The sequence below is a fragment of the Rhinolophus sinicus genome, linkage group LG06, assembly GCF_036562045.2.
Source record: "Rhinolophus sinicus isolate RSC01 linkage group LG06, ASM3656204v1, whole genome shotgun sequence".
NCBI lineage: Eukaryota > Metazoa > Chordata > Mammalia > Chiroptera > Rhinolophidae > Rhinolophus > Rhinolophus sinicus.
The window spans coordinates 135,795,288-136,083,645 of record NC_133756.1 but is presented as its reverse complement, the minus strand read 5'-3'; the positions used below and the strand labels follow the sequence as shown (position 1 = coordinate 136,083,645).

Below are 288,358 nucleotides of genomic sequence, written 5' to 3'. Positions count from 1 at the left end.
TTGCCTGTTCCAAGTCAGATGGAGTAAACACACCCCACCCTACCTCTCATACTGATTGCAACCATAAAATATGCACAGAATGCATGGAGCAGCTACTTTATTTGAGGATTCTGAAAATGAACAGTAGTAGGCACACTGAGGAATACAATCAGTATTTGAAGTACCACTGAACCATGTGTGAGTGCGTGAATTTAATTATTCTTCTTCTTTTATTTTTTCCTTTGGTTTAACCCCAACCGGGACTCAACATAACTTGTAAACATGTAAGTGGGCAATGATGTGGATAGTGAGAACTCCGCAAGAAACCCTCTGATTCTGACTCTAAGAGTGGGCGTCTTAATGCTCAGGAGTAGAGGTGAGAATCCCTTGTTTGTTTTCTTTTCTCATTCTCTAGTGTCCCAAGCCTCAGACAATCCTACAGCAACAATGGTGACAATGCGGCTCACAGGACTAAATCTCTGAGGAAATGGAACCTTCCTCTTCTGATTAGAGAACCCAAAAAGGTAGAACAAAGCCTCCATGCCTTCCTTCTCTTTCTCTGTTTTCCTGTTTGGCCCTGAATGAGGTTATAGTCATAGGAAGTATGCAGCTTGAGTAAGGTAAATGAAACCCAGATTTTCGGCCAGAAAACAAAAAAAGAAAACTGAAAAACCAGAAAAGACTGGAGAGGGAAGAGCTCAGGAAAGCAACCTCATAAAGTTGTGAGGTGTGCATGTATGGATCTGACACTAAACAGCATAGCAAAAATGTTAAGAATTGAATTTAAGAACAGATCACTGCCAAGGTCCAAATAGCTAATGGGTAGTGCATACATGGGACAGATCAGAATAGTACTACAAAAGCTCTGAAAATATAACTGGCATTGACACCAAATATAACTGACATTGACTCACAGAAAGCTGGTTAGAGCTTGCAGCCTGAACTCAAATTGGTCAATTATCCACTAAAACAAAAATATCCACATTTTAATGGGATATAACCCAAAACTTAAATGAGATGTCATATTTAAAATGTCCAAGATACAACTCAAAATCATTTGGCATACCAAGAGACAGGAAAATTACATCTCACATGAAAAAGACAATTAATAGATACCAATGTCTAGATGACATCAATAATGAAATTATCAGAAAAAGAATTTAAAGTAGATTTTATAAAAATACTCTAAGAATTAAAGGTAAAAACCTTTTAATTAAATGGAAAAAGAGACAATTTTAACAATAAATTTATGATATAAAAAGCAAGTGAAAATTTTAGAATAGTAAATACAATAACTGAAATTAAAAACTCAAAAACTCACTTGAGAGTCTCCATAGCAGAATGGAGATTATAGAGGAAAGAGTTGGTGAGCTTGAAGACAGACAAATAGAAGTTATCTTATCTGAAAAATAGAAAGGAAAAAGTGTGAAAAAATAAATAAAAGACACTCAGCGACCTGTGAGAAAAATAACAAAAAGTTTAACATCTATGTTACTAAGTCCCAGAAGAAGAGAAGAGAGTTTATAGTGCAGAAAAATACATTTTAAGAAATAATTTGTGAAAACATCGCAAATTTGGTCATACACAAGAAAACAAAAACTAAGCTCAGCAATTCCAGACAGGAGAATCAAAAGAGTCCTTATCCAGACCCATCACAATCCAACTGCTGAAAACTAAAGGCAAAGAAAAGATGTTTTAAAGTTTCCAGAGATGAATGACACATTAGAGAGCAGTGGTTCTCAGCAGGGATGATTTTGCCCTCACACCCAACCAGGGGACATTTGGCAAAGTCAAGAGTCAACTTTGATACTCACTACAGAAGAGCTGCTACCGATATCTAGTGGTTGGAAGTAAGGGATGCTGCCAATAATCTTCTTTCAACGCACAGGAAAGTCTCCCACAACAAAGAATTTTTCTGCCCCAAACATCAATATTGCTAAGGCTGAGAAACTACTTATAGGAAAACAAGTATTAAAATAACAGAATTTCTCATTAGAAACCATGGAGGTCAGAAGGCAGTAGAATAACATTTTTTTAAGCACTAAAAGCAAAGAACTGTCAATCTAGAATTCTATATCCAGCGAAAATAGCCACCATCAATGACAATGAAATAAAGTTATTTTCTGTTAAATCACTCTGAAGAGACAAAAGCTTATGGAGATAATAGAAGCATAAAAAAAAGTACTAATATTTCATTTACCAATTATAAAAGTATAAACTGTAAAAACTAAGAAGGAAGGTAGAAAGAGATGGAGGGAGGAAAGAAGGGAGGGAAATAGAAAGCCAATTAGATGTCCAATAGAAAGAAAGGTTGATATGTTAAATCAACAGAGTGTAACATAATAATCATTCATAATTACGAAGTCTCTCAAGACACAGAATAAAGTATTATATAATTTCAAAATCACAAATCCTGTGGACGTAATTACTATAACTAATTAAAATGCATATGCATATGGATTGGAAACCAACTCTCATCTGTGGAAGTGATAATGTCATTATGAGAGCAAAATTAAAGAAGTCTCATTTCTTCTTTTTAAAAATGTTCTTTAATTTGCTATATTTCTAGCCTCGATGATAAAATAAAATGCTTCAATTTAAAGTATCCATGATTGGCTAACTTATAAACTTACACAATAAAGTTATTCTGTACCATGAAAATCATGATTATGATAGTTTACTTTTAAATAAATCTTTTTTAAAAAAAGTGTTTCAATAGGATATCAAAAGGCAAAACAGAGTCGTTTTTAGTAAAAAGAAGATAAATTTAAATAATGCAATTTATGTAAAATGGACTTAGTTTAAAGAAACATTTGCCCATGCTGGTATACAGTCAATTGCATGTCTGATATCAAAAAAAGTAGGCAACAAAATGCTAACTAGTCTGAATGAATGAATGAATGAATGAAATTTAATTTTAGTTACTTTTATCCAAGCTCTAGCCCAACATACTATAAACAGAGAGAAAGATTAAATACTCACTGCCAGGTATTTGTGAAATAACTCATACATGTGGAAGAGGAAAATGATATACAAAGATAAGCCAAGCTTTGTGAAATAAGAAGATTAAAAAACAGAGCCGATACGACTGAAATTAAATATAGTATATTTATGAAGAAAGAACAAGAAAACTCAAAAACTTGGAATCCTCTTGAAACATCCAGTTATACTCAAGTCCTCTCTCCCCCCGTCTCCCCCCCTTCTCTCTCTCTCTGTACCTGATGAAATAGTTTATCACCACAACTCTGGTTATTATGCTTTAATCATGTGTATTCCCAGAGGTTGTTATTAGTCATGAAAACCAAAAATGGTAAAACTTCAATAGAAATTTTAGGCTTAAAATAGAAGCAGCCCCACAGTCTTGGGCATGATTACACACAGCCTGGTGAGACCTCTGAGCACTGGGTCACTTTAAGTCACCTACAATACCTGCTCTGTAGTTGAGGAAGCTGAAATCAAAGGACGTTAAGTATTGCCCTCTAGTGTTAGTTTTGGCCCCCTCAGAAAAGAGAAAAGGAAGTGAATAATTACTGAGCACTCGTGAGTTTTCTATTTTGCATTTATAATATCAATTTTTCTAAATAACCACTCTCTCAGGAAGGTATTCTGCATTTCTCAGGTGATAATATTGAGGCTAAATTTCTTACGATTCCCGTTTCCCAAGTTTACTTACTCATGAAATAAAACCAGCTCACTCCCCCCTGTTTATTTCATGTTTCTCTTCCTCCTTTTCAATTTTTTTTTTTTTTTTTTTGTGGTGGTTGTTCTGCTTTACATTAAAACACTGAAGACATGAACAACTAAAACCATTGAAAAAAACAGAATAATACTGTCATTCAAACATTCAACTTCCATTAGGCTTTTGATACCTGATTACCAATAAATACCAGAATGCTGTACTTTCTACAGAGCAAAACTGAAAAGGCAGCTATACATTACAGTTTTGGTAGGCTATGGTGGAATAAAGCTGGCATAAACCGTGGGATGTAGGTTGCAACATGTTCATTCTGGAGAAGAAGTGTATCCTACTGTGGAACATACTCATGTTTGGAGATAGAAAGCAAAATGAAAGGTATAAACTATACTTAAAGTCAAGAGAATCATTTCTCTCCCCATATCCCCTGCTACTCTTGGCAGCCTCTTGGAGCAGCTGCGTGAATGACATATCCTGGCTGCACACAACTGAGACATCCTTGGCAGGTCCAGCACAGGTGTGCTATTCCTTATTTATCATTAAATAAAAATGTAAGCAAAGCCTGGAGAAATAACATGAAATACACTAATGATCAAAATATTCTAATCACTTATTTTATTCCTATTGTTTGGAAAATGGTGCTTTTGTTATTGGCACAGGTCAATGAAATGGCATAATTAAATTATGCCTTTTTAAATCTGAGTAATTAAAATCATAGACCTCTATCTACATAGTGACTCTACAGCCTAAACAGTTTAAGTCCCTCACTTTATTATGTGATACATGGGTACCCAAAAGAGCAACCCCCAAATCCATGACTAATATTTGATGTGTTTTTGTGTTTTTTTGTTTTTTTTTCAGGTATTGTCTCTCAATCCCCATAAGCCTAGGGATGTTTTGTACTCACTTCCTCATCAAGGATCCAACTGTTTTCTGGGTATTTCTAACTGTATTTTGATAAATTCTATAGTAATAAATATATTATTACCATCTTAATTCATAAAAGGGTACATATCAATGAATTCCCAAAATATGTTTGTGAAAAGACTTCACACACACACACAGACACGTCTTTAATAGAAATTTTCACTTACATTGATATTTATCAATGAAATAATTCTTACAGTTAATAGAACATGACCATTTTGGGTGCACTGTCATCCTTATGTGATTTTTCTAAATCACGTACTCACTTGCAGGATGATCTTATTCTCTTAAGAGACAGATGCAAATTTCAGTTTATTTAGCTATAAACAACTGAAACCCCAGCAAATAATGACTTAACATGACAGGTGTTTGATCTCGGACTTCCAGCCTCCAGAACTGGGAGAAATAAATGTCTGTTGTTTCTAAGCTACCCAGACTGTGGTATGTTGTTATAGCGGCCCGAATGGACTAGAAAATTGGAACTGAGAAGCGGGGATGCTATTGGAACACCTGCTTCCTCCTGTTTGAACTTCTCCGACAGATCAGGTCCTCCGAGGTCAAACAGTTCCTTTTGTCTCTTTGCCCAGGTATTGTGCTGTTGGTTTTAATAAGCACGGTTACATCCTTCAGGGACCCGCATCAGGAGAGGTGTTCGCATTAGCTGGCCTCGCGGAGGCAGCCGGAAAGTCCGTCTTATCTCTGGTGCAGACTTCCTCGAAGAGCTGCCCTGGGCATGGTTTCAGGGAAGCCAGTAACCAGTTACAATCACCTCAAGAAAAGAAGCAGGCAAGTTGACCCTGACACCCTTTAACACAGGGGAATGTCAGCTATTTTGCTTCTCTCGGAATCCACTGAACAAGTTACTTACACATCTGTTACTGACCATTTTCAGAACTTGAAAATGTTAAAAGCTTCAGGGACAATGAAGTCCAATTCACTGTAATTATATAACTTCTAAAACTCAGGCCCCTTTAGTAAAAACCTTGAAAATCTACTGCAGTGTAAACCTGCAGCTATATATATATATACATGATCCAGAAAGGAGCATATTTATCCTAGCCTTAGGGATTATGTGCTTGAATTCCCTTGCATTGCATTTAAATTAGCTGGACTACTCCTCATGATAAGAATTCAGTGGCTCATTGTACAGCTAGAACCACTGTAGACTACTAAAGTTAATGTGTGGAATAGAAATGTAGCCAGCAAAAGTCTGCTCTGAGAAGCATCTATGCTGAAAAACAAGAGGAATATTATATTTCTCATCATTTGCTCCAGTACCTCAGCCCCTGTGACTGCCTGTTCTAATTATGTCATTACAAAAATTGTCTCCTGGGAGACCACTGGGATTTTTGTTCTGCAATCTCATCTGATGCAATTATTTGCAAAACTCTAAAAGTAAATTAGGTTACTTTTCAATTTTTCTACCTGGTTGATTTAGGGCTGTAACTGATGGTGATGAGTCTAAAATTTTAATAAAAGAAACTTTTCACCCAGGCCAGCTCCACTGATAATAAAGAATTCCTCTACTGCAGCCAAGGAGTGAATTTTGCACTAATAAATGGCATAGAGTGGATTTTCAGTGTGTGCGTGTGTGTGTGTGTGTGTGTGTGTGTGTGTGTGTGTGTGTGCGCCTACTGACATCCACACTAAACACCCTCCATTTCTTCACCCAGTTAACTCTCCACCCGTCTCCTTCTTGATCTCTGCTTCGGAGGCTGACTTGTATGGGCGTCACCAACAGCTTTAATACCCTCTGGCTTCCACTTGGATTTGCCCAATGAGTAGCCCCAGCAGTTGTTCAAAAGGAGCAGGCGAGTAAAATAACTCAGATTAAAGCTGTCTCCTTTCAAGTAATCTACTTCTTGATCAAAGATCTTTGCTCCTGTCAAGATGAGTATCTTATATGATCCTGTCCATGGTCTGTAACAATTTCTTCCCATTATCCTTTTAGGCCTGGGTCAAGGAGATGGGAGATGGTCATGGAGTTTGTGATCTTTAAGATGTACCAAGTCCAGAAGTTTCTTTCTTACCACCTAAGTAGCAGTGGGAAGGAGACACAAAGGAAAAACAAAAAACAAAAAACAGTGCCTTCACTCTAACGAGTTTCCAGATGTCAGTGGGAAAGAGAACACAAGATGCAGTGTCTGGGAATAAGGGAGTTCCTTCTGCTGAAGGATTCATTACAGAGAGGAGACAAATGATGATCAAGATGATGACCATGAAAATATCTATTCTGAGCAGGGGGTTGCCCAGAACCAATTATTATAGAGGTTCTGACTTTCAGGGAAATAGAACTTTCCTCACGTAAGAATGTCCAGTTGTTTCCTGTGATTTTTATGATGATGAACACCGACCCAAATAAAATAGGCATTCAATAAAATTTTACTAATCTGAACATTTTATGGCTTCTTTGTTAATTAAATCTCTTTTATTATCATGCATTTTGTTTGCTTGGCTTCAATGGCTCAATATTTACACTCATGCCAAGGGATCCTCGTCTGTGTTCACAGCTTACATACTGCAGAGATTCCCAAACTCACATAAAAAATAAGTGCCCTCCAAATTGATTTCTGGGCAAAATCCAGGAGTACAAACAATTCTTCATCATTTCAAGATGCAAGAATGACCCAATTTATCCAAAATAGTGGTTTTAAAACCAGGCACCTGAGCCCTGAGGCATTGTAATGGGATGGTTAAGAACATTTGGGTCAGGGCCATCAGGCAGACCTGGCTCCAGTCTTGACTTTGACAGTTACTGGCTGCGTGATACTTGGCAAGTTACTGACCCTCAAAAAGCCTCAGTTCCATCACCTGTAAATAAGTAAATCTGTATATAAAGACAAAAATACCTACCCTACAGTGTCATTGTATTGATTACATGAAAAAATGCAGGCAAACTAAGCACAAAATCTGGTATAGAGTAAAAGTTCAACAAATTCTAACTATTATTATCTGCTGGAGATGCCTTAAAAGCAGAGCTGAGACTAATTGAAATCCAGGTCCCCACCCTACCTCCCAAAGCTACTCTGCTGTTATCCAATTTCCATTTTAAACTTTCAGGTAAGATTCTATTTGAAGAGAGGTTTTCACTGTGTAGAAGAAAAGAAAAAAAAAGGATGAACATCAATACTTCAAGAAAATAATAATCAACATTCTTTGAGCATTTTTCATATGCTAGGCACAATTCTGAGTGCTTTCTGTGCATTCATTAATTTAATTATTACAGCAAACTCTGTGTTTGGTACATTTATCTACACTTTGCAGAAAAGCAAAACGATGCATAGAGAATCTAAGTAATTTGATCAAGTCTCCCAGGTAATAACCTGGATCTGAACCAGGATCTGAAGAGCCAGGATCTGAACCCAGGGATACCAACAGCAGAGCCCACACACTTAGCCTCTACTCCCCCTGCCTCTCTGAGTAATAGAAGCCATTCTCTACAGACCCAAATGCCCCTTTCTCCCCAGTGTTTGGAAGGGAACAGTTATATCAGTCACCTCATTGTCTAAAACAGAATATGGACTGACAGTAAAAGACTTGAAAAGACAGCAATCCAGGAACAAATCATGCGGACCCAAAAATATGTCCAGCAGCCTGAATACATGTAAAATACTATGAACTATTATATTTCAGTGCAAAGTCACAAACGTTAAATGTAGGCAGACATAGTTCAAATCCCAGGTGTGGCCATAGTAGATGCATATTCTCTATTAAGACTCTCAAAGCGGCAATTGACAAAAACTTGACTCTTTACCACCACGAGGATTTAGGGACTGATTGGAAAGATACTACATGCCTCACAAAATCCAGAACAAGGCCAGCCAAAGGACCTCAAGGATTAGATCAGAGGACTCAGTACCAACACAACTTTCTTCTCTCTCCTCCTTACATTCTTTCCCTGCATTCCCCCAGAACTGTCCTCAGCTCTGGAACTACATCCATAGCACTCATGGTCAAAGATAAAGGAGTTTTCCCTGCCAACTCCAGCACAAAACTCAGGGAGGGAGTCCAATTGCACAAAGATGGACCACTTCCCTTCCCTTATTCAATCACCCGATTTCTGTGACCAAGGAAGGGCACTCATGTTTCCAGACAGAGGCGGCCTGTCACCAGAAGAATGGAATAATGAGAATTTACCAAGTAGATAAAAACCACAGTGACCACAAGGAATCAGGTTTTTATCTGAAAAGTCAGGCAATTCTATTCACCCCACTAGCTTAAAATAATGATAAGGTGAGTAATGTTCTGTAAAGCAACTAGCACACTGTAGATGCTGAATAAATATTAGGTTCCTCAAGTTACATAGCCCTTCCTCTAACTAAGTCCTAGAAAGCTGCCGACAGGACCAGAAGAACAAGCTAGGAAGGAGTGTGTGTGTGTGTGTGTGTGTGTGTGTGCGCGCGCTCTTTAGTTTCCCCAACCACTGTACCTTTGTATTGGATTCTGAGGCCAAGTTTCTTCTCTGCACTCTACTTTTCTAAGATGACCACTCCCCTTCCATCCATCCCGTCCTCCTCAGCTCAGGTAATGTCATGGTGATTTGTGCTGTTCTAGAGGGTCTCACAGTAGCTTACAAGCCATCCAGTGGCTCTTTGGCCATGGAGTCCACAGTAAGAAATAAATTTTATATTTACACTCACTATCATTACATATCACTAAAATGGAATAAATTTTCACATAACATTGCCCTTACCAGATGTGATGTGCTCACTATCTTGTGTTAACCGATTCCTCTCTTTTAAAGGGTCGGTTATGGATTACTAAACTGACTTTAAGATCCTTTAAAAGGTTATGATGCTCAGTTTAAAAAAAACATGAGCTCTGGTGGGAGTAAGAGGCTGGGGGCTAGAGAAGCTGGACTGTCTCCTTCTGTATAAATTTTATTATGTCCACGCTCAGAGTTTTAAGGGTGCCCTCTTGTGGGTGTCCAATGGAGAAGCAGTGAGGCCCACGCTATTAATCATTTCCTAAATACATAGTTGGAATGACAAAAGGGTGGAAAGGCAGCAAAAAACTTGGTGATACTCTCACCCATAAGAAGTAAAACAAAGGCTGATTGGCAGCATAAATGTATTTAAAAGTCCGGGACTTGAAAACATATGAATCTGAGTACAAATCTATTTACTATGTAATAATGCCACATTACTTAACGTCTCCACTCCTCAGCTGCCCTGTCTTTTGTAAACTAGAGATTAGAATAGCACAGTACATTTTTCATAAAATTTTGATAATTAAGTACATACATTAATATATAAGAAAAACGGAAAAATGAAATAATCTCCTGTATTATTTAGGATGTATTAGGTTGGTGCAAAAGTAATTGTGGTTTAAAAGGTTAAAAATAATTGCAAAAACCACACTTACTTTTGCACCAACCTAATAATTAACAGTCCTCTGTTAATAAATTTCCTAAAACACAATATTTGCATTCACACGTTTTCAACTTATCAAAGAATCCTGTGTCTTTAACCCCCTGAAGCCTTCCCTGGATATGACCAGAAACCCAAGTGCTTACTCTTGTCTACAGCATGTTCTCTAGAGCATGGAGTCAGAGCTCAGATATGTCCCTGGAGGCTGGAGGATCCTAAAACTGTTTGTGCCACCTGAAGTTGGTTTCTCCAGTACAATACGCTGTGCTAAGTGAAAATCACAGCTAGTGCCAAAGCCAAAGGCTGATTGACACAGATGGCACTGAGATATTCCAAAGGGATTCTCTGCTTGCTGCTGCAGGGACGTCTGAAGTGTGTGGCTAGATATGAATCCCCTGCTCTGTACTTTGCAACGGTGACTGATACAAGTGCTTGCTCCAGGCTGCAATGGATTTCTCAGGAGTGAGGGAGAGCATTCCCTCCCCTCAGTGCTGTGCTTGCAGAAAACAGTGCTGTTTTGGAGCCCACTCCACGGTGGACGCAGCACAATAGTGGGTAGAATGGAAGGAGAGGGAATAATGTTCCTACACCCCCAGTTAGGAATGCCACTGCTGCTGTAGCAGCCTTTCCTTTCTGATCCTGGCCTAAAGAGACAGCTGGAAACTATTCATTTAATTCACCATATATCACTGTCAGTTCCAAATAGCTTGAGTTATTCTGGAAATGGCTGAATGATCCTTGAGTGATCTAGGGGAGTGGGATTCACGTTGAGTATGCTATCAACTGAGCTAGTTACAGAATGATGTCAATGAAATTAGGATCATGGACTCATCCCTGATTTTTTGTGTGCTATAAGTAGACTTTCTACAAAATCGTAACAATAATGGTGTCTGTGGCCTCAGATGACTACAGAAGAAACACATAGCAGAGTGGAAAGAACATGAGCTTTGAAATCTTTTGTGTGTTTTGGTCATGTTTCTGTCACTTATTACCTTTGTTATCTTGGGCAAATTATTATCTGCACTGAACATTCTTCCCTGTTGTAGTGAATCCATTATGTCTTCATATATGTCTTTTCTCACAAAAGAAAGAACAATATAATTGAAGCAAAGGATAAAAACTTTAAAAATAAACCAAATAAAGAATTAAATAATATCACTGGCCATTACATGAATATATATCATCCATTGGGACACAAGTATCTAAAGCGCTTTTCCATTCAGAACAGTTTCTCAACAACGATACTACTGATATTTCAGACCACATAATTCTGTTAGTGTGAGCTGCCCCGTGCCTTGTAGGATGTTTAGCAGCATCCCTAGCCTCTACTCCATAGATGTCAGTACCAAATCACACCGTCCAACCCCGACAGCCAGGTATAACAATAAAAAATATCTACAGACGTGACTAAATGCTTCCCTAAACTACTGCTTTAGGAAATCTCTACCTAATGAGATACAACACATTTTCTGCTGTAGAAATAAGAACTTTCAAATTCTCATTTTCCGGTCTCTCTTGCGATGAGGCTCAGGGATCCCAGTCTTCTCTAATCGCATGTACCCATTCTGGATTTTGAATCATACATTAGTAATGCAAAACCCTGTAACTGCATAGAGTCTACTATGCACAGGTGGCATCAGGAGCAAGGCTGTATCTGTGGTTAGTTGCATCATGTATCTGAAGATGGTGCATGCATCAGTGTTGATGGTGTCTGCAGAGGATACTGTGGTGTCTATGTCAGGGGAGCGCTGTGGTGTCTGGACCAGGCCACTTCTTCAATGTCATTTAGGCTACTGTCCTTGGCTACATAGTTTCTAACCTTGGTTTTGTACCCTTTTCAGAGATGCTGAGAGCTGCTCTATAACCTTCCAATAAATTTTCTGATCAAATTTGTTAGTTATTCCTGTTGTACTTAATATTAATAATTCTGACTGATACATTAATGCATAAATTCAGTTGTTTCCAGAAGCTTTGACAAATGATTACGAATATAAAATTTGCTTCCAAGTGAATGTTTTTGTTTTCTCATTTAGAGAGGTTGGCCAGCCCTTTATCGATGTCTACATGTTGGAAAAGAAGCATCATAGATAGGCATTTCATGATGTATTACACAAACACATTCTACTGATTTTGATAGAGCAAGTTTGCTTTTAAAGAGAAAAGCTAGATTGACAAAAAAAGAAAGTGTGCCACTTGCTACATTTTTGTGTGGATTCTCTAAGTTTCCTGTACAATATGGCACCGTTATTCCTGAAAGATGGTAACTGGCCCAGTGCCAAGCTCATAAAAGGCTCTCAGGAAAGGTTTCTTCACTTGACGATATGAAACACAATATATGAAAATTCCCTAATCATATTTTTACCACTTCCTGAACAGAATGTTGCTTTGGCTGGTGATTTTAGAATAGAAACTATTTTGCAGGAAATCACATAGCAGAACTTTTCATTCAGATACCTACAAATCCTCTTCTTAACATAAGATGCCCTCTGTGGTTCAGAGCTTAGGGAAAGGGAATTGAAAAGATGCTGGGATGTTAGAAAAAGGGCTCATTTATCTCTCTCAAGTTGTGCTTTTATGCCAGGATCACACACTCCTTAGGGGTCTGGAAGGCATCCAGTAACTACCAACCTTAGGCACCCTAACCTTATCATGAAAAATATACTTAATTCTCTCACTTGACCCACACTCTTGCTTCTGCTCTCCCATCCAGGGACTTCTGATCTTTTGTGTTTTAGCATTCATTCTCAGCCTCAGGTGTACCTGGATGTTATAGGTTTCTTTTGTGTTTGTTTTTTTGTTTAGTTTTGTTTTGTTTGGCTTTTAAACTCTAAGCTTTCTGGAAATTATTTGTACTCATGCAGAGACTTTTTCCTCATCTGGAAGCTTCAGATGCCCATCCCTCCTGACCCAGTTCTAGCCCACTACATCCTGGAACAAACCCGCTTCAAAAAAATAAAAGTATCAAAATATCATGTTTATCAGTGAGAAGGTTTGCTTCTCAAAGAATAAAATCTCCGATTAAAACCAGTTTTAACAACAGGCACTTGCCATCTCACCAAATCAGAAGCCTACAGGTAGGAGACGCTAGCAGTCGAGCAGCAACTCAGCCTTGTTATCAAAGATTCAGATTCCTTCTAGCTCTTCTCGCTCCTATCTCTGTCTTGGTAATGAACCCCAACATGGCTGTGAGGCTGCTGCCACAGCTGGAGGCACAACAGCATTTGAAGCAGGAAATGGGGGCATGGGTAGAGGGGGTTTCTGCATACATGACTCTTTTACCTGGATGGGAAATTATTCCCAGGATATTCTCCTCAGACTAGCCTTATATTTCATTGCCCTCTAGCTCCCAGAAGAGTAAGTATCATGGAGCTGGAACCCTATTATGACCCAAACCTACTGGTAATCCTGTTAGCAAGAAGGGAGAGGTGCATTTGGATGTGCACCAGAAATGCCTGCCGCTCTAGCACTGAGCAGGAGTAGAGAAAGGCATGGCACTGGGTGTGCCCTCCTTGTTCTTTCCACCTTTGTCTCAAAACATAACCAGAGAAAAGCCAGGTGTTTGGACACAGAATTGGAGTTTTCGTCAAAAGGGGATATTCAATATTACTACCTGAGTAAAACCGGAGTATGCAGTCTAAAATGGGAGTCTCCTTCTTGTAGGAGGCCCCGTTTGGTTACTGCCCCGTGAGGAAGCCTCTTTAGCTACTATGACCAATGCCTCTGCTCTTGTTTCTTTTTATCGCATGTGTGCTGCAGTTTGAGGCAAGAGTGACCGCAGAAGCAGCAGCAGCAGCGAGCTGAGACATGCACGTGGAACATGCATCAGGCCAGTGTTCTTTCCTGTGGGATCCAGAAGCGCAGCACAGCATGCCGCGTGGCGAAGGCTGCATTTGGAGAGAAATGAGCCGAAAGCAGATGTAGACCTTGTTCATACAGGCCGTGCAACCCTGAGGAGCCCACGGTGGTCACGCTACAGAAGAAAGAGGGATTCAGATGAACGTTCGGGCTGCATCACAGACAAAGCTGCTGACTTGCTCGGCTATCTGCTCAAAATGAAGACACCAAAAACGGAATGAATCACAGTGCAGAAAGTCCTCAGTCAACATCCATACTCCCATAACATACTTTGCAACTGCCTGTGTGAATGCAGTAGGTGGGGCTGACATCATCCCCACACAACAGGAACTTCTTTGTGACTTTTAACTTTTCTTGGTATTGTCTGCTCCGGAAAACAATCTGGAACTGGAGTCACCAGCATTATTCCATCTCAAATAAGTACATTTTATAAATCTTTATGTAAAAAAAGAGCACAGTGCTGTTGTTAGTAGCAACTGTGTTTTTGTGTTTTGTTTTTTTTTAAGACAGACACCAATGGCGGTAGTAATAATGTAATGCAATAATGTACAGGAAAAAATTTCATTAGTGTTTTATTGATCAGACAGAATAAAATGGATAATAACAACGCTGTTAACCTCGTGTATGCTCAACTTTTATGCACTACCTCCAATGGTTATAAAAATCCTAACTTGCAAATAACTAAACTGAGACTTGAAGTGATTTTCCGATAACTGATAAGAGACGAAGTTGGTCTTCAAACCCGTCTGATTCTAAAGCCCTTATATTTGTTATCTGCTAATACACTCTTTCATACGTACTAGTGTTTCCCATAAAACCAGTTATCTGTCAAGCCATCTAAAAAGACCAAACATGAGGAAGAATGAAAGAGGGAAGTATCATAAAGATGAGTTGAATCTTGTCCTGTGAAAGGGATGGGGCAAAGGCTGACAAACAGTCATCCCCATAACTTGAGGACTAACCATTGAGAAATACTGCTCTAAATAGTGGGAGAAAGTAAATCAAGGCAATTAAAACAGCACCTAATATTTTTGCTGCTGACTCTTAACATTGGCAATATTTATAAAGCCATTCATACCATGAAATTTCTAAATTTTCCTCTGTCCAACTAACTAGAAATATCTCAAATATATTTCTGAATATGCCTGTGAGGGTATTTTCAGATGAGATTAGTATTTGAATTGGTGAACTCAGTAAAATAGATTGGTCTCCCCTGTGAAGACGGACATCATCCAATCTGTTGAGAACCTGAATAGCACAAAACTTGGAGGAAGTTGGAATTCATGTCTTATTGCTTCCTGCCCCCCTGCTTCAGGTGGGACATTTCATCTCATCTCATCTCATCTTGCCCTCAGACTGGTTTTAAACCATCAATCTCCTAGTTCTTAGGCTTTCCGATTTAGACTGAATTAAATTGCTGGCTTTCCTGGGTCTAGAGCTTGTAGACCACAGTTCATAGAACTTCTCAGTTTCCATAATCATGTGAGCCAATTCCCCAATCTCTCCCTCTGATTCTCTCTCGCTGTCTCCTTCTCCCTCCCCCTCTCCCTTTCCCTCTCCCTCTCTCCATACTGTTCCATGAAAATCACAGGTCATAAAGTATTTCCTAGTCTATGATCCATATACTATACATATATACACATATATGTGTGTGTATACATATATGACAAAACCCGAAGTCAATAATGATTAGGGAGAAAAAGGAACTTTTTGGTTTATGTAACCTATATATAGAACTTTGGGATGCTGAAGTTGGAGAGGATAAGATTTGTTAGCCAGGAAAACATGGATATGGATTGAGGTCGACTTTCCTAAAAGAAAAAGAGATACTGTTTTTACCTGAAGAAAAGTAGGAAGGTCTGCTGAACAAGGCAGAAAAATAATAACTACTTCCAATTGACTAGATGAGAGAGAGATGGATGGATGGATGGATGGATGGATGGATGGATGGATGGATGGATATAGATAGACTGACTCACACACATGGAAAAAATTAGCAAATACGGTACAGAACGTTAATAGCTATTTTTACCTGGATGATCATACTATTAGTGATTTTGTTTTCTATGTGGAGCCCCCCTGTATGTGTGAATTCTCAGCCTCCAGTCCACTCTTCTTGTGAAGAGCTATACTCTAAATCCCTCCCATACTCTTGCAGCTAGCATCTTGGTACAAATTGTGTCCTGCCAGTACTTGAGAGAAATGTGGACGGCAGAATGAAGAAAGGACCATTTCCCTACCACTCTTGTCCCTTCTTGCTGGCCATTTAGAAATGTGAGACTTTCCTGTTAGCTGCACTTCACTGTCCGTGCTCCAGTTCTGTGGTTACGAAAACACAGTGACTTCTTAGTCTAAATTCCCAATACCTGGATCACAGTATCCACTGCTCTTCAGTGTGAGAGGCAATTGTCACAGTGAGTAGGAGTAGCTGCCTCCAAAACAGTAGCTCCACTGTGGGTCAGCACTGTGTCATTCTGGGAACCAGTCCAGCACGTCTAGCCCAGAACCTGTTCTTTCAGCTTTTCCAACAATTATGGAAGTACGTAATATCCTTTATTACATTTCTTTCTGCTTAAAATATGTAAATTTATGTTTTCTGCATTCAACCCTACTGATTCACCTATATTTCATTACATTTTGACTGTAAGTATATATATATATATATATGTGTATATATATATATATATATAATTATATATATATATATATGTATATATGTTGTATAACAAAAATAGTTCTTTAAAATCGCACACCATTCCTCTCCTACACAAACTCCTTGTTTAAAGCTGGTCCCCTTGCTATCCTTAGAAATACCCTTTGTTCATTCTTACAAGAATGCATTTGAATGGTCTATGTCTCTCTTCCGTCTACCCAAGCCTGACTGAGACAAACCATGGCACACAGTCAACAGCAGAGTCCTAACATTGCTGCCATATCCAGTGTCCCCAGGAAGGTAACAGCACTCCTTGTAGGGAAACTGTGGTGTCCAACATGGCAGGATAAAAATATAGTGAGATGGAGCTGGGAGAAATCCCCTGGACCCAAAGAAAATTTTAGGTGGAAAGAAACTTTACGGAAGTCTAGAATTTCTCTTTGAACTGGTAAGAACAAGGGCAAGGTTGTTTGGAAGTGTATGTTTATATATTCTGATCTCTATGCATGATTTCATTATTCTTCTTCTCCCAACAGAACTCTGAATTTTGGCAGTGCACACTGGAAATGAAAATGATCTAAGTCTCTGTTAGGCTATAATTCATTTCTTCTTCTTTATAGAAAAAAGTTAACATTAGATTGTATTATTCTGTGTCTCTTTTAGATTTACTTTTCAAGGAAAAATGTGACCCACAATAAAGGGTTTCAAATGTGGAAAAAGGAAGTTTCCAGTCTTCATCCTTGCAGCCAGCCCTGAATGCAATCCCACTATCCAAAGATAACCACTGCTACCAGTTTGGAGAAAGTCTTTCTGACACTTTTTGATGCATTTACATATATTACTTTCTTTTTTATTTTTTTTTAATGGTAAAACACTGTATGTAGTTTTAGCTACTCGTTATTTCTCTTAACATTGTATCATGGACATATTTCCAGGTTAGTACACATTAGATTCCCTCATTCTTCAGACCACCTTAAAAGGCTTCATATTGGCCCACATCAATTTTGAGATTGTTTCTTCACTTCAGTTCATGAAAACAATCATATCTTAGTATACTTGGAGTTAACTTGATTTGAAAGAAACTCTTCAAATGAAGGTTTCATTTGCCATCTACCAAAAAATGTTAAGAACCACTTAATTTATATATTATAAGGCCTGAGGATAATTGACATTTTTGGTTATAGTTTGATATAAAATCTGGGTTGAGGCGTCAAAGTTAGGAGCTAGCATATTAAATGTAAAGAACTTGACTCTTTTTCCTGCAGCAAACTGAAAATAAGTTTATGGAACAAAGAGCTCATTAACCACTTACGTCTATCGAGGAAATTGAATATTACTAGATTTGAAAAATAGAATTTAGTCCACCCCTCAAAAGCAAATTAAACAAGTTTTATTCATTCAAAATCTAAACACATTCTCAAAAATTTATCAGTAAATGTTACCAGTGATTCAGGAAAAGTTAGATTAAAATGTAATTGGAAATACACATTTTCAGTTATCAGACAAAATAATACCTGTGAAACAAGTACTAGTTATATTTTGTTTCAAGTATACCCTAAGGAGAGGTTGACAATATGAATTTAAGCTGAAATTAGTGGTACAGATCACCTGAGGAAATTACACATTCTTTAAAGTCCTCAACACAATGAAACTTAATCCCAAAAACTTTCTGAGGAGCCCTCAACCCATGAAGCACTGGCCTCAGAATGCAATCAACAAGGCAAAGACAGAGATATCAGACCTCCACAGAACCTCAAAGCTCAAAGGGACTTCAAAGGCTACCTAAGTGCCCTGAGAGTCCTTGAAATCCCTTTTCTACTTCTCTCCAATTGATTACTAGCTCATCCTTGAATATTCCTAGTGACAGCCAGTTCTTCACCAATTTCAGAAATTTGTTCTCTATATTCTTTTTCTGTCTGATCTTATTTATTTGTTAGAAAATTTCATTTGATTGGACTCACACTTAGAGGTAGAAGCTCTCAGTAAAGAGCCTATGTCTCTTGGCAATCTGTTCCTGGTGTTTTTCTTTGGCCTCCTTCATTCTTTTGGACTAAAATTTCGCATATCCTGGGACCTATTCCTTATTAATCTTAGCACACTGTTTCTTCAGAGTAAGACACCAACATTTGTGTTGCAGGACTCAGAGTAACAAGCCACTGAATCTTGGGTGCTGTGGTCCTAGGCTTCTTACCTGCTTTGTTTCGGGGCTTTCTCTCAATATATTGGCGGATGTCATCTTCTGTAGAGAGACTGAAAAGTTGCAGATTCTGCTAGCTTTTTTGGACCCCTGGCTATAAGGGTAAACATGTTGCCAATGGAAAATATTATGAACCCATCAAATCAACTACACTTTCCAGAGGCCTCTGATTTTTTTTCTTTGACCATTCATTCCGTCAGTCCATTAATATTTAGAGAGCTTGCACATGTCAAGTATGGCAGTCTCACCAGCTGGGAATACAAGTTAGAAAAGTGAACACACCTCTGTCCTCATGAAGCTTATGTTAGAGCTATAGCAAAAAGGACATTGATCAATATAGTCCCGTAAGCCATGTTCAATTACAGAGGGAGGGTGCCATAAAGGAGAGTGACCCAGTGCTGTGGGAGCACAGAATAGAGAGCTCTGACCTAGACCTCAGTGACAGGTAGACTTTCCCGAGAAGGTGATGTTTGAGTTCTGACCCAAAGAATGTGCATGAGACATCTAGGTGGAGATGTGGAGAGAAGTGCTTTGCTAACTAAAAGAAGACGTGTACAAAATCTGTAGGAGGAGGAAGCAGTCTGAGAAAGGTCGTACAGCAAAAAAATTGGGAAGAATGGTATGAGACAGACTTGGAGAAGTACCTTTTTGGTCACGTTTGAGGTTTAGACGTTTACAAGAAATGTAAAGTTATTGAAGGGTTTTAAGAACAGGAGTGAAATGATCAAATTTACGTTTATAACATATCGTTTGGATCTCATGAGAGAAAACAGATTGGAAGGGACCAGAGGGAATGTAGGTCATCTAACAGGAAGCTATTGGCATGGTCCAGTAGATGAGGATGGGCTCATGAGATATGGATGCATTTGAGATATTTAATAGTAAAACGTTTAGCATTCCAAAGGAACCAGCACCAATTTTTAGATATGGTTATTATTTATATAAAAGTTTAAAACAAAGTTATAAAGCAGTTTAATTTTTGTTTCCTATTATTTTAAAGTGATTAAAGACTTGAACATTGACAAAAGAATACACAAAGAAATTAAAATTAAATTGTCCACTTTTAAGTTATTTTAAGTATTTTGGAAAAGTACTCAAAGTACACGAAAAGAAATGTTTCAACTCATTTTTTTGTTTGTTTTGTTTTCTAATTTGGACATATCAGAAAGTTCTGCAGATTTCTAGATCTTCTAATTCAGTGTTTCATCTTCCCAAGAGAATCTTGGTGGAAGAACAGAAGGAAAAGAGCAAGGAATTTAGAGATGGATGATGCGTTTATCTTTTTTAAAAAGTATCTTGAAAATGAAGATAAACAATAAAGTAAATCTTAAAAATATTTTTCTTTGCCAACACTGTGATAAAAAGTAGAGTAGGAAAGTATTTCTTCCTTTCATGAACTATTCAGAGGCCTTGTATTGCAAAAATGTTAATAAATTTGAAGCTACTGAAGATACTGAAGAATTTCAAAAGTGATGTCAACAATACTTTGATTATAAATCCTGGAATTCAGTAAAATTGAAGTTGCCTATTTCAAAGGCAGAGGTTTTTAAAGACTGGTCATCTAGCACCATCTTCTGGCTATACAATAATTTCTGCTTTCTCCCTCAGTACAAATTTTTACTGTGTAAATATTATGACTGTGGCGCCACCTGTTGGATTTCTTCTAAAAAAGAACAGGTATCCTAAAGAATTATTGCTGGGAAATTAGATAATTACACTTGCAGAAACATAACTTCTAATCACTCTAGAAAAAAACAGACAGAAAAAAAAGATAATATTTGCTAAGTAGCTAAACTTCCTGATTCTAAGATTTATTCCAAATTATTCATACATAATATGCTAATATTCTAAAAAATTATGTGTTCTATTTATTCTTATGTAGAATATATATATTAACCACATGAGAAATTACCTCCAAAAGTTTTAAGAGTAAAATAAAATAATATTGAGCACATTTGACTACATTATTCCTTCAATCTGACAACTCCATGAAATAGACAGGATTAGTTCCATTTTACTGACTAGAAAACAGAGATGTGGTTTAGCTGCATCTAAAGCATCTTGTGCCAAAATAGAACATAGAAAATTTAGAACCAAGGTATTTTTTACACTGAAGTCCCTGCTTTTTCTTTTACCCTACTTGTTTTCCTTGTTACTTGATGGGGTTTGGGTAAATGTGGATTGCATATAAATATGATTTTAAAGCGTATTAAAAGATTTTCTAATCTCTATTAATACGTTTCCTTATCAGAACTTTACAGCTCTAAGTCAAGATGACTTTATTTTCTCTATTAATTTTTCCACAGACTGAATGCCACACTATTTGTCACCCTGGATTTCATTCTGTGTGGATATATCTAAAATCAACCATGACATTTAAAACTCTCTTACTGATATTTTGACAGAAAAGTCCAAAGAAATGATCAATTCACTTTTTCTAAAATGTTGATTAGATATCAACCTAAAAATACGAATGCTAAAATGTCTGAGTTACAAAAAAAAAAAAAAGATGCTCCATTAATTTACTAATACTAATCATATTGAATGTGATTTAATTATGAGCTTTGAGTTTGAGCTTTCTAATTATGCAATTCAAATGTTCTCTTAACTGGTAATACATGCCAACCAGCATCCTCCCCAAAAGCTGGGAGTACGGACTCTCTCTTATATAGTGGGTCAAATTGTAAAGGATGGTCGCCTGGCAGGATGGAGGTGGGAACAAGAGGTCATCATTATCTGCAGAAAAACCTATCTGTAGCAGGACAAAGTAAGGCTAACCTACAGGGGGAAACAAGCTAATAGAGATAAATAATTACTATTTGACTAAGTCAAATTTCCTCTTGTATTTCCCAGTCATATAAACCAAAATAATAATCCCTTTTAGTTTGTTAGTTTCATGTGTTTTTGTTCTTGCAAATAAAGGAATACTAATTAATACAGTCTCCAAAACTCCATACTGACTTAATAAATGTTGAATGAAATAATCTTGGTTAGTTCTAAGTTTTCTGAGCTTCATTTTTTTATTTGATGACATAATAAAGGAACTCATATACTTTACGTTCCTCCCAAGGTTTATGGAGTTCAAATGAAATAAAAGATTTCTAAATGAAAGATTTAGAAACATTGCAAATGTGCTGTATAAATACCAAACTCATGGTATCCAATCCTGCCATATTGTTAAACAAATGTGCCTAGCATAGTGCTTCTTAAAAACAGCATATGTGCTGTAAAGTTTAATCTGTTTCAGTGTGTCAGTTCTAACATATAAAGATAGGAATGGGGAGCTTTACCAGGGTTTTATTATTTAGTCAGTACTGGAATTCAATGGTAGGAGAAAGTAAGTTGATTAAGTATCAGCATGATCACTGCCATCGATATCTGTCCTATAGTAGGTGGTTGAAAGACCAGGCTTTATAAGAAATAACATTGCGTTTACATCTTTTCTCTTATGTGAAAAAGTGAAATAGTTTTTATCTGTCAGTATAAAGTGAGATCATTTCCTCACACTGGTTTTCAGTTCCTGTTATTTGGAAAATGTCTTCTATGAAACAGTGATCCAATTTTTAATGTTCCTGCGATTGTGTAAAGGTCAAAGAACCACAAGAGCAATTCGTATTTATTTCTGTGATGGTAAACACCCAGTACAGTCCTGATAGACTAATTAAAGACAGATCTAAGGTAAGATGGAATCAGATGCCTTAAAAAAATTATATCTTCAGTAAAGATGAGCATATCTTAATAAGATCACATTTTTCTTGCTTAACAAATAAGTCCGTGTGCTATTTGGATAAATTTCCCATCTCCAATTCTATATTATGTATTTTCATTTGTGTTCTCAAAATAGCAACTTAGTGTAGAAAATTGTATGATACCCAACACTAGAAAATAAATGAAGGAAGAGATGTGTAATCCCTGTGAATTTGAATACACTTATGTGCCCTTACACAGAATGATGGTTTTAGCATACTCACCTTTCCCATCCCACTTTTCCCATGATTTGAGATTTTAAGACTTTGAAGTACTAAAGAGGAGCTCTCTCCGTCAGTAAAACTTAACTGCAAAATTAATTTTGTTCTAAAATTAAATTGAATTGGCTCTTTTCCAAAAAGTATAACCTAAATAAAACGGAAGACTGAAAAAAAAGAATTGAATAAAAAAAAATCTTCAAATGAGTCTCTTTGTCCCTACAAATCATACAAGACAGTATGAATACATAGGAAATCGGATAGTAACAGGGAGCTCTGACTCACTGTAAGAGACCATAAGTTTTCAACATTACTGACCTTAACACCAAGTTATATTTAATATACAATTCCTAGACACGCATGCTATCTAATACAAATGCACCCAGTATTAAACCATTTAACACATGCCCTACCAGGTTAAAAGTACTCAACAACTGTAAAGTGTGACTATAAATCGTTTATTTCGCCTTTGCTTTGTAAGTGCCTAAAAATTAATGTTAGATCCTGAAATTCAGGATTGTTTCTCCCAATGGGGAGTTAATTATCATCCCAGCTAAATAATCCATTGGTAGTTTATCTTTACATTCATATTATTTCCAAAAGAAAACATGAAAGTATCACCATTTTGGAAGGATTTCTCCGGATGAATATTAGGCAACAGGGACACCTGTTGGTCATCCCTGATGAGCAGCGGATCATCCACTTTTATTGTGAGAGCTAATCACCATGGCATGACAAGTCTTTTTTATGTTGTTATGCTCTATTTAGATGACTCTGAAGGGTTAGCCTACTCTTATGTGCAAAGATCTGCCTTTGGTGATGAAGCAAGAACCAAGGATCCTATAGCATAGACTTCCATAAATCAGAGCATAAATGAGAAATAAGAAGAGCAGGCTCCTACATGTTCCTCTAGGCTGACTGTGTGTAACAGAAGGCAGAGAGACGTAGGGGATGAGAAAATGTTTTGCATCATCAAATTAATAAAACAAGAAGGCCATTAGACAGTTGTGGCTCTAATGCCTTGGTGGTCTAGGTAAGCAACCCAAAATCTAAGCCTGTAAATGCCTCAAGGTTATGGAATCATGACACTAATGACAACCAATCACAAACAGCCAACTAGTCTTTAACCTATAGCCAATCAAATAATTTCCTTTCTTTGCTTCTGTATAACTCTTTACCCAGGCTTCCTGTCAGAAGGGGAAAGGCTCTCAACACTTCTGGTTTGGCACGGCCAAATTCCAATCGATTTTTGCTCAAAAAAACTTAAAAATTTTAATGTGTCTCAGTTTATCTCTGAACAGCACCATACTTTGGAGTGTGTGTGTGTGTGTGTGTGTGTGTGTGTGTGTGTGTGAGAGAGAGAGAGAGAGAGAGAGAGAGAGAGAGAGAGAGAGAGAAAGAGAGAAAGAGAGAGAGAGAAAGGAAGAGAGAGAAAGAGAGAAACTGATGATCTAATAGTAAGACTGGGTTCTCACTGGTAAGGTTATGTTTGTAGTCCTTTCAAACATTTTGAATTTTAATATAGGATTGATAAAAACTTAAAACATTCCAACTAAGAGAGAGAGGGCAAATATCCCCAAGGTTTGCTTTGTTTTGTTTTCGTCAGCTTGACTATTTAAACTTTTAGAGGTCTAGCTATAATAGCCAAATGTGTACTTATAATAGTTAATTAATTTTATTACACATCCATTTTTAAAACCACATTATATAAATAACATGTTAGTTTAAAAATATTGCTTATTTCCATACCCACTTGTTTATTTATTTATTTATTTGAAAACCTGTTGCATTCTTCTTTTTTTTTTAAAAAGAAACCTACTTAGATTGTTTTACAACTGAATTCCATCTAACTTTTTTTTAAATTAAATTTATTGGGGTGACAATGGTGAGTAAAATCACATAGGCTTCAAATGTACAATTCTATAACACATCATTCATATATAAGTTTGTGTGCTGACCACCCAAAGTCAGTTCTCCTTCCATCACCATGTATTTGACCCCCTTTACGCTCTTCTACCACCTCCTTACCTCCTTACCCTCTGGTAACCACTAAGCTGGACAGAACTGAAAACCTAGAAATAAACCCACATAAATACGGACAGATAATTTTTGACAAAGAAGCCAAAAACATACAATAAAGAAATAAAAGAAAATGATGCTGGGAAAGCCACCCGCAAAAGAATGCAACTAGACTGCTATCTGTCACCATTTACCAAAATTAACTGAAAATGGATCAAAGACCTAAACAGAAGACCTAAAACAATAAACTGCATAGAAGAAAACATAGGTACTAAACTTATGGACCTTGGGTTCAAAAAGGATTTTATGAATTTGACCTCAAAGGCAAGGGAAATAAAAGCTAAAATAAATGAATGGGACTATATCAAGCTAAAAAAGCTTCTGCACAGCAAAAGAAACTACCAACAAAACAAAGAGGCAACCAACCGAATGGGAGAAGATGTTTGCAAACAATACCTCCGATACAGGGCTAATATCCAAAATATGTAAGGAACTCATACAACTCAACAACAAAAAGACAATCCAATTAAAAATGGGTAAGAGGACATGAACAGACACTTCTCCCAAGAAGACATACAAACAGCCAACAGATACATGAAAAAATGCTAACTTCACTAGCTATTATGGAAATGCAAATCAAAACTACAGTGAGATATCATCGCTCACCTGTTCTAATAGCTATCATCAACAAGACAAATAATAATAACTGTTGGAGAGGCTGTGGAGAAAAAGGAACCCTCATACCCTGTTGGTGGGAATGTAAATTGGTTACAGCACAATGGAAAACAGTATGCAGGGGTGTCCAAACTTTTTTCAATGTTTTTTACCAAGGGCCATATGAGGTAAAATACACAAACAGCCAGGCCACTCACTCGAGGTGAAGTACGTATTGCCTCACCTGGTTTATTTAAGTAAACTAAATATATTTTTGGAATTTGCTGCAGACCAATTAACAATGGATTGCAGACTGCAGTTGGCCCGCAGGCCACAGTTTTGACACCCCTGCTATAGAAGTGCCTCAAAAAATTAAGAATAGAATTACCATATGACCCAGCAATCCCTCTCCTGGGTATCTACCCCCAAAATCTGAAAACATTTATCCGTAAAGGTGTATGTACTCCGATGTTCACTGCAACATTATTTATGGTGGCCAAGACATGCAAACAACCAAAGTGTCCTTCGATAGATGATTAGATAAAGATGTGGTATATATGCACAATGGGATATTACTCTGCCATTAGAAAAGATGAAATGCTGCCGTTTGCGACAACATGGATGGATCTTGAGATTATTATGCTAAGCAAAATAAGTCAGACAGAAAAAGTTGAGAACCTTCAATCATATGTAGGATATAAAACTGAAAGCAACAAAGGCACGAGACAGACAAATAATGAAACAAAACCTTGTAGACAATTTTCTTAAACAGTTTTATTCACCCTCTTCACATGCATTTTCAACATCACTGTCTCAATTGTCACCAGAGCCATTTTGTGAACAGTTTAGAAGACATTCATTTTCACTCTCATCTCAGTGCCTCAAAATACAGCACTTTTTAAATTCTAATTTGATGTTGTTACATGTTACTGGAAATTTATCCAAAACCCTAAATTCTCCTTATATAACATTAAAAAATTGTTTGTTCTTTTCATTTCTCCTTTAGGTGTGTACCAAGGATCAAAAATATAGCCATTTATTTGCTCTATTCGTTTTTAAAATGCTTTAAAAAGGCTGTTAACAAGATTTTCAGAACTTCCAAATATGAAGTTGTATCCCAAGAGATAATTCCTAAATTTCTTTACCTTGTGTTTTTACTGATTTGGCTAGGTGACCTCCGTAAGCATCCAAAGCTGGTATTCATTAAGGCCAATTTCTAACTAATGCATTTTCCTGAAAAACTTTTTTTTTCAAAACACAGTAATTGAGAAAGAACTCTGAAATCGACTTCATAAGGGTTCTGATATAAATTAAAGCAAATCCCTCTTTTCCAAGGAGTAATTTTGAAGAAAGACCTGACGTTATATTGGGGCAGGCATGAAAAGTGCAAGAGTAAGGAGGCTGAAATGCATTATCAAGTGCAAAACAACTTAGGAGAAAGTTTACCTGAGTGGAAGCAGGGTTCATGGTATATTTGCTCCCTATTGAGGTTGGAGGGTTGAGAAAAAAGAGGAGAGAAACGGAACAGCATAACAGCTATCATCACTGGTTTGTGGGTCTCCCAAGTTGATTTACTTCCCCCTTTTTAACCTCAACGCCCCAATCTCATTCCTCTCTAATTAACCTCACCTTTTTCAACTGCCAGAGTCCACCATAGCTTTCTCACCACCCCAGGCTAATGTAAAGGTGTCCCCTTAAATGGACCCTCCCTGCCTATTGAACCATGTCTTGTGGACTCTGATTTCCCGCTTACTTCCCCTCTGGGTCACTCATTATCTACACACTTTTATAAAGGTAATTTAGAAGAAGGTCCATGCCAGCCTCTGATGTCCTGTGCCTGGTGGAATTTCTCTAGTCTGGGCTCCTTATCGCCTCTCCTGTTTGTTCTGCCTGTCCTTTCTGTTATGAGTCTCTGCCTGGTCCAAGATTTATGCAGCACCATCAGCAGCTAACAGATCACCAGCTCTGTGGGCTCATTCCTGTATGCAGCCTCAGTCAGAGTCCTGACTTATCTGCTGGTCCAGAAGGAATTCAGAAACCAGAAACAGTGACATATAATTTATGTCAGAACAAGCAGGATATGTGATTAAAAGTTCTATAAAGATATTGTCAAAGGCACTTTCTCATAGTTAATAATTGCAAAAAATGTCACTTGTTACGTCCAGCATTCTAACTGCAGCAGCTGGTTAACTGTTTTCCTTTCAATGGCCCAATGACCTATAGACACATTAAGTGTGGCCCTAGCGAGCTCTGCACCACAGAGGTGAGGAGTTACAGCTCCAGGTAGTAGAAAGAACAAGCAGGTGCTTGTGGGGCAAAGGAGAAGCAGGTGAAATTAACCCCTATACAGTGCCAGGTTAAGATATATAGCAGCCTTAAGGATGAAAATGTATATTGCCCTACATGTAATACAAAATTAAATGGCAAAATTATCTGTGGTAGGTTAATAACTGTTCATATTCTATATTAATAGTTGGATCCTACTAATGTTGCATTATTTGGGAAAAGGGTATTTGCAGATATGATTAAGGGTTTTGAGATGAGATTATCCTGGATTATCTGGGTAGGCCCTAAATACCATCACAAGTATCTATATGAGAAAGAGGCAGAAAGAGAGATTAGACATACACAGAGCAGAAAGACAAGTGAAGATGGCGACAGAGATTGGAATAGTATGGCTTCAAGCCAATGAATGTTTGCAGCCACCAGAAGCTGGAAGAGTCAAGGAACTGGTTCTAACCTGAGCCACCAGGGAGAGTAAGGCCCTGCTGACACCTTGATAGCAGATTGCTGGCCTCCAGAACTGTGAAGCAATAAACTTCAGTTTTTCTAAACCACCAAGTACATGGTCATTTGTTATAGCAGCAATAGGAAACTAACACACTAACCCATGAAATAAATATAAAACGGTCCAACAAAAAAGGCTGGATATTTTTCCCTACATAGTTTAACTCCTTCATTGATTTCTTTGTGCAATATTAACTCTAGAATTTTATCTAAGTTAATTCTTAAGTTAGGGAGAAGTGTACTGAACAATTTTAAATATGGCCTAGTGTCTAAAGCATATCTAGGTTTCAGCAATATGTTTGAAAAAGCCATGATACTGTTGTGGATGAGCTAGATATAATCAGAACTAGTTGATATCAAATTTGAGTGAACTTGTAATGGAATAAACAATTCTACCAAAAGGTTCTGGTAAATAATTATTGATGAACCTGCAGTGCAGCCTTCTGTGCTTGACTGCAGAGCATTTTCAGCTCTATTCTGTGGAATGTTTTCTTCACAAATTACGATGATGACATATCACGCTGCTAGAGTCAGTAGATGACAGGGAGCTGCTGTGCTATAGAGAAGGAAAAAAAACAAAACCTCTTGACAGGATGAAATGATAAATTGAATCTAAAGAGATGTAACTTAATATAGACAAATTAAAAAGTTTATAACTTACTACACAGGTACAGAATAGGGAAAAACTGCTATAAACTGAGGACATGGCAATAATAATAAAAATGACATTAAATGCTATGTGTGCTAAGTGTTCCATAGATAGATTGATGAGGGGTAGATAGATAGATAGATAGATAGATAGATAGATAGATAGATAGATAGATAGATAAACTTGTCACAAATTTTGTAGGGTATGTTACGTTCAAGACCCGTTACACAATTTACAAGTCCTAGTGCCAAATGAAAATGCAAAGCCAGTGCTTAAAAACTAAGAATTTTAAAACAGCAAGAACAGAGCAACTACAGGATATAGATATACTAGTGCAATGCTGTTTTGACTGATTTCATCACTGTATATTTATCAAATACCCAGAGAAAGATAATAAAAACACCAGCTGAAGGTTGGAAACACCCTAGTAAGCTAATCTTACTTGCATTATGAAACAGCCACTTTAAGATACAAAACAAAATACCATCAAATTTTGCTTGTACAGGAAATGAGACAAATAACTGGACATGGGAATGGTCAATGGTTTTGAGCACTTCAGTGGACAAGAGTAATTTTTGTAAGCCTAACTCTTCTAAGAGATCTCTCTGCAGTTTCTAACACTATGCAAAAGTTACATGGTACAAAGCGCTCATTGAATTCAACTGTAAGGTCATTAGTGACCATTCTGAAACCAGTATCAACAGGGTATTAAGGGCTGAAGCAGGTTGCAGTAAGCCAAATGTGGCTGGATGTAAAAAAGAGATGGGAATTGCAGATAACCCATATGAATATTTACTGTAAATACAGGGGATGGGCAATAGTTATAATTAGTTGTTGTTCAAAGGGTTTTGGTTTATTAGTTTGAGGAGGGGAAGATTTGAACATATGGTATTTAAATGTTTAAAGGAAAGAGGCAATATAAAGAGGTTAACAAGGAGAGAGAACCATCTGTGAAGATCTCTGAAGAGGATTCCAGGAGGGAAATGGCCTGAGAACAGAAGTGGAGAGATTTATTTCAGACAAGAGGTGGGGCCACAACTTTTTCAGTTGCAAACAGGATGACAGGGAGAAGGATAATGTGGACAAACAAGGTGGTAGGCTCATAGGTGGCAAGGAATTGAGGTAGGTCCAGTCTGGACTTTTAAAAGCAACTGGTGGCACAGCACAGTGATTAAATGCACAGGCTCTGGACAGAGGCCACCTTTGTGGATTTAAATCCCAGCTCCCCCTCTAGTTGTATAACCTTGGACAAGTTATTTAATGTATCAGTGCCTTGTTTCCCAGATAATAATAATCACTCACTCACCCTCTTGAGTTGTTACAAGGAGTAGATGAGCTAATATACATTCATCAGTGGATGAGCTGCATACATTCATCTAACAATGTTGAGCATAAGCTCTGTATGTGTTAGCCATTAGCAATGTGCGGAGAAAGAGTTGTTCTACCTCTGCTGAAAGTGCCTGGGGGATGCTGGGCGCAGAGATTTTAATATCGGGAAGACAGTTTGAAGGGAATGCGGCAGGGTGCAAAGAAAAAGCTAGTGCAACAAAAAACAAGGGGTAAGTAAGCACTGGGGTGGACACAGTGTAAGGTGAAGATCATGACCATGTATTGCAACCATTTTCAAGTTTTTTCCTCCTTTAGCCCAGGGAGAAGGCCAATGGTTGGATGGATCCAACTGGAAGCTGTGATGGAAGAACAATGAGATGATGGAATTGAAAACCCTGACAAGAGACTGAAGTGAGGGGCCATGGAATGTAAGCTAGGTATGTTAATAAGTGAAGGGGGCTCTATGGACAGAGAGCAGAGAGATGAGGACTAGAAAAGATGGAAAAATTGATTCTCGTGTGGTTGTCTGAGCAAGAGAGCTGGACATGGACGGATAGGGAATTGTGGTAACCTGGCATCCCTAACTCCACAGATGCTCTCCAGACAGCTAGGGATTTCACCTCCCCTGCACTGGAGTTGCAAGACAGTTAATGGCTAGGGCGGGGCCCACAGCCAGGATAAAGAGAATTGTGATGTAACAGGGCAGGACTGCCAGGTGGGGTGAGTGGTCTGCTCCGCAACTACTTGGTGGGGACGAGGCAGTGAGCTCTGGGTGAGCTCTGAGGCTCTGAAGCATGTGCCTGCCCTGTACAGGGGATGAAACTACCCAAGTCAACCCCGTGAGTCCTTCGGCCGTAACCCTGCCTCGGCCACCCCTGCCCCCCGCCTTGAGCTTGGAGGCCACAGCAGGCGCTGGCGCTGCCGGCCATTGCACACGCAATTTGGTGCTAGGGATTGGGAAATCCTGGGTGAAGTCATCAGACTGGGCCAAACATATTCTATCATCTGTTGCCTGGCCTATTCAGCTGCCCTGGTGGTGGGGTGGGGCTTACAGAGGTGGGGGAAAGGATACACTTCTCAGTATTCGGATGGGGGGGGGGATTGATTTTGGGTGTTTGGGTTAAACAATTGGATCAAAATGATGGGAAGAGGAAGCATTTATGGCACAATTTAGAAGTTGGGGGAGGAGTGGGAACCCCATAAACTAACAGCCAATCTCCCTGTGCCTCAGGAAACCATATACCGCTTGGGGTTTCTCAATCACCTCAGCTTTCCCAGGCTTTAGAAGCCAAACTAAGACCAGTTCCTTAAGGAAAGCGCCGTACGACACCATGAAGTCATGTACTAACAGAAACATGACTCTTTGGATTTCTTGTACACCCTTTTCATCCAGAATAAATCTCTGTACTCTATGTATTCCCTGTGTTGTCCTAAAACATAAACCAGCCAATTATTTTACCAACAAAATGGGTTTACCTGGGAATAGCAGAGAATGGCAATTCTGGACCAGCCTGCTATAGCAAAAACTATAGGTAAATCTAACACGCAAAGGAGAGGAACTTCATAGAAAAAAAGGAAGAAATTGGGAGGGGTTATTTTGAAGGAAAATCCATCACAGCTAAGTGAGAGTTCAGGGTGGTGGTGGTTTCTCGTTGGCCCAGTTGCTGGACAAGAAAGGAAATCTTCCTTTCTTCTGCTGGAATTGTAAAGTAGTATCAACTTGAAAGGTAAGTCTCTTTGTGCTGAGGTCCGTAATTGACAGTTCTTCCTGAAAGGATCTGTAATTGATGTCAAGTGGTAGTGCAAGAGAGGGCACCCTCTTCTGGCCTCCCAAAGCCATTTTTAAATGAGGTTTCCCTTTATTAATTTTCACACCTATAATGCGGTATATAGCTGGTTTTTTCTTCTTATAATACTATCGCCAATCGCTACCCTGATTTTTACCCTGATAGTCTTCTGATCCTGCCTGTTGCAGTTGAGATAATATGTATGTTACATCAACAAAAAACAGTAGCATAGGCTTCCTGTTATACAAAGTAATCTGTTCACTCATGACTTTTGTGTGTTTTCTTTAACATTACGTATTTTGTAGGAAGGACCAAGATGGCCGCACCCTTCAGAAGTCAATGAAAGGCAGGTAATGTTTAAATAAGCAATTATGGGTATTTCAAAATTGTGACTTGATCATGTTCCTTTATGTGTAGCAGTCCCTAATACGATAAAACTTTTATTAGACACTTCTGCCTTATCTTTCTTGGAACTCAGGGATTTTGTGACAACTATTAGAGTGAGTCTTAAGTAGGATAATATAAATGGCTTATATTATCATTTTTAAAGTAACATTTGACATATACACAAGAAAATATGTAGAATAATAAAATATACCTCCAACTTAAAACGTTATAGGTATCCTTGCACTCATCTAGGGGCTGCATGTTTTTGAACTTTATAAGCATATTATCATACTAAATTCGGTGTCTATTCTTTCTTCTCAACAAATCCTAAGACTCATCCATATTGTTGTATATAATTATAGCTCCTTTATTTTCACTGCTGTTTAATATTTTCTTATGGAACATATCTCAGTTCATTAATCCTTTCTCCTCTTGATGGACAGTGGGTAGTTTACAATTTTTTCAGTAATGAACAGTGCTACTGTGAACATTCTAGTACTTGTCTTTTTTATCCATGAACAAGAGTTTCACTTGATTATTTAGGCAGGAGTAGAATGGCTGGATCATAGGGAAGGCAAAATTTTCAGTGTTATAAAATATACCATATTGTTTTAAAAAAAAATTGTACAAATTGCACTCCCATTGGTAGTGGATAAAAGTTGCTATTATTCCTATCCTCTTTACCCTTAATACTCTATGTCACTATCATCAAAGCATTCAATTCAATCCCCTACGTCTCTGCTACTTATAGATGCCATACAATGGGGACACTAAAAAAAGCTGTGTGTGATATGAAGCATTTAAGAGAACTAAAGAATGTACATGGATTTTGTTTTCTTAGTACCATAAAAAATTGTTTGGGGTTTTAATGAACATTACCTTTCAAGTAACAGTAAATACCTATATCCATGAACCTTGGACCTATCTAAAAGTACACTGTTGGTAAAATGGGAATCAAGAGTAAATAGCCTCATTTGAAAACTGTACTGATGGTCCAATGTGTTTTCTTCATCTATGAACCACATGTTTGAAAAGATTGTTTTCCTACTTCTATGTAGCTATGTAAACCATATGCACTGACAGTGTTTATCTTTTTATTGACATAAACCAAAAATATAATCAGCATGTTACCTTTTGTTATAAAAAGTATCATTTATTTTCTTTCCTTTTAATTGTCTAAAAGGCCATACATAAACGTGTTGAGCGTATGAAACACCTAAAGAAACAGAAGAGGAAATTTAGTAAACAGTTTGCAAGACCTGCTCCTACTCCAGAACCAGGACTCCTCGTAAGTAGAAAGACTTCACTGTAATGAACAGATCTTTAAATGCAACAGACATCCCCATTTTTAATTTATGTAATACTCTACATTTTGCTTCTCCCCTTTCCTTTGAGAAATGTGTAATCGCAGTCTGGGAAGGCACCTTAAAGCTCTTCTAATCAAATGATCATCTATTATTTAAATCTCCTTTGTAATCATCTCCTGGCGATGAGGTGGTTTAATGAAAAGAGTATGATCTTTGAAACCATGTTGTTCTGGATTCCAGTTTTTGCTGACAAAATTATTTGCCAAAATTATTCAATTAAATATTTCGCATTATATTATTTGGAAAATAAATTACAAAATCCTGCCAAATAGTTATTCAGCCTAAGCTTGTATACATCAGAAAGCTTTACACCAATCACACCTTATTCCATCTTTGCATATCTTTGATATGGACTTAAAAGTTCTTCCATATAACACATTATATTGTAGCCAGGAGCCCCTTCCACATGGTATTATATTTCTTGTGGCCAGAGATACATCGAATGGTCCTTCTGTTTGCAAGTTCTTTAGATAGTTGAGGACACCTGTTACCTTCCTTAACATTCCGGCTTTTCTTCAGGGAAAAAAAATCCCCATTTTCTTCATCTGTTCCTCTTTCAATTTCATAGTGATCCCTGTCCTTATCCAGGCAATCTTTAGGAATAGGATTATATTTCATTATGGAAATATTTGGGAAAAGTTGTATTTCCAATAATTAAGGTATTTTTCTGTTCATTTTCTTTTTGAAAGAAAATATTTTATAAACACAACTAATGAATAGCCATGTCAGTTAAGAATTGCCAATTTCAGTTCCTTATAAAAGAGAAACTCAACTGCAGTAGCTTAACCAAATAGGAGTATATTTTTTTCTCCAAACAAGAACTCCTGACCTAGGCAGTCTAGGGCTGATATGGTGGTTCCAAAATTCACCAAAAATGTCCTTCTATCTTTCTGATCCTTCAAACTTTTCTCATGACCTATATTCTCATGGTCTCAAAAAGCTTTCTACGTCAGTAAACACTGTGTCTACATTCCAAGAAAAAGATGTGGGACAAAGGGCAAAAAAAGCACATGCCAGCCTAGTCAGTTCCCCTTTCATCAGGAAAATAGCATCCAAATGAAAAGTGTGTGTGTGTGTGTGTGTGTGTGTGTGTATGTGTGTGTGTACATATATAGTTTGCTTTTTCTCAGCTTTATTGAAGTATAGTTGCACACAATAAACTGCACATAATTTAAAGTGTATCATTTTTAATGTTTTAACACATGTACAGCCATGAAACCATCACCACAACCAAGACAATCAACATATCCACATACAGATTTTTTTCTTGTGCCCCCTTTTTATCTAGATAGACTTTATTTTTTAGAGCAGTTTAGGTTTACAGAAAAATTGAACAGAAAGTACAGAGTTCCCACATACTCCCTCTCCTCCCCCCAACAGTTTCTCCTATTGCTGACATCTTGCATTGGAGTAATACATTTGTTACAATTGATGAACCAATATCAATATATTATTATTAACTAGATTCTATAGTTTACATTAGGGAATCCTAATGTAAACTCTTTGTATTGTACAATTCTGAGTATTACAGTATTATAAAAAATAGTGTCACTACCTAAAAATCCTCTGTGCTCCACCTATTCATTCCTCCCCTCCTCCCTCTCACCCTTGGTAATCACTGATCATTTTTACTGTCTCTATAGTTTTGCCTTTTCCAGAATGTCATATAGTTGGAACTACACAGTATGTAATCTTTCTTTTAGACTGGCTGCTTTCACTTAACAATATGCATTTAAGGTTCTTTTATGCCTTTTTATGACTTAATAACCCATTTCCTTTGTCTTTGAATACTATTCCATTGTATGGATATACCACAGTTTATTCATTCACTTATTAAAAGACATGGCTGCTTCCAATTTTGGGTAATCATGAATAAAGCTGCTATAAACATTGATGTTTAAGGATTTTAAGTCAACATAATTTTTCAACTCATTTGGATAAATTTCTAGGAATGCAATTGCTGGATCAGATGGTAAAATCATGTTTAGCTTTGTAAGAAACTGGCAAACTGTCTTCCAAAGTAGCTTTATCATTTTGCATTCCTGCCAGCAATGAATGAGAGTTCTCATTGCTCCACATTCTTGCCAATATTGGATGTTATCAGTGTTTTGGATTTTACCCATTCTGACAGGTGTGCAGTGGTATCTTGCTGTTCTAATTTGCAATTCCCTGGTAACATATAGTACTGACAATCTTTTCATGTTTATCTGCTACCTGTATAACTTCTTTGGGGAGTTGCTTAATTGTTTATTTTCTTACCATTGAGTTTAGGAGTCGTTTTTATATGTTAAATACCAGTTTTTTGTTTTTGTTTTTAAAAAGATGTGTGTTGCAAATATTTTCTCCCAGTCTGTGCCTTGTCCTTTCTTTCTTCTAATAGTGCCTTTCCCAGGAGTTTCTTTTTTTTTTTAATTTTAATGAAGTCCAACTTATCAATTATTTTTTTCATTGATCATGCTTTTGATGTTGTATCTAAAAACTCATTGCCAAATCCAAAACCACATAGATTTTCTCCTGTGTTATCATATAGAAATTTTACAGTTTTTCATTTTACTGTTAGGTCTATAATAAATTTTGACTTAATTTTAATGAAAGCTGTAAGATAAGCTCCTAGATTTTTTTTTTCTTTTTCAAGGTGGATGTTGTCCCAGCACCATTTATTGAAAGGACATTCCTTCTCTATTGTATGGGCTTTGCTCCTTTGTCAAAAGATCTGTTGACTATTTGTGTTTGTCTATTTCTGGTCTCTATTTTGTTCTATTGAATAAAATATGTATCTGTTCTTTTGCCAATACCACACTGTCTTGATTACTGTAGCTTTATACTGAGTCTTCAAAAGTTGGGTAGTGTCAGTTTTCTAACTTTGTTTTTCTCTTTCAATATTGTGTTGGAAATTCTGGATCTTTTGCTTTTCAATATAAAATTTAGAATCAGCTTATTTAAATCCACAAAGTAACTTGCTAGAATTTTTACTGGGATTGTGTTGAATCTGTAGGAAAAGAACTGACATCTTAACAATATTGAGTCTTCCTATTAATGAACACTGAGTTTTTCCCGTTTATTTAGACCATCTTTGATATTTTTTATCACAATTTTGTAGTTTTCCTCATTGAGATCCGGTAAATCTTTTGTTAGCTATATACCTAAGTATTTCTTTCTTTTTTTTTTTTGGTGTGCTGATGTAAACGGTGTTCTGTTTTTAATTTCAAATTCAAATTTTTCATTGCAAGTATATATGAAGTCAAGGGACTTTTCTATATTAACTTATATCCTGCAACTTTGCTTAATGATTTAATTGTAGGAATTTAGTTGTAGGAATTTTTGTGGTTTTGTTGTTTATTCATTGGGATTTTCAACATAGACAATCATGTCATCTGTGAATGACAGTTTTATTCCTTTCTTCCCAACCTTTTATTTCCTTTTCTTGTTTTATATTGCATTTGCTAGGACTTAAAGTATGACATTGAATTGAAGCGGTGAAAAGGGTCATACTTGCCTTGTTCCTGATCTTAACTGGAAAGAATCTAGTTACTCACCATTAAATACAATGTTAGCTGTAGGTGTTTTGTAGATGTTCTTTATCAAGTTGAGACAGTTCCCCTCTTAGTTTGCTGAGAGTTTTTATTATAAATGAGTGTTGGATTTTGTCAAATGCTTTTTCTGTATCTATTGATATGATTTTATGATTTATTTTCTTTAGTTTATTGATGTGAAGGATTACATTGATTTATTTTCAGATACTCAACTAGCCTTGCATACCTTGGAAAACCCTATTAGGCCATGGTGTATAATTCTTCATATATATTCTTGGATTCAATTTGCCACTATTTTGTTGAGTATCTTTGTTTCTATGCTCTGAGAGGTATTTGGCTGTCATTTCCTTTCTAGTACTGTTTTTGGTTTAAGTGATAGAGTCATACTGGCCTCATAGAATAAGTTGGGAAGTTTTCCCTTTGTTTCTATTTTCTGCAAGAGACTGCAAAGAATTTGTGTAATTTCCATTTTATATGTTAGGTAGAATTCACCAGTGAACAAACACATCTGGGCCTGGTGCTTTCTGTCTTGAACGGTTATTAATTATTGATAAAATTTCTTACACTTAAAAACTTTTTAATTGTCCCACAGTTCTTGGATATTCTGTTCCATTTTTTTCATCCTTTATTTTCTCTTTGCTTTTTAGTTTTCATAGTTTTTATTGACACATTGTCAAGCTTTCTGATTCTTTTTTCCACCATGTCCAGTCAACTGATGAGCCCATCAGTGACATTCTTAATTTATGCAACAGTGTTTGATTTCTAGCATTTATTTTTTATTATTTCTTAAGAGTTCCCATTTCCCTTTACGTTACCCATCTGTTCTTGCATCTTGTCCATTTTTTCCATTAGATCTCAGCATATTAATCATAATTATTTTAAATTCCCAGTCTGATTAGTCCAAAATCTCTGCCATATCTGAGTCTAGATCTGATACTTGCTTTGTCTCTTCAGATTAGTTTGTTTTGTTTTGTTTTTGCAGTTGTTTGTTTGTTTTGCTTTTTAGCATGTCTTGTGATTTTTTTGTTGAGAGATAGACATGATGTACTGAATAACAGAAACTGAGATAGATAAGCCTTTAGTGCAAGGTTCTATGTTTATCTGGCTAGTGTTTTTCTGTTTGCTGTAGCTATGGTGTCAGAGGTCAAAATTTACTCTGGTGTCCTTATTTTTGTCTCCCCACTTGTCTTTGGGTCCCCCTAGAAACTTATTAAATAGGGTCTGAGACTTGTAGTTCTTTAAGCTGGACTCCCCTGATATTATATAGGAGCCTTATTGATGTGGTGGTAAATTGTGTGGGGGGCGATAAGTGTAGTATAGTTCTATGATTAGTTCTCAGTCTTTTAGTGAATCCGTGTCCCTGGGATGTGACTTTCTCAACTACTACTTTGATGCCCCAAGTAAGACAGGAACGCTATAGGCAACTGAAGTTGGGTATTTCTCTTTCCCATATAGATGGGTCTGAATTGGGGTATTTTCCTTCCCCCAGGTCAGTTAAGGCTCGGTAAAACCCAAACTAGCTAGGTTCTGATAAAATAGTTTCCCTTGAGGGCAAGGCCTGTGAAGAACAGAAAGCTCTGGGGTGCTTCAAAATGGTTACTTCTTTTCCCTTCCCACTTCTAGAAGCAAAAGGAGATGTTTTTTTTTCTGATCTTCAACAGTAAGACCCATAGGGCTCTTGGAGGTAAAACTCAAGGAAATATTAGGGCCTCCATAAGACTTCCCTCCACTGCCCCCATCTGAGTTTTAATTTTCAAGCTAATCCATACTGAGCCTTCAGCAATTCATCCACTGAAGTTTAAGTGTTCCAAACAGTTTGGGCTTCAGCAGCGGAATCACCTGTTTATCTCCTCAGGTTTGAGTGCAGCAGTTTGGCCTGTGACCACAATTGTTTGATGGACCCAAAGAGTTGTTGGTGTTCAGTCTGTTCAGTTTTTTTTTTTAATTGAAATACAATTGACATATAACATTGTATTAGTTTCAGGTGTACAACATAATGATCCGGTATTTGTATATATTGTGAAGTCATCACTGCAATAAGTCTAGTTAACATTCATCACTATACATAATTACAAATTTTTCCCCCGTGGTAAGAACTCTTTTAAGATCTACTCTCTTAGCAACTTTCAAATATACAATACAGTATCATGAACTATAGTCTCAATGCTGCACATTACATCCCCAGGACTTATTTATTTTATAATGGGAAGTTTGTGCCTTTTGACCACCTTCACCCACTTCACCCACCCCCACACCCCCACCTCCAGCAATCACCAATCTGTTCTCTATTATCTATGAGCTCACTTTTGGTTGTTTTTTAGATTCCACATATAAGTGAGATCATATGATATTTGTCTTTCTAACTTATTTCACTTAGCATAACGTCCTCAAGGTCCATCCATTTGTTGTTGAAAATGGCAAGATTTCCTTCTTTTTTTAAGGTCTAATAATGTTTCATTGTATATCTATATACCACATGTTCTTTATCCATTCTCCCACTGATAGACAAGTTGCTTCCGTGTCTTGGCTACTGTAAATAATGCTGCAATGTGTGCAGTTTTTTTTCTTGTTGTGAGGATGAGAGTGATGATTTCCAAGCTCTTTACATGTCAGACTGGAAACTCCCACTTATATTTCTTCCATATATTGACCAAAATGTATAGTATCTCCCATTTAAGCTCAAGCTCTCAGTGCTTCTCAAGTATGGTCAAAGATCAATTATTTTGATTCATTTGGTTTAGTTTAATTTCTAAACCATTGTGGACTGACTGTTTTTTTAACACACAATCAAAATGTCATAGCAATATCAAGTTGTTATAAGTGAACATAAATGTTTAGTCTCAATTCTCTGCTAATCTTGTTGTAAAGTAGTAATAAATGTAAGACTAGCACCCAAACCAGACCACCAGAGTAACACTGCTTTAAACAGTGCTGATTCTTCTTTAACTTTCTTCTCTTGTATCTTTTGCAAATTGTTAGGTGGTAAGCAGCATCTCTATTAATACCCTCTTCTCTTTTTCCTTCCTGTTAAATTTATCTTTGGCTTCAGAAAAAAATTTAATAACAGTATTTGTACAACTGAAATGGTTTAGCATGAAAATGAAGACCTGATTACTACTTTATTGACATATGTGTTGTACCCACTAGAACAGAGGATGCATGAGGAGGTTAAAGCACACGATCATTAAAAGAAGTTTGAAAAAGTATTTTTGTTTTGATTTTTCTCTGTTTAAAATCTGTATAACAAAAGTTGCTACCTAATTATATCATTAATTTTATATACTCACAGATACTTCAGTTATCCTGAAATACTATTTTAAGACTAATTCCTATCAATAATGATACACATAATCTTTCCATTTTCACTTATTCGTCTGTCGCTCAATTCATTTTGAGTCATTTTAAGACTTAAAACACTCTCAACAGATATATACATGATTTTCTCAGTCAATTACAGATCATAAGACTTAGAGAAAAAAACAAACTGCCTATGTTTAACATTTCTGTGACATCCATTATGCTTAGGAATGACTTTGACCCTCTCTCCAAACTGTTATTTTCATCTTCTACAAATTCTCCCTGCTTGTAGTGTTTGCTACCTGACTCATAGAAAAATGTTTATATCAAATTTTCCCCAGATGATTAATTTTATATTAGTGATTTTCATATCTGTATGATATCTGAATGTGACCTTACTACAATCATTTTAGCATAAAAAGGCTTTTCCCTTTGATAATTTTTCAAGATAATGTATAGTTTGCGTAAACTTTTCCTTATATAAATTTTTTCCATTTTTATTAGTTTCAGGTGTATAAAACAATGTAATAGTTAGACATTTATCATTTATATCCCTCACACAGTGATAATCCCCCTCCCCCCATCAACTACCCCTCTGACATTGCACACAGCCATTACATTGCCACTGTGTCTATTCCTAATGCTGTACTCCGCTTTAGTAACTATATATATATATATACATATGTATATATATATGTATATATATATATACACATATATACAAATTTATATATATAACTATAATGATATATATATATATATTATATATATAAAATTATAGTTGACATTCATTATTGTTCAGCTTCAGCTTCAGGTGTACAGTGCAGTGATCAGGCATCTATATCATCCCTGAGGCGGTCTCCCTAATGAGACAAGTGTCCATCGGATACCCTACAAAATCTTTACATTATTGATTACATTCCCCAAATTAACTTTCGTATCCCCGTGGCAATCTTGTGGTTACCGACTGTGCTTTCTAATCCCCTCACCTTCCCCCTTATCCCCACCCCTACCTCATCTAGCAACCCTCAGTTTTTCCTCTATGTCTCTGAGACTGTTTCTGATTAGTTTGTTAATTTATTCTTTTCTTTAGATTCCACACATAAATGAGATCATATGGTATTTGTCTTTCTCTGTCTGACTTATTTCACTTAATATAATGTTCTCTAGGTCCATCCATATTGCTGCAAATGGTAAGATTTCATTCTTCTTTACGGCTGTGTAATACTCCATGTATAAATATACCACAGTTTCTTAATCCAGTCGTCTACTGATGGGCATTTTGGTTGTTTCCATGTCTTGACTATTGTGTATAGTGCTGCAATAAACATAGGGGTGCATAAATTTTTTCGAATTAGAGTTTTGGATTTCTCTGGATAGATACCTAGGAGTGGAATTGCTGGGTCATAAGGTAGTTCCATTCTCAGTTTTTTGAGATGCATCCATACTGTTTTCCATAGTGGCTGCACCAATCTGCAATCTCACCAACAGTGCACAGGGGTTCCCTTTTCTCCACATCCTCACCAGCACTTGTTTGTTGATTTATTGATGATAGCCATTTTGATTGGGGTGAGGTGTTATCTCATTGTGGTTTTTATTTGCATTTCTCTAATGATTAGTGAGGTTGAGCGTTTTTTCATATGTCTGTTTGCCATCTGTATGTCCTCTTTAGAAAAATGTCTCTTCAAGTCCTCTGGTCATTTTTAAATTGGGTTGTTTGTTTTTTTGGAGTTGAGTTTAGTGAGATTTTTATAAATTTTGGATATTAACCCCTTATCGGATATACATTGCTAAACATCTTCTCCCATTCAGTAGGATCCCTTTTTGTTTTATTGATGGTTTCCTTTGCTGTGAGAAAACTTTTTAGTTTGATGTAATCCCACATGTTCATTTTTTCTCTTACTTCCTTTGCCTGAGGGGATATATCAGTAAAAATCTTACTCCGGATAATGTCTGTAAACTGTCTTCCTATATTTTCTTCCAGGAGTTTTATAGTTTCAGATCTTACATTTAAGTCTTTAGTCCATTTTGAGTTTATTCTTGTATATGTTATAAGGAAGTGGTCCAGCTTCACTTTTTTGCGTGTGTCTGTCCAGGTTTCCCAGCACCATTTATTGAATAGACTGTCTCTATCCCACTGTAAATTCTTGTTCCCATTGTTGTAGATTAAATGACCATATAGGCATTGATTTATTTCTGGGCTCTCTGTTCTGTTCCATTGATCTATGTGTCTGTTTTTATGCCAGTACCATGCTGTTTTGATTACTGTAGCCTTGTAGTGTAATTTGATGTCAGGTATCATTATACCTCCCACTTTGTTCTTATTTCTCAAGATTGTCGAGGCTATCCAGGGTCTTTTATGGTTCCATATAAATTTTAGGATTATATGTTCCATTTCTGTGAAAAATGTCCTTGGCAGTTTGATAGGAATTGCATTGAATATGTACATTGCCTTAGGCATTATGGACATTTTAACGATATAAATTCTTCCTATCCATGAGCATGGTAAGTGTTTCCATCTATTTGTATCTTCTTTAATTTCTCTCTTCAGTGTCTTATAATTTTCTGAGTACAGATCTTTTACTTCTTTGGTTAAATTTATTCCTAGGTATTTGATAGTCTTTGAAGCAATTAGGATTGTTTTCTTAATTTCTCCTTCTGATATTTTATTATTGGTATACACAAATACAACTGATTTCTGAATATTAATTTTGTATCCTGCTACTTTACTAAATTCACTTATCAGTTCTAATAGTGTTTTGGTGGAGTCTTTAGGGTTCTCTATATATAGTATCATGTCATCTGTATATAATGACAAATTTCCTTATATAAATTTTAATTGAATTTATTTTTCTTTGTATATTTTAATCTCTTCTAGTGGACATAAAGCTGGAGTCTGTATGGAAGAAATCATGTGCCAGAATAAAATACGCAGATTTCTAACATCAAGTAGCATTTCCAGATTTGACTTCATTTGAAAAATAAAGGCAACAATCTGCTATTTCATCAAAATAAACGCAATGCAACCCTTTCACATCCAAATCACAGATTCAAGAATTTTATTAAACACTACATCTCACTATCACTTTCGTTGCAAATTTGAGAAATACTGCCTTTCAACAAATACAATTAATATGTATAGGCTTTTGAAAATAATATATTGATTTTTAAATTTTATGATTGGATTTATGACTTATGTAGAGATTTAGAATTATGTTTTAATAATAGGGGAGAACAGATTTTTCTCTGCTGTATATTTAAAATGACTGTGTTTAAACAAAATATTTAAAATCTTTAAATAATCCTAGGAGAGAGTGTTACTATAACTAAAACTAATGTGTTAATATTGCAAATAAGCTATAGTGTAATAAAAATTTTCATTTAAGGTAAAATTTGAATATTGAAATACAGTTTTTATGTATGATATCGATAATAATCATATGTCTCTGTAAAATGCTTGCTTAATTATATAAGTAATTCTTAACATGCAAAAGGAATTATCACAACTATATTCTAATTATAGAATTGCCAACTATCAGATTAACACAAACATACTTAGTGGTAGATTTGCAGCATCCAAAATACAATATGAAGTGCAAGGGATTATGCTTCTGGGCATGATAGAAGTACCAGAATTATTCTTCTTCAGTAAACAACTAGAAGACAGGACAAAATATTAAAAACAATGGTTTTCAGAAATTAGACAAAAGTCAAAAAGGGCTGTGATCTCTAAGAGAAGAGAAATAAATAGGTGAACCCTTTGACTACCCATTTTCTACCTGGAGGAACATTCCAAATCTTGATGCAGGGAAAAGGATAAAAAGTGGAACGCAGCACTTTTCTTGAGCTGAGGATGGAGCTGAGTAACAGAGCTAAGAATTCAGGAAGTCTGGGTTAGCTTAGCTGGAAGTCGGAGGGCAGAATTCCAGAGTAAGGAACTGCACACAGTAGTTTGTGATCTGCATATGGCTCTCACTGAGTGGTTAAGCTGAATGTTAAGCTACATGTGCACAGAGTAAACCTCAACAAGGTCAGATCTGTTTACTCTTTGTTTACTATCAATATCCAATGTCTAGTATCCAACCAAAATTACTAGGCATGTCAAGAAGCAGAAAAATGTAACATAATCAGGGAAATCAACGCAATAGAAAGAGACACAGATATGAAAAGAGATGATGTAATTAGAATTAATTTAAACATTATATATGTTAACTATGCTCACAGCAATTTAAAGAAAAAAAATGAACATACAAGGAGAGAAATAAAAGATATTAAAAAGAACTAAATAGAACTTTTAGAATTGAAAAATAACTAAAATTTTAAAATTCACTAAATGAGATTAAAAGTATATTAGATGTAAAAAAAAAAAAAAAGTCATGACATTGAACATACAGCAATAGAAATAATTCAAACTGAGGCAAAAAGAAAAAGACTGGAAGAAATTATTAATACCTCACTTATCTGTGTGACAACATCATATGATCTAACATAAGTAACTGGGAATGTCTGAATAGGGGAGGATGGGAGTGAAAAATAATTCCCAAAATGCTTCCAAATTTGATGAAAACTAATCCCATGAATCTAAAAAGCTTAATGAACACCAAGCACTATATGGATCAAAATTTATCAAATTACCTCATAATCAGATTGCTGAAAAATACTGAAAAGGGAAAAAAAAAAACAGTACATGGAAGGGGGGACATTAAATATGGAGAAAAAAGCATAAAAAAACCACAAACCTCATTAGAAATTATGTAAGTCCAAATGACATCTTTAAAGAACGGATTTTTAAAAATCTGTCAAAGTTTTATATGCAGCAAAAATGTTCTTCAAAACTGAAGGCAAAATGCAGATATTTTACAGAAGTGCCAAAAAATACTTACCAATATAACAGACTTGCAGGGACCCTAAAACTCCTTTAGGCAGGAGAAAAATTATGTCAGATTCTTAGATCTACACAAAACAATGAAAAGCTCTGGAAATGATATACATATAAATATAAAATTTTAATAAATATAAAATTTTATTCTAAATTTTTATTTCTTTAAAAATTAATTGATTGCTTTCAATAAAATTAATTATTGTGGTTTTAATAACATAGAGGGGTACATGAATGACAACAAAGGGTGGGAGAGGGTTAATGGAAAGTACAGTTGTCGAAAGTTTATTATATTTTACAGGAAGAGAGATTATTTGAAGGTAGACTTGGATATGTCAAAGACATATTATAAATACTAGAGAAAACACACCCAAACATAGATATAACTATTAGGGGAGATAAAATGGAATGTGGAAAATCCTTCAAAATGAAGATAGAAAAAGAAGAAAAGGGGAACAAAGAATGGATTTGAAAATAAAGAAAACAAATGGCAAGATGTAGATTTAATCCCAAATTAATCAATAGCTACATTAAATCTAAATGGTCTAAACACTCCAAATAAAAGGCAGCATCCAGAACCGGGAAGGATTGGCGATTTTATTCCACTTACAAGAAAACAAGTTAGATTGGTACAGTTCCACAGATGCTGGCAGAAGACAAGGCTACTGGGTAGAGACAAAGAACTCCATGACTTCCGGCACAGCAGGCAGTATCAAGTGCATGCTTGTATTCATTTACCTTGTCTCTCCAAGCCCCATGAGTGTGATGCAGAGGTGTGCCCAGGTGGCTACTGTGCACACTGTGGGTTTATGTTACAGCTAAGGAAGCCCCAGTCTTAAAGAAGGTGCTGCTAAGCAAACCTGCCCAACTTTTGCTCTGGAGGGAGGCATTATCTCCACTATACTGGACAGAAAACAAATCTGCGTTAGAGGAGAGACTGTATCTTCCAAGTTTGTGTACTATACAAACATCCTAGTCTAGAGCAAAAAATGTTAAAACCTTTGCTCAGAAAACATACAGAAACATGCAAGATCAATGGAGAATTTTCTTCCAACACGCAGAGATTGTCAAACTGGATTTTTTAAAAATTCAAAACCAACCACAAACTGCTAGAAACACACTTTGTACATAAACATTGATAAGTTTAAAAATAAAATGATGCAGCAATATGCACCATGAAAACACAAGTCTTAAAGCTAGAATGTCTATATTAATAACAAATTAGTCTTCAGAATAAACCATATTATTGGGTATATAGATGAATACAATGATAAGAGCTTCAATTAATCACAAAGACATAATCATAAATAAATGCACCCAACAACAAAATATCAAAAGATATTAAGCAAAACCTGGAAGAATTCAAAGAACAAACACACAAATCCACAATTATAACAAATATAAATGTTCCTCTCTTCAAAACTGATGCAACAAGCAGAAAATCAATAAAATTTAGGAGACAGTATTACCAGACAACAATTTTACTGATATTTATAAAGTACTCTCTCCAACATCAACATAACACATATTCTTTGAAGTGCACACCAGAACACGAAACAAACCATCTGCTGAGCCATGGGGAAAATCTCAGTTGAATTTCATAGGGTTGAAGTGATACAGAATACTATGTCTTTTGCCAGCAATATAACATATTCAAACAAAAACAATCTGATAAAATGGACAGAAGATTTGAACTGACATTTCTAAACAGATATACAAATAATCAGGTGGGAAAAGATGGGAAATGCAAATTAATACCACTAACACATTCATTTGAATTGGTAAAATTGAAAAGATTAATCATACCAACCGTTGGCTCGGATGAGAAATAACTGGTACTTTCTTACATCGCTGATATGAATGAAATGGCATAAGCACTTTACCTTAAAAACATTCTTAACAGTTTTCCATACATGTGAAATATGACCCAGTTATTCCACTCTTAGGTGCTCACTAAAGAGAAATAAACTGATTCACACAAAGACTTGTACCCACATATTTATTTAGAGCTTTGTTCATGATAGCCTCAAAACACAAACAGCCCTATGTCCATGGATAGGTAAATTCATTTTTAAAATGCAGTACACCTATAAAAATTGAATATTATTGAGAAAACATGCACACAACATTAATGAATTTTAAAACTTTATGTTGAAGGAAAAACAAACAAAAAACAAAAAAGTACAGATGACCCCATTTATGTGAAACGCTATAAAATATAGTCAATCTATAGGTACAAAACTCAAATCAGCGTTTTCTTTGGGCACAAATAAATGGAAAGATCACTCGTGTTGATGGTTCAAAAGAATTAACATTGTTAAAATGTTCTTACTATCCAAAGGAATCAACAGATTCAAAGCAATTCCTATCAAAATTCCAATGGCATTTTTCACAAAAATAGAACAATCCCAAATTCGTATGAAACCACAAAAGACCCCGAATAGCCAACACAATCTTGAGAAAAAAAGTACAAAGCTGGAGGCATCACACTTCCTGACTTCAAACTATATTACAAAGTTATAGTAATCAAAAGCATGGTTCTGGCATAAAAATAGACACAAAAACCAATTGAACAGAATCAAGAGCCCAAAAATAAACCCATGCATATATATATATATAGCCCACTACAATTTGACCAGGGAGCCAAGAACATCCAATGGAGAAAGGATAATTCTTCAATAAATTGTGCTGGGAAAACTGGATAGGAACATGCAGAAGAATGACATTGGACTCCAATCTTACAGTTCACAAAAATTAAATTAAAAGGGATTAAAGACTTAAACATAAGACCTGAAGCCATATAACAGTGATTTCTGAGGAATTCACTGTCATTTTACATCCTACCTTTTTGTAATGTTTGAAGATATTCCAACAAACAAAAAAACTAATATAAGAAAAAAAAACTTAAAAAGCAGTTGTGTTGAGATCAGCAATTTCAGCCTTACCCAGAATCTTACTAGAAATGAACCTCAGATTTCACCCTAAACTTATTAAATCATAAACTGCATTTTAACTAAATGCCCAGGTGATTTTTATGCCTATTAAAATTTGACAAGCATTCAATTAAAATATTTCTGAATAGATCAACCTATATTACTACCCACGTAGGGATATGTGAATCCAAAACACCAGAAACCAATGGGCATCTCAACTAATGCCACATTCAGGAGGCTGGCTTTTGAAAACAAAGCGAAGGATTTCACCTTCTGCTCTCAACTGCAATAATGCCCATAGTCACTTAGAAGGCATAAATGGTGCTTAAGTCAATTTGCAATTTCAGCAAGTTCAATTCAACTAAACTTGAATTTCTTGGCGGTCAGAGTCCCATCTCACAAGAAAAGTAACACTATCCAGAGCTGTGTAACTCATTTATAAATGGCCAGGCACGGGAAGCCACGAATCGAGTTCTTCCATCCTATTCCTGCCTGCTGCCCGCAGCGTGCCTCTACCGACACCTCCACCCAGTCCCAAGCTCTCTGGGCACTCGCGGGGCGGGGCCAATGGAGGGGGCGGGGCGTTGCCTCAAGGGGACGGAAGGGGCTACAGGGGTGGGGCGGAGACGCAAGAAGAGCGAGCGTTGCAGCCGTGGGCGGAGCCGAGCCGCTCGGTCAGGGTGGGAACCCGGCGAGCGCGGCCGCTCTGGGACGCGGGTGTGACCGCGCTGTTCGCACTTACCGGTCTGGGGCGGGAGGGACGCTCAGCGGCTCTCCCGATGGGGCTGTGTTTTCCCTGTCCCGGGGAGTCCACGCCTCCCTCGCCGGACCCGGTGAGTAAGGCCGCGTTCCCGCGTCTCCGCGTCCGCCGGCCCGCGCCGCACGCACCTGTTCCCGGGAGAGGCGCTCCGGGAGGCCCCGAGCCGCGGGCACCTGAGCGGGCGGTTGGAAGCGGTGGCGCGGGCCTGGGAGCCGGCCGCTGGGTCCCTGGTGGTTAAGACGTGTGGTCGCGCCCCGAAGGACGTCGGGACCCTGCTGGCGGGACCTGGGCCGCCGCCTCCCGGTCTCCCCACTTTGGTTGCCCAGACTTGTCCGAGGGCGGCCCCGGGGTCTTTCTCACTTGCATTGACTTGGGCAAAATTTAAAGTTCGTAGGACGCAGGCGTGCGCCGACGGTGCGGTGTAGGGGCCATTCTTGCCGATGCGGTCGATGGGAGTTAGGGTGCAAAAGAAATTCCTCTTTCTGCGTGAAATGAAGTGTTGAATGTTCTAAGAGATGTGCATTTTCCTGTGTCTGTACCAGGTGTTTAAAGAAGCTGTTCGATAAAGTCCCGGATACTCCTGAGTTTTATTGGCTATTGTATTAATGATTTCTCTTTAGTATTTTTCTTTTAAGTTCTTCCTTTTTTAAAAAATCAAAGGCCTATTTTATGTAGTACAGAGCATACAATTGGTAACGCTGCCATATTTAGCAAATACAAATACAGCACACCCCATTAAATTGGAATTTTCAGGTAAACAAGGAATACATTTTCAAAATAGATTTGATGTACTATTGGGACATACTTATTATACTAGAAATTATTCGGTGTTTGGCTGAAATTAAAATGTAGGTGGTTTGTGGTACATTTATACTTTGTAGTTTTCTGTTTTAAACAGTATCTTTACATTAGTAGTCCTTACAGGGACTTAATAGCAGAAAACCTAAATTCCTCTCTCCTCTCCTATCTAGCTAAAAATTCGTTGAAAGTAATTATTTAGGGAAGTACATTAACTCTTCAGCTATATGATTTTAGGTACCAAAAATGACCTGGAAGTTGGTACCAGAAAGCTCATCGTGTCTTTCTTGCTACCGTTGTTTTTAAATGTTAATTTTGTTTATCTGGCTGCTGATAAAATCCCCATCTGTCAGCATTTGTTAAGCCCTCCCCACACCCCCACAGATAACCACATGGCTCACTACTTGAATGTCACTTGGTCACTGAGGTTTTTCTTGACCACCCTAAATAAAATAGATCCCTTACTATACTACCCACCCACGCTTCCATTTCTTGTCTACCATATGCTTCTTTATATTTCCCCAAAGCACTTATTACTATCTGACAGACACATACATATTTACTTCATTATATTTGACTGGGTGCCCTTATTGGAATTTAAGTTTCATTTGGGTGGAACCATTTGTTTGTGTTTTTTCACTATTGTATCCTCAACACCCAGAAAGGTTTCTGAGGCGTGATATGTGTTTAGTAAATACTATATTTTTGCAATGAATGAATGAATGAGTATGTATTGTGATATGGAAAACAAGGGAATTAACAAAGCTCCCAAGAAAATGCTACTCACTGTCTTATATACTTAAAGATTTTTTAATTAATGCATGATATAGAAAAATAATATTCACTGTTCCCAACATGGAACAGTACCTCATAAATTTCCTACCATCCTTCCTATCCTCCACAATGAGATTCACCCACTTCATTTATGAACCTTTCCTGAAAACACCAACCTACTTCAAACTTCTTTATAACTGGCAGTACCAAACTATGTATTTCCCGCTTTGTATTAATAAATTAGATTTGTTTTATTATTGTCCTGACTTGTTTGTAATACCTTTTTTTTAAAAAAAAAGGAAACAGATTATTTATAGGTCAACCTGTGTATACATAATGCATATTATATATACATATATATGTCATATAATATATGACATACAACATCTATATTATGTCTTAGCATGTATTTATTTGAAGTTATATTGATTGATCGTGAGAATGAAATTCAGAAAGCTGATTCTTTCATAAATATTCTAAATACGGGTAATTTTAGTGAGACATTTTGTGTTAGTTACTAAACATTTTTGTAAACTGTTATATTACCTATAAGATATAGATGTGTCTTAATTATCCATGATAATATTTAGTTTTATTTTAAAACATATTTTTTACACATTTTCCTTAGGAAGAGAAAAGAGCAAAGCTTGCAGAGGCTGCAGAGAGAAGACAGAAGGAGGTGAGAGTAAATGTAAAATTCTGCCTACTTAGATAATTGACTTTGTATTTTATTCTTGAGAGCTGTCTATGAAGTATTCTCTAACTAAACGGTATCTGGTTATCCTATACATTTGTATTTCAAGGTAATCATTTTTCTCAAAATGATCTGTTTCTATAAATTACATTAATGCATTTATATCATTTAATTTATGAAAACGACTATACAGATATCTTCTGTAATGTGAGATGCCCTTTAATAACTTTCTTCCTTAGGATAAAATGACCATGCCTTATAAAACACTGAGAGGTATGAAGTAGGTTTCGAAGGAAAATTTTTATGGTTGCAAAATACCCAATGAAAAAACTGATAATAGGTTTTATGTAAAGCTGTTATAGAAGTAGTTTCTTTTTTACCAAAAATAGACCAACCCCCCACCTCCAAAGAAAATTCTAAAAAAAAACCTTTTAGATACTCATTTTTATTGTTTTGTACCCCTGATCATATCTCTTAAAGGCTGCATCTCGGGGCATTTTGGATGTTCAGTCTGTGGAAGGAAAGAGAAAGAAAAAGGAAAAAATAGAAAAACAAATTGCTACGTCTGGGCCCCCATCAGAAGGTGGACTTAGAGTAAGTATTAAAATGTATATAAGATTTAAGCTTACCTGGAATTTTTATTAGTTGGTGCAAAAGTAATTGTGGTTTAAAAGGTTAAAAATAATTGCAAAAACCACAATTACTTTTTCATCAACCTAGTAAAAACTTAACTAGCAATCCATTTAATAATTTCGTCTTGAAATGGATTATCAGAACAATTTTAATTAATTTAAAAGCATGAGTAATATAGATTGGAAGAAGTATCATTTTATTTGGACATTGTACATTGGAATATGTTTCCTTTCCCAAAATGAAAATAGATTTTCCTGATTATATTAAACGCTGTATCTTAATGCTTTATATAATTAATACTAATCTTAACTGTGTAGAAAACAAACAATCTGGAAGAGTATAAAGAAAGTGAAAATCACCCAAATTCAGCTTCATTTTGACAGGCATCATTTCTCATCTTCATTTATACATCAGTCTTATTAAATTGGATTACTCTATAAATTTGTCTTTATAGCCTACATTTTTTTTTTTTACTGCAAGTTTTGATATTTTTGAGCTTTCCATTGTCACTCATTATCATAGTTATGTAAATGTTAATTTGGGTATACAGGGGTGAGTGTGACACATGCACCTCCCAATGTAGCAATCGCAGCTCTTGACGCTGGAAATATAGTGGTGGACAAATTAAACAAGGTCCTTGAACTTGGGCATCTTGACAGTCTAACGGGACTATAAACGTTTTATTTTATGTGTTAAACTCAGGAAAATAATGGTTCAGATACTAAGGATTTATTCTTCGGTCCATTTTTAAAGGAAATGACATTTCTCAAGTAAGAATATTTGAATTTCAGTCAGTTATACTCAGCTTGTCAATGGTTTATGAACACTTGTTTAGCCGATTCACTATCTTCTCAGTTCAGTTTGATGTTTGCTCTCATAGCTGTACTATAAATACATATATGTATACATGTTCCTAATTTGTAGGGCAGGCAGTTTAGGAGCATCCTGAGCAGAGGTAATGTTCAGAAATATCACATAGAGATAAGATTTACCTGTGTGTATATTACTTCTGGTCCCCTCACAAGTACTCAAAATGAAAGACATCCCAAAGTTAAATTTATTACCTTTCTTTCTTTGTATACTATTCTTACAGGAAATCTTTCTGGCTCCCTTAATAAAAATAACCCTCAAGGCCATCAAGCTGGACAGTGTGGGAGGATGTTCCCAATAAGAGTGGCTCACTTTCATTAAACCACTGCTGTTACCACTGTGTCATTTTCCCTCGGAGTAGTCCCAATCACTTCTACCACACCAACACACTGGCTGTAAGGGACACGCTGCCTTCCCCTTGACCACCTGCATAGCTCATCAAGAGCATACAGTTAAGTTCAAAATAAAATGTTGGCATCTCAGGGAAAACAGAAGGGAAAATAAAAGGCAGAGGATAACTTTAATTCTCAACCCCCTGGCCTAGGATTCTTTAAGGGCTGCTGTCAGGCCTGTTCTACAGGCTGGCCGGGCATGTCTTATAGTGTAGCTAGGTTATTCCTGCTATAACCAGACTCCATAGTATGAGAAAATCATGTCCTTTCCCAGTCTTGGTGCCCTCTACATATTCCTCTCCTGACTACCTCTGCCTCTTCTCAGGATAATTAGCATTGGTATTACTGTCTTCTGAAAAGGCAGCTTTATCTTAAGAAGTCAAGGTGATGATGGCTTCAGGATGCAAACTAACATCAGTATAGGATAAACTGGTACAACGGAGTAACGGCAGACCTCTCTGGTGCACTGTCTGTCAGCCCTGGCTGCACATTAGAGTTTCAAGGAGCTTTCAGAGAAGGCTGAACCTTGGGCCCTAGCTCATACAGTTGGAATCTGAGAGTAGGACATAGCCAGTGGTACCTTTTACGCTCCCCAAGGTAATCTAATGTCAAACCAGATTGAGCATCACTGCTCTAGTGTTTTTAACACTGGTCATAAGAGATATATTGTGGAAAATAGAGTCCCATGGTAAAAAATAAAAATTAAATCCTGAATATTGTATACCATATCCCTTTCTGAGAGCTTAAAAAGGACACAATGTTGAAGTCTCTAAGAAGTCCTACAATAAAGAAAACAAGTTTACTTAGACTAAATCTTATTTTTTTAAATTTTATTTAAATACAGATATTTATATGTATGTGTATATATCATATGTGACATATCTATATTTAAATAAATATTTATAAATAAAGTGATATATTACTTTATAAATAAAATATTATTTGGGATATTCCTTGGATGTACTTGGAAAACACTACTCAATAGACTGAAAATATCTCTGTCCTATCCCAGTGGCTCTTCCAGAACTTACAGCAGATTTAATAGACCTGATTAAACAGAACAACAAATGGATCAGTTTCTCAACTCAAGCAAGGAAAAGACTGCCAAACCATTATTTAATAATTTCTGCTATTTCTTGACTCCCTGCCTCAAATAAGAATTCCTTGATTTTCACTTTGTAATTTTGTTTTTGTTTGGTGGTGGTTTGTTTTCCTATAGTGATTATTGAATATTTTGGATTCAGCTATCCATTAATCTGACCAGATATTTTGTTTCACTTCTTTGTATTTTTAAACCATCATATATCTTACTTCAAACTCTTAACTGTAATGTAAAATTTTACTAATCGCTGCTATTCACAAAAATCAGTTTTCTTTTGCATATCCCACATTTCTGTCTTTGCTTGTTTGTTCATTTGGAATATTGTTATGTAACTTTAAAGAACACTTACTTTTCTATGTATATTTTTATTTCCTAGTGGACAGTTTCATAAAAGGATCATTGAGTGAGAGTCTACTGCCAATAACTAATATCTGCAATCAAGTGGACGTGCTCGATTTTTCTTTTTCAATAAATGAAGATTCAGACTGTAATTTTAGTGTCCTTAAATGCAGTGCTTTCTCAGTATTGAAATATTGAAAATGCTTTTGATTTTCAGATTTTAAAAAAATGGTCAGAACTTTCATTAAATATTTATTTTCCTACATTTGCTTATCTGCAGGTAGTAGGTAATTTGCCACTTTGAGTAGTTAAAACACGCACCTAAATAGTGAATATACATACATCACATGTAAGGTTTCCGCATGCATCTCAAATATTGAAATTTGCAATATAATTTTCCCTCCTTTATAAAATGATCTAGCTATTTATAGTTGTGCTGCTTAGCCTTTTATCTCCTTTTATTTCGTTATGTATGAAGACCTTTGCTTAAACTTATGGACTTAGTGCCTTTAAACTGACCATCAGGGAAAATCTTGAAAAATCATTTGAAGGGCTTGTATGAATGATCACTGTACATTTTTGTAACGTACTAAGTAATGAGAATTTGTAGAAAATACTGAATTTCTCTTAATTTATTTTCTATTTATGTTGCTTATAAACTTAACATACTGCTTTACATTACAATAATTTATTTATTTATTTTTTTGCTTGTTTGCTGAATTTAAAATTATGTATTAGTGGTACCATCGGAGGGCAGTAATGTGCTGTTATACAATATCAGATTCAGCTCTGAAGATCTTTGTAGTAATTAAATGAGTTAAACTAAGAATCTGAATGGGTTATACTGAGTGGTAATATATTTATCCAAATTTCATGTTTATTCTTTTGTATTTGTTAAGAAATGGTCATAGGATTTATACAGATGTGAAATTGCCAAGGCAAGTATGAATGTATGAAAGAGAAACATGTAGGTACTGTATTTAGAAAGAACTACTTTAAACATAAAAATATTGCTTAGGTAATTCTGTATGTTGCATAGTCAGATTTTATAGATTTTTGTTTATTCCTAACATGAGTTTTATATAGCATTTTTGTTTTTTGAATTTTTCTTTTTAATATATAATAAGCTAAAATAGAAGAATTGCTATATTTTTTAGTTAGCTGGAATTGTTCCTAACTCTTTTGGATGGCAAGGCTATAATCTGAACCCTCAGTTAGAATTTGCAGATACTAAGTGCCAACAAGGACTAAATTAAATAGACCAGCTCAATGATGTACAGAAAGGAAACAGCCACTATCTCACTCATCCATCCCACAATACTTGTATTATATTGTAATATATCGTACATGTTAATTTTAAAGAGTTAGCATTATAATATAGGTCTTGACTTTTCATTGGTAAAATTACCTTTTCTATCATGGCATAAAATATTCTATGATATCCACACGAAACATACAGGTAGGCTCAATTTTCTTCATCCTTTAGAGGATTAGTGGTTCATAAGGAATAGTGAAATTACTGAGTTGCATTTAAGAAATGAAGTTTTGACTTTATGAACATGATTATTTTTTCCATGGCAGAAAGGAAAAAGAATCATTGACAGCTGAATGGATATGGAAGCAGAGTTTATCATCTTTGATTTGCACAAATCCTTCCTTCTGTTTTAATACAGAAAGAACAATTTTATCTGTACTACATCTTAAAGAATTACACTTGGGTTAGTGTAAACAAGAGGTTTCCATCTAGGGGATAATGCCCTATTTCTAATAGCAGTTTATATCCAAATACTGTGCTTATTTACTGTTGAACCATTGTTATGCTGGTATATTGCTTTCTGGGAACAGTACGACATGCTGTGCCAGCCAGCTGTGACCTACTTCCATGGGTGTGATCCGCTTTCCCCAAAGCCACATGGGTATGAATGGGCTTAGGGGTGATATTTAAATATTAGGAATAGTGTTAGAAGGGGGAAGAGTAAGGGGAGGCTAGATGCCTAATAGGAAACCAGTAAATGACTACTTAAAAAAAATAAATTCATACACACATGCAGATACATTCAGGTATCTCCTTCATACAGTTATGAACCAATTGCTGATGCAATCCTTAACTTGGAGTCAATTTACCATAATTCAACATTTTAAAAGGAAAACATAATGCTTATGTCAACCAAACCCCCCAACCAAATTACTAAAATACAGAGGAAATAGTAAAATGCATACACTACCATGTTAAGATGTAAAATGCTTAAATCACTTTTTTATTTCTAATCATCAAACTATATGGTAGGTGACAAAAAGATACATGATTACATAGCCTGTTTGTTAACATACTGCAATTTATATGTGATGCTGTCATTCCACTGTATTGTGTTTGGAATGTAATTAATAGTTTTCCCACACATGCTTTTGTTACATATTTTGTATTGCCTTACAGGGATATAAATGTACATTTTTCCTATATAAAAACTGACTTTGGATGTCTCTCTTTAACAAAATTTTAACTTCACTACATCTTAAATAATTAGAAGTTGCGTTGGTTAGGGAAACCTCAGCAACACTTTCAGTTCTTTGGGATTAATGAGATCAACAGCTAAAGGCGGTTTGGTGTGTTCATACAATCCCTGAATTTATGGGTTGGCATGTTTCTTTTCCAATACTGTAAAGGAGAAATGATATTATTAGTCTCCTGTCTTCTTACAGAAACAATACTGTCATAATGGTTATAGCTATCATCCTAGGTACCCCCGGAGAATTGACATAAACCTTGAATTTTCCTTTTTTCCTCCAACAGTTCAACTTGTTTATTTTCTGATGAGAATTATGCTATGCCCTTAGAAGAAAAAGTGACTCTTGTCAGTTTTAGATTTGAATAACAGCTTCTGCATAAATAGATGAGTGCGAGGTCAGTAGGCATGCATGGCTATCATGAGTTTCAAGGTGTATTCCTGTAACATCTCGCAGCAAGCATCTCAAATTCCCATGAATACTACATATGCTAGAAGTTGATTCAAATGTGGTACCATGGCTGTTTTGATTTTCTCAAAAGCCACTGATACAAGGTATTCGTGTACAAAGCAGACTTTTAAAAAATTCTAATTTGACACAGAGGAGTTTGTGTCCAAAGATCTCAAACACTTAAAATTTCTCACATGACATCGCGTTTTATCATATGACATTGCTGTTCTCTATTTTCTAGGTATGCTTCATCTTGCAAATATTATCTAAATATTATCATTGTGGTCTAAGAACTGTATATGCATAAATTACTTGACCTGGATATACTTTTATTATACCCAGAACCACATTGTCTACTTTTTATAGCACCATACTTGACTTACATGGATTTTCGAGTTAGTCATCCAGTCATAAAAACAGGCTTCAGCCATCTTTTGCAAGTACTTCAAACTTATCTCACATGCAACTATTAGTTTTGCTCAGAAACCAGCTCACTCTAGGCTATTTCTTTGAAATCTATTTCATCACATAAGTCACAACTCCAGGAGTTACCAGAAACTCGTCATTCTACCTAACGCCTAAGTTGCCCTTTTTTTCATTCATTCTTTCATTCAGAGGTTTTTAAAAAAGTACCAAGTGTCTCATGTAGAAAATTCTTAAGTAGCTATACAAAAACTTGTAGAACTAATAAATGAGTTTAGCAAGTTTGCAGAATGCCAAATCAATGAGTCAATTCTGTTTCTAAGTGAAAGCAATAAACAATCAGAAAATTAAGACGATTCCAATGATAGTAGCATCAAATAGAATACAATACTTAGAAAAAAGCAAAATAAGTAAAAAATCTGAACTAAAAACTATAAAACATTGCTAAAATTAGGAAAAAAAAAAAATGGTGAGCCATTGCATGTTCATGAATTGGGAGACTCAATAGTCTCGACATGGCAGTCTCAACTGATCCATAAATTTAATGCAAAATCCCAGCAAGCTTTTTCAGAGAAATTAATAAGATGATCCTAAAATTTATATGGAACTGCAAGATTTAAAATAGCCAAAACAATTTTGTAAACAGAACATAGTAATTTTCACTAAAGAGTCAATGAGAAGAACCACCTATAGTTGGTCTATTATTCCATATCCCTAGTTCATTGCCATTGGGCTACCAGCTAGATGCCAATGTATATTTTCATCATGTTCTTACATTTAAATAACCATCATAGATGTGGTATAGGCAGAAATAATGACACTCTCCCTAAAAGATGTTCACATCCCTGGAACGTGGTAATAGGTTACATTACATAGCAAAAGGTACTTTGCAGATATGATTCAGTTAATGATCTTAAAATAGGGAGATTATACTGGATTATCTAGGTGGACCCAATCTAATCATATGGATCCTTAAAAGGAGAGAACTTTTTGAACCTGTGGTCAAAGAAATATAAAGAAATGAGATACTCTATAGCTGGCTTTGAAGAGAGAAGGAGGATGTGAGCCAAGGAAATCAGGCAGCCTCTAGAAGGTGAAAAAGGCAAAGAAACAGATTCTCGCCTAGATTCCTCAGAAAGGGACACAGTCTTGCTGACATCTTGCTGTTAGCCCAGTGAGACCATCTCAAACTTATGTCCTACAGCACTATAAAATAATAAATTTGTGTTGTTTAAGCCACTGACTTGCTGGTAATTTGTTACATCAGAATAGAAAACTAATAAAATAGGTGAAATGATTAGTATTATTTTTGTTAACCTAGACATTTAAAAAACTAAATTAAAGAATAATTTTAATTACTAAAATCAGGTGATAAGATATAGAGAACCCTAAAGAGTGCCCCAAAACTATTAGAATTGACACATGAATTCAGTGAAGTATCAGGATACAATATTAATAGTCAGAAGTTAGTTGCATTTTTATACACTAAGAACGAACTATCAGAAAGAGAAATTAAGAAAACAATCCCATTTGTGATTGCATCAAAAAATACCTAGGAATAAATTTAACCAAGGAGGTAAAAAACACCTGTACTTGGAAAATTATAAGATGTTGAAGAAAGAAATTTAAGAAGACAAAAATAAATGGAAGCATATACTATGCTCATGGATAGGAAGAATTAACATTGTTAAAATGCCCATACTACTCAATGCAATCTATAGATTTAATGCAATCCCAATCAAAATACCAACAGCATTTTTCACAGAACTAAAACAATCCTAAAATTTATATGGAACCAGTTACAAAAGACCTCGAATACCCACAGCAATCTTGAGAAAGAAGAACAAAGTTGGAAGTATCACATTGATATCAAACTATACAATATAAAAGGCTATAGTAATCAAAGCAGCATGGTACTGATATAGAAACAAACACTTAGATCAATGGAACAGAATAGAGAACCCAGAAATAAACCCATGCCTATATAGTCATTTAATAAAGGAGGCAAGAATATATAATGGAAATAAAGACAGTCTATTCAATAAATGGTGTTGGGAAAACTACAGATACATGCCAAAAGAAATAAACTAAACCACTTTGTAACACTGTATACAAGAATAAACTCAAAATGGATTTAAAGATTTAAATGCAAGACTCAAAACCATAAAACTAGAAGAAAACAGGCAGTAAACACTCTCAGTAATATTTTTTTGGATATGACTCTTCAGGCAAGGGAAACAAACAAAACAAATGGGACTACATCAAACTAAAAAGATTTTACACAGCAAAGGAAACCAACAAAATGAAAAGACAACATACTGAATGGGAGAAGATATTTGCCAGTGACATATCAGATAAAGGGTTAATACCCAAAGTGTATAAGGAACTCATACAACTTAACACCAAAAAGACAAAAAATCCGATTAAAAAATGGGCAGAGGAATCGAATAGACATTTCTCTGAAGAGGGGATACATGGCCAACAGACACGTGAAAAGATACTCAGTGTCACTAATCATCAGAGAAATGCAAATTAAAATCATAGTGAGATATCACGTCATACCTGTTAGAATGGCTATTATCAATTAATCAACAATAAATGTTGGTGAGGATGTGGAGAAAAAGTTCCCTTTTCTCCCACTGTTGGTGGGACTACAGATTGGTGCAGCCACCTTGGAAAGCAGTATGGAGGCTCCTCAAAAACTTAAAAACAGAACTACCATATGACCCATCAATCCCACTTCTGGGTATTTATCTGAAGAATTCTGAAACACTAATTCTAAAAGATATATGCATCCCTATGTTTATCACAGCCTATTTACAATAGCCAAGCTATGGAAGCAACCTAAGTATCCATCGATAGACGATTGAATAAAGAAGTGGTACATATATACAATGGGATATTACTTGGCCATAAAAAAGAATGAAATCTTACCATTTGCAACAGCATGAATGGACCTAGCAGGTATTATGCTAAGTGAAATAAGTCAGAGAAAGACAAATACCATATGATATCACTTATATGTGAAATCTAAGAAACAAAAATGATCAAACAAAGCAGAAACAAACTCATAGATACAGAGAACAAACTGATGCTTGCGAGATGGGAGGAAGCTTGGGGGGCTGGATGAAAAAGGTGAAAGGAATAAGAAGGACAAATTGACAGTTACAAAATAGTCACAGGGATATAAAATACAGCATAGGGAATATAGTCAATAATATTGTAATAACTATGGTGTCAAGTGATTGCTAATCAGGGTATCACTGTGTAAGTTATATGCATGTTTAAACACAGCTGGACACCTGAATCTAATATAATACTGAATGTCAACAGTAATTGGAAAAAAAGTAAAGATATAAATGTTTCCAGAGAAAATTTAATAAGCACAGGAGAAAGTTTTAAGGAAATACTGCTGATCATATACAGAGAAATAGTGTTAATATTGGTAACATGAAAATCAAATCGCTCAATATCTATATTTTAGGATATTACAATTATTCACTGTTCCAAGGTGATTTTATTTCCTGCAAAACTTTTTTCCCCCCAGAATGACTATCACCACTTCGAGCACCACCAAATCACACTATACCTGTTGTTTAAACACTTCCCAAGTAACAGATTGCGTATGCTTTGACTAAATTAGTCATGTGACAAATTGAGCTACTTACTCCCTGATATTTTGGAGCAAGAAAGGTGAATGTCGTTGTTGTTGAAGAATGAGGAACTGACAAATTAATTCTGCCTATACTTTTTAAACTCAAGGTAGCACTTAAGGGACTACCTATGATAAAATCTACACTCTCTACTGAGAACACACACTGCCACCACACAGCTGCCCAAAGTGAAGAAGTACGAGGTAACCATAATTTGACTCTTATAATTCTCAGGGAAAGATGCCATTTGAAGATTATCTGTATTTCAGAATGAAGCATTGATACAGAGACAGGTAAAAATTGTTTTAATTTGTCTTTTTAATTCTTGAATCAGTGAGGACAATATTTTGCTGTTTATTGGTACAAAACAGCTTTGTCCTAGGTATACAAGGGTATACATAAGTCTGTAACATTATTAGCTACAGTGAATTTACTTTACTAGACAGCATAGCAAAGTAGGATTAACTAAAGGTATATTTTAAGAAGAAAATGCTTTAAAATAACATGAAGTCAATGAACATTTGACTGTACAATTTACTCTGTCAAAATACTGGGGGTGCCAAAAAATGTACACAGTTAAGAGATGTTATCTATGTATTACTTTTCAAGGTTGAATTGAATTACGGTAGCAATGTGTAGTATGAGGTTCGCTCAAGAGATGGTGTTAATCAAATGAATGCTAGCGCCATTCATTGTATTACAAATTTAATATAGTTTTTTATTCCTTTCTTAAAATGTGTATACATTTTTTTTGGCGCCCTCTGTATATATGTAAGTCAGCTTATGTGTGTGAATTACACTAGATCATTCTCAACACAGCCATGTTTATAGGAAGGTGTAGAACAATTCATTAGCGATTCCTTAAGGGGTGTGCTGAAAACTTCCAAAAGTACCCCAGATATTTGGTCATAGATAAGGGATAACTTTAAGGCATCGTGCAAGTGAATGTAAACTTTTCTGAAGTGGCCTTTCCAGGAAAGTATTACTGTTGTGAATTCTCTGTACTTATTCATAGTGCTGTTGGATATTTTTAGTAGCACATTGTTACACTAATTGTCATGTTTTTAAAAATTAGCTTAAAAATCCTGCCGTTATAAAATGTCTGGGGTGCTTTCACTCTGTAGACATAAAGCAGGCACTTTCTGTTTTCTTATCTGTAAATGCTAAATATTTTCTTCTAATAACAGTTTTTATCTCTAGCTAGAATTGTATTTCTAACATACTAATTGTGTTCTAAATCCTATGTTCACATATTGAGAAGTAATAATTGGCCTATTTGTCTAATTGAAATCTGAGTTTAAAATTTCTTATCATTGGTCATTTTCTACAGAAGCATTACAATAAATAGTGCTACTCTTTGCACATTTTTCAATATGATGACATTTTTCTGTCACACCTTTTTCCAAATTTTCAAAGCATGTGAACTAAACTGACTACACTGGAGAGGTGGATACAGGCCATTATGAGAGTCCCCTTGCAGTAACCAACTAGTTTCATTTAATCTCCTTCTTAGCCTTGTAATTGGCAGAGACCACCAGGTAATTATCCGGATTCATGTCCTTAAGGGTTGGAGATTTGCTCTGGATGGGGGACGTTTTGCCATCCACACGGGAAATCTGCAGCATCCGGCAGGGGTCATGTTTCAACAAATACCCTGCGAAAGTTTCCCATCCTCCTCCCACACGGACCATGACATGTTTGTTGTGCAGCATCTGAAATGAGAGGAGAGCAAAAGTGTTCAATTATGAAAATTCTTTCAGTAGCTCAAAGTGACTTGCAGTTCTAGTTTTGTTACCCATTTTGTGTCTTGTTTTTCACGCCCTGTTGTTTTTTTACTTGGTGCACAGTGTCTGAGTTAGCATACATTTTATGAAAGAAGCTTTGTTTTTTTTCCATGCCAGTGGATCACAGGTACACATCCCAGAATCTACCTTTGCCCTGCTAGGTGAATCAGAGTCTATGTCCAATCCCTGTCTTGGTTCGATGTGTCAGGAGACTTCTCTCTGACGCCTGGTAGTCCATGACAGACTCACCTCTGCCCTCATTTTCTGCTTACTGTCTTGTGTCAGTGCTTTGTTCTCCCCACCAGGTTATTCAGCTCTGAACCAGGACTTAAGCGACCATGGAAATGCTTGCTCTTGTATATAATGCTAATAATCACACAAATCCTTGATACAAAATAGAATTGAAAATGCACTCAGAAAACATGAAGTCTTCCAAAGCAAGGTGTTATTAAATGGCCATTTTTTGTTTTCCTTTACTCCTATTCTTCCTAATTACTTTTGAATACACCTTTTTAAGAAAACTTACCTTTAGGCCGATGAGTCATTTTAGAGCTCCAGGTTAACAAAGGCTACAGACTGAAAAAACGAAGACTATATGGTTCTTCCTATCTAGTAAAAACCAGTCAGAGTTGTGGAGGTTTGGCATGGAGAGCCCCAGAATGTGATGTTGGCTTCTTTCAAATATCAGAAAATGCAAGATTAAGGCGGAATGTTGCCCCATCACCGAAGACCCCACTGACATTCTCACCTGCCCACAACATTATGAAGACATACTGGCAATGGAATCTTCGGAAGGGGATTTCGGAAGTTGTTTTCATTGCAGAGTCTATAAAATATATTTTAATTCTTCTCACTCTGTGTCAGCTTGAGATCTGGATATTTTTGACTCTCATCGAGTAGAGGATGACTTGTGCTGTAACTGCCTTCCTTTACTTGTTGAGAATCTGATGAAACTTTTAGAATCTCTGTATGCCTGTATCCACAACATCTTGTAGGTGCGTTTAGGGGTTTCACAGACTCCCAGAAATCCATCCATGCACTCAACACTAAGCGATCCCAAATCACATAGTTGACACAAAACAGTTTTCAAAATCAAATATTGTGCAAAGTAATACAAATGTGCCAAATACCAATAATTAAAACTATTAGATTCATGAGAACTTAATGTAACTACTGGTTATTCTCATTTAAAGTACTAGAATTTTAAAACAGAAAAATCCTTAGGAAACACCTTCTAGCTAGAAGACTTTAACCTTATTTTAGCATCAGAATCTACCCATTAAGCAAAATCTCAATGGGAACCCATAAATAAAAGCAGTCAGGATTTAGCTTGCCTCCCCCCAGTCCTGTCAGTGGCACCATGTTTTTGTTTTTTTTTATATGAAGAGTGGAGGCCCAGGTCTTTCATGTGATTTGCCACAAATAGGACCCAGATTTTCTGACTCCCAGACTAGTGCTTTTCCCAAAGCAGTGCAGTTCCTCCTTATAAAATCCATCAGGGCTTTTATAATTTCACTGGCTGATTCCCACAAGCTCCTGTGTGTGCATCTACTTCCTGCTTCTAAAACTTGGAGTTACTGACCAAAGGCCAGTGTCAAATATTACTTTGACCCTTCCTCCCACTGTTCTAGGGAGTGCTTTTGTCTGTTGTTGAAGTTCTGGCACCTCTTAGCCCTGCAAGTTACATTTTAAGAATTGCTTCCAAACATCATCGGTATGAATGCCTCTGGCAGAATGACGAAGTTCACTTGACTGTGAGGCTATCTCAACCAGAAAAAAAACACCAGTCAGAAAAGTTTTTAAACAATTAGTTATCCCTGGAAAATAGTAAAATAAATGTTTTTCCACCTGGAGTATACAATCATGTAAGTATAAACTCTGCTTGCAGATTCTTGAATGAATCCATAGCACCATGAGTCCAACATGAAACAGAGTCATATTGAATATGCGTAACACAGGAATTAAATTTCTGCCCACCTCCTCTTATATAACCTTCCTATAGCTAAACAGCAGCCTGTTTGCTAAGAAAGCCAGCAGACAAACTGAGCCAACAGCTTCAAGCATGAGATTAAGGTATCAGGACCATTGGAATTTACAGCTCTGACTAGAGAGACATAAATTCCATGCCTTTCCTTGGTAGGTGCTCAGTCTCAAGAAAAAAAATTAACACCTACCTTCATTTCCATAAACCAAACCCCTACTGTTTAACTTAAAAGCAAATCAACCTGCTATAAAGTTACTCTCAACTCTTCCCTCTCTCCCCTCCCCAAGTGTTTGCCCTACAAAAACCCAATCTTGAATCAACTATATAATCTTCCTTCTAAACAAGGGCAGACCTGCTCTGCTCTGCTGGAAGAACTCTTCCCAGGATTAGTGACATTAGGCCAACTGCAGTTACTGGATCCATTTTGTTTAATCAGCTCCATTTCCTATTCCTCTATTATTCTCAAACACACTACCCATCTCCAACCTCCTCAGTCTACAGACTTCACCTTTCTCAGGCCCGGCTTCCTGTCTTGGCACCTCCACTGTCTATTTTAATTCATTCTACATTTATCCTTTTCCCCACATTTCTCATCACAAAAAGAAGTCTTTCTGTCTAAGATCGGTTCCCCCATTCCTTAATTCCCATTATCACTCCTGCAAAACCTTGCTGCACCAAACATCCCATCTCTCTTCTCTCTCTCCAATTTATTGTACAGTGGTCTGTCACCTTCAGGAAATAAGCAATGCCCAAGCCTCTCCCACTCTTGTGCAAAGCAAAACTCTTTTCCTTCCATCCCAGTCTACTCTGTTCTCATACCTTGCCCTTCCATCTGCGATTCCAGATAGTGAAGTTTGCATTCAGTGTCTTCACTTCTAACTTCCTATTCACTGTCGGACCCGCAGTAGGCTTTGCTTCTTCCCTCATCTCTTAACTGACTGCATGGAGAAAGAGAACCAGATGGCTTCTAGAATTATCAACCCAATGGATGGTCTTTAGTCCTCAACATTTTTGATCACTCAGGTAAGCTATGTGATAGTATTGACCATTTCTTCCTTGGAACTCCCCACTCCGTATTCTCTTGAGACATGACTCTGTTCTAGATCTCCTGCTACCTGTCTGACTGTTCTTCCTCTGACTCCTTCAGAGGTTCTGTTTCTTCTACCTATTTTTAAGTTCTGCTGCTCTAAAGGATTCTGAAGGACTCTCTCCTTTCTCTTACTGGTTTTTCCATTCTAACCACTTTCTATGCAGAACCTCATGGTTTTCACTACTATCTACTTTTGTTTCCCAAATTGTAACTCGAGCCCTTGCCTATTCCTCAAGCTTCCAAATGGAAAGGCGTCCCAGTCTATTACTTTCCACTGGAAAGCCCCACGAGCCTTTCCTAATAAGGTCAATGGGATGGACATCGTCTGTAACCAGAAATATTCATTTCCCCTAAATGCTTCTCAGGGTCTTTGTTACCATTTCTGCTATTTCATTCAGTGCTCCATCTTTTCTCTGGGCTACTGTAAAGGTCCCATTGCCTCTAGCCTTGCCTTCTCTGATCCATTTAGGAAACAACTATCAAAAGGAATTCTTAAAATGTAAGTTTGTCTCCTGACTAAATACCTTCACTAGCTCCCTCCCTCCTGTATTCTGAGATTCAGTTCCCTTTATGTACGTATATCATTCTCCAAGACCCGCCCTGCAGGCCTCAACTGCCCTTTTCTGAGCTCTGGAACCTACGAATCCTTTTAATTCTATATTCTTGGAAAACATACTCTTTTTTTTTTTTTTTTTTTTTGGCACATTTTTCACATTTGCCCCTAATTGTGGAATGCCCTTTCTGCTTTGCCCGCTCTACTTACCGGGTCCGCAAACCTTCCCCCATTTCAAACATCACCTCCACCTAAAAAATCTTCCACGATCATACTCGTCATCACGCAAGTGAATGCTTCCTTGCTGTCTGCTGTGCAGTACACACATGATTTTATTGTTATACTCCTTCTGTATTGTAATTGCTAATTCACCTGTATGACCCTTTTAATATAAATGTGTGAGCTTTCTGAAGAGAGTGATGATACATTTCTCATTTTTGGAATCTCACGTATGGGATCGCAGAACAATGTCCGTTCTACAATCATGTTACTCCTTTTTGTGTATACTTCCACAGGCTCTACTTACTTTGCCTAACGTATATAATTAACAGTATTATATATAGAAAAACATGCTCTTAGAGCATTATAGATAGAAAAACATGCTCTTAGAGAGTAACTGATGCTCTTAAACAACTTGTACAAGATCACACAAAAAAATCAGTGACAGAGCTGGAACAAGAATTCTTTTTTTCCATTATACCACACCCATTTATTTTGTAAAGCTCCTAGATTTGGATTTTAATATCTGCTTAATTACTAATGATAATTTAGCACAGACAGGGGGTCATCAATGTCAGAAAAAGTGTTAGGTTGGTGCAAAAGTAATTGCGGTTTAAAAGGTTAAAAATTGCAAAAACCGCAATTACTTTTGCACCAACCTAATAAGTAACTTAAGCAGATTAAATGCTCATGTAAAATGATGTATAGTGTCATGTTCTAATAATCCCTAACTAAACACTGAATTTAATTTCATTAGATTCTCCTCTAGTGGTCGTAATTATTTCCGAAATAAACATGTGTCAAGTGCAGGTAACAGGATAGAATATATATTTTGCTAGGTATCTGATGGCATAAAAAAGGATGGGGCTTTGATTCTCTGTTCAGTGTACATCTTATAGCTCCTTTATTTTTGATGCTTTACAATGTTGAACAATTTTGTGTTCTCTATTCCAAAAGATAATTCCTCTTGACTGGTAGCATCATCGCACGTGTCAATAGAGTATTTAATACTGATTTTCTATGCTATTTTAGTTGTATTTCTTTTCTAGTAATGGAAACTAAGAGTTGCTACAAATCTTCCCCACCGTTTCTTGCAAAGCAGTCGTTTTTGCACGCTACGTAGGCCTATTTTGGGTATTACTGCTTTTCACAATCAGCCTCATTCCTCTCTCTGCCCCTCTGATCCTAACAAAAGGACTCCTTACAGATAGCAACGTCTCTCAATGAAGAAGGGGAATTAAAACAATAACAAAAATATCATCTCAATGTTTCTCCCAATGGCTCTACTGAAGTTTATAAGAAGATCTGGACTGTGATAAACATTGCAAACATTTTCTGTTTTGACGTCTACAGGTGACATACATTCCTTGCCCAAAGTAAAAAATCAGTACTCTCCAAAGTTATGTTTCTGTTTTTCAGTAATTTATTTCAGTGACGGGAAGAAACATTGCCATTTTTATCAAAGACACTTTGTTTTATGACTTTTTTCCTATAATAATCATTATATTTTGTTTTTATAGGAGGCCTCTTCCTATGTGCCAGCAAAACGGAACCTTTCTTCCTTAGATGACACACAGTCATACTATTAGAGTACGTGCTAGGTAATCTACGAATATGCCTTGTTGAAACAAAGAGGATTAAAAAAAAACCTTGGCAGTCACTGGCAATACTCTCATTTCACAAATGTGCAAACAGGCAGGAAGAGGGACTTCCCCAGAACCAGGTTAGAAATCACATCTCCTTTATTCCTGGTCTAGTACACGGACTTACTATTGAACTGCACTATTCCAAAAATTATTATTCTAAAATGAATCCAATATTTAAAGGTAGTGGGTGACTCACTTAATATATTGGCCCAGCAATGGTTTAAAACACGGCAGATAAATCCTAACTGTATTTTACTGGATTCAGTGTGTATTTTGTTTGGTTAGAACGTGTTTACCTAAAGACTGCTTTCTAGTACCACCTTTCAATCTTATTTTCCTAACATTTAATGAAAAAATTCAAGAAGTTCTGTAGCTCATCCAGATACTTAGTTCTAAGGAAAAGAAAAATGGGTTGAAAGGAAATAAGTTAATTCTCCCATATCAACTTAGAACACAATGGACATTTTTAAAAAATTAGAAATGGTTAATCAGTAGTTCCCGATAACTCTTGAGGTCACTGAGGCATTAGGGGATCCAGTACTCTGGCTCTTATGATACTCTGTTTCCCCAGAAATACCAGACAATCAGTTCTAATGAGTCTTTTGGAGCAAAAATTAATATAAGACCCGGTATTATAGTAAAATAAGACCGGGTCTTATATTAATTTTTGCTCCAAAAGACACATTAGAGCTGATTGTTTGGCTAAGTATTATTTTCAGGGAAACACGGTAGGTGATAACAAGATTTCAGAAAGGAGATTTTTTTTCTTTTCCCTCTCTAATTATGTAGCTTCGAGAGACAGACTGGAATCACATTATTTATAGGTATTAAAAGCTTAAAGCAAGAAAAAGTATGTCTTTTTCTTCTTCTTGGGAACATTTAGTCTTTAGAAACAGAAATATATCAATTCACTTTTTGTTGACAAGGCACAACCATTATTTATGTAGATCACAGAAAAGCATAGGTTTTACTAAACAGGAAAAAATGGTCACGTAGGAGAGCTGAAAATTTTAATGGATTTATTGGTAATGTATTTTTACAAGTTGTATATAGTATAGTATACAAGCAACAAAATAAAATCATCACCAACAAAAATAAACAATGACTAACAGGAAATGTCTTTTAGATGAGCAGAATTTAAAGTTAAATGCTTCATGTTCATGTGTGATAGCTTTATTCTATTAACTCCCCAGCATAGATCTGCTTGAATGTTTACATCTGTCCTAAATCATAATTCCTATGAAATGCTTCAGGTGTCACCACCTTCTCAGAACACTGACAAATGTGTGTCATTCTGATTCAAATCTTGTGTTGGTGACCTTGAAAACAGAGGGAAGCAGAAGCCTCTGTCATGTGCTGTGAATACCCGTGTCACCAGACCCTGAGGATGTGGAAGCTTCCCGGCAGGATGCCCTCATCATCTCTTACATTTGATTAGTCCATCCTCTACTCCAGTACCAGAGTGATCTTTCTAAAAGGAAAATCTGATCATGCCACTGCCTTGCTCGAAAACCTGCCAGTGATTCTCTGAAGTGTTTCTCAGCCATTTTTAGCTCGAGCCCACCTGAAAAATATGACTCATTCTCAACACAAGTCTGGCAAAGACTCTGGGAGAGCAGTAGTGTGTGTGTGTGTGTGTGTGTGTGTGTGTGTGTGTGTGTGTGTGTGTGTGTGTGTGTGTGTGTGTAGGGACTGGGTAAATCTGCATCTCTAAGGTGGGCAAAAGCATACATAATTTGCAGAAACAATTCACCGGCAATTCTGATATCCCCTCTTCTACCTCTGCGCCCCTATCCACACCCCACCCTGCCCTGAGAACAACAAGCCTGATACACAGAGCACTTGATGGCCCAGCTAGGACTCCTTTCCCACTTTCTTCCTCTCTATGCCAGAATGACCACATACTGTTGTGCAGACTGTGCACTGCACAACTGTGCACGAATGCCAAAGCCTTTGTCTGTGCCCATGCAAACCTTCAAACTACTAACCCCACAAATACTCTGAACTCCTTAGAAGCCTCTGACAGTGTAATGCTTGTCTATATGCAGAGAATTGCTCCACATTTACCAGATGAATTAAAATGAAGTCCTTTCCTTTGGCCATTCAAGAAGCACCTGTTGAGTGCCAGACACGTTTATTCCTTGCTAAATCTCATACCCAGAAGGCCCAGCACAGTGCCAAGTATACAGTGGACACTCAATAAATACTTGTTATATGAATGAACGAACAAAGTTAATACCTACACATGCCCCACCCAGCATCACTGCCTTTACGGAATATTTTTGTCCTCTCTCACCTTTAGATGACCTTCTTTGGACCTCAGGATTTTACTGCAAAGGACCTTTAATACTTTCTTAGCCTTATTTTCTTGTCCATCTTTCTCTAACTCCCTGTGACCTCCCTGAAGGGTCGCATCCTTCGTATACCTGGCAACAATTACAATATGTGACACATAGAATATATTACTTATTTTTGGAAAGGAAAAGGAAATGATGAAATGATTCGTCTTTAGAAGAGAAAGCCTGAAGAAGAAGAAAAAAACAGAATGAGAAAGATAATCCATATCAAACATTGCACAGAAAATTCCTTTGAGAGAAAGATAGATTTTGGGTCCAAGAAGGAAGCTATAACAGGAATCATATTTAAAAAGAGGGATATTCTACTGAGAATCAATTGAGCAATGGATAGGAAAGAGAGAAAGGAGGAGAAGGAAGGGAGGAGAGAAGAAAATATCCTGAATGAACCAGAATTAATTAATTATATTATTCTCTTCATGATCTTCTTCACAGATCCTCGTTATAACTGAAATGCATGTCTTAAAAAATGTTGTTCACTGTAGTAACAAATACTTAATAAAATTCCCCCTTTTAATCTTTTAATGTTTCTAAGTGTTTTGGGCCACTCAGCACAACTTCAGCTCTCATTAAGCCCTTCCCCACTTAACCAACCACAAGAGCTCGTATTTCTGCACAATCTGTTAACTGCTCTCCACCCGAACCATCCTTTCTTTAAAAAGACAATTACTTCTGAGACTGACTGCCTAGAGAAGGCAACCCACCTAAATTAAGATTAGTTTAGCCTCCTGGGATATCATATGCTTCCTACTATTTCCGTGTCAACCCCGTTCACTGTGTTTTCACAAGCCATCATAACTTGAGTGAAAATATTGTTTTTAGAATGCAGGCATCTGCTCTCCAGAGAAAGAGTGTTAAATTAATTTATAGGACAACAGACTCTGTCACCATCTAATATTATATCGAAATGGCATATGCTCAAAATTGGGCGGCTGGGAATTCAGCTATCTACCTAAAGTACCCTGACACATGGAGGAGTAAGATCGCAGGTGTTCAATTGCTAGTTTACCATGTTGAAAGCCTGATACCTGCATTTCTCAGGTAAGCAATAAGGTTACCTGTTAACAGGGCAACCTGAGGCTCCGTTAACCACAGCTGTCATGTGAATACTTGTTTATCAAAGGTTGGGGATTCATCTCAACCTCTCCAGCTATGTGAAATTATAAATGGTTAAATACTACCCAAATAAACAAGCTTTTGGAATTATCATGTTGTTTACAAAGCATTTTTCATATTTATTGTCTCATTTTTATTTTCCTAACAGTCCTTTATTTGTTATGCCCGTTTTCTTAGCTATAGCTTCAAGAGATGAACAATGGTAACCAGAGCAGAAGCTACTATTTGTTTCATCTTTACCACGCTGCCTATATATGGTTACCACTAACTCGCTGTATAACGCGAAGCCATTAATTTGTGTTTCAGTTTCTCATCTGTAAAATGACTATTATAATTCCTTCTTCATAGAGTTGTTTGGACAAAGCTATTAATATGTGGAAGTGTGTAGCAACAGTGCCTGGCATGTGATACTCAATAATAGCCTGCCATTGTTGTTATTATTATTAAAACAATAATGTTGTTGCTGTGATGACAATGATAAGCTTCTTGCAGCTTTTACTTCATTTAATTCGTGGAGCAACTTTACGTTGTTTGCATTATCATCTACATTTACAGATGAGAAAAAACGGTAGCTCAGAAAGATTATATAAATTTCCCAAGGTCAACTAGCTAGGAAGTGACAGAGTTTTGATTTGAACCTGAGTCTCTCTCACTTCAAAGACAATGGTCATTACCAGTTAACCCTAAAAGGGCTTTGCCAGGGGTCACGGTTGTCTGAATTCTTTTCTAGATTCTTCCTATGGACAACACCTCTTTTCTCTGGGAATATATATTGGCATTTTATGATGTCTCTGTAGCCAGAGCTACATTATATAGCAAAAGCAATTGCATAGTAACAGGATTCTCAGGCCTAACTTACTTGTTTTCTCTTTTACCCAAAGACTCTTGCTTAAAGGATAATTAACCATGCTCATTAGAACTTTGTTGAGACTTTTCAGAAACCAGGCCCCAGGAGACAGGGGAACCAGATGTGTCCTGGGAGATAAGGTCTGGCCTGACCACAGCAGAGAATAACCCTGATGCCAGCATGTCTCCCTGGAATTCATAAAATGATGAACTGCATACTGGCTGCGTGCTGGCCAGCAGGTAGCTCCTGCTATTTTCCCCTTCCTCTCCCTTAAAACTCTTCTGCTTAGTCTGGAACTTCGGAGATGGTCTTTGGATGTTAGTTCACCACCTTCCCAGGTTGCTGGCTTCCTGAATAAAGCAACTTTTCCTTTCCACCCATCACTTGTCTCTCAAGTATTGGCTTTCAAGCATTGTGTAGCCGAACTTGGGTTTTTTTGTAACATCTCCATTGATGACCATATGCGTATTGCCCAGTTCCTAGCATACCCCAGACCCAGATCAGAGAAGGTGTTTCATACATGCTTGGAAGAATTTATTTGAATTTGAACCTGACTGTTTCACTCATACAAAAATGTTGAAAATTAGGCTCACTTAGAGTGCTTTGCCCTGGGCCTAATTCACTCCAAAAGGAAACCATATAGGAGAGAGATCCTTGGCAGTGTGCAAAGTAATTCCTCTTGTATCATTTCATTGTGTTATCATACCTGCCCAGTGCTGGGGCAGGCCAGGTTTACTGTTCCCTTTTGCACAAATGGAGAAATAGAGGTTTAAAGAGTTTAAGTATGGCTCGTGAACAAACAGCAAGAACACAGATTTAATCTTCTGATTCCCAGTTTTGTCATTTCTTGTCTTTAGTAACAAATCACACATTAGGGAGAATGTAATCCTCAAATTTTCATTGAAAGACTGAACTATGGCAGTGCCCTAAATGGTAACAGCCAATCCTCCAAGAGGAACTGGGCCTTTCGTCAAAAATCTCCTGGCTCACAGAAACACATTTCCGGCCTGCTTTTGTTGTTTCCCTCTGCGGGGAGCCAGGGGGGTGGGAAGTTCACTTCCCAGGCTCATTGCAGACAGATGACTCTTTAGGTTCTTTCTGGAAGCAAACATGAGAAGAGTAGCTAGCAGATAAATGTAATGACTGACTGTCAAAAAGTTCCATTTGCATCTTCTTGGAAATATGCGTCGGAGCACTTAATGCCAACTGCCTGTCAGTTCTCATCTACTTGTTATGTAAGGTCTCCATTTTCCTAGCTCTGCACCAAATGAAATTAAGAAGCCTTCCCCGCAATCTCATTACCAGTCTGTGGCACTATTTCTGAGAGGAAAGGCAGAGTTGTGATAAATATGTTATAGAACATTCAGCAGAGTGAAAGCAACCAGGTGGAAAATGCTGGTGCTGAACAGAGAAGAAAGCCAGAGGAAGGCTTGTAGCTGGTACATACATAACTGATTGAAACTAGAATTAATCCACCCTAATGATGTGACTATTTAAAAAGGAAATGGGCTCTGAGGGGCAATGAAAACCCACTCCTTCCACTAAGCAAACGTTTGTCTGACTCAATCTGAACTCCCATTCTCTCTTCTAAACACTGATACAGAAACTCATCGAATCAATACTGGGAGAATCAAAAGTGTAACTTGTGAGAATGATACACACCAATGATTTCCAACCTGGTGTCCTCCTGCGTCCTGGAAAGTAACAACAGTGCCTATAATCCAGACACTGGAAAAACTATTATCTTGACACTGTTTTTAATGTATCCTTAGTATACTGGTAGATCCATTAAAATGGAAAATGAAATATTACAAAATACATTCAGAACTGTTATATTGACAAAATATTTGAAAACATAAATCTCCTTCCTCTCAAAGTCCCATTCGAGTGAAAGACAAGGAATAAAATCATTATAAAGCCACAGGACGAAGGGAAATTGAGAGGATATAACATTAGACAAAAAAGGGCAACACATTTTTAGAATATGCAAAACAGACGAATGAGTTGTCACTGGCTGAGGGTGAAGAGGCTGAAACTAAAAGCCTGAAATGACAGCTGCCAAAAAGAAGCAAGTCAAATCATGCCTTGAAATTAAACAAAATCTAGGCTTTAGAATCAACAAGTACTTCTGTCAGGTGAGGAGAGGAGAGGAGAGAAGTGAAGCTGAAACAAAGGAGATTTGGTTGAAAGGTATAAGGCTCAGTTAGCACCCAACTTAGTGCGCCCCACGCAAGGTTTGCTATGCCTGTGACTATCCCATAGAGCAAATGACCACATTATCACAGAAGGAGACTGAAGGACTGTTTTTGCAGAAGTTGAATCAGGGATGCTCCAGACTAGGCGATGGCACAGGCACAGGGTGGGGAAATGGATAGATATATAATAAGGTAAATATAGCCAAGTGTCTATTAGAACCCAGATGGTAATTCTGTGGGTACTGACCTCTGTGTATACTTGAATATTTTCACAATAAAATGGTGGAGGAAGAATTCACCCCGAATCCCATCTGTTCTCACCATCGCCTCTGCTATCTCCCAAGTCCACACTTAGTTTGCCTCACCTGGATGACCCCAATGACCTTCCAACTACCCGTCCTGCTTCTGCCTTTGCCCCTCGATATATTCTCAACAGAGAAACTAGAGGGATCTTGTTAACGCATAAGTTACCTCATGCCACAACTCCCCGCAACACCCTGCCTGCCTCCCCATTTCACTGGGAGTAAACTACAGTCTTCACAACGGCCTCTGAGTTACTGTGTCTAGACTCCTGTTTCCATTCTGACTCCATGTCTTCCCATTGGGCCCTTCATATGCTCTGTCACAGCTGCATTGGTCTCCTTGCTGTTAATATTTCTCAAACACCCCAGGGCCACTCGACAGGCATGCTCCTGACTTCATGTCCCTTCCATCTAAAAGACATTTCTTCCAGATAACTGCAGAGCTAATTGCTCGCCCCCTTAATGCCCTTGCTCATGCACCTTCTCAATGCAGCTTATGCCAACCACTGGACTACAACTACAGTCTCTGCTCCTGGCACCTCCTCATTGATTTTCCCTGCCCTACTCGTCCTTCTTCTCCACCTAGCATGGCCTTTATCACTTTTGAGTAAGCTCTATAATTTATATATTATATTTATTGTTTAGACAGCATAATCCCTCCCTGATATATACCTCTCTATATATCTATATCTATATATCTATATATCTATATCTATATCATCTATATCTATATCTATATATATGCCAGATTTATCATATATATAAAATACAGGACACCCAGTTAAATTTGAATTTCAGATAATCAATGAAGAACTCTTTTAGAATAAGTATGTCTCCTGCAATATTTGTAACATATACATACTAAAAAGCATTTGTTGTTTATCTGAAATTCATATGCAACTGAGCACCCTGTATTTTATTTTGTCTGACAACCCTACACACACACACACACACACACACACACACACACACACACACACGTGCACGCACACATGAATATAAGGTTCTCAAGGGAGTCAGGGATCTGCCGTTCTGTTCTCTGATATATCCTTAGCTCCTAGAACACTGCTTTTTCATAATATATGTTCACTAAATATATGTTGGATGAATGAATGATTACGTATTTTCTCAGGATGAACTCTACGAAAACAGTGGAGTAATCTGCAGAAGACACGTGACCCAGGAAACAGGGGATCCAATATAAGAGCAAGTCAAAGACGTCTCAGGTGACACTGTGAGGCCGACCTGGGGAAGGGGAAGACGTAGAGGGGCCCAAAATGAAACCAACAGATGAACTGGCGTATCCTCCCAGTGATATCATTGTGATGGGTTACAGTTCTCTAAGGAGATCTGGTAAGGGCTCCTCAGTTATATTTACAACAAAATGAGACATTATTGCCTTCAAAGAAAATAGAAATTCTTACCAAAGGAAGAGTAGCTATGGCACACTACAATATTTACGTGATCATTATGAAATAAATGCTGAACACTGATCTGACCAACATTCTGGTATCACCAATGATGCTGGGCAAGTAAGCGGAAGAGAAGTGTATGCACTTGGTGGGGCGAGGGGGAAGCTAGGGACTGCTAAATCGTCATCCTCCTACTCTAGCCACACTGGGGTTTATGAGTGTAACATAGAAAATGCCTAAAACTTAAAAACTGAGATACAGCAGCATAATTATGTGTTTTGGCAACTTGAAGACACATAAAAAGAAACGGCTATAAGAGGTAAAACTAGCTGCCTCTGGGGAGAACTCAGGAGAAAGGAAGAGTGGAAAGGGATAAAAAGGGATAGGACAAGTTTGCTGTTTGGGTCATAAATCTTACAGCACCATTTTATTAAATATATGTGTGTGTGTGTGTATTGCAGTTTTACCTGAAATCACTACAAGATTAATGATCTTTTTTTCCCCCTTGACATATTTCAGGAATAGTAGGTAATGGAAGAGTATTCAGAACTTAGGTACAACTGGGCTACTTAAATCTCAAATGGATTTCCTAACGTTTTAATAGTACCTGATGGTTTACAAAATCCTTTCTAAGACCATTTCATTTTATCCTATGTTACTTTTTAAATTATTTTCATATTACACGTACTTGGAGTTCTCCCAACACCAAGCAAAACCACCATAATATCCTCAGGTAAGACCGTGACAGTAACTTAGGAACGCAAAGCTTTGCTATTTGTACTGTTTCCCTTTAGTTTATCTTCCCCTTTTTTATAAGATGTACTTGAATCTTGAACAAGTATGAGTCTCAGCATTCCTCTTCCAAGATCATGATTCCTTGTTCTTATTTTGCCCTACATTCTAATAAAATGCCATACACTCTCCAAAGCTTGATCACTGTTTCCTGTAATCCTGATTGGCTCCAACACCTTTTTTGAGGCACAAAAGTGTTCCTTTTCCTCTAACTCAGTTTCTCATGCTGTTTCAACAGTTCGAGAGCACAGAGGAAAAATATAAACCAATGTCACTTATCAATATATATGTAAAAATTGCTATTTATATGGCTTTAAAATAACCTTTTGTATTTACTTACCACACAGCTATACCCTGTACTATACCTTTTAAATAGTTGTCCTATTCTGAAGTCAAAAATCTTTCTCTACTGAATATTCTATTTCCATCACTCATTTTCCAGTATGTGTAGGTGAAGTTTAGAGCTCACTTCCAAATTGTCCAGTCTTCTTAAAGATGAAGTCCAGAAGAATTAAACAATTCACTATTGACTGTGTCTATCCATCCTTGCTCCAGACCTTGGTCACATGATCACTTATAAATGAGCCTATTGTTCCTTGGGGCCACCCAGAGGTCCCTGCAGGGAGGATGACAAAAGCTCTCTTGATAAACACCACACATAACTAATGCCGTAGGAAGTTCTCACCAGAAACTGCCTGCTCAAATTCACCATTTTCAGACATGAGCCCCCAAAACTCCCATGTTGACTTTCTTTGCTTTTAAATTTGCTTTCACCTCCAATAATTCTGGTATCTGTTTTCCTGCCAAAGTTTATACTAAAATTTTCATAAGCCTATCTTCTACTTTTATAGTTCCATAATTTTCTATTTCTATTTTCTCCTTTCTCTAATTTTGTTCATAATTTTCTAAAGCTATTTCATATGTGCATGTGAGTATGTGTGGGTGGGTGTACAGGGGTGGTATAGACACACAGTTAGAAAAATAACTTACATAAACGTATCCCCTCTGATGTAAATATACATACATACATCCTCATTCTCCATGTCTTTTTTTAATTTAACTGTTGTTAGAGGGATACTGTTTGACTAACGAGGGCCTGACCAGCACCCTGGAATAACTATTTGTTTATCTGCTTAGTCCATCTCTCTCAAATGATGTGGCATTTTGTCATGACAAAATCCACAGAACGAATCCTCAGCCCTGCGGGTCCCTTGGCCACTTCCTTTTTCCCCCTCAAAAACCCCTTGCTTGTGATGATATGTTCCTGTTTGTACAAATGCCTTCACATATTTTGGGAACTTAGATGCATAGCAATATCTCTGCATGTTAGTAAGAAATCATGTTTTTTTAAGTAAATACCTTCCTGTGCCCTTTTACTCTAAGGTAAATAAGGATGTTGAAGGAGCAACAATATCCACTGCTCACGGACAATTCTAACCTCTATTTCCTAATCCTTTGTTTAAAATTCTGCTAAACCTCCAGTAATGTACTTGTTTATATAATGGCCTCATGTACAGACTCCACCCCTAATTTGCTAATAGAAATGTCACTATTGTTGACAGCATGAAGCCATCCCGTTATCTGTAGAATCTAGGGAGACAAAGCTGGCAACCGTATAACTCTCTCTGATTCTGTTTCTTCCTGTTTTAGTCTCAAATTTTGCCTTGTTTGTTCTAATATCTTTTAAGGCCAAAGCTCTTTTCTATCACTTTGTGATTCATGCCCTCCATCATCTAGTCAGATTATGTAGCAAGATCAAAACAAAAACTTTGTAATTAAAGTAACATCAGTGGCCTCTGGATTCAAAGATCCCTCCTCTCTCCTCCTGTACACAATATGATTCATACATAGTATTTAATGGAAATGGATATTCCATATTTTGCCAATTAGCTTCTAAAAGTGCTTCTTAAAAGCATAACTGTTTGAGGTCTTAAAGACCTGAGCACTGCGGCCTACAAGCTGAGATGTACTATCCGTCCACACCAACCTGAAGGGTGATATAAGCACCTAAAACCCTCGTCTTGACCGTCCTCTTCGTATCTCCACTTAGGGAACTCTCCCTCCCCGCTCTTCCTTTTCTAGCTCTTTACGCAGTTTTACAAAATCCCATTATCCAGTCTCTTAGCATGTTCACCATTTATTCATTCTTAAATCTCAAACCTACCACCCTCCTTCTGTTTCTCTTATATCCTAAGAGGTCTTTGGGAAGGGGATTTAATCTCACCTGTTCTTTCTTTTATTTTCATTTTGAGCCTATTTGATCTTTGATGGCAGCTATTTTTACTAGAATGTCTTCACCTTTGTAGGAATCTTCTCGTTATCGATGTTCACAATGTTATTTTAACTCCTCCCCTGACGTACATTTTTATAGGCTGCTTTATCTCCAATTTTCTCTGACACTCTGAAGCAACAACAGGTCTTCGCTGCCTGTACTTTAAATTTCTTTTTTTTTTTTTAATTTAAAATATAAAATTAAAAAATAACCATCTTCTGAGTCTTGCAGTGAGTCAATCCTTTTGCTGGTGGAGGGTCTTGCCTCAATGTTGACGGCTGCTGACTGATTAGGGTGCTTGTTTTTGAAGGTTGGGATGGCTGTGGCAACTTTCAAAATAAGACAACAATGAAGTTTGTCTCATCAAGTGACTTCCTGTAACAAGTGATTTCTTTATAGCATGTGATGCTGTTTGATAGCATTTTACCCACAGAACTTCTTGCAAAAGTGAAGCCGACCCTCCTAAACCCTACCACTGATTTATTAACAAAGTTTTTTCAGTCTTCTAAATCCTCTGTTGTCATTTCAACAACATTCACAGCATCCTCACCAGGAGTAGATTCCATCACAGGAAACCACTTTCTTTGCTCATCCATAAGAAGCATCTCCTCATCCTTTCACGTTTTACCATGAGATGCAGCAATGCAGTCACACCTTCAGGCTCCACTTCTAATGCTAGTTCTCTCGCTATTTCCACCACATCTGCAGTTACTTCCTCCACTGAAGTCTTGAATCCACCAAGGGCATCCATGAGAGTTAAAACAACTTCTTCCAAACTCCTGTTAATGCTGATATTTTGACCTCTTCTCATGAATCAAGAATGTTCTTAACGGTATCTAGAAAGGCGAATCCTTTCCGGAAGGTTTTCAATTTTCTTTGCCCAGCTCTATCAGAGAAATCACTATCTATGGCAGCTACAGCTTTATGAAATGTGTTTCTTAAATAATAAGACTTGAAGGTCAGACGTATGCCTTGATCCATGGTCTACAGAGTGAATGTTGTGTTAGAAGGCGTAAAAACATTAAACTCATTGTCCATCTCCACCAGACCTCTTTGGTGACCAGGTACCTTATCAATCAGCAGTAATATTTTGAAAGGAATTTTTTTTTCTGAGCAGTAGGTTTCAACAGTGGGCTTAAAATATTCAGTAAACCATGTTGTAAACAGATGTGCTGTGATCTAGGCTTTGTTGTTGCATTTACTGAGCACAGGCAGAGTAGATTCAGCATAACGCTTAAGGGTCCTAGGATTTTTGGAATGTTAAGTGACCACTGGGTTCAACTGAAAGTCATTAGCCCCTAACAAAAGAGAGTCAGCCTGTCCTTTGAAGCTTTGAACCCAGGCATTGACTGCTCCTCTGTAGCTATGAAAGTCCTACATGGCATCTTCTCCCAAATAAGGTTGTTTCGTCTGCATCGGAGATCTGCTGTTTAGTGCAGCTGCCTTCATTATCTTAGCTAGATCTTCCGGAGAACTTGTTACAACTTTGACATCAGCACTTGCTGCTTCACCTGGCAGTTTTATGTTATGGAGACGGCTTCTTTCCTTAAACCTCACGAACCAACTTCCACTAGCTTCAAACTTTTTTTTCCCTGCAGCTTCCTCACCTCTCTCAATCTTCACAGAATTGAAGGCCCTTGTTCTGGAATATGCTTGGCTTACTGGAATGTCCTGGCTTGGCCACAGGCACCTGGGCAGGGGCAGGCAGGCACCTGGAACCCAGCAGGAGGCAGCAGCCCTCACTGCCTGGTTGCAAAGGTGCAGAGTGGTGTGGAATTCACTAGAAGCTCTTTTATGTCAAACTTTTTTTTCAGGATCCAGTTTTATAAATAAGCTTGTAGCCTCTGAGTGTAGGGTCTTCTCAACAGCACTTCAAATATTACAGGAAACAAACACTTTTATTCCTTCAATTTTATCACATTGGCTATTTATCATAACAACAGTACATAGGGGGATAAGTCTTTTAAAATTGATGTTGAGATTGGGAGTCATGACAATTCCCCCAGCTATAATCACAGACGTACACAGCAGGATCAATCCTGGTTGCAATGGCATCTCCATGAAGGAATCTGGGTACTCCTCGCAGGTAAGAACCTCCTTGAAACAAGCAAACTATCCTTTTCTCAACATCGTTAGAGAACATCACATATTCAAAGCTCAGTCCATTTCATAGCTTCTGGTGAGCAGCTGGGCCTGTGACATTTGTTATTTTATAAAATTTGAGTCTGTAGGGAAATAAGCTGCCCAGGTCTGGGTTCCTCACTGGGGGGGGGGGCACCCATCTCCCCCCAACTCCCTGCAGGGCCCCACATGTGCACAGGTGCACAGCACAGTTCCTCAGCATGACTACGAGGGCAGACGGGAACCCAGTCAAGACTGAGGCAACGGCAGACTCCTTACATTTCTTTTTATTCTAATATAATTTTAATAATCTCCCCCACACTTTTCTCAAGCTTGTTCTGGTAAAGGTTTGTACAGGGTGCTATAAAAGCACACTGGAGATATCGTCAGCCTAACCCTTGAGGGGCAAGAGTTCTTGTGAATATTTCTTAGAGGAAATGATCTAAGAGGAAAGTAGGATTTTATTGGATAAAGAAGGGCATCCCAGGCTGAGAGCAAAGCATGTGCAGAGGAATAGAAATGTAATGCAGCATTGTCTGTACATAATACTGAGTAGTCCACTATTACCCCAGGTTAACATATGAGAAGGATGAGGAAAGACTGTGAGATACTTGAGTGAGGTCAACAGTGACCAAATGTAAGAAGACCTTGAATGCCTTTCTATGCACATGGGATAGGAAGGGTCACTATGGGTTTTAAGCAAGGCAATGGCGTAACAAGATTGCTATTACAAAGATTCCTCCAGAAGATCCATAGAGAAGTCAAGACCTGGGGCAAGAGAGATTAGATAAAAAGGCATTTACAGTATTTAGAAAAAAAGGTAAAAATGACTGAGAGGATGAGAAAGGGACGTCCCACAGTGATCGTTCCGTTGCATTCCCACCTCCAAGTCACTTTGTAGGTTATCAGTTCCATTCTCTAACCTTTATGTTGCTTTATAAGAGACAATATAAAATTATAAGCATGTCTCAACTCCTTATCTTGAAATCTCTTCTAGTCCATGGTAGAATATCACATAGTTATGGGATCCCAGGATTTGAAGAGTTTTTCTTTTTGGGGATGAGCTAATGAAATCTCAGTCAAGAATAAAGGACTGTTTGGGGAAATGTCTCAGAACATAAGGCTTTGGATAGGGGATAAGCAGAATAGACTCAAAACAAGATAGATAAAGAGAAAAGCCAGCCCTCACTAAGCAGTTGCCAAGCCCAATAGACTTTGATTTTTGATATGTCTCAAATCAGTTGTATACTTTCTTACTATCATCAATAATTATCAGATAATAATTCTCTTCCTTGAATAAACAATAATTTATTTCAGTTGCTCTGCACTTCTTTTCAGGGCCATTGTAGACACTGCTGCAAGACTGAACTTACCTTTTACTGAAAAAAATCTTTGATACATACATACTAGGATCTTTAAAATATGGCCTGAATTCAATTCTAACTTTCTTCCCCATATATACCTACATTCTATAGGCATCAGCCAAACTATTTACTCACTGTTTCCTAAATGCTTTTATTTTCTTTGAATAGAATATGATCTCCTTGATGACATAGGAAGCCACCCTAAATCTATTTCTTTCATGGATAGTTTCATGGCTTTCATGCCTGATGCTATTTGTTCCTACTTTGAATTTAAAAAAAAAATTATTTATGATAATTACTTGATGTTTCTTTTGCCTTATCTCTTATAAAAAGAAGAGGTAAAACCATACTTATTGTGAGCATGGAGTCTTACCCAACATTTCGTCTTCCACATTGCCAACACTAGGTTGTTTGTATTCTTTATGTCAAAAAACATTTACTAAGCAAGTACTATGTGGCAGATAATATATTAGCCACTGGGGACATACAGAATAAATCCAACACTTCCCTACCCTCATGGAACTTAGTCTATTTAGGACACGGGCATTGAACAAGTAAGTGCAAATGTGATGAGTGCCATAGGGACAATTCCAGGGGGTTAAGGGATCAAAAAAAAACATGTTTTGAAAGTCAATTTAGGTTAACTGACTCAGCAGCCATTCTCAATCTCCGTCCCTCTTTTTGTATTTACTGTTGAGACTGGGTAATCTGAATACTCATGCTGAATACTCATGCTCTCAGCTTTCCTTGCAGTCGGGGTGGCCATATGACTCCACTGGTTAACAAGCGGTAAGATCTCCAAAAGGAAATCATGAATGGCGCCACTCTTCTCACCCTCTTCCTGTTTTCAACACAGACAAGATGCCAGCTTGCCGCAGGCATCTTATGACATCGAAGGGAGAAATGTGAACATGGAAGCCAACGCACCCAGGACAGCAGAGGGGAAGATGGAAAAAGCCATTGTCGGTAATAGGATGGCTGCGTTGATGAACCAACAGCAGTAGTAACCAGTCTCTGAACTTTACTACCATATATGAGAATGTGAGGTATAAGCCACTGTCAATACAGTTTTCTATACATGTAATAAAACACATTTGAAATGGATCCAAAGGAAAATTAACAGTGTTGGGAAGTCCAAGAAGGATGCCTGGAAGATAAACCTTTTATGTAAAGCCTTGAAGGATAGGTATGTATTTATCTGTCGAAGGACGTTGGGAGCAGCAGCAGACAGAGAAGAACATTCCAACTATAAGAATCACATTGGTTGCTGATGTGGGGTACTCTTTGCTCACTGAAGGTGCTACAGAAGTGTACGTGGTGATGATGGTGAAGAAGACAAGTGGAGGGGGAGCATGTCATTATACCAGCCTGATGGCCAGGAAGGAGCCCTGTAAAGCCATTTAAGGATTCTAGTCTCTAAATTCAATTCAAAGCTTTTTAAAGACTCTGACAACAGAAATAACACATTTGCATTTTAAAAAGTTCATTCCAGATGCACAAGGGTGACTAGAAAGAAAGGAAGAAAGAGTAGATACCAGTCTGCAGGCTATTGGAGTGGTCCAGGCTAAAGATTGTTGACGGGGCCAGGTGGGGTGTGCCTGGTAGAATACTTTTTATAGTGTCCCAATGACGTTAATATCATCTCATTCTCCCCATGACTGATGTTATCTTCTTCCCAAAATGTACCACTGATTCACAGATGGGAATCATGTCTTCTTTTCTGACATCATGTGAGGTAGGTAGAGTGGGGATACATTCCCCATCTGACAGTGAAGAAAAGTGAGACAGAAGACAAACTAGCTTACCAAACATTTTATCACTTTAGAGCAACTTCTAGGCTCTGAGATTCATCCTTGTATATCGTGCCAAGTTAGAAAAACACACTGTCATAATTAATGTGCTATAATCAACCTTCACTCTAAAGGGGCCGTATTTTATAATTCAGCATAAAACTGAGTTATAAACATAGGTAAAACATATTTCAGAGTTAAAACAGATTTCTTTTCTGCTAATTAACTTCAAATTATATAAAGTGATATATATATATTTTTTATTTATTTATTTATTTATTTATTTATTTTAAAATCTAGGGACCATCCTACTGTTCCAGGAAGCTGGACTTTTCTCTATGTCACCTGATTAACTGTTGACTAGCAGTTTATTCTCTAAAAGCATCATTGTCACCTTAGTGCTGATCCCAATAAAAATGACACCTAAGACCACTGTATACTTCTTCACCTATCACAATAGTACTCAAAATAATTATGTGTACCTTTATCTAACTTCTTTCTCCAACACGACTCTAACTTACTTTGGAAAAATCTGGGGTTAAACCAGCATTCTCTCTCTAGAAACTGGCACAATCCCTAGCACACAGCAGTTATTAAAAATATCTATTAAACAATAACCAATAATTATTGAGTAATTATTAATTAGTAAATACTGTGCTAAGGACTTTAAATACAAGATTTCATTTAATTTTCACACTAATCTTAAGAAGTGGTTGCAATTACTACTTCTCGGTGATAGTTGAAGAAAACTGAACTTAAAGATGTTAATTTATTGAATCCAAAAATCGAGTGAGAAACTCAGACCATTTATTATTATTATATAATGCTACCTCTCTTGAATATATGAACGAGTAAATAAATGAATAAACTGAATTTGCTTACAATTCACTAGGTGCCATACTATCTTTGTCTCCAATTAGTATAAATCTTAGAATAATTAAAAATTATAAAAATCACTTGTTTATAAACAATTACCATAGCATGTTTTTACATTAGTGGTTCTCAACCCAGGCGATATTTGGTAATTTCTGGAGACATTTTTGGTTCTCACAAATGTGTGGGGAGTTGCACTGGAATGTAGTGGGCGGAGTCCACCCATGCTCCTAAACCTCTTACAATGCACAGGATAGCACTCCACAGCAAAGAATTATTTGGTGCAATATGTCAATAGTTTTGAATTTGAGGAACCCTGTGCTGTATCATATGACTGCTCATACAAAGGCAAACTATACTGAAACCATTCCTGTAAAAAAAAAAAACAAAAAACAAACAAAAAAACTATACATTTTAATCATCTTCTCAATCTTAACTGTAAATTCTTGTTTTTCCTGACACTTGCGCTCTCCTTTTCGTGCTGCTTTTACTCCCATGATATTAGTTAACATTCAAGGCTCACAAATTAATGTTTTACTATAGGAATAATAACAGTGATGCTAGAGGAGCTGTGGCAGCTACATCCCTTTTCCCTGTAGGCAGCAGTGCCTTGCTGAAACGCAGACTGCAGGAGGACATGTACGCTGTTTCATGTTGCACAGACACCCTGACACCTTTAAGACAGACGAGCCATGTGACCAGCTAGAAGCCAGGAAACCATTCTGCTTGAGCCAGCCAGCTATTCACTGTTACATACTAGAAAAGGGAAAGGGAACAAATAAATTCCCACAGACGCATGTCAACGTTATTTAACATCTGTTTCAAAATGACAAACAAGGTACCATCCTGTTTTCCAACCTTGAATACCTATCAGTGAAAAAAATGCATAGCAAAATTGCAGTTATTAAATCTAGGCACTAGGTGGCAGCAGCACACAAGTGAGTGAGTTCATCTCAGAATAAAAATTTAGTGCTGCATTGTTAAAATTCTACTGGAACAAAAGAAATAAACATGTTTTTCCCCATTTCTCAACATTGTCTTGTATGTCCTTTACTGGGCTTACAACTATTAAGCCGCTTTTGTCTGCTGAATAAATCTACATTTCTTTCTAGAATATTTGTGTGAGAGTAACAAACATTTTGAGTGTGTGTGTGTATGTATACATATATGCACAAACTAATTTCATACATATAAGTGTGTATATTCCATATATGTATATTGCATATAGTATATGTAATTGTATAAATTATTACATGAATTATATAATAATAATGAAGGTGAAGATGATACAATAATCAATAATATTAGTCACTCTCTATTGAGCAAGTTATCTCATCTCATACTTTTAACAACCTTATGTGGAAGGTATTAGCTTTCTTTCTTTGCAGTTTAAGTGCCAAGGACCAGAGAAATTGAACAACTTGGCCAGGGTCACATAGTGTAATGAACTACAGAAGTAGGATTTATGTTATACATTTTAGAGAGCTCAAAGTCCATGAGCTTTTTGAGACCAGGTATCCTGTCTGAATTTCTGTTCTCCCTTACCAAACACAGACAAGTGCTCAACAAATGTTATATCAGTTGTAAGAACAGCTTGTGTCCATTTCATGGTGTTAAAGAAAAATAATTCATGAGCGAAAATAAAGGCAATTGCTTGGAATACACATTAAAATGTGCATTACCAGGTTCCTTCTCAGATTAATTTAATCAGAAGTTCTTACGGAGGGTCGTTTTCTTAAAGTTCTCCAGGAAATTCTAATATACAGTTCTTGTTGAGACTCTACAGGGTAGTGACTCTGAAAGTAAGTTTTTAGTAGTTTTAGAAGCGTTTTCTCCCTTTTTTTTGATAAGTCCTCAAAGATAGAACTGAAAATACCAAATAGCTATGGAGAGGGTTATGAATGTGACGTTTGGCACTGAAGGAGACAGAAGTTGTAGTTCACCAACACTGATAATGTCCCCCTCTTTGTGTTCTATTTCTTTGTGATCAATTTTGTGACTTCAGTGATAGAGGCAGGAATCTAGTTTTGTCTATTTAAATACACAGTATTTTCATGCCAGGTCAACATTCACAGAGGTTAGTGGTAGGCAGATACAGTTAGAATCATTTCTGTCCTACGTTGCTGATTATCTCCTAGGACCTCAGTAAACTGTCAAAGCTGTATCTTGAGTTGTGACTTATTACTACTAACTCTAAATTACTATTATTAAACACAGATCTTTGCATATAATGGACAAGTGATAACCTTTTACTGTATGATAACTGGATAAATTGACAACATAGGCTAACTGATTAAGTGATGAAATTTGTGGCTGGCCTGATTTATTAAATTGATGGTAACAGCTCAGATAAAGTTCTCCTTTTCACATTTTTTTTTTTAACTCAACTGATGTAAATGCAGATCTGTTTTCCAAAAAATGAAGGTTTGGCAGGCTTTGTGATTGTTTTAACATAACAATGAGACGCCATCAGGAACATTGTAAGCTATTCTGAGGTGGGGGTAGTGGGTTTTGTGGGCTTTTGTTTGTTTGCTATGGTTTTTAATCAAAGCTCCCCATGGAAAACTAAGTCCTTTTGCAGGACTTAGTCAAGATGTCTGCCTTGTATGTATTGTACTCCTTTATGTTCAGAATCAATTCAGATCACTACATATAACTCATAGTCAGTATTAGCCTGAAACCAATTCCTGGACATGCTAACATGTTGACGTGTCCCAGAATTATAATGCCAATTTCCCCATAAAAGTAAAAACATCTATGTTAATAGCTTTATTTATTTATTTATTTATTTATTTATTTATTTATTTATTTATTTATCGTTTATATTCCTGTAGACTCCTCATCCTACAGAGGGGCACTTCGGAGGCTTTCTAAAAACCCTTCTAGTGATGGTGGGCATATCATCCAGTACGTGGAATGGCAGAGAACTCAGATTCAAAAAGTCCAAGTGCTGCAGATATAGTTACAAAAGTTAAGGTGGGGACAGAGTCCCCAATAAGCCTGTAATCCATATAAATTGTCAAGGCACAGCTGAGGAGGTCACTGGGGCATTCCCCGATTCCCAAGACATCAGCAAATTCCTTTAATCAGCACATACATTGTTCTGTTCTGTATATAATATTGTTCTTACATATTACACAGCTGGTGATTCAGTGTCATCTGGCACTTCCTGGTTAAGCACAGCTCTGATACAGTAAGAATGCGTCAGGAGTAAGGAAAAATAGTTTCCAATGAGGATAGTGTGTCAGGATGAATCAGAAAAGCCAGGCAAGAGTGTGAGAGACGACTGAGTACCACCCACTCAGGATGAATAGAAGGGGCGGGGGTAGGGCACCCAAAGATTTGTCTCATTGACCTTCTTTGTCCGTGCAGTCTATAAGCTTAGACGTACTTTCTGAGTCTGTGGGTTGTTTTTTGTTTTGTATCCCCTTAGCAATAATGTTGTGCTGTGTGAGTGTGTGATACATAGAGTAAGTTGGCTGGGCTTAGTTGACAAAACTGCTACAACTCACACAGGTCAAACAAGCTGTCCTTGACATTCAGAATCCCTGAAGATGGAGCACGTATAGTATGATAGAGGAACTTTGGAACTTTCTCTATTCCCTCCCGGCCCTTTCTTGTTCTTTAAGAATGAGGCTGTCCTTGCATTTCCTACAGCTTTTGCTTCTATCAGGTTTACTGGAGCTTTCTAGGACCACGCCAGAATTGCAAAGTGGTCTACGAATGAATCTAACCCATGACCTCAGACCTTATAAAGGGAACACCTAGATGAGAAAACCAGGTAGAAAGAGTATCCAGAGGACGGTCTTAGAAATGAAGGTTAAATGCTCTTACATGAGAGTAGAGACAGAAGGTATGCAGAGGACCTAGACCACTTTTGAGAACATGTGTGCAGGACCCAGTTTGATTCCCAGGTCCAGGGAGGAAGGATAGAGACAACCTGTAACACACCCCGAGACTGTGGCCAGGTGGTGAAGAACCTAGCAAACCTGGATTGTGCGAAGGACCGAGTGAACCCCTGAATCAGCTGCCATTTACAGGCTAAGCAATTTCTACTATAGGCCAGACTCTGAATGTCCACCAATTCAGAAGGCAGATATTTCTAGATCTATTTTATAGATAAGAAAACTTAGCCTCGCAGAAGAGCAGGGGCTCACCAGACAACACTATTATTTGTGGCACAGCCGGAGAGGGGAAGTCTTGATTGGGTAGTGAGGAATATAAACTATCTGAGCTAGAAAGTACCTTTCTAGTAATTCAATGCTTTCCTTCTCACAGATGATGACAAGGCGTCCTTAAATGACATGACTCGCTCAAGCTGGCTTTGCCACGATCAGCTGAGTCATTACTCCGGTGATGCAGTGCTTTCCAATTGATTCACAACTAAGGAACCCTTTTACTTTTAACCCTCACGTTTTGACTGAATGAGGATGATGACGATGACGATGACGATGACAACCATTCTTTACTAAGAGGTTAGTTACTGGGCTAAGTATCTCTCACAACAAATCTGTCATAGATGTCATTAATTCCCTTTGTGTATAGATGAGGGAATTCATTCTCACAGTTGTTGCATGACTTACTCAAAGTGACAAAACAGTACCAAGGTCTCCGTCTTATATTTTATTCTAAAATCTGCATTCTTCTTACATGAGAGGATTTTTCTGCAAAACCTGTTCACTAAAAAATAACTTTGTACCCATTTTAATCAAAACCACATATATGCTATGTAAAACATCAATTGCTTAGTATAAAAAAACAATTATTATACTAATTTGACCTACAGCCTGATTTTTGGTGAGCCCATACACCTTAGCCATTGATGAAGGTACAAGTTCCATTTTGCTCTCTAAGATACTGAAATTAGCCTATGAACCCCCATTTCTACAAGCACAAGACTGGAGGGTCTAGATATCTCAAGGTGGAAACTATATTTTGTGACATTATAAAAACAATTCCTGCTGATTTTACATTTTTGGACTTTATACCATATTACACTGAGTTAAATAATAAATGTCAGGGAGTTAGTTTACTCACAGATTCTCAGCTAAAAGCCCAGATCAACAATTGTGATTTGCTTTCCATGAAGGTTCCCAATGGGAAATCTACGAGTTGATATAGGGGTTACTAATCTTTTCCTACAGAAACGAAGACACTGTAAACATCAACAGGAAATGAGCATTGTGCTTTTCTCTCTGAGAGACAAAAATGACAAACAAGAAATGATAGATGGTGCTTGCTAGAAATTTTAATTAAACCTGTGAGTGAAAAATTCTGAATCAGGCCAAGTGGCAGCTGCACTCATACATGACCTGCTGAAATAGCAGAGGCGGGGACACGTGTCAGGAAATAGATATCCTGTGAGAGCAGCCATAATATCCTTGGATTTCATTTAATCTAGCTCTCCATAAAGCCTAGCTCTGAAGGGGCTTCTAGGAGACACACCACCCCTCTGCCCAGCTCAGTGAACAAGTCAGAATACAAAGCAATCTGCTCTTGGTTGCTTAGTGACAACCAGAGTATAGACGACAGCATTTCTTTAGTGTGTATATGCTGTCCCTTGTTTGTCAAAAGACAGTATGCCCTGCCATTCTGCACCGCTGCCTTTGCTGCAGTAATTAAGTAATTAAAGGCCTTGACCATGGAAGACTCCATATGAAATTTTTCTACTAACCATGATTAAAGAATGCCAGCTATCCATATAAATATCATAATTCCTATTGCTTCCTTTACCAGAAAGACATTTAGGAGACGCATATTTCTCATCCATATTTCCACATGTCCCTGTATCAAGTTTTGCATTTGGAGACAGGAGGAAAAACTTAGTAAGACGTGAACATGGTTCAGCCTTAGCCTCGTCACTTATAAGTTATCTGACTCTGGCCTGGTCTGTTCATTTCTCAGGTTCTCATCTGTAAATCTAGCTTTTAGCTTTGGGGGCTGTCATAGGGCCAAATGTCCTCAATTCAAAGTACTTTATAAATAGTCAAGCATTAAATAAAGTCAAGTTGTTGTGACTATTTTTTTCTTTATTTGTAAACCACCCTTATTCTTCTTTACCATACATTTTAAGAGTTAAAGACTTACATAACTGGATTTAATCTTGAATACAATTAATATCAACCTTTTTGCAAATCGATACATTTCATGAGAAAAGCATGCTATTTGTTATTAAAACCATCCTTGATATATATGTCTCCTGCATGAGCTCCACCAAAATAACAAACAAAAAGAAAAACCACTAATCAAAAGAACATATCATTTCAATATCAGTAACTTTTGTGCCTTTAATTTTTATTACAAATTATAGAATCTAAGCCTTAGAGCCACAACCATAATTAACGCCTGATTATCTACCAAGTGGTCATTCAGCTGAAGTCTGATCTTTGTGTTGTTAATCCTGACTTCCTGGGAAAGCCATAGTGGATCCCTCATACCTTTTACCTCCCTCCAGAGTAGGAAAGACTTTAGTTGGGATCAGGCTGCCTGAATAAAGGCCACTAGTCTCCCCTGCAGGTAGAGGTGGTCACATGTCTAAATTACAGCCAATGAGATGTGAGCAAGATCGTCAAGTGAGTCAGGAACTTTCCTTAAGGGGAACAGGCATTTTTGCCCCTTCTTTATCCTCCATGTTTCTGCCTGGGGCACAGAGCTACCTTGGAACATATGTCTGAGACCCAGCATTAGTGATGTCAGAGTATTGAGCTGGAGAAACCCTGAGTCCCTGAGGACTTTGAGGAGCAAAGTCATCAAACCAGTCCTAGTCTGTCATGATGGAGAAATAAACTTCTATCTTCTTTTAAGTCTCTAATGTTTTGTTTTATTTTTGTTATTCACAGCCAACTAATGAAAGTAATTTTCCACAATTGTCTTTTCAGAGTCCCTCTACTTTCAAAAAGCATGCACAATGTCTCAACGATATCTGTTTACTTTAGTGCAATACATTTGACAAATATTTATTAGGCAATTCTCACATGCAAGACCAAGTACCAGGGAGTATGTCGTACGGAGAGAAATAAGTGAGCAACTCCAACACAAGTCATATCTCTAAGGTTCTTAACAGTGAAGAAGGAGAAGTCCATGGTGCTTACTAGGACCAGGGCCCTTAACAGGACAACATGAGGAGGAAGGAAAGTTGGTTGGAAGAAGGACATTAAGAGTAATGCCTAAAAAATGAGATGTTAAGCAATGGGTACAGAAAGCAGCTGCATTCCAGAAAGAGGAACAGTATTTCCAAAGACCTCTGAGCAGGAAACAGCATAGGGTGTTGAAAGCACACAAGTCCAAAATGGCTAGAGTAGACCAAGGGAGACACCAGATATAAGTGGAGAGGTAGACAATGTCCAAAAATGTCTCCTATTTTCTATTGTCTCACCATCACCTTCTAAACGAGGGGATGGACAAAAATAAATAAATAAATAAATAAATAAATAAATAAATAAATAAATAAATGAGAGAGAGAGAGAGAGAGAGAGAGAGAGAACGAGAGTTCATAAAGAAGAAAATTCTAGGCCCAATGTTTCACAATTTTCTTGTGGGTGAGGAGACAGAATTTAAACCCACACCACAGAATCAAACTATTCCCTGATTCTAGAGGTGTTTTTTCTCCCCAAAAGGAAAAACACTGAAGAAAAGATAACACTTAATGGGATCATTGTTTCACCCTCATTTATATAAGAATGAACAGACTGAACTGAAATATGCAAGTCATGCCTCTCAACAGAACACGTCTTGTTCCCCTTTGTTTCCAATCCTTCTCATTTAGAAAAATAAATAAATAAATGTAACTCTCCTCTTTGACAGTAGCTGGATTCTCAGGATTTTTCTTTGTTTCCTACATAAGGGAATATTAATGCATTCCACTGAACAAATGTGAGTGCATGCATGATACTAAGTTGGAAAAAGCCTAGTAAAAGGATTAAATGATTCACGGAGGACACTAGAGGGCAGGTGTCCCTTTTAAATCAGCTCTAATTTCCACCCACAGACTGAAACCTAGCACTGTAGGTACGCACGCCTAAATTGGTCCCATTTTCCAGACTTGTTCACATATAAGGTTAAAAAAAAAAAATCTGCTCCTCTGCTCCTCAAGTAAGTGAAGCTTTGTACTGGTTCTTTCTGTCACCTCTAAATTGCTTCCCTGCTCTTCTCCAGCCTGGCTTCTTCTCATCATGTAGGTGTCACTTCAAATATCATTTCCTTGGAGAGGCCACCTCTTTGAGCTTTACCTAAAGTAACCCCTCCTGAATCCCATTACTCAGTATTGCATCAAATGTTCCCTTCTGTGTAGAGAATATAAAACATATTATATATGTTGGATTGAGATTTGCAAAACAAGTTGTTTACTAGTAGGGATGCGAGCTAGGAATATGGCTGCACATGTGTGAGAATGATAAGAATGAAGTAAAAAACATGTTTTTGTGTGAAACTGAGCATAACAAAATTGAGTGATAAACACGTTCACCAAAACAACCTCTGGTTATCACCTAAACAATTTCTGGGAAACAACTTCTGGTAAACAACTTCTGGTCATCATCTAAGAAGTAAAGAAGTCCAAGGAAAAGAGGATAAAAGCAGAACCCCTGAGCAACGCCATGAGTAGTCTGACTTGACACTCTATCTGAGACCCTCTGCAAGGTGCAAACCACCACACTCCGGGACACGCCAAAGTTCTTCCTTGCAAGACCAGCTTGCCTCAGACCCGTCATGGGCCCAGTCATCTCTCCCGGACCAGGAACCTTCTCCATCCCGATTGACTCTGGGACTTGGTTCGTTATTAAATTCTATTCTGTTCTGTACAACCTTCTGTGCTTACCAGAGCATTGGCCTCTGGAGGGACATTGGTTCCCAAATATAGAGTTATCTGAACCTGTGTGCCAGAACTTTGTTCCCCACTCGTGTCACGAGTACCAAGCAGGGACATAGGGCCCTGCTGAGGGGTTAATGTTTCCTTGACTTTCAGGAAGAGTCTGAAACGTGGCGACTGCAATTTCAGGAGCTTGCAATACCTTCTAACATTTACCAGAACCTAAAATTACTTTACATATTTCCTTGCTTGAAAGCAATCTGTCTCTACTGGAAAGTATACTCCTTAGGCAGTGACCTTGTCTTATTCCCCACTCTATTCTCAGGAGCTAGAAAATAATTTGTGGAGTGTCTGCCAAATGAATGAATGGCCAATCCTTTAAAATAAGCATTATTATTATTCACATTGCAGATGACTCACCGATTTCAAATAATTTGATCAAGGTTAGGCAGACATTTAATGGCAGAATTATGTGACCTCAAAGAATCTTTTAAGTTACAGAAGCTTCTTCTCTTCACTGAATTTTTTTGGGGAAAAGTAATTTCTCTTAAGAAAATCACCATTTTTCAAAATTCTAGTTTCTTCTGTGCCTCTCCCCTCTATTGTATTAATGTCCAATCAAGTCTACCCTCAAAATACTACTCATATTGTCCATTCTTGTTCTTTCCATTCTTTCTGCCACCATTTTAATCAATGCTCATATCCTATGAACAATGGGAATAACCTCCTAATTAACTGCATTGCTTTAGTTTCTTCCTGCTCCAACCTATAATTCTATATACAACCCTCTCCCAGATTAATTGCCTTAAATTTCAGTTTTACGCTCAACACCTGCAATCGCCATCTAATGCCTTCAGGTTAAAATGCAATTTCTTTTTGCCTTATATTCAAGGCCCTCCTTAATTGCCCCCACCTGCTTTTCTCAGATGATTGTCTGCTTACACTCCTACATGATCTCCTGCTAACCTGGCCCACTCACTATTCAAACATCTCCCGAGTTCTTCCTATCCCTCTACTATGCTCAACCAAAAATCCTCCAAAAATGCTCACCCACATTCAAATCCCATTCATTTCTTAAGACACTGGTGAATTTCCACTGTCTCTTTGAAAGCTTTCCAGATAAATCCAACACACATCGATTCACCTGTATCAAAATCCATCAGTGCCTAGAAGAGTGCCTAGCTCATCGCAGGCATTCAGCTTTTCTTGTCAAATAAATTACTGAATCTGTAGTTGAAACCATGTTCTGTCTTGTGGTAGCTTATTTTATTTTATTTTACTTGAGTTATTATGCTTGGGTTCCTTCCCAACTGGATCTTTGATGTCTACGGCCATGACCCCTATCCAGCAACATATGCACAGTAGGTAATACCTATTTTCTGATGGATTATTCCACCTGCTGTAACCAAGTGAGCCAAATGCCATGTAGCATGATTGATAAACTTGTCCTCTCTAATGTATTACATTGTTCAGGATTTAACAACTATGTTTAAAACAACTAACCCTACAGATCTGGTCAGAGAGACCATGTGAGATTCAAAAGTGTGTCCCTCCTGTTTCTTCAGTTAATGTTTTTGACATCATTGACACATTATGAATGCAAAATATTAATCCAAGCCACTTTTTACTTCTTGTTGGAACCCTGGCTGCATTCTTTTTTAACATGTCTATCCTCATGAAATGATAACCTAACAGATATGGTGTGCCAACAATGTAAGGACACCCAACGAGGACTCAGAATAGAAACTAGTACAAAACACTGTTCGTACACTTCAGAGCAACATATACAAAAGAAATACTAACCAATGTTATATTTTCTCAGTGCTAAGTATCATCATTTAATAAATGCCATCGAAATTCAGAGGAGAAAGTACTTATTAATGAAGGCTGAGGTATTACAGGAATATACCTGAAACTGCCTTCAACAACAGTGCAAAAATTATTGAGCCCCTGTACACATCAGACTATTTTGTACAGTCCCCACCTTCTATAAATCTGAACTCTATAACTTAATTTGAATAGCTTTGTATACACTTTTTAAAATAAAGATAAATTGATGAAATTGACAACTTATTCTTTCATCATGTGGGCACTGATTTAATCCACTGCCAAAGAGGTCTGTCCCAACCATTGTGGCCAAAGCAATCATACCCAGTACCTCTCTTCCACTTTATCCTGTTCTGCCCTCCTATTTGTACATGAGATGAGCTCACATATGTATTGATCTATGTCAAAAGTCAGCAAAATATGGCCCATAGGACAAATCTTGCCTTATCCTATGTTTGTAAATAGTTTTATTAGAACACAGCCAATTATTAAATATTGTCTATGGCGGCTTTTGTGCTACAACAATAGAGTTCAGCAGTTCTGACAGAAACCTTATGGCCCACAAAGCCTGGAATACATCTGTCTGGTCTTGTACTATCTGACCCTTGATCTGTGTGTTTACCGTCTGTTTCCTTACTCTCAGAATATGACAAGAGACTGTTTTGTTGACTGTCTAACCACAGCACTAGTGCCCAGCACATAATAGGTGCTTAACATCTGTCCCTGACCACTCACAGACTTTACAGGAGAGGGGTCAATTGTGTTAACATGTACCCAAAGCTCTGAACTTTCCACACCTCTGGAATCACTGCTTTCTGGGTAAACATGTAATAAACTCATGTAAAGAAATTTGTAAGTGACCAAAAGATACTCTAGGGGGGATTCTTGGGCCGAGGAACAGTTTTCATAGAAAATGCCTTGGTCTCACTGCCGGGCTTATTGAGGCAGAGCACTGTATGTTTTATAGCCCTGCTATGCTAAAAGAAACATGTCCCCAATCACCAGGCAGACGTAGTACTGAGAATCTTGGTAACATCTGGCGAATAAGAGCTTAGAGTAACAAATTTCTAAAAACTTGTTGATAGGAGCACCAGTCTGTGCCTTTTTCTTAATTTATTGGACTCTTGTCAATTGATATTACTCAGAGTTTTTCTTTAACCTTCCACATTTGTAGAATATAAAAATATCATTTCCCATCATTCTCTTGTAGTTTGTATGAGTAGCTTACAATTTTATTCTATGATAAAATTCTCACCCAAAGAACTCCTTATTAACAAGTGGAAATTCTGACCTATTGAAACCCAGCCATTTCCTCTGTGCCAGGCAGATGTGTCAGAACAAGCCAGAGTTGCTATATTGGTTTTCTTTTAAGGAGAAAAGATGAACTTAAGTGTTTCAATTTTAAATATCCTATACACCACGATAGAGAGCCTTGCCCAATAGTTCATAATGTGTATCATATCTGGAATTTACATAGGTCTCCAGGCTGAGGTGCCACTGTGATGACCCACCCACTCCCCAAACCAATACGGTTGGAAAGTAGTCTTCCAATTTTAGACCTTTGCAAGTCATTCTCTATACTACAGCCAGGGCTATTTAAAATGTAATTTACTCACACCTCTCTCCTTCGAAAAATTCTTCAGAATCCCCATATTGCCTTCAGGAGAAAGCCAAAGCTCCCATGAGACAGGTGGCTGGTCACGAGCTGACTCTGTGCACCTGTCTACCTCGTGTCTCCCCTGCCACACGCCTCGCATCACCCTCTCCTGCTCCTGCCCTCTGCTCTGAAGGCTGCACTGCTAAGAGCTCTGTTAATGCATCATTCTATCTCTGTCTCCCTTCCATTCTTTCCCATCTCTTCCTACATTTCCCTTTCCTCTGATGCTTCTAAGTTTGTGTGCATATCGTTTCCTTTCTGATTCTGGTTGAAACGCTTCCCCTTCTCTTTGTTTGGCTAACATCCTTGAGTCTCATCTCAGACTTCTTTCTCCTAATAGCTTTGCTTGATTCCAGAAGTCCAGATTAATAGAAAAATCCTCTGATAGATAATGCTACTGGGAATTCCAACTCCAAATCTAAGAAATGTGTCACATGAAACACTAATGAAAGGTAGAGCTTTTAATTAAACTCTAATGTCTCCCCCGACACGATCTAGATTTTGAAGTCAAGGTACCAAGTTCTGCTTTAAATACTCTCCCAAGCACTTCAACTATAGGTCTCTTAGATAAATCTGCAAATTCTTTGTTATTCAAAAATATCCAGGGTTGTTCTTTTAAAACACAGTGAAAGTTATCTGTTTAAAATGTCATGCTAAATACATTTCCATGAAAGATGTGTCTTATTGTGAATGCCCCTCACTTTGAGGAAATCAGAGAGAGAACACGGGTGAAGACAATACCCTTGGAGTAGCTCCAACACCTAGAAACACGAGAAAGCACTGGGTTAAACTAGATGAATACTTGTAACAGAATAAATAGGTTTCGAGATCACTGAGTTTGAAATTGCACATACAATGAAAAAGGAACTTTGTTGTATTTAAGTGGGAATGTCTGGGCAGCTAATCTGGGTGGAGGCATTTTAAGTACTTCCACACCTCCCTCAGTAGCCTCTGGTTATTTGGAAACTGCTGTAATCTGAATGATTAAAATTATGCTTGCCACTTGTTCTATAACCTGCTGTGGGAAGGTGGTCAAAAAGTATCTTGGGAGTAAAGACAATTGCTCTAAGAAGTGCCAACAAGGGCAGGCAGGAAAAGTGATTTTGCTTCAGAGAGAACAGTAGTTCATACCCAACAAGTCCCAGGACAAGGGCCAATTCCAGCCCTGTGCAGACCTGGCAAGATCTGAAGGTGGCCTAAATCGGAGGGACTAAGACTGAGGTTTTGCCTTGGCTGCAAGGAGTGCAGATGACTAGAGCTTAAGTCCCCACTGTGGAAAGGTGTACAAAATGAGGCCGAGGAAAACTGAAAACCGGGTACAGACTAGGTCCATGAGACTCGGGATTGAAAACAGCCTGGGAAGCCTGCTCAGCAAGAGTCTGAAGGGCCGGAAGACTGAGCTTCTTCCAGGGAGCAGTGTGACGTCAGAGTGGAGGCACTAGTGGCCAACGGTAGCTCCCTGCAGGAGGGAGAACAGGACGGTGGCCTCTGCTCATCTCCAGGTATGCCAGCCCTCATGTCCATGGCGTGACAGAGCCTTCTGAACCTTGTTTGCCCATGTCTAGGCCCTTCGTATTCTCCCGGAAACTCCTGGGTTCGAGAGTGAAAGAAGAGATGACCTGAAAGGGACTGCCCCCCCTGAAGGCCCCTTTGAGTATTCTAGGATCAGAAAAAAGCCCAATGATAAAGCTCAGCTCCAAGGCGTTCTTTAGGCATTACAGTGTTTCTGAGAAATACCTCCAAGAAGCAAGTCTTGACCTTGATTTCTGTGCCTTTTACCTCAATGAGGACAATGCCACTGTTGTCATTTTATGTCTACATTTAAATGGAAAAACAAGGAACCAGGACGGGGGATGCCACCCGGAAAACTTGGCAAACCACCTGACTCATCTTCTCTGGGAAAAGAGGGAAGGCAGAGAAAAGGAGAGAAGAGAACTTACTGTGTGGAGCCTCCCAAAGAGGGCATTTGAATTGCCCTCTTCAAAAAAGAATTAGCATGCCCACTCCATCACAAACCTTCCCTATAAAATGCGTGATGCCTATTGAGAACCTACAAACTTCAAAGACTTTCTTTACAAACTCACCCTAAAATACAAAGAACTGTGACTAGGGTTATCAGATTAACTACATTCCTGACTCTCTAATTCAATCTGTGCCCTCATAAAAGACATTTAGGAAAAAGAAAAGAAAAAGTTACCTTTTAAGAGAAGCAAGGAGGGGTGTGGCAATTTAAGTAATGAAAAGAATATGGCCACTCATACTCTTTGCACAAAGAAAATCTGTCAGGCAACATCTTCCCTTTTAACCAAGTGACATCTGAATAGTGAACAGGCAAACTTCACACCCAGCCAGCAAGAGTGGTTTAATCAACCTTGGTGATAAATGGGGGTCAAGGCTGTTATAGCTGGATTAGTGCAACAGACTTAGGTTTCACCTTCATTTAAAGTTACTTGCTTCACAAGTGTTTATGCAACATCTTTCAACAGGTCCAAGGAAAGTTATATGTGATGTTTCCGACCCCCAGTTCAGGCAGGCACTGTGAAGTTTTATAACATATGTTCAGGTTCATCGAGGAGACTTTAGAAGTGACTTTTCGGAAGCTAAACTTTTTCTCCTGCTTGTCAATTATTAATATCAATAACCAATTAAATTATATTTCATTGTTAGAATTCTTAGTCATACAAGGTCTGACAATTATGTTCATGAACTCATCCTAGAAAAAGTGCTACATACTTCATTACTGAATATCACTACAGTCACCTTCGAAGTACTTCCCTTGGGAAACTATTTACTGACACCAGTGCCTAGTCCACCCTTCAAAGCAATTTTGGAACTCTTTTTTCTGGAATAACAATCAGAGCTGTTGTCATATAACCCATGATGTCCTGAATGTCATCAATATGTCTTCCTTTCAATATTTCCTTTATCTTCGGATAAAGAAAGAAGTCATTGGGGGCCAGATCAGGTGAGTAGGGAGGGTGTTCCAATACAGTTATTTATTTATTGGCTAAAAACTCCCTTACAGACAGTGCCGTGTGAGCTGGTGCATTGTCTTGATGCAAGAGCCATGAATTGTTGGGGAAAAGTTCAGGTCGTCTAACTTTTTCTCACAGCCTTTTCAGCACTTCCAAATAGTAAACTTGGTTAACTTTTTGTAGGTACAAATTTATAATGAATAATCCCTCTGATATCAAAAAAAGGTTAGCAACATCGTTGCAACAAGTTCACCAACTTAATTGTTGGACCTCATATACGACCAATTATTTACATTGTTAACCATGATCTTCACAGAAAAACAGAACTACACAGAAACTGTACCCTCAAGATTTCTAATAGTCCTTTGCACACGGCACACATTCATGTATTTGGTGAATGAATGAAGCAAGGAAGGAAAAATTATGGATAAAGAAATGTATTGAACAGTATTTTCTTTTAGAAATCTAAACTATCATAATGTAGTTTCAAGATATATTCATCCTATTTAAATAATTTATAAAATCTGGCTTTTCTAATGATTATTTTGTATTTATGTGAAACAGATAAGACTTTTCAATTAAGCTGTGTGTTCTAGATCATAATTATTAATATTTAAAAATTGAAAATCAGCCAACCCTCCTATGTACACTAGCAACCTCAGGGCTGCCAATTCAAGTCCTATTCCATTCCTATCCTCTTAACCTTTATTGGACCAAAGTCATAAATCACACGTTAGGTAAAGCACTGTTGACACATTCGAGGTTAGGTATGATGTCAGGAGTAGAGATTTGGCAGAGGTGCATGAGGTTCCAAATGTGTTAAACCACGAAGGGCAATTTGTGCAATGGGAGTAGAAAAGAAACATTCTGAAATTATATGGTGTTTCATTTTTCCCCCCACAAGAATATTATCTGAAATATTGTAAAGCAAAGACTGAGATGATACTGAATACAAAAGCTAAACCCAGGTTTACACTTTGAAACAATTTTAATAATAAGCTCAATCAAAGAATGCTCTGGAGAATGGGAATTGCCCTCAGAAAAGACAAAAATACTAGGTTGCTGCCTGCCCTCCACCCACACTAAGTCCCAAGGTGCCATTTTTACAAAGTATTATAGGAAAATGAAAGAACTATTATTTTAATACCTAACTAAAAAAAGAAGAAAAAAAGAAAAAAGAAAAAGAAAGGTAAATTATTCACATTTCGATGCCCAACTACCCTCATTTATTTGGAGACCAAGGCTCCACAGTGAAAGCAAAGTGGAGAGGTTTTCCCCTTAATTATCTAAGTAATTACCTTAAACGTAGGCTTTGCTTTGGCTGTGGAGACATAGTAACAACCATGAAGACCCTACTGAAACAAGAAGATATGAAATTCATAAAATGCTCTCCAACTCCATTGCAGAAAGGCACTCGAACATTACCTGAAAATGCAAACTGTGATCTTTTGTGACAAGATTAAAGAAAACGTTTTTTGTTTTTTTTCAAGTTACAATGAGAACAACTATTCGTGTATTTTCTCATATCCTACATTGAAGGACATTTGTGTTGCCGGATAATCCATACTAAGTGATAACTGAAGTTTACATAGTCTAAGAATTGCAGCCTTTGTTGGCCATCGGCACTGTAAAACACAAATGTTAGAATTCCTTATTTTCTGGGGTCCTTTGGTTTCCTGTCACTTGCTGAGAACTCTTACTATAAAAATAAGGGATCCATGTAAGGAAATAATTTTGCCCCAGGAAACAGACCTCAAGCCTGTGCCTTATTTCCACAAGAGAAACATACTAGACTCTAGAGAATGTCTGATGAAGTCCTAGAGAAAATTGTTAAGTAAATGAAGTGGTTATTTTCAGTGTGAAACTTCCTACTTTGGGAGGATATCCTGCCATCTTGTTCTGACTTTCCCAGTACCTATTCAGCTCACGGATGTTGGCCCCTTGGTTTTATTCAAGGGGACAACATCATTATATCATTATATTTATCCTCAGAAAACTGTGTGACACATGAGACACTCTCGCTTTCTTCTGTTGTAATTTAAAATGTATTTATTCAGCATTCGAATCTCACAATGGTCACGTACTCACAAGACACCTACTGTATTTGAAAGGTGATTTGTTGAAAGGCCTTCGGTCACAACTGAGGGACATGTCTCATATTCTCTGCCTAAGCATTAGGGTTCCAAAGTAAAGTCAACCTTGGGAAACACTTTTTTGTCCCCTTACCATGATTAGATGCTATTATAATTTCTTTATGTATTAGTCAAAGCTATCTTCCCCTTTATCCTTAGAATATTTCATCTTCACCTTTCCTCTAGATGACATATATAAATGTGTTATCTACCAAATCTATGGGTACCATACATAAGAGAACATTCTATTCAATCCTTAGTGCCACGATGTCAGTAAAATTCAGTGCACATTGGTGGCTTTCTTTTTGTTATAAGATGTTGAGTAAATACCAGAGATAGATGAGCTCTCCAAGGTTGGATGTGAGAGATAAGCCTCACTTTGCTTCTGAGAATACTACTAGTTCTTTGTCATGCTGACTGTAGGTTGCTAGGGAAATGGGAGGAGGTAGAAAGGTGTTTTATAAATATCACCATGGGAGAGAAATTTTGTGACATATACATTGTGGTCCCAAGTGCCTCTTTGTACAAGGCTGAAGCCCACTTTAGCCTTAGGCCTATCAGGTGGGCAGGTAATGAGACAATAATAAAACCCCTAAGGTTCGGTGGGCCATATGAGTTTCCGTAGTTTTTCTATTAACCCATGACTTCAAAAAAAAACAAAAACAGAGTCCTGCACTGGGTAAAATGATCATGGTTAATACACTGGTGGATGATGACAAATTATCTGGGTGTTACAGTTTTAGAATGGGATTCTCAGAAACCTTAGGCTTAATATCAAAGTTAGAACAATTTTAAATCAGGCCTGCCCTTTACCAGCCTTCAAGTGAGGCCTCAGAGAAACAGTCCAATTATCTCTGCCTCACATATCCTACGAGGCTGGATTTCAAGAAAAATATGACAAAAGACTATATTCAGAGTGAAAGTTAGAGCCTGTTAACCAAGGTGTCAGTTTCTGGGAAAATGAACAAATTAAACATTGGATGGGTTGGTTAAAAAAAAAAAAAAAATGACAAAGCTCTTTACATGGTGACTTCTCAAATAGTTATAAATTTTTCCATGAAGTTTACAGTCCCCTAAAATTTGTCTACAACACAATCTAGATTATAAGAACTCTGGGCTAGAGAGAAGGAATTTCTCCATAATAGGCAATAGTGTTAGAAAGACAGGTGTGATTGCACTACAGGAGGATTAGAAGTGGGTATGAGAAGCTAGTGTGTAAAAGAAATGGCAATGTAAGAGAAAGCTGCAACTAGAAGAAGAGTAATGTTGTAATGTAGTCATTTCTTGCTGGTATTCTTCTAGGGAAACAGGGCAAATATCTCTAAATAACTCACTGGGATTTTTTTTTTAAAGTAACATCAGGATTTTCATTATAAAACAAATTGAGAATATATCCTAAGGCCAATATGACACCCAAATCCTTACACCTTGTTCTTCCCAAAATCTACACAAAGATTTCCTCAAGATTTTAGTATGCTTCAAACAAGATGGCAGGAAATGACAGGCTGTATGCTAAAACAATGCGCAAGCAAACTTCACATAAAAATGTTAATACTTGTGAAATTGAAACACACCATTCCCGTGAACAAAATTTTGATGTGACTCAATAAGGTTTCTGCAATGAAAGGCTTGGCAGGTAGGTAAAGGAGGCATCTACTGAGTCCAGGACAAAGATTTCATGTTTTTACTAAGAAACTCAAATTCAAAATGTCAAGTATTAGAGAAGAAATGCAATGAGAGGTCAAAAAAACCAAGTCAGACAGAAACTTAACTCATTGATTTTATGAAAAAAATACACTACTAAATAAATAAGTTCTATTTGATTACAATCCCTGTTGTGATGACAAAATTTCCATCATGCTTGACTACATGCAATAAAAACTCAAGATGGCCATATTTGCAAAGTATGTTTCTTAATGAATCTGGCTGCATCCTGTTTATGCAACTTAAGCCCATGGGAGAATTATATATAATTTATAAAGAAAGATATTTCACAGGTTTAGTCTTTCGCTGTTAGAAAACTCATCAATAATTCAAGACGACAGCACATTATGTATAATCATTTTGTTTCTTTCCCTTTTGCAAAAAATGATTCACATTTTAATCACTAAAAACATTCACATTTATATCAGCATAGAACATATCAATGAAGAAATATTCCCGTTGTGAAGACTGCCAAAGAAAGAGAAAAATATTATAAACTTTGCAACTTCATATTACTATGTAATGTCTACTTTGTAATGCAAGGCAAATGATTCTTAAATCAGAAACACAGTGAACAACTAAGTGTTTTCATTTTTGTTAAGATAAAAATAAATTTTAAAGGGAAAATTAATATATAAAAATGTATAATATGCTTTAACCCTGAGTCAACCACTTACTGGCTAAATTACCTTGGGCAAATTATTAAATCTCTATTATCTGCAGTTTCCTCATCAAATAAGATGTAAATTGACAATCACACTGATTTTTCTCAAGAGTGGTAATGAAAATAAAATGAGATGATGTATAAGTGAATGCACTTCACAACTCATATAAAAGATATTCTCTACCATCATCAAGTAACAGGATATAAATAGTTAAGAAAAATGTTATTTAAAAATTATTTGACATCCATTTTTAGGGAACTTGCTTTCAAAAGTGTTAGTTAGTATATCAAAAGTTTTCAGATTGTACTTTGTCGTAAGTCTAATTTAGATCCTTTCATAAAAGTATAAAAAAAGTACACAAGACAATTTCACCTCCTTACGCCACCACAGCATGTTTAGAAAATCTTTTCATACATAGTCAAATTAAAGGTTTTCATCTTAACTGCATAAAAGCAAACTGAAAATGAAAATACATGATTGAAGTAAATTGAGAGTATGCCTTTGTTTTTCATTCCCAGAATACATTTTTTCTTTGCTGAGTCTTTTCAAGTCTGGTTAATATATTGAAAAAAAATCAATGAATACGTTGAACAATGTGAAAATCATCCTGGTTGGTTTTCTGAATTTTGGGGGGTAGGGTGGGGGAGGGGGTTGTTATTGTTTTGTAAGACTCTGTTTCCAGGGTACTTTCTTCTGACTCTCCAATAGGGATTGGCTATTAAATTTAATGTTTTGCCAAAGCATACCAGCAAAGGATTAAGCAAATTAGGAGCAGCATATTAAGTACAGGTAAATTATTAATAGCTGTAGAAAGGTTGAGGAGCAATACTCACAACACGGCAATGCCAAAGACTAGACAGTCTGAAGTGGAATGAAAAGCATATGCTGTAGTTAAACCATGGGCTCAGAAATCAGACATGCTGACTTCAAAGAAAGATTTTGACTCATAGCTGTGTGGCCTTTGGAAAGGAATTAATTCCCTAAGACTTGGTTTCCTTATTGTTAAAATAGAGGTAACAATAGTGCCTATCGCAAAAAGTTGTGAGGCTAAATAAAAGAATCCACTTAGAAAAGCATCTGACACACAGAAAACATTCAGTGAGTTGAGTATTAAATAGTATATGTAATGAAATGATGAAACGTAGACAAAATAAAAGGTTTATTTTCCTCAAAATTCTTGACTAGGAATTTAGCTGTCAGGCACAGAAAAATCAACTTGAGATCTCTTTTAAAGTCAAAACGCCACATCATTAGATTAACTTTCTCATATTGTGCCTTTGCAGTACACACACATGTAGACACACACACCACACAATAAATATATATACACACACACACAGGGTGCCAAAAAATGTATACACATTTTAAGAAAGGAAAAGACCGCATTAAAATTGTAATACTCAATATATACCAATAACAAAAGATGAATACAAGTCACATGTGACTTCTGCAAATACCAGAGGAGCTCAAAGTGGTTACCATCAGCATACTTTTAATACAGTTATTTCCTTTCTTAAAATTTGTATGCATTTTAGGCACCCTCCATGTGTGTGTGTGCGTAAATATAGATAGATAGATAGATAGATAGATAGATAGATAGATAGATAGATAGATAGATAGATTTGTAAATATATATATGTGTAAATATATATATTTGTATATATATGTGTAAATATATATATTTATAAATATATATATATATATATATATATATATACACACACACATATATATGTTACAAAATTGCCTTAACTGCAGGAAGGCTATAGCAATACAGATCATAGGACCTGTGTACTTACTCAGTGAAGCCATCTAATTTTCCAATGCTTCTGTAAGTTTAAATAATTTTGATTTGTGGCTAGTGAAAAAATAATATTGTCCATTTAGTTTAGATCCAAGGTGAAAGAGAGTGGCAAATGTATTGCACAACTTAAAGGCATGAAAAACCTTGCTAATCCAGTTGGAGATGAGTGTGCATGCTTATCAGCTCAGGTGAAAGGTAGGCACAATTTTTAAAAATCTACTCATTGCTAAGTGGCCAAGAGTAGCAAATTCTCAGGGAGAAGTATCTGGTTTTGAGCTGTCATATCCTTATTGTGCTTCACACTTGCTATATCTCTTAACAATTCGATTGAAGGAGAAGTGAATTCTCTAATTTAAATAAGAATATAGAGAACTGCCCATATATCTTAGCTAATCATTTTATTCTTGTAAGCGATAGCAAATTGCATATTTTTCCTGCTTTTAAAAGTGGCATCAAATGTAGAGGTGGGTGCAATCTTTGACAGTCTAGTTTAAATTTTTCTACATTTAAAGGTTTTTGACCTCAAGGGATAAATCTCAGAAAAACAACATCCTAACAGCTGATTTTGTTTTTTACATCAATGGTTCATCAGTATTTGCTTATTTTGCATTCATGCAAGTTATATGCCTTTCTCAGAAAGAAGAGGTTAAGAGAACTGATTAACATTTGCAAAGTCCCTTGAGAGATGTGTTACCAGAGTGTAAATTATATCCACATTATTAGTGTGGCCTCACTAAACATGCATGAATTATCAACAAATGAGAATATCTTGAATGGAATAAAAATATTTTTTAAAAATCTTAAATCTGAAATTAAAGTGTTTGAATGCATTTTAAATGCTGTTGCTTGCTTTTCCTGAATTAGTGTTCATTTGAAATAGTTGGGCAAGAAAAGGGACCCAGCCTGGAAATATTCATGTGCTAACAGCCATGTTTCTCTCACTATTGAGAGAAAGTGCTATATAATTGTTGTCTGATATTTTACATACATCAGAAGCACACATGGCCGTATTTTTTCCTAGAAACAAATGTAAGGCATCAGATAAGTTTTGAAATCATAATCACGGCTCCTATAAATTGCTAACGTAGAGGAAAGGTTTATATGAATGGTGTGGGTTGATTTTGTGTGTTTTTTAATGAATTTTCGACATTCAGCTGCAGAGTAATGGCGGTTTGTGTGCAATGTTTCCACTAAGATAAATGGGAGTTTTACTCTGTTTGTTACTTGAATAAAACTCCTTTGCATTTTTACACAACAGTCCGTTTTTCATTACCGGGAAAGATATGCAATTTGAACCATGTTACATTTTTACTCACAGTAAATCAATATATGTCATAAGAGCAGAAAAGAAAGTAATAACACTCGCTATCATTGGACCTTCCCTTAGAGTGAGTCCCAGAAGACACTGCCAGGTTGGGTTGCTATAGCAACAGAGCTCTGGTGTCCCTTTTGCTTGGTTCGCTAACATAAGCTGATTTTTACAACACAGGTATAACCCTAAAGAATATTTATGGTAAAGAAGAAATTACAGTGAATCAATAACAATGTGTATGACCTTTCCATTGATCTGAGATTATTTCATTCAAAAGTAGTATAAAGAAGGTGACTACGTAACATTTCAAATCCCTTTGCTGACTTTCAATTAAATTATTCATTGTATTTTCTTTAGGCTCTTTAAGTCATTACATTTCTTAAAATGTGAGGAAAAAAATACAAGACTACTGGCAATATAGAAGATTTATGTTCAGACCTCTATTACAAAGTTATCAGGACAGATAACAATACATCTTGTGATACATAGAGGTTCTAACTGGTTTTGTCTATTGAACAAGATAGGCCATATAAAGCATTTTAAACAGTGTCTGGCATACAAGTAAACACCTAATAAATATTGTTATAATGTATATCACTATCATAATATAGTCAGGCAAACAATTATATCCCTTTCTTTACGGTAGGCACTATTGATTATCAGTTATAATACCTTTTGCATTCTGAATAGTTTTAAAGTAAAAATGGTATGCATAAGGGATATACTACTATATAGTTGAGCCTTAAATATATCATAAAAAGTGAAGTTCCTTTTTAGAGGACTAACCTTGAGAATAAAATATTTGTATTAAATGGGCATGCTGCAGGGAGTCAGCTTGGAGTACAGTGTGTTAAGGCGTTTGGGACTCAAAACTTCAATTTTGTGTATCATACTACTTACTTCAGATCTAGCCTCTGTAAGACTTGTCTTTTCACCTGTAACAAAAGGATGGAAATAATTTCCCAGCTGTGTGGTAGAGAGGATTCAGTGAGATAATGTATATAAAGCACTTGCTAAAATGCTTATAACTTTGGGAGGTTACTCAAGCTCCATGTTTTAGCTTTCTCTCTGTAAAATGGGAATGGTGACAGTATTTACCATACCGTGATTAGAGGATAAAATAAAATATATTACATGCTCAGAAAGAGGTTAATAGAGTCAATTATGATTAAAAAGAGTTATTAGACTGTTTAAACTCTTTACCATGATAATTCTTCTTTATAAATAACATCTTTGAACATTTTCTGGAACTATTATTATTCATTGGACATACCTTGAACAATGCTAATGTACAATGTTAGGGTAATGATACATTGTAATTAAGTAAAAAAGTATCCATCATATCTGTGCCCAAAGCAAGTAGCACAAAAATCAGCTACCTCACAACATATGATCCCACTGGCTTGCTATTGCACCAGAAAGTACTACTACTAGAGCATTAGAGTAACAACATTAACTGTAAATATCTTACTCCATGGATATTCTACCCATAGAGTCACTTGCATCCATTTCATGTGTTAATACAGATCAGTTTATCATATTAGGTTATTTGCATGTCACTAAACATTGAGCTTTAAAGGAAAGGGATATCAGATGATTAAAGATTTAATGACTAAGAGAGACAGAAATGAGTATATGACTTAACGATGGGGTCTGCAAAGAGAAGGGACATTATCCAGATGTTTGCATGTTTCTTAGTGCTAACCCAAAACAATTTGAGTGAATTTTCAAAATGGAGAGATAAAATAGTAAAGGAAGATAAGAAAAGGTGAAAGTTCCAGCCAAGGAAAAATATGCCACAATTCACAACAAAAATGCTAGTCCTCCCCCTCTGGTCTATATGACTCCAGTAAACCTCTCTACCCTTTTCCAGAAGATGGAAAGCTTAGCCAAAGGACCAGAAAAATGAGCACTCAGCTAATTAATATGACATGTCTAGAAGTTATTGTATTTATTCTCAAATTAGCAACTGTGTCAAGTTGTTGACTTCTCTGCTTTTAAAGAGTTCACATTTTTAAATGTCATCATCAGAAATAAATGTTACAGATTATTTTTTAAATTCTGTTCAATTAGTAATGCCTTTCCCAAAGTATATTTTACAAATTCAAAAGAAAAAAATTGCTCGCTCATAATTCTATGCCCTTAACAATCAAAAACTATTTTCAATTATTCCTATTCCTTTTAAGTCTTAATCATACTCATACGTCATTTCTACACAGTGAATATAATTTCAGTTTGCTTTTTTTCCCACTTGACATTATATCCTCCGTATTTCCTCACGATACATACATAGAAGTTCAAAATGATCATTTCTAGCACCAGAATGGTTATAGTCTTCCATGATCAGACATGTAATGATTTTTAACTGTACTGTTTGTACAACGAATGCCTTCATATAGTTCTTTATTTCTTTTAGATTAGTGGTTTCAGACTTCAGCACACTTCAGAATCAATTGTAAGGCTCCTTAAAACACAGATGGCTGGGCCCCACCCTTAGAGCTTCTGATTCAATAGGTCGGGGTGAGGCCAGGAATCTGAATCTGCAATTTTAACAAGTTGCAAGGTAATGCGGATGCTGCTTACCTGAGGATCACTTTTAAAAATTACTGTTAGATTATTTACATAGAATATTGTCATTGTTGAATTGGGGTTGACAAATCAAATAGCATCTGAGAAAACCTTTCTTACAAGCTTATGCAGATTTATATTGCCAACTGACGTCTTGATGCTTGAAGCCTGGGTAGATACCAACTAGCTGAATGCACAAATGAACAAAGGAAAATTCTTACTTCTCTTCTCCTCAAAATCATAACATTAAGCCTGAGGTCCACCTATTTACATTTCAAAGATATAAAGCATGGCTAAATGGTAATATCCAAATCTCTTGGTTACCACAGAAATTATCAAGGAGGTTTTTATCATAACTGTCCAAATTCAAAAGTATTGAAAAGTAACTGAAATATGTATACTTTGGAGGAAAGTAAATTTGTATTTGCACTACACAGATACAAACTAGCGGCATTTAATTTGCTTGTCCATCAAGCAGCTCAAAAACAATGTTGCTCATTGGAATGTATAGGGCAAAAATCTGGCTCTGAAAATTATTTTTGATAAACTAGAAACAAGAGAATTCCTACTTTGGCAGGGGATTATCAGCATGTTTGCTTAAAAACCATACTCAAAAACCTCAGAGGTTTTGCCTTGTACTAGTAGATTCTCTATCTTTCAGTAGAGATTAATCCCTCACCTTGAATTGGAGACATATGCATATAAACAAACATGCCTACAGAAGCATATAGATACAGCTACATAAGTACATGCTAGATAGCCATGTATGCAAGATATCTATTTGTACACTGGTTTCCAGAAACCCACAGATAATACATATGCGTAGCAAAGATATGCTCTGCAGAAAATGTCTTCTGGGCTCTTTCTCAATAATTGGCTCACATTCTTATATTTTTCATTCTTATTTGCTGTTACTATGTCTGTTTGAAGGTATAAAGAGAAGATGTGTTTATATATATAATAATCATAAAACCATATATAAGTAAAGTGTTGTCAACAAACCTTGGAATTTGGTTGGCAATGAAATTATTAACTCTGGCTTATGCTGAGAAGACCAAATCAAGAGTAAATGTGTTACATGCAGAGATATAAAGAGAATTTTATATTTATGAACATCTAAGGGATAGTTTTTTTCTGAGTCAGTGTTTTGGTAATTGTGTTACTTTTAAGTAAGAGCTAAGTCAGTAGTCTTAAAAGACCCTAAATTGTTCTCTGCATAGACAAGTTCATTATGGCCATATGAAGACATTACTGTTTTCAGATTGACAGAAAACTAAGGCATAAATGCTAAGATACCATGTATGTTTCATTGTATGTATATTCTGTACAATAATATGGATAAATGTGTCTACTTATTATCTATTGTGTAATAAATAAAACCATATTTCATAGTCTCAAAAAAGATATGACAAAGTTTAAAATAGGCCAATGTTAAAAATATACACTTAAGAAACACAGAACTGCAATGCAGACACTGTGAGGTGATCATTCCATTAGGGTGAGAATTTTACTAAAGGTACTTACTACTTATTCCAGGTGTTCAGAGAACATTAAATTCATATATTAGCACCAACAACCATAAGATCATTTGAAAACCAGTACCTTGGAACTTTTTTGTGTGTGTTTTTTTTGTTTTGTTTTTTTAATAACTGCCAGTTTCTTACAATTAGTGCAGAATGACAATCAAATATAGGGCTCTGCCACAAATCAAAAATTACTAGCCAAAGTGTGTACACATCAGTGAGAGAATTTTAATTTGTGCATTCAATGAAGAGAAGGAAACAGGCAGAAAATGTAAAAAGAAAGGTACATATGGTTTGCCTGAGAAATTTCAATTTCTAAACTCAAGGGCATGGGAGGTAAAAAGCCTCTAGGGACAACCAGAACCAACAGAGGAGCATTTTTAGAATAATTTTACTCATCCGGGTAGGACTGGATCCCTGGCAAGACAAAAGATAAAGATTTCAAAAAATATACATTAACGGATGTTTTCCTTTTTTGACAAACAGTATTAGTTTCCAATTTAGGCCGTGATGGAAAGTTTCCTTTTTTAACAACCAATGAGGATTTGAAAAGATGGGCCAATTTAAAAGTGAAATCTGTTGTAAAAAATAGTTCAAATAGTGTATGGACCATGCAAAATGAGAAAAAGTAAATGACTAAAGTGTGTTAAAACACGTGTCATAGCAGCAGGATGCCATAACTTGCTGGGCCAGTCCGTGAATAACAACATAACAGTAATTCTCTTATTGTAGGGCTTACTTGGAACATTAGAAGCATGAAACTGAATGTGCACAATATGCTCTGCTGTGACACACTGATAATTAAATTCAAATACTATCACTAGGGAAGGTGATGCAATTTTTTTCAATGAGGCAAATCTCCATTCCTCTATAAATGCCTAGATTTTATCAAAAGGAAACCATTTTCTAAACATAACAATGAACACCAAAAAAATATCTTAAGTGTTTTAATGTGACATAAATTTCTTATTCATAAATATAGATATCAATTCTTTGGTAATGGACTATGGAAGACCAGATATAAATAAACATATGTAGTATATATTTTTGCCTATAGATATTAGGTTACATTAGAGGAAAAAGTATCTAATTTATTATGTGTTTTGTCAACAATTCTATTTTAAAAAATGAATAATTATTTAAATAAATGAAAACCTAGGTTTTGATTCGAGGCTTTAGGGCCGAATATTCTCAAGGAGCCTGAGTCTCACCTAAGAAAGGTCAACCTAGTAATTTTTAAACGTATCTGTGAAAACACCAAATCACTATTTTTTAATGTACTAAAGAGAAAGCAGGTAGTTTGGATAAAATAAACCTGTATGTTGCCCTTATTGTAAGGAACAAGAGAACAATAAGCAATGAGGCAACTGTTTATCCTACTGAGAAGGTTTTCCCAGATTTCTACTCAGACTCCTAATAACATATCATTATACTCTGATCAATGCCATTCCAAAGCAAAATAGCAATTATTACCTGGAAATTTTTTTAAAAAATCAATAAATATTGCCCTAAATTAGATTAAAATACAAAATGATTCATACTATGCTTGAAGGCTAATTATGATGAAATTTTCTTCAAATAACATGCTGTAGAACCTTAAAAAATTTGTCATACAAATAACTTGAAGTCAAAAGTTGAAATTAAGAAAATGTTACACAAACAAAATTTCTACTGGTCCATCACTGATTTGAGTATTGTTAAGATTGTACTAGACGTATACATTCAAGTCATTTTGCTCTACAAAATAAAATAACAAGCAAGATATCTGTAACTTATTCAAATGAAGAGCGACTACACCTCCTTTGAATCATAGCCACTGTTATTTAGGAAATGACTAAAAAATAAGGTAGAAATATACTTATAGTTATCAATTGCAGATTTCTAGGAATATATCAGTGCTATATTTTTCATTTTCTGATTTCTGAGACTTCTTAGTCTTATGAAAAGTCACAAAATTAATTTGAGAGATTAACTTTTCTTGATTATTAACAAAACAGATCACAAGTGAAAGGCCTGAAATGTTACTTTATTGAGCCACTAGTTACAATCTAAGACTGTTCTAATTAGGACGATTGTAAAATGGACAGAGAACACCAAATCGCTTATTGGCACAGGTCCACATTTCTTTATTCAATCCCATAAAACTAAGTAAGAAATGGCAGTCACTATTTCACCATATTTTTGTAATGAACTTTCCTTCTCCTTACTCTGGTGCATAACCCAAACTTCTTGAAAAATCACGTTCAAATAATTTGAAGGTTACCAGGACGAAAGGATGATCTTTCCAAAGTAGAAATACGAAGACAGGAAGAATACTGTTTCTGTTTCCCATTGGAGGGGTTGTAGTTCCTTTGAAACTAAATATATAAACAAAACAGGATATTTTTTTTCTTTTCCTCATTCTATTTGACTTCTATGATCTGTTTGGTGCACGTTGGTGTATATGTAAAAAGAGAGAGTTCTATTTATTTAGCCCTCAGCAGTAATTATGTATAATGCATTTAAAAATGTTCATACCTTGTGTCTTCAAATCCAACTGTAACCATCATAGGGGAAGTTCCTGCTTAGTTACTGGTCATACTTCCCGGTAACTCCCCAACTCAAGTCCTGAATAGTCTCATAAAGGACAAGATATCAAGTGAAAAGAAAAACTTTACCCTAATGAAGAGGATCTTTTCTCCCACTCGGTATCTTCCTTGAGAGAGCCTCTCCACACAGAATTTGTTTGGGCATTTGCAAGGAGGATCTTCTGAAATTCTTTTCACCTGAAATAGAAGAACAAGCAAGTTCATTCTCCACCATCAAGTCCCATTTAGATTAATTTGTCCATGGGTTCAAAGGTTGCTGGGCCATTAATGCTTTTCCATGTGTTCTATATCAGACTATGGACATGACGTGAGCACAGAAGTATCACATTAAATCCTAAGTATGTAAAGGTCAAGCCCGGAAGACATTTTCTGAAGGCCAATAACTGTGCTAAGGCATAAGCTGGATGATGACAATGATAATGATTCTGGAATGATGAGCACATCAATTGGCAGCATGGGAATGACGAGCTGGGTTCTCATTTTTGGAGGATTAAAAAGAATGGAATGTACATTGGGTTGCCAAGGTAAATATATCGAAAATGGCAATAGAATACACTCGTATGTTAACATAGCGTATGTTTCCTCATTACAATTTTAATGATATTAATTTTACCCATTTTCAAAATAAATGAGAATTAAACAAATTTTTTTTATAATTAAAGTTTATTGGGGTGACAATTGTTAGTAAAGTTACATAAATTTCAGGTGTACAATTCTGTAATACCTCATCTATATATCACATTGTGTGTTTACCACCCAGACTCAGTTCTCTTTCCATCAACATATATTTGATCCTCTTTACCCTCATCTACCAACAAATTATTTTTTAAATGAGAGTATTGTTTAATCTTACTTTGAACTCAAAGATTTTCTTCAAGAAGTCATCTCTAATTCACCCAGACTCACCCAGAAATTCACCCCATCTCAGTATGTCTCACCTACCAAAACCCACTTCTGTGGCATCATCTTACAATTTACATGCATTTTATAAAATCCATGTCTGAATATCAGATTTTATGTCTACTTTATCTCTCCTTACTCTTTAAAAAATACATAATCTAAATGATATGCTCACAATGCTTTTAAGTAGTTGTGACTATTAGAAGACATTGTGTAGTCCACAATTTTAGGAATAAGGTTTATTTTTATGTTTTTGATTGGGAACCTGCCATGCTGTGTCTCATAACCATCCTCTCTTGAGCTAACCAGTCAACCAAACCCAAAACAATAATTTCCCATGTTTTAAGTCAAAGTTTCCATGGATGAAAATATTTAAACACTGTGCAGCCTGCATTTGAGAAGCTACATGGAAGCCATTTGGTTTCTGAAGGAATCGGTTTGGACTCTCCTCGACTAAATTCTTTTTTCCACAAAGATATGGCTCCTAGAATTTTGTCATCAAAGACATTGAATCATTCCCTCAAGTAATGCAATGTCTGACTTCATTTGGCCTTCTCCTAAAACTGTGGAAAGAGTAACACATGAACTCACTTGCATGTTGGGGTAAAGGACTTAAACAGTTTGGTTTCCCTAGAATAAGACAGGTTCCAGAAAGTATGGAAGCATAAAACACTAGTGGGAAAGCTAGAAAGAGTGGAGTAATACTGAAGCAAAATTTATCTTAAGACATATACAATTATGCCTCAGTGAAGACCTATATAAAGAAAAACCAACCCTATTGCTGGGGAAGGAAAACAAACTTCAGATATATATTTTTTATTAATCCCTTCTGGAATCCCTAATTCTGCTAACCTAAAGACCTATGATTCCTAATACTTATTCTTATAGCAAATTGTATCTCAGTTATTGGTTAACATTAATTTCTCTTTGCTAGATAGTGAATTACAGAAGGGTTGAGATAGTATTTCATAACAATTTTAAATCCTTAAGTAAAACACAATGCCTTAATGGCTTACTCATATACTATGATTTCAATAAATGCACATTGAATAAATAAATGAATGGATAAATAAGAACATGGACCTATACAAGACACAGGGAAATTAGTGCAACAATTTAAGATTGGATTCAAAGAATCTTACAGATGGATTTCATTGAAAAATGAGAAAACTACCTAACGTCATTTTAAGTTAGTGATTAGGCCTATGTATTTGAGTTCTGAATTTTTCCTACCATGTGATATTTGGCCCAGAGATACATCCACCCACTCACCTAGTATTATCAGAATTCTGTCCCTAGGGATGTTTTAAAGGGATATTCTGAACAAGATAGTGATAATAGAAAAATAAATACAAGAGTTGGGTAATAGCGATGTCATTCCCTCCAAAATGTAGAACCACATTCTGGGGTGGGGAGTGGGGTCATAAGATCAATGAATGAGTTGTTTTCAGTGTACCTCTTGTATACCTCTTTCTATATGTATTTATAAAAATGTCATATATATATATATATATATATATATATATATATATATATATATATATATACATAGTGCCAAAAAAAATGTATGCAAGTGGACACTTCGGTCAACGTTGCTCAAGCAGCAGTTCGCCATAATCAGAAGTGTCTGGATGCTGATGGTAACCACTTTGAGCACCTCTTATAATTGCAGAAGTCAAATGTGACTTGTATTATCTTGTTATCAGTATATACTGAGTATTACAATATTAATAGTTTTTTCATTTCTTAAAATGTATATACATTTTTTGGCACCGTGTGTGTGTGTGTGTGCATGTGTGTGCATATATAATGTTTATTATATATTATATATATATATCTACATACATCTATATCTATATCTATATCTATATCTATATCTCTCTCTCTATCTATATAATGTTTAATTTATACCAAGAGCTTCCATGAGAAAAGAAGGAATGAGGAAAAGGAGGGAAGGAGGGAAGGAGAAAAGGAGGGAGGGGAAGGACTTTGGCTTTCCAGAAGAATATCAGACAGTTGCACCATAAAAGCAAATAGCCCAAACTTTAGGAGAGCCACGCTTGGCACAGCTTTACTGCCACATAGCAATTGAGCAAACAGTAAATTGGTGGTCAAGTGGTTCCTCTGCTAAGAAATGACAATCACAAGTATGTATGGAAAGTATTTCTATCTTGAAGTGTTCTTAGACAAAACACAGAAACTGTTGGTATCAAATGAAGAAAAATACAAAAAACAACAACAACAACAAAAACAACATTTTCTCAAGCGGCCTGCCCTTCTCTAATGCCTTCCTAGCTTTGAAAATGGACTTGTCTTTTTTTTTAAATCAAGGGCTTTTTTGTAGTTGTATGAGATGAAGGCAGAAATGGAAGAGACAAAGCCAGACTGTGGGTAGTGGAAATATATTGTTAAGTAAACAGTGACTGATGACATCTGTGCTTCTTACATTACCTTGGGATAAGTCAGTCTGGCAGGTGTTCCGTTTTTGGCCAGGAACCCAGCCAGCTCTCTGCTGAAATGGGATTTCAAGAGGAGCCTGATTACTCAGAATTACACTATCTCTCATCCCCAGACTGAGGAAGTTGATGGAGAAGAGGAAGAAAGTAAGAATGGTTTCTTAGAACTGTATTCAACTCATTGTGTGGGAACTAGCTCAACATCAGGGAATGCAGAGAGAACTAAACCCGACCTTCCATTTTATCACAGCTGAATCACTCTATCAGGACATCTGGAGAATAAATTAATCGGAACAAACTCCACTGTGTTTCTTTCATTATATCTTGATTAAAGAAGTTGGATGTATTAGCCACAAAAGGGTCACCTATATTTCCCCCCAATTTTCCACAATTCCCCTAAGTAGCAAACAAGGAAATGTGAAGAAACATTGAAAGTTTCAAATCTGGCAGTTATTATTGAGACTGTTCACAGGAATATGATATCTTAACACTGGTCTGCTCCTCTTATTTTTTTATTGTTGTTGTCTTTATTCTTTTTTTTTTTCTTTTTCTGCCTTTTTCTTCTTTTACTCCTCCTCTTTATCCTCCTTCTTCATTTATTTTTTTTTTTTTTTTTTTTTTGATGCAAATAGTAACTTTGCCGGAGTTGAAATAGCCAATATTACTAACTTAACACAGAAACTTTCCAAGCAACCTCTATTTTACATCCTTATTCTAATGCACATTTTGGGGTACATGAATTTCAACTCCCCAACAGCTATATATACAGTGAAGCAGTTGCCATAGGAACTATTTACTTTTTATATTTGACATATGAAGCTCTGATTTAAACCATTAGTGAGGCTCAAATTATTTTTCTCTCTTTTCTACTATTCCTGAAATAAAACACTTCAGTGAAAAACTATCACTAAACAGAATGCAAATATTTCAATACATTCTCCAACATATTATGAAGGAGACTATAAGAGACTTCGCTGGCCAAATAATTTGGAAAATTTCAGGTTAAACAAGATCTTATTATGGAACTCACTAGTGCCTTGGTGCACCAAGGTGCTTTGCCAAACTCTAGGTGGGGACTATAGTAAGCTATATTTCTCAAACTAACCTACGCATGGAATTCTTTTCCCCCTGGGGCATCTGGTGGTGTTAGTGTGTGATTAAACATTCTTTGAGAAATGCTGGTTTAAAGACTTTTAGGACATAGTATTCTAGCTGGCAATGGTACAGAAATATCCACTTTGCACATTTCCTACATTCAATTAAAATCCCTTAACTAAACAGACTGTTATGTTCCCAAACTCTGGTGAACTTTAAAGGGTGTTTAAAGCTCTTGTGAGATCCTTCATTGTTTCCAGTTGAGAGAACAGAACTTGGAGTAGGGAGAACAGCCAGAAGGATAATCTTGCCGTTTTAAAGAGAGTATCTATCTCATTCTACTTCTTCTGAATTGGCGTATTGGTAAAACTTTTCCAAAATCCCTTTCATAGTGGTTTCACCACGCTCTCCATCCTGTCTTTTTTTCTCTTCCTCAGGGATGAGGGGTGGCCACATACGAGACAAGCTGGTGAAGAAAGGCAACCATTCTAGCTACTTCTCCCTGGTTCATGTAAATGGTTTCAAGTGGCAACATACCCCTCTGCAAAGCCATGGCAGAGTTGAGAAGTGCATGCATTTAAAGAGCACATGGCCACTGCAGATAAATAGAACAAGGAAGAAGCTTTATTAACCTTTATTACCCACATGGGTAATTTATTCAACAAGCATGACACTAAAAGACACAGATTAATGAAACATGACCCGTTTTCATTGAGAACAAGGACAGCACCTAGAGAATAATGAGCATTTATCCCAATAAGGTAAGCCCCATTAGATATATAAAAATACTTGGGCATTAAGGACAAATTTGTTAATTTTACCTAGGGTGGGAGACGCCGGGAAAGCTTTATATCAGAGACCACACAACCTGAACCTCAAAAGAGGAAAAAGTGTTTACAAGTATATTTAACAGATGAGTAGGCAGAAGTATGGTGAGGAAAGCAAGTGGGTATAAGTGTCCTTAGGAATTTGGGATTAGTAGGCATGTTTACAGTGAGAGGATGAGTCTAGAGGGAAATAAACTGGAAAAGGCAAAATGGGTCAGAACACTTATGTGACATATAAATGAATTTGGGCTTTTCCTTGGATGTTATAGGGAACCCCTATATAATTTTCATCGAACCTGAGTTGTGTTTAGGTTGATCGTTCTGGTAACAATGTTTATGGGGAAGAATTTCAAGAACGCATTGGTCAACAGTGTCGAACGCCAGAAAGTGACCTCATTAATTTGAGGACAAAAAAAAAAAAAAGCGTTTATTCAGTAATTCATTCATTAGGAGGTTAAGGGAGATGCTGATTTGAACTTTGATTATAACGTATTAAAGAAAGTGACTAGAGGCAACGGCTGAGAGGAGGAGGATTAAAATCCAGTGGGTTGCCTGGAAGAAACATGTTTATGAAAGAAAGGTTAAAGGAACACCTTACTCTAAAGCAGAGGTGTCCAAACTGCGGCCCATGGGGCCAACTGCAGCCTGCAATCCATTTTTAATTGGCCCGCAGCAAATTCCAAAAATATATTTAGTTTACTTAAATAAATCAGGTGAGGTAATACATACTTCACCTCGAGTGAGTGGCCTGGCTGTTTGTGTATTTTACCACATATGGCCCTTGGTAAAAAACGTTGGAAAAAGTTTGGAAACCCCTGCTCTAAAGTAAGTCTAATCAAAAAAAGTATAATTGAGGGAGAAGAAAAATTGTTATCAATATTTAAATAATGCATGATTATCTACTATCAATGCAATGCATCAATTTCCTTATAAAATAAGAACGAAATACTATGATAAGCAAGTCATGTGTCTAATCCTTCAAAACAGTTCTGTGATTCAAAAATCATTTTAGGTAATACTGAAATGCCCTTGCCTATCCTTTAATTTCCTGAGTGCATTGAATAAAAGAAAACTAAACTAAACTGGCATTGGCTAACCTACCTTGATGGGCTAAGTTTAAATTTGCCGCCCTTAGCAGAAATGGGAATTCTCAATCTGTTATATTTCTGCTCATCAAAGTCTGCAGTTAAAGTTACTAGGATGTAGTCACACAACAGCCTAGCCGACTGTCCCCCCATGTCTTTCCTTAAGGAAAGAAGAGCCTGTAAGACTGGCTTTTTAAAAACTTTGCTTATCTCTATGTTTTACACCTCATGTCTCTCTGTCTGGTCCCCAAAAGATGGTTTGCAGCCAAAGACGGGTAAGATATCTCAAGGGAGATACAACCTAAGCCAGGCAAAACCGAGTGGGGACCCCCAATGAGCTGCCTTAGAAAAATATGGGAAGAGGCCTTGCCTCCCCTTCCCCCTGCCCGGGGAAAGCCACTGCTGTCTCTGGCTTTCCTCAAAGGAGATCGGTAGCCAATGACGGGTAATGATCAGTAAGCGTTTTTACAACCTAAGACAGGAGTCGATCGCTTTGATGATCGATATCCAATGACGGGTAAGTGAAAATGTCTGTACTGACCACCTAAGCCAGACACGATCTCAAAACTATAAAATAAAAAAGGGGGAGATGTGGGGAGCCATGGTTGCAGTTAACTTTAAAGCCTTAATGGCTCAGTTTATACCTAACCTATTTCCTCCCCCTGAAGCAATTGTCTCTGCCTGCATCTGGAGAGTGCTTGCATGCTGCTCAGGAATGTGGGGGGAGTGGCCAGTTCCCAGAGCAGAAGGCTGATGCCTATCAGGGCTATTGATAAGATAATTACATTTGGGAGTTTCAGTAAATTTTGTGTCTCCTGTGTTACAGTTAAAGTTTTACTGTTAACTAGGTAATGCATTTTTGTACTCGCTAAACTGCACGTCCACAGAAGGTATAAACTCTGGGGACAAAATAAACTCAGCGTCTCCAGGAACACTGGGGTCCGCGATCGCCATCATCAAAGTGTGAGTGCCTTCTTTCATTCCCACTCCCCTTGTCAGGAACCGTTCGACTCGTGGCGGCTGGCCCGCTACACTAGAGTGTCACATGGAGGAAAGCAAAGATGGGGAAATCTCTCTCTCTGCATAATATAGTATCAATCAACCACTGTCCCAGCTTTTTCAGCTCAGACCCTGGCAAAGGAAATGCTCAGTTATGGATGGACCTGCCTTCCTTTTCAGTTCCATCTATTCCACATAATGTGCATTATGGTTGGTGCTAATTTTGAAGGACTCGCGCATGTATGTGAGGCATACTTCACTCTAACATCTCTGGTGTTAGACTAAATAATGTTACTATTTTCCGTAAAATGAATAAGCATTTTTTACATTCATACTCAAAATGTATGTGCTGGGTGGTAAATGCATATACATACTCAAACACACTTCTTATAACCAAGAACTACTTAACAAAAAACAGAGGTAGACAGAGAGTTTTAATTCATCCTGTTTGCTGTTTCACCCAGAACCTATTTTCTGTGATGGTGACGGTATAATGAAAATATTTCCGAATCTGCCAAAGACTGTGACTCAAGGACTCAGAAGAAGGAGGATGAGGACCTCAGAGTTGAACAAAATTGGGTTGGAATCAAAGCTCTTCTCCTTAGCAAGTGATTCAACTTCTAAGTTTCAATTTCCCCTGTAAGAAACCTGCCTTACAGACACCAAGAACACTTGAAAAACAAAGCAAAATAAGTCGGACAGAAAAAGTCGAGAACCATATGATTTCACTGATATGTGGGATATAAAACTGAAAACAGCAAAGGAACAAGACAAACAAATGAAGAAACAAAAACTCATAGACACAGACAATAGTTTAGTGGTTACCAGAGGGTAAGCGGAAAGAGGGGTGGTAGATGTGGGTCAAATATATAGTGATGAAAGGATAACTGACTCTAAGTGGTGAACACACAATGTCATATATAGATGATGTATTAGAATTGTACACCTGGAACCTATGTAACTTTACTAATCATTGTCACCCCAATAAACTTCAATTTTAAAAAAATGAAAGAAAAACAATGCTAGATCGAGGCCCATAGCAGACAGTCAGTAAAGGGCAGTTATCTTCTCTGTGGTATGCTTGCTTTCACTTCTTTAACAATCTTTAAGATCTCATACCTCAGGCTTCTTATCTATGAAATGAAGAACCATAAACCAATGACAACACGGCTTAAGTGTTTTCAAAGTCAATTTTCAAGAAGTTGATTTATTAGCCTAAATTTTTAAATGTTACTCAGCAGAATTAAGTGGCATATAATTTTAAATGACTGGCTCAGTTTTGAATCTCAAAGTGAACTGTAGGACTACAGATTTTTTCATAGGATTTTAAAATGAATTTCAATGAAATTGAAATAGGCAAAGGTTAGATTGATGGAAGATTGTACAGGATGAGTTTTGAAATTCAAAGAAGACTAAGTGTTGGTAGGAAGTCTGGCCAATTTTACTTACTGCATCATCCAGTAAGTTTCCTGTACTCTTTTTTCCAGAAGACTTTGATGAGGAAGGTGAAGGAGAAGGGGCAGAAAGTGTTTCTTCTTGTTCAATCTCTTTTTCCAATTTTATCAAAGCAGGAGGCTCCACACCATACCTTTAAAAAGACATCGGATCAATATACATTCATGACTTATAATGATACACTTACCATATGTTACATTTGATTATGAACACTACAAGAGCAAACTGATGACCTTTTAAAACAACATTAATTTTTCTTGGCATGAAATGGAAAGTCCTTAAAGGTATCCTTTGAAGCAGGGGAAAACATATCTGCTGTGTGTGTATGTGTACATATATGTACAGATACATAACACATAACGTACTAAGATTAAATAAAAATAATACATGTAATATGTTAATGAAGCAATAAGATGAATAACCACATAAAATTTAGCCTTCAATTTTCATATTTACTAGCTAATGATAGTAGTGTTGTAATTGAACTCCTATTCTGAACACAAGCTTGTTAAAGATGGAAATAAATTCATCCAGAGTCAAGTTTGAAAAGAACTCCCCCAAAATAACCATTCTTAAATGATTTAACAGAGAAAAAATTCACTGTTAATTGTATATTTCCTATGGGCCCAGAAACAATGGACTACGGGTTATACAGGTTCTCTCTTAAGAAAAAATATAATGAAAGCATGCATAGTGTTACTGGGAAAGAAATGAACAGAAAATAAAGAGAAACAATTTTGAATAACAACATGGTTAAAAACTGCGTGTTATAAATTGTAAATACCATAGAAGTTCAAAGAAGAGAGATAGTTCTTATCAGCATTCTCATCTACCAGAATCATTTTTCTTAGGCTATCCTTAATATTGGATTGATTTCTTAGGTGCACGTCAATTGTACCCACGTGGAGGAGGCCAAAGATATTCCAGAATTTAAGAGCTGACAGGACCTTTGGAATCATATAGTTATACATTTTCATTTGTACAGATAAGAATACAGATCCAGAGAAGAAACAGAACTAGCAAGGAGCTGGACAAAGATTCAAATCTAGGTTTTCTGACTTCAGGGCTGAGGCCATTTTTGTCTGACATTTTAATCAGGTGATCACGTTAGGAGAGGGGGAAAAAGTCACTTGGAGATTAAAAAACAGGGTACGGATAATCTACAAAGTAATCTGTAGGTTAAGTAATAAATATATTGACAATCTGTCTAGTATTTTGGAGTGAATAGTACATTAAAACCGTATTAAATGTAAAAACTTAGATTACTGTCCTGTTCTAATAGCTTGTTATCTTAACTGACATCATTACACGTTCATCAGTAACTTCTGGGGGGAAGCAATTTCCCCACTCTTGATGTTTTGTTCTTGTCTAGGGTGCTCAATTGGTTTAATTTCTGGTGCCTCTCTTTCATTATGCACTCATCTCCAACAAGATAAAGGGATTTATCCAAATCAGTAAAACTGAGAATAAACTGAGCATGTTTGATTTAGTTTACTCTTCTTCTAGGAAAGAAACTGCCTACACTTTCTCCATAGGAACCCCCGACCCTGATTCATCTTTGCTTGCAATTAGGTAATTGGCCTAATGCTGGAGTTCAGTGAAAGACAATAAGCATGTCCATCAACTTGGACCTTATCAGTAATAAAGATGGTATTGATGTTCCATCTGCCACTCTTTTATTTCTAAGTTTTTTTCAGAATGTAGATGGTAAGGAAGGATGTTAATGTCAGGTGACCTCTGAGAGCTGAAAAACATAGAATTCAGTACAAAACAGTTTAAGCTGGCACAACTCAATTGAACAATTGCTGTTTTGAAAACTGTCTCCACTGAATGATGTTTAGTTACATAAATCATTGGCTAAAGGATCTAGGCACCATTTGTCGTATTTCTAACCTTTTATACAGACTAGCCATATACCGGGACATTTGTGGAAACATGTGCTAGACTGCAAATTCTGTACCAGTAGAGACCACTGTCTGACTCACAGCATCCCCAGCATAGATCCTGGAACACAATAGGTACTCAACAGTTACTGTCTGAATAAAAAAACAAAACCCTGTATTCTCACATAACAATGATTTTGGGTTCCAAACATGTATTTGGTTTGATTGTTTGGGTCTTTAAATGCAATATCACTTGAATAAAACATGCCAATATTAAATGTACATAAATGCTTTACCCAAAAAATGTTCTTTTAGAAGAGTTTAAACCCTATCTAAAACTAAAATATATATATATATATATATTTTATATATTAAAATATATAATATATATATATATATATTTTAGTTTTATATATATATTTTTTTTGTTCTTACTTTCTAGTTCTCCCTTATTACACTGTACTCAACCCTCATGAATGTTGACATGTGCCTACAACACTCACATAGAGATCTGTGTGTCATTTCACCTGCCCCCCCGCCCCGAGGTAGACTTGAAATGTGTTATTAACCTACTCTTTAAATGTAGCAAATCACTTCACCTCTAGGAGTCTGTTTGCCATCAGGAAAGTAAAGATGGACATGACCTTTCCTAGAATTCTGATGTAGCAGTGGAGGGAAGAAGGAGGAAGAATATTAGATTATCTACTGCTATTAAACACCTTCACTGTATCTGGTATATCGGGGCACCTTGACAAACATCATTTCTCAGCCTCAGTTTTATTTCAGTATAAAATGGAAATTATAATTCCTGTGTTTTAATATTGTTAGAAGGCATTAAAACAGTATCCATTGCATGCCCAGTAAAGTGTCTGACATGTGGCACAACCTCTGAGATTGCTGCTGGTAAGTGATGTATCAAAGGCTGCACAATCAGGAAGGCGCAGCAGTTTTGCCAAAGTTTTTATTTTTTTAAATATATTATACCCCCAAATGCAAGAATGTAATAGCCTCATAATTAAGATGCAAAGTAGTATTATTACATGTTTATATTATTACTATTGTTTGTATTCTTTACAAAAAGAACTTACTGTAGGTTTTCTTTACATTTGAGTTTTCCACAATTACGGAATAGCAGAAATATCTCAGTGCTGGAGTAGGGCAGAACAAGTTATAAATTCAGCTTTGCGACTAACTCACTGGATGAACTTCGGCAGGCAACCCTTTCTGAATTTCTCTAGACTTCTTTGAATTCTTAGTTCCATCAAGGTATAAAATTTTATGTCTAATGTTCTTAAGAGAATAACATGAACGGCCGTGGAGCCAGAGGAATTTAACACACTAGAAGTCACAGCCAATTAAAAGTCAATCCTCAGTGAAAATATCATATTCAAAAGTATAAAGTAGGTCAACTGGAAAATATGATTTCATTTGTAATTGCAGGTGGATTCATGCCACCTTTCAGGAACAGGTTGCATAATCTTTTTTTTCCTTTCTTTCTTTCTTTCTTTCTTTCTTTCTTTCTTTCTTTCTTTCTTTCTTTCTTTCTTTCTTTTCTCTCTTTTTTCACAATGTGAAAAAAGAAATTTGTTATTAGAGTAACAGCAGGCTCCAATGCAATGTCTTATACAAAGTAGACTAAGTATGAATGAAGTTGGTAACAAAGTCACACATGGAAAACCTTGCCCTGGAGATTTTTCTCTATCTGGGAATGCTGAAAATTAGCTGTGCCATTGAACACAGAACATCAACACTAAGCCCCAAATCTCTGCTTATATTGGCTTTTGAATACTTCAAGCTGCCTAAGGTATAGTCAGCCAGTCCCGAAATGCACACTTAAATACGATTCATTGGCTTCCTGTCTGTCTGGAGATGTCAACAGGCTGTAAATCATGAAATTCCCGTTGGGTTGGGGACCCACACCTGCAAGCCAACTTAGTCACCAAATAGGTCTTTTTCCTGCTCTCCAAAAGGCCGCTTCATTCTGGTTTCTATGATTAACTCTATACCACTTCACATTTCTATTTTGTCTATGAGGTTTTCTCAAATTTATACTGTTTCCACTCCTTTCTAACTACAAGTTTTAGAGCTTTGGGGGAAAGAGGGCAGCTGTAGCTCTCAAACTGAAAAAGGCTCTAACTAGCAAAAAAGGTTGAAGCCACTAAAACCAAATCCCCACATCTGTGTATCTCAGTGATAAGAGAGTAGGGTGAATACTGAAAGGGCAATACATTTTTTTTTTAATCTCATTTAAAAAGTTGCAAAGGGCTGGGGAAGGGTTTTATGGTTAACTACTTTTATGATGAGATTCTAGAAATGGACATTTCATTTTTCTGGCATGTCACATGACTTTTGAGTTTGGTTTAGATGACATAATTGAGTCCCAAACTGAATGAGAACATCTACTTAAACTATTTAGTAGACGACAGTTTTCAAACAAAAGACATCTGGGCTGATTTTACTAGAGTTAAAGGGACACATTTTAGAAACTCCCTCTTTTAAAGGCATGTAACAGATAGTTTATAAATTCCTGCAAGATAGTTTTTACCCCATTTTGATTATGTTTTAAAGTAATTTAAAGATAGAGTTAGATTTAGAAAGAAATTTCACTCATGTTAAAACATATGACATGCTTAATAGTCAGAGTCAAGTGCTTTAAATAGGATAAATTAATTAATAAGCCTTGTATAAGAATATTTTTTTTTAAGTAACATTTCATTGGGCCATGGATTCAAATGGGAGACTAACAAAACTATTTAAAGTATATTTCTTTTGCATGGTCATACATGTTCAAAATCAAGGAAGTATTCAATAATAAATACATAAAAAGCTCCACTACGATGCCGATTATTGACAAAAACCCTCAACCAAAATATCGAAAGATTTTTAGTTTCATCATAAAGCTAATCTTAATTCCGTAGTCTGTAAAAATGTTGAATTCATAGTAACTTTTTTTTTAGCAATGAATATCAAAGCACTGTCGTTAAAAAGATCTGTGAGGTTTTGTTGGCCTGCTTTTGCTGAGTGTTTTACTTTTCAGAAGGAAAACATGCATATTTCACTCAGAAACTGACATGGTTTCTGAAATATTAAAGGAGGGATTTCATTCTCCAGTGATGATAGCTCAATTTAGTTGAAAATAAAAGGAAGTGTTACCCATGAGAACAAACATAAGTGGTCTCATTCTCCCATCTCAGAACTCAGAGAAGCCCACAGCTCTCAAAGGAGCTTCACTGAGTGTTTCCAGGCAAGAGAATGGCAAGACTCAGATACATTTTTCGAATCACATCCGAAGTGATGGTGATGCTTTTAAGATGACATGTATGTAATTTGAGAAAGAAATGTTTAAAATCAAATATAAAAAGTATCATGTATCAGTGATTTAAAAAAACTCACAAGGGTGTATTAGGAACCTTTGTTATGGTCAAAACTCATCTGTTGTGTGTACAAATTAATGTTACAATTCTCGAGAGCTCTCTCAAAGTCACTTTTAGTTTTGGCTTAAGTTGTCTTAATTTACATAGTCCTCCATGGAGGAGTGGGGAGAGGAGGAAACACAAAATAAGGATCTAGATATAGGTTTAATATATATAAAAATATAGGAGTAAAATGAGATCAGGGGATGAATTTCCCATTTTTCCTTTAACTAATATGCTTCAACATAGGGCTAAGGTAGTGAGATTTGTGTTTACTGGGTTCCTGTTTGTAAAGCACAATTGAACTTCCATTAAAATAAGAAATCTTCAAATGTATACAGAGAGAAACTTCAATATATATTTATACTTAAAATGTTCACTCTCCAATTGGTATTCAACTGTTTAACCTTATGTTGCACACAACAGAACACCCTGAATAATCTCTTAGCATATTTTCTCTTTATCATTGTTAAGTGTGCAATACTGACACCACTCAAGTAGGTGAAGAAAATAAAAGCAAAATTTACAAATTAAGTATTGTAATGTAAGGGTTATCTTAACCCTTAGATAACTCCTTTATGAAATTAGTAAATTTCTTTGTAAACTTATGTCAGCTCACCTGGTGGGTCATAAGTGTGGTCAGAAATCGAGTAACCCATCCTTATTACAAACGATGATGATGATGATGATAATAAATGGCAGGAGGAAACTTTTGGAGGTAATAGATATATTTATGGCATAGATTGTGGTGATGGTTTCACAGATGTATGCTGATCTCCAAAAAGTTGTATACATTAAATATGTACAGCTTTTTGTAGGTCAATCATACCTCAATAAAGTGGTTTTTAAAAAATGGAGCAACACAGAATATCAATTTTAAAATATTTGGGGAAAAAAACAAAACACAAAAAATGTAAAACTCTTCATATGATGATTTGCCTTGAAATTGACCAAGCCATTCTGCTTCCCTTTCATTAACCAAGATTTCATTTGCTTTATATACTATGGCAAGGGGCAATTTATACCATGTGTAGAGCTGGAGGAAAGGTGATTTCTAAAGGGATTTTTGTCATGGGGTACCATGCCTTCTCCTTTGATGACTCCGTCATAGTTAAAATGTTTAGGCCAGCAGGATTCTAATCAGAGGGTTCAGGTAACAAGAAGTATAATTATAAAAAAAAAAAAATAAATCCAGAAAACAGGCAAATAATGTAAACTAAACAAGGGGAAAATGCTAATTCCCAGCTAATTTTGCAGATAGTACAACTCCCCTTTACCTCTATGTCACAACTTTCAGAATATGATGCTTATTTGATTCATTTCATTAGTATATTAAAACAACAATATGAAATCTGGCATTTTAGGATATTCTGACAGTATAATCAAAACAAACAACTAAACAAAAAGTTCTCTGCCTAATCTGTTAAGTAGGAACTCTAGACCACCCGTGTTTCTTTTACTCTAGCATTTCAGTGGCAACAACTCAGTTATTGAAATTTTACATCACGTGTTCTCCTTCCCCTCTGTAGTGCTAACTTTCCCTTTCTTAGAGCAGATCTGCTGAGTCCTTGGGATTCCTTTGACTCAAAGCTGTTTGTCCTGTAGGCCAGAAACCCCAAGACTGGTGGAGGAATGGCTTGGCAGAGTTCTGGAAGCAACAGGTACCTTTGTCTTCCTTCCTCACAGAACACAAGAAGGTGACAGCATGGAAAGGGAATGGAGTCCTACAGCCAGACAGACACTGCAAGCTTGAACTATACATGAGTAGTAGAGACCTGAGTGGACTGAAGACAAGGGGACCCTCTCCAGAGATCTACACACAATATCTGGGAACAGTGTGGGAGAGAGCATAGGGAAACCTGGAAATGTCTCAAATTGTTTTTTTCACTCCTTATTGAGTGGAGCCTCAGTCATATTTAATTTAAACATTTTTTTTTTAATTAAAGCAATCTTTCTGGCACCCAATTATTGTGGTAAAGTAAAATGCATACCTGAGGTACAATTTGTTAAGATTTTGTTGACTATGATGTTTTAAAGAACTTGGGGTTACTTCTTCTGATTACAAGTTAATTTTTCATTGGTTCAAATAAAAGTTTATTGTCAGAAAGTTTTTTACTCATTGCTATAATTTGCTATAACATGTACATCTTGTGTTTTATTTTCCTTGATTTTCTTTATACATTTCTTTTTGAGAATTTGTACCCAGAGCTAGCTTTCACTTTATTTTATCGGTTCATCTGATCTTAACTTGAAAAGTGTACCCAAATGTGGATGAGAAAACATTTTCTAATTCTGAATTTTAATTTTGCATCAAGACTTCAAAGATTTAGTTCTTCATTTCTAATTTTCTGGGCATCATAGAACTGTCAGAAGCCCTGTTTGATGGTTTGCAAGATAATCAACATGAAATAAAGTCAGTTTAGCTAATAAAGTCCTTTCCTCTGCTTAATTAACTATAATTATGATTTCTATAATTACTTTTTTTAAGAGGACAAAGATTTCAAGGATGTCTCTACGTAAGAAGAAAAATATTTTATGTCTTTCTCTAATCGAAAGATGGAGAATAATTTAAAACCTATCCCCTCACTCAGAATTAGAAACTATAAAAGCTGAGAGATGCCATGTGGAATGGGGGAAAATGAGAAAAAAGGAAAAAAAGAAGAGACTGAACATTAATGAAGAGGAAGAGAGGGGATGGAGGAGTAAGGAAAGTAATGGGAATAGACTTTCCAATAAGGAAAGAGTAATTGTCACAAAGAACTTTATATATAAGATCCTCCCCCATGTTGCAAGAAAGACTTGGAGGGTGCTTGGACATAGTGGCTGTGACAAAGAGATCAAGATGTTAAGAATATTGGTGGCATTTTAGTTCGCACAACTACTCTTGAGATGTTGGTACTGATCATACTTGAAAGAATAGGTTCTGAACACCCAGGTTAAACATCAGAAATAAAAAGTCAGCACGCTTCTCAGATGCTTGGATGCTGAGATGGTCCACATCTTGACATAGCGGCAGTAGTTTGACCTACCTGGCTGCAATCCGGCCAAGCTCTAGCAAACAGAGACACACTTCTCTGGGTTGCTTGTGGAGGACTGAAAGACAAGACAGAGGGGGACACCTTTACAATAGAAGGGATTGGAAGGCCGCTTGATGCTGAACAGGCTTGTCATCGACCCCTCATTCCTCCTGCTCCCAGTAAATGAGCTAGTCTTCAGTGGGACATTCACAAAATCCATCCTACCCTGCAGTAGACTTCACTCTACTTAAGTCTTAAAGTAGCTTTCAAAATTCTTTGCCCAACCCCTCTTCCAAAAACCACAAGTTTCAGGAAACCTTAACCTGTGTAAATCTCACCTGAGATTATTTTCTTCAGTTAGTTAATTTTAGCAAGTCAATATTGGATGAATATGTGGCTATAATTATAATATAAATCGTTGATAAATATTTAAAAACATACCAACACAGAAGACTATGGAGCAAAGACTGACCTTTCTTAAATCCTGGGTCTACCTTCACTAGTGACTTTAGCAGAAACAATGCAATGAATAAGAATAAAAATTATATACCACACTGCTTTGTTATCCTCTAAACAATGATGTTGAGACCCTGAAACTGAATGCCCTCTCCTAATCAAATCTGATTAAATGATAATTTGGAAAGAAATACTTTTGACTGGATTGTGTAATATGTACCCATATATAACATCAGCCAGCTTTGCCCATAAAAATGAGCAAATTAGATGTTATTTGCATTGATATTTCTATTCTAATATAATTACTTAATAAATCTGCTTTACAACTTGTCTTTGACACATTCAGTTATGTTGATAAATCATAGTTGTATTTGTTAAACCTACCAGAAGAAGAGCATGTACTGCTTATACTGCTGTCTTTTTAACCCAAGATTAGAGAAATTTTTAAATATTATTTTATACAACATCTAATAAAGACAATAGGCCTTACACTGAGCATGGTTATTACACAGACGCAATTAATATCCTGATAAAGGAAAATACTATCTTACTGACAAACTTTAATTCTTAAACATATAATTTTCTAATTCAATTTCCCAGTATTATTTCATTCCTTTAATTTAAATATCTAATTCAATTCTCTACATAAATTATGGTAGTGGCAATATTTGGTCCATGGACACAAGAATGGAATTTGTTGGGAGTGTATGGTGATTAGAAAAATACTCTTACTTAGATTGTACAAATATATGATTTCACTTGGCTTTAAACGAACAAATTTTTATCTCGTTATAAGATGCCACCTTTGAAGCTTTTAAATAAATTCTAATGCCATCAACAATCTGCATTAAAACAGAATTGATTATGGGATTTCTGAACTACAGAATATTTCCAATCTCTGTAATTAAAAGTTTAGTTTCAGCTGACCCTTACCGAATTATCACAAAACCCTAACTGGGAAGGCCTAAAATTCCTTTTAATTAAAGCGGTCTAAAACAAAAATATTTAATACCTCCAATACCAAAATGCTCCACTACTTGGCTGTGGCTAGAGTGATGCAAGCTTCACAACATTTGATATAGTAAATCAACTTCAGTGCAATGTAACGTCTGGACTGTAATATCACACAGACATCACTTTCAGAGAACAAGAACAAACATCACAAAACAGAAGAAAACAAATGAAAATTAATATTCTTGTCTAGATAATTAATTTCTTTTGATTCAGAATTTTTTTTTCCCCTGTCTTGGATACCAAATAGGAGTTTTAATTGGGCAAAACAATACATAAAAGCTGAGTAGGCAAAAAATGTTAAGGCCCTGTTCATACCTTCATCTTCAGTGACAGAAAGCTGGCTAACGCACTAGAAGCTTTAAATACAATCCCATGCATTTCTTGATGAAAAAAACAGTGTCAAAATATGAAAATTTTTGAACTGATGAAATTGTCAGTGTGCAGTCAATAACCAACTATAAAAAATAATACCTGACCCAACTATAATGATTGCTTAGCCAATTTACTATACATAGATTGAGAACTATATAAGTATTAGAAGTATACAAACAATTTTATGGAAAATAAAAGTCATTCTGAAGAAAAACAATAATGTGGTAATATATGAAAGACAATATGATATCCGGGATGCATCACTATTGCGTATATTGTGTATTTCTTTGCTTCCGCTACTGAGCTGTCAATTGAAAACAGATGTACTACGGATGCATCAGGAATTGAATTTGGCGAACTGGAAGTAATTGCCTTATTCTCCATTTTATATCCATAACAGAATCAGCTTACAAAATTTAAGACAAAAAACTTCTTCCTCAGCATTATTTCTCAGGAAAATGCTAATAGAAAGATAATGTTTTACTTCCCAGTATTTTTGGAAGTATTATCTTTTATAAAGCAACAAAATTGCTTTAAAACACCCCTATAATATTGTCTCACATGTTTATGACACTTTTAATATTGGGCATATCATGCCTGGCCCATAATAGCCAAAAAGCTCAATGTTTGATGACTAGTAAGCAATGAATGAGATACATCTGTACATAACTTAGAACAATGCCTAGAAGAGAGTAATTATATAGTAAGTATTAAATCTCATAATATCGAGGATGATAAAAATGATGTGGTGGATGACAGTGATTGTGACAATGAATAAACTGAGTAATGAGTAAAATCTTACCTAACATTTTTAGAAAAGGCAAGAATTGTAATTGTGCTAATGTTTATTTAATTGTAAAAATAAACACTCTTACCTGATTGCTATGAAATTAAATTTAAGAGTTTATAAGCAGTATCTACACTATACCTAAGAGGTGACTTTAGTTTTGCACCAAGGCAAGTTCTAAACTAAAGTTAATAGACGGAAAGAGTATAGTAGCTATTATTCAAGCCACAAAGATCTGGGTGTAAGTGTAAGCTCTAACATTTACTAGTTGTATTATTTGGGGAGTTTATTCTATAGAGTCTAAGTTTTCTGAAGGAAAAGAATAGTGTGTACCACACAATATTTTTGTGAAGATTAAACAAAACAATATTTGTTTTTCGTGGCACAGTGCTTAGCACATAGGAAAGATTTGCCCAAGGTTAGTTTTCTTTATTATCTTTATTGTTATAAATTATTTGGTTGAGGATTATCTTCATTTAGCTTAGTCAAAATTAATTCACTTTTTTTCTATAAGCATTATTTTGTGTGTGCTTCTATCACGTACTAGTCACATACTAAGCAATGGAAGAAACCTCAGAATAAAAAAACATAACATTATTATTGGTAAATTTGTATATTTAGAGTGGTCCTATTATAATTAGTGTATTTTGAATATTTTATCATTTATAGTATATCAGAGGCAGTCAATTCTAAATTTAATAAAATTTCAGGTTAAGTAAGTCAATTTGGCCAGCATATATAGACAGATAGAAAACAAATATCCTACAGCTATTATGATTTTGTACTAAGTATAAAGCATAAGCAACAATTACATCAGGACATGTCATTTTGTGAAATACTAACCATCTTACTATTAATTTTCCTCTGTCTCTGAGAAAATAATTTAGCTGAGCCCATTTTCAATTAATTACCTAAGCTGATTAAAGTGTTGCATAATTTAAAAGATCAAATACCTGAATGCATATCTTTGTCAGGATGATCAGAAAGGCAACTTTGAGTAATACATTGCATTTGAACTAAAGCCTTGGTATTGAGTCATATGTACTATTCATTTTAATCACATTTACTGATTCCTCTTTTCAAAAATATAAAGAAACTTCTACTTTTACTGAAGTTTACAGTAGGAAACATTTTTTTTCTATTCATGTAACATCAACATAGTTTTTTGTTTTGAGTTAGGGGTAGAAGAGGGGATCACTACTGCTTTCTTTCCTCTGAACAAATTCGCTTTACAACAAATAAAGAGCTCTGTAGTCAATGGTCATTATTTTGCAAAAGGTTTTATCACTGGAGGTTTCTTTTTAAATAATCAAAACCATTTCAAAGAAAAGTATAATGCAGAACACCTCTGGGAAAAGTAACAGAGATTCCCTATTCAAAAATATGTGGCAAGAGGCTCAATCTTATAACCTAGATTCTATAAAAATCTCATGGGCATCAAATGTCAAAGAGAATGCTGCGAGCTCCAGGAATAGAAAATGAGGCCTTCCACTAAAGCAAGGGGTAGCGTTTCAATGTCACAGAATCTGCAAGAATAAAATGCATCAGACCATGAACGTATAGTTTAGTTAAATATATTACGTTTTAACAGATGAGCAAAGAAATAAAAGCATGAAAAATTGTCCTGTCCATTTAGTTTCTATACGTTAGAGGCTGACCGTTCATATTGGTTTTGAGGGAATCTGATTTTTAGATTTATACTTAGAAAAAAACATGAAAAAATGTATTTTTGGCGGTGCTTTAATTGTGAAAATATCATAAATTAATGGCTGCTCACCTTTCCAGAGTAGAGAACAGGTTCTAATACTCAGGGAGAGTGGTATCATAAAAGATACCCTAAACCAGAAGTCTGAAGCATTGGGTTCTAGAGCAGGCTGCATCATTTTCTCATCACTCAAACAAGTGTTTTGCCTTCTACTTCCTCTTCCTATGACATAATTTTATGGCTACGAGCACTTGGTACATGGTAAACACTCAATAAATGTTACTCCCTTGCTCCTTAAGTGTGGTCCACAGGTCAGCAGCTTTGGCATCAGCTGGGAGCTTGACAGGAATGCAAATTACTGGGTCCCACCCTAGACTTACTGATCAGAATCTACATTTAAAAAAGCTCTCCAGTGATGAGCATGCACACCCAAGTTAAACAAGCCTGGTATTAATCAATGCTACAATTACAATAAACATCAGTTATAATTCCTACATCTACTTTATTAAAACTCTTCAAATGTGCTTTGATATATGAAATATGCTCTATAAATGCTTAGGATGTCAGTGGTGATGATGATGGTGATGATGATCAATGGAGGGAAAATAATTCATGCATTGAACGGGCCTTTCCTGGGTATTATGGGCATTTCTCTCCTGCCAGGATCTATAAGGCACAAAGGATGCCTGCCTAGAAAGTGAAGCAATCGTCACAAACTGCTCTCTCCATCATGTGACTCCCAGTAAGACAATGCACAAATCTTTGAGTTTAAAGATTGGAGGCAATTAGGCACAGCATAGCAATTGAGGTGCCTTCAAACTGGCCTGAGGGAGGTTGAGGAGCAGAAGAAAAGGCAAACAAGAAAGAATCATGCAAGCTCATGAATACTGTGTGTGTGTGTCTCCAAATTTCTCAGGATCACTAGTCACATTAAAAATAGCCTATGACATCCATATACATCATATAAACAGGGAATTCATAATCTCGTCAGTAAGGGAAGATGTATAAAATAAAATGTAGTTAGTTGCCTTTGCCACTAAGTTAAGACTGTCCTGGAACAAGTAGTGCCTTGTTATTCCTCCAGCACCCAGACTTTACGTTAAATTAATGGATTAAGTCACTATCATTCAGAATAGCAGGAAGAGGCAAGAGTCTTTTCTAATTTGGCTTATATTTTATCTTTCTTTTTAATTGAAATAATCATACGAATGTCTAAAATTAACTAAAAGCAAAACTTTCTGTAAAACAGGGCCATGATTTTTGGAGGAAAATGGCGCTGAATTAAAATCCTAGCTGGGCCATTAAAAAGCTGTGCGACATTGGCAAGTTATTTAATTCTCTAGGTCCTAGCATTCTCATTTATAAAATGATAGTTTTGGGGACAGTAGAAACAGCAGCACATGTACACTGTTTAGCTATCAGTATTGAGCATACAGCTATTATTGTGGAAGATTATGCAGAGAACATTTTATCCTGGAAGACTTAAAAGCTCTCCACTTTCCTGATTGGACCCTAACTCCATGAAGTCCTGAAACATCTACCATTTCAAGGAGACATTTTGTTCCCTCAGTCAGATTCCATACTGTTCTCGCTTATGTTTTTCAAGCATATGGCAAATGGTTGAATGTGGAAAGAGTTTCTGAGTTCAAAAGTAAAAAGTAAATTGAGGTGCTAGTAAATCACGTACTTTATAAAAACAGGTATAAAAAACTAAAAGGCTAAAAAAAACCGTTCCTAGGAAAGAAATAAAGTGAATACAAATAACCCAGAGCTGAACGGGTGTTCTGAAATTGTTATATTACATTAATACTGATAAAATACAGCTTTTTTTTTCCCTACAGAAATACTCTTATAGTCCTCAATATAGACAACAATTAAAGAGGAGTCATCACACACTGGGCAGCAGGCATAGATTTTTTTTCTGATGCAACAGGTAAATTTAAAGTATAAAATAAAAAAGTGTCTAAAAATCCATATACAATCCTTTTTACTGTTTTTTGTCAACATCACACCAATACTGCAGGTAATTCCGTGCTTGACCAATGTTCAATAGAACAAAGGACTTTGTAAAACTGTGCATCAGAGTCATGCATCAAAAGACAGTGTCACACAGCAAACACAAACACAGAAAATAAAAAGCACATCACACACATTTGCATGCTAGCACAGCAAAGAGCAAACCCTCTTCTTGCTGAGTAGATTCTTTCTCAGAGAAATAGATGAAGAATAGTCACTGGCCTCCAAATCCTATAATCATCCAATAACATAATGATATTGACACAAGTACAGCAAGCAAAAAAAATTGTGCATTTTTAAAGAATTTCCCCCACTTCTCCCGCCCTCATCTCCCAGCTCACCAGAATACACACAAATAAAGTAAAATAAATAAGTCTCTGGGGGAAAATTAAACTAATAATGACAATTTCTAATTACTGTGCTAAAGTAAATCACAAAAAATAAATCCCCCACACAAGAGTATCACTAATTTAAGTAGTTTCTTACTTAAAATATCTTAGAAACAATTCATATAAGAGCATCAATTTTAGGACTAATAACTTAAAACTTTTTAAGACTGTGATTAAATCATGTATTTCTGGCCTTAATTTAAATATTAGAAACGAGCCATATCAAAATATTCAGCATAATTTTAGAAAAGGTATGTAAAGTATTTAACCATTGAAAAATCATTACATTTTGTTAGGAAAAATATTGATAATATAGTCTAATAACGTGTACACCTCTGTCAAACTGAAAACAGAAAATGCTTTCATACCTAGAGTCTTCTAAACATTCTTTTTGCACAATTAAAAGTAAAGTTCACCTCTTTTTATCTTTTTTTTAATTAGTTTCAGATGAACAAAACAATGTAATAGACATTTACACCCCGCTGAAGCTCATTTCTTTTAAAATAATTATTGAGGGAATATTTTATGTTGAGACTGATAAACTACACACTTGTAAATTCAAGAAAACATTCACGTTCATCTTTTTTTAACTTAAAATGCAATCCTAAATATGTTAAGGAATCTAAAGAAACCAATTATTAATAAATCAAAGACATGAAAATCTCCTCCAGTCACTGACTTTTATATCAGCATAGTTTGAACAACTAGGGGTTGTAGGTGAGCAATACATGTAGACTCTTTTTTTTTTTTTTTTTTTTACATGTAGACTCTTAAAGTATGCTCCACAGAGCACACAAAGACCTCTGCCATCTGTTCTTGTAGCAGTATACAATTTTATAATCACTTAAAATGTCAGTTTAACCTCAACAATGCAAAATAAACCTTATAATACACTGATATATACATTTTTGTGTCCATAAATACTTCTCTATGCAAACTGGTTCAAATTGTATCTTAACATAAAATTAATTGTTCATGTTTCAGATTACATGCCATACCTGTTTACTGTCTAAAGTCTGTTGATAGGTAATTGAAGAAGAAAATGATATCATTTATAACCCAACTACTGTTTATCTTTTTTCAAATTCAACATGTATTTTATTGTTATTTACTAGGTATAAATGTGTGACATCATGTTTCATTGTACATCATAAGTTTCCCATATCCTTAAAGTCTCAATAATATTATTTTTGCATGGTATCTATGGATTACTATAGTTTGTCTAAGCTATTGCTAAATGTCATAGACTCAGCTCCCTTCCATACTTTTTTTTAACTATTATAAAACATGTTTCAGTGGACATTCTGGTGTCTATCTCTACTTATTTGGATAAACGTTGGATAAACTATTAGAAGTAGAGCAACTTAGTAACAGGGTATGAACACTTTTGAGGTCTCTGATATATAGTGTCAAACTGCCCTCCACAAGAGGCATACCGATTTCCAATTTTCTTTAGCACCGTACAGAAAATCCCATTTTCCTACATACTCCACACTAAACAGACAATTTTCTTAATCTTCGCTGATTTTTCATAGTTTTAATTGCATTTACCTTATTACTAATATGTCCAACATTTTTATATCTTTATTGGATTTTTATAAGTCTTTTTTATGAATAGTTTATTCGCGACCTTTGTCCATTTTTCTATTGGCTCATTTTGGAAACATTATTTGGGATATTAGTGAACTTATGATCTCAGAACTGATATTTCACAGAGGAAAAATGATCAAGAATGCCATAAAAGATAAATCGCAGATTATACCCTATATGTGATTGCATCATGTGTCATAGAAAGTTATCTGCCAAGAATCAAAATGACAAGAAGCATGAGAGAAGCGTATGGAATAAGTTGCTGTTCATACTCTCCAGTTCATCCCTGGCAGACCTTCCCCACCCAGTGAGACTTCTTGTCATTAGCTGTTGTGGAAAGAGAACAGATTGAGTGAGTTGAGAATCAAGATCCTCTCACAAATAATTGTACAAAAAGCACTTCAACAGAGGGTAGCATATCAGTTGCCACAAAGATAAGGATGCTTTATGCAGGCAAAGACCTTTGAACAGCGAAAGACAGAAGCCTCTTGATACACAGTCAGTATAGTGATCTACCTTATCATTCATTCAAACAGATTTTTCCCCTTCATCGGGGCATCTTTTCATTTTATTTGCTATTCAAAACAGTAGGACACAAAGGGTGCTCTTCATCTTGTGTGCTACTGAAATGAAATCTTGAGGTAGGAATAAAAGAAAAAAACCTTGCCCTAAATTCCCTTTCAAAAGTGAAGTGTGAAAAGACATCAAGCAGAGTACACAGTGTTATTGTTGCAAGAAAGTCAATTCTGCAAGTACAGAATCCAAGGCCATCAGCAGCGGCTCAATCACTTCCTCACCCACAGTGAATAATCAGAAAAATCCTAGGAGAAAGAGTTCCACTTGGGGAAATGGAATTTCTCATTGTCCTTGCTCTTATCATTAACATCTACGGGCTCAGCTGTTTCCTTTCTCTGACTAATCCTAAAGTCAATGCTATAATATTGACTCCCTTCTTCCATCTCCCCAGGGCCTGTTATCCATCACTTCATGTCCTATTCTGAGCAGCAGAAATTTCAAATTTATCTTTTCCTTAAGCAGCAAACTAGAAAGCCTAACTATTTGCTTAGGTCTGGTACTTATAAGATTAAAACTTATTTTTAAATTTTTGTAGCCTTGAAAACTTGGTCTTATTAAAGTTTCATAGATATGTAAATGCATTTTAATTGCAAGGTACAAGCTAAGTGATAATATAGAAGATAATCAAAATCAAAGATATATTAACAACATAACCAATAATTATTATATATAAATTATCATGGACTTCTTTAGAAAGTGAGCTTTTTCAAACAGGGTGAAGAAGCAGACCATCTCAAAATTCTTCTTGACATAATCTTATATACTACAGAGTATGCATTTATATCCCAGAACCATTATTATATAAGTCGCTGTAGGTGTGTTGATTCAAGATAAAATGCATTACTTATTATCTGAATGGGATTTTTAAAAGCTATCAAGGTAAATAATATGCATTCAATTCTCATTAGGACCGTGGGCAATGGTGATATTTACTCCAGAGAAAATTATTATTAGATTGACTCTTCTTGGATGCCAATTGAAAGTGGTTTTTTTGTTTTTTTGTTTTTGTTTTTGTTTTTTTTTAATCATACCAATTGAGAGCTTTATAAGTTCAAGTAACAAAAGAACTCATGGACAGTGAGAAGATCGAGACAAGATCATATTTACATTAATAGCTAGTAATCCACTCGGCCTATAGTAATCACTGAGAAATGCTTCTTTAATGAAAATCTGAACAATGAACAAATTAATACACTATAAAACAGCTTTCCCATGTGGAAGTTATTTGGTAATGCAAGGGTCCTCCAAAACTTTAAATTATGATGTTATTTGTCTACTCATGAAGAGTATACTCCTTGTGACTAAGATTTGATTATATATATATACGAATATTAGATCTTTTATATATATGATCTTTTATATATATATATGAATATTAGATCTTTCAAGAGTATGTTTTCACAAATAATTCTTCCACACCTCCTTCTTATAATCTTCCATTCACAGAATTTCTGATTAACCTGAAAGTTAAAAATCTATTTGTAAAATTAACACTGGACTAAAAAAGAGGTATATACATATACACACATCTTCCACCAAATTCGTTTTACTTTAATATGAAGAAATGACAAGAACACTCCAAGTCCATTTATATAATGAATATTCAAGGGGCATACTATTCCACATAATACGCTACTGTACAATTATTCTGGTTTATTTTTTCTTTCAGGTATAAAATGTTCTCTAGTCTAAACTCATGTATTTCTCATCTCTGCTGAGATAATTCTCAGAAACTTGATGACAATCTTTTCCATATCACATCTATTCCTCTCAGTACAAATACAAATTTCCTTAAGCACAACAAAATAAATAAGATTTTAGCTGTTACCATCAATTTCGTAGGTTCAGCAGGGGAATATTTTGTGAGGCCCAGGGGCAAAAGGCATTCTGACTATTTGGAAGGCAATTTGTATACCTGTTCTTTCTGAAAGATGCTCAGCTTACTTTGACGTTAATATTTGGTATTATGTGGTTTTATGAATTGATTTTTTTAAAGCCTCGGGAAAAAGAACCAAAGTTCTTTTTTTTTTTTCTTCCCCGCAGATGTCTCCTTTCTTCTATTTCATTAGAATGGGACTTTAATTCAAATATTCTCCATATTAGAGCTGTACTGGAGTGGAGCTTATGTAGGAGGTTTAAACGTTTAATGGCAGGGTATCAAGTAATGTTGAAATACTGAACAATGTATGTTTTCTCCCAAAGAAATGCAAAAGCTCACACTATGGTCGGTAATTGGATTTGCCAAAATTCAATCATAAAACAAAACAAGACAAAAAAACCCCACAATTACATGAGTAGGCCTAAGGCACTAATATATCTGTCTTATATGTCATCATCTTTAATTATCCCAATCTTCTTGCTTGCTTGATTTGTAACTCACTAAAAAATAAATAAATTTAAAAACTTTAGCTTCAACAAAGATAGAACTTATGGGAAACTATATTTTAATATTTCTGTAGAAGTGGAAAGACAGTAGAGCTCTCATGGCTGGAATGTGTATAGCTACTACCTTTTTACTTCAGGTTAGAGCCTGGTGGTAAAATTTAACCCTACGTTTTCCAAATATCCCCCAATTTTGCAATGTCTGTACTTAATTGTAGCTTGGAGAGAATTGTGTTATTTATGTTCCTATTCTTTTACACACAAGGCAATACATAATAAAAGGGCATGTATTTTTGACCTTCGAAGACTCATGTACAACAAACCTGAAAGTTGATGAGAAACTACAAAATTTTTAAAAGTTAACAAACTGTGAAATGACATCACACAAAGAAGTTAATTTTGATAGTTATACTGACAAAGGCAATAATTTTGATATTTTTATCAGTTAAAATTCTGAAGGAAATACATACCCAAACCTTCCGATTCAAATAGACATGTTTCATCTACCCCTAAATCTCGGCACCAGGATAAGAAATTCGCTGTATTGTCTCGGGCAAAAAAGGAGCCTGAGGGTGCACTGGCTTTGCACGGAATCTTCTTCAAGGGCAGATTCTGAAAAACAAAGAAATCTCACTCTGGTGGAATTCTGGCAAAGTCATCACAGCGACACATTACATGTATACTTAGGATGTCAACAAAATGTTCTGGGATGAAACTCCTGTTAATAAACAGGTTAGTAAAGAACTATAGAAAATGAAGTGAAATGCAAATGAAACTTAGCTGTCATTAAGAGACTATGAAAATCTGTGCCTGTAAAATATTATTGCTTTTTCAGTATCTAGTGATAAATATACATAAATCCCTTCCCGGGCTTAGATGCTTAGAGTCTCTCTTTTCTTTCTCTTCCTCTTTTTTTTTTTTTTTTGGCCTTCTCTTTCATCTAAGTATTAGTCTACCAGTATTTCTCACAAAGTATTAATAAATGTATTTCTTATTTGTGAAAGAAGAATGAAATACCAATATAGTATAAGCATCTATATACTATATATAACATATATAACATGCATTTGCATTTTTATGTGCATACATAAACACACACTATAAAAATTATACAGAACTATAAAAGTAAAAAAGAGAGCAGCAGAATTATCTAACATCACAAGTCTAACATTATCTAACATCACCAATACCAAGAAAGGGAAATATGAAAAATCTTTTAGCAAAATAACATTCTGCCATCTCTCTTCTAGACTATTTTCTTTTAGACCATAGGCTATTGCTATATTATACAATGCAAAAATAATTCTGGTTGGATTTCTGCTATTTGGCCTTGAAACATATTATTACATTCTGCATCATTTCTCTTCTGGGATAAGAAAATGCTTAAGATAAGGGAGGATGTAAACCTCGACAGACTTGTCTATTAACAGTCTCCATAATTTTAGCCAGGAAATGTCCCTTGGCACCACACCAAGTGTTATAAAGAGTCATGTTTTCTTTTTTTTTTTTCTTTGATTGAATATAACCAGTTTCCATGGTATTCCATAAAGTCATTGAATGCGACTGTATGTGAAAGACTGAGCCATGGATTTGGAAGATCTGGGCCTCAAACAGAAAAAAAGATCAAGGGAGAAGCACTTTGTGATTTAAATTCACAGATAGGATATTTTTTTATTCACTGTGAACCAGCAAATATAAGCACAATGTTGTCAGTTGTTGAGCTCATTTACAGAGATGGTTATAAAAAATGAAATAGTGACTGAATAGTGGATTGAAGTCCCACTAACATCGAACTACTACTAGATTTCTTCATGTCCACGGATTTTATGGCTACTCAACTGGAACACTCAGTTGCTACATCACTTAAAGGTTGTGACTGTCCAATCTCAAAATCCATCTCTTTGTTACAGACTAAATTTGATTTAGGGTAGACATAATCAAAATTTTTGCATGAATACACAAATATATATATATATATATATAGATATATATATACTTCAGGCATAAATCATATATGGGATTACCTATATAGTAACGCCCTCTTAACCAATCTGGTTAAGTAATAGTTTTCAAAGAAATGCGTTCCTATCTGAATTGTAAGAACAATCAGAAAATAGTACAGTATAATATCTCCTTTATAAAAAGGTTCACAAACACCAAATAGCAGTATTTATTAAAATTAACATACACATATCCTTAAATCAAGCCATTCACGTCTAAGAATATATCCTACATATAATAGCATTAGTGCTTAAAAATGTATATTTGTTGCAACAGTGACTGAACAAGGAAAAAGAACAGAAATAAGAATATGTCAAGAGAGAGTTTATGCAATAATACCGGAAGTGCCAAAAAAATGTATACACGTGACTATTCATCTTTTGTTACTGGTATATATTGAGTATTACAATTTTAATACAGTTTTTTTTTTTCTTTTCTTAAAACGTGTATACATTTTTGGCACCCTCTCTATGCAGTATACAAATACAAGGGAACTCTATGCAATCATTAAAAAGAAGATAAATGTGTATGTATTGAACCATAAAGATGTTCATTATACACTCTTAATCAGAAACAACTAAATTGCAAACATATATACCACAGTTTCATTTTATGGTATATATGTGTATATATACACACTCAATACAGACAGCCACATATAAAGTTAAATTGCATACAAATATGCTGTATGATAAATATGAATAATGTATTTATTTATATTATGTTAATTTAGAAAAAGCTCTAGAGACATGAATAAAAATATTAGTAATTATTTTGAGGATGGTGATTGATGCAGAGAGGATCATTTACACACATTTACATAATTCCAAAATAAGTAGTAGGACTTTCAGACTTTGATTGTCTTTTCAATATTTGCAGATTAAATAATCAAAATAGATAAATTATGTCAGCCAAAACATTAAAAAAGAGTATTTGCTGAAAAAAATATCCCATGAGGTGACCATGAAGCTTTTTCTGATGTGAATAACGCAATGATCATCTTTAAGAACATAAATGGATTCAAACACTGAGCCATTTTACGATCTACCACCTTTATCCCTGGGTGGGGAAAAAAATAACTTGTGAAACAACTTCAAACAGATAAATGAATTTGCATACAAGAACTGTAACCTAGGAACTATAAAATATTTCACATAGCTAGGGCATGTTTAAGGACATGAGATACATGGTTTGTCTGGCAAAAAGGAATACAATATCCACATTGCACTAAAGAAGCTAGAGATTGATTTGACACTTAATCCACCAAAGGACACATTTTGAGAGAATACCTACAAGTGACACGTACTCAAAAACTGTTCAGCCTACTCTTTAGGAACTTACAAGTACAAGTACTAAGCATATAAATGAAAATACCATTTTTTTCTCCTTACAAGCCTGTTAGTCCTTACAAAATCATCTACATATCGTACACCAGAATCAAAGTATTTCTTTAAAATTCATTTGTATTGGAAGACTTGAAAGTTATTTTAGGACAAATAAAATAAAAGCTGGCTAGTGATATTTCATAAGTTGGGAATTCTCAATCCCGAGGAATTCAACAGAAACACTGATCTGATAAGTTGGCATTTAAATGATTTATTGAGCATTTATTTCTGTTCTGGAGTTGTTAGATTTAGTGCTTCCATTTCTGCTGAAAACTAGGAAACTAAACAGTGTGAATGGAAGCTTCATCCAATGAAATTTTTAATTTGGTAAAATTTTTAAAGATCCCCATTAGTCCAAACGAGTAATGAACGTTTATACTCAGTATCTATAAAGGTAATCACATGTAACCAGGAGTAAGGATCTCTACTTATTGGTTGAGAGCAGTAGCACATAGCGTGTAGAATGCGATATTCTTCTTGATTGCATACCAGCCAGAAAGCAAAGGGCCAGGGGTCTTCCCCGGGTTGATGTGCCATTTATGATTAAGAGTCTTAGGCCAGAAGTTTGATTTCACTTGAATTAAAGATTAAATGATTCAACAACATCAGTACTCAATACCTTTGGAACTTAAAAAAGTTTTTGACACATTTTACACAAAAATATAAAGTTCTGAAAAACCTTAGCAATTATCTCTCTTCCATTTCTATGATTTTTAAAGAAATTTGTTAATTTCTGGCTTCTCATGAAAATTCTGAAAGAAAAAGTTAGCTCTGAATCTTTTCTTTAATATCAGTCAATAAAATAAAAACAACCTAAAATATTGAATACAATCAATTTTCACCTTGCCAAGGAAATCTTGAAGAAGAGGTTTAGAATAGAGAACTGCCTTGAGTAATTATGGAAGTATGTACTTGAATAGCTGAAAAATTGATCACAGATATGGAGAGGAATACTTCAGATCTAAAGCAGTGGGGATTCTATAGAGAACCTCCACACATAGCTCATCTAATATCTCTTCCATATTAGTGGTCCCTTTACTGCTAAGCACTCCAAAGGACTACTACAGTATTTAAATTCTATATCATCTTTAATTATTTACTTATATTAGTTTTTTCTAGACAATGCTGTTATATATTATGTCCCCAAAACTTGATTGATGAATGCATGAATAAAAGGTTAAACTTAACCCTTCAAACTAGATCATAACCAGCATGAGGGCAGGAGCAAACACTCTGTATTAGAGTTTTTACATTCCCAAGGAATGTGTTTCCAGGGCCTTCAAACTTCACTAAATACACAATAAAATTATACATAAAATGCTTCCTATAAATTAGGAAATGCATAACTGAAACATTTAAGTAACACCTTCCAACTATTTTTGAAAGTTACTGAATACACAGTGATGAGTAGTGATTAGTTGCCAAGCTGAACTGAGATTGGGTAGATATCAAGGCTCACTTAGTCACTAGCAAGGGTCATGTTACTATACTCTAGCCTCCATGTTGTGAAATTCAGTATTTCACGTTAGCAAAATGAGAAATGACTACCAATAAACCATTGGGATCATGTATATGTAGACAATAGGGTGCATATTAATTCTTCTAATACCAAGAGTCTTATGTTTATCTTTTTATCTCTCAACAGGAGTGACCCAGGGGTGATATGTACTTTTCACCCCTAACATACTTACAGATTGAATGATTAACATGTAAGAGAATGATTTGAATTCCAGAAGTGTCCTCCCCATGCCCTCATGCAACAACCAATTTAGGTTGCAATAAAAAGAAAAAAATTAAATTTACTTCTAAAAGCTTTTAATTCAATCAATTACCATTTAGGTTAATCACCTGCTAGGGCTTTGGAGTCTAAACACCTGACCTCAAACTCAGCTATGTCCCCTTCTTGCAATGATATTTTGGACAAACCATTCTATATTTCTGTGCCTAAGTCTCCTCTTCTATTCAATGAACACAGAAACCATGCATTTCATAGGCTATGCATATATGAGTGTGAATTAAATAATATAAATTAAGTGTAGAAGTAAGGGTTCAAGAAAGGTTATCATTGTCATCAATGCAAGTGAAATATACTGAATTGTCTAGAATTTCCTTCTCTCATATTTTCTTGCAAACATTTCATTTTTTCTGTTACGGGTACAAGACTCAGGAAAAAACTGACAATTTACTTTTATCTTCACCCTAAACTTGAGCCTCACCTTTAGAATAGTTTTGCAACAGAACTTTCTACATAATGGAAATATTCCATATCTATACTAACCATAATAGTAGCCACTAGTGACATATGGCTATTGAGCACTTAAACCGTTGTGTGACTGGAGACTAATTTTTAAATTTTATTTCATTTTTATCAATTTAAACTTAAATTTAAATAGACACATGTGGCTTGTGGTTATCATCTTAGATAACACATTCATAACAGGGAAATTAAAGATATTATTTGACATTTAAGAGAGTCCAAAATTTGACCACTTTACTAGTTTCCCTCTAACTAATACTGTCCCTATGTCTTTCAACTTCCATCAAATCCAATAGTTGCCCCTTTATATAGTTACTGAGACACACAACTATGAAGTCAGGCAATGAAGTCTGTGAACTCATCCTAGAAAGTGCTACATACTTCATTGCTGAATATCACTATGGTCACCTTCGAAGTACTCCCCTTGGGAAGCTATGCACTGATGCCAGTGCCTACTCCACCCTTCAGAGCAATTTTGGAACTCTTTTTTTTCTGGAATGGCCATCAGAGCTCTCATCATATTACCCTTGCTGTCCTGAATGTCATCAAAATGTATTCCTTCCAATATTTCCTTTATCTCCGGGTAAAGAAAGAAGTCATTGGGGGCCAGATCAGGTAAGTAGAGAGGGTGTTCCAACACAGTTATTTGTTTACTAGCTAAAAACTCCCTCACAGACAGTGCTGTGTGAGCTGGTACATTGTTGTGATGCAAGAGCCATGAATTTTTGGCGAAAAGTTCAGCTCATTTACATCTAACTTTTTCATGCAGCTTTCTCAGTACTTCCAAATAGTAAACTTGGTTAACTTTTTGTCCAGTTGGTACAAATTCACAATGAATAATCCCTCTGATAACAAAAAAGTTTAGCAATATCATATTGACTCTTGATTTGGACTGAGAGAACTTTTTTGGTCATGGAGAATTGGCTGACTTCCATTGTGCACTTTGATGCTTTGTTTCAGGGTCATATTGGTACACCCGTGTTTCATCACCAGTGATAACATGGCTCAAAACATCGTCTTGCCTCTCCAAAAGGTCTTCGAAAACTTCTACTCTCCTTTGCTTTTGTTCATCAGTGAGCTCCTTTGGGACCATTTTTTGCACAAACCCTTCTCATGCCAAGATTTTCAGTTAAGATTTTCCTAACTGTTTTTCTATCGATGTTTACTTGGTCTGCTGTGCTTCTCAGTCAGCCGATGATTTTGACGCACAATTTGACAAATTTTTGCAAAGTTTTCGTCAGTTCTGCTCATTACTGGCTGCCCTGACCTCTGTTCATCAGTGACGTGTTCTCTCTCCTCAGAAAAACATTTAATCCATTTATACACTGCTGTTTTGTTCATTGCACTATCCCCATAAACTTGGACTAACATGTCCCTGATTTCACTTCCACTCTTGCCAAGTTTAACAAGAAATTTAATGTTTGTTTGTTGACCTAATTCAAGCTCAGACATTCTCATGATGGCACGCAAAAACACGCAACAACAATCATGAACACCACTCAGTAAGACACCACCACACATCGACAGAAACACAGCTATGAGACACTGATATACCAAAGTTATAAAACCTTACTGAGCTATTTGTACAGTGCTGCCAACATAAGCGTGTAGTAGCCAAGTTCGCAAACCTAATTGCCGTACCTTGTATATTACCTCCAGCGAGGAAAAACAAAGTGGAGTGGTTACAATCACAAATTTTAAAGCTAGACTGCCTGGTTTGATCCTGAATTTTCACTTATTAGTTGTGTAAGTTCAGGCAAGTAACTTCACCTGTGAAATGGCATAACAATAGCATCTACACCATATGGATACTGAGATGGAGCTAGGAGTTTATATGGGAATTTTGTGAAATAATGCCTGGCACATAGTAAAATTTAAATATGTGTTTGTTAGAAAACTGAAGCAAAAGGAAGTTTTAAAAAGTGATGTAAAATTCAGCCTTGAGCTTCAGCAAAATTCTTGAGGATTTTAATAAACACTCACACACATAGGCACAATCACAAAAATATCCCTCATTTTCATTTAGATATCCTGTCATCCAGGATATTTATCATGTCATTACACAGAGGGTGCCAAAAAAAGTATACATATTTTAAGAAAGGAAAACTGTATTAAAATTGTAATATTCAATATATACTATTAACAAAAGATGAATACAAGTCACGTTTGACTTCTGCACTTACAACAGGTGCTAACAGTGGTTACCATCAGCATCCAGAAACTTCTGATTATGCAGAACTACTGCTTGACCAATGTTGACCAGAGTGTCCACTTGTATACTTTTTTTTGGCACCCCCGGTATATCTTCAATTATCCTGCACTTTCCAATATAGCTTTGACACCCTTGCTCTAAATCCTTTAATATGTTATGACTAAAGAAATGCAGAAAACTTCACAAAATGTTCCTTCTATCTTCAGCCTCAGATCTCTCCAACCCAATCTGTATATATCATCATCATATTAATCTTAAATTTAATGAGCTCAGTTTAGAGCTCACTGTCTACAAAACAAGACAAATGTTTCAGCTTTGCAGCTATGAGGATCATCAAATTCATAAGTCCATGTGCCTGAGCTCTCCACATAAACTCTACACATCAACCACGTTGGGCTATTCACTATCCCTAGAGTATGCGTGTATTTTTCCAACTTCAATATTTGGCTCATTAACTATGAATTTATATTGCATTTGCTTTCAAATTCCACTGCTTCCATGCAAACTTCCCCAAGCAGTGTAACAAAATGACTTGTTTCCAAAACCCCTACTGTCTATATCAGCAGATGTCAATACACAACAGTGTGTTTCAATTGGCTAAGATTTAAGTCTACAGATGCTTGTGACAGAAAAAAATTATTAATCTAACAGTTTACAGTTAAATATCTTTTGTAGATTATCTCAGTTAAGGCATATTCAAGGATATCTCTAGGACGTTCCCTTACTCATTTGCTTATATTTATCTTGAGCAATAATGAAAGGAGCAATGGGACAAGGAGCCTATGGGGTTCATAAGCCTTGGGTACCCATGGGGTATATTGCACATGTGCATAGGAATCCGTGATCTTTCCCCAATCCTACTCTACCCCTGCCTTTCCAATTGCAAAATAAAGCATCACCATCCATCCATATCTTCTCATATGAAACCCTGGACAAATATACCCCTTACCATTTCTATCCAGTTGATCACCAAATCCTGCCAAGTCCACTGAAGGGGAACAGAATATGCCACCCCAAAATGCGCCACTTGGACATATTGATTATGTTTGAATTAAAGGTACTTGAGAAACAGCCAGTACAAGAAGGACACTCTGACCCTCCTTTGTCTCCCTGAAAGCAGGAGATAAACCTCCCATGTGACATGCTCCTTTTCTGTATCAGGAGGGTAGAAGGCATCCTTAACACCAGGAAATTTAGGGCCAAGATGGCCATATAAACAAACCTTGTTACTTCCTCACCAATTTACTACCCCTTTGTTTTGTAAATTTTTCATAAATTTATTGTTTCTTTGTCTAAAAGGTATAAAAGCCTCCTGTCTGATCTCTTCTTTGAGACATATTTTTATGGGGCTCCCATATGTATGAAATTAATTTTTTTTCTCCTGTCAATTTGCCATATGTCAATTTAATGATTAGACCAGCTAAGGAACCTAGAAGTAAAGAAGGGAAAATTTTCCTACCCCTACGCTGCTAAGTCGCAATATATTTCAAAACATATACTTCTTTTTAGTATCACTGCTACCATCCTAATCTAAATGGCGATTATCTCTCACCTGACCTGGGCAATAGTTTCTTAAGTGGGGTCCTTAGTTCTATTTTCACCCACCCTTCCAATCTATTCACCACACTGCTAGTGTCATCTTTTTAAAAGATTGTATCACGTTCCTGCTTAAAACACCTAAATGGCATAACATTGTTCTTAAAATAGATGCCAACATCCAACAAGACTTAGTTGTGGTCTCATCTCTTGAAGCTCTAGGATTATGTACGAGTATCCAGTCACACTCACTTTCCTTTAGTTCCTCAAGTTCAGCAGGCACTTCCACATTTGGGGGTTTTCACATATTTGGAACATGCTGGGTTCCCTCCTCTGTCTGGCTAATTCCCACTCCTGCTTTAGAATAATGTAGAAATCCTTTCTGCAGGCATAGGTTAGGTCATCCTTTTAAAGCCACTCATGAGCTTAAAGTCTCCCACACTTATACACAACATAGCTGAAATTCACTGTTTGCTTAACTATTAGCTTAATGTATTCGTCCCTCCCTTCTACTCTACAAGGTACCTTGACCGACATATTTTAGGTGTTCAGTGAATATGTGTTGAAAAATTGATTGAATGACATCAATATATGTTATGGTGATTACAAAGTCTGAGAACTACTCGTATGTATCATTTATTGACCACTTATCATTGATTTCTGTATTTTTATACGTTCCTATTTTATTTACTTAAATAGACTATAAGTCCTTTGAGCGGAGACAGTAATGTTTTATTCTTCTTTTTATTTATCAGCATCTCGAACACAGTTAGCACTCAATAAATGTCTACCAGTTGAAAATTCTAGAAGAGCACCTTTGTAAGATATTTTATATCATATGATCAGGGAAGGCATCAGCCAAAAGATGACATTTGAATGGAGACCTGAAGGGAATGAGGGGCAAGTCATACACATATCTGAAAGAATGCTCAAATGAAATAGAAAAGCAATTGCAAAGGCCCTGTGGTGGGTAGGACCTATTTGTTGGGTTCAGGGAACAGCAAGGAAACCAGTATGGCTGTAGCAAAGTGTAGTCACAGGAAAGTAGTAGGAAATGAGATTAGATAGGTACCTGGGACCTTATAGGCAATCATGAAGATTTCGGTTTTTACTCAAAATAAGTCAAGGTGCCATTGGAGAACTGTGAGATAAGAAGTGACATGATTTGATTTAAGTTTTAAATTATTTGATGGTTTGATCCATGTTAATAGTTTACTGTGACTAACACAGAATAAGCACTTAGTAAATGTTTAAATGTACTTAATAAGTTGGTTTATTATCACATCACATGGCATTCATTAAGTCTGAGAAAAAAGATCAGATATCTACATTCGATCTTTAAACAATATTTAAATATAGCAAATATGATGATAAGGAACAAAATATGGTTTGGATCCTCATTTATAGTTTACAATATATATAATTGATACATCTACTTATATATACATATTTACACACACATTTATTATGTAAGTGAAAATATAAAGATTAATCTCTTTATAATCCCACTATAGTTTGTTTAAAGCCTGTATACTCTGAGTTTTGTATGTTTATGACAATATTCCTCACTAGGTTGTGATCATCTAAAACAAGAGTTCTTGCTGGATCTGGGAGGACCATGAACTTGAAAAATGTGATTTTTCTTTTTACTCTCCTCTCACTGAATTTTATTATTATTTGATTATGAATGTAATCAAACTACAACAGCTTTCTCACCAAAAGAAATTACAAGTGTTTTTATTATACAGTATAAATGTTGCAGAGATCTGGAAATATTGAGATTACTTTCTCCTGTACCTGAAAATGACAATATTTTTAGAACATATGCCAGCTTAATTTTAAAAACAATATATATACAGCTGAACTGGTTGCATTTGGAGCAGACAGGGATCCAAAATGGTGGAGCAGACAGATGCTGTGCTTGCCTCCTCCTGTGCCCACACTGGAATTAAAACTAAATTAAAGAACAAACAACCTGGAGAACCATATCAAGTCTAGCTGAGCAGAAGCTTTATAACTAATGATATAAAGAAGCAACTAGTAGGAAGGGTTTAGCTACAGAACGGGCCAGTCCCACACCTGCATGTGGAAGTTGAGAATCAGGATGGCATTCTCAGCCACGGAGGTCCCTCCAGAGGAGCAAGGGACCTCAGCCCCACACTGAGTTCCCCAGACCAAAGTACCAGTGTCAGGAAGAGGAGCCCCCACAACATTTGGCTGTGAAATACAGTAGGGATTCTGACCATCCAGGTGAGAAAAAAGGCTGCAGTAAACACAGAGGCCCTCTTAAAGGGCTTTCTCACATGCCCTCACCCTGGGCTCTGGCAGAGAGACTGCAGCTCAGGAGGCATCAGAGACATACAGGGAGAGATTGAGTTATGAGGCTGCAGAGTGAGGACTAGAGGGATAGTTGCCATTTTCCCTGTGTAGAGTCCTTCTCCTGAACAGGTCGCAGGATAGCGCCAACTTTCCTATGTTGAGCCCTCCCCCACAGGCCAAATCTGAATCTGCATTGGCCTCCCTCACCCTGGTGACTTCCTGAAACCCTGCCTCACCCAACTTGCACAACACCAGAGGGACTTTCTCAGCCAGCAGCCAGCCCCGCCCATGCTGCACTCTTTCTTGAACAACTATCTGGGGTCTATGGGCCCCAGGAGGGTGGTGACTGGCCTAAGTATGCTCCAAGACTTTTGCTGAGTAGCTCCAGGCTCAGTACTGGCATCAAACCAGAATCTACATTAACCTGGTGAACACCACTCATTCCACTCTGGTGATTCCCTGAGACTCCATCTCATCCAATTCCCATATCACACTCTATCAGTGGCTGAGCCTTATTGGAGCTGGCACACAGCAGCAGGCCTCAGGCCTTGGGCCTTTAGAGAAGCTACCCTAGGTCTGATACTGGTGGCAGCTATCCTCGGTTCCCCAAGTGGCCTCTCCTACATGTCTCCAGTTCTAGCATAGGCAGCGACCAACTGCACATCACTTTGCAACTCCTACCAGGTAGTACCCAATCAGTCACAGGCAGTGGCTGACCAGTGCCTTCATCAGAGACCCTCCCAAGAGGTCTCAGAATCAACATGCCTGGAGGAGGGCTTCAAACCACAGCAGAGCATCACCCAATTAGACCCACAAGTGGTACACCCAAAGGGCAGTCTCAGCAAGCACCAGAGCCCACTGGGGTGAATCCCGCTCTGTGGGCTAAGTCCCCCACACAGCAACCTATAAGTGTGGATGTGGCCAAACTGCACAGCCAGTCAGCCTGCGAGTCAATCCCACCCACTGATGTGTCAATAGTAACCAAGGCTCAACTATAATAGGAGGGCACATGCAACCCACACAAGAGACAGTTTTGGGGCACCTGCTGCAGGTGACTAGGGAGACTGTGCCACAGCCCCCCTTATTACATAAAGCCACCTGGCCAAGGCTGGGAGATGTAGCAGATCTACCTAATACATAGAAACAAACACAGAGAGGTAGCTAAAATGATGAAACAAAGAAATATGTCTCAAATGAAAGAACAGGAGAAAAATCCAGAAAAATAACTAAATGAAATGGAGGCAATCAATCTACCAGATAGAGTTCAAAACAATACTTATAAGGATGCTCAAGAAACTTAATGAGAACTTCAACAGAGATACCAAGTATAAAAAAGGGCATAGAAACCATGAAAAGGAACCAGTCAACCAGTCAGAAGTGAATACAATAATTGAAATGAGGAATGCACTAGAAGGAATTACAAGCAGACTAGATGAAGCAGAGGATCAAATCAGAGATTTGGAAGACAGGGTAGCACAAAACACCCAAACACCAAATGAGAACAGCAAAAAAAGGAAGGAAGGAAGGAAGGAAGGAAGGAAGGAAGGAAGGAAGGAAGAAAGAAAGAAAGAAAGAAAGAAAGGTCCAAAACTATGAGACTAGTTTAAAAGACCTCTGGGATAATGTCAAGCATAACAACATTTGCATCATATGGGCACCAGAAGGAGAAGAGAGAAAGCAAGGGATCGAGAACCTATTTAAAGAAATAATGACTGAAACCTTTCCTAACCTGGCAAAGGAAATAGACATATAAACACAGGAAGTGCAGAGCGTCACAAACAAGATGAACCCAAACAGGCCGACACCAAGACACATAATAATTAAAATGGCAAGTTAAAGACAAAGAGAGACTCATAAATGCAGCAAGGGAAAGGCAACCAGTTACTTCAAAGGGAGCTCCCATTAGATTGTCAGCTGATTTGTCAACAGAAACTTTGCAGGCAAGGAATTGGCACTAAATATTCAAAGTGATGAAAAGCAAGGAACTACAACTAAGACTACTCTACCCAGCAAGGTGATGATTTAAAAACTGAAGGAGCAATAAATAGCTTCCTGGACAAGAAAAAGCTAAAGGAATTTGTCACAACCAAACCAGTATTATTACGAATGTTAAAGTGACTTCTTTAAGAAGAAGAAGGGGTGGTAATAAAAGAACATAAAGAGGAATAATAAAATACCAATAACTATGTAGCTATCAAGAACCACTTTGAATGCAAATGGATTAAATGCTCTAATCAAAAGGCATAGGAGAGCTAAATAGATAAGAAAACATGACCCATATATATGCTATCTACAAGAGACCCACTTTAGATCAAAAGACACATATAGACTGAAAGTAAAGAGATGGAAAAAGATATTTCATATAAGTGGAAACAAACAAAAAGCTGGGGTAGCAATAGTTATATTAGAGAAAATAGATTTTAAAACAAACACTATAATAAAAGACAAAGAGGGACATTACATAATGATAAAGGGATCGATCCAACAAGAGGATAAAGTCCTTTTAAACATTTATACACCCAGTGTAGGAGTACCTAAATATATAAAGCAAATATTGGCTGACAGAAAAAGGGGAGATTGAAAGTAATACAATCATAGTAGAGGACTTTACACCCCATTGACACCAATGGAGAGATCTTCCAGACAGAAAATCAACAAGGAAATATCAGCCTTAAATGACACACTAAAACAGATACATTTAATTGATATTTTAGAGCATTTTACCTCAAAGCAATAGAATATGCATTCTTTTCAAAACACATAGAACATTTTCCAAGACAGACCATAAGTTAGGCCACAAAATAAGTCTCAATAAATTTAAGAAGATTGAAATCATATGAAGCATCTTCTCTGACCACAATCGTATGAAACTTGCAATCAATTACAAGGAAAAAACTGAAAAATACACAAATACATGGAGGCTAAATAGCATGCTACTAAATAATGAGTGGGTCAACAATGAGGTCAAAGAAGAAATAAAAAAAATACCTGGAGACAAATGAAAATGAAAACACAACAACCCAAAATATGTGGAACACAGAGAAAACAGTCCTAGGAAGGAATTTGTAGCAATTCTCAAATACCTATCTCAATCCTATCTCAAGAAACGAGAAAAATCTCAAATAAACAATCTAACCTTACACTTAAATGAATTAGAAAAAGACTAGCAAACAAAGCCAAAAGTTAGCTGAAGGAAGAAAACAATAAAGATCAGTGCAGAAATAAATGAAATAGAATCTAAAACACACACACACACACACAAAACAAACAAACAAACAAACAAACAAAAAAACCAAGAGATGTATGAAACCAAGAGCTGGTTTTTCGAAAAGATAAAATGGATAAACCTTTAAGACTCATCAACAATAAAAGAGAGAGAATCCAAATAAATTAAATAAAAAATGAAAAAGAAGAAGTAACAACAGACACCACAGAAATACAAAAGATTGTGGGAATATATTATGAACAATTATATGCTACCTAATTGGATAATCTGAAAGAAATGGGTAAATTGCTAGAAACATTCCATGTTTAAAAATAAGACCTAGCTGGACAATCAGCTCTAATGAGTCTTTTGAAGCAAAAATTAATATAAGACCTGGTTATATTTTACTATAAGACGAGGTATATAATATAACATAATATAACATAACATAACATAATATAATACCGGGTCTTATATTAATTTTTTGCTCCAAAAGACACATTAGAGTTGATTGTCAGGGTAGGTCTTATTTTCAGGGAAACATGGGACAATCTTCTAAGACTTGATAAAGAAGAAAAAGAAAATCTGAACCAACCAATTATTATCAACAAGAAATAAAATCAGTAATCAAAAAACTCCCAACAAACAAAAGTTTTGAACCAGATGGCTTCACAAGTGAATTTTACAAAACATTCAAAGAAGAATTAAAACCTGTCTTCAAACTATTCCAAAACTTTCAAGAGAAGGGAAAATCCCAACCTCATTTTACAAGGCCACCATTACCCTGATTCTAAAATCAGACAAAGACATTACAACAGAAGAAAATTATAGGCCAATATCTTGATGAACATAGATGCAAAAATCCTCAACACAATATTAGCAACCCGAATTCAGTAATATACTAAAAAGATCACACACCAAGTGGGATTTATTCCTGGGATGCAAGGTTGGTTCAACATCCAGAAATCAATTAACGTGACACACCACAAACAAACGAAAGATAGAAATCATATGATCATATCAATAGATATAGAAAAATATATTTGACAAAATCCAGCATCCATTTATGATAAAAATTCTCAGCATAGTGGGAATAGAGGAAACATATCGTACATAACAAAGGTCATATATAACAAACCCACAGCTAACATCATATTCAATGGGAAAAAGCTAACAGCATTCTCCTTAAGATCAGGAAAAAGACAAGGATGCCCACTTTTGCCACTTTTATTCAACATAGTATTGCAAATCCTAGCCACAGCAATCAGAAAAGAAAAAGAAATAAAAGGCATCCAAATTGGAAAGGAAGAAATAAAACCATCATTATTTGCAGATGACATGAGACTACATCTATAGAGACAGTCCAAAAGATTCCACCAGAAAACTATTAGAACCGATAAATGAATTCAGTAACATAGCAGGATACAAAATTAACATTCAGAAATTGGTTGCATTTTTATACACCAACAATGAACTTTCAGAAAAAGAAATTAAGGATCCCATTTATAATTGCATCAAAATAATAATAATAGTACAATACTTAGTAATAAATTTAACCAAGGAGGTAAAAGACTTGTATTCAGAAAGCTCTAAGACACTGAAGAAAGAAACTGAAGAAGATACAAATAAATGGAAGCATGTACCATGCTCATGGATAAAAATAATTAACATCATTAAAATGTCCATACTACCCAAAGCAATCTATAGATTCAATGCAATCTATATCAAAATATCAATGGCATTTTTCATGGAACTCAAACAAATAATCTTAAAAAACAGCCACAGTAACCTTGAGAAAGAAGAAGAAAATTGGAGGTATCACACTACCTGATATCAAACTATATTACAAGTCTATAGTAATCAAAACATCATGGTACTGGCATAAAAACAGACACATAGATCAATGGAAGAGCAGAGAGCCTAGAAAATAAACCCATGCCTATATAGTCATTTAATCTATAACGAAGGAGGCAAGAACATACAGTGGGATAAAGACAGTCTATTCAATAAATGGTGTTGGGAAAACTGGACAGATACATGCAAAAAATGAAACTGTACCACCTTCTTATACCATATACAAGAATAAACTCAAAATGGATTAAACTTAAATGTAAAATCAGAAACCATAAAACCCAAAGAAGAAAACATAGCCAATAAACTCTTTGACATTGTTCTTAGCAAACTTTTTGTTTTTTTCTGATTTTTCTCCTTGGGCAAGGGAACCAAAAGAAAAAAATAAACAAAAGGGACAATATTACACTCAGTTTTTCGCACAGCAAAGAAAACCAACAAAATGAAAAGATAGCCTACTTAATGGGAGAAAATATTTGCCAATGATATATCTGATAAGGGGTGACTATCCAAAATTAGTAAAGAACTTATATAACTCAAGACCAAAAGACAAACAATCCAATTAAAATATGGGCAAAGGACCGGAACAGACAATTCTCCAAATACGACATACAGATGGCCAATAGATATATGAAAAGATGCTAAACGTCACTAGTTATCAGAAAAATGTAAATAAAAACCACTATGACATCACTTCATACCTGTCAGAATGGCCATCATCAATAAATCAACAAACAACAAGTGTTGATGAGGATGTGGAGAAAAGGGAACACTTGTGCACTGTTAATGGGATTGCAATTTGGTACAACCACTATGGAAAACGGTTTGGAGGTTCTTCAAAATATTAAAAATAGAACTACCTTAGGACTCAGCATATCCATTCTTGGGTATTTATCTGAAGAAATCCAAACATTAATTCAAAAAAGATATATGCACCCCTGTGTTTCTTGCAGCATTATTCACAATAGCCAAGATATGGTTGCAACCCAAGTGTCTGTCAGTAGATGACTGGATAAAGAAATTGTGGTACATCGTATAAATAGTGGAATATTACTCAGCCAAAAAAATGAATGAAATCTTACCATTTGCAACAACATGATGGACCTAGAGAACATTACGCTAAGTGAAATGTCAGACTGAGAAAGACAAATACCATATGATCTCGCTTATATGTGGAGTCTAAAGAACAAAAGAAACAAACAAAACAGAAACAGATTCACAGATACAGAGAGCAAACTGATGGTTGCCAGAAGGGAGGAGGGCTGGGGAGCTGGGTGACAAAAGTATAGGGATTAAGAAATACAAATTGGTAGTTACAAAATAGTCATGGGGATGTAAAGTACAGCATACAGTATATAGTCAATAATGTTGCAACAATGATGTATAGTGCCAGGTGAGTACTAGAGTAATTGGGGAGAATCCCAGCATATATTATATAAATGTCTAGCCATTATGCTGTACACCTGAAACTAATATAATAATGTCAACCATAACAGAAAAAAATTAAAATAAATTTAAAAAGCAGATATATTGCATTTTCAATTTGTAACTTTATTATTTACTCTTAATATCGTAATAACTGTATTTCAATATAATTGATTCCCTTTATTTTGTATTTGCAGTCCACGGGCTTCATCCAGTTGCTAAAGAAGGTATGGTATAAAAACAAGTATTCTTGATCTAGAAGGAAGAGTCTATGACTTATTTGGCTTCACACCCTTCATAACATCTACCACAAAATAGACTTTCAAGAGATTTCCTGAATTTATTCAGAATTTAGTTGGTTCGCTCCCCTTTTAAGATTCATTTCTTCCTTTTTACTTCAAAGGTTTAATTACTTTTTAACGATTTTTGATTGACCTAAGGTTTTTTGGGTTTTTTTTTAATTTTGGCTTTAAGATATATAAATTGCTACATTGTTTATTTCTTATATGGAGCAGTGATGCCAGCAAGTCATCCATTAGACAAGCAGCCTAAGCTGGTGTGAAATTAGACGTGACTAGCAAAGTAGTATAAACACAAAACACACACTAGACAGCTTCATGCATGAGATGTAATGCATTTTCAAACTGCTTAAGTGCAACAATAGAAGGTATTCATGTAGTCAGCCTCTAAAAGCTTAAGATAGAGTTGAAGAGTTCTTTATACCGTAAACTCAATTACCTCATCTAAAAAACATTTTGCCATTACACTGTAATGTACCAGCCCTACATACCTTGGACCACACACACATAAATATGGTGAGTACTTACATTTTAAATCACCTAGCAATCCTCTGACATGTAAATTAAAAAGGAACTCGTTTCCCCTAATGTTCAGGCCCTTGAAAAAGGCTCATTATAAAATCTGTGCTCCTTTAAGAAATGGCGTTCATATTCATTATTGATTTAAGTAACCTGAATTTCTCAAAGCATTGTAGTAACCGCTCATTTCGAAATAATTAATTTTCTATTTTCCATATGCTGAGAGTGACTGTTCATGACATAATATTCTACTATAGCCACAGTACTTTGAAACAGCAGTGACCACAATTAGTGCTATCAAATATCATGAAAACAGTTCCCCAGTTACACTCCTTTTACAGCCTTGTCTTGCCCAAGTGCCTGCATGCAGTTAAATGCAGGATGTATGCCTCTAAGTGGAAGAGATGATGTCGTCATGGAAAAATTCGATCAGGTTTCCTCTTATGCTCAGGGGCAACGTACTGCTGGTACTGTGAAATTCTGTAGAAGAAAAATGTGTGGGTCTGTGTGTGCGTGCGTACCTCCTGTTCTATTCCAGAATTTGTTTTAATTATTTGTCATGCTTTCTGGAATTTCAATTCAACATGTTTTAATTTTAGTCTTATGCTTCATATGCCTTTAATGTAACCGTTATTTACTTTACCAAACACTAGCCCACAGTTTGAGCTTTTGAAAAAACTTCTGAACAGTTTTTAAAGGAGGGTCCTTTATCAGCAGATTCACATAAACTTGCAGCCTCTGAAACTTGGCAAATTTCTAGGTTAAATGCTGCCACCTGGTATTTCTCTTTCTCTCCCTGTTGCTCTGGAATGTGGGGATTCTTAGCAGAGCATTGACTAGGGCTAGAACTGGTCTCTTTCACCTCTCAGCTCAAAGAGCTGATCAGAAGCAAATTCCAAATGACATTAGAATTTTGGAAAATAACGACTTGTTCTTGGGCATGTAGAAAGGTTGGCATCTACTTAACAACAGATAAAAAAGTAGCCAAACCTGTAACAGTAGATTATATTTCACTTTCCTGTAATTTGAGGAGGAATTCTGAAATAATTCTGAGTCATTTCATTGCTTCAAAAACACATAAAGAAAGCTGTGTCTAACATATGAGTGCTTGCCACAAAGGTTAATTCCAAGGTTTGCACATGGCTATTTTCCACTGGGTTAGGACCTATACACTTATCCAAATAATTGTAAGTATGTAAAGCCATAATGAAGTTCAACTTCTAATTTCATCTACAGATAACTCAACAAACTTCATACTCTTTTAAATAATTTTCCCAAAGAACCTCAGCCCACTTTCTTAGACACGGGCTTTCTCTCCACCCATCAAAGTAAAATTAAGGCCTAGACAATCTTTTATCTACGGATTAAGAAAAGCACATAGGTAAAAATTTTAAAAATAAATAAAATCTAGAGACAGTCTGATTTTTTTCTAGTTTAATGTTCCAAATGTTATGATTATCAAATTGATAAAACAATATGCTAGAATAAAATATTCTACCTACAGCACTATCGGGCATCTCTGTTTGGGCTGTTTTTTGTTTTGTTTTTTTACTTTTTATCATTGAGAGTTATATAATAAGAGGGAGAGTACCAATTCCTCTATGATTCGTTCAGGACAACCAGATGAGAGTAATTTATATTTTGACTTTATTACAATAAAAAGTTAAGATTAAATGATGTAATAATGTATGACTAGTAGAAATGGTCAAATTAATGTACTGAAGGCCACTTAAAAATCATTGCAATAGGCCCAAATATAAACACATTGGGCACTGCAATGTGAGTACAGCCATTATACTTTATAGCATAGGTATAAGTTTTTAATTGATGTACCTTTTGATTAGGGAAGTAGATTAAACACATTCAAAATAAAATTTTAATAAAACTACATGTATGAAAACTTTTCAGTGTATACTACTGTATGTTTTAAGTTCTATTCTAAAGTCAGCCACACAGTAAAATAGTCCCTTTCTCTTATTTAATCTGTGACTTTTTGAAATTAACTTTTTTTCAAATCACTTTGTAAGCTTCATTTCAAAATCTATGTATTACTACATACATCATATTTCTCCCCCAAAGAGAATAAATTTCTTGAGAAGACTTCGTATATCTTTGTTACTTCCTTTGTCCCCACCAACACATACATACATAAACATCACAGTAAAAACAACATCATCTCTTGTTCCTAACATATCCTCATCCATCATCCATCAAATTTTAAAATAACACATATAAATAGGACTCAGTTATCATAAAAAATTTGTAGTTCATAATATTCTATATTATTAAACAAAGGTTGATAAAATGATGAATTTGCTATAGTCCATGATCAGTTTTATTTTCTTTTGGAGCTATCCACTGGTTAATCAAACAACACATTTTTTGGAAAGCAAATAGCAACATTACTCATTGTTCCTAAGCACTGGATTCTCTGATTCCCTCCTGCAGTTTTACAGTGTATTTTTACCTTGGTTGTTAAGTAGTGTTTTGGTAGATAGTTAATTAGGAGCTCTGAGAAGAAACAATGGTTCTCATATTCTCATTTCACTCAATACTGTTTTATGGACAAAAGAGGCAGTTATTGAGAAAAAAAATGCAAAAAAACAAAACAAAACAAAAACAAACTAAAAAGGAAACAACAAAAAAACTCATGGTGATTCATTTTTATGGCTCCTTTAGTAATTGAAAGATACAACTCTTAATAACTGTAACAATACCTCATTTCAGATCAAAAATGTCTCCTGGGAACCTACTACATGAAAGGCCCTACAATTATTCTTTTTCCTAATTCTCAATGGTGAGCAAATTCATGAAACCACAGTTATCACTCATCTGATTCTTATTTCATTAGGACCATGGCAAACACTATAAACAGGCCTTGAAAAATAATTCTCAAGTTAAATAGAACATTTGGATGTTAATATGCTCATTTTTGCCATTATGTTTACCTTTCAATAATGTTCTTAACTGAAATAATAACACATCATATGACTATAATAACATCTATAATGAACTAAATGATCAACCTCCTCCAGAATTCTCTTCCTAACGAGTTTAGAACTCCAGGGTCTATTATGTCAGCCAATCTCTTGTCAGCACTTTGATGTCCTCAGATCCTTTTTCTTCCCCTGAACCACCCGAACATTCTCCAGTGCTGTCTTCTCCATTACTTAAAAGTCAATTTTGGTCCTTTATGATTTTGAACATCAACAACTTTTGAGCCAAGTAAAACTAGCAGAGGTAAGAATTTCAAACGTGATGAGAATAAAAGTCTTCAGAATCAAAAACCAAGGATTGCTAAAACCCACTGATAACAACATATCTACATTGGGCCATTCATTCATTTATTCATCCAAAAACATTCTACTGAATCCCTATATGCCAGATATTAGCATAGACCTAGATATGAATAAACAAACCACGTCCTCAAGTATCTTATAGTCTAGTAAAGGGATAAAGCAATCAACTAAGTATAACCAAATGGTACAGGTGCTCTGACAGACGAGAAAACCATAAATATGGAGGCAATCATAAAAACCATCTCTACTCTACCAGGATCCCTTTTCCCTTCCTTTGGGAAATAATCCCTCTTTCGTTTTATTCACTCTGAGCTAGTATCAATCAAAGTAAACCCATGATCTGCTCAGAGAGTTGGCTGTTAACCACACAAATAAGATTCTCTCCAGCTAAAATTTGAATCTTGAGAGGAATGATAAAACAAATTTAATAGCTTAATCCCGAGGGTGCCAAAAAAATGTATACACATGACTTGTACTCATCTTTTGTTACCTGTATATATTGAGTATTACAATTTTAATACAGTTTTTTTTCCTCTCCTAAAATGTATATACATTTTTTTGGCGCCCTCTGTATTAATGAGCACCCGCATATACTGGGCACTACTCAGTGCTTATGTATATTTATTTAGTCTTTATAACAATTTGATGAGGTAGGTATTATTACTATCTACATGTTACAAATGAAGAAATTAAGGCACAGAGAAGTTAAGTAATTTTCCCAAGCTAATAAATGGTGAGTCAGAATTTAAACCCAGAAGTCCAGCTGCTGAGTCCATACTATTAGCTACTTCTGTTTAGCTTCACTCTCTAAATAATGTTCTAAAGGATTGTTTCTAACAATGGCACTCTGAAGCGATTGCCCATGTAGCTATGCTTTACAATCTTTGGAAATGGTATAAATCCTAGGTCCTCCAAGGCCTTTGTTTCTTATTTTCGTACCAGAGAGTAAAGTTCAGGCATCAGACTTTCAAAAAATATGGGATGTTTGGAATTGGTGTTGAGGCTGATATTGGAACAAAACTATGGAGTGGAAAACTTGCAGTCCATGGGAATATGCTAGAGTTGGAGAATAAACTTGTTCTGTGGGGTTTTCTGCTTATACTATTTGGGGATCGTTTTTATGAAAAAGAATACAGGATTATGAATGTAAAATTATATAAGAAATCAAGTGTTTTTAGAAAAAGAAGCACAACAAATCAATACCTTTTAAAAGATGGTAAACACTAGAACTATTGCAAAGCACAGAAAAACAACATGATATTTTTTATTAACTGCCTGAAAGAACCTTATTTTTCCCGATAGGTTTTATCTTCATGCTTTTTGATTGCCGCTTCATAAACAATGATTTAGAAACATTTTCATAGGGAGAAGGAAAGCCTACCCAATTTTTCTTTTAGCATGATTAATCAGAACAAAAGTTTTTAATATTTCAAAAAAGTATCTTTCCGCTTCACAACTCATTGTAGGTAAACACCATAAATTTTGAAATTTACAAAAGTTTTGTTGTCAATTTTGGAGAAATCTATCAAGTTTCTTTCATATGTGAGCTTTTGGATATGGAAGATTTTCCACAGAATAACTGTAATATAAGGAATTCAAATAATTTAATTTGCCTTTGGTATGGGCTCCTGACCCTTGCTTAATTGCAGTCCCCTGACCAGTTCCCGTTTTCAAATGGGAAAGAGCTAAAATTATTATCTTAGAGGAGGGACACAGACATGAAGAGAAAGGATAAAATGGAAGATGAAACAGCAAGCATGCCTTCTCAGGAAGTAGGGAAGGTACATGGTGGAAATCCCCCCACCCCTGGTATTCTCCTGGACTAGGCTAAGAAAAGAGTATCACTTAATCTGGACATTCCTGGAACCATGGTCTGTCTTTAAAATCTCAGGTAGCCATAGCCAGAGCTGACAACTTCCACCAGGTATCAAAATACTGCAGCCTAGACCAGGATGGCTGTAGATCCTCCTCACAGTAAGACTTGTGGCCAACACAAAAATTCCTGGCCTACTAGTTACAGAGTCTCGACATACATTCAAACACTTGAGTGCCACTAAGTGTATTATGGCAGAGTTTTCCCTCTATTTATGTAATAAAATTTGAGGGTGCTAGTCTGAGGAGAACAGAATGTAATTTTAGATTTGGCAGAATTGATTTACTCTAAATGCACTAACTAGAATTCCGTGTGCTAGCATGGATAGCCACAGATGATCCTGTCAAAGTCTGCTAGATTTGTCACCACAAACATACATGCAGTGCTAGCCCACATTAAATGGCATTAAAAGGCTAGAAATCATTTGGTATAATATAAAGGAATTCAAAACTTGGAGGAGACATGCTGCATGCAATTTATAATGTACACTTCACCTAAGCCTATTTTTGACTATGCCACTCAGTGGGGCCCAAAGAGGCTCTGTTTTTCACTAAGATGTGAAGAACAGGTTGGTGGAGAAAGTTCCAGATTTTTTTAATGTGACTTTTCTCTCCAGAATGAGAATGCTGGTGACAGAAGCTCTCTCATTTTAAAAAGAATGGCGATTCCAGGGTGGCAGGAACACCTTGTGGCACTTCTTAACTTCCAGAGGCAAGATGGAGATTGTTGGCAGAACACAAAGTAGGCTAATCAAATCTGCTAGAACGACCTGTCCCACAGGAGATCTGACTGTGGTTTATTTCTCATGAGGCCTTTAGATGTAAACTGAAAGGCAACTCCCTCAGTTTTTTACTTCTGTAATAAAAACAGCAACAACACAATGAGAGCATCTTTCTGATTATCCAATGCCCAGACTAAAATCAATTCATAGACCTAGAACCTACTAAATGAAAGGAGTAATGATCTCAGGTCTTTATTGCACAGTTTCCTTCTAATCTGCAAAAAGAACTGACCTGTTTACTATGCATTAGTGAAAGAGAAATGCCTTGTGGAGATCAGGTAATAGATGGATTTTTGACCGAAGTCCACCTCACACTATAGTGTGCCTTGAACACATGAGAGGTTATTTTTATATTTTTTCCTGAATGCATAATTGCCATGGATATTCTCGGCAATTGTCAGAATTTTTATTCCTTGACATATGGAACAAATTTTTATTTGGTAGAAGGACCAAGTAAAATATTACAACTTTGAAAACATCATAAATTCATGCTACTAGCAACGATCCAAACATTTCAAAGGAAGTGATTTCTAGCACATCTTCACTCAATTTAAGCCAATATAAAAGATGGACGGGATGTGGAGAACAGCAGGAAAATTATAATGAAGTGACAGCTTCAGTCAGAGTTGCTGTTCCAGATTTGGTCTTTTGGCTGAAGTATATTAGTAAACATCCTGGTACTTGGCATGCATCTAATGGTCTGGAAATGCAATTTTCTTAATTCTGATAGATAGAAAACTTGAGAAGCAGTTTGCATACACTTGACAAAAATCACAAAACTCTTTTACTATCTTGCACATCAGCTCCTGCTCCGACGTAACCTTCAAGGACTATGGACATTTCAATATCACACAAGACATCAAACCCTTCTGTATCTGAATATTTCGCTGATTTGATTTTGAAGAGCAGGAACAGTAGACAAACTAGATAGTTTCATACACTACATGCATTCCAGAGGGTAGATGATAAATTCCATGAGAATCTAGGATGGAGTCTTTGCCAACTAAATGAAGTTTCTGGGTCCAGTAGAGGGGGTTATGGAGGGACATGGCCATCTTTGGAAAGGACGCCATGCAAATGTTCCTAGCTTGCTATTGTTGTCTGACATAGGCTGACTCTCCATCTTAGGATAACAGTGATCATCAAACTTGAACTGTTTATCATGAACTTAGTGCTAGTTGTTCAATTTGCCAATATTTTTGGATGTGCCCAGCAATACTCTGTTATCCAGTAGAAGTGTCACAAATGGGATTAATTAAATGAGGCCTGAATAACCAGGTAAATTCAATAAGCACATCACGCACTCCCTACTGTGCCTACTTTTCACACTGCTGCTTTTTTTTTTTTCAGCCTTTATGTATAGGTCACATCAAGTCCCTTATGACTAGTTGACAAAGGGTAGGGAAAAAAACACACGTCAAGCTCCTTTTCATATCATTATACATGATACACAAACAGTTACTACTATGGCACTGAAGTCCTATCAAGGCCTATCCCTGTAAGATGGTATGGAATAGAAACACTCTCGATGAGAAAAACATTAAGCATGATATTTCATTATCCTTAATGCAGAGATAAAACATTTGCCAGGTGGTCAGGGACTGACACAAATGGTAACAAGGGAATTTAATGTTATAGTGGGAAATAATTTACTTTAATATATTTAAAACTTGAAGATATTTATATTGATGCATTTTAAAGCCTGAGGAATTGGACTTTACCACTATTTTTTTTTTCCTTTCCCCTTAGTCCCAGGCAGCAAAATAATCCATCAAAAAACTTTGATCTCCACATCATTACACCTATTTCCTTCCAACTCATTATGATTCATTCTGTTGGTTTAGTTCTAGCATTGCATTTACATCTCAAAACCATGAATTTCAAGGAATATACAATGATTTTAGTTGTGTAGCTAGATATGGATAACTCTAAATTAACTGCAGCTGACACGTTCTCTTCAAGAAACACCTTTTATCACCTCTACCATACTTTCTGTTCTGTCAGAGATGTCAGCAATAAACACAAATTTCTGGAGTTCTCTGAATTCAACTTGATAAGATGTTCTGTAAACAAAACAATCTATTGATTTTTGAAGGGAAAAACTCTAATCCTTATGTCTTTAATTTAATTCTTGGATGGTACAACATCCTGAGGTATTGTTATCTTACAGCTCAGAGAACTAGGTATTCTTGATGGGCAAATGTACTACGGGCATTCTATCTAACTAGGATGTTCTTTCTGCAAAACAAGAACTGGATTCTCCATTTAGATGGTGAATGTTTAGTTCCTTCCTTAGAACATAATGAAGCATTCTACTAGGTCACAGAACTTTTTTTTTTTTTTCTCTTTATGAGCTTCAAACCTGATCTAACTACCCAGGACTTTTTGAAGTCAGAGGAAGCTCTGATCCCAGGGAACCTCTGATGTCTGGGGTAGAGACTCTCAAGATAAATGAGACAAATAGAAAGGAATGTTGGGAGAAAAAAAGAGGTTGAACATTTTTAATATCTTGTACCATGTTGATGCCTGGTGGTTGAGAGGATCTTGCGTACAAATCAACAAATCATGACTGGTGCAAAAAGAACAGAGTAAATATACAATAAGAAGGTATTCATACAGTTGGACTCTATCTGGATCAGGAAGTGAAAGTTCATACATCAGTGTAACAATTATTCTGTCTTGATTGGAGATGTCAACTTTGAGTCAGAATATTAAGGGACAGAAGGCATAAAACTTACCCTTGGACTTGTTTTGGTTTTCTCACCCCAATAGGATATTAGAAAGATAAGTTTTGTCTAGATTTTTGTCTTCAAAGGTCCTCAGCTCCAGGAATATTAACATTTATAGTTATAGAAAGTTGATCATATTATAGTATGTCTATTAATTCAAATAAAAGTAGTGAAAATTAAATTGCTGCACACTAATCTTAAATGCTTCTGCCCAATTACTACCTAATTCTGTGAAATCTTTGCATTGCTTTCATGCAGAGTGAGAAAATTCAAAGGCTAAGACTAACTACTTATAGCTAACAAACAGACAGGTCATTTGTTTTTTATTTATCTATTGATGCCTGGAAAGAAAAAAAAATCGTAGGGTATAATTTATTTTCACTCAGGGTATTTTATCTAGCCAGAAAAGGATATAAGAGTCATGAATTTATAACTAAAATATTAAATATGTAATCAGTCTCACATATTTATTAACTGTGCTTCCAAATAGTGTGCTTAAATCATTCTTAACAGACATACTTCACACATACCAAGCATAACTTACTCTCTCAAATGTGTTTACACAGCTGTAAAATCTCCAAATTAACTATCAATCAGGAAAAGTAAAAATATTGCTATGAGAATGAGAACGTGATATTTAAGCTGCTAGAAGAAAATTACAAAGGGCTTCATGTGACATGAACTTATATGGGATCAAGTTTGCTGTTAATTTTTTAAAAAATCTATTTTAACATCTCTCTAAACAAAACATAGTTTCACTAATTCAGACAAAGTATTGACCAACTCATCTATCTTCACCATTATTGTCCCTAAATTTCAAAATACCAAAATGGAAAATACACACACACACACACACACACACACACGATTATAACCTCCAGGTTACTTATACCCAGTTTGAAATCCTCCTTTTTTTTTACATGGGAAATATTCATTGTAAACCTAAGTACCTCAGTTTTAATGACCCTGTTCTTGTATAAATTTAGATTTAATAATAAAATACCGTAAAATCTCATATAACATCTACTTCTATTTATAGAAAAGATGGATTAAAAACCATGAATCTTGACAAAATCATATTTACAAACAATTATAGCTACAAAGATATTAATCATTTGGCGTCTCATCTTTTGTAAAATTTCTCATAAAATGCAAAAAAGAGAAACTGCTCTTCTTTGCATTTTCATACAGCAAGGCACATGCTATTTTGATTTAAGCTGAATATCATTGGAAGTTGTGAAATATATAAATTCTGCCAAGGACACATAAGGCAATTCAGTCAAGAGTAATTGTGTCAACTTCTTAACTCAGATGTAATTTGATTTTCTTTTTGAGCACTGAAACTGAGGTCGTAATGGGCATTTTTAAACCCACACTTGTTCAATTATCACAGTTGAGTTTTTATACCAAAATATATTTATCATAATCAGAATAAAATTGAGCTTTGTATTCCACTAAACAAATGGCTTAGAGTCAAGGAAATATTTCAAGTTTAATAAAACCTTGCTTCAGGTTTATGCCCTTTGAAAGGAAAATTTACTTTGTTTCTTTTTACATTTTATAGTTCTATTATAAAAATTATATAATTTGAAATGTTTCAAAAAAACAGGTAGCAAAATCCTGATGCATAACTATTCTGACCATGGAGATTTGGGCCAAATGTACACATATTTGCATATATTAGCTATCATGTCATGAACATTTACAAAGCATTTCTTTTTTTCTTCTAATTAATCTAAAATTCTCATCAGGATTTCTAACTCTTTCACATAGGGAAGGGAGATAATATTTATCTAGAGCCTTTTTTGTGCAATGCTTTCTAGAAGTTGTATTATATATTATATATAGTGCATGTTATATAATTATTAATCCTATTTTACAGATAAGGACACTGAGGTTCAGACACGTCCAGTTAACAAATAACAAAACTAGAACCCTAGTAAAAAATGGTCAACTTCAAAACTTTCAAACTGTAGACTAATGCTTTAGGAGCTCTTATAATTACAATTCTATTTGGGGAACTTAGCTTCTGTTTTCAAAGGCAAAAGCTTACAAAACAAAATCAGAAAACTATACACTAGCCTTAGATTTGTTTATTCTTTGCTACTATGAAGGATTCAAGAGATTTTAACATTGAGGCAATGGGCTCTCTTTCCTCCACAATAAGCAACACAAATAGAGGTTTCAGGATGTAAGCAATATTAACATAATGTTCTCAGAAGAGTCTGGACACAACACTTTTCCCCCCCGTTTATTATTTCACAGTGAACTGTCTATACAAACTGTCTTCCTAGTAGGCATTATGTGTCCTCATCTGTAAGCTAAAGTCAAGGCCAGTTACATTACAATGTAAACCACAGCAGAAGAATAATTGGTTTCCACATTAAATTTGACCAAAGCATTTTCACAAACAATCTCCTCACATCTATGTTACCCATAGTGAACTAAAACGAGAGAGCACCAGACTTGGAAAGAGGATGTCAACTCCTTGTTCAGTTACTCACTAGCTGGCCGATCTTGCACAAATCACTTAGTCTGCATTTAACCAGTGAAGGCAGAAAAAAATGAAGGCAGTGGATCCCAAACTTTGCTGGACACCAGAACCACCTGTAGAGCTTTTCGGACATCCCAGTCCCCAAGCTGCTCCCCGTAGGGGTTACATCAGAATATTCAGGCATGGGAGCCAAGTCTCAGTATTTGTTAAAGATACTTATCTGATTCCAAAGTGCAGCCAAATTTGGGAGCCACTACATTAATTAATACTTTCACAGAGCTGCTTTAAAAATAAAAAGTAAAAAATGGCAGGGTTTTGTATGTTATATAGTACTTTACAGAATGATATAAAATACTATTTCCAAACTAAGTACAGTTCAGTAAAAAAAAAAGAAATACAGTATTTTAGGGAGCTTGATTTTTTTTGTTTGGATTTTAGTTCAATGGTCATAAAGAAACTGTACATAAATAATCAGTTTTACTCTTTTTCGCCAGTGTTGCAGAAAGTTGAACAGTTGTTTTGGTGTTTATTTTTACTTTAAGCTGACTTCAACATTATTTTAACCTTATTTTTTCTTACCTCTTTTCCTTCTCTACTAAAATTTTAGAAGTATCATCTATCTTCTCTCCTTCAAAATACATCAAACATCACACTTTTATTATGCGTTTATAATAACCAGAAAAGAATATTAGAACTAATGTACAAAAAAGAAATGTGAGCTGTTGGAAAGAAAATAACTTGTCCAAAGTTACTTAATTCAATGATACTACTCATTTAAAACAAAAAACTATGCACTTTAGATATTTTGTTCCAATATTCTGCCATAATGATCTATTTGAAAACAAAGACCTATTCAGAAAATCCTTCTTGGCTAGACTGTGTTCACTGCCTGATGACATAAGTTTTTCTCTGCTAAATTTTTATTTTTTATCAGTTCATCAGATTCCAGCAGTTTATACACAGTTTATATACAGTACTTAATACCATCAATTTCTATAAGCTTTATTTAATTAGACTTACCTAAAGGATTATGTAATTAGAGAAATAACATGTCACCTAATTTAAAAAGCACTCTGTGTTTTGTTGTTAGTAGAGACATTAATGCATCCATTCTCAACAAAATCCTCGAATTAAAATCAATTCATGAGCAACTACAAATGTAATCCACCTCCTAATAGTTATTTGTCTTGGGATATTTTACCTTTGTGGGCTTATTAGCATCCATGCTCTCTTTGAATTTCTCCTGAACAGTTTCTGCAAGTTGACAGAGCAAGGCACCATTATCCAATTTCTCCATAAACGTTTCTGCCGTAATCTCCTTCCCTGCAATAACAAAAGAAGCATTATGAAAGCATAATCATTCCCCAACACAAATGTGACATTCATGTGAACCTATTTGACACAGTTTTTATCATCAAAATTTCTACTCCAGCTGAGTTATGTGTCTCGGATAAGAACTCACCGAAAAGAATGGTTTCTTTGGAATTTTATGCTTCCCTTTGGTCACAAGAATCTCAGTATTTTATATATTTAGAATACAGTTTCAACTGCATAAAAGTTGTATTTCACATTAAAATTGGCAAAATGCTATTTTAGGTGAAAGAGTCCCACCATTTGGCAACCAAGCCATCCATGAAACTCAAAGAACTAGCTTTACCAATGACTGTACAGTTTGGCCTCTGAGGTTTGTTCAGTTCTCATCCTAAGCGGCCCTTTCAATTACTTTGGCCTGCAAGACAAGGGCAGAAAGCAGCACTTGTATTTTGTGTTATACATAGTCTTTGCTAATAAGAACGCCATAGCTCTCTTCATTAATTTGAAAGAGAACCATAGTATATAAAAAAAATCAACCACCATTGGCAAACTTCATAGCATGGCCACTGCATAAAGCCACATCTCTAAATTCCACTGAATTTGTTTTCCTGATTAAGAGAATACAGATAAAATTAATGCAATTGCTAAGCTCTCCTTGTAAGAAAACACTGTCTCTCTAACCATTCCCCTTCCTGCCGCAATCCTTGAACTGAGGAATTACCAGGTTCAGATCTCTGCCTTTTTCTCTTCACAACCACTCACAGCTTCAGCTACTGCTCTTAGGAACATAATTCACAATTGTTCATCCCTGACATTTAACTGCTTAAAGGTTATTTTTTCTTCTTTCTTATTTGCTCCCAAAGCATATTTTCTTTTTCTCTTTTATTTTGTAATAGCTGTATTGTGATATAATTCACATACTTTACAATTCACCCATTTAAAGTGTATAATTCAATGGTTTTTAGTATGTTGTATTCAGAGTTATGCAATCATCACTACAATCAACATTAGAACATTTTTATCACCCCCAAAAGAAACCCTATACCCTTTAACTGTCACTCCTGACTGCTCCATTCCCCTAGCCCTATAAAACCACTATTTTTTTAGCCCTGTGAAACCACTAAATAACTCATTTCCCCAAAACTCATTTCTCCCACAGCTCTCTCCTTTTCTGTAATTCTCTAAGTTTCAGAATATTTTATTTCCCTGCCTTAATTTCCTATAAATTATTATGCACATGTCCCGAAGATTCATACTTCCTACTATTTCTGGCACCATAATCTTAATTTAAAAAATTTATGATCTGATACCTAAACCTCTAGCAATAGGAGCAATGGCTACTCCCTGTATCTTCAACTTCTCTGTCCAATACATATCACACTCATTGCTAAAATTATTATTGCTAAACATCATCCTCACTGGTCACTTTTCATTTTTATTGCATAGTTCCTAATCTTCTCTACCTTAAAGGTGAAATATATCTACTTTAAGCCAACATCCAAAGAGCTCCCCATATCCTCTCATACATCTTTCTAATCTAACGTCCTTATACCCTGGCTCCTTGGTCTACACCCTGCTTTCACAGTTCCATTAGCAGACCTTCCAGTTTCTACAGTCATGTGGTTGTTCTGGCATGGCCCCTGCCTGCAATGTCCTCCTACCTTCTATCTGTCTAGCCAAGTTCCCGCAGTCCTTTGATCAGAAATCCAGGAAGAGATTCTCCCAGTGCACACTGATCCCTTTTCTATATGGTCCCACTCATGGGTATCACTCACAAGGGCATTATCAAACTTCTTGTATAGCTAGTAACATGAAAGTTCTTGTCTTCCTCAAGACACTATAAACCTCTTGAGGTATATACCTGTGTGTGTTCCTACGGAGGCAAGCATAATATAATGCACAGAGCAGGCACCTAGTAAATGTGTTTGGTGAGCACGTGAATTAACAAAAGAAGAAATAAAGTACTGGAAAACTTGGAGAAAATGTTGAGTACTATGTTTAAGTGGTTAACTTACAGTAAAATAAAAGGAGATATTTTAAGGTTTTATACTGAACCTCTCATAGGATTAACTTTTATCTCAAAAATACATGCAGCTCAATTCCATAAACACTTAAAACAAATAAATATAACCAAACTGGAACAACAGATAAACCACTGGCTGAAAGTTAAACTTACAATATCTAATATATTTGGGTTTTAGTAAGCATCTGTCTGAAATGATTCTTTTTTCAGTTTCGCTGGGAAGGGAAGGTAAAAAAGGAAAGAGAACTACTTTTTTTTGTTGTTAAAGTTCTTTTTTCCCTACTGGATAGTTCACATTTTAGCCCCCAGTTAGGATAATGACTTCTGCAGGTGGCAAAACATCAGTAGCTCTAAGTACTCACCACAGACATAGCCTATTCAAAACTACTATTATTTCAAAATTGTATGCAGCTCAATTTAATTCAAGAATGAAAATAATAGTCTCAAGATACAAAAAGCCAGCACAACAGAATTTGTATCATGCATTCACCATCTTGGCCTGCATTTTCTGACAATAAGAAAGTTATTTTGCAAACAAACATGAAAAATAAATATTAGAAATATTTTCAAAAATTACCAATTAAGTTTCAAGGTATAGAAGGTAAAGTTTCAATTGTTGAATGACTCCTTTATATGTTGAGATTTTCTACATTTGAAAAGGTCTTTAGGTATTCTTATGTCATCAAACTCCATGGTAATTTAAAGATTCTATTCATAATGTTAAGTGACAAGATGATTATAATATTTAAAAGAACTTGTAAATTATAAAAAGAAAAATGTATTTTATTAAATGTTAATTTACAAAAAGATATTTTTACCCTTATTCATCATATCTGAAAATTTTCAGTTATCCTGGTTTTCATGAATAAGAATTTACATTGAACATCTGTATCTAATGAAAAATATATTAGGTGTCAGCTTTCAATTCTGTATATTTTTATAGCTCCAAAAGGTGAGATTTTTTTTTTTTTTTTTTTTTTTGCTAAAACAGACATTGTTACATACTTTATAGTTGAAATGTACTGCCTCAAATGAAGGGAAAATGCAACACAGAGAAGTTTTTTGTTTTTTGTTTTGTTTTTTAAAAAAACCTTCATATGTAATGTATTTTCCATTCAAATATTAAGAATCATAAAATATACATCTTAAATACACTGTATAATTGTAAGAAATCAGTTACAATCCTTGTATAGCATAATATATTATCTCACTCATATTGCATTAATGGTACCAAAAGTATTAAAAAAACAGAATGTAAAGTTAGCTGAATGTAACCATGACAAACACATTGAAACAGGCAGTGAAGTACTAATTACAAATTCTTCAGTAAACATTATACAAAGCTAAATATCTTTGTTAGGACAAACCAGATATTCTTTAATCTAAATTGCATAGCTGGTTTGACATTAGGTTATAAATACTACAAGTAGTAGGATGTTAATACCATACAATGATTTCCTCCCCTGCCCCACTTTACCATGTTGTTGGTATGTTTAAAAGATACGGCAATGAACAAATAATTTAAATCTTCTTGGAGTACCAAGCCACACTGAGTTGTAAAGACTATTGACTTGAAAGTTAATCTGAAATAGTTTAGTCTAGAAGTAATATCTTTACTTCCTGAGTTCATAATTGTAGACTTTGATCTTTACGTCATCATTTCCGTCATGATTGACAGCTTGCCGGTAGATAATGATCAGGAAGTTTGGTTAAAAACTGTGGTTAGTCACTTCCTCTTAACATATTAGGGCTCAATGATATGAAATAACCATCTGCTTGAAATCTCTTGTCAGGTAACTAAAATCAACATGCATGCTTCTACACATCAGTGTTTCTCCAAGAAATATGTGCTTGCCATATTTCCTTAAAGATTAAGTATCAACCTATAGTATTTTAGAATGTAGCCACCTGGAAAAAATAATCTTTTTTATCTTCTACTTTACTGAAAAAGAATGTTTTCCTCCCAGTAAGTTAGTACTAAATTCAGATTCCTAAAGACATGATAACTTCTAATAATGATATTTAACATTTGACTTCTTAATATATGCTAGGCACTTTGCATGTATTCATTCATGCTTCTTATAAATTGTGATGTGGGTGCTACTATTATGTCAATTTTACAGTTGATAAAACTGAGGTACTTAGATTAAGTACCTTGCCTAAGGTCCCACAGTAAATCTGGCTCTTTAACCCATGATGTCTAGGTTTAGAGTCTATGCTCTTAGCCACTATCTATGGCTACTTAAATAAATATTTGCTGAATATACAAATGACTGTTTCCTATAACAATTCATCCTCCCTAATTTAGTTGTCTTTTTCTCTATAGAAACTCCATAGAAAGCCCTTCAGGAAAAAACAAAACAACAAAAAAACAAAACAAACAGCATAGAGCTGAAGATAGTGAAGACAGTTGACAGTGGTGCTAAAAAATGAGTGGCAATTCACCTTGTAAATTGGAGAATAGTTGAGAATGTCATTCAGGTATGTTCTGATGGGGCCTGATTCACTGCAGAAGAAAACAGGCATGTTTTATCTCCAAAGGTGATCCAGATAGTCAAACTCTACTTGAAACGCCACAGCACCTCTCAATCCCAGTATATTTCTCTAATTGGAGAACTCAAAGGAACTCATCTGCTATCTTAACTCAAATTATTCTGTGTTTCAAGACTGAAATTTGAAGGTTGTGAGATAGAAAATGATTCATTATGCCCAGAAACCCTAGATCAGCACCTGCTCCACAGTGATTCCAAGCATCTATCCTGCATTTATACCAAGACAAGACAAAGCCGGTTCTGTTGGAAAAATTGGGTAACAAAATTGGGTGGTAACTGCTCTGAAAGGTGTCAACTTGTGAACATGAACTTGATTCTTGAAACGTTTGAACTCGCATAAGATACCACCTTTCCTAAGGAATTCTTATTGGCTATATCAAGAATATGAAGACTGTAGGATGAGGATTCGGTGAAAGGGCTTTACGAAAAAAGAAAAGAAAGCTGCTCCAAACTTTTTAGACAGCAGTTGTATTTGACAGCAGCAACTCCATTAAATAGATGGCTTCACTTTGTAATGCTGAAAATAGGTTACTTTTAGAAATAACCGAAAAAATGAAGACATATTGATCACATTAAGCATATAACTGAATTTTCTTTTCTGTGCATGAAGTCAGAGAAGCAAAAGTCACCATAATATAAATTGTCATCATGCATTTCTAAATGTAAGTAAAATCAATTCAACATAACTTGATTTGTAATATATCTCGTGATTTACTCAAAGTCCCTGCGTATATATCCAAACACATATGCCTACATCTAAGAGTCTACAATCTTTAAGAACAAGGTTAATTACTGTGATACTTAACCATTGCAGTCTTTTCTCAAAGATATATTCCATGTGATTCATATAGTGTTATTAAACAAACACTAATTGAAAACAAAGGTAGACCATCATTTTCAAATGGTTAAAGAAACACAAGTGAAATAAACAATTTGAGATCATTTATGTTAGTATATACATTTCAAAGCTAAGCCACCAACTATCTTCAATAATCCATTAACAATCATGAAATTCATAGAATGTACCTGACCTACTTGAATGATGGGTGGTTGGTATAATCTGGGACTTTTAATTTCCTAACATGTTGTTTATTCAGTGACAATTAAGTTTTTCCACAAAATTGATTTGTATAATGATTTGATGTTCAAATATGTATGAAGGACTCAGATGACTAACAACAGGTAGTTCATGAACAAAAATAAGAAAACAGAGGCCTGAAATAAAGATGAAATGTCTACATTTAATGTATAGCAGGGGACAATGGCCAAAGAAATGTTTTATAGGGAGAATGAAGGGATCTCCAGGATTCTTTTGTTGTTTTTTTCTTGAATTTGGTCATAAAACTTGTCCATGATGCCAGCTATTGGAAAACATACTTGGACTACAAAACCTATTTTCAATATGATCAGTTGTTATTTCCAAGGATATGTGACTTGGCAGTAAATATCACATGATGATCTTTTTATGAATCAGACTGGTGTGCTGTCCATAAACAAATCCCAACTACCATAACTATTTATTCATCTTAACTAGTTAACTTACCACAAGATAGCTGACATTTTATATTCTAATACATAAATTTTAGTTAGTCTAAAATTTTGCTATTGCTACTTTAATTCTATTCCTAAGAATCTAAAGTGATTTGTATTAGTATCACTGATTAAGTATATAATATTTGAAACTTACAGTATTATACCTCCATAAATGGTATGAATGTGAATATTGCTCTATGACCCAATAAAATAACTCCCATCCCTATCAAATAATTTTTATCCACAAAAATATCTGAATCTGAATTGAGTGTTCTTTAAGAAATTACACCTTTCAATTTATATTTTATATAAAGGACCAGAAATATCTGAATTTATGATACATTAATACTCCTTTTGAAGGACATAAAAGGAAAAATGTTATACTGTGGTAAAGTATTACTAAAAACAAGTAGAAAGCCTTTCCACAAGTAAGGTCCACATCACAATGGGAAAATCTAATTAAAAGCTTAAATTTAGTATGTGAATTTCTACATCACCAAAAAAATTAGATACTTTGTATGAAGGAAGATAGCATCAACTTTGGAACTATTTTCAAGCTGTCTCTAACTTGCAAATAGATAAAAACCAAGACTTGAAAGACAGCTGCATAATATAAAATATTTGAAGTGATAAAATGGCTAGTAATAAATAATTTTAAATTTTAATTATTCCATTTCTAAGGTATGCGAATTCTAAATGTATCTATTATGTGTAGCAAAAATATTTTCTAACATAGCCATACATTTTTTTTCTCCCCTCCATATTATCACCATTCTAGTATGTAACATATTTAGTTATCCCCAAATGTTTTACCACTTTTAAATAATCTCAAGTTATCGGTCTACTTTTTAAGTCACCGTGAAACATTAACTGGAAGTCTATTATCTACTTTTATGATTTAAGTGAATGCAAGGTGGTGCTTTACTCCATCTTGAGATTCTTTTAAGATTCCTTTTTTGAGAAAATTTCATAAACCATCAGTTGCATTTCTGTTACCAACTACTAGTGCTAAAAAATAGTCTTATTCTTTAAAAAGACAGATTATTCACTTATATAAACTATTTTCTCCTTGTTTATGCATATTGATGATCTCAAACTGGGTCTCAAGAGATGGATTTCCTGGAAACTTAGACTTTTGGAACTGGAAAGGACATTAGAGATCATCCACTCCAACCCCTTCGTTTTATGGTTGAGGACACTGAGCCCAGAAAAGATAGCTGAGTGACTTTGGGCAAGTTTCCTACCGAGTGGCAGAGCCAGAATCAGAAGCCAGGTCTCCTGACGCCCTGTTAGGAGCCAGGTCTCCTGACTTTTAGTCCAAGGATCTTTCCATTACACACACACTGACTCTCTATTCTTTGAGGCTGTCTTGGGCTGCTAACACTGATCAAGCTGCTTTGTAAACGATCACATTCACTAAATAAAATGCCTTTGATGACAAGTCATGGGACCTTGGAACATACCTGTATAATCAGGCTCTACTCTAATTAATTACAATCTCCCCCTGTCTAGAACATATCAATGGCTCCTCACTGATTATACAATAAATTATAAAGTTCCTTAACAAGGTCTTCAAAGCAGTATATGAGCTAACCCCTACAGGTTTCATGAAATTCTCCTTTCTGAAGAGAACTGAAATTTTCATTCAGTTCTTCCACTGTATCAAACTCCTTCCTATCTCAGCACATGCCATTCCCTCTAACCAGGCTCTTCTCCCATGCTTTTTCCGGCTAGATACTAATCATTCCTCAGTTGTCAGTTTAAATATAAGGCCCCTTTAAGAGGAATTCCCCAAGCCCTCTAATCCTTTGCCCCACTCCCCCCTCCTCATTTTTACACTCTTATTGCAACCTATATATTTTAGTGTTTATAATGAATCCAATTAATGGATTATTTATTCAATTTCTTATTCAATATGTTTCTCTTTTCAATCTACTCCAAGCTTGATAAGGGCAGGAACTCTGTCTATCCTTAATCACCACTCTACCGTCCAGTATTTAGCAGACTGTGTCTGGAACACAATAATCTGAATAGCTCGTATTTACTACAGCTAGTGGATTACTGCGTGCCAGACCTTGTTCTAAGGGTGATGATTTCATTCAAATCTCCAACACTCCTACGAAGTTGGTACTATTTGTACTTATTTTACAGATGACAAAACTGAGGTACAGTGCATTTAGAGACTTGCCCAGTATCACAGAGCTAGTAAAAGGTGGAACTATGATTTGAGTTCTAGCATTCTGATTCCACAGTCCATTTTTCAAAATTGCTATATTATGCTGCTGCACACTGAAATATTTGTTGAATAATGAATGAACTTATCCACAAAACCAAATTAACAGTATCACTGAACCATATAAACGGGATAGCAATTAGAACAACAACATATACATACTGTTTGTAACATGCCAGGCATTTTCGAAGTAGTATAAGTAATATATGTAGTTTAATCATTTAGTCCCACAGTAACTCACAAAGTAGGCACTACTATTATTGCCGCTTTACAGATGAGGAAACTGAGGCACAGAGAGGTTAAGTAACTAGCCCAAGATCATACTGCTAGTAAGCGGCAACTGTGGGCTTCAAACACAGGTGGTCTATTTTGAGTCTGTTCTCTTCTATGTGATAGCCCATATCTGTAGACAGCTTAAAGTCAATAATAAGTTACTAATGTAACAATCATCACTGAACCCTGGACAGACAAAAAAAAAGAAAGGAAATCCATCTGCTTAGGTTAACTTGACTCCCTCTAAGTGAAGGAGATAAAAGACAAATACCATACGATCTCACATGTGGAATCTAAAGAACAGCATAAATGAGCAAACAAAACATATACAGATTCAATGATATAGAGAAAAAAACTGATGGTGGCTAGATGGGAGAGAGGTGGGGATGGGGGAGAAGGTGAAGGGATTAGAAAGTACAAATTGGTAGTCACAAGATTGCCATGGGGATATGAAATACAGTATGGGAAACATAATCAATAATGTCAAGATTTTGTAGGCTGCCAGATGGGCACTGGACTTATCAAGGGGATCACGTCATAGACTGTGTAGATGCCTGACCAATGTGCTATACACCTGAAGCTGAAGTAGAATAATATTGAATGTCAATTACAATTAAATTATATATATATATATACATGTGTATATATATATATATATATATATATATATATATATATATATATATATATGTTTATTTATACCGTGTTTCCCCAAAAATAAGACCTAGCTGGATCATCAGTTCTAAAGCATCTTTTGGAGCAAAAATTAATATGAGACATGGTCTTATATTATATAAGGCCCAGTCTTACAGTAAAATAAGACCAGGTCTTACATATTAATTTTTGCTCCAAAAGACGCATTAGAGCTGATGGTCTGGCTAGGTTTTATTTTTGGGGAAACACAGTATACATATATATGTATAGTCAGAGTACAGCATAAGGAATATAGTCAATGGTATTATAACAGCTATACATGATATCAGAGGGGTAGTAGATTGGGGGCATTATCATTCTGTGAAGGGTATAAATATCTATTACATTGCTTTGTACACCTGAAACTAATTTTAAAAAGATTTTTAAGAAAAGTTCCTCCTTTGCGTGGATGAATTACTAAAAGGGGGTAGCCTCTTCCTTCTTGCGGATACAGCTCCGTAGTGTGCTCAAGGGTCTTCCTCAAATGGCTTTTGCATTTCTACCCATGCCCTTTGGCTGGGCGCCATGAGGAAGGATACAAATTGCATCCTCATATGCAGTAGCCCTGGTTAGACTACATAGCATTGTCAATCATGTGCACACAGTGAGGAAAAAGAAAACAACTTAATCCTAAGATAAAGGGGGAAAAAATGCAAAAGCCATGGTGAGCAAAAGGAAAATCTTGCCAAAATCTTTCCAAACCTTGATGAAACCTTGCTAAAATTTCAGATGGACACTAAGCTCTTTAGTTTCATCATCTAGAAAGTGAGGATAAACACTTACCTTGAAAGATTCTATAAATAATAAAATAATGTTGGTGAATTCCCTTCTGTAAATGATAAAGTGCCACACAAATTGTATGTTTACTCAATACTCAAATCGTAAATCTTATATATCTATAATGGTCCTTACCTTGGGTCATAAATCAATTTTATTCTCTGTGAAAAACTATTAGTAAAAATAGTGTTGCTATATATTATGATCCTTTAAAGGCGCATGGTTGAAATTTTACCTGAGGAATATGCCAACATAATAGAAATAAAAAAGAGGCAAACTTAGCATGAGGTAGCATTTTTGCCGGAGACAATACTTTTGGAAGAGTACTTAAAAACAAAAGTGAAATGAAACGAACAAATTTAGTTCAAGGTTGGGTGACTCAAGTCAGCTCATTTGGACAAAGGATAGATGTTTTTGTTCTAGAGTCTAGGTATTCAGCAGTTTTAGGAGATGTGCTATAAAAGTAGGGCAAAGCAATCTAGTTTGAGAAGTCAGATTTCACAGACTGCGGCCTGTGTGCAATGTCAAAAGAAAAGGTCAGATTGGTCAGTTGTATAAAAGAAAAGTAAAAAATAAATCAGATCAGCATATGGACAAAATAAGCAATCTAACCACATGTTTCCACATTTCAAAGCATGATATTAGAATTACTAAGCACAGCTAATGTGAGAGACATTGGGAAATTCATTTCAGTTTTCCACATGCTTCAGGTTTCCCAGATGTAAAATCCAAATAATGAAATCTTTCTTTCCAAAGTGGTGTCACATGCTTAGGTGAAGGACACTACATGAGGAAAACAAAACAAAACAAAACAAAACAAAACCTGTTATCTTTGCTCACAAAATGAGATCTTATAACCTTACCTAATAGATTGGTTAACCACAAGGCCAGATCTTCTTTCATCGGTAGCAAATTAGCTTCATGTCTGCTGGCCAGCCATTGGCTATACTGATGCATATCAGAGAGGCCAGGTCCACTGCGTACCTTCGGGCTCAGAGCAGTGCACATTATTTATCCACTTGTAATACCTGTTTTGAAAACAAAACAGTAGTTGCTTTTTATACAGACTTCTCTTTTTAAAATTTTAGTGCCAATGACATAGTAAGACACTAGATCCATGGAAATTTTGATGACAGATCAGGTTATTAATGATTAAACCCCATGAAACATTATTTGCTCTACCTTTACTGTTCTTATCATTTTGACCAGCCCCACTCAGTAGAAAATAGCAGCAGTCAAAGGTCAAATAGAAAAAAATCAAACAGCAAGCTCTAAGCTTGTGTAAAAACATCATGTTTGGGAAAAGTCGGTTTCTAGGTAAGAAATTCCACTTACTCAAAAGCAATACAAACTAGTTGATTAAAAATTTAGTATTCAAATTGTAAAATCCCATTGTTTGGGTTAATTTTTGAAACCATAAATGTCTACAGAACTTTAGGACTGAGTGCTAGCAACGATAGCATTTGCACAATTTATTGTAAACATATGGTCATTACTCTTAAAACTCTTCCCTATAAGATTAATCACAGCTCTTGGTTCTTTGCAGATGGCTAAGCAATTACAAATTCACAATTTAGAGAACTGGGTGGGAGATAAGAGGTGTGTTCAAAGAGTCCCTACTACACTTTCCTTATTTTACAGTTAATGAAAACAAAAACCACAGAGGATCAGTGACTTAACCAAGAACATACAGCGAGATCACGGTAGAGTCAGGCTTGAACCTGGGTCTTTGTACTCTAAGACCATTATTCCTTCCAGAAGACACATTTTACAGAATAGATTCATCAAGAACCCAGATCATAACCCAAGGATAACACCATAATTCTAGCAAATACTGCCATAGGTTTTTTGTTTGTTTGTTTTTTGTCTTATTTTATATCTTCTCACTTTATTATGTGTTTTGTGTACTAGGTTGTGTGCAATCATCTTTAGAGCAGAAATAATTCAATATCTTATATTGACAAAATAAAAGATTTTATTAACCTGATCACCTTATGAGTAGCACAGTCCCCTATGTGGGTTGTAGAAAAGTTGCTTGTTTGAATAAGTACTTGGCTTTCAATGTAGCATTTTTATATGTGTTATTTATAGGACCTAAGACTACAGAGGTAATAACATTAAAGCAGCTAAAGTAATAAATTCATAAGTTTAACAATGTGTAGGACTCTGTATACAAATAGTGCATATGAAATCACTAAATGCATTATAACTGAACAAAAGTCTTGCAACTGGCAAGAAATAAGGTTTATATAATAAACGGGATTTTCAGCTCTATTTCAGTATTTAAGATATTTTGAAGTTACCAACATAAGTGTCAGTTTTGTTCTTTGCAACTTTACATAGTATTTCTTTCTAGTTAATCTCAAACTCTAATTATCCTAGCATAGGTTATTTTTTGTCTTTTAAAAACTGCTTTTGAAAATATCATAAAATATCGGTTTTAAGAAAACTGTAAAATGGGACCATCTCCCATTTTGCTGTAGTATTAGAAAAGCGGTTAAAGAGTGAGTAAACACCTAAAAGGTAGCATAAATATATAATTTAAAAGCAGAGACAATTTCGTTTCCAAACAATTATGCTTTAGAGTAAATTTTTTTGCAAAAAATAATTACCATAAACTTTCTTGGAAAACATTTTTTTTATAAATCTCTATATATCTAATTATCCATAGTGAACCATTGCAAACATGAAACATCTTTCATATAGCTTGTCATATGTTACTCAATTACCATTACAGGAACCAGAACATTACCGTTGCCTATTCTTTTACAGTTAATCATCACATTATTCATACAAAGTCCTAAAATGTTCTCCAAATCCTGTGATGAAATATCAGAAATCTAAAATATTTTTACCCCAGTTTTTTAAAAATAGGTCCAATCCAAAGAAAACAAAACATCTCCCTGTTAGCTGGTTAGGGTTCCTATAGGCTAGCTAGCCTCAGAAACAAACATTTAAGTACTAATTACATTTAAACACATGATTCATACATTTAAATAACTAATTGAAATCTTAAAAGGGTTACCTCTAAAAATGCCTTTCTTCTCAAGACACAATCTCTCCCACTACTTTCCTGAAAGTGAGATGTGGTAGGTCAGTAACTTTACCTACATCCTATTATGTGCTCTGCAACTTCCATTTAGCATCAGAGTCCTATTCTGCTCTGTAAAAGCAAGAAGACACCTTAGATTCTTAAGCTCATTGTCTAGCAAAGAATTCATCAAGGGATAGTTTACAGTAAGCCGAATGGCATGTAACAGTTTCAATGAGCCAGAGGGACACAATCCTTCCCCTCAATACTTCTAAACAGTGAAGTTTTTATTTTCCTTGACAGTGGCACATTTATTTCTCATGTAGTCTGTCCTGTATTTTGCCAGAAATGTAATTCAAACTATCTTCTAATATTTATAGATGATCATTAAATAAAAACAGTAAGAGTAATGAAGTGATTTTTGTTGTGCTGCTTGTCTATAATCAAAATTATCTACAAACGGGGAAAAACATAGTTACATTTTCTCAGGAGGCAAAAGTGGGAGAAAGAAGGTTTAGTGGGTAATTAGCATGCAATATAAATTAAACATATGCCAGATATGTTGACACTTAAAGTTGCTGTCACGCATGGGGACTCCTCTGTTTAAGTCCCTTCTGAAAAGAAATTAGAATTTCAATCCAAATTCTCCTGATCCTGTCTTCATATTTTAAATCACCATCTGTGGTCTAGCTGAAAGTCACTACATGGAGGTCTTGGATTTAAATATGGCAGAGACATGAATAAGAAACATGGAAATGAACCCAGCTAGCAGTATTAAAATTGGGAGTGTGGAACAATCATTCCATGGTGAAGTAGTTTCCCACTGAAATAATTAAACTGAGGTGAACAAAGGTCAAATAAATTTATATTACTGAGATAAAAGGATCACTACAGGATTGTAACATTTTTATAATTTTCAACAAATGTTTAATCAATGTGGATGAGCTGAATTAAATCACAATGAATAAACTAGATCAAAAGAATCATTTCTGACCTTTTGAATTTATTCAAATGTTTTCAAAAACCACAAGAGATGCTGCGGGAGAGGTAGCTTTTAAAGATGGAAATGATATGACTAAGGATCCACTAGACTTGAAAAAAACGTTCAAGTTTGGGAGAAAGAAACACTTTTTTTTGTATAATGTACCTAAACACTAAAAAACGTTAAAATTCATATCATCTAAATAGTTCAAAAGCTTGATAAGTAACTTTGGCAAATACTAAACAAAGCCAATCACTTTGGAAAAAGGAGTAAGGACTTAATTGCTTCTAGGAGTCCTCTAAACCATGGACTCTCCAAGCTTTATGGGTCTACCTAAAAGTGGATAACTCAACCCTCAGGATTTGGAATTCAGAAAAATAAAACTTAAAGTGAAAAACATGCAGAAACTTAATACAGAATTCTTCAAAGAATGTGTGGATTTTTTTTCTTTCTTTCCATAGAAGTGATTCTGGAATAACCATTATGAATATGATGAGACATGAACTAGCCCAGGGGAAGAAGAAAAAATTAATGACTCCGTAAGTAAAATATCACATGCTTAAAGATTCTGTTTAGTCTGTTGCTCTAGAATCCCAGTTGAAGTCCTCATAGTTTTGACTCTGAAGATAAAGTATTGTTTCACACCACTGGAGGTGTGCTTTGATTATGACCATGATGGTTTCTGGTCTATCTCTAGACTTTGCTGACATGTTATAAAAAAAAAAAAAAAAAATGCATTGCAATATTACATAGAAAATAAATTGGAAAGAAAGAAAAATAAGGATAAAGCAATAAATATTATTTCACTATTGTCTGCTATGAGATTCCACGAAGAAACCTGATTAATAGATAGAATATTAGAACTGGAATCAGAAGTCCAGGGGTCAAATACTAGCTCTACTACCTATCTGCTTAATAGCTGTTCTATTCTAGTTCTATGACTTTTTCTCTTTGTACCTGAGTTCTTCAGTATGTACAGTGGAGACTAACACCTCAAATATAATCTTGAAGATTAAGTATTTGTGTCAGTGTTTGGTATATAGTTTATATTTAATAAACACCAGCTAAATCTAAATTATCACCATAGGAAATGTGCCAAACTAGCACCTCCACTGACTTATTTTAAAAAGAAAAGCAATTCTGCAACAAAATAGGAATATTTTGTAGAATCACTAAGAAAAGACAAAGGATAAGGAATAGAAATGAAATCAAAATATTGATGAAATAAAACCACAAATGTTGGAAAATCTGCAGATTCTGGATATTGAGAGGGGTGAAACCCTCAATATGATGAATGAAATTTTGATCTCTAAAATGAGTTTACATGTGTTTTTAAAAACAAAATCTGGTAACAAACTATACTTCACTTGTGACACCAGTGAAAGATCATAAGCTATTAAAGTAGGGGAATGCTACACCTCTCAAAATAAATGTGAGGGGATGTCACCACACCTCTTCCCCCTCACCACACACACAGACTCCTTGACTGTGGCCGTTTAAAACAAAGAATGCTAATAAACCCACAGTGAAGTGTCCCCATCTGTTCTAAAAACCACGTCTGTTCTTACCTGCAGCATTGATCTCACCTCTGTCTACTAGTTTTGTGTGTTATGGGTGTGACACAATGAAGAAACAAAGTTAATAGACCAGTAACACTTTAAAAATTTAAAACAAACAAATAAGCAAAAAATACCCCCAGCCAAATGCCCTTCCAAAATCTGGAAGGATATATAGATGATGTATTACAGAATCGTACACTAAACACCTATGTAATTTTACTAACCATTATTACCCCAATAAATTTAATTAAAAATTTTTTTAAATTCTGGAAGGAAAAAAATGCTATCTTTCAAGCTAGACTCGAAGAATTAACAACCAAGGATGGCTCTTTCACTGTTCTAAGTTCTTTACTCCTATGATTCATTTTGGCTAAGCAATAATATATCTACAATACTACTTAGAGTCCACCAATAATATCTCTATAAGGCTACATATTCTCAACCACTGTCATGAATTCAAAATCTTAACCTAAGGGTCTAATCAGAAAATTGAAGTTCAAAATCACAACGGTAATTCTACATCTTGGTAAGTCCACTTCTGACTAAGATGAGTTACTTGTCCACATAAAAAAGCACTAAGCACAAAAGAAAAGGAACACTCATTACTAGTTTTCCTAATTATGTGATAAAACCCTTAAACTCAAATGGACATTAGAAAATTTACCTAGTCAAAGTCCTGGTTCTTAATAAATGATTGGAGGCCTAAAATGTTTTGCCCAAAGCTACAGAGTCATTACAAGTGTGCTGCTCAGCTTTCCTGGTGCCCAATCTCAGGTAATACTAACTCTCCCAAGAATCTTTCTTATCCAAAAGCCATTATGACTTGTCTTGAACCAAATAATGATAAAGTTTCAATAATAATTCCTTTTTAAATCATGACCAAAAAATTAAGACTGAGTGAGAATTGATCTGCTATATTTTCACATTAGCTACTTTTTTCTTTCTTTCTTTTTTAAATTCCACCAGGCCATTCTTCCAAACAATTTAGTACAGGTTTTTGCACCCCTACCAGATCAACTTGAAACATAATTTTAATAGAAAACCACCTGAAATTCATAAACAATTAGAATACTTAAGGACTCACATCACAATTTCATCTAAGTTGATTAAGTAAACCTTACTTCAAGAGATTTTGGTTTTTTGTGTGTTTTTCGTAATACAAAGATTTCTGTTTTACTTAACTAAAATGTAGTTGAGAGTTATCAGAGCTCTACTCTCAATAGATACCTCTGTCTCATGTAAGGGGAGGGCATTAGCAAAAACTTGAATAAAACCTAAAAACATTTAGGATGAAAAAATTACACAAGCAACTTACTCATTTTGACATGAGATGTTTGACAAGAGGTAGAATACATCACTCCAGCTATTTTCTCTAGTCAGAAGACATTGACTGGGAAGCCTTGAGAATTGCTCAGGAGAAATGAAACACTAGGATCCTGTTTGTATGTCCATATCAAAAACCACAAAGATACCAACATAGCCTTAATATCAGCTGCAATTCTAACAAACTCTCTCTGCAAACAAATTGTTAGGGCCTCCTCATCTGGTTCCAACCAAAGGTTCCAAAAAGACTATAATGCAGATTTGCAGCAAAACTCTAAAATCATGCATAATATACTTAGGATTAATATAAGACCTGACATTTCACTGTCCCTGAAAGTTTTCACAAAGATTTCTAACCAAGACACTAGGAAACTCCGTGGCAATTACATGACCTTTTGCACCAGGTGAGATAAATTTTGCCATGTAAATTTATTTCCAAATAAATCATAGTCCACATCACCCAAGTATGGTGTTTAGCCATAAAGACGCTCAACGTTTAGTAGCATACAGCTGAAATCCAAGCTACCTTTTTGTTTCAGAGCCCACTCAGGGAGCCATGTGTAATGACTGCAACCTGTATTGCAAAGGCTACTTGTCCCATGCCTGAGACATCTGTCCCTTACCTTCTCTTAGGCAGTCAGAACCAGAACGCCCATGTTGGAGAGGACCACCACAGCCACCACCTCCTCCTCCACAGTTACGGGGGAGCATTCCTCGAGAAGGAACTCATTGATCGATTTCAAAGACAGGCGGGGCACACTAGATCCCAGCTGTAGTTAATCAGTGTCCACGCTGCTAAGGGGTTGGGGGAAAGAAGCAATGAGCACAAGGGCTTTTTCTCCGCCTTGCCTCTGTGAATCTCAGGGGATAGGTGGGGAGGAAAGGTGGACTTCCTCTGCCTGGCTGGCACATCCGACCTGTCTAAGCCTTTATTTTCACACTAGGAGGCCAAATGGGTGTTCCTGTGCAAACGTGGATCTTATTTCCTCTGCATAAGATCTTCCACACACAATTGATCTAGCTTTGTTGGAGGGGGTTCTTGGGGAGAGGGCAGAATTTATACGAGGGGCATAAAAGTTTTGCAATTCTTGACTGTAAGAAGATGAAGATGAGGGTGGTGGTGTGAGCAGGAAAATGAAGAAGGTGGGGAGGGTAAAAGTTTTGATTTCCAAAACGGTTAACTGGAGGAAAGTACTGAATAACCACCCACCCCACCCCCAACTGTATTGGGAGTGTTGAAAATAGAATGTTAACCCCTGCTTTTGTTCCCTCTCCATCCAGGACAATATAAACTTCGGATGGCTGGCCTAGGTTAATGGCAATTTACCTTACTGGGATGACAAAAGTTAATTTTGCCAGAATAATTAATGCCTCCAAAACAGAGTTGGCTCCTCTGCTCCTCCAACAATTTCAGATTCCAAAACCCTGCTCTTTGGACTAAAAGAATAACGCTGTGCAAAACCTTCCCAGAGGGGGTTGGTTCACAGGCTAGCGTTTGTTTTTTTTTCCTTTAAAAAAGCTCAACTCAGTCAAACTCATCAATCGAAAACAGAGTGTCAACCTAAATCACGTATGTCACTCATTTTCCTCCCACCCTGACCCCCCCCCTCAGAACTCAAGTAAACCATTCAGAATCAATCCATTAAGACCATTCCCGTTTCACTCCTCTCCTCCCAATAACAGGCAACGCTAAGCATGTTTTGTACCGACCCTTGTGCATGAACGCGTAAGTGTGCATTTATAATCGATGTGCTAATTAGAAATCCTCACTTCTGTCCCTGGTTGGCTGAGCCGCCCCAGCGGGCTTTTCGCGCGGCGGTCACTTGGGCTGTTGCACAATAGGGATGAGGAACGCATGGTTGTTTCCAAGGTATAAGCGCGTCACCCACTGCAGTGACCACCCACCCACTCATCGCCAGAGCCGGTCCAGCTGTCCACAGCTCTTCACCCTTCCCAGCCAAGTCCCCGGGGTTATTTTTGAAGACCTCCCCCGGTCCCGCCGCCACGCGTGAAACCTTAAGCGCGGGCTCCCGCAAGCCCACGCTGCAGAGCGCGTGCTGCGGCAGCGTTGGCGGGGAGCTGCGTCAGCCCGCCTTGCTCACCCCCGCGTCCGGAGCTGGCTGCTGGCGGCTCTCAGAGGCGCCGGGGCTCCGGGCTCTGCTCCTGCAGTGTCTCGGGGCCGGCCCCCTCCCGGCGCAGGTCCTGCAGCAGCCACTCTCCGCACCCCACCAGCCTGGCGGCAGAGGCAGCAGCTACAGCCGCACTGCCCCTCTTCATACTTCTCTGATGGCTCCTCTTGGTGCTGTTTGGGAAAACGATTTTTCCCCCCTGCCAGAAACAGATTTCCTACATTTCATCAGTCCACATAGACCGAGCGGAAGTAAAATGCTTACTTTTTCTGGTGGACGGCAAACACAATTGACACTGATTTACCCTTCAAACGGGGAGAGATTGTATTACAAGCCCTTGGCAGCAATTCCGAGGTTGGGGCCAAGCTCCAGCCCCCTCCTTGTCCCCCAAACACTAACCTAAGAGGGACGGGGGTGGGGAAGGATCATATTTAGCTCCAGAGTTTTAACAGAGTCAATGGCTTTAGCACAAGATTAAAATAGGGTGTTGGAAAAGTTTTGCTTTCCTGGCCAGTGATTTTGCAGACTCAGAAGCATGAGCTTTCCAGTAACTTCGGCCATTCTTCGTTCCAAATTGAACAATTTGATTTCTTACACTTCTCTTTAAATACCAGATTTTAAAAGAGGCTGCCCTCATGGCTGTGTTTGCTTTACAAAAGGAAATAGAATTCCACTCTTCCTTCTCTCAGTCTCAGCTCAGCATTATGTTGAATGTCACAGACAATTTTCTCCAACTGTTGTTTATTAGTACATGTATTCTGAGATGAAAAGTCTTGCCACGAAGTGGACAGATGTTCAAGAGTTTACTTCACCTCTCATGTACATGTGACCTCTTGCTGAGTGTCCTAATCTCCTCAGGTTACCACTTCTCATGGTGTGTAGATGAAAAGTATCACCATTTCTTGTTTTGTTTTCATGTTCATCAGTTTCATGTGCGTGTCCATCCAATGTATCTGATGGCAGTGGAACAGGTTTCTGATCCTCTTTTAGATGCCATTTTTAAAAAAGTAACTGAACTTCCACCTCACATCCTCACCCACTCGCCCCCCAAAATAGAAACTACCTGTAGATCCACAATAGCATATTGATGTGCATACTTTTAGATATAATTAAAGAATGCAGTTTGCATTCATTATTGCTTTCATCTGGAAGTGGTTACTGCTTTAAAACATCTAGACACTGCATCAGTTATTTGCTTGTACTTGCAGTACAAATAACGAAAAAGGGGAGAAAACAGGTTGAAAAGGTTGACAGCAATGACCTCCAAGCTTTTTATTTTAGTTCAATTTGGTGTTGCAGCAATCAGCTCCATAATCCTCCTTGGCTTCCCAGAAGGAGAAATAAAACAAAAAGGAGCTTTCCTCATTTTAAGGAGAAACAGCATTATAAAAAAGGCCTATAGTGTTGCTTGGGTATACATAAACAACAAAACCTACAGCACAGGTTACTGATGAATTTAAGGAAATTACTGTGAATAAGAAAATTTAACCAAATCTAAGTATTCCTAGAGTCCCAATAAATATTTTGAATTTCTGAACCTCTACAATTTAAGTAAAATGTCAAACATCCTTGATAATTTTTCATAACCAAACATCATCAGCTAATAAACGTTAATTTAAGTATCCTCAGGGTATATAATAAGGGTTCAAAAAAATCCAGCACCTTGGATTTTGAAAGTTGTATATCCTATCCCTCTGCAGATATAAATATTCTTGTCACATTGTTCAATATTGATGTTATGAAAAGCAAAGTGTAAATCAATATTTTTGTTGATTCAGGAACAATGCTAAATCCAGTTTGGGAAAACAAGGAAGCTCACAGAGGCACTGGGGAAACATAATCATTCAAATTACTCCGTCCATTTCCCTTCCTTCCAGGAATTTTTAATTTTGAATTGTGTATTATATCAGATCCTCTGTCCTTTTCGCAAGAGTGAAAAGGCACATGCTAGGAGAAATGTGCATCTTTTTTTTCTTTAGCATCTGAGAGTTGTGCTGAATACTCTTTTGGTGAGAAAAGAGAAGCAATACTAAAGATGTCTGAAGCAGCATCAAAATAATGTTTTCGCCTAATTTTTTTTTTCAGAATTTGCACAATTCCCATTTGATTTTTGTTTTGTTTTCCAAAATCAAATTTATATTTATGTATTCCAATCAGTAACTGACACATTGGGCAGATAATCTTTTTGTCCAAGAATGGTCTTGCCTTGGTTTCTTTTAACCTAAACACATTCCATCTTAGGAAACCATAGTCCAACTTACTTTCCCTGAAGTGAAGGTCATAGAAGCAAATCCCTCCTCACCTATCGGGTGAAAAATGTCTAAATACATTCTTGAAACTTGAGAGCATAAAAAAGAAAAGCCACGCCAGATATAAAGAAAACATTGTTTAGTTTTACTTTTTATCCCTTAAATATTAAATTTTAGAGAACTTTAATATTGAAAGTTTCTCGGTTACTATGTGTTTGGGGCATTCTAAACCTTCACCATTGTCTTGAATATGAACTGTGCCTTTTCTCTCAAAAAATAAATATTTATATAGGTTTAAAATGGACAATAAAATTCTTTATATTCTTTCCCATCATCTATAGGTTAGCCTCCCCTCTCTCCTTTCCTCCCCTCCTTCTCTCTTCTCTCTCTCCTTCATGAAATAATATATGTATACTCCCTTATTCTGAAAAAATCTGGCAAATCTTCAATAGATAATAAAGATTAGAGGGCACTTTTGAATAAATTAAGTAACATGGAAGTAGACACTGGGTTAAAGTAAAATCAATTTCCAAAGGTGACCAAGATTTCTTATATTCCTAAACAGCTTCAAAAGGGCTGTTAAAGATAGCAAGTGATAACCTTAGAAGGAAGTGAGAACAATGATATGGAAAGCAGTATGAAGACATGAAATGGTGCTGGAGAAATATATGAAGCATGTAATACGTAAAAACACTTATTTACTTTTTATTGAAATACTTTATCAGTGATGTAAAATATGTTTATCTTTTTCTACTTATCATCTCGAACCACAGTATAGGCCTTCAAATGATACATATAGAGAAATCGTTTTTAATGTCCTAAAGCAAACAAAAAGGATTTTATAAGTCCTAGTATGGCAATTACAAATACAGTTAGGAATAAAAAGTAAATGTTATTACTTTTCATCAGCATTCACATATAAAACTACAACGAATAAATTAAATGAGAGAAATTTCATGTGAAAATTCAAAGTTTACTCTCAGATTGATATGAAACTTTAAAAAAAAATCTATTTTTACTCTCAAAGGAGAACGTTAAACTTTGTAAGTGCAATGCAACAGTAGTATGGCTCTCTGTTCCCTATTGTGCAAGACTCATATTTCTCCAAAATGTGTGTTATATATGAGCATATGTCTCCTAATTTTTACACAGGAGATAGACTAACAGTATTTCATGAAATATGCCATTTATCTCATCTAGTTTTAAATACCCTATGTGATATGTACTGTTGTGTGATTTTTCTTATCTAAGCTGAAGTTGGGTTTTCATTAAACAGTTTTGTGGTTTGTTTCTAAATCTTTTATAAATACCTGTGCCATTGTAATTGGTCAAATTTAATATGAATGCTTAATAGCAGATATTTTTATTTCAATAACCCTGTCTTTCTTTTACACCACTGTTATCTCTAGCATCTAGAATACCATTGGGTATATAGGAGGCACTCAATAAATAGTTATTGAATGAATGAATATTATAAAAGAATCCAGTCTCTTGGGAAGCTTACTACTAATTGGTTATATTTTTATATATTGTCTTTAATTTAGTAGTTTGGAACTCAGAATAGAAAAATAATGTTAAAATAACATTATAAATGATGGTTTAATTCCCAAGCTAGAATCATTTCATCTGGTAAAATATAACTAGAGTTCAGTAAAACAGATGCTTGCCTATGTGCCAGGCTTATAAATGAGGTCAGTCTGTGTCACTTGTCACTTCATTAAAAACCAAGGTTGATTTTGACTCAAGGTTTAATCATAACCAATATAATATGAGTACAATGAAAAGCAATAGAAAATATTACTACTTCAGTGGCTTTCAAACTTTTTTTTATTGTGACCCACAATAAGAAATACACTATGAAACAGACAGAGAAACACGCTCAGATACACACAACCAAAACATGCTTCAGAAAATACTTAACCTTCCTGAGTTAATGCACTCTTTGGCTTTCTTCTAGTCTTTTGTATTTCATTCAATTGAAAAGAAATGCTGCTGGAGAACTGCTAAATTTATTTCAAACCCACAGTTTGAAAAAATTCTGACTTAGAAACTAAAGAAAAAGTCAACCAAAATTGAGGTAGGGTACCAATGAACAGACAGTTTCTTTCTAACGTCCCAAACAGACGTATGTATTTATCATCGGCAGTAGACTTGACAGGATGTAATGTCACAATATCCCAAACACTGTACACCCTCACATCTCCATGCTTTTGCTCAGGCTGACTAAAATGATCTTTTACCTTTTACTTTCTCCCTCTGAGTAAATCGGATTCATGCTTCCAAGATTAGTGTCATAGTTACCTTCTCTGGGGTTCTCTTGATCTCCTTGGTAGAAATATTTCTGTGTCTCTGTTTTGCTCTGAGGCTTTGTTCATTCCTTTTATGTCTCACTTATAATGTACTATCACAGTTATTTTCTTACACATCTTTCTTCCTTACTAAAACTGTGAGTCCCTAGAGAGCAGGCGCTAGGTTGCTCATCTTTGCATGAAAATCCTCAGCACAGTACCAGAACCACAGGTTGTTGAATGACTGAATGAATGAATAAATGAACCATAAAGCCACTGAATATCTGAAAAAACAAAAAGCAGGTTTCACTGGGTGATGGGACAGATAAGGAAGGAAGGACTGTGTCCGTCAAAGGGGAACTAAATGGAAATCCCTTTGTAAAGGTGGTACCAGTTGTTGATTTTGCACCTTTGTTGATAGGAAAATTTACATTATAAGTAAGATCTTACTGTAACATTTTTGGGACTCTCTTGCAGATAGACCTTGTTCCAATCATCCATTTATTTTTAAGAACATTGATAATGACCAATTTAGGATTACTTTGTTGAAGGATGAAAAACTGTCTGATATTTCCATAATTGAAACTGTAACCTATTTCACAAACATGGAACCTTTGCCAACTGCTGATCTACACAAAGCAGTTTGAGAAATGACTCTTAAAATTATCTCATGGAAGGGTTTTTCTCGTATCCAATAGCAGACCAGGCAACATACCATGGTAGCACACCAAGCCCAAAGTAACGGGACTGCAGAGAAAAGAGTCAGAGTTAGTGAGTCTTCTTTTGGCAAAAGGAAATGTTGCCATGATGCTGCTGTCACAGCCACTTGGACTCTAGAGCCTTTTGCCAAAAGATTTCTCCAGCCATTATCCCCACCAAAGCTGTCCAGGTATAGACATATTAAATTGTAAAAATAATAGTCAGTACAGTTAGCATAATAATTAAGAGTTCTAATAATCAAGTTCTAACTTCTTCACTAACTTGCTAAAAATTATGGGCAAATTAGTTAACCTTTCTGACTAATAGCCCCTCTCTCATAGGCCTGTCTTGAGCATTGCAGGATGCATGTAAAATATTTAAATTACTATCTGACATATAGCAAATGTGAAAGGGATGTTAGGGATTTTATTAATTGAGAACTTAAATCATCTTATTGACTCATTACGACAATCCCCTAAGATAAGGACATTACCATCATTAAAAATACAGATCAGACAATTTTATTCATCCTTTTCCCGAATCTTTCTCTCCTCCCCAATCTATGGCATCCCATTCTGTACCATTTTAGACATCCAGTGGCTTCATCATTCATTCATTCATTCATTCATTCATTCATTCATTCATTCCTTCTCCAAACTTCTCTGTGCACTTGTTATTTGAAGATGAAGTTTCAGGCCTGGCTCTCCAGGAGCTCACAGGTTAATAGGGAAATAATGGTCCATTAAATAGCACAGGTGGGATTCGGACTCATGTCTGATTCTGAGTGATTTGAAAGTCTGTGTTCATTTCCCTCTTTTGCTGCCTCATTTCCTTCCTTCCTCCTTTTCTTCCTTTTTTCCTTCCTTCCTTCCTTCCTTCCTCCTTTTCTTCCTTTTTTCCTTCCTTCCTTCCTTTTCTTCCTTCCTTCCTTTTCTTCCTCCTTGCTTTCTTTTTAGGAGGAGTAAGAATCTATACATCTGTAGTTTTTACCTTTGAAATAAAACTTAGATTAATTTATGTGCAAATGTTTACATGTGATAATAAAATACTCTGAGAGAAAAACAAATAAATCATTTTTGAAAAGAGGAGACTATTTCTGTCAGGTAACATAACAAGGCCAGACAAGCTGCCTCTGGCTGAGGATTCCATATCACCTAGAATTAAGTCAAATACCTTAGAGCAGTATGAAAAACAAAAACACAAAGACAAAACCAAAACCTCACAAAAGGAACACAGCAGAAGATATTGAGAGAAAATTTCTGACCAAGAAAAGTCAAGAGGTTTCAAATCCAACACAGAAATACTCTCTTTGCTTTTATGTTTAGCTGCTGGAAAGTATAGAAGGGAATCAGGAAAGTTGTCATTTTAATTAGCTGCCATAGCCTGTGCAGGCTAAATAACCTAGAGACTGAAAGAGATTTATTATAAGGAATTGACTCACACATTTATGGAGACTGACAAGATCCAAGATCTTCAGGGTGACTTGGAAAGCTGGAGACCCATGACAGCCAATGGTGTAGCTCTAGTCTGAAGGCTAGAAGGCTTAGGACCGAGGAAGAGCCAATGATTCAGTTTGAGTCTGAAGACAGGAAAAAGGTGATATTCCAGTAGAAAGGAAGTCAAGCAGGAGGAATTCTTTCTTACTTGGGGAAGAGTCAGCTTTTTCATTCTACTCAGGCCTTCAACTGATTGGATGAGGGCTAGGGTTTCCAGGCGGGAATTCCCACCCATTCTCGTGATTTTTTTTCGCTTTCCTGTTCCCGAATCCCAAGAAAAGTTGGTCAGGAAATTGGGGAAATCAGCTCCTTGAACCCAGGTGGTTGGTAGTAGCAGCCATCACTTTGTGGAAACAATTCATCATGGAGAACAGAAAATAGTTTATCTCTCAGGATTCGGGAATGGGAAAGTGAAAAAATTCCTGAGAACGAGCAGGAATTCAGACCCGGAAACCCTAGATGAGGCCCTTATACCTTAAGGAGGTCAATCAGCTTTATTCAGTCTACCAATTTAAATTTTATTCTCATCCAAAAACATCCTCAGAGAAACATCCAAAATAATGTTTGATCAAATATGTGGGCCCAGTCAAGTCGACACATAAAATGAACCACCACAGGAGAAATAGTTGACAAGGAACACAGGTACTGATTTAAATACTCCTAATCCTTATGATGCTCAGAAATCTAAATATCCCATTTTCTATGCAAATTAATATGCTAGCATGGAAATAAACATGCATGGCTTGAAAACAAGAATACAAAACAAAAATAAGAAGGGTCTGCGTGCCTTCCATTTGAAATAAAGCATAATGACCGAGGTTCTGACATAGGCCTTCAGTACCAGAGTAGCATTTCTGCATCAAAAACTGCTTAACCTATGAATACACAATAAATGTAAATGTTCAACTAATCTTATGTAACAACTGTAGCCATTAACTGTTCCTGTTCTTATATCTCTACATATATTTGAATAGAAAATCAGTCAGAATCTTTTCTTTAGACGTTTCTTTCCCTTTAAAATACCATTTATCTGCTATGTTGTTTTCCAAAAGTACCATTTATTCTGCTAGCAATAATTTATTAAAATGAGGCATGATTTGTTCCTCCTATGGGAGACAAAGTCCTAACTTCATAGAATTTATATTGAACTGAAGTGAGACAGAAATTAAACAAATAAGCCAATAAAAATTAATACATAATATATCATGTGATAATAAGTGTGCTCCACGGAAAGATAAAATGAGAGTAAGGGTGAGAGAAAATACTGAGAGATGGCAGATGTTACATGGAAGGCCTTGCCAATAAAGCAACACCTGAGCAGAGAACCAAAGGAAGTAAGTATACCACACAGATTCCTAAAGACCTTTTCAGACACAGGAATAATTAGTGCAAAGTCACTGAGGCAGGGGGATGCCACAAATCAACTGTTCCAGAAAATCAAGGAGGCTCCTATGGCAGATATAAGTAAAGGTGGACTACGAGATAATAGCAGAGAGACTGGTATTTGGTAAGAGGAGGTTCAAATCCCATTAGGCCTTGTAAGTCTTTGTAAGGACTTTGTTTTGTCTCAGAATTTGAGCAGAGGGGTGACATGATCAGATTTATAGTTTAAAGCTGTCACTCTGACTCCTGGGTGAAGAATAGACTGTAGGAGGACATGGGAGGACATGGTGGCTATTATAATAACCAGCTGAGAGGTGACAGTGACTTGGATGAGAGTGATTGCAATGGAGTTACAGTAAGTAATTAGATTCTGCATAGCTTTTGTATGGTCATTCTCTTTTCTGCACACTGTTTTCTTCTTTCCTCACACTAATTTTTCCCAATATATTCATTGTATAATGAAACAGATGAATTATGTAAGCACAAAATCCTAGTCTAGAATACTACATCATCCATGATACGGGTCACTATGATTTTTATTTTAAATTTTATCACTGATGAATGGATATGCAGTGTGTGAGACAGACAAGCAGGACTCCATTTTTTTTTGTATAAACAATTACAGAAATGATGTTGCCATTTACTGAAATGGAAAAGACTTTAGGAAGAAGTTATTTTGTTTTGCCATATTTTGTTTCCAGGGGACTAGAATTAGATTTCTAGTTTCGAACAAGTTACGTTTGAAATGACTATTTGATACCCAAAGGAAGTTATGTGTGGTCAGTGGAGCCAGTAAGAGGGTGAATCAAAGATAACTGAGTCTTTCAAAAGCAAATCTTATGTGTCTCTACAAGTATTCAGGTGTCTCTACTCCTTCTCTTCTTACCAACACATTCAGATACATTAAAGTCTCTCACTTCAACTATTGGGAAATTGATGAATAAAAGTAGAAATACTAATTATCATTTCCAATTGTTTACCTACTAATTGTTGTATAACTCTGGGGGAGACCCAGTTCATAACTAAATTGTGAAATGAATTTAAATCCTAATAAAATGTATTAATAGTAATATTGATTACATGTCAAGATATGATGCTCACAAATTGGGCTGCCCAGCTGGAAAACAAAAGCTCTGGGGAGAAAGGGTATGAGAAAATAGAGTGGTCATGACCCTGCAGGTTAAGAAAAGAAAATAATCTCATATAGAATATCCTGTTCAGGCGATAACCAACAGTTTTTTCTTTCCCTGTTTTCTCTCTTCTTTGCCTTCTTTGTATTCAGAATTTAATTGGATCTCTTATTCTCCACATATAGAATGTATATAGATATTAAATATATGGAAGATTTTTTATTTGTATTTCTGGTCCAGGAAAGTATAACGTAGTAGGGTTTGATTGTTTTTATGCTGTCTCAACCCAGTTTTCAGGCCCTGGGTAGATTCTGGGCAGTTCCCTTCATAAGCAGCCAACTAAGTCTGTACCCTAACCACATCCCTTTTTGGACTCTCTCACTCTGAGGCACTATGCACAGACCTAATCTCCTTGCAGCTAGGTGTCAGAAAACTAGGGAGATCCCCAATATCATGAAGGTCTGCAAAATTATTCGAATTAGTCAGTTCCCGGGGAGCTCCAGAAAATTAACTAAATCTACCCAGCTTGCCATACAGAAGCTCCAACTTGCTATTACCCTGTCCCAGCGTGCAACCTTTTGTGTGGCTCTCTCTGGCAGCCTTCTCTCATTCAGAGTTATAATAGAGTTTTGATTTTTATCTGTCCAAGTGTCAGTGTGTTTTAATGTATCCTGCCATGAAAATAATTTTTAAATTTTATAAAACAGGAAGAAAGGGATGGGACCCTCAGATTTAATATTCTCACTACTTTTCTTTCTTCATCTTATTCACACTTATAAAATTCCTTTCCTCTTATGTGATTACCAGATTCTTCCTGCTTCATTGGCCTTCTCTCTTAAAATATGTTTTCCTTCCTACTATTTCCTCTATAGAAATATCAGGATCATACTTCCCTGTGTTCATGAATTTCTGTGTGTTATCTCAAAATACTTTGCAAAAGTAAAAAGTAAAGATTTGAGTAAAAAATATTACAACTTTAATAGAGTAATAATGAAAATATCCAGCATGTAGTATAAAAGCATGTAAATGCTCTAAGTAACACACACACACACACACACACACACACACACACACAATCATGACAGATACCATCAGTAGGAGAGACATAAGCAATACTTCTGTGTGATATCCACTGTAATTGAATTGCCTTTGACTATATACACCATCAGAATATTCTGTAGCTCATACATCTTATGTCTTATGAATAAAGTATGGGGATGTTTTTCACTTATTAATATTGTTTTACCATTGGGTTGCAGATTTGTTAAAGCACAAGGTTTACTTCTAGGTACTTTCTAAGTTTTGTTTTGTTTCCTAGTCCAGTAATTCTTTATAGTTTGCCTGGATTATACATTGTACTTCTTTTTTCCCTCCAACATGTGAACATTCTCTTTACAGTCATTCAATTTCTCCTTTACACAATTCTGTTCTATTTTTTCTTTTTCTTACATCAATCCTCTTTGCTTCAAAAGATACCTATTTTCAACATTCTATGCCTTAGGCAGATCTCCCTAATTGGTTCTGGTATCTGTCATGTGCTGAATTAAGAAGAGTGAGGAGGTTACCCAACTCCCTTCATTAATGACATATGTTGCTGCAACTCATAAAGAGACTATGAAAAGCTTCAAGTTTCAGAAACCATAGCCAAGTTTAAGACCCAAAAATCTAAGAGAGGAATCAGAAGAGACATCAACGACTGGTATATGCTATTGTTTTACAGTTTGTAGAAATCATAGATGTGATTGAAATAAAAAAAATTCAGTTTATTTTAAAACATTTTTAGTTCGTTGTTCATGAATAAATTTGGCTTGTAGTTTTATTCAGAAAATGTGATACCACCTAAAGATATTTTTATTGTTTAGTAAATAAGAATATTTCTTTGAAATAACAGGAAGAAAGTATGATCCAAGAGGCACAGGAAGTATAAAAATATACTATAGAAAAATGTTTACTTAACACTCTTCCTCAGAATTATTAAATAAGTTCTAAAATGTCATGTACTCAGCCTTAAATATTGCACTAAAATTGCTAATTAAATTTTTACATATAGTCTTAAATATTTGTGCTTGACACTTAGAAGGCAAGGAAATAAACTAGACTCTGTACCAAGAAAGTATATGATTTACATCTTATGGTTTTGTTTAATTTCTTTGCTGAGCAAGCAAATGCCTGCCAGACCATACATTAGTTTGTTTTCATGAAGTCAGAGATTATAAGTGGAAACAATTTATGTATGAGAATTATACAGATGTCTTCATAAATACAGATGCTATTTTTTTCCAAAACAAATTGGCAATTTCCACAATTTGGAGTTTATGATTTCAACAAAGTGCAGTCATTTTTGTTTTTCAATTTTGGAATTAAAGAATAGATGAAGACTCTGATAATGTTTTTGGAAAGCTTCTTGCCATATCATGAACTTACCTCAGAATGTTTCCTAATTTTCTTTTACATTTAGGAAATTTTTATTAAGTACCTTTATTAAGATGGGTACTATGGGAATACAAAGATAAATTAGACAGTCTTCCCCTTGAAGAATTTTCCGCTGGTGAAGGAAATAGACTTATAAAGAATTAGCCTAATGCAGAATGAAATAAGTGCTAAATATAGATACAAACCACGATCTAAGGAAGAGCAAGGATTTGCAAGATCAGCATGTTGCTGGGAATGAGGGAAAGTGGCATGGTGGGGTGACCCTTACAGAATAAGGTAGGAGAGCTGAGCCCATGCTGGAGGTTTGAAAATGTACAGTCTTCAGGGAACGAGAGGCAGTCTGGAGAACGTGGGGATTCGAGTGATAGAGGGTAATAGTAGGGATTTTAGATGGCTTTGAATACTATATTAAAAAGTTTGGGCTCTTAATAATATAACTCAATATTCAAGTCAATTAATTTTCTAACAGGTTTGGTTATTAATTCAGGTGTAAGCATCACACAACTACATATTTTATCCTCTGATGAAAATTTTCATTTTTTATCCACGAGGAAGAATTATATGGCCCCATATTAGCCATAACTCTTGATGGTCTACATTCAGAGAGACACTTCATATTAGGAAGGAATGTCTCCTTTATCAGAAAACAATAGATAACTTTCATATTATTTATTAACTATTTCTCATCACTTGGGCCTACAAATTCTTACAAGTAATTTTATACTTTCTTTGAAAGAAAATTATTTAAATAATTTTAACTAGAGGGGTTTAAAAATATTATTGGACCATTAAGTAACCATTACCTCACAGTTTTTAGCCTGGTTTTGAATTAAGCACCTTCCCCCAGATCACCTAATGCTTCCATTACTATTGCAATGTAACAAACCACCCCAGATTCAATGATGTAAATCAACTGCCACGTAATTTTGTTAACACAGTCTATGGGAAACATCAGACAGAGCACCGGAGGAATGGCTTATCTCTGCCCCACAATGCCTGGTTCTCAGGTCAAAACTGAAACAGGGATTGTAATCATCTGCAGGCTCTGTCACTCATATATCTGGTGCCTGGGCTGGGCTGACAAAAGTCTGCTCCATGTGAATTGGCTTCTCACAGCATAGTGACCAGATTTCCTGAGGGAGAGTTGCTAGAGGAATATTCTGCGAGCAGGAGCACTGGGTGGAAGCTGCATGACTCAGGATCTAGCCTCAGAAGTCACACAGCATCCCTTCTGCTATGCATTATTGGACAAACTGGCCACAAATCCTTCTTTTCAATGGGAGGAGTTTCAAATATTCCTGAGGCCATGTTTAAAACGGCCACACCCAGTATCCCAATCCTATGACTATTGATTATTTGGAGTTTTCTTCTCTCTTAGACTGGGTCTTGCTGATACAGCCTCTGCTTTATTCATTATTATATACCTAGAGCATGAGATGGCACATAGTATGGATTCAAAAAGTATGAGTTGAAAAAGTAAATAAACTATTTTCTAAATGCATCTTGCTCACCTCATTTCTTTCATCTTTCCAGTCCTCACAGCTAGAATATCCTTTTCATTCCTCTGTCTACTAATAGTCTCTCTCTCTCTCTCTCTCTCTCTCTCTCTCTCTCTCTCTCTCACACACACACACACACACACACACACACACTTTAACGAGAAAGAGGAAAAGAACCCTCTACTGTCGATTGTACGGAGACGATATACCAGTAACCATGATAAGTGCCTTGCAAACACGATTTCATTGAGTCTTCATAACAACTTTATGACAAATATTATTATCTCCTCTTTCTGAATGAAGGAACAGACTCAGAAAAATTAACTAACATGCCTGAGGTAACCTTAAAAGCAACACTGGTATCAATCCCAGGTCTGCTTGATTCCAAAATTTTGTTGAGCTCAACAGACACATACTGAACAGCAATCATGTATCGGTGATTATGCTGGAACCAAAGGTACAAAGATTTAACCCCACCCCTTTGGGAGCTCAAAGTCTAACGAAAAGAAGTCTCACCATCTAAGAAAAGGTGTATTCTCTCCACGCCACCATCTTGCATTCCTGCATTGTGTGAGGTACTGCAGAAAGTATTGTGAACATTAAAAATACAGTAAAGACACAGTCATCCCATTCAAAAAGGTTAAGTTGGAGCTAAGATGCACATATTTATTTGAAAATATAATTGGCCTGTGTGTTCTTGTCCATTTTGTGGAGACGTGACCCGGTACAAACACCTGGTATATTGAATCCTTGTGGTGGCAACATACCTAGCTTGGTGATGGTTTTAGTGGGCTCTTATCATTAAACATTTGGATTGTAAAAAGATCCTCACTTGTAGTAAAAGGCAGTAACTAGTAAGTGACAAATTAACAATCCAACCACAAGTGTTATAGGAATCTCAAAGTGAAACAGATTACTTTCTGCTGGAGTTATCAGGAAAGACTCATAAAAGAGGTAGGATTCGATCTGGGTTTTGTAGCATAGAAGGAAGTGTTTCATGTGAAGCAAAAAGGGAAGACAATGATTCCAGGTGTAGAAACATAGTCACAAAGCAGTTCAGAAAGGAAAAAAAAGCAAGACTTTTCTGGAATCAAAATAAAACTAGTTTAGTCAAATAGGAGGTAAGGTGCATTTTTTTTTTTGAAACGTCATAAAATAAAGCCTGCATAGATTTATAACTACCTTTGAGTTCCTATACTACACAAATAATATTTAGCTCCTTTTTTCTGAGTGCTTTGTATTCCAAGCTGAGACTTCTTCTGACAATATATATAAACAAATGAGTTAACAGAAAAAAATAAAAATAAAAATACAGAAAGAAAAAAGGAGGAAGGAGGGAAGGAAGGAAGGGAGGGAGGGGGGAAGGAAGGAAGGACGAAAGGAAGGAAGGAAGGAAGGAAGGAAGGAAGGAAGGAAGGAAGGAAGGAAGGAAGGAAGGAAAGAAGGAAGGAAAGCAGGGAAGGAAATTTTAGAATTAGAAAGCAAACTTGGCAGTGTGTACATAGTACCTAACTTAAGGCACTTACCATGGATGGTGTATGAAGCAGATTTTTGATTACCTACCTATTCTGGATTACCTACTAAAAGAGATGTCATACACAAACAATTCAACACAGTTAAGTAAATGTCTTATGACTCTCTGCTTCCAAAATACCCCACCTTTCTCAGAATAGATTTTTCTTCTGGCAGTTTCAGTTGCCTATTTCTTTTAATGCTGTGCTGGAAATCTTTCCAATTTCTTACTAACTGGCCATCAGATTAATATTAATTGTTTATGTTCCTTGACCATACCCATAATGAGACTACAAAATGCAAGAACACATAGATTTAAAGTTTAAAATACTTGCTGCTAGAACTTCAGTGCTACGTTTAGTGTACTCTAGGCTCTAAAAGGTAGAGAAGAATAAGGGAAAATTTTGCAGCTAGTGTAAATAATAAAAGGTAAATTGATGTTAAACCACACCGTAGAGATATTCAGTTATCCTGTTAAAATTAAATTAAGCTACTTTTTTCTTTTTACTGATATCTAAGTAAAACTAACTAAAATCATCACATTGGAAAGCTAGAGAAGAACATGGTGCTCACATTAATAATTTCTTATTATGAAGAATTGCAGTTATTAACTGATATTGTCATGGTTGGGCAAAGTATAAGAACACCAAATTGTTTTTTCCTCACTAAATGAATAAAATCATATGAATATTGTTTTCTTACAACCAAGAACACCAAGAACTGCAAACTTTATCTGAACTAGAAATAGTTAAGAATGTTACGCTTTAAAAATTATCATTTTTACTAACAAAAATGTTTACTATGAAATTTGATATTCTTATTTGCTTAAAATGATATTGTTGATTGAGTGCAATCCTTAACTTTGTAATATTTCAATAACATTATTATTTAGGAAAACATTTCTCTTAAAATGTTCTCAATATTTCCCATTATATAGTCAAATTTAATCTGCTACATAATTTTTTAAGATCTTGCCTTTATTTTTATCACTACTTCCCTCCTTCTATACCACAATACCCTCAGTAATTTTGTCTTGCTCTGAACTCTTCGCATTTCTAACATGCTAAATTGGCCATTGAATACTGAAATGTCTTCAAATGGACCCGGGTACCACCCACAACCTAGTAACCAAGATGTTGCTTCGTGTATACATATCCTCCTCCTGTACAGCATCAAAAAAAAAAAAAAAGAAAAAAAGATTACCAAAATTATATAAACTAGGGGAAAGGTGAAGACACACCATATTCTAAGATAATAAGAAACAGGGGCTTTTACGTATCTGATCTATGTAAGTAAGGATATGCAAACTGTTAGAAAATTATAACATTCATTAATCCACTCAAAAGAATAAAAGGAAAATAACTATTAGTTTATGGCACTTTTGCTTCAAACACCTTTTCCCCTTAAATGTAGTGTTTCCCTCAAATGTGATAGAATAGTCCCTTTAAAGCCTTCCTTTATAGTTAAAATTTGGTAACTAACTGATAAAAACATTACCAGAAAGAATTTTTACATTCCAATAAAATGTCTCTGTGATATTGTGAATTTCGTTTTAATCACTTATTTGGCTTATTTCAGACAGTTTATTTTGAAATGCTAGGAATCTTTGGGGATAACACTCCTTGACATTAATGATATTAACAGACCTGCCCAATCTAAGAGCTAAGATTAAGTCTGGAAGTTATTAAAAACAAGAAAGTTTCTTGATAACTTTTCCACCATATTTGCTCCTCATAAGAAAATATTAATAAGGAAAATTAGATTCATCTGTTATCTTTTTAAGGAAAACTTAAAATGAGTTTACATGTCTATATACATGATTATACATGCATATTTTTCTTTGCTTCCCATTTCCTTAGCTTTGTTTTTTTTATATATATACTAATTCTCTTAGGACATTTCTGGTTATATGTCTGGAAACTTCAGCCATCCAGAAAAAAAAGAAGGTTGGAAAATAATGAAAAAAATGTGCTGAAAGAATTCATATAAAAGTTTTGGAGACTTGAAAATGGGAACAACAGACACTTAGAAAGTTATTGAACCAGGAAAAAAAAGCCCTTACTGGCAGGTACTTATGTAGCAATATACTGATAACTACGGGATAAAAATAAAGGCATCCAGACATTATTACAGAGCTCTCCTCCATGAAACCAAACTTCTAATTCAAAGGAAAAGAGAGATCTTGATTCATATTTGTTTCTTTCTAGATTGGACATTAAAAAAAAATCACCAATTGTAAAAGAAAAATGAAATTTTATACATAAATATAGTTCAATTATTTAGTTTAAGTATATTCTTCTTAGGAATATTATCCCATTTACTTATGTACACATACACACGTATACACAAAGGAGGATGCATAACCTGTGTATTGACATAATCTCAAAACAATATATTGCATATTCAATTTATGTCAATATGAATTTGACAATTGTCCCTTATACAGAGATTTATTTTTTTAAAATAGATGTCCAAGTAGAGGAAAAATTTAAATTTGATAAAAGTCAGAGGAATCTCTTCGAGTAGGATCAATTCAAGTATTTAAGTAGTTTCTGAATATGAGCAATCTAAGAGATATCAAATTAAATGTTCAGATTCTAGGAATTGAATTGGATATTATTTAAGGAAGAGGGAAATTTCTGTATAAATTATGCCTTTTGCATAATTCAATCCATGTTTTCAATAACTCAACTTTCATGCAATCATGATGTCTCTGGATTCCCATAGTATTCACTATCTGTTCTGGTTATCTAATATACTAATCTGGCATCCTGAAGAGTGTGAGATATGACAGTACTCTGGGATTAAGAAAACAAGTTCATAAGAATTCCCTCTGGGCCATGTTTTGCTATGAGTTTTTTGTTGTCTTTCCCAATTACTAGCATCAGTCAAAATCAATACCAAGCTCCCATTCCATTCCAAATGTAAAGACACTTCACCCAATCGCTTAAATGAGAATTTGCAGTTATTTTGCTCTTCTTCTCCATTAAGATCTATAGATTCTTCCTCAGAAGGAATTTTCAAATCTGAGCACCACTCTCTCCCACTCCTCCTTAACATTTCCTCTGCAACTTCCTTAGTGAACCTGCCATCTCGTGCTCTTGGACTATGGCAATATTTTTCTAGTGGACCGCCATCTCTAGCCACTTGTCCCAGCTGACTACAGCCCATTTCCTACATTGCTTTATAACAGATATGATGTCATTCTTGTGCTCCAAACTTGTCAATAGCATCTGAGTGTCAGTTGAACACAGACCCTGTTCCTTAGGGCAGTATTCTAAAGTCTTCACAATCTACGAATACCTCTAACCATTTCCCACACTAAACAAGAGATTTTCAAGACTATGGATTTCACTGACTTATCTATCTCTGGGTATAACACATATATTTATATATATATATATATATATTCTAAAGTAGGTGTCTAAAATAATAATTGCAAACTTTTTAATTTTTCCAAGTCAAGAAAACACAAAATGACCATTTAGTATAACCATTACTTTACAAAGTAATGCTTTTTTCCCTTCACCTGAATCAATGATATTTATGAAAACATTTTACGTTTTCTGCCATATATTTGTATGTGTCAGTAACAATGATAAATTTGTCATGGATTGGCAGGAGTGTATGACAATGACAGATATTTGGTCATCACTGCACTAGACTACTCACCATCCCCTAAACACATGCTGATTGGTAATATTATGACTCACAGACTTATGTAAGAATGGCTGAAAACTCAGACAATCGTTTCAGTCAAGGTCTGGGCAGGGAACAGGCACAGTCAGCAGGAATTTCGAAGCTAATTTAACAGAGATATATTTATAGAAGTGTGGCCAGAGTTAAGGGAATCTACAAGGCATGTCAGGGTACCCAGGGATTAGCAACAGGAGGAATTGCCTAAGGTTGTAGGGAGTAATCGGTGCCATCTGAAGCTCAGGGAGGCGTTTTACAACTTTTTAGAGGAAGAAACCAGAACACTGAGGTCTTAGCAGAGAGCAAAGAGAACCCCTGTATCTCTCTTGTCCTTCTGGTTGCTTGCCGGTGCCTCTCATTGGTCAATTCAGCAGCAAGGCAGAGGGCAAGGGGAAAAGGCTGACACAGTCAATGTAGATCAGGCCACCCCTCTGCACAGAGGTGAGAAAAGAAGGAAGAAAATGGATGGGGTGATATGGGAAAGACAAATGGAGAGTAACTAGTCAACTACTTTCCCCCTGTCCAACTTAATAGAAACTTAAGACAAGCTAATTTCAATCACACGGCCTTTTTTTTTTTTTTTTTTTGCCCCCTTTCCTTAGCTATTTATGTTAGAATGCCTATGTTATAGCAATGCTTTTCAACCTTTTTCACCTTATGGTACATGGCAGTCAACCAAAGAGGATTTGAGAAGCATATATAAAAGACGGTGAAAAACAAAATTTTTTTGCACTTTCTTTGATAACATGAATAAATATTATTCTACATGTTAAATTGTTATGAAACTTCCCCAACACATTTAAAACTCTGAAATTTTTTAAAGTGGAAAATTGAGCTTGCTTTCATGATTTTTTTTTCATGCTATATTATCTTTAATTAAGTACAAAGACTCTTCCAAGCATGTCACCAAGAGATCCTTTCACCCACTGCTCTGTTTGGCTGCCAGTATCTTGACTCTCTTTTCAGCAATGGTGAGATGGATATCCTTTCCATGGGGAAGAGAAATTCATGGTTTGTTGCCTTTGCCAATAACAAAAATATTGGAGAGCTGGGTAGCAAAGCTGTTGTCATTGGCGTCTTTCACAGGAACCATATCAGAAGATCCAGGGTGTCTCTCTCTGTTGGTGATCATACCGATTCTTCCAGTTAGCATCTACAGTCACCATGCACAGGCTACCAGTGTCAAACTTGATGAAATCAGTCATTTTGCCTGTCTCGAAATCAACGTGAATGGTGTCATTGACCTTGATGAGGGGACCAGGATGCAGACATCGTGGGTCACCAGATGCGGGATTCCTTTTGTGCCCACAAAGATCTTTCTCATTCTGCACAAGTTGTGCTTGGCCTCCAGTGGTGTAATGTGATGAACAGCAAAGCGACCCTTGCTGTCATAGATCAGATGGAAATTCTCTCCGATCTTGCAGATGCTGATGATATCCACAAAAGCATCAGGGGAAGTTACATCAGTTCAGACCTTGCCATCAATCTTAATAAACTGCTGCACGCAGATCTTCTTTACTTCATCTCCTGTTAGGACATACTTCAGTCTTTTCCTTAGGAAGATGATGAGAGGGAGACATTTGCTCAGCTCATGGAGACTGGTAGATGGATGAGGAACAAACACACCAGTCAGTTTATCCAGCCTCCAATGCTTTGGAGCCGCTACATGCGTCAGATGCTTTTTGGGACTATGAGCCATGGCTGCACTGGGCATCGAAAGAGCAATGAGTTTTTAATATTTTTTTATGTTTGGAAAGGTCAGTCACAATTCTTGAACAAGATTTTAACAAAACTCTCTTCATATTCTTGAGAGTCACCATTGACTATTGGTGAAATAGGCAAAACCATTTTTACAAGAAATAGTATTATATTTACAAGAAATAGTATTATATTTACAAGAAAATAGATATACAAGAAATAGCATTTACAAGAAATAGTATTATATTTAAAGAAAAGCTCTTCTGCTCTTTTCCTATAAAGGCAATATATTAAACATTACTATGATGATGCAAATGAATTACAGATCCACAGAAAAGTTTTCATATCAAGTATTTCAAAGTTTCATGTAGTTCTAATTTTCAGAATATCCATGCGTTGTTAGAGCAGTCTTTCTGCTGCTAGCTTTGAGGCCACCTAAAGTCGTGTCTACTGCAAGTGGAAAAGAGTATCTCAAATTTGTGAAACAGAGATTTGGAGCCATCATCCAGACCTGTGCCCACAAGGAGATCCCATCCTTTAATCCCTCCTCCAACATCTTCCTCTGAACTCACTAGGGCTATGTCCTATCTGTCTTGGATATCTGGAACTTTTCCATTTACTTCTTGGGCCTCTTGTCCATGATAAATTGCAATGTATATTCATTCTAGACACTAACTAGATGTCCAGGCATTAGAGCATATCCAAAGAATTACTAAAGGGTGTATTGTCAGACCTCTCTATCTCTGTAATGAGTCTAGCCTCCCGGCCATTACTCATGTACCCCAAAGCCAAAGGCAACCAATATCTCAGGCATAAAATTGTAACCCTTTCTGCTGTACACTGATTGGGAAGCTCAGAACCCAGAGAAATATTTGTTTACAGTCCATTAACTTTCTGAAAACAATTCTAAAGGTAGGAAAGGTAAACATGGTTTGTTTTTCCTATTTGGCATATAAATTTAATATTTTTGAGATTTGGTGTGGGGTTCTACAGTCTCATCAGGGTTTAGTTATAATAACATTGGGTGCAAGACAAGACCATTTGTTCCCGGAAACTTAATTGTCAGATTTCCCTATACATGCCTAAAGTCTTCTATCCATTATAAGTCATCTAATGGTTCTTCCCCTTTTGTAAGGGACACAAGTGAAATGAAGAAATTTTGATTTAACTGAAATAAATCCCACTAGGATCTACATTCCCCTTTCTCAGAAATATAGTTTGCATTATCACAAAGAAACGGCAAATATGTTTGCTAAGTTTCTATGTGAGATCTCTCTTCAAAAGTTGTGCCAGCTTGCTATTTATTGTTGTTACTAGAGAATATATAGAAGAGACCTACCCTAACCCCTGTCTTGAATAAGGTAATGGGGTCAAGATCAGGTATAATCATTGCCTGTAAAATTTGCCCTCAGAATGATTGTAAATAGGTCAAAACATTTTCCTTCCAAGAAGTAGTTTCTGGGATAAGGGAAAATCCCTCTATTTCTTCCTTGCCTGAAGAGGTGGAGTCCAGGTCTGTTATATAGGAAAATATTATTTCAAAAAGTAGATGGCGGACATTCATATGTGAATATACTATTGTTCAGAGTAGAATAAAAGGACATCAGAACACTTTGTTTTCATTGGTCTCACAGTTGCCGTTTCCTATCATTGGCAGCTTATTCATATCTTAAAATAACCAACCATGTAGGCCTAACCTAGAGTGTAGAATCAACTTGATTTTTCAAGTCTTAGTAGTCCATTGAACGAGATTGTATTAGAAACTTCTCAGGACCAAGAGTAAATTAGAGCAGCAAGCTGTATCTTTCTTCAATAAAGTTTTCTCCAACACTGTCCATAATGATGTTGGTGGTTGCTCTTTTATATTTGGAAGGAGTGGAATTTGGAGAAGACATGAGAAAAATGTATACTTCAGGCACTTATATAATATTGACAACAACAACTGATGTTTATTAAGTGTTTATATGTACCACACAGGGTCCTAAAGGGCTTATATTCGGGTGCATTTAGCTGAAAGCAACAGAAAATAAAACTGAAATAGTCCAAAAAAAAAAAAAAGTGACTATATAAGGTTATACTCTTAAACAGGTTAGTTTTAGGGTTGTATTAATTTAAAGCATTCTTTGTGATTCTGAAATTCTTTTGGCTCTGGGAAGGAGATGGGTGTTTCAGCATTGGGCTTTATATAAACATATTACAATGTCAAGAGGAAGGAATGCTCACTTAAGCATACCTAAATATTCAGCCTGAATAAACCTACAGAGTCTGTTGACAACTATCTCTTCATACTAGTTAGTGTTCATGCTCTATAGACTTTGAAGAGTAGGAGACATATTCTTTGAATCATCTAAAACTAATGAATTGGAACTGATTCACCAGGCCATTTCTGAAAAAATTTCTGTTATGAAAAAAATTCTATAATAGTTAGTTTTAAGACTGAATTTCTAAATTAATTACTTAATTAAGAGAATGGTGGATTAAAATGATTGGCCCAAAATTATCATGCTCTACACCCTGAAGCTGAGCTGAAGTCAGTATCCCAATTGCATCATTATTATGCGAAGAGAGTGGGGGTGATGGTAGAATAAATATTAAAAGTCAGCCATAATATCAAAAATGGCATCTTACGTTTATTATCTGATTTAATCTTCACCAGAACCCCATGAGGTAAGCTATTAGTGAAAGTCCCTTTTTCTTATCGTTCATTGTTTATGATGCTTAACTCCCATGGTTTGACCAATATCATATTTTAACAAATTCTCCAGAAATTTGCCCTTCCATTCTCTGTCCTAATTTATTGCATCCCAGGAATTCAGAAATCATAACCAAGAAGGGAGGTTGGTACCAGTATTCATAGCACACACTATACACATTCATGACCTTATATAGAAATCCCCCCGTTGTCTGAATGGGATGCATTCCAAGACCCCCAGTGGATGCCTGAAACCATGGATAGTACTGAACCATGGATATACTGTTTTTTCCTATACATACATAGCTATAATAAAGTTTAATTTTAAAATTAGGTACAGTAAGTGATTACTAACAATAACTAAAAACAGAACAATTATAACATACTATAATAAAAGTTATGTGAATGTGGTCTGTCTCTCAAAATGTCCTATTGTACTGTACTCACATTTCTTCTTCTTGTGATGATGTGAGATGATACAATGCCAATACAATAAGATGAAGTAAGATGAATAACTGTAGCAACCAAAGCATACAATTTTTTCCTTTCTTTATTAAGTCAAGAACTTTCACTTTTTCACTTAAAGGAAGTATTTTATAGCTTCTCTTTGGCACATCTGAATTGTCAGCATCACTACTCTTGCACGTTGGGGCCATGTTGAAGTAAAATAAGGGTGACTTGAACACAAGCTCTGCAATTCTGTGATGGTGGACTGATAACCGAGAAGGCTACAAAACGACTAACGCTCAAACAGCGTATACAGAATGGATACGCTGGACAAACAGGTGTTTCCTGTCCTGGGCATATCTGAGCAGGACTGCTTGAGATTTCATTGTGCTACTCAGAATGGCACACAATTTAACATGTATGAATTATATATTTAAACTTTCCATTTAATATTTTCAGACCATATTTCACCACAGGTAAACTGAAACCCAGGTAAGCAAAAAGAACAGTTATGGGGGCGACTACTATATGTTTTACCTTATGTTATTTCTCTCACTTGAGTTTTCCTTTATTTTGTGATTGTTCAATTTAAGGCCTAAACGAAATATCAGTCCTTTGTAAAGCCTTTCTAGAACTCTCCTGTCAGTTTATATCAGGGCTTTCATAGCATCATTCTCACAGATTCAAAAACACTTAAAATCAGATTCATATATAGTTAAGTGTTTCTGTGCTCCTCTCTACCTCTGCCTCAAAAATTTAGATTTCTTAAAGTGAAGGGCCTTCTTTAATCCTATTAAGGATCTTTCAATCCTTAATACTCTACATATAATAGTAGCTTAATAAATGATCATTGAATTATGTTGAATTAAATGGAACATTGCAGAGAAGTTTCAAACCCTTGGCGTTTCATTCTTTAAAAGAGAAAACTTCATAGATATCATTTATGTAATGAAAAGAGGCTTAGGAGAAATATGTATACATTATAATGCTCAAGTGAGGACTTACAATAATTTTTTTAAAATTTTAAGTGAAAAGATATGAAGCCAAAGTTAATCTGCACAATTCTTGCCAGTATGTCTCCCTGTCATCCTGAACTGAAGGCAAGTTTATTGGATTTTGCTCACATCCTTGAAAGGATTACGCTCTGTCAACTCAAGTACCTGCAAATTAACTGTTTTCTGGCCTTAAAAACTGTTCTCAACACTCATCTTTGAGCTTTTAACTGAAAAAGTTTGTTTCTTTAAGAGGCCTTCCTTTTCACCTAATCCTACCTCCAATCCTGAAGACAACAACAAAAACTACTCCAATAAGTACTCAGAATTGGTGGTGTGTTTTGTTTTGCTTTAACAAAAAAGATGAGAAATTTGAGAGGGGGAAAGTCAATTTTCATTTATTAAAACGAGTGTTCCCACACCTTTGAAAAAAGGAAACTGGGAGACTTTTGTGACTAATAGCATCTTTCACGTGGCTCCTGGAATTCTTGCCAGGATGCCCTACACTTATTCTCTAGGTCCTGAGAGCCTCTGCAATATTTGTGGCGAAAGTAAAACCGCCCGGCCACTCCTCCAGTTTAAATTTCCCGGAGTGAAGGTACCCGGATTAAAGCCGCGTTGTCAGATTGACTGGGACTCTGTCCAATAGAATTGTAGATGGGCGTATCATTTCACGGACACTCCAATCAACGCGTAGAGATTCGCTGTCTCGAGGGTGAAAGCGGAAGTACGGACCACGCGGGCCCCATGGAATCGCTCTTGCAGCACCTGGACCGCTTTTCTGAGGTTCTGGCCGTGTCCCGCACGACCCACGTCAGCAGCTGGGACCCCGCCACAGTGCGCAGGGCCTTGCAGTGGGCTGGCTACCTGCGCCATGTCCACAGGCGCTTTGGCCGTCATGTCCGCATTCGCACGGCTCTAGAACGGCGGCTGCATAACCAGTGGAAGCAGGTGGGCGGCTCTGGGCCCGCTTCGGTCCCGGGGTTGACGAGCTTTGGGGCCTTGGGGCGCTGCGACCTCCTGCTCGCTCAGCGACTGCTGGAGAACCCGGCTCTCGGGGATGCCGCCTTTCACAGCCTGCTGCAGCAACTCTTTCCCGGCCCTGGCGTCCTGGAAGCCGGAGAGGAGACGCTCCAAGGCAGCCTGGCCCTCCTCGCTCGCCGCCGGTCCGCTGTCCACATGCTGCGTTTGAACGGCTTTGGAGAGAACTCGGTCCTTCAGGAAGACTCAGTGATAAAGACTCAGGCAGAGCTGCTGCTGGAGCGTCTGCAGCAGGTGGGCAGGGCCGAAGCGGAGGCCCCCAGTAGGTGTCTTAGCAGCCTGTGGGAGCGCTTGCCTCACAACAACTTCCTGCAGGTGATCGCGGCCGCGCTATTGCTGCCATCGTCATCTCCCCAGCCCCCCAACGAGCAGTGGGAACTGGACAGCCCCAAAACACCGGGGGAGGGGAGTCAAGAGCTGGTTTGTTGGCTTCTGAGGAAGTCGGATATCGTGGCTACTTTTTGCCGCAGTCTCCCAGCCGGGCTGGTAACTTCGGTGGCAGGCCGCCATCCAGACCTTTTCCAGGTCTATCTGGGTCTGCTAACAAACTGGGGTCGACATCTGCACTACGATCTTCAGAAAGGCATTTGGGTTGGAGCTGAGTCCCAAGATGTGCCGTGGGAGGAGTTGTACTGCAGGTTTCAAAGCCTCTGTCAGGCCCCTTCACCACTGAAAGATGAAGTTTTAACTGCCCTGGAGTCCTGCAAGGCGCAAGACGGAGGTTTCGAAGTCCCTGGTCTTAGCATCTGGACAGACCTGTTGTTAGCTCTTGGGAGTGGTGCCTGATCTTCCATTTGGGAAAATACAAGCTTCAGGTCTCAGCCCAGGCCCCACTTCTCTATGGGCAATGTTCTGTTATTGATTACTTGAATATATGGTTTACAAAATTAAAATTCCAGTGTTCCCATCAAATCTCCTGTACTTTCATGTGTCCAAAATATTATTTTAGATGCTAATCTATAATAGGTGTAATTATAATTTACAATTATGAATATGTAAACTAATTAGCTAGTAGTGCCATGGATTTTCTGGATAGAGGAGATAAAATTGAAAGTGTCTTTAAAGCCATGGAATTAATAGTTTGCTTTTTAGAAGTTCCATTTCTAAGAATGCTGAAAAGATAAGTACTTTTCAAAGAATAAGTAGCTTTAAAGTGACAAACAAGACACCTTTTTTTCTGTCAGTATGGTTTACTTGTGAAGGTTTTTTTTTTTTATACCCTTCTCCCCTCCCACTCTTCCCCCCCAGTGGAGCTTTTTCTTTAACCAACAACATGTGTTGTTAAAAATGATTTGGAAAACTAACTGGCCTATTTGGAGGTTAAACCCTGACTTTGACCTTGGTAACCTAATAACCAATTAACCAGCCTCTCAATATGTATTAAAATTCTTATTCAAAAAGTTTGTTTCTCATTTCTACAAATTACTACTCTGAAATTGAAAGACCAAACAGTAATTTAAAGCGTCAACTTAAGGACAAGAAAAAATTTGTTTAAAGTGTAGTAAATACAAATATATGCCTTTAGATATTAATTTAGCATTTGTTGGTAAAAGAATCAGAGCAAACTTCTGAATTAGAAGGTCCAAATTTTAGTGCAGTTTCTGCCATTGACTATGTTAATAAATCACAACTTTGGTGTTACACTTGCCTCATCTGATAAATGAAGTATTTAGACAAAATAGTTAAATTCTCTTATTTTTCCCTTGGTGGCTGCCTATAGGGACAGTTTAGAATATTTGTTTAGTTTGTGTCGGAACCTAATTTTGTGAGTTTACCCAGAAGCTCACCAGATGTGGCAGAATCCCAATCACCAAACTTAGGAGCAATTTATTTTTATTAGAGGGATATAACTTTGCATTCATCAAGATATTTTCATATCTAAGTTGGTAGCAAGATTCTTTGGAAAACATTGATATTCAGAAAGCTAATTTCTAATTCCAGAAATGGAATTAGAGCAAAGGCATTGTATAATCTTGTAGAATGTTTTATTCTATAGTAGAACCTGTAATAAACTGTTCCACTAGCAAGTACACTTTTCTAGATGTTCCTAAGATAATACAAGCAAGTTCTTATTTCCTGTGGTCTGATTCCTTTTTCTAGGTCTAATCTATGCAGACCATCCTTTTATTGCATTTGTCATTAATGGAAGAATAAAGGCAATTCCTTTTGTCAGTTACATGACACATTTGATTTTAATGTATGGAAAACCTGGGTGTCTAAATAGGGTGTTCCCCCTGAGGGCATCTTCAATTGCTTCTATCAGAGTAGTGAACACTACCCTCTGTATTTCCCTGAAAATAAGACCTAGCCAGGCAATCAGCTCTAGTGCGCCTTTTGGAGCAAAAATTAATATAAGACCGAATCTTATTTTAATATAAGACCGGGTTTTATATAAGATCAGGTCTTATATAATATAAAATATAATAACCCAATCTTATATAAGACCGGATCTTACATTAATTTTTTCTCTAAAAGATGCATTAGAGCTGATAGTCTGGCTAGGTCTTATTTTTGGGGAAACGGTAGGGCCACTTTGGCGAAGTTCCTGAATTAATGCAAGAGTTTTGGCTTCAGTTTCCCTACCTTGTGGCCTGCTCAAAGCATAGTTTCCAAATCCTATTTGCATGCTACTCGCATCTGCTTTTGGAAATAGATACCTATGGTGAGGAGGGGAGGGACCTGAAAATTTCCTTTATTTCCTGAAATTCCAACAAAAGCATTAGAACCATGTTTTATTGAGAATCTAAATGTAACAGTGGGGCTCTACTGAATATAGTCAAGGCTTTGCCAAAAGTAGAAGCCCTCATTTACCCTTTAACTCACAGCAATCAAATTTCTTTCCTTAATACTCCTTTGAAATAAGCCATGTCAAAGTCACCAATCAACTCCATGATGCCAAATTAAAAGGACATTTTTCTGGTATCAAGTTTCTTGACCGCTCAGCAACGTTAGACATTTCAACCACTCCCTTTTGGAAACTAGGCTTGAAATTCTATTGTCATACCTTATGTGACACCACTTTATCCTGGTTTCTTTTTACATTTGTAGCTTTTTCTCAGTCTCATGTTCTGGCTAACTCTTCCTCTCATCAACCTTTCCTGGGATTTCTCAGAGTTTAATAGCCTCCTTCCTCTTTAGTGTACACTTTGATCCCACGTGATCTCATCGATTTCCATGGCTTTAAATGTTACCAGTGTGCTGCCAATTGCACAATTTATATCTCCAGTCCAGAGCTCTCATCAGAGCTTCAGGACAAATATCCCCATTTGAATGTCTCACACATCTCTCAAACCAAACGTCCAAAACAGGATTCTTAATATCCCCATATAAGCCTGTTTATTCCCATGTATTTTTCAGTAAATAGCCAGAAACCTGGGAATTAGCCTTGAAGTCTTCCTCTTTCCTAACTATCACATCCATTCCATCAGCATACTTCCCCTTATCTCCATTTCCACTCATGCTTCTAGTATAGGTGAGGATGACCACTGAGTAAATTCTTGTTGGTTCAGGACAGATTTGAGTTATGCCTACTGTCCTGGCATGATTAATACAAGTGTCCCCGTTTTTCTCTTAAAGTTTTCTGGTTTGGCTGGTAATTTATATGGTCTCCTATCCATCCCATCTCTGCCAGGTCACTGCAATTAGCTAGTTTCTCTATTGCACCTCTACAACGCGTACACTTAATAGTTCAAGTAGTGGACTCTCAGTCACAGTCACTGAGAAAGTTGAAGTAATTGGAAGAGAACTTCATGCAGACTTTTACCACTACATCTATCGATACTAGCATCTATACCCACATGCTTCACCTTCTGTTTGTTTTCAGTGATAAGCTATTCTATATTAAGCCAATTTCTGTAGACTCCAAAAATTCCAGACTTTTTTCAGTTCTTGTAATAGGCTGAGCTTTTTCCTGTCTTAGAACTTGTACTTTCATTATTCCTTCAGCCAAGAATGTTATCACCCAGGTACTTCTCAGCTTAATTTCGTTCTCTTATCAAAATGCCTGTATGTAAATATATCTCACTTTGTTATTTTCCTTCAGACCACCCATTTTCCTATTGTATTGTTAATGTGTGTCCATCTTTTCCAATAAATATAAGCTCAGTGAGGACATGACTGCCTCAGTTTTGCTTCAACATCCAAGGCCCTCACACTATACTGACATACATTAAATAGTTGATAAATATTTATGAATGCATAGGAATGGAGTAAACGAACAGAAATGGAGCAAACATTAGATTAGCGCATCACCCTTACGGTCACATCCTTAGGAAACGTAAGTCATATCAGTAGTAGCTACAAGGAGCACAAATCCAAACAGAGTGGGGTTCCCAATATATGGTAACATTTCTAAGCTACAACCAAACAATCTTAAAAATATGCCAACACTTCTTTATTGCATTTAAGTTGGATGAACATAAACCAATGTCAATATTTAGTTGCTGTGGTTAGATTGCCCAATTTTACTTGATCTTTACAGCTCTTTTATACATTTTTTTGAGCTCCGAAACAGTATACCAAAGCTCTAAAGTAGTAACCAGTTATAAATAGAATGGCCCATCTCTAGTGAATTGAAGGCATAGGGTATTCATATTAACATAAATTAGTTAATGCAAATGCTCCAGGAAGGAATCATTGATTTTACTCAGGAATTAATTGGAAATGATCAATCACTATATTAGAAGTGTAGCGATAGCATCATTTATCAGATACTAATTGTCATAGTGGGCTAAGAATGCCCTATTGGCTTAGAAATATGGTGGCCCTAAGGGAAAGTAGCTTGAATAATTACAATAATTAATGTGTATACAACTGTCTTTTGAAGCTTCATTACTCTTAATATTGGGGTAAAGGTTTGAGTTCAACGGAGCTTACAGTTTTAAAGTCTATTGTGGTTTTACCCTTTTAACTCATGAATGATCAGAATTTAAATCTCAAACATTTTGTATATGTAGTAATTCAGAAGTAGAAGCATAGGGATATAAAATGTGAAAAATCAGTTTATATTTTACATTTACACATATACAAATAGTATTATGATGTGAATGAGGTCTATTTTTATCTCAATGTTAGGGATATATTTGAAATTTGTATTTAAAATTTGGGTTTTACATATCAATGTTGAAAATAAATTTATTCCAAAGGCAAATTTATTTATCACCGAAAAGCTTCCTTACTTTATATAACCTTTAAGTTTTATATTTGTGTTGCAAATTTTTACTCATTTATTTATTCACTAAACATTGATCACCTACTTATATGTCATACTATAATGTGCTAAAAAGTTACAAACTGATTTATTTAGTTTACATATTTTCATGTTATGAACCCAATTTCTCATTTCTTAAACTATGTCTAGAAAGCAATATGTGCGGTATAGATATGAGTGTAGGTCAATATTGGGTATTTTACCCTCCATAATTTTTCAAAGCTCTGTGGGATAGCTGTTGAAATATTCAATGTTATACCAAGCATCTGACACGTTATCAATACTTATTTGGTAAGTTATACGGTTTGAGGCTATGCATATATTTATGAGCATTGACAGTATGCCAAAATGGAATAAGAAGAGTACACTGTTAGCTTTCACTGAATACAGATGCACCCATGGACAAAATAGGTAAAAGCTCTTTGCTAATCTAAGCACATTAGGGACCTTAAGATTAGTAACTGTATTTGAATCCACAATGAATGTTAAGATGAAATTTCAAATGTATCACTAATAAATTCACTATCAAAATGCAGAATAGGAAAAAATGCAGATTATAAATTATTTTATAGTCTTCTAGAGATAGAGATCTTATAATTTAGTAATACATATTCTTGGCAGAAAGAGAGTATGTTTCTATCTTGTGTTTTTAAAAAATCATGTTGACAATATGATGATTTTCAAAAATATTCAGTATTTTACATAAATATTAATAGGCAAGAGTGGGGATGAGGTTGGAGGCACACATTCTCTGGACTGTTTTTCCAATAATTGTAAAAATGGGCTCCCGACACTGTTGGTTTGAAATTGTTGTTGGAACATAAAATAAGTTACAAGTGACTAACGAGCAATTTACAGAAGATACGTGATCTAGTTCACTAGTCAGCAGGCAGGGGTTGCATATGGAATTACTATAGTAACCCAAACTAATCGAGAGCAGGCGCCATTTTCTAATTATAGTAAGACACACTAGACCTTGTGCACTGCACCAGTAAATTGGCCCCAGTAGATTCAAAATGATTTCACTGTTTGTCATTACAGACGTTAGCTTAGGCAGGATATTTGAAAAATATGGTTTCTGCAATTTGTTAGAAGTATTATACCCAGTTTTATAGTCTAGTTCTATGAATGGAATGTTATATTTACTATTACAATATTACAATTAAAAGGCATTTCATTTGAAAGTTAAAGAAGATTAAAAAAACAACAACAGTGTTCTTTATGGTGGGGAAGCTAAATTATAACTGAGGGGAAAAGGGGAAATAAATTCAAAACTTTGTCAACTGGCATTCATTTATGATTGATCTTTATCATATAACAGTATCTCTGGGCAACCTTGGTTAAATGCTACAACTGCTCTAAATTTCCATGTTCTCACTTATATATACAATTTGGATAAGAATAACTGTCTTCCTTTAGTGAAACAATTAAGAGTATGAATATTCAAGAACTTCTTTTAGTCATTCTTTTAGGGTAATCAATCTATTGGTGTCACCTTCTAATTTTCCTTCCTTTGAGAATACCTTGATTGCACCTTCATTCTTGAAGGTTAATATAGCCAGATAAAGAATTTGGTGCTGACATATCTTTTCTTTCAGCATTTGAAAATTTGTCATTTCCTTCTGGCATCCATGACAAATCTGTGATTTGAAGAGGTTTTCGTATAGGTAAAAATGTCATTTTTCTCTTTCTGCTTTAATTTTTTTTTCTTTGTCCACAGTTTTCAGAAATTTGATTATGGTATATTTTGGTGCAGATTTCTTTGGGTTTATCCCATTTGGGATTTAATCAGCTTCTTGAATCTGTTAAGCTTACGTCTTTTGCCAAATTTGGAAAAATTTGAGCCATTATTTCTAAGAATATTTTTCAGCCCCACTCTCTTTCTCCTCTTTTTCCTACAGTCCAATGACATGATGATAAATATTTTGTTTTAGTCCAACAAATTGCTGAGTTTTTGTTCATATTTTTGTCCTTAGTCTGTTGTCTCTCTTTTGTTCATGTTGGGTAATCTCTACTGCTCTATTTTTGAGTTCACTGATTCTTGCCTCTGTCTTCTCCATTATGTTGTTGTCTTTCCATTGAATTTTTATTTATGTTATTATGTTGTTCAATTCTAAAATTTCCACTTGCTTTTTCTTTATTTCTTTTATTTCTTTACTGAGAGTTTCCCTATTTTTTTCAAGTGTGTTTGTAATTCTCATTGAATCATTGATATGACAGTTGCTTTAAAATCCTTGTGAGAGAATTCCAACATCTGTGTCATTTTGGTGTTAGTGTCTGTTGATTGTCTTTTCTCATTCTGCAAGAAAATATTTTGAAGGGACAAATTTATTGTTTTCTATCAAAAGTGAGAAAAGCAATCCAGCTCCTTGAAGGTTTAGTGCCCTAGTTGAAGATATTTATTTCAAATGTTAAGACCAGGGGCTTTCAGCATAGGGTCCACCAACCTTTAGGGACTAAAAGAATGGGCCTGAGTTATTTTTGAACTCCTGAAATTATATGCAAAAATTTTGTGTTCATATGTTCACTTTTATTGAATCATTAGATTCTCAAATGGGTAAATGATACCAAAAATTATGTTGACGCATGTTGCCCTATGCAATTCCTGGATGTATAAAACAAGTTGCTGTATCAAAATCAACATGATTTTGGACATAATCAGTAATTATAATAAAATATCTAATACTTTTTAAGTTTTTTTTTTGCATATACTTATGCATTCAGTCTTCATAACAACTCTCTCAGATGTGGGTAACTATAATTTTCCCATTTTTCAGTAAGACTTTCGATGGAAATTATGAAGCTTTTATTTCTTGAGTAAATGTGCTTGTAGGGTAGCCAGTTTAAAATTTCACATTATGTCATCACACGTTGAAAGTTACAACTTTCTTTTCCTACTGAACTTAGCTTAGCTCTCAAACCCTAATTTCTGCTGATAGCAGGAAATTTGATTTTGCCAGTTTAAGATAAAATATCTTGTTTAAATCTCAGTCTTCTTTGGATAAATACCTCCCCTTCTGTTTCTGTATTCTGTAGGTGATCTGAACTCAGGAGGGCTTTTTATGTCATCCTAACATCTTCTTGGGAAGGATCTCTGACCTGTGCGCACTTTTCTACTGGTATAACTTATCTGTTCTTTTGGCATGGGTCACTTCCTGATGAATATGTCCATGCTTCAGCTGCCACTGGCTGTCATAAGAAGTAGTCACCTCCTCCATCCAGATAGCAGTTTCATCTGTCCATTCCCCTACTGATATTAGTTTTCCCCCATATATCCCCAATGCCACATCATTTGATATGTAGGCTCTCAATTATCGGGCATGTAAATAATTTTCACACCTTGTCAATGTCCTGTGGAAGTTAAGTAAAACTCAAGAGGAAGAGAGATGAGGACTCTGAAGCCCTTAGTTTTTTGAGACCTGCCATGCCTACATGATGGCATGGGTGTACTCTGCATGGCTGTCTCAGCACTGTCGCCAGGGTTCCAGGTGGGAGTGTTGCAAAAGCTCCCTAATTCTTTCCACTTTTGTTTAACCAAACCTATCAAGGGTTTCCTATGATTTCTCTAGGGTTTTGACAGCAAGGGGAGATGTTCATGCTCACGTCTAAACACTCTTACTCTGTCTTCCAAAACCTCTTCAAACTCCTTTGCTATCCCAGAAAATATTTGTAATTTATTTTCTAAGGAAAGCCTTGACAAATGTCATCATATAACCTTCCCTCATTATGTACTTCATTTTATAACCCTATGGTCTGAGTCCTCTAGACATGAACCGTTGGTAAGCACACCTATGTTTTCAGAATTCAAAAATGGACAAACAACCACAGTAAAGGTTTTGAAAAATGTGTTTAGGATCCTATTTGATATCATTGGTCTAAGTTGTATCTTCCCTTTCCCCAAGGAAATAAGTGTTTCTTACTAATGGATGGGGTAAATGAAGCAACAAGGAATACTGGCCATCAAATATTATAATGTCATAGTAGGATATAATTAGGTTTAATAAAACAACAAATAAAGAGGATTTGGAATGTATCTTTTAGGAACAATAGAAAAACCAGTATAGATTTACCTTTAATTTTGATGGGAATGGAAAGAAAGCATGGTTATTCTTAGGACTGAGATTAAAAATAGGTGTTCTTTATAACTTACTGAGACTCATACATTCACAACTCACTTTTTTCTCAAAGGAGTGGCAATACTACTAATGGAAATATCAATTTGTAATTAAATGAACAAAGCATTATACTGGTGGGTAGGGGGTCTTGGAGCCTGAAGAAGAGACATTAATATTTATTGGGCATCTACTATTTGTTAGATACTTTGTTAGGCTTTTTACTTACATCATCTCATTTAATCAGTACAATAACACTGCAAAATAAATAGCATTGCCCCCGTGTTACAAAGAAGGAAATGGAAGTTCACGCAGGTTAAATTACTTGTCGATGGCCATTCAGGTATTTGATGTCCTTGGAGTAGACAAACCCCAAAAATGGAATGAATAAAACTATTCAAAGATATAAGAAAAAAAAAATCTCCTGAAATAAGAAAAATATAAAACTAAAGAATGAAAAGGCATATACCACAGTCAAGGAAAAATTAATGGCAAACAATTAAATAATATGTTCTGATTGAATTACTGCACTTCAGGAATCAACAAAAGAATTTTCAGAAAGCCAAATGGGAAAAGTGAGTCAGCCATAAAGAAACAGATCAGGTTGGCCTCACATTTCCCCATAGGAAGATTGCATGCCACAAGAAAAATAAGCAATATAAATAGTTCTCTGATAGGGTGAAAAAAAGTATAATGGATGAATATTATGCTAGCCTTAATATTTTTGTCAAGAAAAAGGTAGCAAATAGAAATCCTTAATCATGAAAGAACTTAGGAAATTTCACCTAAAAAATTAAAAGTAACCTACTTATATATGAGATCCAGCTAAATGAAAGCTAAATTGAAGAGCCTTTGTTAAAATGAACGCAACACATTTCCAGTCATGAATGGAGCAATGACCACCAAGTTTGAGTGATGAATTTCATACTCAGCCATATTTCTTTTTAATATTATGACAGCAGTCATTCTCAAGGAGGCAAGATCTCAAGCAAGAACTCCAGAAATATTGCATGTATGAAACCTTTGTAAAGAATTAAAAATGAAATTCAAACAATTGTGAGAACAAATTAAAGGGCACAAATATGGGGTAAGATTGGTCATAAGTATTGAATCTATTAAATGGGTATGTGTGTGTGCCAAGTATAATGCATATTATAAATCTTGACTAAGTAACAAATATATAACTGATGAAAAATGGGAGATGGCGAGAAAGGAGGAGGGAAAAAGTAGAAAAGATAATTTCTTCATCTTTTGCAACAAAAAGCCAATCAGTACTGCCCTAAATTAAAATATGATCTTATAAAGTCTCCAACTCTTTCTTCTTTTTCATAATCATTTTTTTCTTTTTCGTTTTCATTTGGTATATTGTTGGCTTCCAGGTCTATTCTTAAAAAGAGTAGCACTGGTAATTTGCCTATTGACTTCCAGGCCTACTTCCTACCCCATCCTTGCTCTGCTCTGTAAGTCACGGAGCTAATCCCTATGAGCTATATTTCCTAGGCCTCTTTATACGTAGACTTCCAATTAGGTTTAGCCAATGGGAATCCCTGGTAGGAGACTGATGGATAAGGAGAAGCTAACTTAATTTTCTCTCTCGCTGCTTTGAGTACTATCTCTGGCAATAACCATCAATGTGATTTTAACTCCCAAAGAACAGCCTCCGGAGTCTCACCTCCTTCCAGGCAGCCCAGGCTCCAGTACTTGATAAATCAGTACTGTGTTGTTCCTGGATGGTGATGACTTCTTACTCTTTTTAAATAATAATGGCCTCACTTTTTGTAACGATTTCAACTAATTCTTCAAAGTAAATTTCTCCTAATCAACCTTCTAATGTAACACCCGGTACAGGCTCTGTTTTCTTGATTAAACCCGGACAGTTATATATTTTTCATAGAGGGATCTTTACATCATTAATATCTCTTAAAGAACTATTTACTAGCAATTTACTAGGTTACACTTTAGTGACTTTTTCTGTTAAATTCCATTTTTGTATGTTATTTTTGTCTGTTTGTCTACTTGCTTTCTTATCAATCTACCTCTTTATCTATATAAGTATCTATATAGATGTGGATATGGATATAGGTATCAACGTAGATATAGATATACACATAGATCTATGCATAGAAAAGTACCTGACAGTTTAGTTGAATTTAATGATTGTTATTTCTAAACAGTAAGATAAGGTCTAATTTTCACTTTCTTATTTGTACTTTTGTTGAATTAAAGAAGTAAGCATATACAATTTTTTTTATATACAATGAAAGGGCCAAACATTGTTTTAAAAAATACAATCTTTATGAATGCAGCTGATGAAATGTGTCAATTACTTTGTTTGCCAAGGTGACTAGACACATTAATTTTATACTCATCAGCAGGGCATTGACTGATGAGTTTTAAATGTGGATCTGTAGACCCAATGTGACTGATCTATGTCTTCTTTGGGAACAATTGTGCAGCAATCAGATACATTTTCTCCCTGGAGTACTGATATATATCGTAACAGGAGTAGGCACAAAGATGAGAGAAGCCAGAGTAAGAGACAATTGGCTAAATGATAAAATAAGTGTATGTATATAGTTATAAATAATTATATATAATTAACAAATTTTTTGATCATTTATTTTGCTAGAAGTTGTTTTCCTTTTTAAAACAAAGGAGGGGTAACATACTTTGTTTATAATTAAATCTGTTAATTGAAAATGATTTGTCTGTAACTTTGAGATGGAGGCACTAAACCAAGTTCCTTTCAAACATTCTTTTGGGTCAGGAAAGATTGATAGGAAAGTAGAAATGATTGTGACCTTTTTGTAACTGCAAGTTGCAATCTTTTGGCATGTCTTAAAAAGTAATATATTTGTTAACATCGTCCATTAGTTATTAAATAGATCTATTCCTTTTTTGATGTCCTAATTATGAATAAATACATAAAGATACACACTGTTATTTTTATTTCTCTCTCCTAATCCTGTTATGATATATATCAGTAGTCCTGTTAGGATTAGGAGAGAGAAATAAAAGTGTACAAAATTACTCAAATATCCTATTTTACATTAAATTGAATAAATACAAATTTGTTTGTTATGCTTTAAATAGTCTATTCTGAAACCTTGGTGTGAATAAAAATATCTGCTTTACAATGGCTTCCTAGAGATATAATTATGCATTAGTGAATAATTTAAACAATAACAGTTATAGAACAGTTATAACAGTTATAGTTATAACTTTCAAAAACGGGCACTCGAAACATTTTGAAGATAGGATATTATTTGAATGTCCGTCCCCATAAGCATGTCTTCAGCCTATTCCGAAGGAGGAATATTGCTAAGCTTTAACCAAGTCCAGAAATTGTTGAGGGTGATTTAAAAAAATAAAAAAAAATCACCGACAATACTGCTATTCGTTCAGTTCATAGCAAGTCATCATTCTTTTTGGTTTCTTTTTGTTTTTAATTTTGTACCCATCCCACGTCAGAGAGAATTTAACAACTAAAATGGGTGACTTCAAGTTGACCAGACTCTCTCCTTGATTACACTTTAGTTAGACACTTCTGAATCCTCTTTTCAACCAAACCTCAATCTTGGTCCCTGTCCAGTCCTGTCTTTGGCTTGCTCAGTCCAGTCTTAGCAAATAGTTCTGCTAAGTCATTTTCTCACCCTTGATACTTGATCACCCTTGGTATCTGTTAAGTTCTTCATCCTGTCACTTTTGATGTCTAAATCCTTTGCCTGACTTTAGCAAGAATCTTGTAAGGCCAGTTTAACAAGAACCCCTTTGTCTTCGATGTCTCCTCCTTGTAGTAATTTTTTACCCACTGCCTCCTTATAATTTTCCACCCACTACCCCCTCCCTCTGCTAGCTGGATATAAAACCCTGACTGTTTCTGCTGCATTCAGAGTTAAGCCCCATCTCTCTCCTTTATTGTAATACCCCATCACAATAATTTTGAATAAAGTATCCCTTACCATTTAAATGAGTATCCGAATATTTTTTTCTTTAACAGTCATAATAGCAAGATACATCAAATTCTAAAAAGTAGTTTTCCAGGGTTTTCTATCTAATCTGAGCACAGGAAGAAGAACACAGAAACAAGTATTGGGCTTTCTACTGTTAAGTGCATAACCAATCCCTGAACAGATGATTTGGTGAGCACTTGAAAAGCACAGAGTAACCAGCAGCAGCCAGCAAAGATTCACTAAGAAGAAGTCATGAAAACAATGATTATTTCACTTATGTGACGTTTACAAGGGTAATATTCTTGGAAATGCCATAGACAAACTTGTGATTTGGGCAAGATACTTGACAAAATATTTCATGATATTTTTGTGTGCCACATGGAAGCCTTTGAGCTGGGTAATTACTGATGGGGTCTGTTGATTGTACGAAGAAGCCCCCTCTCTCCCCCACCCCACCCTCTGCAGGCTCAATTTGCTCTATTACATAAGTCTGTCTTATTTTCATCATAGCACTTATTACTCTTTGGGATTACTTGTTCATTTATTTGATTATTCATTTAATTTATTTCTTCACAGCACCATGTAAGAATGATGACATCCTCCTCCTCATTTTTCAGATGAAGAAACTGAGGAACTGAAAGTTAATTAACTTAGTCAAGGTTATATACATCAATATTGTACCCCACATACACACACACCCATCCTTAGCAGGAAGATGATGAAATTTTATGGGCACAGAGCTGGAAGATCATGACTCAGAAAGGATACCAGATATTGGCTTCATGATTGCTAAAATCTCTTCTAAGCTCCACTCCATGGTAAAGATTTGCTGGGTGAAGTTAACAGAATAGCTATGCAGTCCTAGAGATCAGAGTGGAGAAAATGTCAGACTAATATTAATTAAGCAATCATTGTTTCATTACATAAAAGGCAATTTCAATGATCTGGACAAAATTCCTGAAATAAGTTAAATAGTTGACAGGATTTAGCAGCCTAATGGTGCATGTGAAAAGAGTATTCCCAAAGAAAGCCAATTAAGATATATTTTATATATAAGTTTGAAAGGCTAATGTTCTGCAGACAGCTACAAATATGAAATTACAATTTAAAGAGTTAGAAATAAATATATAGCATTTGACATAAATAGCATTGAGAAATGGTGGCCATAAAACTTGATTAGCTTTCTAAGAAAGTTGGCATGAAAGTTCTGTCCTTGGCCTTGGGCTTTTTGTCTTCAGTACTTATATCTCATATGCTGAGGGAGTCACTTAGAATTATGATGCAAAAGAAGGAGTTGACATACAGGTAGATGTGTGGATGACAAAAAGGGCATGATGTCACAAAAACTGAAAAGAGTATTTTAAAAAGAGGATGGTCCAAGGTGTCATCCAGAAACAGAAGGTTGAGAGGAATGGCAACTGCCTTGGATTTGACTAAAGAAAAGTTATTTGATAAACTGAGAACCAGTGGTTTCTCAGGGTTTGTGAGGAACAGAAGTTTTTAGAATGCTAAAGAGAATGTGTGAATGTAACAAAAACAGAAAACAAACTGTACACCACTGACTGACTTGAAAAATTCATTGCAAATAGAAATATTACAATGTTATTTGCTCAGAACCCAGTATTTGGAATCGGGTAGATGCAGGTTGGGATACTGTTGAGCAACAGACTTGGTTTCTTCATCTGAAGAAAATGAGGATCGTAACAGTACTTAGCAACAGAGTCCTTGTAAGGATAGTATAATACACATAAAATATTTAGAATAGTGTTTGCATATGATAAATTCTCAATGAATGATTTATATTAGTATGGAATTGCAGTTGTAAGAGGCATATGATAGTATGTTAGGGTGTGTTTGTGAGTATTTAAAATGATTTTGTGCATGTTTGATGGGGGAGTATAAAGGAGATTTGTAGTTTATGTTTCTATAATAGCATGCAGTGCCTCTTCAGGTAACAGCATCCTGCTTTTGCTGTAGGAAAACTACACTTTCCCTTTGTATACAGCTCAGTGGGGGCTCTCGTTAAGGTGCTCTGCTCTCCCCTAGACCAAAATATGAAAAAAAGTGGTCGGAATCGATTCACCTTAATCATGGTGTTCTGACAGACTTGAGGTAATTGTCTGCATCCTGGTTTCTCACCATTTCCTGTATATTTCCACCTATGCCTGTAAGTCTGTGAGAAATTCATATGCTTCCAATAAACTTTCTTTTTCATCTGTTGGTCAGGGACAATCTGTGATGTTTGTGACCATATAATTCTATCTGATATAAAGAGGAACTAGGAAAGAAGGAGAGCTTTAAGATATTAGGGAAAGAATAAGAGTGGATACAATTTAAAGCCAATGGGCGGAAAAGTCACTTTGGAGCAGAAGATAAGCTCTCTAAGGTTACACGATCAGGGAGGGGAGTGAACAATTATAGACAAGAATGTGTGAAAGCAAAAGGTACTACAGAACTTATATGTGAAAACACAGGTAGATGGCCTTGATCTCAGAGAAAAACATGACATAGTGATTCACTCTATCTGAGAATGGAAGTGAGAATAGAAGGAAGTAAGACTTTCAAAAGAAAGAAGGTTTAAAATGATCATAATGAGGAGGCATTTGCAAAGAGAGAACTCATGAAACCAGAAGGAGTTTTCAGGTCTTGGCAGGAAAACTTCATATTGAGTTATAGTGGAAAAAGCATTGAGTATGCTAATGTATATATAGTTGTTCTCATGGTGGAGCCACGCAATACCAGTAAGACTTATCTAATCCAGGTTCCTGTTCTTTGGCAGCATGTAATGATGAAAAGTAATTACTTTACATCAACCAAGTTGAAAAATTAGATTTCCAGTCACAGTAAAATGTTTGAGTGTAAAAGAGTGATGAAATCTTGTGAATTAGTGGTATAGTACCATGGTGAACAGAACATATGACGTGCCCTAAAGAAACAGAAAAATAACCACATGTCACATCTGTCAGAAAGGTACAGGGGACATTACTTATTGACTGCCTCTGTCATTGAAATATTGAGGAGATTAAAAGGAAAATCTTGAATTATTTATATGCAAGACTATGACTTCAGAGAAATACCTTCCAGTTCTTATAGCTGATTTCTCTCAACTCACTAGACCAGCGATGAGCAATAGAACTTTTTGTGAAGATGAGATGTTCCATAATGACAAAAATATTAACATGTATGTATATATGTATGTGTGTGTGTATATGTATATATATATATATATATATACATATATATATATATAATTACATTAATTCAATAATTGAATCAAATCTATTTCCCTAGGCTATTTGCAGAAGAAATGACACATTTTCCAGTCTCTTAATGGGTATATACATTTATTAATTAAAATGAAGCTGCTTTGTTTTTATTTATTTTAATATAATAAATATCCTAGAGTCCATCTGAAACACTTTTTTATATATTGATATATTATCTTTTAAGCTTTAGCTTTTATAATATTTTTACATAAATTAATGACAGTCAGTTTCCACTGTGTTGGTTTAATTGTGCTCTTAATGGAAAAAATTACCAAGCCATTTTAGCAATGCAAATAATACTTAAAATGAGACTTGAGTGCATATTAAAATATATCTAATGTAATAGATCATTCGGACTATATGTCCTCATTTATAAAGATATTGTTAATAAGATTTATTTTTCTATTCTACACATATTTTGCTTTTGAGTAATTTTTCTAGTCAATATGTCTGTTTTCTAGGAAAGAACAATAATTATGTGAGAGATGATAGGTTTCTACTGAGTATATATGAGTAATAGAGTGTAGAATTTGAAAAAATTTGGTCCTAAATTTCCAGTGATATATACCACTTGTCAATTCTTTTCATATTTTAACTACTGAAACAGCTCTTTGGTGAAGCCACACAGAGCATTCATCACTATGATTCAGTGTTGAGTGTGAGTGTTGTTTACACATAATTTTGGCTACATCTTCATGTTCCTAGAATGAAGAGGTGGCTAAAGAAGACTATGTGAAGTATTAAAAGTGAAAGACAGGTTCTACAACTATTCTATTTCCTGAACTACATGAAGCCATTTATTGAAAGGTTCACCACCACATTAAACATGTGACTCGAAATCAAGGAAACACAGTTAGCATTTCCTAGAATTTATTTGTTATTAACTTTATTAGCAGTATTTATTTCACTAATCAAAAAGTTAAGATTCTCAAAACTGCTGAGTATCTGTGCTGGCAATACAGAATGAGAGGTATGTCCTCATTATAAATATGTCCAGTAAATACACACAATAAATTTTACAAATCAGTGTATAATAATCGTATGCTATACTTAATCATACATTAAGTTAAATTTTGATAAATGTCTATTTCAATACATAGAATCTATTTATCAAAAGAACCAAGTCTGGATACAAAATTATGAAATTTGGAGTTGCTTTACAGAAAGTTATCAAAAGCAATTTCATCCAGTTATAACTACAAAGCTTAAAACTAAGAGGGTTAACAAAATTGAATAAATAATTAGTTTTGACAGTGGAAATGTAACCAAGACCCTAAGTTATATAGTATTAGCTATGTATCTAGTTTTAAATCAAGTAAGGTTTTATTTTTTGATGTATTCTTTTTTCTTAAAATTCTACCTATTAACATATTTGTTATTGCATAAATAAATAGAATGCCCTGAAATCTTTATCAAGTTCCCCTACCCCGTCTATAACTACTGAAAATAAAGGAAAGGCAATGCTATGATAAGAGCAAATGAGAAAAAAAGAAAAAAAGAGAGAGACTTAAGGGCCATCTCTGAAATGATAAAAACCTGAAGAAGCTGAAACCTCATATTAAACTTTGCTGTACTGAGGTATTTGCAAATGATGTTTTGCTGTTAAGAGCCTTGGAAAGCAGACAATCTTACATGATAAATATTTGCTAATTACTAATTTTAATATAGTAAGAAAAAACTGATTTTTCTGGCTTTGAAAGAATAATAAAAATATTTTTAAAATAAAAAATAACTTAATGTAAGTTTTGTTTTCAATATAGAATACTAAAAAACAGTACAGGGCGACTCATTAAATTCTTAACCTTCCATTTAACTCATAACAGGCGTAAGGACAAAAATCATGTGAGAATTACAATGAAAGTATTTCTCTATTGAATCTGATTCATTATTCTCATAAACTATCAAAATTATCAAGAGTAGTAAATTATCAAAATCAACAATAGAACCAAATATCTTTACCCAACAAGAATTTTAATAAAGAGAGAGATCCAAATGGAAAGATAGGACTGTTTGATTTTCAACTGGGTTGGCGACAATTCTACTTGATTGAAAGTGACTGCTGCCTCAAATGCTGAGTTGAGGATTCTGAGACTACCTTGGGGCTCGGTATTTCTGATTGACTTCTGCCAACCCCACTGGGATGAGGGAGTAGGGGCATGTACAACAGGTGTTTATCATGGGCTGCATCTAAATTTTCATTAAGAATATTTCTGTGCGTAGAATGTCAGATGATTGAATCAGTAACAGAAAGTCTCTCTACCTTGCTGTCCTACTGGTTCACATCATAAGTAAAGGTTACTTTAAGTCATTATGTAAAATGGATGGAATGGTTCAGCTATAAACTCTTACTAAGCAGGAACAGAGGTTCAGAAACCACGTTGATGGATGTGATTATTTTCCTTTTACCTGACATATGGTTCTTTTATTGAGGGAAAGAAATCCCTCCTGCTGGTTTAGTTATTTTTCATGTTTATAAGGTGTAAGTATAGGCTCATATGGTAGATCCATATAAAGAAGTTAGTTGCAAATAACTTATAAAACATGATTTATTTATATTAGTTCCACATTTTCCTTTTTGTATAAGATGCGTTGTATATATTTTGCCAAAGTTATCATACTTGATCACTTAAAAATTGCAAAGATTGTGGCTATGCCTTCTTTGTTTTTTAGTTTAAAATGAGATTTATGACTTTTAGCGGAAAAGGCAGTTTTATAATGAGACTACCATATGCACCAGCAAAGGTAATCTACGTTTCTGCATCTGCTGTCTTTGCTCGTCAACCCTGTTGACACACCCTTTAATGTGTTGCAGTCTCCACCTTAGGAGCTCACAGTGAGGCCACGCAAGGGATTTCAGAGGCTGACTTTTTGATAGTGAGCTTACCTACATCCCTGCCTCTCACTACTCAGGTGGTGGTCTAAGCATTTTCATGTTTTTAATTTCAAAAATAATGTAAATCCAGACATACAGCAAAAATAGTGAAATTCCCCTTCATATCACCCCTAGCCTCTATTTTTCATAGATGATCACTTTTAATGATTTGGTGTGTATCCTTTCAGACAGAAGAAATTTTCTTTTTAATATAAATCATATAATACATATTGTTTGGTCACTTGTCATATATATTTGTATTTCTTGGAGATTTTTCCATCTTTGTTCATACAGAAGTCATTCCTTCTAATAGCTGCATATTATATATTATTCAGGAATATGGCATATATATATATATATATATATATATATATATATATATATATATATATATATGAAATAATTCCCACAGAAAGGACAGAGTTCCAGTTTATTGCTATTAAAATACTGCAATATACATCCTTTTGGAGACATCATATTTTAATGTTAAAAGTACTTCTGCAGGATAGACTCTTGGTCCCAAGGCATAAGAATTTAAAACGTTAAAGCTATCTCCAAATTTCCTCCTCAAAAGGCTATACTCATTTACAAATGCACAAATATAATTTGATCCAACAATTCTACTCCCAGGAATTTATCCTGCAGATATATTCACATCTGTGTGATACGACTTATGTATAGTGTTTTTTTAATTATAGAATTGTAACCAACCTATATATCCATCAATTATGTTACACCTATACAATGAAATACTATAAAGCCAAAAAACAATGAGACAGAAATTTTCGTGTTTGTGTGAAAACTAAATTGCGAAATACCGTGTATTTGCTTGTAAATGCACAACATTTTTTGTAAAACTATGTAGAAGACCAATCAAATTAATTGCCTGTAAGAGGGAAATCATTGGCAGGGAACTGGCTGAGAGACTTTATTATACAGCACTTTGTACTTGTGCATTTTGACTCATGTGAATATATTACCTATTCAAATATTAAATTAAAAAGTATACAATTTGCCCTGCCAAACTACAAAAAAATGTATTCTATTATTACATGCTAACTCATCATTTTAAAATGTATTTCCATGATTGTCAGTGTCATTGAGCATTTTTTGTATGGTAATTGGCTATCGGTATTTCTTCTTCAGTGAAATATCTGTTTAACCTTTACATTTATTTTTATGTTACAGGTTTTTAGCCTCCTTATATATTTGATGTTAGTATTTTATGTATTAAAAATATTTCAAACACTTTCTAAGCTGATCCTTGTTTTTTAACTGTTTTTTTAAATTATCTTTAATCATAATGATGTTTTAAATGTTTAAAAGCCAATTCTGCTTTTTCTTTACAGTCTCTAATTTGCTTATTTAGGGAAGCCTCCCCTATTTTAATATTATTAAAACTATCTTTCTTTATTTTCTTTTAAAATTTTTGATTTTTATGTCTCTTTTGCATATTTTGCATATTTTTATTTACATTTAACTCATTAAAATTCCATCTGAAATTTATTTTTGCTTTTAGTGGGTACAAGTGGGGAGATCCTTTATCCCAACACCAGTTACTAAGTAGTGTATATTTTTCTCACTGATTTGCAGTTCCTTCTTTTTGTTTGTTTTTTGTATTCTTTGTGTTATTTTTACCAAGAATTTCTTAGTTATTCTATCAGATTTTCTTCTTCAGGTGAACTTTAGAATTACCATACCAAATTCCATCTAAAAATTTAATACCTTGATCATTGGATTGTATTGAATATACATTTAATCAATTTAATTTGGGGCTGATATCTCTATAATTTGAGAGTCTTCACATTTGGCAAAACAGTAACCTTCTCTCTCCTTTTATTCAGGGATTTTTATGTCCTTTAGGTTATTTATTTATTTTTTTTTTTGGTCACTTATGTTATTTAATTTATTCTTCATAGGTCTTGGGCATTTCTATTTAAGGTTCTTCTTGATATTTTAGTTTTTGTTCTTTTGAAATATTTTTGTTTCTAAAATATTTGAAAGGACCCTAAATCATTGGCAATTACTTCTGCCAGTCATTTCTTATAATGGTTATTTTTATCTTACTGTATATATATATATATATATATATATATATACAAATCTATATATACAAAATTTATATATAATCTTTTATTTGAGAAATATGATTTTGTATATGTATAGACATTATATATATATATACATATATATATATATATATATATATATATACACACACACATGCACATACATATACACACATACTTGTGTTTGTTGGTTTCTTAAGCTTCAGCTACTTGAGGGTTAATCTAAAGCTTGCCTTATCTAACTGAGCTCTCACAATTTCAGGGGAAAATACTCTATATTTCTTGTCCTTGGGAAAAGACAATTACCCCATTTCTTCCAATTTCAGTATTTTTGGTAACAAGTCCAAAAAAATATATTCAAGTATTTTTAGTTTTTCATCTCAGATTCAGTTTGTGTGCAACGTGAAATATAGGACTATATTTGAGTGCTTGAATTAACAGAACACTTCAGTTTATTTTTATCCTAAGACATTTCTATGTTCAGCCTCTAAGTTTCTCTCAGTCAAGTTATGAGATTTAAATCTGCATAACTATTTTAGACATTATTCTTTATATTACTTATTCAGCTCTGTATTTTTCATGATTGTTTATTTCACAAACTGGGAATGCAAACCAAAGAGACAATTTTTAAAGTCATATAGGTTAGCCATATTCATGGTGCAATACTTTGTTTCATTGCAGCTTATCATTTTGGGGCTTTCTCATCTCTGCTCTACAAGACTAGATTTTAAGCAACTTTATCCCAGTTTCTATATGTGATCTATACTATTTTTTATCCCAATTTTTATACGTATATGTTAGTGCTTACTAATAGCAACCATCATCTTGCTTACTTTCACTGGTTCTATTATTGAAGAGTGATTTAAAAAAAAATAAAACAAAGTAAGAATTCATGTAGAAAATCATCCTTACTTTCAGGAAACATTACCACTTCTGTTTTATGTCTCAGAATAAGAAGTCATAGGCATTGCAAGTATCACAGAGGTGAATAACTACTTTCATTGCTGGCAGTTGTCCTAGGAAGGTGTAAACAATAAAGTTTCCCTTGTGATTTAATATTTAGTAATCTGGCATCTATCATTTTGGTCTGTATGATTTGGCTTCAAACCTCTAAGACCTTTGGCTCTCTATTGGAAGATTGCTTTCAGGCACTGACTGGGGCCTGCTCTACCAGCACTATGCAGAATTAGAAGTGTGTGGGGACTTCAATGCATGTCTCTCCCACTTCTCTGGAGTTGTCTGACAGCAATGAATAAAACTCCAGCTCTCTCCCCTGAAATCAGGACATCTTTGAGAATTTACACTTCAAAAATTCCCTGAGGGTCCTGCTGAATTTTCCCTCTGTGAGACTTTGCTTGAGAGCCAGCCCACCTTTGTCTGGCTTTCTCCCTTTTCTTAGTCAGCTTCCCTAAAATACCTCCTTACTAAACCACTTACCATGAGTCTCAAGATATTTCTTGTGGGAAACCTGGCCTAAAATGTGGCAAATAGAAGCATTTTGAATGCCATTTTTATATTTTGTACACATTTTCCATTTTTCCCATTAAACAGATTGGCTCTCTATATGGTCTTCTTTAGTCCGTTTTTCTTTATTTTATAATAAAAGCTGACTTTTCCATTAATTAACCCCATGTTACTATCTGGTGTCTCTGTCTCTTTTTATCAAGTCTTGCCTTCTCACTCAGACCTACCTCACTATCCTGGGTTTCCTTTATTTGCTATCAATTTCTGCATGGAGTTAGGGAAATAAAACTTGGCAAGATTGACTTGAGGTTTAACCTCACTTAGCCTACAAAGAGTTTTTTGAACATATAATCTCAGGCATAGGCAGGGGAAAGATCATGAGAATGCATAGCCACCATTTATTGAGTGCTTGTCATATGCCAGGTACTTTGTTAAATATTTTCATATATTATTTTATTTACATATCATGATAACCATATAAAACACTGATGCTATTATCAAATTTTATATATAAAGAAATTAAGGCACAGAGAAATTAATAAATTTTCTGTATTTACTCAATTAGTAAGTACAGGAGTCGAATTTGAGCTCATGTCTCTGACTCCTGTTCATGGTTTTAACCACTATGTAGCACTGTCTCACAGAAATAAAACCATTAGGAGTGAGTTAGACCCTTGTTTGTGAATGTATGGTCTGAGAAACAACAGCACCTAAACCACCTAAGAGCGTATTAAAAGTTCAGAATCTCAAGCTCCATCCTAGATCTCCTCAGTCAGAATCTGAATTTTAACAGAATCATCTGGTAACAATATTCACATTTGTTTGAGAAGCACTTGGCTAGAGCTCTTGATGCCATTCAACCTAGATGGAAATCAAACCAATGAATAGTTAATTTATTTTACAAACTTTCATTGCAATTTTACTGTGGCAAGCTTTGCATTTGCTAGAAGTGGTAAAATTGATCCCTGCCTGTAAGCTGTTTATAGCTGAGTTGGGATTCAAATGAGTCCACTGATGAAACAGATCAAGATTCTTAGCCAGACTGTCAGTGTGCAAACTTCTGGAAACCAAAGAATCAGTCACACAGTGAGTGGAGAAGTCTCCCGCCTAGAAAAGTTCAAACCTGATTTTCATTAATCTTACTTTCTTACTCAGATCTACCTCACTGTTCTAGGACTCCTGCATTTGTTATCAATTTCTGCAGGGCTTTGAAGGAACCTAACTTGGTAAGATTAGGCTTAAGGTTTAGCCTCACTTAGCATCTATCTATCTTCTATCTATCTATCTATCTATCTATCTATCTATCTATCTATCTATCTACCTACCTATCATCTGCCTAACGTATCAATCGATCAAATACTTTAAAATAGTTACTGAATGGTATTTCTGACTTTGGTTCTTAGATCAAAATTACTCATGTTTTAAAGGACTTAAGCATTTGTTTATAGTTGATAAAATATACTCGGCTGATCAGGTATGTACTATAGCTCAATGGGGGGAGTGATATTGTTTTTACTTTGATATACCTGCTTAAAATGGAAACTCAATATCTTTTAAAGGGAGAACAGCATTGAAAATAATGAGAATTCAATAGAGCATTAGTTTTACTTTTTTCAAGAAGTGATGGAATCCTAGTTATTTCCATATTTTCTTTTACTAACTCCTTTGTGGTTTAAATAGAATATCTGACAGTTCTAAAATTATCTTTACCCAAGTAGGTCAAGGATTCGTGCAAATATTACCTTGTTAAGTGTGACTATTTATCTTGGACACAGCTAGACTATTTCTCTTCATTGTATAATTTTAAGGTTTGGGTTGCCAGATGTTCATAATTTACTGGATTAACAGAGGTGTAATAAAAAACAAAAAAGAAAGAAACAAACAAACTCTACTCTCCATTCCTCAGCCTAGGACTTATGGTGAAGTTTTTGATGGTATCATCACCAAAAACTCAAAAAAAGAACTAACTTTTGCCTTGCCCATGACTCAAAAAGACCAGGGAAATCTTTTTATTTAACTTGTCAAGTGACTGATGTTGCTTAATGTAGCATTCCAATAAAACTCAGTTGGAAAATCAGCTTAGATTTGAGTTCTAAATGGAGTATCCATCTTTTGTCTTAGTCCAATTGAAGACAACCTACCCCTGGCTGGTCTCTGAGTCAGAATAAATGACAGTACTGTAGCATGCAGGGGAGAAATGGGGAACAAAGACTGAGATAGTTGAATCTGCTCTGAAGAAATAAGATTCAGTTTACCTATCCAGCAGCATAGTGTGCACTTAACTCTGCTAGTAGCCAATGAGGCCCAATCGGGAAACCGGACATTATCTATCTATCTATCTATCTATCTATCTATCTATCTATCTATATATATATATATATATATACACACACATACATACACACACATATATTTGAATATATATATGTATATGTGTGTGTATATATATATACACACATATGTATATATGTATACATATACATATATGTATATATGTGTATATATATATATATATATATATATACGCAATTTACTCAATTTATATATATATAAATTTTCTGTATTTACTCAGTTAGTAAGTACAGGAGTAGAATTTGAGCTCATGTCTCTGACTCCTGTTCATGGTTTTAACCACCATGCATCACTGTCTCACAGAAATAAAACAGTTAGGAGTGAGTTAGAATCTATCTATCATCTATCTATCTATCTATCTATCTATCTATCTATCTATCTATCTATCTATCTAACTTTCTTTCTATCTACCTACCTATCCATCTATCTATATCTATCTCTGTCTATCTATCTGTCTGTCTGTCTGTCTGTCTGTCTGTCTGTCTGTCGGTCGGTCGGTCTGTCTGTCTATCTATCCATCTATCTATATCTAAATAGATATAGATAGATATAGATAGAGATAGATGGATAGATGAAGATAGATAGATAGATAGATAGATAGATAGATAGATAGATAGATAGATAGAATTTTCCTTTGGAAAAAGCAATGAATTTTTCCTGGCATGGGAGGACAGCTGAGAGTTCCTGCCCCATACGAAGACTACAACAGCCTTTTCCAAGTAGAATTTTTGCCATCTCAGTCTAAATTACTTTCATGTGACCAACTCCACCATAATCAGATAATGAATCAAAGATATCGAGTAGGAATTGAACCAGGAGTTTTATGAAGTGATTCCTCTCACAATTCAAAAAATAAAACAATATTTAATAAAAAGAAAAATTACTTCTTGTACACTTAATGTCATAAACATTTACCAGTTTTAGGATTTAATCTATGTTTTCTTCCTTTAAAAATTCAGGAATATTGAATTTAATTTGAGCTAACAGATTTAACTAGACCCTCCATCTTCCATCCTAGGCCAAATTGAAAACTTAGCACTCACTGGTCACGGAGTAGAAAGGGAGTTGAAACAGACTGTTGGGTGCTTATAAAATCACTAGAAGGGATATAGGAGCAAGCTCTTGCCTTGCTCCCCTAGGAAAAATTCCCAGAAGAAAATGCAAGACTAGCTTACTATGGGAACTGCTACCTGTTCCACAGAAAGGAAGCTGGGGAATCAGGAAAGCATTATTCCAAATACTGGCTCTGGTACCATTACCTCATCCACAGTCCAATCAGGCAGCTTCTCACTATTATTACTACATTATTATCTCCAGAACATGGCTGCTTAGCAGTGATACGGAGGTCAGTAGGAACCTACAGGAAAGGTTAACTTTAGATCCATCTTCTTCCTGCCGATCTGCACCTATAAAATATATGCCTAAGGTCTTTATTCTTTCCTCAAAGTTCACCAGCTTGGCAGAACAATATCATGTCTGGAACCCCAGCTTCAAGCCTGGGAAATTCCATTTTTACCTTTCCAAGCTCTGTGTACAGGAAAGGACTATGAAAGAAGTCTAGAAAAGATATTGAGTGAGTCAATCTAGAGAACTGGAGATAGTCTACTCTAGTGTTAGAGAACTCTGCTACAAAACCAAGAATGTTTTAATGATTAACAAATGACATTTATGCATACATTGTTTCCTTAATTCATTTACTGTAAAGGACATTAAAATGTCAAGTTATTAAGTTTAAGTTCAGATACCTGGCAAAAATAAATAGCATAGGAACTTTAAGTACCAAAATGAAAGCTACAGAAAATGTTAGTGACAGAATTATAGAAACCAGACATGGGAAACATGTTTCAATTTCTAAGTACACTACTTCCATAGTCATTATAGAAAAGCATGTAAATTATGAATGAAAATATCTTCTATTCATTATCGCTTTCATCATGATTTCTGGGCATTTGGGAATGTCTTTTAAGTTTTCATGATTTAATAATTTCTCTAATTAAATAATTTGAGCAGGAATTTCAACTATGTTAATGACTGACAAGGTTGGATGAATCAGGATAATATTTTAAGATGCAAATCTGAGCCATGAATTTTTTTTCTCACATAAGAAGATATATTAGACGATTTAGCTAACACTCCTACTCCAAAACTCTGAAATATACACTGTAGCTGTGAATACCAGAATTGAATCCATTAATAAAAGTATCCATGTCCTCATTTTTTCCCATTAAGCTTTGATTTTGCCTTTGATTAAAAATTATTTATACCACAAGCGGACTTTAATTAAAGAAAGTGAAACAATGGATTTACTAGCCATTTGGTCTACCTTGGGTGAAATGGCATTAATGTTCCACTATTCGAAAAATTAAAATGCTCTTCTAGCTACACCAGTCAATCTGTCATTCCTCAAACTTTTAGAGGACCTGTGCCATATTTTTTTCAAGTTTATATTCAGTATAAGCTTAGTGTAGCACTAAGGCAAAAATACCATACTCCCAAAAGGATATAATTTAAACATTATCAACTCACACAATCAAGTAGTCACACTCTAAGACGTATGCTGTCCAGATTCTAAAAGTCCTTGATTCTTTGAAGTGGCTCACTAGATATGGAGTTTGCTATGGAAGTACATCTAACTATTAAGAGGGAGAATTAGAAAAGATGGCCAGATCCAAGCATTGTGAGGTTTTAAGGTTCAGATCTAGAGAGAGTCATACATGGTTACATAAAAAAAAGAGAAAGAAAAAGAAAAAAAAGGTGAAAGGTCAACACAAAACCAGAGGTAGATCAAAAGGAAGTAAGTAAAACTTAGATACCCAGCATTTTGTGTCTCTGGCTCTTGACATTTAGATCTCAGCACCACCTTCACTTCAGTTGGCTCTTCCAGAAATTAGTTACTCATACACTAACCAGTTACTTTCTATTGCATAATTCTGTTCTATTTTTCATATAACTTGCCACTGTCAAAAATTATCTTATTCATTTATTGTTTTGGTTGTATATCACCTAACTCCTTCCAATAGAATATTATCTCTACAAGCACAGATGCTTTGTCTCTCTTGTTCCCCATTTGTCTCTCTGGGGCTTAGAACAAGATCTGACACATAGCTGTCACTCAATACACGTTCCTTGAATGAATGAGTAAACAAATCCTTAGCCAGGTGTTCTCACTTTCTTTGTGAAAACTTTATACATACACCTTCATACACATGAATTATAATATGTAGTTTCCGGGATTATCCTCAGTTAGGCTTCAGTGGAAAATTCCATAAGGGTTCTCTAATACCAACTTATATCCCTTGGCTATATTGAATCTACTAAAACCAGTCTATAAAATCTCAAAACTAATAACTTGACACTTCTGGTTAGAGCCAATGTTGCAAGTAAAAGGTGTCTCATGATTAGATGCTCTGTGAGGGTTTGTGTCACAGCTGTTATATATTGGATATTGGTAATGAATCAGGTCTTTATATCAAATCACACTATGTCCATTTTACAGAACCTGTATTTATATAGAAAATAAGAGTAACGTTATAGACCTTGGCATAAGCCCTTGGAAAATTCTCTCCCAGGATTATACTTTTCTCATAACAGTGATTATTTTTCCTGTACAATGTTTCTGGCCAAGACAATGAACATTCCATCTTACCCAGTATTGATTCTCTGATGCTAAGTTTGGGTTCCATATCCATGGCTTTCTCTGCATATCCATCTCCAGAGTCTGTCATTATTACTCATCCTTTATTAAATTTCCAAAAGAATAGTTATACTTTTAGGTTATGAGGTGTTTTTATTAGGTGGATTTTCTTTTTGACTGAGGGTTGCCTTAGTAAGTGTGGGGGTGTCATTGAATCTTTGATGATGGCAAGTTTATAGTGCTGAAAGTCACCAATCTGGATATCAACTCCCATTTAAAGTACCTTAGATGCAGAAGAAAATGATTTATAGACTTCCATGAAAGTAATTTTTTTATCATACCTCAGAAAAAAAGACAACTGACAGGTTGAATAGCTAATTTCTTAGAGAGTAGAAAGAAAATCTGATCAACAAAAATGCTGTTACTTTGTAGTCTAAACGACTGATGTTTTCTTATAAAACCAAATTATTTTAAAGATCCAGATTCAATTTTGAAGGAAAAAAAATGTGTTCTTAACATTTTATTCAGTCATTCTTATTATTAAAACATTTGATATAATCCATAAACATTTTTAAAATTCATTTATAAAACAGACCATCAGTCTCATCATATTGTGAGACTTACAAGATTCATAAAGTGTCTATTTCAGTACTCGATCTAAAAATTACATACTGCCTGTGCAAACTCAGAGGAGAAAAGTGAGAGAGGTATCTACTAGGTCTTGAGAGTTCCGCTCTTATAGCAACTTTTTAAGAGCTTATATTTTGTAGTTAGGTCAATCTGGCTTCAAACCGCAGTCCTGACCATCAGATTTTAGGCACATTATTTATCTCTGAGTTTCTTCATTTGTAAAATGAGAAAAACTATAATATCTACCTCATAAGCTGTAAAGATTAAGCGAGAAACTATTAGCATAGTAAAAGAGTTAACTATCTTTTATATTAGCTATTATTGCTATTAGTTTTATAATTCCTTGTACCCAGGGAAAGGAGATCCTAAACTATCCTCCCTTGTGAAAATTCAATAATCAAAACCATTTTGATGAGGGATCCTACTGAATGGGAGAAGATATTTGCCAATGATATATCTGATAAGGGGTGAATATCCAAAGTTTATTAAAAACTCACTCAACTCAACTCCAAAAAATCAAACAACCCCATTAAAAAATGGGCAGAGGACACGAAGAGATATTTTTCTAAAGAGGACATACAGATGGCAAACAGACATGAAAAAAATGCTCAACCTCACTAATCATTAGAGAAATGCAAATAAAAACCACAATGAGATACCACCTCACCCCAGTCAAAATGGCTATCATCAATAAATCAACAAACAACAAGTGATGGTGAGGATGTGGAGAAAAGTGAACCTTTGTGCACTGTTGGTGGGATTGCAGATTGGTGCAGCCACTGTGGAAAACAGTATGGAGGTATCTCAAAAAACTAAAAATGGAACTACCTTATGATCCAGCAATTCCACTCCTAGGTATCTATCCAGAGAAATCCAAAACTCTAATTTGAAAAAATTTATGCACGCCTATGTTTATTGCAGCACTATACACAATAGCCAAGACATGGAAACAACCAAAATGTCCATTGGTAGACGACTGGATTTAGAAACTGTGGTACATGTATACAAAGGAGTATTATGCAGCCATAAAGAAAAATGAAATCATACCATTTACAACAATATGGATGGACCTAGAGAACATTATGCTAACTGAAATAAGTCACACAAATACCCTGAAAAAGACAAATGCCCTGTGATCTCACTTATATGTGGAATCTAAAGAAAAGAATAAATGAATGAACTAATCAGAAACAGTCTCAGAGACATAGAGGAAATACTGAGGGTTGCTAGATGGGAGGGGGGTTGGAGATAAGGGGGAAGGTGAGGGGATTACAAAGCACAATTGGTAACCACAAGATTGCCATGGGGACACGAAAGTCAATTTGGGGAATGTAATCAATAACGTTCTAAAGATTTTGTAGGGTATCTGATGGACACTTGTCTCATTAGGGAGACCACCTCAGGGATGATGTAGATGCCTGATATATATATATATATATATATATATATATATATATATATATATATATAGAGAGAGAGAGAGAGAGAGAGAGAGAGAGAGAGAGAGTTACAAGAAGTGGAGTACAGCATTAGGAATAGAGACAATGGAAATGTAATGACTGTATGTGATGTCAGAGGGGTAGTAGATGGGGGGACGGGGGTGATCACTGTGTGAGGGATATAAATGATAAATTTCTAACTATTTCATTATTTTTTACACCTGAAACTAATAAAAACAGAAACACACACAAAAAAAGAAAAATAATTATAACTACATGAGGTGGTAGATATCAATTAAACTTATTGTGGTGATCATTTTGCAATATAACATGTATCAAATCATCACATCACACACCTAAAGCTAACACAAACTAATGTCAATTACATCAGAATAAAAATGAAGGAAATTAAATTAAAAAATATCTTTTTGATGCATTATAAGATCTTTGGATGAGGGGCTACATATTTGAACCTTGGGCAAACTTGAGCAGTTTAAGTTTTACCAATTGGTACAAACTAGTGACCTGCAAACTGTACTTCCCTACAAATTTGTCTTATCATATACCCATCTTGAGTCACTCACTTGTATTACCTACCAGTCCTTTGTAGGTATCTGAATTTTGCCTCCGAGGATATGAAATAAAATACATACACTTAAGAGCATAATAACGTATGCTTCTAGAATGAATGAATAAATGAATAAATAAATATCTACGTACATACATATGTAATTGAAAAGTGTATATATAATATATATATACGCACATGAAAAAAGGTCAGACAATTAAGTTCTCAAACTTTCCACCATGTAAGCACATGGAAAGTTCGTGAACTTAATTGTCTGACCTTTTATATACATCTATACATTCAAAGTACAAATATAGATGGTGCCAAAAAAAGTATACACATTTTTAAAAAGGAAAAAACTGTATTAAAAATTGTAATACTCAATATATACCTATAACAAAAGATGAATACAAGTCATGTGTACACATTTTTTTGACACCCCTAGTATATATTCAGAAATTGTACGTTATGTGCATGTATTATTTTTATTTTCAAAAATGTTAACAGGGATTATGCATGTTTTGAGGATAGTGGGATTCTTTCTTTGTTGTTTCTGTTGTAATTTTTCTAAGATAATTAATGATGTTTCCAAATAGAAACACTTAAGAGACTTACACATTAAAGCGTTGCCTCTCTTCCTATTTCCTTTTTCTGGTCCCCAGAACAAGGTCTATTTATAAATGATGGAATGAAAAATATGAAAACATTTGTTTTGTATTATCTTAACTCTTGCATTGGTTTTATGAAGTTTAATAAATTGGAAATAAGCAATGGTGATTGTATAATCACGTGTTAATTCATGATAGTCATAGCAAATGGTTAATTTGCCATGGATATGAGGACACCAGTTGAGGTACAGTTTTGCACAAGAGAGGATTGGTGAATGTTACAAACAGCTTCCCACACAGGACACACAAGTTACCCTTGGAAGCTTTGTGCTGCACTGATTGATCATCCCAGGGTTTCTCTGATAGAATCTGGCTCAGTGATGGTGGCTGACTCTTAAGAAAGTACGTAGGGATGCCACCCTGTTCTCACTCACTTAACACAGGAGCTATCGATGGGAATGCTTTGCAATATATTTGCTGATCTATAAATTGCAATAAATCAACTCCAGAGTCCATCTGGAACAAACTTCCAGAGCACAATGTCATCAAAGGTGAAGACATATATCATTTTTAAGAAATTTGACAAGAATATATTTTCAATAGGGAGAAAAAAAATATTGAAGAAACTTGAATTACATCTAATTAACTATCTGGCTTTAGCTTCTTTCAAGAGGATAGTCTGCAATGATAGATATCTTTGGTTTGAGGTATACTTCAATATGGGCTATAAACAGACTCAATGTCATTTCTTACATTTCACCTTACGTACATTTCAAACCCCTATGCTGTACAGGAATCTATTTGCTAGGTAGTCATCTAATGAGAAGCTAAAAAGGGGAACTTAGGCTTTTTACTTATGATAAATTGAGCCAAGTAGTTGCTAAGGTAACAAAAGATCCCATGGCTCTCACAGCAATGGATCTCTGGACTTTAATGATTAAGATTCATTGAGATTTTCTTTGTGCCAAGAAATATGCTGAGTATTAAATAGGTTCTACCATACTGAATCCCCTTAAAACTCTGTGAAACAGGTATTATTATTATCTTTATTTTACACACACACACACACACACACACACACACACACACACACACACGCACACACACGCACACACTTAAGGTTCAGAGAAGTTAAGCAATTTATCATGAAGCTTGTAAGTGGCCAAGCTGGAATTTGAAAGTAGGAAGTCAAAGTCTGTAACACACACTCTTAACCAGAAAGCTACACTGATTTTAACAAATACAGAGCATTTAGCTGAAGGATATATTACATAGTTTTAGTGACCCTTTGAGGTGTCTGATAACCTGTAAATAACCTTCAGTGATTTATACAGATCTCAAATTAGAACCACAGTTGGTGTCTTACCTGGATTCCTAAACTTTTAATTAAAACAATCACCTTTATAGTTTTAAAAGATGTTGATCACTCTAAAAAGAATAAAAGGCAAAACACTTGCAGGTGGAGAGGCAATTAAGGGGAAAATGTGCACTCTGAGTTGCCTTTATTAATTGCTGCCATTTGTGAAGTTTCTGGGACTAACTTTTAATTTTGTCCTCATCACGCACTTGCATGGTAGCTGTTATTTTACTGATGAGGAATTGAAGCTGAGAGAGGTTAAACAACTTAACAATTTGCACAGAGTCACACAGCACTCTAATAATTCGTCTCCTGTGTTGTTGTTTTTCCTTTGTAACAAAACACTTATGCTCAGTCAGGTAAAATTTAGGGATTCAAGAACTCCTAGGACCTCTTCATTGGCCTTTCCAGAAACCTTTAGCCTTTGAACACCCTAGTTATGCAAGGAGTATGTGAAAAATTGCTACACACTCCATTTAAAGAGGATTATTGATATGATCCAAAACAAACAAACAGGAAATAATTGACACCAGTAGGTAAGCACAGAGCCTGCCAGACCCATGCTGGAGAACCCAGGACCCTAAGGAGTAGAAAAATAATCACACATCCAACTCATGAAAGCACTGGAGTAATAAAATATATCCATCCCTCTTCTTCATCTCCTTTAATGTGCTCACAAGAACCACTCTGAGCAAACGATGGCTGGTAGGATATATGTCCCATGCAAAAAATGGCCCGAGAAAACCTGGCTAGTGAAAAGCATATGAATAGAGTATGAGGTTAAAAGTTTAACCCACCTAAATCAGTATCAAAACAGAACAGTGCTAAGAATCAATGTGACCTACAAGTATTATTAGTAGCAAGATCCAACAGAAACCTGGTGACAATACTAATTGAAAATATTCTACTTTCAGATAGAGACTAAGCTACCTGAATATCCTTGACTAAGAGGTCAGATATCCTTCAAGAAATGGAGGTTCTTCCAGCAGAAAGCATTAAGGAACACAACGACCAAGGTAAGAAACTATGGCTGGGATAATCACCCTTGTCTGTACTGATTATCTATGGTAGAATAACACCTCACCCCAGTAAAGGCCTTCAAGCAATAATAAACATTTATTTATCTTGCAGTTTCTGTGAGTGGTATATTCGAGAGCAGCTCAGTTAGTCAGTTCTGGCTAAGGGTCTGTCCTGGATTATAGGCAGATGTCAGCTGGGGCTGCAGAATCTAAAGGTTTGATAGTTGGAGGATACATTTTCAAGGTGGATTATCCAATGCCTGGCAAGTCAGTGCCGGCCTCACTTTCCATCCTTGTGGGCCTCTCCACAGGACTGCTCTAGTGTCCTCAGAGCAGGGTAGCAGACTGAGGATTCCAAGAGACCAAGGCATATTTTCTGACCTGGCCTTGCAAGTTACTCACCATGACGTCTGCTGTATCCTGTTGATCACACACACCAGACCTGATTCTATGTAGAAGACAGGTATATAAAAGTGTGAATACAAGGAATTGAAGATCATTGGAGGCCATAGGAGGCTAACTACCCTATTTTCCAATCTCCTCCCTACAACCTTGAAAAATTGCTTGTGAGCTATTGCTGACTACCAATTTGAGAAGAGTTTGAGGGTCTAAGCCAAGTTCAGAGTTATAAAAATGTAATACAAGAGATCTGCAATTGCAAATTTAAATATTCAGTAAATCTCGTCATTATTTTATCCACATAGTGAGTATATTTTTTATTTTCATTTAATACTTTTTCACTACTAAGAAGCTTATCATGCTATTTCATTAAAAATATCTGAATAATAATCTTTACCAGGAGTGCCATTTATTGAGCCTTTAACTATGTACCAGGTATATGCGAATCACTTAGAGATATTACCTAATTTAATTCTCACAATAACTATATTTTTCTCATTTTTCAAGCAAGTGAATTTAAGGAAAATGCACAAGGCACTAGAGCTGAGATTTGAACTTACATTGTTCTGAATCCAAAAATCATCTTATTAACCTCTGTGCTACTCTTCTAGTTTCCGGTAGTACTCTGATCACCAAATTTTGTGTCCTAACATTGGTGATAGGAACGGGATTACATCGTTAACATCAAAAGAGGGATAGTTACTAGTCATAAGCAATAAAGAGACTGAGGTGTACTAGGGGGATTGGAAGAAACGTAATAGAGCTAGAGAGAGTACAGCAAGGTTGGAGGGTATCAAGAAGGGAGAACTGCAGAAAAGGAAACCGTGGTTAAATATGATGATCAGGTGCACAGCCCCTTGAAACATCCAGACAGAAAAAAAAGTGAATATGCAGGAAGATCTGGGCTGTATTAAGTGCTAAGGAGATGATGAGGATAGCAAGTGCAATGGAAAAGCAGGTATGCAATGGGATTTAGGCTGACTAGGGTTCAGATCTGCACGGTGCTACTACTAGGCTCTTGGGGATCTTAGACAAGTTACTTGAACTTTTTTGTGTCTTGGTGTTCTAATCTTTAAATGGGAAAGATAATGCTATATCCACATTATTGAGTGGCTGTAAGGATGAAGAAAATGCCATTATTAGCGCACCTAGGAGAATGCTTGGCACATAGAAGGCCACCAAGAACAGCCCTTACTGTGTTCTAGGAGCTATGCTAAATGCTTCGTAGACATCATTTTATCATTGATACAAGCTTGGATTCTCCACTTTATACATAAGATCTTGCAGGATATAAGGGGAGGTACCTATAATGCCAGAACAATTTAAAACTGAGCTTAATTCAGCTAAATGGTAACAGAAAATAACCATTCTCCAGAAGGATTCTTTTATTAAAAAACGAGTGTAAATATTCTTGTTTTGGGGATTAAAGACTCTTAGATATACTCTTTTAGCATTCTGCAATTACAAATGCCTAGCACTTAATTTGCCGCTTAATCAATATTTGTTAATTAATCCACATGTCCTCTGTTCCCCCAACTAAGTCATAAACTCTGTAAGGTCAGACATTTTTCTTTCTGCTTCATTCTTGTATCTCCAGCTCTCGTATTAGGGAGAGTGACGACTCAAATAGTTGCTTAATTAAATAAAAGAAGTTTAAAGGATTATACTGCAAAACAGAGATGAATTATGTGTGTACTTTTAAAACAACACACATATACCTGAGGTTTTATTGTAATTATTTATTTGCATTATTATTCATGTATCACTTTAGCTTTAATCTAGGCTTATAAAATAACATTCTCACCAGAAAATGAATACCATCTTTCATAAATAAAGCCATTTTCTTTCTTTGTAACACTAGCATTCTTTTACTTAAAAAAAAGTTCCCAGATTTATTAAGATATAATTGACAAACACAATTATAAGATACTTAAAGTGTACTTTGTGATCATTTGATATATGTATATAAGTCAATTATCAGTGATGGTATGGTCAGTGGGGAAATTGTGAGTATGGAAAATTGATCTACAGGCCTGCTATGTTTTGAGCAGACACTGGAGGAGCATGCTGTACATATCCTAGTCCTTGAGTCCCTCCATAGACTAGAAAAACCAACAGGCTGGTTCTTGATTGATGCTCAGTAAGCCCACCTTTCGTAGGTACTATGACTGGGAATTGTGCTAAACCAAGAGATACAAAGATGAATACACACAGGCCTTGCCTGCCCTCGGGGAACTTAAAATCTAGTGGGAGAGAAAACATTACTATAATTTAGGTTAGACTATGATAAGCAATATATTTAAATACTATGGGGCCCATTAGAAACATATTTTGACATAGAGGATTCAAGGAAGCCTAGAAAATAACTATGATTTTGAACATTAGCAAAGAGACAAGGAAGGAGCATTTATTTGTATACTTAATGTTTTTTTTTTCTTTTTCCTGTTTCTTTTTCTCCGTTTTTTTGTCCATTTGTTTGTTTTGTCTTGTTTTGTTTTTTTCTTTGTATGTTTCTTGTTGGGTACGTTATCTTAAATAAAGTAATCCTTACTCAGTGCTGAGCAGTTTACATAGAAAGTTGATATGGAGAGGACAACCCTCCAGGCTTTGAGTGTTGAGAGACCACGTATGTCTCCAAACCCTTGAAATGATATGTGCCATTGTATCTTGCTGGAACACCTTCTTTTAAGTTAATGTTGCAATATTTATTTTTATGTGCAGAAAAATGAGCCAGGTATATATATGTATCCCAGTTTGGTTGCAAGCTCTTTAACAATTGCGTTTTCTAGATTCACAAGGCAAATGAACGTTTTCTAAAAAATAAGATCTATATTTCTGACTACAAAAGCAGTATACCCATTTGCTCATTACTCATTTTCTGAGAATTTACTATGTTGCTTCTACCAGAAGCAGCAATGTAAACACAAGCATCAGGTGTGCTTATAGCAGAAAGGAGTGAGATCAACAGAATGAGAATCTGGTCCATCACTGAGACCCACCTTTTTCAACTGCAAACTTATTCTGGTATGTATGACCAAGGTAACCTGAGTCCCAACTTGCTTCATTTGTTTCACTGTGCTTTTTTACTCATTTTGTTGTTAACTTTTGCTGCTAATTACATTATATATTCAATGAATAGTCATTGAACACCTACCACGCTTGGGTATATGGAAAACGGTGGTAAACAATAACAAGTGCCTCTTTCCTGCAATTTATAGTGTTACTGAATTTACAAGTAAGCATATATTTCAAGTTTGAAATAACGTTTTTGGTGTGAGATATTTACAAGGAAAAATACGTAAGTTATGTTGGATCTTTCTAGAAACAGTGCAACTATATTTGAGATTAATTCCATTAATTTGTAGAACTAAACAGACATGATTATGATTGGTTTACCACAGTGATTTTTTTTTTCCATTGCAGCCCTTGTTAATTAGTTTTCACATAATAAAGTTAAGTAATGGTAAATGATATTTTTCAAAACTATTTTTTTCTATCAGCTTCCCTCATCCTGACATATGTGAATTTAAGTTGGAATTTAAGTGTAAATCTTAAAGCTACTCATCATGGAGGTATCTACGCTGTGCTTGTAGTCACATAAGGCAATAGGAAAGTAAGGCATGGAGAGTTATTGTAATAAAGTGATTTGGTGATGAGAAGAAAATGAAACAGCTGGGGCAAGATGAAGCCGTGGACTCCAGGGAGAATCAAATCATGTCCACACTAATGCTCTTACTAGCTGACTCGTTGGAAAACAAATACAATTTATTAGATAAATTTGCTGTAATGAATTTTTTTTTTGCAGAATCACTGGTGCACTGCTGCTGAATATTATAACAATAGACAAAATAATAAAGATTTTTAATCATGTTGATTGCTAGTGGTTTTTTTTTTCCATTTACTTTCAAAGCTGTTAAAAAAGAAGCAATTACTTGCTGTTTCACTTGGATTGATGAAAAAGTGAAACCCAATATATAAAGAATCATGAGTTCATTTTCTTTTCTCTTTTTTTGGTGTAGCCTTTCAACACATAATAATTTATACTGCATTTCCTTTCGATTAGACAGAACTAAAATTTCAGCTAGAGCAGGCATGAGTCCTCTATTGTTTTATTTAAATAACGTCTGGACAGAAACCCAGTGCAGAATTGGGAGCAGGTCTAGAAGATTGCCATTGAAAGGGGCAATGACTGTTTTTATTTAAATGGAAACTTTCATGTTTGGTGATCTTGCTGTATGATTTTTTTTTTTTTATGTGTGTGTGCAATTTTTATTTTTTCACAAGGAGGTGAGACTGTGTGCTGTAGGGTTTTCTCTGGAGGTCTATTCTCCTGGCTGGATGTGTATGACAGGTTTAGACATTAAATGGCTTTAAGCTTGTCAAAGAAAGGTTATTAAAAATGTCCCTGCCTTTCAGGCTCCGTGCTCAGTAGGAGCCCAAATGCCGTCCTATGGGGCTGTCTTTCTATTTAGTCATGTCATTTGGCTCCTTGCCTGTAGCATAAAATGAGACACCATCTGTTATTTCTCACTAATGGCTGTCGGTCCTGAGCTTGCCTGGCTCACTCACTATGCTTATCCATTTCCCACCAGTGGCTGGACACAGCTCCACTAACCTGATTTTATTGAGAAGTATGCTTTATTATCAAATGGACTTAGCGATGTGGATGCACTATTTAAATCTAAGGTATTTTCATTATTTTATTACCACTCTGTAATCTACATTTTTTTTAAATTAGGTTGTTGCAGGTTATATGTGGAAACTGGCAATGTTTACTGACAATAACAATAGCTCACATGAATTGAAGGTTTAGATGAGTGATCCCTTTAATTTTCACAAAACCGCAGCGGTAGGCATTATTATCTCCATTTTATAGATGAGCAAACAGGCAAAACAAGTTTACATAGTTTGCTCCTTTCCACAGAAATAAAGAGCAGAAATAGGATTCACTCAGTTCAAACCTTGCTCCAGAGCTATTCTCCAGGTAACGGGCTGCGCTCTTTGGGGTTATAATCTGAAACTTGAAGTTTAGAAACCACCACATGTGGGAAGCAAATTATTTTTTTCCTTCGGTAATTTTCATTATCTGCATTTATTTACTAGTGAGAAACCCCTTCTGTTTAGCTTCAGGAACCATTGTGGATTTCCAACTTTGCAGTCAGCTTTGCTAAAAAGTCTCCTCAGTTTACAGAAGGATCCAGAACCCAGTGAAGACCTGCGATGTCAGCCTATTTATTGTCAGGTTCTCTCAAACAGCTCTCACTTGAAAATCATTGCCTGAAATACAACGTATATCAAAAACATGTCTTTTTTATTTCAAAACCTTAACATGGGGCAGTACTTTGGGGACAAACATTTGTTATATGGCAACGGATAACTATTCTATCAGTCTAAACACTTGGTAAATTTTTCAGCTAAGATATATTTTTCCCCCAGTAGTATTAGAAACCTGATTGTGTATTAGTTCTGATAGAGGGAACTGTGAATACTGAAATAGCTAAAATAATAAAAATAAATTTAATTTTCTTTGTAAATTCAAATCAAAATTGGTTCCTGAAGACTTCCTTATGATTCAGTTGAAGCTAAAAAAAATTGTTAACTACCATGTTGTGGTGTCATTTTGGCTATATTTTTTTTTTTTTTTACATTTAGTGATGAGTTGGGCAAACTATAAATTGTTACAAAGTATAAATTGCAGTGTGTTAATAGAGGTTGAGCCAAAGGAAGATTCCATTGTCAAATACGTTTGGGAAACATTACCTTGAAAAAATATGGGTCTCTTTACTGAAAAAAGAAAAAAAAGCCTTCCATCTTTAATATACTGATGTACATTGTAGATCTCCAAAGACACAAGATGCACAGTATTTTCTAAATTTACTTATCCGTGGTAACTTAGTTTTTGGTTTTCACATGAGTTGTCTTCTAGTGAACATGCACAGGAAACTACTCATCAAATACCTGAAATTCATATTTATGCTTTACCTCCTACCGTGTAAGCACCTCTTCTAACTCTTGCTTCCCCTTTTGTTCAAAGCAAAAGCTCATGAAGCTTCATTCGTGTCTTATTTTCTTTCATCTCCCACATCAATTGGTTGCCAATTCCTGTACATTTTGCTTCCCAACAAACCCCCTGAAATGAGCTCTCCTTTCCATTCTCATTGTTCATGCCCCAGCTCATGTCATTATCATGTCTTGTCTCCGTACCAGTATAATAGCTTCCCAACTGATCGCTCTGCTTTCCGTCTCCACATTGTGGCCAGAACATTCTCTCTAAAATATAAATTGGGCTTTGTAAATCAGGTCTTTGAGTGACTTCACAGGTTCTCCATAGTGAACAATAAAAGTCACCATCCTTGGCATGGCTTTTAAAGTCTTCTGTGATCTGACCCAGGCTTATATTTGTCACACTTCCTATGCTTTAGCCGTAGTAGGCCTTGTGTGGGTTCCCAAATACAGGGTGACTACTTTTTTTTTCACATAGGTGTGCTTTTCCTATTTAACCTGGCTGGAATGTCCACCGACCTGTCTACCACACCCACTGATGAAATTATCACTTTCTGCAAGGCCGTGATTAAACTCATCTCTTTTGTAAAATCTTTCTGGCTTCTCCAGCACAGTTATGTATTTGTCCCTTTGTTAGTATCACATTCATTATCTCAGGGTCTATGTTGCATTTTTCTGGGAAGAGGTCCATGAAGAATGTGGTAGTCAACCCTAAAGATGCTCCTAAATATCCCGGCCTCCTGGTATTTATGTCCTTGTGTGGCCTTCTTCCACATTTTATCAAAGTTGGTCTGTATGACCAAGGAAATACTGCATAAGTGATGGTGCGTCACTCTGATGCTAAGTCATAAAAAGCATCACGGCTTTCTCCTCAGTCAGTTGAGAGCCAACTGCCATGTTGTGATCAGTTCTATAAGGAGGCCCAAACGGGAGTGGAGTTTTTGACACAGCCTGTAGGGAACTGCCTGAGGCCTTCTTACAATAGTCACATAGAGTAAGCCATTTTAGAAGCATATCCTCCAGTCCCAGTTAAGCTTTTAGCTGACAGCAACCCCAACAGTCGATTTGGCTGTAACCTCCTAAAAGACCTGAAAAAACCCTCCAGCTAAGTTACTTTCAGGTTCTGGACCTTTAGTAATTGCATGAGATAAAAAATAAATAAATAAATAAATAAATAAAATGTTGTTTTAAGCTGCTAAGCATTCAGGCAAATATTTGTTACATAGCAACAGATAACTAATATAGACCATTATGTTCCCCAAAGGGTCCATACCCCAAAAATAGGAACCCCTGGCATACATATTGTTCATACTTCTATGAGCATTGGTCACTGTGCATCATTTAATTATTGTGTGTTTGTCAGGCTTTCCTTACTATAAGCTACCTGAAAACAGCAAAATATTATTCATCATTATATCCTCAGTACTTACTGCAGAGCTGGAAATATAATAGACAGTTTTTAAAAAGATTTGCTTATTAAAAGAAAGTTGCCTTTATGTGGAGGCAAATGGTGGATCATAGGAAAGAGTCAAGTCACTGGGAGGCCATATTTATGCTACGGCATGTTCACAGAAGAGTGCTAGAGAATTCCAGGGTATCTGACTCTTTTAAAAGAGTTCTCCCACTAAAAGAGATACAGGAAAAAAAAAATCTAGATGAAAAACATTCTTTCAGAAGAGTTTCCTAAGATTGTTTGACCAACAGAGCATAGAATGAGTCTATCACATCCCTAACTTAGCTACTGTGATTATTTTAATGTAGCCCAAGATCTTATTAGTGTTGTGTTAGCCACAGTACTCTGCATCACCCTGTTGACCCATAGGGAGTCTTTTTCCTCCAGTGGTGCTGTTATATCATGACCTTTATCTCCTCCCCCCCATTAAAAATAATCCAAGTATAGGATAAGACTGCACCAATGAGACTGCAAACAAAAACATCAAGGTCTTGTCTTGTGCATATGGGAAATGTTCTCCAAAATATTCAGGAGCACCAGAAAGCTAATTATAGTCCCTCCCCACCAGAGTTTGGTTAGGATCTTAATTAGTATTACCAGAATTTTAACTAGTTAAAGGCAGGTCCCTAATGCTATAGAAACCTGAATACTAAACAGGCCAATGGCAGAAGCTGTGGAGGGACAACTTACTCAAAATGCAGGTTTCAAATTTGGCCTAATCCTGGATTAGGGAAAAGCACAATTTAGTGGCTAAAGGAGCATCTAGGCTCAACACCATTTTTGTACCAGATTTCCTGCCTGGCTGGAAGCAAATGAGGCTCTAGATGGGAGGTAAAAGGGTGTATAAGAACAGGAAAACCCAGCAGAATTGCTAGGGCTACAGAATTCCAGTTCAAACAAGGAGAATGACTAGGGTGACCATATAACTAACATTTGAGCATGAAGTGGGTATTATTAAGAATAATGTCAAGAAAATACATGTAACCTGGGACTCTCTTTGGGTAAATGAGTATGTATGACCACCTAGGAATGGCTTAATTCTCAGTCCCATAAGCCTCTGACACCTATTAACTCTTTCTTGCTTTACTTTTCTCATCTTTAAAAAGAGCTAAGAATATTTACCTTATTGATAGTGCCTAACCCACCACTTGACCCAGTATAGATGCTCAAATTTAATCATTATTACTTACTTTCCCCACTTTCCTCTTAATCTCCCCAGTATTGACTCAGAAATTGAGAGATTGCTCCTGGAAAGGAGGTGCAGGAGGTATCAGCAGACACAGCAGAGTGTCGGTGGAGACAGAGAAAACTAGGTCTGCCAAGTTAAAGAGATTTTTATAGCTTGGGTGTGTGTGGGCTGGGGTGTTGGCTCTCTGATTTCCATCAAATCATAGGACACAAGAAATTGTGACTCGCTTACTCATATGCCCAGTACTAACCAGAGAGGTTTAGAGTGTTGCAGTAATCCTTAGGGTGAGGTATATTTAACAACTAACACTAGAGGTCTACAATAATTAATGTTGCAGCTGTTTGATTTATGAGCCAAATATTCAGGGAAACCCATATAGGAAAAGGAGGAAAGAAGGAGGCAATGACTGGTCCATAGATTTAGAAGCCCAGGCCCCATCCCAGTGGAATAATCCTAGGCCATAACACTCAATTCTCTCCAAATTACACTTTTTTTAGATGGGTGGGGGGTGGGTCATGTATTTAGGATTTTCATTGTTCTTCATTCTCTCTGAATATTTTTTTCCAAACATTACCATTTTGAAGGCAAGTTTCCAGGGAAGGGAAAGAAAGCACAAAATGGACAGAGGAAAGAATTTATTTATTTTTCTTTGAAAGTTTTCAGATAGAAACCCAACTTTAAAACACAGTGATATGCTAGGGGTGCAGATTACCAATGGAATATGAGTCAACCAACAACAAAAAGGAGCAGTGAGAAATGGGGTTGTTAGCTTCTTCCTAGGGGAAGTCAGAGAATCAGGGAAGTTTTCAGGACTTGCTTCTAACATTTCCTCACTCATTATTCATAAGATGAAACTGATACTAAGGTCCTGTGTGGGTGGAGAGTGTTAATGATCAAAGAAACTGAATTCACCAGCTCAGGGCTCCTCTACAGGAATGTGGAAGGATTTCTGCCCAGCTCTGGGGCCGAGGGAGAAGAAAGAAAATATTGGAAAACTGCCGCTTCACTCTCTCTCCTCTGTCCCTCGTGGTAAAAAGTGGGATGACACGCTGATTAAGAGTGGAGTCACGTTAGACTGCGGGGCTCCAATCTTTGCTCTGCCCCTTATCAGCTTGTGCATATTATTTCACCTCTTTACACCTCACTTTCATCATCTGTAAAGTGGGAGTAATTCAACCTCATAGGATATTTCTGAGAACTACAGGAGTGAATACATGTGAAGTTCTTAGGCCAGGGTCTGGCTCACAGGAAGCACTCTATTAGTATTATCTGTCATTACTGTCACTCATTACTATTAGAAGAATCCTCTTATCTTCCGATATCCTCACTTTAGGTATCAAGAACCCGTATCCTTTCTCATAGAATTCAGTCAGTTCTATCATTGACTAACCCATTCAACAAGCAAACCCATTTCTTATTCTCTGCATGCCCAATGTCTAGCACAGTGTCTGTGATATGACATTTAATAAATGTTTGTTGAACTGAACTGAACTGTTGTACATCAATATTACAATATAGAAAAATGCACCACTTGGGATCCCAGTTTGGCAGGATATTAGATTTACTTAAGATATAGACATGAAAAAAAATAAAATCTCAATACAGTGCCTACTCTAACTACATGAGATGCACTGTGACATTTTTGGTGTTCCTTATTTATTTCTGTGATGTCCTGTTCTAGCCTAGTGGAGTTGATTGTATAGCTACAAAGGGCAGTTTTTACGCACCCTCCCCCACCACTGCCACACTGATTTGCATATATTGAGTATCATGGTCCTCATCTTTGGAAATGCAAAGCTTGATCAATGTTCAAAACTTTTGGTTCAGAAAGACATTAACTTTTCTGGTGAGCTGGAGTAAAAGGACTACAATAGAAGGTCGATTACAAGGGCTATTTAGACCCTAGAAACAGTCCCGCATGTTAGAGGCATTCTGGATTAATGAGCTAGGTAAAGCCAGTGATTGTTACTTAAATTTTACAACAACAGAAGGAGGAAGAAGAGGAGGAGGAGGAGAAGGGAGAGAAAAAAAGAAAAAAAAGAAAAAAGAGAAAGAAAGAATGAAAGAAAGAGCTTAAAACCCATAGAGAATGGAAAAACTTCAGTGACCTTCATTTATAAATTCTCACTCTCTTGGGGATGGTTTCAAAATTGTCATGGGGATAAGGTACAGTTATTACCTTCCTACAAGCACGAACTTGCATGTTAGTTAATTGCAAAAGATGGTACCTTTTACAAGTTTGTATTTAAGTTTTGTATAGGTAGCTTTCTTACTGCCTTCACCCCTCCAATCAAAGATTTTATCCATATATCTGGTAAATGGGGTATCTGGAACCCTGCATGATGACATCATTGTGCCATAACCCTTTCTCGGGTTAGGCTTGGAGGGTGGGTGTTGAGGGTGTGAGTAAATAAAGGGGAGGGTGATCAAGAGCAGCAAAGAGGATTTTGAACTGGGTGATCTAATCTTGATTTTACGAAGATGGGAAAATTCATTAATATGTGGAGCATATCCGAATGGGCCATTCATCCATAAAATCTAAACATATGCTAAGAGCTGGTCTTTCCATCTGTACCTCATGGATTTGGTTTTAATACGGTGCTCCATTTTGAAGGATTTGTTCAAATCAGCAGTTGAAAAATGATTCACCAAGGAAAAGCTTGCATGAAGAGTTCTTGTTTATGTTTTATTAATGGCATTTGCCAACAGTCCTATAAAAATGAAAAGAAAAGCTTCCCACAACAAAACAATCTCTTATTTCTCAGATTGCTTTTGTGATCATTGTTTTGGCTTTTACTTTAGGCTGCTTGAGATTTTGTATTTTTAATTTGAACACAATATTAAATAGAATTCATCACTTCTGTCTGCTGACTAAACTCTATGAGGAGGCATCATCTGGCGATTGTCCCTTGTGCCTTTAATTGCTTAATTAACATTCAAATCCAAGGTTTTAGGGAAGGGCTGGTATTATTATAAGTTATGAGATAGTTAATTGCTGCCATGTTACCCCTGAAGGTGTCATATAATATCCATAAAGAGATTCATGGAAGCTGGGTCTACCTTGAAGTAAAATTTTAACAAATCACACGTTTTTAAAATTATGGGAATAAGTAACTCACAGATTAGTATTCCTCTTCTAAAAAAATAATATCTAACCATGAAATTTACAATTGAGTACAGTTGCATTCAATCCAATAAATAAATAGCTTTTAAAAAATATCTGTGTATTTAAAAATTATTTTATGTTGCTTTGAAACAGTATTTACACAAAATGGATGGCTGCCAATGTATTTCAACTTGACTCATTATTAAAGAAATGCAAATTAAAATACAGAGATTTTTTTTTACATCTATTCATGTAGTAATTAAGAATTATAATGTTGAACGCCGCAAAATTGTGGAAAAATGTGTACATTCACCATTGGTCAAAGAGAAAATTTATAAATACATTAAAAATTTGTCAATATCAAAACAATAGAACATTTTTTATAATTTAACTGGCTAATCTTGTGTGTCATATTTTTTTCAAAGGAAGTCAAATACTACGTGTACAAATATGCTTATTTTAGCATTACCCCTAAGTACGAAGAGATTGGAGACAACATTAACATCTGAAAAATAGGGGAAAGCCATGCAATTGTTTCCATTTGTCATCCAAGACTGACAATAATTAATAACCATTTTTATTAATACTATTCATAATGTTAGGTGAATAGTGGAATATTAAATTATATTTGGGCCAACTCTAAGAAAAATATGTATATGCAAAAGAGCACAGAAATATAAAAATGATTGCTTGGTTGGGGTAGTGGACTTGTAGGTGGTATTGAGGAGGAAGCTTACTATTAGAAGAGAAAGAAACAGATCTAGGTCAGGCTGATATTTGCTAGATATGTTACCTTATAAAATTATATAGCAGCTCGGAGTCCCAGTTTTTTCTTTTGCAAAATGTGGTTACACCCACATCATAAAACTGTCGGTGTTAAAGAATATAATGCATGTATGATGTTTAATGGATTCTCCCAAAAACTATTATCATGTTATCCTGGTATCAAACAATATGTGAAAGGAGTTGAATAACAACACTCATGACTCATTAAAAGAATCTCTCCTTTACTGTGAATGTTGTGGTTAGATGCTATCATAAGTACAGTAATATCGAAAGTTCTGGCGGTGACTCAAAATGGAAATAGACCCAACACACACAATCTTGTTCAACCCAGAGAGTAGTTGGTAGTTACGACATCCCTTTCTGTGTCAGGCTGAGAGAGGCTGGGAAACTTACTGAAGGTAACACAACTAGTAATAATGATTGAAATGAACATTGACTGAATGCTCATATATTACAAAGACTGTAATTATTTACTATTATAGGTCATGGGTCAGTGGGTTTGCTGGGAGTTGGATGAGGTTTGGCTGATCTTGAGTGGCTTGCTCATGCTTCTGTTAGTTGGCTGGAGGCTCTACCTTAGGCTGTACTTGACTCCGGCCCCTGGGCAGGGCAACTCTGTGTCACGTGTCCCTTATATTTTTTTTTCCTGAAGCTAGTGGTATGTTCTTTTCATTGTCTTGGAAGAAATGTAAGAGGGAAGCCCAATAGCTTTTTCAAGTCTCCAGAGTCTGAGACACAACCCTGAGAGTGAGTGCTCCTTTCAATTTTGCATCCTAGGTTCCTCAGTCAAAGCCTGTAGTCTTTCACTCTTGTCTGCTAACATCCCATTAGCCAAAGTGAGTCACGTGGTCAAGTCTGAGAGCAGTTACTTGCTCCCTTTCTGTAGTGGGAGAGCACTACAAAGATGTACAGTGAAGGGTATGGAGAAAGAGAGGGTAGAGAATTGGGACCATTTAAGCAATCTATTAACAACTCACCATAATAAATCCCATGGTTCCCAAAGCATGGTATACATTCCCCTGGTGGTATGAGTAATGATTTTTGTTTTTATGTTAATAATATATATTTTTTTATTTTCATGTGTTGAATAATACAATAAGCACCATGAACTTTTGATTTGACTTTAGAAGTATTACTGAATAAGACAAAATTGAATTAGGTAAAAATAGTGGGTCAATATAGTCAAATTATAGAGTTAGTAAAGGTTATAAGTTTATGGGTCTATAGGAAAAAAAAAACTCAAGAGAAAGATAAACGAATGAAGTTTGGAAAAAATGCTGGTTTGATTATGAACCAACCAGAGCTTAGGAATGAGGAGTGAGGGGTGGGGGAGGTGGGCAGGAAAGGTTCCATGGAGGGGATGACATTAGAGTAGCCTCTTGAACAAGCTGGGACATATAAGACAGAGAAGGAAAGATGTGCCTTCCAGGTGAAGATGCACAATGGGCCAAATGGGTAGCAGTACATGATAATCGTGTAATGATATGTTCCTTTGATTGGATAACCAATGGGCCAGGCCCTAGACTAGATTCCTTCTGCACAGTATCTCTAATCCCCTGGATGATTAGAGAGCCTCAACTCCTTCCCTTACACACAAGCAGGGTTAGCACATATTAGGTCCGTAGCAAAATCAGTTGACTGAAAGAATCACTCGTAAACTATTTTCAAAATTTATATAATATCTTAATCCAAAACCCAAGTCTCTCAAAATCAGGTCTCATTTTTAATATTCTCACTCTTTGGAAGGAGTAATTTTATCTTTTTAAAGAGCTGCATTGATTTTTTTTTCAGAATGAGTTCTCTCATTCCCAAAACACTAACTTCTCCCAGGGCTATGGGAATTGAATGTAGGCAGACAAAACAAGCCCAAATTCACAATCTGAGAGAAATATTTGTAGATTAAGATACTGGAAACTATATTCAGAAAAAAAAAAAAAGAAAAAGGAACTCTTCCCTTCCATGTCCTAGCCTGAGAAAGAGCTACCATCTGCCTCTCTTGGCCCAGGAGCCTGTATTTGAATCATGCTGCTGATTTCCCTCGTAAAAACCAGTCAAAACAAGGTTTTCAAGGCAACTGCTCTTTTCGGTAGAGTTATCTTTAGCATGGCTGTGTTATGTATATTGTATGCATTATTTCCAGTCCCCAAACTGCTCCTTCACCAGTGCTCACCATAGGAGTAAATAGTATCCCCCACTACTCAATTGCTCAGAACAAAAATCTCAGAGTCACCTTGGGCTCTTCTTTCTTTCATGCTCCAAATTCAATCCATCGGAAGTACTGTAAACTCCACCTACAAATTATATATACAGTTTTACCCATTCTCATTTTTACTTTTGCATCTGTTTTCCAAGCCACCATCACCTCTCACCCACACTAGAGTAAGAACCATCTCACCAGCTCCCTCCTTCCATACTTGCCACAGTATATCTTGTTTTCTACAATGCAGCCACAGGGGTCCTTAGAAAATGTAAATGGGATCTGGTCTCCTTCCCAAAACTCTCCAATGGCTTCTGCTATGGTTAGAATAAGTATCAAAGTTTCTCTGTGGCTCAAATAAACAAATGACAGGCTATGTCAAAGAGATGCAGGAACTTACTGATAGGTATCCCAATGGCTACACTTGGAACAAGCTGAGCAACAAATAAATAATACAGTATTGGATTATAACCCAAAGTATAAAATCAACATCCATGAGTCTACACTGATATAAAGACATGATTGATTAAATAAATAAATAAATAATAAAGAAATAAATAAGAATAGACAAATCTCCTGTGCACAAGCATTGTTTCCCCCCTCCCAGAAGAGTTTCAAACAGGTTATGTAGATATTCTCTCTTCAAGGAGCTGGAGCGTAACTCCCCGCCCCTTAAGTGTGACATGCTTTTATTTATAGAGGATACAGTATAAACACGGGAGAAAAATAATTTTACAGAAATTTTTACATCAATCAGGAAAAGAGAAAGACCAAACAGGAGATGGACTGACTCCATAAAGGCCTGAGGCATGAGCCTGCAGGAGCTGAGCGGGGCTGTGGGGATAGGACGCGGAGAACACCACTCATTCGTAGGCAGCCACTTCAATAGCACGTAACCCACGCCTTAGTCAGGTGACTAAGGTTAGCAGCATCAGTGCTAAGTCGTGTTAACATCACGCACTCCTGTTACGATGTGACGCAAGGGGCGCTTTAACGCTGTGGTCCTCCTCTCACGAATCCAGAACCGCCATCTAACCATCAGAAACCCAAACTGAGGAACAGTCTATAAAGTACCTGACCCGGACTTCTCAAAACTCTTGAAACCATCAAAAACAGGGAAAGTTTCAGAAACGTACAGCCCAAGAGGAGCCCACAGAGAACGACTAAATGTAATGTGATCTCTTCAATAAGATCTTAAGACAGAAACGTGATTGTCATGTAAAAACTAAAGAAATCTGAATAAAGTATGGATTTTAGTTAGTAATCATGTATTAATAGCAGAACGTTAGTTGTGACAAATGTACCATACTAATAAGATGTGGACAATAGGGGAAACCGGGCATGGGGTATAGGGAAACTATTCATACTGTCTTTGCATCATTCCTATAACTCTAAAGCTATTGTAAAATATATATATATATATATATATATATATATATATATATATATATATATATATTTTTTTTTTTTTTTAAACATCTCTTAATGGCCTACAAGTCATTATATCATATGACCCTTGGCTACTTCTCTGTATCTTATCTCCTTATTCTGTCCCTTTTGCTAGCTCACTTTAGCTACAGTGACATTCTTGCTATTCCTTGAGTCCATCCAAGCATTCTCCTCCCTCAGAGCCTTTGCTCAATGTGTTTCCTTTGCCTCAGTTTCTCCTTCCCCAGATATTCACATAGCCCACTCTCTGGCTTCATTCAGGTCTTGGTTTAAATGTCACCTCTGCAGAAAGCATTTACCTGACCACCCAATAAAATTGTATCCGCTATCATTCTCTATCCTGCCTTATTTTATTTCACAACAGTGAATTTGTTATATTTCTATAACATATTATTTGTTTATTTATTGTTGCTCTCTCTCACTAAAATGTAAGTTCCAAGAAGGCAAAGTTGTGTTTGATTTGCTCATGATTCTATTTATTTCCTATTCATAGAAGAGTGCCTGGCACAAAACAGATGCTCAACAAAATTTGTTAAATAAATGACTGAATGAATTCAAATATTTCCCCCAAAGCTAAATCATAATACTTCCAAAAGCCAGAAGCTTTTTTTAAAAAAAATCCTTCAGCACTTAGAGGTGTCTGCGGACACTTCACATCTGTCGGTTCCTTTGATTCTGTGTATGATGGTTCTTCTGTTTGATAAATAAGATATGGGACCTACAGATGGTCCATTACTTGCTTCAGGCCATGTGGTGAGTTGGTTACAGAGCATGCATCTCAGTTCTCCAGATTCCTAAACCTGGCGATTTTCCTCCTGGACCACATATAGGTGGGTTTTCTCTCCCTCTCACCTCTGATTACACACACACACACACACACACACACACACACACACACACACACAGACACCTTTTAATTTGGTAAGATGATTTGGAAACTGAGCTGTCTGAGTGAATTTCCCCTTACCCTTTAAGGTATGCCAAAGGGGAATACCACAACTAGAAGATTATGCTGGTCCCTTCAAAGGAAAGAAATAGTGTGAAATCAGCTCTTTTTGGTGTGGTACCTGGTTCACAAGGAGACAATAGCTCTTAAGAGGCTCAAACTCCCTCCTATCTAGCATTTTGGACTGAGCTGAGGACGTCAGAGGATGCAGACCTATGAATATAATCCATCATTTTGATGAGTCTCTAAAACAGCAGGGGAGGATGCTCATGAATTTGTTCACTCATTGGATATTTCCAAATGCCCATTATGTGTCAGGCACTGTGCTGGGTGTTATGAAAGTGTCAGGGATAATCAGGCACAGCTGGGTCTTCCAGGAATTTACATACAATCTATGGAGATACAAATTACCATAAAAAGATAAACAGTGGCAAGGAAACAGAAAAAGAAGAAGCTTTTTTGTGAGGTAAGGAATGAATAATCAGAGATCTGGGAATTAGAATCAATTACAGGGCGGAAAAGCCAGAGATATGAGGGGAAGATAGGTAGCAACTACAAAAACATCTCAGATGAACATTTATCAATATGTGTGCAAATATATAATTATCATTTATAATCATTTTTGTGTTATTCACATGCACACACTCTAGGTCTTGACAGCTTTTACTGAAAAGCACTTCTTACTGTCATTATGGGCAGAAAACAATGAACTCTACTCCTGTTAAAAATAAAATGATCAAAATAGATAAGAAACCTTCAGCAATACACATTGTATTTCTATTTAAATTGAGGTGTTCTACTCCTAAGGAAATGTAGTTATTCTCCTCCAGGTGTTTTCTGAATGGAGTGGGGCAAGGTTTATATGTGAATGTCGCCTTTTAGATGAAACATTCCCTTAACCATATTTAGAAATCCACAGTTGGAGCATTTTTCAAAATAACAATCACTCCTGCTAACCCTAGTGCACTTTCACGTCTTCAAGCCTATCTCCTTCCACCACTAGAGTGCACCAAAATATTTATTACAGCATGCAGAACCCAGTGACTGTGGTTCCACCGTAGGTTCTCATCTTTTCTATTTGACAATTCTATCATCTTAACATTTACATGTCTGAGATATCATGCACAGTCCAGGACCACTAGCTGATAGAAAAAAAATCCAGTTGCTTGACTCAGACAAGGATTATGACTTCATTCAGTGGCCAAAATTGTAATGAATCGTTCTTTTTGGTGTGTGTATTTTGAATTATAAGTTTGTATTGGAAGTGGAGAAGGGAGTCTGTTTGGCAAGAGAAGTAGAACAGCTTGAAATACACGCAATCCTGGTATGAAATTTGGCAAGAGATCCTTTTAACATGTCAGTGAGCCAGTGGTGTTCTGTAAATTCCTAGAACACTGTAAGGAATATACATTTTTTAAAAAAATCTAGACTATTATCAATGTATTTTAGTATTATTCAGCCTCCAAGCATCATCTTAGCACCTACTATGTGTTTGGCACTGGATAGGCTAGGTTCAAGGGCGGATCTCATAGAGAGAGGGAGGGTGGCATAGGTTATTGATTTGCACTCTGAATTAAAGTTACAAACTATCCTGTTTCCAGAAGTATTTATCCTGTAATAATTTATCTTATAATGTTTGCCTTCACTTTAAATTTCATCATTAGAGACTCATTAATTAAAAAGAAAAATAACCCATGGAGGAGATGATGACGGTCATCATGATATTGATGATAGTAGCTAACATTTAGTAGCTAACATTGACTTAGGCTGAACACAAGCAGAATTTTTTTCTAAATTATTTACATGTATTAATTTATTTACAAAAGGTAGATGCTAACATCATTATCATTACTTTATAGATGACAAATCTGAAATACAGTAAGTTAAATAACTTTCCCAAGATTGTACAGCTGGTAAATTGCAAAACCAGCTAAACTTAGGCAGTCTAGATTTAAAACCATGCTTTTATCCATCATTCTATATGATGGCAATTCACAAATTTGTAACTCTAGTCTATAGATTTCCTCTAAGTTGCAGATGTGTATATATAACTGTTAACTTCACATTTTCACTTGGATGTCTCAAAAGCATCTCACTGATAATGTGTCTAAAATTGATCTCTGTATTTCCACAACCATTCCTCAGCGTTTGGGGGATAGACCCCCAAACAAATATTCTGTTTTTTCCACAACCTCTTTTCTCTCTCATTATCAGTTAAAAACACCACTAAGAGACCTCACCATAAGAAACATGCCCGACTCTTTCTGGTCTCTCACCCCATATATCAAAATACCTGCAGATTCTGTTAGTTTTACATCTAAAATGTATCTCAAATCTGTCTACTCTCCCCAACTAAATCCAAGCCACCAATATTACTCACTACAATAGCATCCTATCTGGGGTCTGTGTTCCCTCTCCCCATCTCTCCACCAGCACATGATATTTTCTACATAGATATCATTGTGAACTTTTAGAAACATAAGTTAGAAATGTTGTACCCTCCTGTGGAAATTTTTTAATATCTTCCCAATGCACTCAAATACAAATTCTTCATGAAGACACAAAGGCTCTGTATCTTCTTTCGTTGTTCTCTCTCCCTAATATCTTCTCAGGGCCCTCCAATCCCTTGCTCACAATGTTCAGGTTAGAGTCCCATTCTGCAGATTCCTAGAACATGCTAAGTTTATGCTGGCACAGAATAAATGTGTGTATTTCCTCTCTGGTATGTTTGAGTTCCTTCTTCCTCACATGGTTGGATCCTTCTCATCCTTCAGTTCTCAGTTTATGCAGTGCCTTCTTTTAGTTGTCTTCCCTACCCATACCATTTCATGTAGTCTGCATCTATTATCCTGTAGCCTAGAATCTGTTTCTGTACCTCATCATACTGATCATAATCTACTTGTTTGACCATTTAGTTATTTATTATTTGTGTACATATTTATTTTATTTCTGCCATGTACATTCCATGAGTTCAGGGAACTTATTCTCTCTTATTCTCTATTGTATCCCCAGTGCCTAGCCAAGAAGCTGGCTTCCAGAGGACGTTCAGTAAATTACCTCTGAATATTATATCTACAAGGAACACATCTAAAAATTAAAGACATGAAAAGTCTAAAATTAAAAAGATAGTAAAATATATATTCTTCAAAGACAAACCAGACGAAGTAAAAGTTAACAACAGAAAACCAAAACAAAACCACACACAGACTTTAACAAAAATATATAATCCTCAGCATTAGCTGACTAGAGGATAAAATATGGATCATACTCAACAAATGAAGAAAAAGCCTTTGATAACATTGAGTGTCCATTTATGATAAAGACTGTTAGCAAACTAGTAAAAGAACATAACTTTCTTAATCTAATAAAAGGCATCTCCAATACTTTTTCAGCAGACATCATTTTTAATATAAAATGTTAGAAGTTTTTTTTAAAAATTCACATACAAAACAAGTTTGTCCACTATCACTGTCCTGGACAAAATAATTTTAAAAGTTAGAAGTATTAAAATTTGGAAAGAAAAATACTTGTCATTAGTCACAATAATATGAAAGTTTACTTTATAAGTAATTCAAAGGATCCTACATTGAACAATTAGAATTCATAAGAGTTTAGGAAGCTGTCCATTTATTACATTAATATATGAAGTATAATTGTGTTTCTATATAAAGAATATTTATAGTTCCTTAGAGCTTGTTTTAATGTGATTTGACCTATTCAAATGCCATCCTTTTCTCTTTTTACACAACTGACTAAAAATCAGAAGGCTATTTGAGTCCTCAAGCTGTTCTCATCTAAGTCAAAGGAAAAGGTTTAGGATTATAGGGTCATTAATTTTTGCTAAAGAAAGAACTAATATAAAGTAGAATAATTACATTTCTCAAAGATGGATGTGTTCTGCAGAAGGAAAATGAGAGCCCAACGCCATTACATTTAATTCGCCTGCCTCTCCTTACTCTACAAATAACCAAGATTTGAAATATTAATATTTTCCATGATGATAAAACTTGCATAGGAACTTATTAAGACAGGAAGACTAAGTCAAAGAGATGCACAGACTGAGTCTCTGAAATGCACAGAAAAAATTTTGTCTCAAAATTTTCCAACACAAATCTTTTTTTTCCCTTCACTTCAGTTTTTTAACCTGAAATTATTTTTGGAAACATTTTGGGTGACTTTGAAAATATAATCATTTGTGCCTTTATAGATACAACACCAAAGGCACAATTCATGGTAGAAATAATTGATAAGCTGGATTTCATTAACATTAAAAATTTTGCTCAACTAAAGATAATGTCAAGAGAAGAAGACAAGCTATATACTGGGAGAAAATAGTTGCAAAAGCACACGTCATAAAGGACTATTACCCAATATGTACCAAGAACTCTTAAAACTCAACAACAAGAAAACAAACAACCTGATTTAAAAAATGGGCCAAAGACCTTAACAGACACTTCACCTGAGGAGGTACAGAGATGGCCACTAAAAATATGAAAAGATCCTTCACATCATATGCCATCACATACATGCAAATGAAAACAACAGGACACCATTACATACCTATTAGAATGGCCCAAATCTGGGACAGTGACAATACCAAATGCTGGTGAGGATGTGGAGCAACAGAAGCTCTCATACACTACTGGTGAGAATGCAAAATGGTCCAGCCACTTTGGAAGATAGTTTGGCATTTCTTACAAAACTAAACATATTCTTATATGACACAGCAATTGTGCTTCTTGGCATTTACCCAAAGGAGTTGAAAACTTACAGTCACATAAAAATATGCATATATATATATATATATATATATATATATATATATATATATATATATATATATATATACACATATATATAAATATATATGTATGTATATATATCTTTATTCATAATTGCTAAAACTTGGAAGCGAACAAGATATCCTTCAGTAGGTGAATGGATAAATAAACTGGTAAATCCAGAGAAAGGAATATTATTCAGCACTGAAAAAAAGCACTTATCAAGCCATGAAAAGTCATGGAGAAACCTTAAATGCATCTTACTAAGTGAAAGAAGCCAGTCTGAAAGACTACATATTGTATGATTCCAACTCTATGACACCTTGATTTCAGACTTCTAGGCTCCAGAACTCCTATGAGACAATGAACTTCTGTTATTCTAAGCCACCCAGGTTACTGGAATGTTTTAATGGCAACCCTAGGAAAGTAACACTGAAGCTATCACAGTGTTATGGGCTGCATTGTGAGCCCCCCCTACCCCCCCAATTTATATATTGAAGCCCAACCCCTAGACCTCAGAATGTGACTGTATTTGGAGATAGGGCCTTTACAGAGGTGACTAAGTTAAAATAAGCCTGTTAGAATGGGCCCTAATTCAATCTGACTCGTGTCCTTATAAGAAGAGGAAAATTTGGACATACATATAAAGAGATTCCAGGGGCATGTGGGCACACAAAGGAATGACCAGGAAAGGACACAGAAGGTTGCCATCTCTAAACCTAAGAGCGAAGCCTCAGGTGAAACTAACCTTGCTGGCACCTTCATCTTGAACTTCTAGCCTCCAGAACTGTAAGCAAATAAATATCCATTGCTTAAGCCATCCAGTCTGTGATTTTTTTTTTTTTTTTTATGGCATCCCTAGCAAACTGGTATACCCAGTAATACAAACAAAAAAAGAATGAGGTTTTGAACTAAAGCTGTGGCTATAGGAATGAAGATAATTAATTGCACAGGTTTGAGATTTGGTAACAAGATAGCTTAACACAGCATGCTGAGTCATTCAGTGTGCTGAAGAAAAGGGTGAGGGAAAGGAGTTGTACTTGGTGAACTCACAAGTTCTGACTTGGACCACTGGGTTGGTGGTAACGTTTATCCTTGAGAGAGGGAGGAAGAAGGGCTGCAAGGAGGAAAGTGGAGGGAGAATAGCAACTTCCCTGGTAGGCATGCTGTGAGTCGGAGGTGCTGTGGCCAGGTGGAGATGCAGGTCAGGAGGTGGGAAGAGAGATCAGGGAGAGAAATACAGTGATTATAGTCATTATTATATAGAAAATCCTTGGAGTAATGGGAAATGATGGGGTCAATTAAAGAGAAAGGAAGGAAGAGAGCTGAGGATCTGAGGAACACCAACACTTAAGGAACAGGCTGAGGTAGAGAAGGCCATGAAGGTGGCAGTAGAATGACGGGAGGTAATGAATGGGCCACGGAGGACGTGGAGGAGAGAGAATCTGTCAGATACAGCAATCAAGAAACCACTGGCGTTCTCTACCAGAACACTTTCATTTGAGTGGTAGTGGCAAAATGTAGACTCCAAAAGTAGGTTGTGGGACAAGTGAGAGAAAAGGAGCAATAAATGTAGGTGACTCACGAAAGGAGACGGCATGATGTTGTATCAAAAATATTTTTAGCATCAAAGGATGATTTTTTTTTTTAAAGGTTGGAGACACCTAAGTATGTTCAAATGTTATTAGAAGTCAGCGGAGCAGAGGAAGAGAAGAAAGATCATTGGTAAGGAAACATATCTGAAGAAGTGGGCAAGTTTAGAAATCAAGAACACAACTGAGGAAATAGCCTTGCATAGAAGGCGCAACAACTAGTTCATTGCGAGAGCAAACATGGAAGTAAGAATAAGGGGTGGGGAATGTGTTGTTAGGGGGATACGAATAAATTGGTGAATGAGGTCTCAGGAAACCCAGAGTTTCTATTTTTGTTGTAAAATAAGAGGGCATGCCATATATCTTAGAGAAGCAGGAAGTTTGAGGAGAGCTGAGAGGGTTTAAATAGCTACTGGTGATCAAAGAAAGGAGTACTGCCTAGGGACAGAGAGATAGGAAGCTATCTGGGCTGTGAGAGGGACTGAGTGTTTGCAGCCCCCTAACTCCTCCACTGTGTAACTTTTCTTCCAGCACTGCTCACTGGTTCAGGGCTAGATGTTGATAAGGCAGCCTAGGCTGCTGTGGTTTTAATCAATTCAAGTTAATATTTCAAGTATTTATTAAGTACCTGGTAAGTGCCTGGCAGAGAGTGAGGGGCTGGTGCTACAAAGAAGAATGAGGCCGGGCCCCAGCCCAAAGTACTTTATAATCCCTGAAATATTTACTATATTGCCAGAGGATTAAGCAAAGCACACATAAAACTTCAGAAAATGCCAAATACAAGAGTGCAAGTAAGGAACAGAAACACAATGATGAGAGTTCAAAGAACCTGTCAAAGAAGAGGCATTGAGAGCGTCCTACATGACCAACTCTCTGCCAGGAGTTTTGCATTTGTGATTTAATCTTTAGCACAAATCTATGTGCTTGGCATTACTATCCCCATTTCTCTTCGGAGAAAACATGCTCAGAGAGGAACATTATTTACAGGGATAAGGAAGTTCACGGCGTAGTTGGTATTTAGAATAGGCTTTGGAAGGTGAATGAGGCTTTGCCAGATAAAAATGAAGGACTGGTGGTATGAATTCCTGGGTATATTTGGGGAATGGCAAATTGTTTCATGAGACTATTTTGCAGTTTGGCCTAAGATACTAAGCTCAAAAGTTTGGTATTTTATTTTGCAGGCACTGAGAAAGGCTAGAAGGCTTTTGAACAGAGATTGATATCTTCAAATCTTCAGTAGCCTTAGGCAACATGGATTGATAGAAGGTGAGATTGGGCATGGTGAGACCAGTTGAGAAGACAATATAGATATCTATAAAAAGGTGGCAAGGAGAAATGAGATCAGTGAGTCAGTTCCTGGCTCACTATCTAATTCTGTGCTTTGGCCATGCCACTTAGCCTCTCTAAGTCTCAATTTCTCATTCAATCAAAGAAATTTGAAGGAATAACCTCTAAGGGTCCTTTTGAAGAATACAGTTTTATGATTCTGAGGTCCTGAACAGGAGTGCTGGCAGTGAGAAATGAAAATGTGGGGTAGAGAGGAGGGAATTTAGTTAGGGCCTTTTGAAACTTCTAGCACAATATAAATACAAATAAATAACTTTCCTCTTTACCTCTATATACAACCTCCACCTGAGTTAGGTAAGTTGATTACCAGGTCTCCTTTTGCAACACAAACGCACGTAGACATATATATACACAAACGTCAGTTCCTACTCAGGTTAATTTGCAAGTAGTTAACAGCACGTGGTTAACTTGCCGTTCATCACTCCTCCGGTCTAGTTTCTACTCAGTCTTTCAAACTCAGATTCTTCCCCTTTTTAGGAAGCATTCTCATACTCAAGGTATCTAAAGCGAAGTCATGATTTCAGCATCTTTGCCTCTCCCTAGTAAGTGTTCTTTCTTCCAGTGCTCCATCTCTTGGCACTGACTACCATCGTCCCAGGTGCTCAAGTCATCATGATTGTCTCCCTCTCCCTCATCCTCTCATTGTCCATTATCTAGTCCCACAGATTCTGTCTCCTCAAATATTTCAATTCGATCTTTCCCTCTTCCTCCCCCTAGTGGACGTTCTCATCACCTTCCATTTGGAACATGTCGATTGTCACCTAATTCATTTGTTTTTCCATTACAACACATTCTCTGCACTCTTCGGCTGAAAATTTTATGTGTGATCATTTTACATTTCTGCTTAACAGTTCAGATATTTGACTTAGAAGTTCCTCCACATTCCACAATATGTTACGCATATTTGCCTGTATTCCCTTCTCACTCTTTGCAAAATTATTTTAAAATAGCATATATGATACATATGTATGTATATATATACATGCACACACACACATATAGTATATATAATTTGAATGCCCCAAACCAAAAACTTCCAAAATGCCTATATTCATACGGTAGAATACTTTAGATCAATGACAATATACATATTACAACTACACACACACAAAAATGGATGAATCTCACAACAATGTAATATTGAGGTTAAAAAAAACAACAGACACACAAAAAAGAATATAGACTATACAATTCCATCTATGTAAAATTCAAAACCCCAAAAAACTAGGAATGGGGAGTAGTGTACCAGAACAGGCTCAAGGATGGTTTCTGGGTGCTGATAATGTATTTCTTCATCCAGGTGGTGGACACATAGGTGTATTCACTTAGTAAATTTCATCAAGCTGTACTCACTTCAGTGTGCATGGTTATTTAATAAATAATCTTATTAAATGAGTGCATTTTATAATTATATAAAATATAGTAGGATAAAAATTAAATGCTGATGAAGTCAGGCTAAAGGGAGAATGAGAGAGAAAAAATAGAGACAATGCCTGTGTAGAATGTGTAAATTATAAGGTTTACCTCAGTGGCTGCAGCTGCCCCACAAGTTCCTAGTACATCTTTCATTACTATTCCAAACCAGTGTAATGAACAACATGCTCAATAATATCCCTTTAATAAAGGATTTGTCTATCATAATATAATGAAGTAAGATAGTAACAATCCTATAATGAAAGCTGTTGCCATCAAAACCACTGGCAATTCAGTAAGAAAAATTCAACCAAGTGTTAAAACAATGCAGCTCAGCTCTGCAGCTCTCTCATACTCTATCTTGATTTAAGAACATATTTTGAAATATTCAGAGGCAGTAGACTGAATATCTATCCTTCAGATAATCTTCCAAGGATGGTGATTCTTTCAATTGGGCCTTAAGAGATGGATGGCAGTTATTTTGAGGTCATACTCTCTAGTAAGGGGCTGGAGTGCAGAGTCTAGGTTTCTGATTAAGAACAATTTTGTATATTTTCAATCACTGTAGAACAGAGTAAGGTTTATATATATCAATACTAAGGAAAGTTGAGGAGTCTACCTCGCACATTTGGCTGATTATTTGTCCAGCACAGTTATAAACAGAGGTTACTCAAAGGAATGCCTAGCAGTTAGGTCCAAATTTCCCTTAGGAAACAGACTTGGCTCCACTATAACACAGAAATAAATGAGTAACCAAGGCTCAATGTTCTACACTATTAAGTATGACTGGAAATTTTTTGAAACAGGTGTAACTAATCACTCACCATAGCTATAAAAAAATCATAATAGAGCGACTTTCTTGCGATCTCTGTGAAGTAAATTAATTGTGAAATATACTTCCATGGTAGCTGAAAAATTTGACCTGGTACATCAGATTGTTAAAGGCAAGCTTATTAGATATCGGAAAAAATGATTTTAGTTTTAGGATCTTGAGGCATTATTTCTAAAAATAATTAGTGTGTGCTCCATTGTTTCTAAGACAACCTTTAAGGTGCAGTTTCATAATCGTGTTATTGTCATAGAGAAAAATATTTATCTTTCTATTCTCAGTGGCAGAATGGAATGCATCTATTTAATCCAGAGAAAACAAGTTATTAATGTATAAATTAAAAGAATAGTGAAGAAAACTCATTCCTGGTTTTGTACTGCTTGAAATTGTCATCCAAGAATCTTGATTCTGTGAAATTAGGGTGTATCTGTAAATTAGGGTTAACTATGAGTTTATACAGCTAATTGTACAAACTATATGCATATGAGATTTGTCCATATTAATCTATGCCATAGTATAAATACTAATACCTAATAAAAGGTAGTTTCAATTTTTAAATTTTTTACTCAGGTACTTAGAGTAAAATACAGGTAGAGTATAAACATAATGGTTGCATTGATCATATCTTGAGAAATGTGCTAAACATTTATCTTGGGTGATATGAATTCAGTTCAGTAACCTATAGCCTTCAGGAGATTCAGGGTCAAAATTTTTGAATAATATTTAACTCTCTCTCACCTCACACATGTAGCTTTTACAAATATTCTATTTATTCTTTCCCCCAAATGTCTTTGCCTAGGGATAGCCTAGCACAGTGATTAAGAGTATACTTTCTGAAGTTTTATGATTTCAGTTTTAGCCTTAGGTCTTAAGAAACGTTCTTAAACTCACTAAATTTCAGTTTTATATTTTGTAAAAATTAAAATAACCAAAACACTTATTTTATTAATTTATTTAAAGGATTTTATAAGGTAATACATGTAGAAGGTTTAGTACAGAGCTGGGCAGAGAATAAGTGTATAATATATATAAGCTGAATAAATAAGTAAATTAATGAATGGTTAAGAAAACTCAACAGGTTCCATTTTGTTTTCTATCCTTGACATCTGTTATCTTCACCAACACTTGTTAAAATAGCAAAAGAAAGGAAAAATTGTAAGAGTTATAATAAATAATGTGTCGTGTGCTACTGTGGCAAGTTGCTAAGGACAAATTATGCATGCGTAATTCACTCATTCTCTTTTCACTAAGTGACACCCATAATGGATAAAAGTTATCCAATTAATATCATTTTTTTGGTTTTTAAAGATACGTTGGCTATAATGTTGAACAAATTCTACTTTAAACAAAGCTATAGATAGATGTTTAGAGTTCCCCAGTCAAAGAGTAGTCCACAAAAGACAAAGATATATTTAAAAACCTTAGAACTTGGAACACTGATTGTATAAGTTTGATTGCTTTCAAATGGCAATGGTGATTGAATTGATTTCTTAGATATTTATTGAGTATTATATTTCCAGGAATTATAAATATTTTAATATCTTTTACATGCCCTACATAATTTATTTCATTGAATTCTCATAAAAGTCCTATAGAATGGGTATTATAATCCTTTAACATGTTAAATGGATAAATTATGACTGGTACACCTAGAACCAGAACTTTCTTGATTTACAATGCTCTAATCATTCTTCTACACTTTAATCTTCGGTGCATAATGTTGTTGTAGTTCCTATTATTATTTTTATTACACTGAATTAGACATTCGATACTACATAGATGATTATGAAATTGATTCCTCTTTTAAAAAAAGTCTATAATTTACAGAGTAATCCCAAATACCATCAAATTAACCTTTGCCATAATCCAAATAGATAGAAACTTTCCTTTTCCCATTACATAGATGAATAAACCGAGGCTAGAGAGGTCATTACCTTGTCCAAGGACTCACATCCATTAAATGGAAAACTAAACTTAAACTGGGCTCTTCTACATTAAACCAACTAGATATAAACAATGACATATAATTTTCTCCTGTCAAATTGGCAAATATGAGAACATGATAATACGCAGTACTTGCAAAGCTATATGGAAATGATCACTTTTATAATGTTGGGGAAATGTAAACTGGCAAAACCATTCTGAAAGGCCATTTGGCAACGTATTTCTCTCTATGGGATGATTATATATTTTTCTGCCTTCTTGAAGTCAGACTTGGCCATGGGACTTGATTTGGTCAATAAATTTTAGTGAGGTAAAGAGAAACTTGAAAGTCATCAAGTGCTTCACTACTCTCTCCTCACTGCCTCAATAACCGGCAGTGTCTTAGATAACGACTGCTCTGCTGGCCTGGTCCCAGAGAGAAGATGACATGGAGCAGAGCCCAAGCATCCATTAATGAACCACTATTTTGAACCACTGTCTTAAGCCTCTGATAGTTTGAGTTGCTGTTAACCCAGTATAATCTAACATATTCAAAATTTTTCTGCGGAGAATTTATCCTAAAGAAATAGTTAAGTATGTTCACAAAATTTTAGCTAACTTTATCCTCATGCAAGTGAACTTGGAGATAAACTAAATGCCTATTTATCAGAAAATTTTCAAATTAATCATAGTACCTCTAGAAATTCACGATGACAATAAATGAGAAAGAAGTTTAAACCTTAAGTATTATATAATCTTTTCAGAAACAATATACAGCAGGCATTTACAGGATTATTTCTAGATGGGTTGCATTTAGTTTTAAATCTTTTTAAATTTGCATTTCCCAATTTTTCCTCAATAAGCTTTTATAAAAACAATAATGAGAACAGCAAGAACAAGAACAAAACATCTTATCCATTCTGATCCCAAACCTTACTCTCTTGCCATTATACCATGTTACATCGTTAATGGTAAACCCATGTACTTCTATAATGAATAAAGCACAATCCATGAAAGCCTAGCTTTGGCCACTGTGGTCTATTTCTTTTCTAGAGCCAACAGTTGGACGCTACTTTGAAGGAGCTCATTCATAATGATAGCAGTTTTCTCTTGAATGCTTGCAAAGCTGGAATATGATGCTCTGGCAAATTAAGCAAAGATTTTGCCTCTCTTTGCTCATGGGCTGAAATGAGAAATGTGATGTACTTAGAGTAAGGCAAACTATCAAAACACTACACCCTTTGGTACCCCATAACGTGTGAAGGTCAAGAAAACAAGGAAAGACCGAGAAATTGTCACAGACTAGAAGACTGCGGAGACGAGACGACTGAATACAATGTGGTACACTAGATTAGATGTTGCAAGAGGAAAAGAACACTAATGGAAAAACTGATAACACCTAAATAAATTCTAGGTTTAGTTAATATAACATACCAGTGCCAGTTCTTTAGTTTTGGCAAATGTACCAGGGAGAGAAATGTAAGATGTTAACAACGGACGAAACCAGCTGAGAGTGTGGTAGACATAATAATGGCTTTCCAAAAGGTCCATGTTCCAAACTCTGGAAGCTCTGAATATGATCAACTATATGGCAAAGGGGAATTAAACTAGCAGATGGAATTAAGTCTGCTAATCAGTTGATTTTATAGTAGGGAGATAATCCAGGATCCCATGTGGACACATTGTAATCACAACAGTTCTTAAATGAAGAAAAGGGAGGCAGAAGAATCAATGTCAGAGTGATGCAGTAGGAGGAAAGACTTAATTGGCCATTGCTGCCTTTGAAGATGCAAAGGGGTTACACATCAAGGATCTGCGGGAAGCCTTTAAAAACTAGAAAAGGCATGGAAATGGATTCTTCTCTAGAATTTCCAGAAGGAACATAGCCTTGTCATCCCCTTAATTTTACCCAGTGAACTCCATTTTTGTCGTCTGACCTCCAGAATTGTAAATTTATTTTGTTTTAAGCCACCAAGTTTGAGGTAATTTATTACAATAAACATAGAGAACTAATACAAGAGGTATACAAGAATTCCCTGGACTATCTTGGCAGCTTTTATAATTCCAACTTCATTACAAAATAAAGTTTATTTAGGAAAAAAAACACTGTGCCTTTATAGAGCTGCAGTCATTCAAAAGATTCCTCAATAGAATAATGAACTCTAAGCTGATGCAGAATAATATAGAACGTCAACTATAATTAAATAAATATATATATATATATATATATATATATATATATATATACACACACACACACGCACACACACATGCACACACAGTCACAGAATGTAAAGTACAGCATAGCAAATACAGTCAATGGTATTGTAATAGCTGTCTATGGTATCAGATGGGCAGTAGGCTTGTTAGGGTTATCACTTTGTGAGGGGTGTCAATGTCTAATCATTATGTTGTGTTGTACACCTGAAACTAATATTAAAAAAATAAAATAAATAAATTTTAAAAAACACATTTGGCTTCCTGCTCATGGGCCCTCATTTCCTGGTCTTGCCTCCTATTCATTCTCCGCCAGTTCTGACCCCTGAGTCAGATGCGAACTCCAGGTAGCTAGGATTTGACATCCCTCCCACCTTTCACAGATCTCTGACCTCTGCTTCTTCTCTAGTTGGTGGTTTTGCCACTCCTGCATAGGTGCTGACAGCTCAAAGAGCTGCCACCACCTTCCACAAGGTTGGGCAAAAACAACACTTTATTATGTAACACATTTTACTAAGGGTCGGAATTTCGAAAAGAGCTGAGCTGTATTACCATAGCAACCAGACAGAAATGCAAACATATAGTCAATTCATTTGTTGGGGCTACAGAGTATCAAAAAACCATGAGCTCATCAAACCGGTTTGAACAGTCCTCCTTCCTCAGCAGCCCTTGTCCAGTCCTCTGATGGTACACCATGCTGTCAGGATACGATGTTTTTTAGATGGAAGACAGAATGACCTTTAGAGATATAAAGAGTAAGTGTACTTTTGCACTTTAGGAGTGCAAAAATCACCTTCCAGAAAGAGGGCATTTTCAGCCAAAGGCTTTCCTCAGTTTCCGTTGTTGTTCATTTTTTTGTTTTTCTTTTTGTTCTTGACTTCTCAAACGTGGTTATTTCATATGTACATGGTCAGCCCGTAAAACAAAAAAAAATTGTCTTCAGATTCTAGGAAGTCTTCACAGACCGGAAGTATTGTTCCTTATTCTATGTATAGGTACCTGAAATTCCATCACGAGTGTTTAGGCACTGCGGTTGATTCTTAACTATACCACGTCTAGATGTATACTGTGTGCTGGTTAGTAGACTTGCAGAGTACTCCTGAGATGTAATCTCTACCTCTAGGTTTTTTGTGAAGTATCAATGACACATAACCAGTACTCTTGTTTATTCTCTCTCCTTCTCCTTCCCCTTTTTGTGGGTCTTGATGGTCTTCAAATATACCCTGTAAAAATGCAGCGGAGGTAATCTGGAATGATAACTAAGTTCATGAACTTTAAGAATTCTAAATATTTGTAGGAATACTTTAGTTCAAATCGTCACCATGTAGACATAGAAACTGAAGCCTGGATACATTCTGAGCTGTTCCGAAGAACACAGCATCAATTACTGGCCAACCCAGGACCAAAATCTGCGCCTTCCAAAACTTTGGATTCCTTCCTCTAGCAGAAAAGTTACTAGCTAACAACCTGCATATAGGCCATATGGTGGCAATTAGTTGACAAATTCATAGGAATACATAGCAAGGACATACATAGCCCAAATGATAGGCTGGATAAATGAAAGGAGAATTAGGACAACCTCAAATGTCAATCCTTCTGCAATGGTAAGCCATGCACATGCTAAGGAGAATTTGTCTGTTGCACTCTGTACTTCACTCATCATGGTAAATAATAATCATGCATCTAATTGTCTGTTTCCCCCATTACTTTTTATGTGCCCTGGGAGCAGAAAACATACTGATCTTGATATTTTTGTAATGACAATATCTGTCCCATATCAGAGGCAAATATTTTATTTAAGTTTTTGCTGTTAACTCAAATGCTTCTGTAGTTAAAACCTCCCTGCAGAAGTAATGCAACTATTATAAATATACATATATATGCATGTTATACATATATATGTATAAATATATACATTAGTATTCATTGATTCAGTTAATCATTAATCTCATATTTTTGATGATCTAAT

At 35.9% G+C, this 288,358-nt stretch overlaps 3 protein-coding genes and 1 pseudogene across 12 annotated transcripts; 2 read left to right on the top strand and 2 right to left on the bottom strand.

The window, feature by feature from the left end:
* The first annotated feature begins 48,874 nt into the window (after positions 1-48,874).
* SVIP (small VCP interacting protein) lies at positions 48,875-57,092 on the top strand. Of its 2 annotated transcripts, none has more exons than XM_074336144.1 (4): positions 48,875-49,093; positions 51,221-51,271; positions 51,767-51,880; positions 53,013-54,558. In XM_074336144.1, exons 1-4 carry the CDS (start codon positions 49,040-49,042, stop codon positions 53,088-53,090), a joined length of 297 nt encoding a protein of 98 aa, XP_074192245.1. In that variant the 5' UTR covers positions 48,875-49,039; the 3' UTR covers positions 53,091-54,558. The 2 variants fall into 2 exon arrangements, with proteins under 2 accessions (XP_074192245.1, XP_019598182.1); XM_019742623.2 differs by lacking the exon at positions 53,013-54,558 and adding an exon at positions 54,660-57,092 and having other exon boundaries at positions 48,889-49,093.
* Positions 57,093-61,956: 4,864 nt separating this feature from the next.
* On the bottom strand, positions 61,957-195,222 carry GAS2 (growth arrest specific 2). Of its 9 annotated transcripts, none has more exons than XM_019742609.2 (9): positions 194,926-195,222; positions 186,792-186,956; positions 175,732-175,853; positions 144,816-144,957; positions 133,071-133,134; positions 124,740-124,878; positions 115,998-116,105; positions 102,931-102,984; positions 61,957-63,365 (listed from the first exon to the last, which is right to left on the bottom strand). In XM_019742609.2, the coding sequence occupies exons 2-9, from the start codon at positions 186,934-186,936 to the stop codon at positions 63,147-63,149; spliced, it is 993 nt and encodes a 330-aa protein (XP_019598168.1). In that variant the 5' UTR covers positions 186,937-186,956; positions 194,926-195,222; the 3' UTR covers positions 61,957-63,146. The 9 variants fall into 9 exon arrangements, with proteins under 9 accessions (XP_019598168.1, XP_019598167.1, XP_074192242.1 ...); XM_019742608.2 differs by lacking the exon at positions 194,926-195,222 and adding an exon at positions 193,447-193,618; XM_074336141.1 differs by lacking the exon at positions 194,926-195,222 and adding an exon at positions 192,816-193,160.
* Positions 195,223-214,256: 19,034 nt separating this feature from the next.
* Positions 214,257-215,036, bottom strand: LOC109453115 (small ribosomal subunit protein eS4, X isoform; annotated as a pseudogene).
* A 4,851-nt stretch (positions 215,037-219,887) lies between these two features.
* On the top strand, positions 219,888-222,383 carry FANCF (FA complementation group F). Its single transcript, XM_019742587.2, has one exon. It carries the CDS (start codon positions 219,914-219,916, stop codon positions 220,991-220,993), a length of 1,080 nt encoding a protein of 359 aa, XP_019598146.2. The 5' UTR covers positions 219,888-219,913; the 3' UTR covers positions 220,994-222,383.
* Positions 222,384-288,358: the final 65,975 nt, after the last annotated feature.

Coding starts and splice junctions, on each gene's coding strand:
- SVIP (XM_074336144.1), top strand. CDS start 49,040: ATGGGGCTGTGTTTTCCCTGTCCCGGGGAGTCCACGCCTCCCTCGCCG. Junction 51,272..51,766: donor CAGAGAGAAGACAGAAGGAG/GTGAGAGTAAAT, acceptor TATCTCTTAAAG/GCTGCATCTCGGGGCATTTT. Junction 51,881..53,012: donor CATCAGAAGGTGGACTTAGA/GTAAGTATTAAA, acceptor CTATTCTTACAG/GAAATCTTTCTGGCTCCCTT.
- GAS2 (XM_019742609.2), bottom strand. CDS start 186,936: ATGTGCACTGCTCTGAGCCCGAAGGTACGCAGTGGACCTGGCCTCTCT. Junction 116,106..124,739: donor GAAACTTACTGGATGATGCA/GTAAGTAAAATT, acceptor CTTCTATTTCAG/GTGAAAAGAATTTCAGAAGA. Junction 102,985..115,997: donor AAAAGATCCTCTTCATTAGG/GTAAAGTTTTTC, acceptor TTGTTTCAGTAG/GGTCTTCATGGTTGTTACTA.
- FANCF (XM_019742587.2), top strand. CDS start 219,914: ATGGAATCGCTCTTGCAGCACCTGGACCGCTTTTCTGAGGTTCTGGCC.